The sequence below is a fragment of the Eurosta solidaginis genome, chromosome 4 (genome assembly GCF_040869045.1).
Source record: "Eurosta solidaginis isolate ZX-2024a chromosome 4, ASM4086904v1, whole genome shotgun sequence".
NCBI lineage: Eukaryota > Metazoa > Arthropoda > Insecta > Diptera > Tephritidae > Eurosta > Eurosta solidaginis.
In genome coordinates this window covers 50,982,711-51,271,068 of record NC_090322.1, presented here as the reverse complement: position 1 = coordinate 51,271,068, position 288,358 = coordinate 50,982,711, and the positions used below count along the sequence as shown (strand labels likewise).

General features: G+C 37.8%; 7 protein-coding genes and 1 long non-coding RNA gene across 20 annotated transcripts; 4 read left to right on the top strand and 4 right to left on the bottom strand.

Annotated features, from left to right (window-relative positions):
* Positions 1-19,126: 19,126 nt before the first annotated feature.
* LOC137247893 (uncharacterized) lies at positions 19,127-20,334 on the bottom strand. Its single transcript, XR_010951929.1, has 3 exons — positions 20,086-20,334; positions 19,839-20,032; positions 19,127-19,293 (listed from the first exon to the last, which is right to left on the bottom strand). It is a non-coding gene; the product is annotated as an uncharacterized lncRNA (long non-coding RNA).
* Positions 20,335-23,064: 2,730 nt separating this feature from the next.
* Positions 23,065-25,341, top strand: LOC137249734 (protein D7-like). The gene is made up of 2 exons (XM_067781532.1): positions 23,065-23,586; positions 23,654-25,341. The coding sequence occupies exons 1-2, from the start codon at positions 23,410-23,412 to the stop codon at positions 24,536-24,538; spliced, it is 1,062 nt and encodes a 353-aa protein (XP_067637633.1). The 5' UTR covers positions 23,065-23,409; the 3' UTR covers positions 24,539-25,341.
* Positions 24,722-26,042, bottom strand: LOC137249735 (gametocyte-specific factor 1 homolog). The gene is made up of 2 exons (XM_067781533.1): positions 25,757-26,042; positions 24,722-25,698 (listed from the first exon to the last, which is right to left on the bottom strand). Exons 1-2 carry the CDS (start codon positions 25,934-25,936, stop codon positions 25,390-25,392), a joined length of 489 nt encoding a protein of 162 aa, XP_067637634.1. The 5' UTR covers positions 25,937-26,042; the 3' UTR covers positions 24,722-25,389.
* Positions 26,043-61,028: 34,986 nt separating this feature from the next.
* On the bottom strand, positions 61,029-62,917 carry LOC137247892 (U3 small nucleolar RNA-associated protein 15 homolog). Its single transcript, XM_067778825.1, has 2 exons — positions 62,768-62,917; positions 61,029-62,709 (listed from the first exon to the last, which is right to left on the bottom strand). The coding sequence occupies exons 1-2, from the start codon at positions 62,855-62,857 to the stop codon at positions 61,225-61,227; spliced, it is 1,575 nt and encodes a 524-aa protein (XP_067634926.1). The 5' UTR covers positions 62,858-62,917; the 3' UTR covers positions 61,029-61,224.
* Positions 62,918-68,573: 5,656 nt separating this feature from the next.
* ksh (transmembrane protein 167A-like protein ksh) lies at positions 68,574-69,212 on the top strand. Its single transcript, XM_067778823.1, has 3 exons — positions 68,574-68,746; positions 68,809-68,918; positions 68,975-69,212. The coding sequence occupies exons 1-3, from the start codon at positions 68,744-68,746 to the stop codon at positions 69,078-69,080; spliced, it is 219 nt and encodes a 72-aa protein (XP_067634924.1). The 5' UTR covers positions 68,574-68,743; the 3' UTR covers positions 69,081-69,212.
* A 5,437-nt stretch (positions 69,213-74,649) lies between these two features.
* LOC137249732 (uncharacterized) lies at positions 74,650-236,307 on the top strand. Of its 6 annotated transcripts, none has more exons than XR_010952516.1 (8): positions 75,210-75,591; positions 186,682-187,031; positions 192,131-192,207; positions 192,279-192,505; positions 200,976-207,994; positions 213,811-215,578; positions 218,571-219,869; positions 228,781-236,307. XR_010952516.1 is itself a non-coding variant. In XM_067781520.1 (8 exons), exons 3-8 carry the CDS (start codon positions 186,865-186,867, stop codon positions 219,657-219,659), a joined length of 10,347 nt encoding a protein of 3,448 aa, XP_067637621.1. In that variant the 5' UTR covers positions 75,210-75,591; positions 171,067-171,382; positions 186,682-186,864; the 3' UTR covers positions 219,660-224,432. The 6 variants fall into 6 exon arrangements, 4 of the variants coding, with proteins under 4 accessions (XP_067637622.1, XP_067637621.1, XP_067637623.1 ...); XR_010952515.1 differs by lacking the exon at positions 228,781-236,307 and adding an exon at positions 222,359-224,432; XM_067781520.1 differs by lacking the exon at positions 228,781-236,307 and adding an exon at positions 171,067-171,382 and having other exon boundaries at positions 218,571-224,432.
* On the top strand, positions 82,081-166,263 carry Pfrx (6-phosphofructo-2-kinase). 8 transcript variants are annotated; one of them, XM_067781528.1, is made up of 3 exons: positions 153,188-154,244; positions 159,677-159,966; positions 164,301-166,263. In XM_067781528.1, exons 2-3 carry the CDS (start codon positions 159,843-159,845, stop codon positions 166,022-166,024), a joined length of 1,848 nt encoding a protein of 615 aa, XP_067637629.1. In that variant the 5' UTR covers positions 153,188-154,244; positions 159,677-159,842; the 3' UTR covers positions 166,025-166,263. The 8 variants fall into 8 exon arrangements, with proteins under 8 accessions (XP_067637632.1, XP_067637627.1, XP_067637624.1 ...); XM_067781527.1 differs by having other exon boundaries at positions 153,188-154,273; XM_067781531.1 differs by lacking the exons at positions 153,188-154,244; positions 159,677-159,966 and adding an exon at positions 82,081-82,187.
* Positions 236,308-240,671: 4,364 nt separating the features above from the next.
* Idh3a (isocitrate dehydrogenase [NAD] subunit alpha, mitochondrial) lies at positions 240,672-250,632 on the bottom strand. Its single transcript, XM_067781517.1, has 6 exons — positions 250,476-250,632; positions 249,340-249,507; positions 244,055-244,449; positions 243,850-243,985; positions 241,855-241,968; positions 240,672-241,791 (listed from the first exon to the last, which is right to left on the bottom strand). The coding sequence occupies exons 1-6, from the start codon at positions 250,500-250,502 to the stop codon at positions 241,567-241,569; spliced, it is 1,065 nt and encodes a 354-aa protein (XP_067637618.1). The 5' UTR covers positions 250,503-250,632; the 3' UTR covers positions 240,672-241,566.
* Between the last annotated feature and the right edge of the window lie 37,726 nt (positions 250,633-288,358).

The following is a 288,358-nucleotide window of genomic DNA, read 5'->3' as shown; positions in this document are numbered from 1 at the left end:
TTAATTAATTCCTCCCCTTCTATGCAGTTCTATTCATACATACATATGTATTTTTCTCTCCAAACGCTAATTAAAACATGTAAGGAAGGCTAAGTTCGGGTGTAATCGAACATTACATACTCAGTTGAGAGCTATGGAGACAAAATAAGGGAAAATCACCATGTAGGAAAATGAACCTCGGGTAATCCTGGAATGTGTTTGTATGACATGCGAATCAAATGGCAGGTATTAGAGAGTATTTTAAGAGGGAGTGGGCCATAGTTCTATAGGTGGACACCTTTTCGAGATATCGCCATAAGGGTGGACCAGGGCTGACTCTAGAATTTGTTTGTACGATATGGGTATCAAATGAAAGGTGTTAATGAGTATTTTAAAACGGAGTGGGCCTTAGTTCTATAGGTGGACGCCTTTTCGGTATATCGTTATAAAGGTGGACCAGGGGTGACTCTAGAATTTGTTTGTACGATATGGGTATCAAATGAAAGGTGTTAATGAGTATTTTAAAAGGGAGTAGGCCTTAGTTCTATAGGTGGACGCCTTTTCGGGATATCGTTATAAAGGTGGACCAGGGGTGACTCTAGAAATAATTTGTACGATATGGGTATCAAATGAAAGGTGTTAATGAGTATTTTAAAAGTGGGTGGACCTTAGTTCTATGGGTGGACGCCTTTTCGAGATATCGCCATAAAGGTGGACCAGGGATGATTCTAGAATGCGTTTGTACAATATGAGTATCAAACGAAAGGTGTTAATGAGTATTTTAAAAGGGAGTGGGGCTTGGTTCTATAGGTGGACGCCTTTTCGAGATATCGCCATAAAGGTGGACCAGGGATGACTCTAGAATGCGTTTGTACAATATGGGTATCAAACGAAAGGTGTTAATGAGTATTTTAAAAGGGAGTGGGGCTTAGTTCTATAGGTGGACGCTTTTTCGATATATCACCATAAAGGTGGACCAGGGGTGACTCTATAATGTGTTTGTACAATATGGGTGTCAAATTAAAGGTATTAATAAGAATTTTAAAAGGGAGTGGTGGTAGTTGTATATGTGAAGGCGTTTTCGAGATATCGACCAAAATGTGGACCAGGGTGACCCAGAACATCATCTGTCGGGTACCGCTAATTTATTTATATATGTAATACCACGAACAGCCATGATTCCAAGGGCTTTTGATTTCGCCCTGCAGAACTTTTTCATTTTCTTTTGCTTAATATGGTAGGTGTCACACCTATTTTACAAAGTTTTTTTCTAAAGTTATATTTTGCGTCAATAAACCAATCCAATTACCATGTTTCAACCCTTTTTTCGTATTTGGTACAGAATTATGGCACTTTTTTCATTTTTCGTAATTTTCGATATCGAAAAAGTGGGCGTGGTCATAGTCAGACGGTCGACTGTGTATAAAAACTGGGCGTGGCTTCAACCGATTTCGCCCTTTTTCACAGAAAACAGTTATCGTCCTAGAATCTAAGTCGCTACCAAATTTCACAAGGATTGGTAAATATTTGTTCGACTTATGGCATTAAATGTATCCTAGACAAATCAAATGAAAAAGGGCGGAGCCAAGCCCATTTTGAAATTTTCTTTTATTTTTGTATTTTGTTGCACCATATCATTACTGGAGTTGAATGTTGACATAATTTACTTATATACTGTAAAGATATAACATTTTTTGTAAAAATTTCACTTTAAAAAAAAAAAATTTTTAAAAGTGGGCGTGGTCGTTCTCCGATTTTGCTAATTTTTTTTCAGCATACATATAGTAATAGGAGTAACGTTCCTGCCAAATTTCACCATGATATCTTCAACGACTGCCAAATTACAGCTTGCAAAACTTCTAAATTACCTTCTTTTAAAAGTGGGCGGTGCCACGCCCATTGTCCAAAATTTTACTTATTTTCTATTCTGCGTCATAAGTTCAACGCACCTACCAGGTTTCATCGCTCTATCCCTCTTTGGTAATGAATTATCGCAATTTTTCTATTTTTCGAAATTTTCGATGTCGAAAAAGAGGCCGTGGTTATAGTCCGATATCGTTCATTTTAAATAGCGATCTGAGATGAGCGCCCAGGAATCTACATACCAAATTTCGTCAAGATATCTCAAAATTTACTCAAGTTATCGTGTTAACGGACAGACGGACGGACGGACGGACATGGCTTAATCAAATTTTTTTTCGATACTGACGATTTTGATATATGGAAGTCTATATCTATCTCGATTCCTTTATACCTGTACAACCAACCGTTATCCAATCAAAGTTAATATACTCTGTGAGCTCTGCTCAACTGAGTATAAAAATTAATTGGTTTTCACATGAACTTCGAACTCTGTCGTATTTGCATTCTTCAGTTGATTATCAACAAAAGCATTACAAATTATTTAATATGGTAGCCAATTTACTTACCCTTTCTGGTGCGATGATTCCTGGACAATCGGGCCTGACTAGGCGCCACATAAATAACAGTTGCATGCCGATCAGTTGTCTTTTTTGCTCTGTCTACCGATTCAATTTTAATTCACATTACATTATCTACTATTGCAATTTTTAATCAATACAAATCAATATAAATTACCGAAGCAAATACTGACAAACCAAGATGCGTAGTTCCCCCTTTTTTAGGGTAATACATCCAACCAGTTTGGTACCGTATTCAAAGCATGTTGGTTGTAAAGTACCTTGTATCCTTGGCAAATGACACGTGAATCTGCATTTAATTGTAGATTTCCTCTGATTTTGGCATATTCTGAGCTGCATCGCAACCCGGCGGAGATGCTATATATTAGAATAATATAACATTTTTTTATTATTTAAAAATGCACATACGTATGAATGAAAATCAGAAAGTAAACAGAATATTTTGAATAAAAAGTCGGCTTTTTTTTATAAATTGAGTTATTTTACCGAAAAAATTATTTATTTAACTTTTTTTAATTTTTTTTTTTTTAATAAATTGAGTTATTTTATAAAAAAAAAATATTTATTTTAATATTTTATTTTGTCTTATTGTAGTTCATTTTTTCTTTCCATTTCATTCCATTGTGAGCATAGCAATTTTTATAGTGAGTTATAAATGGTAACAAGCACCTTGGGCGTTATTTCCTAAAAAAGAAATGAATAAAAATATATGAAAGTAGAATAAAACTAAATAATTTTAAATTAAATAAAATAAAAGCGAAAAAAATAAAACCAAATTAAATTAAAGAAATGGATGTTATGTAAAATAAAATAACGGTATTAACAAAGCTGAACAATAAATTAAAAGTAAAATAAAATAAAGTAATGCTTATTATTTTCTCGTACATATAATTGTTTTCATATTAATCTTTTTTTTTTCAATTATTTCGTTTTATTATAGTTGACTTTTTTATTTTTCTTTTGTTTTTTTGTAACATACATTTTTTTGTTGCAACACGTTATGTGCAACGTTCATACAAACTTTTGATTTCCCAATTAAAGGAAAAAACTCGCAAGCAGTATTTTCTTTTCAAAAAACAACTAACGCCGGCCAAGATAACAAAATAGATTCTTTTCCTTTTAAATAAAGATACAAATCGCATTGAATATACTTATATTTTTTATTAATACAAATTCGCTCCGTGTACAACCGTCTCGATACGCAGTTCGCTCAATACTGACTCCACTCGCTTGAACATCCTCCGGCCTTGAGACTCGATGCCGATCGAGGCTCACTAAGTTCTACGGATATTACCCCTCTCTTTTGAACTAGACGTGAATATGGATATTGCTAGTCCAAAGTGCTGCTATGCGGATTGACCCATTGCTATCTAGATGCGCAAAGCCGTGACTCGACTTGATAAATATTCGGTTTTCGGAACCCCATGTTGCCTGCTCCAGGGTTTGCCTAATTGGCAGCCAGTTTGGACCTTGTTGTAGTTCATTTATATCGTTACTACTCTAAAGCCAATGCTTGGTTTTTTGAAGAGATTTCCAATAGACGAGTAGGGGCTCCGGCCATTCCACTGACATTTGAGTCAGCCAGTATTCCTTTAATTTACCTGCATCGATTCCCCCAAACTCCGACGACCCCACTATGCCGGTAATTTTTGCCAGGAGACCATCATTGTAAAGAGCTATCCAGCATATTAAAGAGACATCTAACGCATAAATGACTGTAAGTCGCCACATCTCTGCTGAGCACGGCTACCTGCGTACCGTGGGCACAATTAATAGTCTACTATTAAAGAAACGCGCCTGAAATGTACATATCAAGTTATTTTTGAAATATGTGACTACGCCCTTGGTAGTTGTTGATTGTGTATTATCGGCCAACTGGGACGAAAAGACAATGTTAAAAGCCATGAGGGCGGCTTTTTTGTAATTCATTAACTGCTATTGCTGCTCCCTTTCTACGTCCTCTGTTACTGTAGCTAAAGTCGTTGGGCTCGCGGCTCCTTTTTGCAATTCGTTAATAGCTTTGAACCTATAATGCTGTTGTGAGGTCAGCTTGTACAACCTTTGGCTATTTTTCACAATATATACAATTTTCAAATAGTTCTGGCAGAGTCCTAGTTGGATAATCGATTTAAGCATTTCTTTCAATTCCAGGTCACCGATGGATGGCATGATCTGATGGACAATAAAGGCAGAGATAATAGTTGGATATCGCTGAACTGTTGAGCCTTATACGTTGACTCATTTGTTGGTTGACTCTGCTCTGATCGCTATGGTTCGACGTAGGTATCATTGCATGACTCAGTAAACCTCTAATCCGACGCTAAAGTCATGTGTAAATGTCATCGTTTAACTGAGGAATACGGTCTTTGATCTGACCCTTTCTCACTGACTACTGTATATATCGTCTAACGGGGACTTCGGAAATTTAATATCAACAAGTTACGTTGCTCATATGCACTTAACTCTCTTGGAACCATACGCATATCGTTGCTCGTAACTTTCAACATATTTCTAATTGATGCATGATTGACCTTTGGCCAAACGGGCAGGCCAGAAATTGCAGATCAATATGCGGCGTGACACAAATACTTATTATTGTATGCTAGGAACAAATTTTCCCAAGCCTCGACAAAGCTCTCTTCTCGTTGAGGCCAATAGCCCATGGCTCTAGCAGTATCTCCTTTGTCACAGCTTTGTAGGCGCCGGAGTTGTAAGTTCGTGAGATGTAGATTTTGAATAACTTACGCCGTAAACATGTCCCTAAATTGTAGCCAGTCTTTATGAGCGCCGCAAAATATTGGCAATCGATCTGCTAAAGGCAGTTCTGCGAACTGCAGCTGTAATGCCCAATTGTTTGATTGACTACAAGCCACTGCGGATAACATTGGTTCCAAAGACCTTATCTTTTGACATAGCACAGCGCGAACTCTCACGTATATATCTTCAGCCCCCTGAGAAGCCTGGCTATCTATGGTGACGTCTACAGATGATTTTACACTTATCGCCTGCCTGTCGCTTAGCATCGCAGTCTCTTGCCTTTCACCTGAAATATACCGAGAAATTTTACGGATTTTAAACCAGCGTAATGGAATCTGTAAATTTTCTAGTTCCAACAATATATCATCAATCGCCAATGTAAGATACGCATCGGCAAACTACATTTGATCAATTATCTCAAAATTGCGCTTAAATATCCCATGGAATAATCGCAGAAACCCTTCACAATCGCAGAAGTCTCCTTAACCGAAACACCACTACCTATGCATTTATTTATACTTTTACATGTATACTTTATTCAAATAAGTCGCAGATAATTCCCTAATTCATCCGTCAACTAACCTTCGACAAATTTAATAATAATTACAATTAACTATTTATTTATAGTTTGGTTTTAACAATTAGTGGTGCTACATGCATAAGCAATGCATCTCCTCCCAAACCACATCAATTCGCTGTTTCGCTTTGCATACCTAATTACACCGGAAGTCGCAGCTGTACTTCAAACTTTATACTTATGACTAATTCCAAAAATATTGTAACGAATTTGCTGCAAATCCTCTTATTTGCAATCCTCTGCTAAGTTCGAATCACTAAACTGTTGAATAAATAACTCCAATATTGAATAATGGAAAAATGGCCTTTATTAAAGTACTTCACAATAACACTTATACTTTGCTACTCGCTGGCTTAATAACCAAACTGACTGATAACTCAAATGAAACTCTACTATTGGCCGCCAGATCGCGTGCTTAATCAAACTGATTGATAGCTCAACTCAAACTGAATTACTTCTTACTCGCCTGCCCCGCTTTTATAGTTTACGCTGCATACTTCTAGGCTCTTCGATTTCCAGAAGTTACTAGTTAGTTCGGCTACAAAATCGCCAGCCACAACTACGTGCACAAATTATTGCTCTCTCTTGTGACAACTCAGATAAGATATATGCATGTATTTGTGCATTGCCGCTCAGATGTTCATATGTGAGTTTGTAGTTTACAGTCTCCCGCACACACATAAGCGTATAAGTAAATTCATCTGTGTGTGACATCTCATCTCTCGCTGCCTTGTATGTAAATGTTGCTCGTCGGAATGTGTACATATGTGTAGACGCAATTATTGATTCGTTTATGTAGATACATAATGACTGAATTATTGATGTGAATTCACGTCACTGCTTAGCATCGGCCTGGAGATGGTAGCACTCCTTAGTTTTGCTAATATTCGTAACACTGCCCTCCACCTAAGTCTGATCGTCCCGATCAGACAAATCTCCCAATCTAAACGCCGCTAGCATCTCCAAATGTACCACCCTTCTAATCCGTGGTTTCCCAGTGGTTTGTATGCGGTAGATGGTATCACTGATCTTCTTCACAACTTTGTACGGGCCTTCCCAACTGCACCGTAATTTGGCTGGAACACCTTTCCGCCGGTGAGGGTTGTTTAACAGTACCAAATCTCCCGCCAAGAAACCTTCCGAATTAAAGTTCTTGTCATGCCAGTGTTTCATCTTACTGCTCGTTACCCTGGGCCGTTCCTTCACACTCTGCTGTTTGGTCAATGAACCACTTCGTAGAGCTTGCGCTGGACGGATTTGCTTTGCATAATCGGTATCGTTCCCACATTTCACAACAGTAGTGCGCTCCGGCTTGAAACTACGCTCGCATTCTTTCTCGGAAATTCGTTGCTTTGTTTTCCTGCGTCTTTTAGATTTTGTCAATGCCAGTGTTTCTCTCGCAGGTACTTTTGATTTTGATTTATTTGGCCCATTCGATCTATCAACCTTTGCCTTTGACTTTCGTGGTCTTTGTCGAGCCTTTTCCACCAGTACCCGATTACTGCTGAACCCTTTTTCCAAACTAAATTTAAGTGGTATGTCCTGGTTCTTATAGCGCATAATTTTTCTCTGCATATCGATCCTGATGTCATGGTCAACCAAGAAGTCCACTCCCAATATGACTTCATCAACGATTTCCGCCACAACGAATTTGTGTAGAACAATGACTTTCCCAATTAATACCTCACATACCACTTCGCCTTGGACTTGATTATACTCGCCTGTGACCGTACGCAACCTTGCTCCAGGTAATGACTTTACTCTCCTGTAGACCAAATCAGATCGAATCAAGGAATGAGATGCCCCCGTATCTACAGTCAGTACACGCTCTTTACCATCCACACTCCCTCTGATGGTAAGACTGCTTGATTTCCTTCCAATCTGCGACACAGATATCACAGGACATTCAATAGCCGGGGCAAGTTTTCGTTCTTTACATTCGACACGCTCTTGCTCATTTCCGCCAGCTTTGCGTTTACGGCCACCCACATTGTTGGAGCTATTGGGACCGCTGCTGCAATGTCGTGCAATATGACCTGGGTTGCCGCACTTGAAACATTTAATAACTCCGGCATTTTTCTGTTGTGATCCCTTCAGTGCTTCCAAAATAGTGTCTACCCAATCTGGTCTTTCCACTTCCACACGATGAGCTTTGTATGCTGGTTTACTCAATAGTGAGGCCGTTTCCTGAGTCAATGCATGTGATACCGTTTCAGCAAATGTCAGCTTTGGGTTTGCGTATGTAGCTCGCTTCGTTTCCACATCCCGTATGCCATTTATGAAACTCTGGATTTTTACCCTTTCAGTGTATTCCACGGGTGCGTCCGCATTTGCAAGATGAGCCAATCTTTCAATATCTGAAGCAAACTCCTGCAATGTCTCATTTGTTTTTTGGTAGCGGTTTTGCAACTCAATTTGGAATATCTGTTTTCTATGCTCGCTTCCATAACGTCGTTCTACAGCAGCTATCAATGCTTCATAATTGTTCCGCTCTCCTTCGGGAATCGTCTGTAGGATTTCCGCTGCTGGCCCTTCAATGCCACGAACAGTGCAGCAACTTTATCTTCCGCATTCCAGTTGTTCACTGCTGCGGCCTTCTCAAACTGTAGCTTGAAGACCTGGAAAGGAACAGAACCGTCAAAAGATGGAGTTTTTACCTTCGTATTGCTTGCTGAAACAACTGGGCGAATTAGTTGCAACTCCTGTATACGACCTCTCAATGTTTCAATCTCGGCATCGATTTTGTTCTCAAGTTGCAAAATTTTTGTGTCTTGCGCCTCCATCTTCGAAGAAATACGTCCTTCTTGCTCTTCCAGTTGTGCAGAGATCTGCGCTGATATTTGTGCCGACATTTCGGACATTCGTGCCTCTTGTGCTTCAATCTTCGATGTTATACGGTTCTCCTGCGATTCCAGTTGAGATGCTATACGTGTCTCCTGTGATTCCATCTGTGATGACATATACGTTTTCTGTTCTTCCAGTTGTGTTTCCATCTTGGATGTTATACGTGTCTCTTGCGCTTCCAGTTGGGATGCCAATTGCGACGACATTGATGCTACTGTCGATGTTTGTGCAGATATTTCAGCCAATATCATGTTCAAGTGTGTGCTGGTAACCGTCTGCGATGTTTCGTTTTTCTCTTCAATTTTTGTTGTTGTTTCGTCCCCATCAGGATAAAAGACAAACTCGTCCACATCAATTCCTTGCGACTCCATTACCTCTCGTAGCCGTGCTTGAAGTTCAATCTTATTGCCGGTTGTATTTAATCCACGGTTCTCCAACTCCTTTTTCAGTTGCTGGATCTTCAACTCACTGAACTTTGCCATGTCCAAGTTGAATTCCCAATCTTCGGAATTTATTCAACAATTCCTCTTCTGACACCAATTGTAACGAATTTGCTGCAAATCCTCTTATTTGCAATCCTCTGCTAAGTTCGAATCACTAAACTGTTGAATAAATAACTCCAATATTGAATAATGGAAAAATGGCCTTTATTAAAGTACTTCACAATAACACTTATACTTTGCTACTCGCTGGCTTAACAACCAAACTGACTGATAACTCAAATGAAACTCTACTATTGGCCGCCAGATCGCGTGCTTAATCAAACTGATTGATAGCTCAACTCAAACTGAATTACTTCTTACTCGCCTGCCCCGCTTTTATAGTTTACGCTGCAAACTTCTAGGCTCTTCGATTTCCAGAAGTTACTAGTTAGTTCGGCTACAAAATCGCCAGCCACAACTACGTGCACAAATTATTGCTCTCTCTTGTGACAACTCAGATAAGATATATGCATGTATTTGTGCATTGCCGCTCAGATGTTCATATGTGAGTTTGTAGTTTACAGTCTCCCGCACACACATAAGCGTATAAGTAAATTCATCTGTGTGTGACATCTCATCTCTCGCTGCCTTGTATGTAAATGTTGCTCGTCGGAATGTGTACATATGTGTAGACGCAATTATTGATTCGTTTATGTAGATACATAATGACTGAATTATTGATGTGAATTCACGTCACTGCTTAGCATCGGCCTGGAGATGGTAGCACTCCTTAGTTTTGCTAATATTCGTAACAATATATATATGATTCCACACCTATGGGCAGACGGTTTTTTTTTTTTACAATTCGCGGTGCTACATGCATAGCCAATGCATCTTCTCCAAAACCACATCAAGTCGCTGTTTCGCTTTGTATACGTGTTTCAAATTACGCCGGAAGTCGCAGCTTTACTCCCAAAGTTATATAACTAACTCCAAAAAAATATATGATTCCACACCTATGCGCTGCTTCTGTACGTGATCAGAGGTCACAGATAAATGTTTATAACTAGCGCAATACATATAAACCTGGGAATATGTTAATAAACTCATATCTGTCTCATGCAAATGTTTATACGCGGAAAACATATTACAAACATTCAATAATCGGTTTAATACAAGCGCCCAGATTCGCAGATATTTTGCAAATCACACCTTACATTCCTTTACTTTGACTAACTAGGACTACGCACGCACCATTACGGTTTACTTCTTGTTTTCCATTTAGCGTTACGGTCCTTCGCTTGTTCCCTAAACCCTACCAATAAAAGATATGGCTTTTAAACCAGCATATTGGAATATGTAAGCCGTCTAGTATAACTCCAAAAACTATCTTTAGTCGGCCCTGAGAACTCTCTGGTTCGATATTTATTCCAAATACATGATCGTTGATAACACTGGCTGAATGTTCTTAATTTGCTCTAATACCTTCGAAAACTTACTTCCAAACACAATTGCTTCTTACAAAAAACAGGTAATGTTCATAAGCACTTTACCAAATATCTAATCCTTTGAACGACAAGTCGCTGTTGTAAGTTAATTATAATTGAGATAACGCCTTAGGAAACATGACGCTCGATTAGCTGCCTCTTTGTCGTCGAATGGTCATACGCCGAAAACATTTTATGCCCATATAATTCTTTGTGAAACATAGCATAATTAACCTGAATTCGCAGACAATTTTCTTATTGCGCTCGGCATTCGAATATACGTATTTGCTACCTAAGACTACGCTCACACCATTTTGCCAACTTTTTATTCCTTCCCTCCGCTCACTGTCGCGTTGCAGGTTTTTCTCGTCCCTTTCGCGCTGGCCCCCTCTTCCTGCTTTCCTTTAACTTCAGCATCCTTTCTAGACAATCAAATGACTGTGTAAAAATTCGCAGTTGATTATTGTTCTATTAATCGAATGATATTCTATAAATTTATGTCCGCTGAATGCGCAATTTTGTGCCTTGAATGAACACGCTTCAAATGCCAATACTTGTCTGTATACCACAAGAATAAATCTCTAGCATTAAGCAGACTTCGCTTTTAATTAACGAGCAACATACGAGAACTAACGCATTTACATGTGAACAATTTTTGTGGGCCCGCATTTTATTGCAATAGCTAACCCATTCGCTGAGTGATTATCAGAATAAAGCCTTCAGAATGGAATATTACTCAATGATAAACCACAAGAAAGTGAACTGTCACCGCTCAACATTTTCGCGCTCTGATACCCTTTATTGGAATAAGATCATCACGTAAAGCAGTTTACGGTACCCACCCTAAAGTTGGGCCAAGATTTTCGAGCGAGGTATCAAAAGACGCGAGACGTATCTCGAGAACAATAAGGCGGAAAAGAAAAATTTTATCGCGGGTTCGAATCGAGCTCAAGGCCTAACAATAATTTTTTATCATTATTATTGTTATGATAAATTTTTTCTTAATTGAAAAAATTTTTAAATTAGAATAGAAGAAAGAAAAAATTTAGACAACTACCAAAGCTCGTTGTATAGATCCATTTCGGGAACATTTCGGAGATATTTGCAGTTGAATTTGGCGATTTTAATGTGGTTGTTGTTGTGTTTTTACCCACAAAAAAAATTGTGCATCACCGTGGCGGTAGCCACGGTTATACCACACACCCGGACTTGGCATGGCGTAGCCCAGGGTTATTTTTGATAAGCGCGGCCGAAGGCCGCCAACGCAGAAAGCTGTTCTGCGCAAAAATACTATGGATCCCACCCCCGATTTCGGAGGGACCCGCGGGTCTTTTTTCGGTTTTTCGTTAATATCTTTCGAACGGGTAAAAAAAGTTAATACGCATATTGTCACTTGCGAAGCGAATGAAAATTTTGTCGAATTTCGCGGTCTCGAATTGCGAGATGCGAATCGCTAGCGAATTCGCAAAAAAAAGTCGAATGAGTGACGAAGATGAATTTGTCGAATTGCCACAAGCGAAAAAATCATATTCGCTTCGCCAAATCTGTCAAAATTTGTCGAATGCTTATTTTGTTCGCGCTTGAAAATAGAAAAGGACGCATTGGCATTTATTTGAATGTGTTCAATTGAAAAAAGTAAATAAATTGAATAAATAAATAAAAGTGAGTAATTCATTAAATTAAATTGAGTTATTTATTGGTTTGAATAAATGAAGTTTTCAGAATGAGAAGAACAACGCCGCAGCAATTCCAAAAGCTGGTCGAGCTGATGGAAAATAATCCAGACGTCGCCAGAGGCATGGGGAATTTTGGAGAGACCAGGAGGAGCATGGCAGAATTGTGGGACCATTTCGCCACGGATCTTAACTCCATATGTCCTCCAATACGTAATGGGCGCGAGTGGAACAAGGTAAGAAGAATATACCTGCACGAATAATACAAAAGTATACATCGCAGAATCGTGGCATCGTAGCATCGTACGGTTACTGACTGGAGTTACTTTTGATACTTAAGGCTGTTTTACACGAGTCGAATTACTGATGGTTTTTTTGACTCCCAACTCAATTCAACCATCATATACAAGTAGGCACTTTGTTTGAGAAAATTTACCAGGAAATCGACTCGAGTAAAGCAGCTTTACCTGGGCTCGAATTACATATTCCGTGATCGAAACGGCAATCGTACGAATAAAGATTACGTGACTGATCGTACGAATGGCAGTATTGGTATTATGAGGTACGTTCAGTAACGTATCGTAATTTATGACAGGCAGTAATAGATTGAAGGGTGATTTGTAATAGATACTTTGACAGTTAAATGTCATATTCTGATTGTAAATAAGACAAATTATTTATTTACATTGTGGAATAAATTCCTAAGCAACTTTTAAAAGGAAAAAAGGGGGAAAGAATTGCTTAAAAGAAATTAAAACAGGTAATTCTAGTGATGAGTGCACAATTAATAATAAATATAAAGAAGTAAGAAAGGCTAAGTTCGGGTGTAACCGAACATTACATACTCAGTTGAGAGCTATGGAGACAAAATAAGGGAAATCACCATGTAGGAAAATGGACCTAGGGTAACCCTGGAATGTGGTTGTATGACATGTGTATCAAATGGAAGGTATTAAAGAGTATTTTAAGAGAGAGTAGGCCATAGTTCTATTGATGGACGCCATTTAGGGATATCGCCATAAAGGTGGACCAGGGCTGACTCTAGAATTTGTTTGTACGATATGAGTATCAAATGAAAGGTGTTACTGAGCATTTTAAGAGGGAGTGGGCCTTAGGTCTATCGGTGGACGCCTTTTCGAGATATCGCCATTAAGGTGGACTAGGGGTGACTCTAGAATGTGTTTGTACGATATGGGTATCAAATGAAAGGTGGTAATGAGTATTTTAAAAGGGAATGGGCTTTAGTTCTATAGGTGAACGCCTTTTCGAGAAATCGCCATAAAGGTGGACCAGGGGTGACTCTAGAATATGTTTGTACGATATGGGTATCGAATGAAAGCTGTTAATGAGTATTTTGAAAAGGAGTGATCCTTAGTTCCATAGGTCGACGCCGTTTCGAGATATCGCCATATCAAACGAAAGGTGTTACTGAGCATTTTAAGAGGGAGTGGGCATGAGGTCTATAGGTGGACGCCTTTTCGAGATATCGTCATTAGGGTGGGCAGGGGTGACTCTAGAATGTGTTTGTACGATATGGGTATCAAACGAAAGGTGTTACTGAGCATTTTAAGAGGGAGTGGGCATTAGGTCTATAGGTGGACGCCTTTTCGAGAAATCGCCATTAGGGTGGGCCAGGGGTGACTCTAGAATGTTTGTACGATATGGGTATCAAACGAAAGGTGTTACTGAGCATTTTAAGAGGGAGTGGGCATTAGGTCTATAGGTGGACGCCTTTTCGAGATATCGCCATTAGGGTGGGCCAGAGGTGACTCTAGAATGTGTTTGTACGATATGGGTATCAAATGAAAGGTGGTAATGAGTATTTTAAAAGGGAGTAATCCTTAGTTCAATAGGTGGACGCCTTTTCGAGATATCGCCATAAAGGTGGACCAAGGGTGACTCTAGAATGTTTGTACGATATGGGTATCAAACGAAAGGTGTTACTGAGCATTTCAAGAGAGAGGGGGCATTAGGTCTATAGGTGGACGCCTTTTCGAGATATCGCCATTAGGGTGGGCCAGGGGTGACTCTAGAATGTTTGTTCGATATGGGTATGAAACGAAAGGTGTTACTGAGCATTTTAAGAGGGAGTGGACATTAGGTCTATAGGTGGACGCCTTTTCGAGATATCGCCATTAGGGTGGGCCAGGGGTGACTCTAGAATGTTTGTACGATATGGGTATCAAACGAAAGGTGTTACTGAGCATTTTAAGAGGGAGTGGACATTAGGTCTATAGGTGGACGCCTTTTCGAGATACCGCCATTAGGGTGGGCCAGGGGTGACTCTAGAATGTTTGTACGATATGGGTATCAAACGAAAGGCGTTACTAAGCATTTCAATAGGGAGTGGGCATTAGGTCTATAGGTGGACGCCTTTTCGAGATATCGCTATTAGGGTGGGCCAGGGGTGACTCTAGAATGTTTGTACGATATGGGTATCAAACGAAAGGTGTTACTGAGCATTTTAATAGGGAGTGGGCATTAGGTCTATAGGTGGACGCCTTTTCGAGATATCGCCATTAGGGTGGGACAAGGGTGACTCTAGAATGTGTTTGTACGATATGGATATCAAATTAAAGGTATTAATGAGGGTTTTAAAAGCGAGTGGCCCTTAGATGTATATGTGAAGGCGTCCTCGGGATATCGACCAAAATGTGGACCAGGTGATCCAGAAAATCATCTGTCGGGTACTGCTAATTTATTTATATATGGAATACCACTAACAGTATTCCTGCCAAGATTCCAAGGGCTGTTGATTTCGCCTTGTAGAACTTTTTCATTTTCTTCTACTTAATATGGTAGGTGTCACACCCATTTTACAAAGTTTTTTCCAAAGTTATATTTTGCGTCAATAAACCAATCCAGTTACAATGTTTCATCCCTTTTTTCGTATTTGGTATAGAATTATGACATTTTTTTATTTTTCGTAATTTTCGATATCGATAAAGTGGGCGTGGTTATGGTCGGATTTCGGCCATTTTTTATATCGAGATAAAGTGAGTTCAGATAAGTACGTGTGCTAAGTTTAGTAAAGATATATCGATTTTTGCTCAAGTTATTGTGTTAATGGCCGAGCGGAAGGACAGACGGTGGACTGTGTATAAAAACTGGGCGTGGCTTCAACCGATTTCGCCCTTTTTCACAGAAAACAGTTATCGTCCTAGGAGCCAAGCCTCTACCAAATTTCACAAGGATTGGTTAATTTTTGTTCGACTTATGGCATTAAAAGCATCCTAGACAAATTAAATGAAAAAGGGCGGAGCCACGCCCATTTTGAAATTTTCTTTTATTTTTGTAATTTGTTGCACCACATCATTACTGGAGTTGAATGTTGGCATAATTTACTTATATGCTGTAAAGATATTAACTCTTCTTTTAAAATTTGAATTTAAAAAAATTTTTTTTTAAAAAGTGGGCGTGGTCGTTCTCCGATTTTGCTAATTTTTATTAAGCAGACATAAAGTAATAAGGGTAATGTTCCTGCCAAATTTCATCATGATATATTTAACGACTGCCAAATTACAGCTTCCAAAACTTCTAAATTACCTTCATTTAAAAGTGGGCGGTGCCACGCCCAATGGCCAAAATTTTACTAGTTTTCTATTCTGCGTCATAAGCTCAACTCACCTAACAAGTTTCATCGCCTAATGCGTATTTGGTAATGAATTATCGCACTTTTTTGATTTTTCGAAATTTTCGATATCGAAAAATTGGGCGTGGTTATTGTCCGATATCGTTCATTTTAAATAGCGATCTGAGATGAGTGCCCAGGAACATATATACCAAATTTCATGAAGATAGCTCAAAATTTACTCAAGTTATCGTGTTAACGGACAGACGGACGGACGGACGGACGACTGTGTATAAAAACTGGGCGTGGCATCAACCGATTTCGCCTATTTTCACAGAAAACAGTTAACGTCGTAAAATCTACTCCCCTACCAAATTTCAAAAGGATTGGTTAATTTTTGTTCGACTTATGGCGTTAAAAGTATCCTAGACAAATTAAATGAAAAAGGGCGGAGCCACGCCCATTTTGAAATTTTCTTTTATTTTTGTATTTTGTTGCACCATATCATTACTGGAGTTGAATGTTGACAGAATTTACTTATATACTGTAAAGATATTAAATTTTTTGTAAAAATTTTACTTTAAAAAAAAATTTTTTTTAAAAGTGGGCGTGGTCCTTCCCCGATTTTGCTAATTTTTATTAAGCGTACATATAATAATAGTAGTAACGTTCCTGACAAATTTCATCATGATATCTTCAACGACTGCCAAATTACACCTTGCAGAAGTTTAAAATTACCTTCTTTTAAAAGTGGGCGGTGCCACGCCCATTGTCCAAAATTTTACTAATTTTCTATTCTGCGTCATAAGTTCAACTCATCTACCAAGTTTCGTCGCTTTATCGGTCTTTTGTAATGAATTATCGCACTTTTTCGGTTTTTCGAAATTTTCGATATCGAAAAAGTGGGCGTGGTTATAGTCCGATATCGTTCATTTTAAATAGCGATCTGAGATGAGTGCTCAGGAACCTACATACCAAATTTCATCAAGATACCTCAAAATTTACTCAAGTTATCGTGTTAACGGACGGACGGACGGACGGACGGACATGGCTCAATCAAATTTTTTTTCGATCCTGATTATTTTGATATATGGAAGTCTATATCTATCTCGATTCCTTTATATATGTACAACCAACCGTTATCCAATCAAACTTAATATACTCTGTGAGCTCTGCTCAACTGAGTATAAAAAGAGATCGAAGAGAGTTCCTCCTCTTGCTTCAATGATATTTTCCTCCGCTGATGTTATCAATTTCTCCTCGTATGGTCCACCACCAGTTCGAGACTTTGAGCTCCGGTTAAAAGTTAGTTTTCGCTTCGCTTGGTATTTTTGTTCAGCATATACCTACAAATTATAAATATCACAGAATTACAAATTATCATACCAAGAGATGAGTGTTCCGATCGGTTTTTTGATTTACCTTTCGCCACATTTTTGCATCTTTCGTAGGTGGGCCTACAGCGTTAAGTTTTTTAGATAGATCCTCCCACAATCGTTGAGATGTCGCCTTTCCTTGGGCACAATTTGGTATGATGTTTTTGGCCAGGTTGGGGTGCTGCTGCATAAATTCTCCCATCATCTCCTTTTGCTTATAATTAAGCTTATTTAGATGCGTCCTTTGGGGAAACAAACATTTTATATTATAAATACTTTTAACTAATTTTATATTTATTTACTTACATTATTAAACTCGAAATTTTCCTTTTAATGTTTGATAAAATTTTCCTTTTTAGTTGTGCTAAGATCACTTTACTTTTTTAAAAACAAATTTAAAACGTAAGAACTATAAATTCGTTTAATTTTCAAACTACTACCAATTTTTAATGCACTCGAACGTCTTTTTGCTATCGTATGAAATTTTTTGACGTTTACGATTTGTTGTGTACGTTCACTGAACACATAATACCGAATTTCGATAGCAGCTATTCGTTCACGTATCACGTAATACCAAATAAGTACTTTTAAGAGACGAGTGTTCAGTTCACGGAATACGTAATTCGGGCCCTGCTAATGTATCTACTCGGGTATGTTACTGGCATTTTGAAGGGTGCAGAGATGGGCCCTAGGTTTGGTTAGATCCTAGCTCCGAGCCACCGCCTACTATTTTTCTGATAATACCCGATAAGATACTTAACCAGTTAGTTTCAAAAGTAACCGTACGATATCACGATGCAAGTTTCCAAAGTAACCGACAACGTGATAATTGTCAGAAGCGTTACTTAGTTATATACCCGAACCATCGTATCCGTGCAGGCCTCTAGTAGTAACTGAATTGTATTCTGCGTGTCAGTTCATACTTACCAACATATTTGCCCTAGGTTTGGTTAGATTATAAGTTGAAGCTTAAAAAAAAGGTTACTACAAACCGCAGCGAGACCGTAGCCACTGGAGGAGGACCGTACGCCCATCGAAGTTTATCTGCGCTAGAGAGATCCGTGGATGAGCTACTGAACCTCCAAGAAGCCGCCAACCCGACAGGACAGTTCTTTGGAACCAATAATCCGGGTGATAACGGGCGTGGAACCAATATTCCGGGTAATAACGGAAAAAGGATCAACGTTATAAAACATTTTTAACTTTATTTATTACTATTTAATAAACTTGTTTTTTACATTTCTGTTTGTGCACAAATAAATAATAAAAACAGATGACAGAAACGTCAAATTCGGATGAACTAATTAAATTTGTTTGAATGGCAATGACACATTGCAGTCGAATAAGTTCATTCGCCACTCACAATGCAAATTTGATGTGAATTCGCCAATACGTTCGACTCGCCAAATATATTCGCTTCGCAAGTGACAATATGCGTATAACTTCCGCTTTCGGATTCTTGATCTAGACGTGATACCTCACTCGAAAAATTTGGCCTAAATTTCGGTGGGTACCGTAAACTGCACTATTACCAATGTAAATAATGTTGTTGTTGTTGTAGCGATAAGGACACTCCCCGTTATCGACTTTGTTGGTCCTTTACCGAATGCAGATCGGGTACGTTCCGGGAACAATTAAGGTACTAGCCCGACCATATCGGGAGCGATTTATACGCATATTGTCACTTGCGAAGCGAATATATTTGGCGAGTCGAACAGATTGGCGAATTCACATCAAATTTGCATTGTGAGTGGCGAATGAACTTATTCGACTGCAATGTGTCATTGCCATTCAAACAAATTTAATTAGTTCATCCGAATTTGACGTTTCTGTCATCTGTTTTTATTATTTATTTGTGCACAAACAGAAATGTAAAAAACAAGTTTATTAAATAGTAATAAATAAAGTTAAAAATGTTTTATAACGTTGATCTTTTTTCCGTTATTACCCGGAATATTGCTTCCACGCCCGTTATCACCCGGATTATTGGTTCCAAAAGACTGTCCTGTCGGGTTGGCGGCTTCTTGAAGGTTCAATAGCTCATCCACGGATCTCTCTAGCGCAGATAAACTTCGCTGGGCGTACGGTCCTCCTCCAGTGGCTACGGTCTCGCTGCGGTTTGTAGAAACCTTTTTTTTTAAGCTTCAACTTATAATCTAACCAAACCTAGGACAAATATATTGGTAAGTATGAACTGACACGCAGAATACAATTCAGTTACTACTAGAGGCCTGCACGGATACGATGGTTCGGGTATATAACTAAGTAAAGCTTCTGACAATTATCACGTTGTCGGTTACTTTGGAAACTTGCATCGTGATATCGTACGGTTACTTTTGAAACTAACTGGTCAAGTATCTTATCGGGTATTATCAGAAAAATAGTAGGCGGTGGCTCGGAGCTAGGATCTAACCAAACCTAGGGCCCATCTCTGCACCCTTCACAATGCCAGTAACATACCCGAGTAGATACATTAGCAGGTAAAGCTGCTTTACTCGAGTCGATTTCCTGGTAAATTTTCTCAAACAAAGTGCCTACTTGTATATGATGTTTGAATTGAGTTGGGAGTCAAAAAAACCATCACTAATTCGACTCGTGTAAAGCAGCCTTAAGTATCAAAAGTAACTCCAGTCAGTAACCGTACGATGCTACGATGCCACGATTCTGCGATGTATACTTTTGTATTATTCGTGCAGGTATATTCTTCTTACCTTGTTCCACTCGCGCCCGTTACGTATTGGAGGACCTATGGAGTTAAGATCCGTGGCGAAATGGTCCCACAATTCTGCCATGCTCCTCCTGGTCTCTCCAAAATTCCCCATGCCTCTGGCGACGTCTGGATTATTTTCCATCAGCTCGACCAGCTTTTGGAATTGCTGCGGCGTTGTTCTTCTCATTCTGAAAACTTCATTTATTCAAACCAATAAATAACTCAATTTAATTTAATGAATTACTCACTTTTATTTATTTATTCAATTTATTTACTTTTTTCAATTGAAAACATTCAAATAAATGCCAATGCGTCCTTTTCTATTTTCAAGCGCGAACAAAATAAGCATTCGACAAATTTTGACAGATTTGGCGAAGCGAATATGATTTTTTCGCTTGTGGCAATTCGACAAATTCATCTTCGTCACTCATTCGACTTTTTTTTGCGAATTCGCTAGCGATTCGCATCTCGCAATTCGAGACCGCGAAATTCGACAAAATTTTCATTCGGTTCGCAAGTGACAATATGCGTATTAGTATGACATGAAACCTTGTAGGCCATCCCGTCGATTCTATACAACTTAATATGGTAACGATTTAAAAGACGGTGCACCACCTAATTTTTATCAAAAATTATCAAACGAGGAATCAAAAGACGCGCCTCGAGCTCCGTTTTTATTATTATTTGATATTTTTAAATTAGGTGGTGCACCGTCTTGTAAAACGTTACCCTTAATATTATTTTTGGCGAAGGCCGCCAACGCAAAAAGATGGTCTCTGCAACAAAATTTTTAATTTCCGTCACTTGTCACAACTAAAATGAACTTAATATTATTTTGGGCGAAGGCCGCCAACGCAAAAAGATGGTCTCTGCAAAAAAATTTTTTATTTCCGTTACATGCACTGATGACCTGATACGAAACATATTTTCTCTCAATTCGTTTCCAGGAATGGGTCTTGAAGTTCATTCGATTGTAAACAAAAGTTCATTCGTTTCCAAGAACATCAGATGGCTATAGAGATGCATAAGCTACCCAAAAAAAAACTGCAAGAAATCCGTTCGGTTTCATTATTTTCAAAAAAATCTGCAAGGTGATAAAAACTTATTAAAATTTATAAAAAAGGCAAAGTTTTGTAGAAATATTGGGGAATATTTAGAACAAGGTGCAAGATTTCCAACTTTTCTTTTTTTCGAGGGGTGGCGGGGGTCCTAAAAATCACAAAATTATCATCCGCAACTCTAGGAAACTCTTAGTTTATGAAATATAAGCCTTTTAATTTCCAAATTTAGTAAAATTTCAACTTAAGTCCTGCACTTAAAATTCGGGTCGCACATGTCGATAGCGATATCAAAAGACGCGTATTTGCTTCAAGATTCAGAATCCGAAAGCAGAAACTACATTCGTTTAAAAGTTATTCGCGGAAAACCCGTCGGTACTATTGTCGCTTTTTTCGTTCTTGCAATTAAACAAATGAAGGTGGTGAATAGTGTTGCCAGCTCCGCAACAATATCTTTTTAACTTGGTAGAAGATTATAAGGTGGTGACACGTCGACATAAATGCAAACAAACATACACTATCAATGTATTTTGTTCTGTAATTCTTTGAATAATTTGAAATTAATGTATTTAATTGGAACAAGTGCAGAATACATACATTTGTCAAAAAAAAAAAATGGAGTTTATAGAGATTTTTATGCTGATTCCAACGGTATTTCTGCGTAGAACACATTTCTGCATAGGCGGCCTTCGGCCGCGCTTATAAAAAATAACCCTGGGCTACGCCATGCCAAGTTGTTGTTGTTGTTGTTGTAGCAATGCTCGCCCCACCTAATAGCCGCGGCCGATCACAAATTGTCATCAATATCCTCTAACGGGAGTCCAAGGAAACTTGCCGTTTCAACAGGGGTGGACCATAAGGAAAGGGGTGTTAGAGGCGTTGGTTCCACATTACAATTAAAGAGATGGTTGGTGTCATGTGGGGACACATTGCAAGCAGGGCATACATTTTGTATGTCGGGGTTGATTCTGGATAGGTAAGAGTTTAACCTGTTACAGTATCCAGAACGAAGTTGAGCAAGAGTGACACGCGTTTCCCTGGGGAGTATGCGTTCCTCTTCTGCGAGTTCTGGATATTTTTCTTCAAGTACTGGATTCACCGGGCAATTCCCGACATAAAGGTCCGACGCCTGTCTATGGAGTTCACCAAGGGCCTGCTTGTGTTTTTCCGCTTCATACGGCTGGGTTCTCAGGTGTCGTATTTCCTCAAAATGCTTACGGAGATGACTTCTTAGGCCCCTAGGCGGTGCTGGTTCGTCAATCAGATGTCTATTGGGATGCCCAGGTTTCTGGGTATTCAACAGGAACTGTTTGGTCAGCATCTCATTTCTCTCCCTGATGGGGAGTATTCTCGCCTCATTATGCAGATGGTGTTCTGGGGACATAAGAAGACAGCCCGTGGCGATTCTGAGAGCAGTATTTTGGCAGGCCTGTAGTTTCTTCCAGTGGGTGGTTTTTAGGCTTGGCGACCATATGGGTGACGCGTAGCACGTAATCGGCTGGCTAATTGCTTTGTATGTGGTCAAGAGCGTTTCTTTATCTTTTCCCCAGGTACTGCCAGCAAGGGATTTGAGGATTTTATTACGGCTCTGAATTCTTGGAACAATTGCGGTTGCGTGCGCATCAAAATGTAGATCCTGCTCAAACGTCACACCCAAGATTTTGGGGTGTAGGACAGTCGGTAGCGTAGTGCCATCGACGTGGATGTTCAATATGGTCGACATTTGGGGCGTCCATGTTGTAAATAAGGTCGCGGAAGATTTAGTCGGTGACAATGACAGGTTTCGCGAGGCAAAAAAACTGGAGATTCCAATGCCAAGTCCGGGTGTGTGGTATAACCGTGGATACCGCCACGGTGATATCCTTCTGCGTAGCACACCTTCTGCGCAGCACCCCAAATAATATTAGACTACAATTATTAAAAGTGTTTTACAAAAACAAAATACATTAATAGTGTATGTTTGTTTGCATTTATATCGACGTGCCCAAGATAAAAAGATATTGTTGCGGAGCTGGCAACACTATTCACCACCGTCATTTGTTTTCGTTTGTTTAATTGCAACAACGAAAAAAGCGACAATAGTACCGACGGGTTTTCCGCGAATAACTTTTAAACGAGACGAAAAATGTAGTTTCTGCTTTCAGGTTCTGAATCTGACGCAAATGCGCGTCTTTTGATACCGCTATCGACATGTGCGAACCGAATTTTAAGTGCAGGACTTTAGTGGAGAGCGAAAAAACCTTTGAATGTGTGGGTGTACTAGTTACCTCCGTCTTGTAGGGTATCTGTAATGGGCCCTTTATTCTTCGATCAACTTTGGTAAAACCGTATTTTGTATTTTTGCAACACTCAATTTTGATCTTGGCAGCACTGCCATACAAAATCGAACACAGTTAACATACTGTCAAATGTCAATACATACGGAAATTTGCAGCTGTAGAATTTGTTTTAATAGAGCACGCTGCTTAATTAAAATAATATTGTGCCGTGAAAAGAAAATAGTTTCAGTTAATTATGTTTTCTTTGGAAAACGATAGCGATGTCGTCGTTTGCCCCTATAATAAAGCACATCGTTTATTGCGGAGAAGATTGCAATCTCATCTGATCAAGTGCCGCAAAAACTATCCTCAACTCGAACTACAAAAATGTCCATTCAATGTTACACACCATATACCGGAACCTGAATTTGCAGTAAGTACTTACAAAAGTATTAAATAACAAAAGTCCAAGGTTGACACGGGCAATTATTTATCTTTAGATTCATGTCACAAACTGTCCCGATCGAAAACTCATAACCCAATACAAATATGATACAGTAGAAGTTAAAGACGAAGTACGTGTTAAACATGCTCCAGTTGAATGCGATGAAAATTGGGATGATACAGAAGTTGAAGATTATGATCCACAAAAATTCATAGATAAGAAAAATGTATTGCGCAAGCCTTTTGGTGTGCCACCGGCAGAACGCAAGAAGTTTATTAAAAGTGAACGTAAGCGTTTAGGCGATGATGGCGAATATAGTGACAGTGAAGAGGATGACGAAGCAGAGTTGGAAAATTTAGCTAAACAAGCGCTTAAACAAGAAAAAAACAACTCCGAAAACGAAGATGAAACAGCATCGACAACTGTAAAAGCAAAGCGTGCTATTTCGGCATCTCCATCGCCACCACCAACCGAAGCAGCAAAAAAACCGTCGGCAAAATCTCGCAGTCGTTCACCAAAAAATAAAAAATCAAAGCGAAAGTCGAAGTCAAGAAGCCGTTCACCAGTTACTTCAGCATTCTATAGACGTATTCATGGTCGTGACTCGCGTTCGCCGCAGCCACCACCAGCACCTCGTTATAAGGAACCGTCATATATACGTGAACGTTCGCCCGTAGATAATGCAGCCTACAATATAGATGATGATCCGTACTATAGTGGTGGAAGCAGCAGCTCCTCGCAGCGCAATGACAATTACAGAGTAATGGGTAGGGAGAATCATCTTTCACAATACCCTGAGGATTTATATTCCCCAAGTGCAGCATATATCGTGCCTCCACTTGTTGCTTATCCGACACGCTTGCCAACATATGGACGCGGCGCTCATCGTGGTTATGGCTATGATCGCAGAAGTGAATATCGTAATGGTCATTTTCCATAATTTCTTACACGTTTTTTTAAATTTATCAGATGGAATTTATATTCGAATTCCTTTGCATGCGATATAATGGCAGAAAACAAATTATTATGATATATACATCGTTAATGTATTATGTCAACATAAAATATGCATGTTCTAGTTATAAGTTATGCATATTAAATGCACAAATAATTCCTTTAACCATTTTCTTTAAATTTGCTTAACTTTGTTTTTATATTTTCGACTATATGCTTTTCATTTAAAAATTATTGTCGCTCGTAAACAGTTTTTAGGAACATCAAGGATGTATATAGATTTATTAAGCTCAAACTTAAAATACGTATGTACTTCATTTTCATTTCAATAAAGATAGACAAAGAAGTGAACACCAAAAGTGTTCTTTTATCATATATATGTATGTATATTACACATACCGCCAGTTTTTTGAAAGCAGATGTAATTCAAAATTTGATGAGAAAAACCAAAGTTTTACTTTTTCATACCCATTAATTAAATCCAAACACCATTAGGAGGGTCATCTTTGACTTTAGGAATATTCTATGTATGTGAACATAACCTCACAAGGCGCTGTTCTGGGGTATCTCAAAATGCACTGCAACAACAACTGTTCTGGGTATCTCAAAATGTCGGAAAATTTTGAATCAAATCTGTTTACAATAAAACGGGTGATATATGACTTATTAACGCTATGAAAAGTATAAAAAAATTCAGGTCTGTAATAAAGTTAACTTCTTGCGTTAAGGCAAACTTAAAACTTAAGAATTCAATAGAGCTAAATTAAAAAAAAAAAAAAAAACAAATAATCTTATCCTCTTGCTTTCTGAAAACTTTTTCATTTCCAACCCAACGCTTTATAAATTTTGCAAACGTTTTCGTTCAGCTTCACGAAAAGCAGCGCGTTGTGATGGTTGCATTCCTACGGGCAATCGTAGAATATTTGCCTTTTCAGCGTATGCTCTGGGATTGTACGATGGTACACGTGGTAGATTATCCCAATTTTGTGAAGTTTCTAATTCAAAAGTTTCATTTGCTGTTTCATATGTTGTATTTGTGTCATCATTAAACGTGCTTCCCATGGAGGAAGTCAATCCCTGTACCTGCGACTCGTTGCTTTTAAATACCTCGAATGATTGGCGATTTGGGCAATTGCTAACGTGCCACTACCAAAGAGGATATCGTGTATTAACTAATATTTTCAAATATATGTTTTGCACTTACATCTATTTCCTGTTTATTAACACGATGTGTTATATTAAATGGGCAAACCACCACTTCAGAGTTCGGATACGATTTTCGGCAACGCACTAAATGTACTTGAAAACGTGAACGCAATATTTGATGCGACACATTGTATGGGCAGGTTAATAATTCTGATTCTTCCCCAACGCGTTTGAACATTGCACAAGATACTCTATTAAAATAGCTTTGAAGGATTGAGTTTAAAATCGCGCCTTTCTTCTTTATACCTTTTAAAAAATAAAGAAAAAAAACGGTAAATGGTAGAGGTGCAAAACTAGCAATGGCACCATCGATAGTTTTATTTTTGGATAACCATCCACAGTTTTCTCTCGATGGTCGATAGCTTTTTTAAATGCGTTTTTCAGGGAAGTCTTTAAATATTCATTCACATACATCCTCGAATTTCTCCAAGAAAATATCAGTGCTTACTGACCTCGACAACAACAATCCGAAGGCAGAAAAGAAAAACTTTAACACTGTCCGGAAAATATTGCTATGGTCCACTTGGGAGATTCAACCTTGGAACGTACCAGTTGGCTAGCGATAGGGAAAAGGTAGGATTCACCATTCATGTCTGCCTGGGGTGGTTAAAACAAAATTTTGTTGGTTTCGTGCGGGTGGCATCGCCAAAAAAATTCCCATACATTAACGAATTTTCAATAACACCTGGCTCAATGGTGTATGTGGCTCATTTCATCAGCTGATTTTATTCGCTTCATTGTACTGACCTAGAGATTGTCAAAAGGAGATGGCGAACGTAAAATGCAACCGATGCATTAGCAATTATGCACTGCCGGGGTGGTAAAGTTTTACCTAATCTAGCGCACAACGTTCCCACAGGACACAAAAGTTGCAAAGTTTTACGCTTTCTTTACGTTCCATTCACTAACATCAACACAAAGGGTTAACAGCCGGAACGCGACATGTATAATGCTGTAGGGATGAGTTAAGCTGGAGACATCGGTGCTTTATCGGTAACCGTATCGGTAACCTTTTAACAGCTGATTCGACCAACCTTATGAGAATCAATGCAATCGATTATTGGTGCCGCTAAGGTCGTAACCGTATCGTAGCCAACCAATTGGGTTTTGGTTTACCGTCGTAACGATAAACAGCTGATTACGTTAGGGATACGGATACAGCGATACGACATACGGCACCAATGACTCCGGCTTTAACCATAACAACGAATCAATCGATAATCGCCGCCACAGTTAAGGTACGCGCACATTACGCTGCGCGACATGTAGCGGCAGCGGCGCCTCACAGTACGACATATTTTGGCAATTCACATTAAGCGACAATCGAGCGAGAAATTGCGGCAAAAGTTTGAGTTTATTTTTGTTTGCAAAATGGACGACACTTGCAAGTATACCGTGGAATCAGTGTAGAAAATCATAGAGAATGAGATATGTGATTAACACTAACACAATTGCATTTCATTTACATTTACTTTTTACTCTCTCCTAACACAACTTAGACATTGCTTTACTAAACAAACATAATTGTAATTAGTCTTAAGAGTTCAGTTCACTATTAAATGCCATTATAACCGCATCTGTGGTATTTTATTCCGATCCGGGCTAGTAATTTTACACATAATAATAATTTATTTATTTACGGTCTTTAAGACCTAGTTCAAGGTAAAAAAAAAAAAAATATATATATATATATATAAATAAATTGTATACATTACATGCTTAATGACTTACAGTATAAAAATAATTTTGCTTTAAACTTATTAATATTTTCACAGTCTTTTATCGCATTTGGTAATTCATTGTACATTTTATAACCTATATATTCTAAAGTCTTCTTCGCGAACTCCGTTCTTACTCTGGGCAGTCTTATATTTCCGCTGCTTCTAGTTCCATAGTTATGTATTTCATGATTAAAATGTATTCTCCCGTTCAGATAATTCGGTGTTATTCCTAATTTCATATGATGTATAAATTTCAATGTGAAATAATATATCGACTGTTTTACACTGAGCCAGTTTAACATATTTAGCATTGTAGTTTTTGGTGTTCTAAGCGAACATTTTAAAATTAATCGCATTGCCTTGTTTTGTTGTATCTGCAGTTTTTTTATTTGTGTGTCATTTGCTAATAGCAGGATTGTTGGACAATAGATACAGTACGGTTCAATAATTGATCGATACACTAATAATTTGTGTCGTTGACTAATATATTTACAAGTTCTGTACATAAAACCAATTTTTTTTGCAATTTTGTTTTCTAAATAATTTATGTGTTCTCCAAATCTAAGGTTTTTGTCGATCCAGACTCCTAGGTATTTGATCTTGTCTACTTGCTGAATTTCAACATTTCTTATCTTCAGAGTAATATTGCTAAGGGTATTGGCACCCATAATGCTTTGATTTTTGCAAAATATGATACTTTTGGTTTTATCCACGTTCACTTTCAACTTTCTATGGCATAGCCATTTGTAAAGGGAGTCTAAGTCTTCTTGCATTTTCGATACCGCAAAGCCCTCACTTCTTTCACTAATGGTTATCAATGCATCATCCGCAAATAGTCGAATATTGCAATATTTCAAGCATTCTTTAATATCGTTAATATATATTGTAAACAATAGCGGTGCCAATACTGAACCTTGCGGTAGCCCAATATGTACATCAGCAACCGGTGAAACTGCACTTCCAATTATCGTCTTCTGTTTTCTATTACTCAAATAGCTTCTGAACCATTCCAAGGATTTTCCTCTTATCCCATTATTAAACATAACATTCAGCAGTTCCTCTCTATATGGTGCCGAAACCCGGGAGCGGTAATTTTTTAAAGTAGCAAGTTTTAATAAACTGTAACGGATGTGCGTTTAGTGAACTCTAGCGAAAAATAAAGACGATATTCTTGCGAGTAAATAATTTGCATAATACGATCACCTGCGGTATCTAATTTTAATTGAAAGTGCTATTGTAAAGTAACATGGATGTAGTTCAGCGGGCTACTTGTCGGGGTCAGCTTACAAAGCTTATTAATCAAGCTACTGATTACTTGGAAAACACAGACTTTTCCCAGTCGAGTGAAAAGCAAAACTTGCTCGAAAACATAGTGACGCTCTTGCACAGGTTAAAAAATGCGCATGATTATTTAAAAAAGGCTGACCTAGCGGTAAGGAAACTAATAAAGCAAGAGGATATGGAGAAGGAATGCGAAGTAGTGCTAGATTATGACGACAAGGCAATTACAATTATCGCGAGGTTGGAAGCTCGCGAAAAGAGTTTAGAAAGCCGAGGTGAGCATACACCAAATACGTCCTTAAATGGGGCTAGTGGACAACCTTCTCATGGAGTTAAGCTCAAATATCTGGATCTGAAGAAATTCGATGGAAGCTTTGAAAAATGGTTGCCCTTCTGGGAACAATTCAAGCCAACAGTGCATGATAACCACCTTCTGTCATCGGCGGCAAAGTTCAACTTTTTGAGTCAAGCATTAATTAACGGGGCAGCATCAACGATCCATGGCTTCACTCCTACAGAAGAATGTTATTCTGAAGCCATAGCACTACTACAAGAAGAATTCGGAAATACCGAAAAAATTATCGAGAAATATGTACAAAAACTTCTTAATTTAGAGCCAGTACAAAGTATCAGCGATGTTCAAGGTTTACGGTCATTGTACAATCAGGTGATGTCAACCACGCGAACTTTGTTCGCGTTGAAGGTCACTTCAGCTCAATATGCGATCACCGTAAAATCCGTTATTATCAAGTGCTTACCTAAGCAAATGCGAGTACAATTTTTTCGATTGCCTGAAACAAAAGCAACGGCATCTTCCGCCTTAAATAGCACAATGAAGGAAATAGAAGATGACCAGCTTAAAGCGATTCTTCAATATATGAAAAGAGAGATCGAAGCCTTAGAGAAGGCACAGTTATCAGAAACACCAAAAAAAAGCGACAACAAAAGTACCAACAAAGCCAAGCCAGGTACAGCCACCGGCTTAGTTTCTATAGCCGCTAACGAGAAATGTATATTTTGTAATAAAGAAAATCATAAAGCACAAAACTGTAAAAGCGTGATTAGCGTAGCAGAAAAGAAGAAGGTATTGCAAAAGGAGGGACGATGTTTTCGCTGTACCAAGAAAAACCACACATCAAAATTTTGCAAAGCATATTGGGTCAAGTGTAAAAAATGCTCAGGAAGACACCTATCAACAATGTGTGAACGACGTGAGAAAGGGTTTGAAGGGGAGCAGAGAACTCAGCACCAGAGCGCATCCAAAGCAGTTGGAAAAGAAGGGAGCGAAAGCAATAACAAGTCGGCTGCATTAGGCACACTAGCACGAGATATACATTCGGAGTATTTACTGCAAACAGCGAGAGCCATCATTAGTAGCGAGAACAATACAAAAAAAGTGTTATCAAGAATAGTGATGGACAATGGCAGTCAACGAACATTTGTGCATGAGCAGGTAGCAAAAATGCTGAAACTAAAACCGTGTGGTGTTGAAGAAACAACAATAATTGGTTTTGGTGATAATAAAAACAAATCACCCAAAAAATATGAGTGCGTGCAAATTCTATTGCAAAGTCAATATAATGAAAAAACAATTTTAATAAAGGCGATCGTCGTTCCAAATATCTGTGCAGATTTAGTGTCAGTGGCATTGTTATGGTTTCGCATTTACAGTGGAAGCAGTAAGGAAGGCGGTCGGCATGATGTGTTGGTGCACTTTGGCTAGTCATTGTCGGCTGGGGCGGGTCTTTGCCAGCCTTACTGTTCCTGCGCCATAAACAGAAAAAAAGTTCCTATCATGCCTATCAAAACGAGCAGCTGTCAAATTCAAAACAAACTGACAGAAGCGCAGACACCGACTCAAAACGCTTATAATTCAAATCAAAACGACATCCGGTCGAACCGGATGCCACGGACAACCCGTTAACATTCCAAAATTTAAAAATTCAAAAATTCAAAAAAAAATTACCGCAAAAAAATTTACCGAACCGGACATGGCCGGTTACCAACGCTGAAAATCGAAAATAAAAAAAAAGCTGAAAATTAAAATACAACAAAAGGGGGAAAAACAAAAAGGGCCGAATATATCTTGGGGGAGCCGCGGGTCTTGTTGCGACGCCCGGTGCTAGACCCACCCTCAAAATCCATGGCCACCGACGAACCTATTTTTCGGTGGCCCCTTACCTGATCACCCTACGTGCGTTCTAAATGAATGGTGACGCCAACATTCACATATTGTTAACAAATTTATTCAATATTCATTATTACTAACATAGCTTTTCTTTTTCTTTTCTTACTGCAAGGTTTTTTTGAATATATTTATGCTTATAAATAATTTTATAAAAAAAAATAGCAATCGAAAATGCGTGCCTAATTGACGAGGAACTCTATTCCTTTTGTAAGTTTTTAGAAAAATTTATTGTGAGCTGCGTTTTGCGACGGTTCATTGAAAGTAATAATAATTGGTTTGTTTTATAATCTAATATACTATATATATAATAAAAAATCTTTTTTTTTTTGTAGAAATTTGGTTAAATGCCCTTTTCTTTCTTTTTTTTTTTACAAATCTATCTTGGGGCTGTACAGGTTGGATACAACTTCTGATAATTGGGGCCCCCTTACAAAATTAATAGGTTGTTGGATTAGACTTACTTTGAGTTTAACAGAACATCAATTTGGTATTACACATAGTATAATGACACTAATATGTACTATGCACTAAGAAATTTGTTATAAACGCAACTAGGACTAAACTTGGGGTAAATCCTACTCCTCAAAAAAATATTGTTTCACAAGTTCAAGTAAAACGTAAGCTTTTAAGTTCATGGAAAAATTACCGGAGTCATTCACCTGTTCAGGTAGAACGTGAACTTTTAAATTTAGTGTAAACTCAACGAAATTGTTTTACAGGTTCAGGTAAAACATGAACCTTTTAAACTTATAGTACAATTAATGAAATCGTTTTACTTGTTCAAGTGAAACGTAAACTGTTTTACATGTATCAGTCAGGGTTGGTATTGTTTCGGGTTTAGTTCAACTCAGTCAAAAAAAAAAAATGTATACAAAAAAAGTTTTTGTTTTGATAATGTAAGCTAATCCGCATTACTTGTTATTTGCGTCTCTTAATATAGATTTAATGCATTTTAACTGATAATGCAATTGAACTTGAATTACCAATAAAACTTTATTCCTTACCGAAACAATATCAATACTTTTTGCTCATTCCAAAATCATATCCGCAACGATTGCATCAATTAAAAACGTAATAGTAAAATTCTACCGTAACGCGAAGCAAATTTTAATACCTGAAACACTTTTTTTTTGTTTCACAGGTAGTATAAATTGCACACCTATGACCATTAAGATATGCTTTGTTTTTTGTTTGTTAATTTTTTTTAGTATGCAACAATTTCGAACGTACAACAAGAATTGCCTTTTCTTTTAACTTTTCATTTCCTTCGGTCATTATGCATATTGCATTCGCATTCGCATTCGTTTTAATTCTACACTAGGGTGATAACCTTAAATTTGAGTATGTTGGTATATTAACATTATATAATGTTGCAGAGTCCAAAATATAATTTTAAAAGACAAGGTTAAGGCTACAAATACATATTTTTAGTTCAGTATTGGAACAAACTCACCGCTTTAACCGCTGATGTTCGTTGTCGCAATTGAAATGGCCACAGGCCTATATTCGCTGCCCTGTGGTTGTCATTGTAGCTGGTTTATTGTAGCCCAAATGGTCGTAGCTGATAAGGGTTGCGCTAGTATTGTTATAGCCGGTATGGACGCAGCTAATAAAGATGCGCTAGTAGTATTATCGCCGGTATGAACGCAGTTAATAAAGATGCGCTAGTAGTATTATCGCCGGTATAGACGCAGCCGATAAAGATGCGGCTAGTATTGGGGTCGGTGGTACCGCCGGTTATAGGTGTTAAGATTAGTGGCCTCGGACCTATGTTCGCAGCCCCGTTGTGTGCGTTGCAACCGGTGGTGGCGGTACGTCTGGTGGTTGTTGCGCTCGCGGTTGGCGCTAATAAAAGGTTGGGGAAGTTACTACCGATGGTGATGCTCGTAATAATAGTGGGCGCCGTTGTGGTGGTTAGCGCTTTATCATATGCTACTGCGTATGGAGGTTGTGGTAGTTTTGGGGTACCATGCAGTCAGCGCAGACCACGTCACAATAGTAGGTGGCCGTTGTATGTTGCCATAACGAAAAAGTGAAATTGCGGCCAATAGTAAAACAGTCGGAATGGCCAATGTCGGTAAATTAAACAATTTGAAAAGGAGACTGCGGAGCTGATTGTTGCTACATCTCCTTCAGTCGCGTTACGATTGCGATTTAAATGGTATTAGCTGTGGCATCTATTTCTTCAGGTGGCATAGTAAGTTGAAGGCGATGCTCCCTACATCCACTGCTATGCGTATTTTTCCAGGTGATCGCTAGTCAATGTATCGGTCGTGTAATTTAAAGTACGCTTGGCCACAGCTAACCACAAAACCCAGCTCAAAAAGGAGTATTGGGTTGTTTCCATAGGCACCTTGCTTATTGGCTTAAAACAATTCACTTTTAAGTACCTTTGCCCTTAGGTAGAAAATTTTAGCGCACAAAATCACCACGTCTTACCCACTCCGCTCGAAACAACGAAAATATCTTTTTTCTTCCTCCGGAACTCGTGGTTTTTCTTTTTGTTAGCGATCGCCCGTCTGTCTTTTTCCTTGTTTTCGATACTTTTTATCGCAACTTTCGCCACATCACTAGGTGTGTTCGCGTGAACACGCTCCCAAGCCGTAGACCGTAGCAGCAGACCGTAACAACATGTAAGCAAATAAAATATGAGCTTGCTGATGCTAATAAAAGCAGCGAACGACTTTTGCAGGGAATTAATTTGCTAATCGGGCAAGATTATTATTGGAGGTTTAATACTTCGGAAACAAAACGAATTAGTGGTAATTTGTTCGCGATAAAAACCTTTTTCGGGTGGACATTGCAAGGCGAAATTGATCGGGATAAAAGCGGACAAATAGCGCTGATATTGAGTGAAAATAAACAAACGATGAAGAATGTTAGAAATAGCAAAAAGGAAAAGAAACAAAGTGAGTTTTTAATCGAAAATAAAGAAACTTTAGAACAAAAAGAGCATACTACAGCCAGCAAACCTATAGAATTTGATATAAAAAAGTTTTGGAATCTTGAATCAGTAGGTATCGTAAACGACAATAAACCCACCGACATTTCGGCAGCAATAGATCAGAAAGCGGACGGTAGGTACTCTGTAAAATGACCGTGGAAGCTAACAAGCGAAGATTTGCGTGATAATGTCCAAATAGCTTTGGGTCGATTACAGTCCTTGACAACCAAACTTCTAAAAAATCAAGGAAACATTGAAGAATATGACCAAGAAGTTAGGAGGCTCATCGAAAACAAAATTGCGGAAATTGTACCTAACATTGAGTCTCTCCAACCGACTTATTACATGCCGCATAAACCTGTTTATAAAGAAAATAATAGCACAACCAAAGTTTTGATTTCGATGCCTCTTCGAGCGAATCTGGTCATACATCGTTGAATGATCATCTAAGCGAAGGATCTAATATGGTTGCCGATTTATTCACCATGGTACTACGGTTTAGACAAAATCGTATCGCTGTAGTGAGCGATATTGAGAAAGCGTTCCATCAAATTTTACTGGACGAATCGGACAGAGATACTCATCGTTTTTTATGGTACAAGTCATGTCCAAGCACAGATCAACATAAACCAGAATTAGCAATCTATCGTATGACTAGGGTTACGTTTGGCGTTTCATCCAGCCCTTTCCTATTAGCTAGCACCATACGTGGTCATTTGAATGAAAGTTTAAAAAATAATGTCGAGCTGTGTGAAAAGCTTAAAGCATCCTTTTACGTCGACGACCTAATATTTAGTGAACCAACCCAAGAAGCAGCAATTTATGTTGCTAAACAAGCTCAAACAGTAATGGAGGCTGCCAAATTTAATTTGAGGAAATGGAACTCAAACGATAGAGAGGTAAGGCGAGAGTTCTCATCGGACGAAATAGGCATGGCTGAGCAGAAAGTTCTTGGGTTGACTTGGTGCACGATAGATGACAAGATTTCCGTAGATTTAAAATCGTGCAACGATTACATTCAAACATTACGACCTATGAAACGCAACATTTTAAAGGCGATGGGTAAAATTTACGACCCGTTAGGGCTATTGGGCCCATTCACAGTCAGAATAAAAATTGTACTGCAAGAAGTTTGGCGGCAAAAGAAAGAGTGGGATGTCATAATGGACGGCGAAATTCAGAGTTCGTTCTCACAGTGGCAAGAGGAGCTTTCAGTACTCGAAACCTTTTACGTTGATCGGTGTCTGTCAGCAGGTAGTGATTCGATTTTACAATTGCACGTCTTTGCTGATGTGAGCCCAAAAGCATATGGAGCAGTAGCATATTGTCGACAAATAAAGCCAACTGGAAGGATTCTTACTAATATTGTGTGCTCAAAAAATCGAGTAAGTCCAATTGCCGAAAGTAATGATAAAGCTGAGTTAACGTTACCGAAACTGGAATTGACAGCAGCGCTGATGGCAGCAAGGTTAAAAGAAACGCTGGTAAAAAGCTTGTGTATTGAAATATCTTCAGTTTTTCTGTGGACGGATTCAAGTATTGCGTTAAATTGGATAAATGGCGGCGGACGGAACCCTAAACCGTATATTAAGGCAAGAGTAACAGAAATTAACCAAATATCGAATATATATGATTGGTATCATTGTTGCGGTAAGCTTAATCCAGCTGATTTGTTAACCAGATGTATACAGGCAAAATATCTCCTTGAATCCGAGTTGTGGAAGTTCGGGCCAAACTGGCTTCGAGAAAATGAAGAATACTGGCCATGTAAAATCGAAATTACTAGATCAGTGGTTTTGAATACTACTAATCACATAGAGCGGAAAAATATGGTACCTGTACCAATTACTACTGTGGAAAATTATAGCAGTCTCAAACGTCTTTTAAGAGTGACAGCATACGTATTTCGGTTTGTAGAACGTGCTAAGAGAACATCAAAGGACCAACTATTAAAAAATCGAAAGCTTATAAAATCCACTAGCGTGGGAGAAATAACATTCCAAGAGCTACAGAAAGCCGAAAGGTATTGGATACAATACACGCAGCGAAATTTTTACAGCGAGGAGTACGAATTATTAGCGAGCGGGCAACAAGTTAATCACTCTTCGAAAATATCCTCGCTGAACCCGTATCTAACAGATGGCGTAATGCGGTTAAATAGTCGGTTTCCTAAAGAGGACCAAAGCGTATCGAAACGAGATCCAATAATTTTGCCAAAGAGGTCACATTAAACTTGCTTCTGATAATAGAAGCTCATCAATCAACTTTCCATGGCGGTGTAAATACCGTGCTGGCACAACTTCGAAATCGGTTCTGGATCATTCAGGCGAGACAGGTAATTAAATCAGTCCTGCGCAAGTGTGTGATTAGTCAGCGTCTTCATGGCAAGAGTGGTTCTGAGCCATGGACAGTACTACCAACCAAACGAATAATGACTACTAGGCCTTTCGAAACAACTGGGGTGGATTTCGTTGGGCCATTGTATGTTAAGGTCAATGGGGACCAAGAACACAAGGTATACATTATGTTGTTTACATGTGCAGCAATACGAGCTATACACCTTGAACTAGTACCTGATATGACCACGAAGAGCTGCATGGAAGCAATCAGACGATTTACGTCGAGAAGAGGTGTACCTGCTACGATTATCTCAGATAATGCAAAGACCTTCAAACGTGCTGACTTTGAGCTTCGAAAGCTTGAAATTTTACTTAAAAGTGACGAAGTGCATCGTTTAGCAGCACATAAGGGCATAAAATGGCAATATATACCTGAGAGAGCACCTTGGTGGGGTGGTTTCTGGCAACGCTTAGTAAGAAGCGTGAAATGTGCACTTAAAGCGGCCATTGGCAAGGCCAGACTTTCAGCAGACGAATTAGCTACTTTGTTGACGGAAATCGAGAGCGTCATCAACTCAAGACCATTAACCTACATTACCAATGATCACAACGATCTGGAGGCATTGACTCCAGGCCATTTTTTGAATAATTTCAATTCTTCTTTATTTTCTACAGATTTACCAGTAACACAGGCGTCGTTAACGCAGTCTTGGTATTTGCAGCAGTCATTGCTTAAACGTTATTTAAAGCGATGACATAGGGATTATCTTAATCAGCTTCGATCTATTCACCATTGTAAGAGTGGACCAAGTCGTAGCATTACTGCAGGCGACATAGTGTTCGTGTATGATGAGCTGAAACCAAGGCTTTTGTGGAAAGTTGGTATCATCAAAACCACATACAAGGGCAGAGATGGTCGCATAAGAGCGTGTGATGTGGAGCTGGCAAATAAGCAAATTTTAAAACGGTCGGTGCAGCACTTGTATCCGATCGAGATTTCAACAATTTTTCCCCGGGCCCAGGATGTAGAAAATCATAGAGAATGAGATATGTGATTAACACTAACACAATTGCATTTCATTTACATTTACTTTTTACTCCCTCCTAACACAACTTAAACATTGCTTTACTAAACAAACATAATTGTAATTAGTCTTAAGAGTTCAGTTCACTATTAAATGCCATTATAACCGTATCTGTGGTATTTTATTCCGATCCGGGCTAGTAATTTTACACAAGCAGAAACATCGTTTTTTGTAGTGATGAGATAATGGAACTATAAAATATGTAAAATGAAATTTAATTGTGTAAATAATTCGACAATCATTTAATACAAACTTTAAAACAAATACAGTGAAAATAATAAATGATGTATATTGGAACGATTTTCAGTCATCCCTCAAACAAATACATGGATTGCAAATTTACTGGTTTAGCACACATATATTATATGGAAAAAATGTAAAAATAATCAGGAAAATAACTACAAATTTGAGCTGATATATAAATGGATACATACACATGCATTATTCACATGGTCAAACTTAAAGTGACATTAAAGTTTTTAATTCATTCAACATAAAGTGACTAAATTAATATTTCTATGACGATTGGAGGATGTCTGAGGCCACTGGCTTGGGCATGATGGGGGTAACACTTGCTGGATGGGAGAGAAATTATAATAATGACACAAAAATATAATTTACGAAGAATTACAAATCTTGAAAAAGCACATGGCAACAAGCCATATATTTAACAATTACAAGGAAAAAATTTGTGCTACGGGTTTTTACTTTGCGACATGTGTTAGCTGCTTGGGCACGTCTAAATGTTGCTAGTATATTACCCTTATACGTTTGTTAACCTGGCGATTTAAGGGGCAATTTAAGGTCCACTTGCCATCTTTGGAATTGAAAGATTCAATTCCCAAAACCGGCAAAAAATGGACGACACAGTTTTTGAAGCTGTAATTATTTCATTTTTGTGCGAGGAAGAGGAAAGGAAAAGACCGCGGCTATGGGTGCACGACATCTCATCCTCAAGATATGAGGAAGGAGAGTTCCACACTCTTTTGCCCAGATTAAAAAAAGATGGTGCATAATTCTACACTTACTTTCGTATGACGGAAGAAAAGTTTAAACAATTGTTAGCCTTAATGCTGCCTCATATTAAAAAAGAGGACACCTGTTTTAGAAGAGCGATATGTCCCGATGAGAGACTAATGGTAACCTTGAGGTAAGTTATACTTGGAATTTTTCTTGGTGATTTTCATGTGGCTGTTGTCATGTTGTTGTGCACTGAAAAAAATTTTGTGTACAAAGGGATATTGCACGGATTTATTTTTGATCCCACTCCATTGGTGGACCAACCAGGGTGATTTTTTATAAACGAGGCTAAAGGAAGCCAACGCAGAAATGTGTTCAGCGCAAAAATACATACCCTGCAAAAATGGTTGGATGATGTGGTCCACTTGTGTCATACTGGAGTACTTAGCATTATACTCCACTGTAATGCAGCAATGAACCAACTCATGTTTCTACACGAACATATTATAAGCCCATCATTGATCGTTTTAACGATTGTAATCACTACACGATGTTTATTCATGTGGGTACTCCATGGATTACTCTGATGTGATGCTGAGCTGGAGTATATGGTCCAGTCCTAGGAAATCGCAATGTTAATTGGACCATACTTTTTGTATGAATTGTGGTTAATTTGGAGCACTCGCTTGGTCCATAGCGCGTACTCCATACATGAATGCATGGAGTACTCGCGATTTTTGCAGGGTATAGGTCGCACCCCCGTTTCGGAAGGACCCAGGGTAATTTTTCCGTAACATTTATTGAACAAGTTAAAAGTTTTATTTATCACCTTCGGATTATTAATACTGATGTCAAGATGCGTCGTTTGACACCGTTTTCGATAATTTTGTACGCGTATTAGCAGTCGACCCCTCAACTAGACTTTTACCTTATTTTTTTTAAAATCTCGGCCGAAAGCCGCCAACGCGAAAAGGTGTTCTGTGCAAAAAACTATGGATAGGGCCCCATATTTCGGACCCTCTCGGGGTCGTTTTCTGTTTTTTTGTAAATATCTTTCGTAATTGATATTAGAGAAAAATTGTAAGTTTACAAACGGCGATGGTTACTAGGACATGTTTCTGAATTTCACTTCTTCATCAGCTAGCTTTTCGGGAGCTAAGCGTTGAACTCGAGTCTCCAACATTCATATCAGTGCAAGCCTTTTTAGCTGCTACGCCATATGAATGTTCCGTTGTTCGCTGTACAATTGGTCTCTAAGAGTTGCCTTTTTTGTTTATATCTTTCGACAGAAATCACCGCTACAAACGGCTTGTAGATAATATATTTCCAGTTAATCCGAAGGATAGTCTTGTTAAGTCAAACATGAAGAAGTTAACATTTTACTAGCTCAGCTCGCCAGATAAGCTTGACAGAATCGGAGAATATCTATATCAAAAGGCAACAAAGGATATCAACCGAAAACGTTACAGTTGGGTAGCACAATGAAATATTTGGGTAATGTTTTATAAACGCCGCAATACCAAATGTGTATGAAAAATAACGCCGGGAATATTGAAAATGGGGGCCCGATTCATAGTTTTTCTTTGAACAGAAAACTATGTCTTGTAAAACGTTACCAATATTTTAATAAATTTACAACGGCGCCAACAAATACGCAAATACACTGCAAATTTTGAAATTTTTAAATTTTCATAAAAGCTAACAATATAAACTGTCAAGTAAACTCGAACAGTTTCGACAGATTTTTTCCTAAATTATGACAGTGCTGGAAATTTTCAGTGGGATATTAGTTAAGGTACCTACAATTTAGGCGAACTCGCACCCAGCCTGAATGCTTTTATGTTCAATAATCGAATGTACCTAAATTAAAATTTTTTCTAGTCATACCTATGCTGCTACAAGTACGAAATTTTTGTATGCTTTCTTGTGTTGGTTAATAATGTTTGGTTAATAAGGCCGATCTGAATATGTCTTTGATTCCAAATAAGATAAGCGGACGAAACTTTATCGGAAAAGCAAGTTACAATAACAATAACTCATATGCGAAGACGAGACCAACATTACACACAAATAAATGAGCGAAGCATGTTTTTTTTCATTTTGAAAACTTTATTTTTCGTGAAATTTCTTCACAATAAAACAAAAGAAAATAATGAGTGAAAATTATGTGTTCCTTGTTGGCTTAAATGACTTCCCTAGGACTTTGATTTTCGTTTTGTATTTATGCACATATTTTTCCAAAAAAAAAATAAATTTTGGATTGTTAAAATGGCACAAAAACCTAACGAAATACAAACTGGCTGATTTGTTTTTAACAAACTATATTGTATTTTTCTTGTATTTTCTTTGTTTGAATATAGTTTACACACTTACACCAGTACTGAAGCCGTATTAAGAGGGAGCACGATAAAAAATTTAGAAAAAACTACAAGAAAAATACACGAAAAGGAAGTAGTATCATATAGGCATGAAATATTTTTCAAATTTAAATCATGCCCTATATTTAACATTTTATGTGTTGCGTTGTGGGACTAAATAGCCGCCTGGTGCAACAAAATAACATACTTGGGGGTCTTCTTGAATATGTACTCGTGGATCCTCTTCAATATATTCACTGTAAGGATCTTCGAGGTGTTCAATATAACGTTCTTCAACTTTTTCAATATGTACATCTGCCGAGTTTCGCGAACGATCATCGTAAACCTGCTGAGTACTCCTTGAGCTCCTTTCTTTATGTTCCTCTTCCACTTCTGACACAATTGAAAAAACTTTATTCTTTGCCTTCAATTGCAAGTCCAAGGGTAAAACTGAAAGGGAATCTGCCATAGCCTTGAAGAAGGAATGTATTGGACTTCCAGTTGCTGTTGATTGCGGTACTTCTGTTTGCCGACTGGTTAAAAATGTTTGTAAAACACGAGCTACTGAAGGTTGCGACTGATGAGTTCTTTTCTTGGCACTAGGAGTTGATGTTCTTGTTGTCGATGAAGAAGTTCGGGGTAGGGTTATAGTATCGTCATCTTGCAAAGAATCTTCATTAAAGCTCTCATAAGCCGATTCGGACCTTTGGAAATTTGTTGTAGTTTGCCGTTCCTGTATATAAGGGCGGAGAAATTCCATCTGACGCTCATACTTCCACCTTTTACAGGCGGACGCACCATCTACACTTCTGGTTTTTCGTTTTTTAAGATTTCTCGAATAGCTATCCCTTAGAGATTTCCACTTTTCTTTACATAAAGTTTCTAGAAATAAAAAAAAAAAAAAAACAATACTATAATTTACTTTTTTTTTTAGATTTCTTGCAACAGGAGATTCATTCAAGACAATTGCGGCTTCTTTTCAATTGGGTAACTCAACAGTACAGGTATAGTGCATTCCACTTGCAAAGCATTATGCGACGTGTTGTCGAAAGTAGTAATGCCAACACCTAATGAGAGCACATGGAAGAAAATAGAAAGCGAATTTTCTGAAAAATGGAACTATCCTAACTGCATAGGAGCACTAGATGGAAAACATGTGGAGATTTTCGCTCCCCAAAAAACGGGCTCCCCCTTCTTCAATTATAAGAAGTTTTTTTCTGTTGTTCTGCTCGCCCTAGTAGACGCAGACTACAAATTCATTTATGTCAATGTAGGCGCTTTGGGGAAAAATAGCGACGCTGGTATATTTTCGCGTTCAGATTTGGCTAGGCGACTGGAAAATAACAGTTTAAATATACCAGGCTCAAAAAAGTTGCCAGGAACTAACATTCAAATACCACACGTAATAGTTGGTGACGAAGCTTTCGCTTTGAAACCCTATCTTATGCGACCTTATCCTGGCTCACAACTAACCGATATGAAGAAAAAGGTCTATAATTATAGGCACAGCAGAGTCCGAAGGGTTTCCGAGAATGCGTTCGGAATTTTATCTCAGAAATTTCGAGTGTACCATCGAAAAATATGCCTCAGCCCAGAACACGTAGATAATGTCATCCTGGCCACTTGTGCTCTGCACAATTTTTTAAGAGATGATTCAATACAGACTGAATACGAAGATTGTGGCGAACTTCGTTTGAGAGATCTTCCCCGTATAGGAGGTAATTTTGTAAATAACGCCATACAGGTACGGGATAAACTTAAGGACTACTTCAATTCACCTCAAGGAACCGTGTCATGGCAGAATGATATTGCACTACAAGAAACTTGTCGAAGTTAAATTATATAATTTATTTAATAAATTCAAATACAATACTAATGTAAACAACTAATCTAAATTTAACCATATAAAATCGTTCTATCTCGGCAGCTGTTTCAGAAACGTCCTATCTCAGGATTTTATGCATAATGTCAAAATGTATTGAATTTGAGGTCAGATAAGGCGTTTTTAAACAAAATCTGAAATATGGGTTTCTTCAAACGTTTTCTGAGATAGGCCGTTTCCGAAACAACTGCCGAAATAAGGTGATTTTCCACTCTGCAGTCGTAATGAAGTACAATATTTTTTATGCCACAAATTGGCCAAACGGCTTGATATATTTAATAAATTCAAATACAATATTAAAGTAAAAAACTTAATCTATATCCATATTTAATTATATAATATTATACAATAGCTTTTGCGCTACAAATTGGCCAAACGGCTTGATATATTTAAGAAATTCAAATACAATGTCAGGAACAAACCTATCATCGGTTCAGGAACACACATACAATCGATTCACAATACACATTCCTATATATACATATTACGGCACAACCACTTTATTATTGTACACACTTTGAATATACATATTATTGAAGATTGTTCTAGGCACGAACTATAACAAAACACGTGCCTTCTCAATCGTTCTATTTTATTTAACAAAAGTAATTTGTACCAAAGTTAAGGTACATTACATGGTGCCGAAACCCGAATTAAAGCGAAAAATCCAGAATCAGCAACTAATAGCGAAAAACCGGACCACAATATTAGACCACCAAAAAGTTTTGTCATCAACAATTACCAAAATGTGGCAAACGAGTGGAAATTGTGGCTTCAACAATTCGAGTGGTACGCGATCGCGACAGAACTGGATACTAAGAAACCAGAAGTGCATGTCGCAGTATTCATGTCGTCGGTAGGAAATGACGCAGCAGTAATTTACAATACTTTTAATTTAACAGAAAGTGATAAAAAAAAGCGTCAGCACAATCAAGAGGCGTTTTACAGAATATTTTACACCCCAAATCAACGAAACGTATGAAAGATATGTATTCAACACCATCGTACAAAAGGAGTGTCAAACATTTGATGAATTCGTTACAGATCTAAGAAGCAAAATTAAAAATTGTGGCTATGGGACGTTAGAAGACACTTTAATTCGCGACAGAATAGTAGTGGGTATAACAAATGACACAACAAGAGAAAAACTACTAGCGGAAAGCAAATTAACCCTGGAAAAAGCAATATATATATGTCACTCTGCAGAGCAAGTTAAGATGCAGGTAACAACAATGAAGCAAGCGGCCACAGTTGACGCAGTTACGTGGAACAAAAAGCAATCTAAAAGAGACATCAAAGAAACTAACAAAAAAGATGAACCCTTTCACTGCAACAGGTGTGATACCACGCACGGTCGCCGCAACTGTCCGGCCTTCAAAAAGGTTTGCCAAAAATGCAAAAGAAAAGGCCACCTTACCAAATGTTGCAAAAGCAAAACGGTCAACGAACTGGTCCAAGCCCGAGAAAGCAACGATTACAGTTTTTTAGTGTCTACGGTAGGTGCGGATTTAGACAATGTGGACGTCGAAGACTAGTATGAAAAAGCTACGCTGGCTAAAAACGTAATGGTAAAGTTTAAGCTTGATACAGGTAGCCAGTGCAACGTGTTAAACTACGAAATAATAAAGAAAATAGAGGTTCACATCAGTCCATCGCCAACAAAGCAATTAACATCGTTTTCAAACCATAAAATCCCCGTACTGGGTAAAGTGGTCATAGACACGCTTATTAAAAAACAAGAGGTACCCATAAAATACTTAGTTGTCAAAGCGGATGTTACAGCAGTGCTTGGTAAGTCAACATGTGAGAAATTGAAATTAGTGAAGCGTATTGAAACTTTAACTGTTGATGAAAACTTGTTTGAAGGAATTGGTTGCCTTAAGCAATACAAATACGACATAGACTTAATAGAAAATCCGAAACTAAGCATATGCCCTGCGCGAAAAATCCCGCATACTATTAGACAGCAGGTTAAAGATGAGCTTGATAGTATGGTAGCGCAAAAAATAATTAAACCCATAATCAAGCCGACACCGGCTGTGTCACCCATGGTCGTAGTAAAAAAAAATAATAAAATTAGACTCTGTTTAGATCCATCGGAGATAAATAAAAATCTCAAAAGACGTTATTATCCACTTACTACGTTAGAAGAAATTACAGCCCGCATCCACGGCTCTAAGTGGTTCACGTTACTCGATTGTAAAAAAGGCTTTTGGCAACGGTAAGTAACACCCCGTACTTCAGAATATCTGACATTCAGTACCCCATTCGGAAGATACTCTTGCTTAAGAATACAATTTGGCTTAGCATCGGCTCCGGAAGTTTTCCAAAAAGTAATGAGTTCGTTGATAGCGGACGTAAAGAACGCGGAGGTGTCTATGGATGATGTTCTCTTGCATGCCACCAGCAAACTAGAACTAGAGAGGATCACTCAAGAGGTACTTGACAAATTCAGAAAAGCAGGCCTTAAACTTAATAAAGAAAAATGCGTTTTTAATACACAAGAAGTAAAGTTTCTGGGACATATAGTCTCCGCTGAAGGGGTAAAACCCGATCCCGAAAAAATAGAAATTATAACGAAAATTAAGCAACCGGAAAAAGTGAGAGTTGCAAAGATTCTTGGGTATGGTAACATACGTGTCGAAATTTATAAAAAATTTGGCAGATATCACCCAACCACTAAGACAATTATTGCGAAAAGATGTTGAGTGGGTGTGGGATACGCAACACAATGAAGCATTCAATAAATTAAAAAATCTGTTGAAGAATCCACCAGTACTAGGGTATTATGACACTAAAGCGCCAATTTTGCTGTCAGTAGATGCCAGTAGTTATGCATGTGGCGGAGTACTAATACAAAAACAGAAGCCGATCGCGAATAAAAACTTAATCTATATCCATATTTAGTTATATAATATTATACAATAGCTTTTGCGCTACAAATTGGCCAAACGGCTTGATATATTTAAGAAATTCAAATACAATATTAAAGTAAAAAACTTAATCTATATCCATATTTAATTATATAATATTGTACAATAGCTTTTGCGCTACAAATTGGCCAAACGGCTTGATATATTTAAGAAATTCAAATACAATATTAAAGTAAAAAACTTAATCTATATCCATATTTAATTATATAATATTATACAATAGCTTTTGCGCTACAAATTGGCCAAACGGCTTGATATATTTAAGAAATTCAAATACAATATTAAAGTAAAAAACTTAATCTATATTCATATTTAATTATATAATATTATATAATAGCTTTTGCGCTACAAATTGGCCGAACGACTTGACCGAATTTAGCGAAATTTGGAACGTGATTTGTAGCCTCAAAAATTTGAGATATTAGTCAAAATATGGCCAGGGATTTCGGATGTTTTCGAGCTGCAGATGGTGCAGCATTTTTACTTTTCACGACAAAGCATCACGTTCCTCGACAAAGTTGAGCAGCTGTTTTAACAAACTATTAATTCACTAGCAAATCACGATACATAAAAACTCCACAAACAGGCGTCGGACCTCTATGTCAGGAATTGCCCGACCAATCCAGTACTCAAAGAGCAATTCCCTAAACGAGCGAAAGAGGAACGCACACTCCCTAGGGAAGCGCGAGTCACTCTAGCTCAACTTCGATCTGGATACTGTTACGGGTTAACCTATACCTATCCAGAATCAACCCCGACATACTAAATGTATGCCCTGCTTGCAATGTGTCCCCACATGACACCAACCATCTCTTTAATTGTAATGTGACACCAACGCCTCTAACACCCCTCACATTATGGTTCACCCCTGTTGAAAAATGGACAATGGCCAAGGTGGTCCCGCTACTAAAGCCTGGGAAACCAGCTAACATAGGAGAGTCATATCGTCCGATATCTCTCCTATCGCCAGAAAAAGAAAAGGGAACCGATGAACAAAAGGAATAACTTGTTCGTTCATCAGAAAGAACTAAGGAATCGAATCTCTAAAATGAAGGAAAAAACACAACTCTAATCCATATGAATACAAATTGCAGTCTTTTTTTTTCAGGCCTGAAATGTATTTTTTTTATGCTATGCACATATATTACGCCTAGGGCGTATTCGTTCGAAAATAATTAGATTGTAAGGAAGAACACTTTTGAAGGATGTGAAATAGTGCCGCTGACGGCCAATAAGCGTTGAACCTTTTGCGCTAGGTTCATGATTATCGAGCGCTAATATGTACGGCATACCAAATTTGTATATTTCGAATTATTAAATTTAAAATGAATAACAATTAAATATTTGATATCACATGTGTAGGTATGAAAAGTGCATTAACTATAGGCGCTTATTTAGCTTTAAAGACGGGACATGCAAATTTGTATATTGCTTAACCCTAATTGAAATGAATTGTAAATAAAATATTGTAGTAATGGGAATGCTGGTGTTCTTTTTTATTTAGAAGGCACATAGGGTATTCAGGTAAGGGGCCACCGAAATTTTAGGTGCGTCGGTGGCCATGGATTTTGAGGGCGGGCTATGCACTGGGCGTCGCAACAACACCCGCGGCGCCCCCAAAATATATTCGGCCTTTTTGTTGTTTTCCTTTTCAGCTTTTTATTTTATTCTTCAGCAGTTTTTTTTGGTATTTTAATTTTTAACAGTTAGTAACCGGTCATTTCCGGTTCGGTTAGTTTCGTCTTTTTTGCGTTAGACTTTTTTTTAATTTCTTCTTTTTTTGCATTTTAAATTTTGAATGTTGTAACAGTCTGTCCGTGACATCCATAACACTCCACCAAAGCCTTCGGGGAGCAACCTTATCGCTACAACAACAATATGGGGGGCGTGATGACCTAGAAGGATCAATGCGGTCATATACATAACATAGCTCAAAAACGTGTGAAGAAAATAAATGCCTAAATTGTATAAAGGCCAAAGAAAAGTTGAAGTTAGAAATAGACATTAATCATGACACATTTGATAAAGAGTACCCATGTTATATCAATAAATTACAAATAAAAAAACAAAATCTCGGTTATTAGCAATTAAGAAATAATGAAGGTACCAATATAAAAGTACAAAATAAAGAGAAAGCAGAGTTAAAGTGTTTATACCTCAATACTTACAGTATTACGGCAAACAAAGCCGAAGTCCAAGGAATGGTTGAAGAAGAAAATCCCAATATTGTGTTATGTGTTGAGACCCATACCACAGAGAATATAAGTGAAACAGAAATAAATATTATTGGATATAATCACGTTATATGCGATTCGCATAGCCGACACACAGGTGTGTCCTTATATACATTCATAAATCGATCGAATTTAAAGTAGTATTTAATAACAGTATTAATAATAACCTATGGTGTATTGTGATTAAAATCCTAAAAAATACGATTAAATGGAAAATTGGTGTAGTATAGCACTCACCAAATACAAGCGATGCTGAATTTATAAACAATATGGGCGAGGTGCTAGAAGAATATTTTTGTGAAACTGAAAACAATATTATTATAGGCGATTTTTACATAAATGTGAATGTACAGTCAACGTACACAAACCAGCTAAATCATACATTCGCGATGGCATCAATGCATAGTACAGGTTTACCTGTACTATGGCATCAATGCAGCAACTAATTAAGTTTAATACAAGGGTAACAGAAGTGTCACAGACAAAAATAGAACTTCTTTATAGTAACAATGATAAAACTGAAATAAAAAATCTAGAAAAGAATAAAATATCAGACAACGAAACCATCTCCTTCAAAATGCCCGTTCAAGAAAGACACAAAATGAGAATATATGAAAACCGCGTATGCTGGGATAATTATACAAAGGAAAGTCTGATTGCTCTCCTTAGAAATTACAATATATCGGAACTGAATAAATGTAATATAGGACTTAAAGTTGAAACAATTAACACTATCTTAGGAGATATAATGGCAACGCTTACCTACGAGAAACGAGTGCAAATTAAATTAGTAAATAAATGGTATGACCGAGAGCTTAAGGAGTTAAACAAATTAAAATATGAGCTTTACAAAATAGCACAGAGTACAAATGCGTGGGATAGTTATATTTATACAAAACGTAAATATAAAAAACTTGTAAAAATAAAAGAGAAGCAATACATGGATAATAAAATAGCGCTTAATTGCAACAATCAAATACTAATGTGGAAATGTCTTAAAGATGCTATACACATGAGTAATGACACAGCCCAAGTAAAACGTACAGTAATAAATAGTACAGCCATTGAAGGAGACCCCGATATCGCGACCCATTTGAATCAATATGTAATACCATTGAACAAGCTACAACAGATGAAGCCACAGAGGATATTAGGGAAGTGTTTTTGAACTGAAGCAAATAAATGTGGAACAGCTGTTGAGAACAGCAGCTAACTTAAAAAATAAGGATGGAGGAAAAAAACTGGTAACAGGTGTATATAAAGACAGTATGGAATATTTGGGATACGCTTATACATGTATTGTCAATGAGAGCTTTAGAGAAGGTGTAGTCCAAGCATGCTGGAAGACATTGACAGTGATACCAGTAGAAAAAGTTAAAGGGACTGAAAAACCAGAGGAAATACGGCCTATTAATACGTTGCCTAGTGATGAAAAGATTTTAGAGAAAATCGTAAAAGAGCAGCTTCGCGATTACCTGAATAAAAATTAAATTATCATATATGAACAATCAGGGTTCAGAACCAAACACTCTTGTGAAACCGCTCTAAACCTGGTTATAGCTGAATGGAAAGAAAGCCTATCAAACAAGTTGTTATGTCCTATAAAGGAATAAATTCACGCGCTTGATTTTAGGTTATACTATATAATAAAAACTTCAATTTATTTGTATGAGGAATTTTACATCATAGCTATAGCAGTAGTAATTATATCAATATATGAAAAAAGGGAAAGAGTATATATATATATATATAATAATAATAATGACAGTAGGAAAAAGAGGGCTGCCAGCTGTTGGTAAATACATAACAGTCTCCCACGCTTAATAGAGAACATGGTCATCTAAGCGTGCAGGAGGTCTTCGGACCCTACTCGATCTTCTTACAGTTTCGTCAGGCGTTGATACTGGATTGGGTTGTACCATTGGTATTTGTTGTGTAGTCGGAGTGGTAACGGTACGCTCAATGTAGATTTCCTCCTTTTTTGAATTTTCTTGCACGGGAGGTTCAGCAAACGTTACATGCTTTTTAGGTTGATCAATAATAGACTTGTACAATTGGTTTATATGTCGTTTCAACTCATAACCGTCATCCAGCTTAACTTGATAGTGGAGACGTCCGAATTTGCGTTTCACAACACCAAAATTCCAGCTAGGTTTATTCCTGTGAAACCACCGCACTGAACTACACTTAGATGACGCACTTTTGGATTGTGTTGCTGATTTCAATTGTTTGACTGGTCGCATAGCATCCAATTTAATTCTTAATTTAATTCACGTCCTAAATATATTTGGGCTGGGGTTTGACCATTTGCCAAAGGCGTTGCCCTGAATCGAAACAGGATTTCTCGTAGTTTGATATTCAATGGTAATGTTTCATCATCCATCGCTGTTAGCTTCCTTTTCAGAATTTGGACGTATCTTTCAGCCAATCCGTTTGTTGCTGGGTGTCCAGGGGCTATAAACTTCTGAATAATTCCATTTTCGCAACAAAATTCTCTAAACATTGCACTTTGGAATATCGTTGCATTGTCTGATACAATGGCTTGTGGTAATCCGTGTGTCGCACAAATATCTTGTATTAAATCTATAGTTTTTCAGAGGGTGGGGCATCCCTTATTATTCGAATTTCCGGCCATTTCGATTTCGCATCTACTAGTATGAAAAAATAGTGATTTCGAAATGGTCCTGCGTAATCAATGTGCACTCTTTGAAAATTTTCGGTTGGTTCTTCCCAATGGTGCGTTACAACTTTTGGAGGACTTTTTTTCACATCCGCACAACTAGGACACGATTTTACCAGTCGCTCTATATCCGCGTCGATGCCCTTCCAAAAACAGTACTTCCTAGCGAGCTGTTTCATTTTTACTATGCCCACATGTGTGTAATGTAGCTCTTTTAAAATTTCTGCACGTAATCTTGCTGGTATAACAACACGGTCACCTTTAAATATGACGCCATCTTGCAACGAATAATTGGGATCACAATTCTTGCCATCCAGTAAGTCCTTCTTTAATTTTGCTAGTTCCACATCGCGGCGGCCACCGTGGTGTGATGGTAGCGTGCTCCGCCTATCACACCGTATGCCCTGGGTTCAACTCCCGGGCAAAGCAACATCAAAATTTTAGAAATAAGATTTTTCAATTAGAAGAAAATTTTTCTAAGCGGGGTCGCCCCTCGGCAGTGTCTGGCAAGCGCTCCGATTGTATTTCTGCCATGAAAAGCTCTCAGTGAAAACTCATCTGCCTTGCAGATGCCGTTCGGAGTCGGCATAAAACATGTAGGTCCCGTCCGGCCAATTTGTAGGGAAAAATCAAGAGGAGCACGACACAAATTGGAAGAGAAGCTCGGCCTTAGATCTCTTCGGAGGTTATCGCGCCTTACATTTATTTTTTTTTTTTTTTTTTTACATCACGCTCTGTTTCGTTTAAAATAGTAGTGGCGTTGATTGAAAATGTCGATATTTGATTGATCGTCCCGTCCTGAATATTGCGTACTTCTTCATCCAAAAAATGTTTAAACGTCGATATTTCGTTGTTAGGTGCTCTCGATAAACAATCTGCGTTCACATTATCTTCAGCTTTACGATGTTGTATTTTGTAGTTGAATCCCTGCAAGAATGAAGCATAACGAAGTAGTCTTGCTGAGGTCATGGCTGGTGTTTTTGCACTCTGATGAAATATTCTTGTTAGAGGACGATTATCTGTCAGTAATGTAAATTCTCTTCCGTATAAATACATAAAAAACTTATCAACGGCAAAAAAAAAAAATTGCTAACGCTTCTCTGTCAAGCTGGCTGTAATTTTGTTCTGCTTTTGTTAATGCTCTTGAAATAAATGCGACGGGGCGTTCCTCTCCTTCAACAATATGAGATAGTACTGCAGCTATGCCCGTTGGGCTTGCGTCGCACGCTAATGTTATCGGCAAAGCTTCGTTGAATGGTACTATAACCCTGTCTTTAAGAATTTCCTGTTTAAGCTTTTTAAATGATTCTTCGCAGTGTGTTGTCCAATTAAACTTTTTATTTTTTTCTAAAAGCTTGCGTAAAGGGAATGTAATTGTCGAAATATCCGGTAGAAATTTTGAATAATATGTAATCATTCCAAAGAATCTTCTTTATTGCTCTACATTTTGAGGTTTTGGCATGTCTATAATCGCCTTTACTTTATCTGGACATTTTGCTATTTTGTTATGACTTACTATATATCCAAGGTATTTAATTTTTTCTTTAAAATATTCACATTTTCTTTTGTTGACGTGCAGTTGATATTTATTCAATCTTTCAAAGCATTTGATCAGATGTTCTTCACATTCTTTCAACGTTGCACCATGTATAATTATATCGTCAAAATAAGAGACTGTACCTTCGAGGCCTTGTAATATTTGATCTAAAATACGGTTAAACTCACTCGGAGCAGTTTTAATTCCAAAAGATAATCGATTCATTTGGTACGTACCTCGGTGCGTTGAAATAGTTTGCACTTCTTTGCTGTCATCATCAACTCGTACATGCAGATATGCTTTGTATAAGTCTAACTTCCAAAAATATTTAGAATTCTTTAAACTGTTGAAAATTTCATCGACTCTTTTGATTGGATAATGAGCGGTTTCCAACTGAGGGTTAACAGCTACTTTATAGTCGACGCATAGTCGTACATTACCATCAGGTTTTGGAATTACCACCAAAGGTGAACCCCAATTGCTAGTATTAATTTTTGTAATTATGCCGTCTCGTTCTAAATTATCCAGTTCACGTTCTACTTTTTCGCGTATGGCAAAAGGCACTGGCCTTTCTTTTAAGAACACTGGCTTTGCACCCTGGCGTAGTTTTAAACTACAAACCAAATCTGGAATGCATCCAACACGTTCTTCGAAAATTTCTGAAAATTTCTGATATAGAATTTATGTTGTTGTGGCTAATGTCGTTTTTAGAACTGTCTTCGTCAATTTCGTGTAGATTAATTTTCAAATGGCGTATCCATACACGTCCCAGTAATGCGGTACGTTTCGAAGATACAATGTACAAATCTTCTTTTGATTTCCTATTTTTGTAGTTTACGTCCACAGTAACGACTCCTATTGGCACAAACGTATTGTATAAACGCGGAAGGCAATATTTGTTTTCCTTAGCGGTGTTTTGATATTTAATTTCATAAATTGATTTTCCGGCAGTAACGTGTAGCCGGCACCTGAGTCGACTTCGAAGTTTTGCTTTCTTCCATTAATTAACACATCTGTATAAAATTTTTCTGCGTCCATACGTGATATTTTTGCAGTGCTTTGTTCATAAATGTCGATAAATTGATTAACACCATAATATTCCTCTTCTGTTGTGAACGATTCAATAGCATTTGATGTAGTGGTGTTATTGGTTGCAATTTTCGATTTCTTTTGCTTTATTCTATCTTGAATGCAGACCTTTTTGACATGACCAGTTTTGCCACATGAATTACATTTTAACTTGCCTCTCTCTACATTGCATTCTTTTGATAAATGATTATTACGGCCGCATCTTAGACACAATCCTTCTATGCCTAATTCGCTGTAATTAACTCTTGTCGATGACTTTGAATTTCTATTTCTAGAGAAACTTCCATTACGATTTCTACTACGACGATAGTTATGATTACTAACATGTTGACGGATTTGCTGAACATCGCTTGTTGAACCGGTTGCCTTATTTGCGATCACGTTATTATTTATTTTAGCAGCTTCCAAAGTTGTTGCTTTTTCAACTATTTGCTATTATTAAATAAATTATAAAATTAAAAAAATTGCTTCAAATAAATGTTTTCATACATTTAAAAAAAAGGCAATATGGGCAATCCCCGATTATTAAAAATCATTTGCTTGAATGTTGCTTTCGGATTCTGTAGCAGCTGTTCTCGAATATGCCCATCGCGTATACCTCTGATTAGTTGGGCTCTTAGAAAAATATCTGAGATAGACTTCCCACATTCACATATAAATCAACACTCCATTGCTCTTTTCTGTAGGGCAATTAAAAATTCTGCCAACGACTGTTCGCTATTTTGGATTTCACAAAGAAATTTGTGTTGCTCGACTAAAATGTTCTTTTCGGGACAAAAGTGTTTTTCCAGTAATGCCACTATTTCATCATATTTCAGTAAATTTATATTTTTGGGTGAAGCCAACGTTGCTAAACGGGAATACGCCGCTGGTCCGATGTATTGTAATAGTAGTTTTGCACACATCTCTTTGTCTTCAACAACTTTTGTAATATTGAAATGATTATCCAGACGCTCTTTATATGTTTTAAATGATTCTATTTTTGGATCGAATGCTTCGAAACTTGATGATTTGCCGCAATTTGCTGTTGCTGCTGCTACATCGTTGTCGTCATGGCGGTTATTGCCTGTAGCAATTGTTGAATTTGAGCTTCCATTTTATTTTGAGGTTATGTTCGTGCACGTTTAGTAAAATGTTTGGACCGTCTATCTAAATAATTATTTTCCGATTTTACTACTCGTCGCCATTTCTATTGTTATGTCCTATAAAGGAATAACTGCACGCGCTTGATTTTAGGTTATACTATATAATAAAAACTTCAATTTATTTGTATGAGGAATTTTACATCATAGCTATAGCAGTAGTAATTATATCAATATATGACAAAAGGGAAAGAGTATATATATATATATATATATAATAATAATAATGACAGTAGGAAAGAGGGCTGCCAGCTGTTGGAAAATACATAACACAAGTTAGTAACAGTGTCGGTCTTCCTGGACCTAAAAAGGGCATTTGAAACCATCGATAGGGTCATCCTACCAAGGAAACTGCATAACATTTGGTTACGTAATACAGCACTGCGGTGGTTTAAAAGCTACCTTACTGGCAGAAAACAGAAACCCATAATTAGAAGCGCATCGTCGCCGGAAGTTGATGTTGACATAGGTCTTCCACAAGGATCTGTTCTTGCTGCAATATTATTTATTGTATATATAAACGATATAAAGAACTGTCTTAGCCACTGCAAGATACGACTCTTCGCGGATGATGCATTATTGACAATAACTTGTTCGTCGGAAATAGAAGCTATATCTAAAATGCAAGCGGACTTGAATGCTGTTTATAACTTATATCAAAATAAGCTTAAAATAAATATTGAAAATACGAAATGGATGATCATGAGAAGAAAGAATGCAGAAGAAAATAATATAGCCTTGAAAATAGCAAATAATACCATACAAAAAGTCAAAGAAATCAAATAGCTTGGAATTATAATTGATGAGAAACTTAAGTTCGATGAGCATCTTAAATATACAGAGGCAAAAATATCAAAAAAAATTGATTTATGTTCCGGACATGCAAGCACGTCAGCAAATATTATAAAATTATGGTTTATAGGTCCATTATAGAACCTCATTTCATATACTGCCCTACGATATTGTGACGAATATGAGTGACACTATATGAAACTCACATCCCTAGTCTGATGCTAAAGTCACAATTACAATAAAGCAGACAGTCACTTGTATCTACATAAACGGATCAATCATTATGTGTACACCTATGTACGTACACGCAGCTGAGAAGCAACGCACAAACACGTGCAGATATCTTATCTGAAATGCTCCTAAAGGTATGCAATTATAATTGCGGAAGTGTCGGTCACACATACAAGCGCATGGGGTAGGAGAGAAGCTATAAAAATTATACATCTGTAGTTGTAGCTGAGAAATTTATAACTAACTAGTAAGTTCTGGAATTAGAAAAGCCTAGAAATATGCAACGACGAAATCAGACAGTATAAAAAGGCGACAACAGTACAGGCGAGAGTTCATTTTCATTTGAGCTATCAATCAGTTGATTTAATTAAGCAAGCTATTCGTTGCAAAGTATAAGTGTTATTGTGAAGTACTTTAATAAAGGCCATTTTTCCATTATTCAATATTGGAGTTATTTATTCAACAGTTTAGTGATTTGAACGTTAGCAGAAGATTGCAAATAAGGGAAATTGCAAGTAAATTCGTTACAATTGGTGTCAGAAGAGGAATTGTTAAATAAATTTCGAAGACTTCGAATACAACTTGGTCATGCCAAAGTTAAGTGAATTAAAGATCCAGAAACTGAAGAAGGAGTTGGAGAGCCGTAGATTGAATACAACCGGCATTAAACTAGAACTTCAGGCACGACTACGACAGGCAATGGAATTAGAAGGAATTGACGTGGAAGAGTATGACTTTCATCTTGATGGCGAGGAAACAACAAAAATGGAAGAAACACCGCAGACAGTTACGAGCACAGACTTGAACATGATATTGGCTGCAATATCTGCACAAACATCGACAGTAACATCAATGTCGTCGCAAATGTCATCTCAACTGGAAGAACAGAAGACATATATGGCATCTCAACTGAATGAACAGAAGAAATATATGGCATCCCAACTGGAATCGCAAGAGACACGCATAACATCTAAGATTGAAGCACAGGAGACGCGTATTTCCGAAATGTCGGCGCAAATTTCAGCACAGATATCATCTCAGATCTCCACACAACTAAAAGAGCAGGATGTCCGTATATCATCTAAACTGGAAGCGCATATGGAAGAAAAACTAACCCAGTTTCATGAAGGCTTCAGTTGTCGACAGGATAAAATAGAGGAAGAGATGGATGATTTGAAAGATCGTATACAGGAGTTGCAACTAAATCGCCCAGCAGCTTCAACGAGTAATCCAAAGGTAAAAACACCATCATTTGACGGTTCTATTCCTTTCCAGGTCTTTAAGCTACAATTTTAGAAGACCGCAACAGTGAACAACTGGAATGCTGAAGATAAAGTTGCTGCACTCTTCGTGGAAATGTTACAGATGATTCCAGAGTACGAACGGAACAGTTATGACGCATTGATGGCTGCTGTAGAACGACGGTATGGAAGCGAGCATAGAAAACAGATATTCCAAATTGAGTTGCAAAACCGTCACCAAAGAGCGAATGAGACTTTGCAGGAGTTTGCGTCAGATGTTGAAAGGCTGGCACATTTAGCGAATGCGAACGCACCCGTGGAATACACTGAAAAGGTAAAGATTCAGAGCTTTATAAATGGCATACGGGACGTCGAAACGAAGCAAGCCACATACGCAAACACAAAGCCAACATTCGCAGAAACGGTGTCACATGCTCTGATTCAGTAAACAGCGTTGCTTCTGTGTAAGCCAGTTTTCAAAGCACGCCGTGTGGAAGTAGAGAGGCCAGAGTGAGTAGGCGCAATATTGGAGGCGCTGAAAGGATCGCAAAAGCGGAGTGAAAAAGTTATCAAATACTTCAAATGCGGGAAGCCCGGTCACATCGCACGTCATTGCGATCTTGATCCTAGTGGTTTCAACAGCATGCGTCGTCTTAATAACAAAGCTGGAGGGGATGAAGAGCGAGCAAGATGTAGAGATCGAGAGCTACTTCCAGCTATTGAATGTCCTGCGATATCTGTGTCGCAAATTGGTAGAAAATCGAGGTCTTACCGTCAGAGGTAATGTGGATGGCAAAGAACGTGTACTGACTGTAGATACGGGCGCATCTCATTCCTTAATTCGATCTGACTTGGTCAACAGGAGAGTAAAAACGTTACCTGGAGCAAGGTTGCGTACGGTCACTGGTGAGTATAATCAAGTCCAGGGAGACGTGGTATGTGAACTCTTGACTGGAAAGGTCACAGTTCTACACAAATTCGTTGTGGCGGAGATCTTGATGAAGTCATATTGGGAGTGGACTTCTTGGTTGACCACGACATCAAGATCGATATGCAGAGAAGGGTGATGCGTTATAAGAACCAGGATATACCACTTAACTTCAGTTTGCAGAAAGGGTTCAGTAGTAATCGAGTACTTGTTGTTGTTGTAGCAATGCTCGCCCCACCTAATAGCCGCGACCGATCACAAATTGTCATCAATATCCTCTAACGGGAGTCCAAGGAAACTTGCCGTTTCAACAGGGGTGGACCATAAGGAAAGGGGTGTTAGAGGCGTTGGTTCCACATTACAATTAAAGAGATGGTTGGTGTCATGTGGGGACACATTGCAAGCGGGGCATACATTTTGTATGTCGGGGTTGATTCTGGATAGGTAAGAGTTTAACCTGTTACAGTATCCAGAACGAAGTTGAGCAAGAGTGACACGCGTTTCCCTGGGGAGTATGCGTTCCTCTTCCGCGAGTTCTGGATATTTTTCTTCAAGAACTGGATTCACCGGGCAATTCCCGACATAAAGGTCCGACGCCTGCCTATGGAGTTCACCAAGGACCTGCTTGCGTTTTTTCGCTTCATACGGCTGGGTTCTCAGGTGCCGTATTTCCTCAAAATGCTTACGGAGATGACTCCTTAGGCCCCTAGGCGGTGGTGGTTCGTCAATCAGATGTCTGTTGGGATGCCCAAGTTTCTGGGTATTCAACAGAAACTGTTTGGTCAGCATCTCATTTCTCTCCCTGATGGGGAGTATTCTCGCCTCATTATGCAGATGGTGTTCTGGGGACATAAGAAGACAGCCCGTGGCGATTCTGAGAGCAGTATTTTGGCAGGCCTGTAGTTTCTTCCAGTGGGTAGTTTTTAGGCTTGGCGACAATATGGGTGACGCGTAGCACGTCATCGGCTAGCTAATTGCTTTGTATGTGGTCATGGGCGTTTCTTTATCTTTTCCCCAGGTACTGCCAGCAAGGGATTTGAGGATTTTATTACGGCTCTGAATTCTCGGAACAATTGCGGTTGCGTGCGCACCAAAATGTAGATCCTGATCAAACGTCACACCCAAGATTTTGGGGTGTAGGACAGTCGGTAGCGTATAGTAATCGAGTACTGGTGGAAAAGACTCTACAAAGACCACGAAAGTCAAAGGCAAAAGTGGATAGATCGAATGGGCCAAATAAAGCAAAATCAAAAGTACCTACGAGAGAAGAACTGGCATTGACAAAACCTAATGGACGCACAAAGCCGAAGCAACGAATTTCCCAGAAAGAATGCGAGGGTAGTTTCAAGCCAGAGCGCACTACTGTTGTGAAACGTGGGAACGATACTGATTATGCGAAGCCAATCCGTCAAGCGCAAGCTCAATCAATTAATCAACCAGCAACAGAGTGCGAAGGAACGATCCAGGATAATGAGTAGTAAGATGAAACACAGGTACGATAAGGAAAATAATTCGGAAGGTTTCCGAGAGGGAGATATGGTACTGCTATACAACCCTCACCGGCGGAAAGATGTTCCATCCAAGATTCGGTGCAGTTGGGAAGGCCGTACAAAGTTGTGAAGAATATCAGTGATACCATCTACCGCATACAAATCACTGGGAAACCAAGGAGTAGAAGAGTGGTTCATTTGGAGATGCTAGCGGCGTTTAGATCTGGAGATTTGTCTGATCGGGACGATCAGACTTAGGTGGAGGGCAGTGTGACGAATATGAGTGACACTAAGTGATACTCACATCCCTAGTCTGATGCTAAAGTCACAATTACAATAAAGCAGACAGTCACTTGTATCTACATAAACGAATCAATCATTATGTCTACACATATGTACGTACACGCAGCTGAGAAGCAACGCACAAACACAGGCAGTAATCTTATCTTAAATGCTCCTAAAGGTATGCAATTATAATTGTGGAAGTGTCGCTCACACATACAAGCGCATGGGGTAGGAGAGAAGCTATAAAAATTATACATCTGTAGTTGTAGCTGAGAAATTTATAACTAGTAAGTTCTGGAATTAGAAAAGCCTAGAAATATGCAACGAGGAAATCAGACAGTATAAAAAGGCGACAACAGTAGAGGCGATAGTTCAGTTTCATTTGAGCTATCAATCAGCTGATTTAATTAAGCAAGCTATTCGTTGTAAAGTATAAGTGTTAGTGTGAAGTACTTTAATAAAGGCTATTTTTCCATTGTTCAATATTGGAGTTATTTATTCAACAGTTTAGTGATTCGAACGTTAGCAGACGATTGCAAATAAAGAAAATTGCAAGTAAATCCGTTACAATGTTATTCATGTTAGCCGACTCGAACATCGAAAAACTACAGGTGAAACAAAATAAAGCAATGCGGTTTATTCTTAGAAAACGATATGATACCCCAATACATGAAATGCTAGAAAGTTTAAATTGGCTGAGTGTAAAGCAACTCATTGTATACTACACTCTAAAATTCATACACAACATGAAACTAGGCAAACTGCCGAAATATTTAAATGACCAAGTAACATACAACAACGAGGTTCATGACTACCACACAAGAAACAGAAATAACTTTCGTCTGCCAGCTGTTCGATCAGAATTCGACAAGAACAAAATATATATTACGAGGGATTGAGAGAATACAACGATCTACTATGTGAAATAAAACAATGTCCAAATATCAATAAATTTAAGAAATTATTATATAACTATTGCAAAGCACTACCATTTAGATAATGATCTCATACATACATGTACCTAATTTAGGTCTACAAGACCGTAAATAAATATATATATATACATATATATATATATATATATATATATATATATATATATATATATATATTAATCGTTACTGAGATTGACGGGCTAGTACCTTAATGGTGCGTGTTACCGGAACGTTCCGGATCTACATACATATGGCAAAGGACCATCAACATCGATAACTCTCCTCAAAACCTTCGGGGATTTTCTTTATCGTTAATACAACAACAACATACCCAATTTATTCAAGGGGTTGTGTAACGCGACCCTTTCAAAGGGATGCCAGCGCAATTTATAGCTACTCAAACATAATTCCCAACCTCACCTACCCGTAACGAATCCCTTTTCTTTAGTAGCCGAGGCTCAAGCGAATGCAAGATCCTCACGGAACTAGGGTATTGGAGATGGAAAGGCCTAGAAGGTTCAATTTAGTCGTATTAAATCATTCCCATGTTATCAACATCGATAGCACTCCTCAAAACCCTTCGGGAGTGTCTTTATCGCTACAACATTTTGGCGAGCATGCGCTCGTGTATCTTGTTGGCAGTAAATAGAGCAAAAACAAAAAAGACAAAAAAATTTTCATAGTTACTTATTTATAAGGCAATTGTATACTTTCTGGCCATCTCGGGAACGATTTAATATGACCACATTGAACTTTCGAGGCCAACCCGCCCTCTGGCCCCTAGTTGCATGAGGAGCTTGGGGTCGCCAAAGCTTCGTCTGCTAAATATGTGTATGATACATTCATTTTTGTAACAGGATTCGCCCCGCGTAGGTGAGGCTGACAATTGGGTTGCGGAAGCTATGAATTGCGGTTATCAAAACCTCGAATCCCTCCTTACGGTGCTGAAAACCGAATCGTTTACCTCTATTGTCAGAAATAAAGTCTGATACACAATTTATAAAATACATACTATCTATTCATATAAATTTTTCTTAAAAATTAAAAAAGGTCGTCTCTATTATTCCGGAAATTTTCGTTGTGTACAAATTCCCGGTAGAAATTTTTTCGAAAGCTTCTCCAAACCAGACGAACTTTTTTTTCTAAATTACATTAGCATACAAGAATCTTATTTATTCATTGCCTTAATATGCTATACCGTCAAAATGGACGACTCTTTAGCTTGAGTGGATTGTTTTAATTGATCTTTGTCTTCTTTGACAAATCGTATCATCTCGTCGATCTGGTTGGTCCCACTTGAAGCACATTCCAGAAGCTCTAGACAGCCTTGCAGCTCCAACAAATCGTATGTCAAACTAACTTCGCGTTCCAAAACACCAGCCAATCTTATAAAGTCTTTACCCAATTCACCAGTAAATTCGTGAAACTTGGGCGTATAAACATCAAGCAACGCTGACACAACATCAATCATAACACGCATAAATCGATTCTCTCCAATATAACGGGATATAAACGTTATCAGACGGGATAAGAAGTTGTGACTACGTCCAGCTAATGCACGATGTAAACCTTTACGATGTATCAGTTCTTGCATGACACTAATTGTTACTTCGGGATGGAAACGTGCAATAGCTGGCATCATCACAGCATCTAAACATTTCACATATTCATATTTTCTTAAATAATTGTCATAATTTGCTAGTTTCGCTTGTAAGGGTTCACGTATTTCATGATCTATTTGAACAGAGCTGAAATGTTGATTTTTGTGCTGTGACCGCTTCGGCTTTCCATCCTCCTTCTTCCGTTCGATTTCCCTATTTTGAATGGAAATAAGGCCATCAACCATTCCAGCTACAACAGTTTGATCACCGGGTGCTACACCCAAACTCAGTACAGCATTAGGAAAATCAAGTGTGTGCACAGTTTGATATGTAGAAACATCAAAAATCTTAACATGACGATCCAAACTACCTGATAGTATACGTCTGCCATTTGAACCTAGACGTAAACTTGTTATTGTTTTATGATGTTGCGAAACTTTTGTCAGGAGTCGACATCCGGCAAAGGCATCCCATATACGCATTTCTGTGCCACCTGCGCTAATGAAAATACCACCCGTTGGTAAAAATAATAACGACTCAACAGGGCTGCCATGATCAATTGAGAACGAAATTTGCTGTGTGCGCGTATCATACATTTTAATTTTCCCATCATAGGCACCTGAGACAAGGGTATCAGGTGACATTGGGTTTACAGCCCCAGCACGTACATAATCTTCATGTTCCGCAAAGGTTAATATTGCTTTTTCTGTAGAAATGTCCCATAGCTTGATGGATCGATCGTCTGAGAAACTAGCAATATGAAGTAGATCGTGTGTGAATTGCGCTCGGTGCACTGGTCCTTTGTGTCCTTTAAAAAGACGAAGCACGTTTTTGCTAGATGGATCGAAGAGTTTTACCAAGCCTTGCTCATCGCCAGCCACCAGTAAACGTCCATCTTGCCGAAAGGTACCACCATATGCAGTTTCTTGAAAGCGTGACAAATTTTTTACCACTAATTTCGTTATCGGATTGTAAATTTGTACGCGCACTGAACATGTTACTGCAAAGTAGTGCGGCTCTATGGGACTAAAGTCAACGTAGTCGATGGCACCAAATTCTTTTACTAACGTTGGCACCTACAAAAGTGAATCATTTAATTTTTCAGAGTGATCGTGTTCCACAGGATAAACTTACGCTTAATTGCCTCCAGTATACGGTATCAGGAGTAACAACTTTCCCGGTTTTAAGGTATTTTTTTGTATTTAGCGGTTTAAAAGAACTCATTTTATTTTCTAGGTTGGTCTTTGCCAAATGTGTGCAAACAAATCTGCAGCATTCAATTGGTTTGACATTTGTGGCACGTGTTGTCATTTTATTTTCAGTGCTGGACATCAAAAAAATTTATCACAGCTACCAAATCAGACCTTAGGCTCGGTTTTCAGTAGTTGGTTAAGTTAAGCTTAAACTCAGTTTGCTAAAACTCTTCACCTTTTCCATTTTAGGTTCAGAAAATTACAATTCAAATTCAACATTTCCAATTTAAATTCAGAAATTTACAATTCAAGTTCAGAAATTTACAAGTCAATTTCAGAGTTTCCAATTCGAGTTCAGAAAATTACAATTCAAGTTCAGAAATTCTAATTTAAATTCAGAAATTTCCAATTAAAATTCAGAAAGTTTCAATTCAAGTTCAGAAATTCCAATTAAAGTTCAGAAAATTACGATTCAAGTTTGGAAAATTACAATTGAAGTTCAGAAAGTTTTTCAGGAATTTTTTCTTTCATGCAATGGAAATAAAAGTATGTAAGATGGTAAATGTTAGCGCTAATAATTTGATACATGGATAATACCTATATGACACTACTTTAATTTCGTGTATTTTTTCTTGTATTTTATCTTCAATTTTTTGTCGCACTCCCTCCAAATACGGCTTCAGTACTGGTGTAAGTGTGTAAACTATATTTCAAAAAACTAACGAAATACAAGGAAAATACAATCTAGTTCATTAAAAACAAACGAGCCAGTTTGTATTTCGATAGGTTTTTTTAACATTTTATTTTATTCTGCCACATTTTATTTTTTTCTGCCACATGAAAATTTTGTTTTTAGTTTGAAAATTTGGTGCATAAAAACACAATTCAAATCAACTTTCTTGTGAAAAAAGTGAACCATTAGAGACCGAAATAATTTTCGCGTTATTTGCATTGTTAAAAGTGTTAATGTAAAACATAAAAAAAAACATGTCAAACTCACTAATTTTGGGGGAATAGTGGTCTCGCTTTTTCCTGATAGAAATTGTTTTTGTGTTTTGAAGTTCCGATAAAGTTTCGTTAGTTTTTTTAGCTTGGAATCCAAGCAAAAATAAAGTAGTGTCATATATGCTTAAGAAGGCCTAGTATTTGTTAAGCAAGCATTGGACTACTTAAATCAATTAAATCAGTTTTGCTAACATGAAGGAGATAACGAAGAAAAACCCTTTCCTCTCTTCTCTCTCCTCCTCTCATAAAAGGTCAGTTACAAGGCCATCCAGCTATATTCTTAAGGCTCCATTACTGATATTTAGCATAGACTTGACTTGACTTGAGAACTGACACTTACAGTTCTGTTAAATGAACATTGCATGTTACTGATTACTCAAAACTTGGCAACACTTAACTTGACATAGAAGTCTGTTGAATTTTGATTTTCTATGTAAGTTCTAAGTGACGTTTACATTTTGAGATGCCATTTGTTTGTTTCCATTACATTTTGACATTTTGTCATACAAATTGACATTTATTTAAAAATAAATTTCAACGCTGGTTATGATGCCAGATTGTAGGCGCCAAGTGGAGTATAATCGTGGCTAAGTTGCCAAGTTTACGCCAAGTCAAGTCAAGTCTATGCTAAGTATCAGTAATGGGGGCTTAAGTGTCACAAGCATGATTGAGTCAACGGAGCGTCCACAATCGCGCAAAAAACGTATAAGCACTGTGTGCACAAATCAAGTTTTCTTCCACCTGCTTCTCGCAACTCTTTGGAGGTCTCCCCCTTCAACTGCTTCCAAAATGTGGTGTCGACTGAATACTTTCATGGCCACAGCGTACTCATGCACTTGTTGCAAAGAGTTGTCCTCCGTTTAATTTTTAAGCCTTGAAGAAAACTTAGGGTACCGTATATCCAAGCCACCATTGTCAACGAAGCATCAGCACCTCCGCAAATAACATAAGTATTACATTACGTAGTATGAATTGGAATAACTTTTGAAAAATAACGACCTAGTTATAAATTTCTCAATTTAAATTACATAGAATTTTCTTAACTTGAATTGGAAGTTCTGAACTTGAAATATAATTTTCTGAATTTGAGTTGTAAGTTGCTTAACTTAAACTGGAAAAGGTTTGGTAAAATTTTATATAAGTGCAGAATACATACACTTGTTAAAACAAAAACATTTATATAAGGATCAATAGTGTTTTTAATGGTAAATTAAATTGGTGCAAATAAAAAAAGGGGCGGGTTATGCTACTTCAAATGGTAAACTTTTTTTTTTTTTAAGAAAATATCTTCGAAATTATGAAGCCAATTTCGAAAATTTATGTATCACTTAACAGGTACTAAAAATAGCTTTCGTTTTATATACAAGACATTTTACTTAAAAATAAAAAACTTTATAAAAAATGCATAGCTACAGATTTGCATTTTTTTTTACATTTTGCTGCATTTTTATAAACCAATGCATACTGGAGACATAATTTGTAACTAGCGTTTAACACATATGGATTAAGCGGCTAAGCTTTAGTTAACTCAACATGGAAATCAGAAATCAGTAGCTTAACTGAAATGGAAGTTAACACGCCACCGTGAAAATGGTCATAGGCATATATTACATTGATCGATTTTCAAAATTTTTTGAAGAAATAAATGCCATAAAAACGAAAGACGAAAATTAGTTTTAAATAAAGTTAAAAAAAAGTCCACGCACATAACTTATCAAGCACAACAGTTTACAAAAATAATTTTATTTTGCCAGCCAGAAATTATTGCACGCCCATTTAAAGCCCCGACACATAAGCACTTTTTCATATAGATGAGTTTAACACAAGCTTATGCATTATGAGTAGATTGCACGCATTTTTATGGAGAACGGTAGAATGAGCGACACTGGCTCCATCTGATATTGAAAAGTAGCCATCTCCCAAATTTTGTTACAAGCAAAGTATAATACTATGTTCAAACAGAAAAATAAATTGAGGGTATTTCGATTTAAATTGAGTGGTGTTTATACAACTCTATTTAGCTTACACAATAGTAATTTGATAGCTGGTTGGCTCATCTCTACAGTAACAACATGTCTTTGTTGAGACTGTCAAAATGTGCGTGTTGGTATTAGGTGAATAGCATCGAATGAAAACATAAAACTTTGAAATTTTTGTGTGTTGTAAGAAAATGTGTTCAGTGTTTTGTTTTCATTTTGATTTTGCCATCTTCTTTTGACAGTCCCTACTCCAGTGAAATGAAAGACATAAAATCAGCTGATGAAATGAGCCAACCATGTAGTTCAGCCATGCGTAAGTGACGTTTAAATATACTCAATAAACACACTTTACAATGTTGCATTTGCAGGTTGAAACAATTTATTACGCAATTTTTTTTAAATTGGCAATTTATTATTACAATTTATTATATGACAAATTGCGTAATAAATTGCCCAAAGAGTATAAATTGCCAATTTGGTGTGTGTTTGAACCTAGTATAAGAAGAAAAATGTGGCATTTGTTTTTGTTAAGGGTGTTGACACACTTTGCAAGTGAAATTATTTTTCGCACTGGTTGGTAAGTTTTCTAACATTTTTCGCAGGTAAAAACTATAATATAACAAATGAATACGGCACAAAATATGTTAGCAAGTATCTTTGTTGTAAGAGTATAATGTATATACCAGTGCTTCGCGAAATTTTGTATGTGAATGGGCAAGGCGTAATAAACTTCAATTGCCACGTCTGAAGTTCTTTCATATTTACAAACGCAACATTTTGGTTGATTGTGGCGATGTTGTTGGAATGCATAAGCTTGTGTTAAATGCATCTATATGAAAAATGTCATGTCAAAGGCCCCGCCTTTACACTATTCAATTTGCTGCATAATTTATCAATGTAAACATCTTTCTTATGCTGGGCAAAGGAAATAGATATATCTAATCTCTTTGCAGATGGGCGATCGCTAAACATGGTGAAAACGAACATTTCACTGACTGATAGGCTCTTAACCGAAGCTGGTCAAAACGGTCCTAAGTGTAGATAAAATTTTCTGGGTAAATATATCTGCACATTCATCTACAAGTGTATCTTAACCAACAGGGGCCAATTCACTATTTGTGAGTTTTAGCGATTGCTGAATATGGTGAAAACGAATATTTCACTGACTGATTGGCTCTTAACCGAAGCTGGTCAAAACGGTCCTAAATGTAGATAAAAATTTCTGGGTAAATATATCTGCACATTCATCTACAAGCGTATCTCAACCAACAGGTGCCAATTCAATGCCTGTGAGTTTTAAAGTGTACACAAGAAATTGTGTTAACTTTGAAATTCTGATTCTGTAAAGCAAAATTGTGAACAAGAAAACTCACTGATAAAAACTTCGTTAGTTTTCTTAACAGTCAGTGTACACTACTGTGTCATTCAAAACTCATACGCACTGTTGCAGAATAACCTTTTCATAAACATTTTCTCACTGACATATGACTTTTACATTCAGCGCTCATTCACTAAAACAATGTGCACAATACTTTACAGAATCGCATGAAAATTTAAAGTGTAAATTTTGTGTACAAATTAGTTTTCAATAAGTGTACATTTTTCAGTTTTTCACAGTTAGGGAATTGACCCCCCAGCAAAACAAGTGCTGCAAACGAAACTGCTACATATGTGTTTTGGTCCTTACGTAGCCTTACCAACACACGTTTATCAACACTGTGATTTTTATTATTTGACGTTCCAGCCATAGTGAAGTTTCAGCCATTGTTTACTATATAATTTGGCAGCTTAAGTAGAGGTTATGTTGCGAATAGAGTGGAAGGCAGTCGAATGTCATATAATGAAGGAATGGTGTTCGGAGATTTTTCAAAGTTAAAAAAAAATGATAAAAGCTTTAATATAAATAAAACTATTGTTTCAATAACAACAAAAACGCCATATATATTCTGTATACATAAATTTGTAAGGATTATCTCACTTTAAAATTTGAATTAAATAATCTAAGGTTTTTTTTTGAAACTGAGTCGAGAACATTGTTTACCATATAGTTTGGCAGCTTAAGTAGAGGTTATGTTGCGAATAGAGTGTAAAGGCCCCATTACTGATACTTAGCATAGACTTGACTTGGCTTGAGAACTGTCACTTACAGTTCTGTTAAATGAACATTGCATGTTACTGATTACTCAAAACTTAGCAACACTTAACTTGACTTAGAAGTCTGTTGAATTTTGATTTTCTATGTAAGTTCTAAGTGACGTTTATATTTTGAGATGCCATTTGTTCGTTTCCATTTCATTTTGACATTTTGTCATACAAATTGACATTTATTGATAATGTTGCCAGGTTGTATGCGCTAAGTGGAGTATAATCGTGGCTAAGTTGCTAAGTTTACGCCAAGTCAAGTCAAGTCTATGCTAAGTATAAGTAATGGAGCCTGAAGGCAGTGGACTAGGCAGTCGAATGTCATATAATGAAGGAATGGTGTTCGGAGTTTTTTCAAAGTTAAAAAAAAATGATAAAAGCTTTAATATAAATAAAACTATTGTTTTAATAACAACAAAAACGCCATATATATTCTGTATACATTAATTGGCAAGGATTATCTCACTCTAAAATTTGAATTAAATAATCTAAATTTTTTTTTTGAAACTGAGTCGAGAACTGTGCGTGTGAATGTGCGAATTTTCACCGATCAGCTGTTAGTTGCGCTACTTGGTAAAATTTACAATGGTCGAGAACTGTGCGTGTGAATGTGCGAATTTTCACCGATCAGCTGTTAGTTGCGCTACTTGGTAAAATTTACAATGGATTCAGCTTTCAGCAATAAAAACAAATTTTTGTTTTTATTAATGAAGCGGGCACGTCATCCTCGACTAAGTGCATTAAAATAACTAATCCATCTATTGCATACCTTATTAAGATTAAAATACGAAATGGTGAGCTAAACAAGAATACTACCTTTAGACCACGGAACCAAATTAGCGTTTTTTCTTCGTAGAGTGCATTATTCAACTTTCAAAGTTTGCTCTCAGTGATTCTACTCCTGATATGCACTTGTGCTTATTTGCGTTCACTCTTCCCTAGTATCATGGACCGTAATAAAACAGGGTTTGTAAATATATATATAATTCTTTTCTTTTTTTAAATGCTTTAAATGATTACAGATTCCTTGGGGTTTTTTGGAAACTAGCACGAATAGGTGAAAGAAAGTCTCCTTATGTAGCAGTAGCGTGCGTGGTAATGGCAATGTCCATTTTATTCTGGACGTGATTTATAGTTTGTTCTCGCTTATACTTCGGTCTATGGGCCAAATTTTCCCCGATTATACACATTCTTATACAAAATTGTATTGAAATAAGGAACAACTCTTTGTTAGTAATAAAAAGTGCATTTTTAAGTTAATATTGAAGTGCGTATGTTTATAATAATCCTGAAGTAATGGTGTGGCTTCGTCCGGAGACATGAACGCAGAACTAAATAACTAGCTTGCAGCGCGAGTTCTGCAAGAATGCCAATGGCGTTGTAGGTGAAGTACCTGATTCTGACAGCACGGTTGTATCCGTTTCAATGAGCAAAAATAGCTGAACGTTTTTTTAAAGATCTGTAACACGAGGCTTGCAAAACCTCATGAAATTATAGAAGCAATGATGACATGTCGATATGGGGCTTTGCATTGGTCGTCCTGCAGCAGTGATTCGCCCCAACCAATGGGTTGTTGTTGTAGCGATAAGGTTTCTCCCCGAAGGCTTTGGAGAGTGTTATCGATGTGATGGTCCTTTTGGTAACACAGCACCATTAAGGTGCTAGCCCGACCATCTCGGGAACGATTTATATGGCCACATTAAACCTTCAGGCCATCCCTCCCTCCCCACCCCCAAGTTCCATGGGGATCTTGAGGTCGCCAGAGCCTCGTCAGTTAGTGAAACAGGATTCGCCGCGGATAGGTGAGGTTGACAATTGGATTTGGAGAAGCTATATATTGCGCCGGGCTGCGCTACACAGTCCCTTGAATCTAGTATTTTAGTCGCCTCTTACGACAGGCATACCTGCCGCGGGTATATTCTGACCCCCTAACTCGCTGGGGTGCGATTTCAACCCTCACCATGACCTGTCGAACGGTTTCCCTTAGTAAGCCCAGAGTATCTATGAAGGTGGCATCGGCCAAGGCATGAACTGCATTGGACCGATGTCGCGATCGTAAATATTCTAAGCTGGCATACGGAACACACGGTGTGGGGGACTAGGAGTTGATGATTCCGGGATTATTCCGAAACTGTAGCAAAATAGTACAGAAAAGATGCCGAAATAGTCCAGAAACAATCCCGAAATCTTTAGGAAATGATCCCGAAATATGTTGCAGCGATCAGAAAACAAAAGCTATATTGAATTGGTAACGAAATAGTCTCAAAAAGTATAAAAACATCTGTCGCGAACAACAGGGCAGAAAAATTTGAAAGCCCACACGGGAAAACGCCCTTAAAACCCGTAAGAGTGTCCCAAGGCGTTTTGTTGCAGACTTCTTCAGCTTCAACTTTGGTTAGCAGTCGGAAAGTCACACTGGTGTTCCTTCTAACGGTGACCTCCTATTAGCTTTGGTGCGTTGAATCTTAGCATTAATAATGTGGTGGAGGGAATTAAAAACATAAAATCATCTTCATTAGCCCAATTTTCAGGAACGGTAACAAAAACAATCATCCCCACATCGTATTTTATCTCTCAACTCTTAACGAAATAAAGCACCTAGTCAATTCTGGCCTTTATCCGACGTTTTAGCTCAGATTTTATTGAACCCTATACCCAGAAGTCGTTGTTCACGGTGTTCCATCGTTTTAAGCTGAAACAAAGAGGATAAATACAATAAGAGCCGTCACTCGTTATTTTGTGGCGAGTATCTCGCTGAAAATTAAAAAAATTGATGCCGAATGTTTTCTGAGAGGGATATTTTTAATTGTCTCGCATTTATCCATGCCGTGTAGGCCCCTTGTGCAACTGTGATTTTTGGAAAAAGAATTAAATTAATTAATTAAATACAGTCGAAAAATAAACACAAATACCCCACGAAAATGTATAGAAGACATTTATAAACATCTCTCCCAAAAAAATAAGTAGCGACTACCTCTCAGTATACATCGAGTAAATGCCAAAAAAATAACGAGTGACGGCTCTTATTGTATTTTTCCTCTTTGGCTGAAATATGATTGCTTTATTTGGAGACTGTGCCATGGGTGTCATTTTACGAGGCTTGCACGCGCTCATAAAACGTTTGCTCGCTGATTTTTAACACGCTTGTATTAGCAAAGAGGATAAATACAATAAGAGCCGTCACTCGTTATTTTGTGGCGAGTATCTCGCTGGAAATTGAAAATATTGATGCCGAATGTTTTCTGAGAGGGATATTTTTAATTGTCGCGCATTTATCCATGCCGTGTAGGCCCCTTATGCAACTGTGATTTTTGGAAAAAGAATTAAATAAATTAATTAAATACAGTCGAAAAATAAACACAAATACCCCACGAAAATGTATAGAAGACATTTATAAACATCTCGCCCAAAAAAAAAGTAGCGACTACCTCTCAGTATACATCGAGTAAATGCCAAAAAAATAACGAGTGACGGCTCTTATTGTATTTATCCTCTTTGGCTAGGCGCGCAAAGGAGAGTAAATTATTTTTTGTAAATTTTGTTCAAGTGGTGACTTCTTATAATCAGTTGAGCAGAACTCGCAGAGTATATTTATTTTGTTCGCATAACGGTACCCCGTAACGGCATAAACTAATCGAGATAGATATAGACTTCTATATATCAAGATGATCTGGGCGAAAAAAGAAATTCATTTAGCTATGTCCGTCCGTCCTTCTGTCCGTAAACACGATAACTTGAGTAAATTTTGAGATATCTTTCCTGGGCACTCATGTTGTTGTTGTTGTAGCGATAAGGTTGCCCCGAAGGCTTTGGGGAGTGTTATCGATGTGATGGTCTTTTGTCGGATACAGATCCGGTAACACAGCACCATTAAGGTGCTAACCCGACCATCTCGGGAACGATTTATATGGCCACATTAAACCTTAAGGCCATCCCTTCCTCCCCACCCTCAAATTCCAGGAGGAGCTTGGGGTCGCCAGAGCCTCGTCTGTTAGTGAAACAGGATTCGCCGCGGATAAGTGAAGTTGACAATTGGGTTTGGAGAAGCTGTATATTGCGCTGGCAACCTGATGGGTTGCGTTACACAGCCCCTTGAATCTGGTATTTTAGTCGGCTCTTACGACAGGCATACCTACCCGGGTCCGTACAGTCAAATGGTGTGAGGGGGCAAAATCATTGTTTACTATATAGTTTGCATGGTTCAATTATGTACAGGTTGGCTCATCTCATCAGCTGATTTTATTTATGTCATTGCATGGTCGAAGGGATTGTCAAAAGAAGATGGCAAACTCAAAATGAAACCAACACATTGGCAACATTTTACTTACACATACAAAAACTGCTAAGTTTTATGTTTCCATTCCATACCATTCGCACCAACACCAATACACAGATTTTGACAATTTGAACAGACATATTTTGTTGCTTTACAGATGAGCCAACCTGTATATAGTTGAACCATGATAGTTTGGCAGCTTAATAACATGCCGACCTGATATAAACGCACGCAAGTCATTTTCTGTCAAAAATGCCTCATGCACATACAACTTGTATGAGAGCAACCCAAATTGAATTTGCTGCTTTAAAACCTAACTCGATTTCCAATTTTTGTTCTGCGTGACATTTAGATTTGACATTTGCACACATGCTTTACATTGTCGCAACGCATGCTTATTTGGGTTCGGGCAAAAAACGCCGGTTGTTTGCGTGCGCTAAAGAAACGCGGTGCGGTTTTATTAGTTTGGACGGTAATTCGAGGTTATGTTGCGAATAGAGTGGAAGGCACTCACAGGCCGTGAAAATAGGCACTCAAATGGAGTGAAATGAAGAACAGTACCAAGACCAGAGTTGCATTGAATCAATCATTGCATCAATATTAAAGATAAATTTAGAAAAAATAATTAAATACTTGAGTATAAGCAAACATTTTCTTTCAATTACTGCAATTAAGGTGTAATAGATGCTATATATTCCAAAATTATAACATTTTATGTCTGTTTAAAAATTTAACTTCAATTTCGCAAAGATTTCCGTAATATGGCCATTAGTGATGTTTGTGTGTATGCAAATTTTGAGCGTTCAGCTGTTAGTTGCGCTACTTGGTAAAGTTTACAATGGGCAAAATCAAAGAGGATAGATAATTATCTATCCTCTTTGGTATGACTGTCTGAGATAAATCCTTTTCCGACATATGCAGCAGAATCACAGCCTGGGACCGGGGTTAGGTTCACTACCTTCCCGTAGCAGGAGGGTATGGAGAAATTACAGCCCTTTGTCGGGAAAAAAACTAGAGTTGCTCCGGTACATAGAATCGGCAGCAGTGGGAATCGTCTGAAGTTCCTTCATATTTATAAACACATATCTTGGTTGATAGTGGCGATGTTACTGGAATGCTTAAGCTTGTGAAAAATTTCATTGTGCCGCGGTCTTTACTGTCATGCATAAAGGGCTTAAGGCCAAATTAAACTTCCTTAACCCTAACGCCACAGTCGTAACCATACCCATAACCATATCCATCTCCAATGTGTTCGATTAATGGTGCCTTAACCTAAAAATCGTAAAAATTTAATAAAAATGAAGAAAACGCAAAAAATTACAAACATATTCCACAAAAAATAAGTCTCTTAGTCAAAACGTATCCAAAACAATAAATAAAATATACAAAAAGTTAATAAATTCGCCAACTCAAATACTTTTAGGTTATGGATATGGCGAGAAACCAAAAACCAATTGGTTGGCCATGGTATGGTTATGGCGTTAGCGCTATGGTATGTCACCATTAATTGATTACATTGATTTCCATAAGGTAGGTTTGATCAGCTGTTTTATCTGGTTATGGTTTTATGGTTATAAGTCACCATTAATTGGCCTTTAATTAATGGTGACTTATAACCATAATAAAAGGCCAATTAATGGTGACTTATAACCATAAAACCATAACCAGATAAAACAGCTGATCGAACCTACCTCTGGAAATCAATGTAATCGATTAATGGTGCCATACCATAACGCTAACGCCATAATCATACCATAACCTACCAATTGGTTTTTGGTTTCTCGCCATATACATAACCTAAACATATTTGAGTTGGTGAATTCAATAACTTTTTGTAGATTTTATTCATTGTTTTGGTTACGCTATGACTAAGAGACTTATTTTTTGTGGAATATATGTGTAATTTTTTACGTTTTCTTCATTTTTAAGAAATTTTCACGATTTTTAGGTTAAGGCAACATTAATCGATTACATTGGAGATTGTTATGGATATGGGTATGGTTACGACTATGTCGTTAAGGTAAAGGATGTTTAATTTTGCCTTAAGATTACGTTGCACGCAAAGTCAAAGTCGAAACCAAGAACAGGTGACCGCCGGAAATCAGCAGACTGGCACTACTTTAGATTACGATTTGACATTTCAACTTCCGGCGCTGTACGATTTTGAGATTATTCCATCAATTTAATAAAATAAAGTACTTGGAATTTGTGTATATATTTGTATGTATGTACATGTATAGTTCCTCCATGACACGATAAACTTCAGAATTTTCCTTCGATATTTCTAATTGTATTTTTTGGGCAATTGAAAAACAGCAATAATTTATAGCAGCACTGTATAAATATTCACAATGAGCATTTTCGCAGTCGTCAAGCTCCACACATATCGCATTTTCTCTTTCAAGCCTTTGTTAACATCAACCAACAAACACAGCAGGCATCTCTTTTGCGTTCCAAGTGCAAGCAAAAATGAGTACATAATTGCTTTGAGTGAACTCACTTAATTTGTAAAATAAACACAAAGACATTTTAATTTAGTCTGATGTAAATGGGAAAATTTCGTGAAATAGATGGATTATTAAATATTTGAACAAACAGTAATTGATTTGGTTATGCTGCATACCAATTAAGCAACATTGTATTTGCCGAACAATTTCTTACGAATACAAAATGCATCGACAGGAATGAATTGGTGTCTATGTGTTATCTTACTCTTTCACATTGTGTTATGCGCTGTTGGAGTTGGCCGCTGAGCCGATGAACGCGTTTTGACAGCAGGGATAGTATAGAAAAGTTTCGTATTTCGTGTTCTTCATCAACAATTTTTCAGAATGCAAAAACATTAAAAATCGTATGTTAACACAAATGAAAACAAACAGAAAAGGTCTTAAAATATAGCTGGTTTAGTTGTGAATAAATGATACAAAACAAGTTGCTGTGCTATAAATTAAAGTGCAAACTTGAAGTTTTAAAAGGTTGCTATAGAAAATTGTGTCAATAGCAAGTAGTCATTTGATCGTCTTCTGTAAATGGGATGAATGAGAAGCTTTACGGGATTTTGTGTTGACGTTGTCGGAGATTGCTTTAGAATATTTGGTTGTTTTTACACGGGCTCGTTTGGCTGCTGTTGATAACCTTATCAAACAAAGGAAACGTGTTAATAAGAAGTTATTTTGAAAAGTAAAATGTATGTGCTTATTGGTAAAAATTGAAAAGAAAAAAGTGCAAATTGAGGAAGTGGATATTTTTAATTGTGAATGAGAACGACTGCAGCCGATGCGTTCTGCTGTTGAATAAGCGTACATAGCTATTCCAAATAGAGCTGGCTTGTTGACAAACTAATACTTGACTAATAGAATTATGGTAAGTTTAACAATTCGGTAATAGTCTAGTTGAGGGGTCGACTCCTAATACGCTACCAAAAATATCGAGAGAGGTGTCAAACGACGATATTTTAACTCGTTCAAAAGATATTAACGAAAAAACGAAAAAGACCCACGGGTACCTCCGAAACCGGGGGTGGGATCCATAGTATTTCTGCGCAGAACACCTTTCTGCGTTGGCGGCCTTCGGCCGCGCTTATAAAAAATAACCCTGGGCTACGCCATGCCAAGTCCGGGTGTGTGGTATAGCCGTGGCTACCGCCACGGTGATGCACAATTTTTTTTGTGGGTACACACAACAACCACATGAAAATCGCCAAATTCAACTGCAAATATCTCCGGACAGAGATAAAATTTTTCTTTTCCGCCTTCGGATTATTGTTCTCGAGATTAATACGCGTCTTTTGATACCTCACTCGAAGATCTTGGCCCAACTTTAGGGTGGGGCCCCTAAACTGCACTACTACCAATATCAAGCATTGCAGCTAAAGTTGGCTAAAGTGTCCAGTTGGAATCAGTCAGTTGTTCTTCTTTGTACATCGTATGATTAAGGTATTCACATCGCGGGAATAGTGTTCTAGGTAATTCTTTACGACAGCATGATACTGCTAATACGCGTCCAAAAATATCGAGAGAGGTATCAATCGACGCGTCTTGAGATTGGTATTAATAATCCGAAAACACGTCCAAAAGAAATTAACGAAAAACCGAAAAAAGACCCGAAACCGGGGGTGGTATCCATAGTAACTTTGCGCTGAACACCTTGCTGCGTTGGCGGCCTTAGGCCGCGCTTATTAAAAATTACCGTGGGTGGGTCCAACACCGGTTTGGAGGCCAAAACTATATCCGAACAATATACTTATGTTCACAATTTTTTTTGTGGGTACACCAACATTACAACAACCACATGAAAATCGTCAACTTCCACTGCAAACATCTTCGGAGAAATAAAATTTTTCTTTTCCGCCTTCTGATTATTGTTCTAGAGAATAATACGCGTTTTTTCCACCTCTCGATATTTTTGGACGCGTATCAGCAGTTGTTGTTGTTGTAGCGATTAGGTTACTCCCCGAAGGCTTTGGGGAGTGTTATCGATGTGATGGTCCTTTGGCGGATACATATTCGGTACGCTCCGGTAACACAGCACCATTAAGATGATTCAGGGCAACCCTCCCTCCCCATCCCCAAGTTCCATTAGGAGCTGTATATTGCGCTGGCAACCTGAAGGATTGCGCTACACAGCCCCTTGAATCCGGAATTTTAGTCGCCTCTTACAACAGGCATACCTACCGCGGGTATATTCTGACCCCCTAACCCGCTGGGGGTATAGTGGTATACTTTGCGAACTATCGGTTTATTAGCTGTGTTTTTTTTTACATCTATAGACGTTTACGCTTAAACTTTATATGGACTGCGAAGCGTCAAACTTTAAAAACTCCTCTGAAATTGCTGCGCATAAAATTAGTACTACTAAATTTCAATATGCATTATACTCAGATGTAACTGTAATATGTGTCTATGTTTCACCTCCACATTCATCGCAACCGATTCAGCTATATGTTATACACTATGGCCACCAGAGGTTTGTGTCTCCGATTTTAGGTACACCCTGTTCTGTAGTTAGTTATTTAACCACTTCCGCTAGATGGGTCTCCTAAGCATTATCTAAGAGAGCACAAATCTTGTGTGATTTGTGTCCAAACGATGATAAGCGTTTTTTTTTTAACGCGCAAACGTAAACGTATACAGGTGTAAAAAAACATTCATTAACAAATAAATCCTGCAATTCTTTACTTAAACTCATAACCGCTAATAGACGTTTAAAAACTGTTGAAAAGGGGTTGTTGTAGCAGTGATTGAAAAGGGTTTAAAGGACCCGTTGTGGACTCGCGATTCTGAAAGCAGAAATGAACGTCCTTTGACACACGTCCCGATTTTTGTCTTGCTGTCGTATAGCATTACCCTTTAATGAGTCATTGGTGCCGTTTGTCGCATCGCTGTAGTCGTATCCCTAACGTAACCTTATACGATACATTGTGATCGATTAATGGCGCTTTAACCCAAAAATAGTGAAAATTTCATAAAAATTAAGAAAACGCAAAAAATTACAATCATATTCCACAAAAAATAAGTCTCTTAGTCATAACGTATCCAAAACAATGAATAAAATCTACAAAACGTTATTAAATTCACCAACTCAATAATTTTTAGGTTATGGATATGGCGGAAAACCAAAAACCAATTGGTTGGCTACGATACGGTTATGACCTTAGCGTTACGATACGGCACCATTAATCGATTACATTGATTCCCATAAGATTGGTCGAATTGTTATAAGGTTACCGATATCATGATGGATTTAACAATCTGGGTAGGTTATTTGTGACCGATACGGTTACCGAGAACGCACCAATGTCTGCAGCTTAAGCCGTTCATTAAAAAAAATAAGCTAGTTTCATTAAAGGTTATTTTATCTTAAACTTAAAGATTTACTCATAACCAAGCTGTGTTTATAGGGCACATAAATTTTAAAGTTCGCACCAAAAAGCGGTGCTAAAGCGCTGTATATTGATCACAATCCCCCAGCGGGGTTGGGGCCTTAGAATATATCCGGTACAGGAATGCCTGGTGCTGTTACACGTCAAGCTAAAATTATGGGTTGTCGAGGGGAAAAAAAATGTTAAATATGAAATGCCCTAGTGCATATATGTACATCAGCTGCTCTAAATCACGTCCATTTCGACAGCACTAATAATCAATTCCCGTTACTCGGCGTCACAGTCCATCCCGACAACTGATTTAATAATATATATACATACATATTTTACAATATAATTTTGTTCAATTTGTATGCTTCTGTAAATTATCCAGGGATGCACCTTAACGTTAAGCTAATCGTTTATCAAAAAATTTCCACCGTTTCCGTTGAAACACTTCGAAATATTATCGATAAAGAAATTATCAAGATAAATTGTATCTCGTTTTTAACCGAAACGAAAAGCTTTCGTTAACGTTAAAAACGTTAACGAAAACGTGATACTTTATGTTTGAATTGTGCTGGCAATGCTATAGCCATGGTGAAGCCGTAAGGTGGCAACAACGAGCGCACATACACACACAAACTCTATGTAATTTGTTTGTGTAATTCGTTGGTGGTAATGTCAAAAATACTCTGAGAAATGTTCGTACTGTCAAAATTCATGAGAAAAGTTGCAATCAGCTTGGATAATGCTTTCACCTTTAATAACTCCGCCATCAATCAGCTTTGCCAGCATAGTTTGAAATTAATAATCAACATAAACGATTTGATTTCGTTTTGATATGGCAGAAAACGAAACGAAATCATTTCGTTAATTTGACGATCTTAACGTTAATAAACGTTGATTATCGTAACGAAATGATATAGTTTCGTTGGTTAAGCATGCCTGAAATTATCTGTAATCCGTAACTATATTTAGTCTGATTCATTGTTAAATTTGTAGCCTAATAAATAAATAAATAAATCTGTCTGTAAGTGGTATGTACCAAGTACAGAGGGTATGCTGTGAAAAAAAATTCCACAAAAAACCAAATCAAAAGATCCACCCTGCTGATCCGTAATTGATTCAGATAGATCATAGTTTTGTTCTTTCATTTGCATGCTAATTTTTTATCGGTATCAGGATCAGGTTTCATTGGAACGCAAGTAATATAACAAATCGACTGCTAGATACTCGAATGTCGATACGATACTACCCGATATTATTACTTCTGACATTCGATACCGATACTTTAAACTGATACTTTTATGGCGATACTTTTTGGCAGTTTCGTATCGAATTTCCCATAAGTGGCTGTTTACATGGAAGGAAGGAGCTAATCGACCAAATTGATAGATCTGCATGTTAGCCCCTCTCAAATTTGTTTTGTGAATTGGAACAAATTTTTCGTAAAAAAAGAGGACAACTTCATAATCAAAGTTGGTATTGATCATTCCTGAGGCGCTTTACGCAGTACTACGCTTTGACAGATGAGTTTAATTTTAAGTTATGTGCGGACTGGCTTATCAAAGTTCATCGAATGTAAAACGAGGCGGATAGTTTAGAGCTCTTTTCTCAAAGCTGAAACTCTTGAATAATTCTTTCTAAATCCGGCCTTAATGTCACTAGGGACAAAGATATTGATATAGCAATGTCTGGTTTATTATTAATCTATACATTTGTCTTGCCAATTCAGTATCGAGTCTTTTTGGTTCGATACTTTCGGGTTCCCGATACTTGATATAAGTACTTTAACGATACCTGCGTTGTAGTAAGGCCTAATACCACGTTTACACATGCCACCACCAAAAGATAATCTACGCGTTTATAAATATATAAAATAAAAATATATGTTCTATCCCTGGGAACTAGATTATTTTCTGTCAAATTTTCACGGCTCTTTGATTTTGTGCGTCCACTTAGAGATTACACTCTAAAGGTGGAACTTCTTCTATGAAAAAAAAAAAAATACGCATCTCTAAAATTTGATGTTGTTGTTGTTGTTGTAGCGATAAGAATGCTCCCCGAAGGCTTTGGGGAGTGTTATCGATGTGATGGTCCTTTGCCGGATACAAATCCGGTACGCTCCGGTGCCATAGCACCATTAAGGTGCTAGCCCGACCCTCTCGGGAACGATTTATGTGGCCACATTAAACCTTCAGGCCATTCCCTCCCTCCCTACCTCCAAGTTCCATGAGGAGCTTGGGGTCGCCAGAGCCTCGTCTGTTAGTGAAACAGGATTCGCCGCGGATAGGTGAGGTTGACAATTGGGTTTGGAGAAGCTATATATTGCGCTGGCAACCTGAAAGGTTGCGCTACACAACCCCATTTAATCTGGTATTTTAGTCGCCTCTTACGACAGGCATACCTACCGCGGGTATATTCTGATCCCCTAACCCGCTGGGGTTCTAAATTTGATCATAATTACCGGTTATCGAAGAGAAATATTAATATGGGAAATCTAGATATATAATTAAGAATAAAGAGTCAAAGAGGATAGATATATCTAGATATATCTATCCTCTTTGACCATAGTCTTTAGTGGAGTTTCACATATCTATTGAATGTTTTTTCGAGCTATGTCCGCTATAAATGCATCACTGTCCTTTATGGCTTGTCGATGTTTGCCAATTCACAGTTCCTTAAGCGGCCAATACACGACACGAACATTTCGCAATCTTGTTCGCAGCTTTGGCCATACACCATACGAACTTTTGGCCGAACGTTAGTTCTCTTTCAGACAGCGATGAAAACGGACAATTGTGCTGCAGCAATATTGCTCGCTGTGGCAATTAAGCGTAAAAAAAATTTATACATTTCAATAAATTCACTCAGAAATTTTTTATTGTCCGTTTTACTTTTCCGCATACGTCTGTTCCGTTCAGAAATTACGATTATGAGCTATTTCGCCATACACGCACGAACAGTTCGCGCAAATGTTCGCCAAAAATTAAAATATTTTGATTTTTGGCGAACATTTGCGCGAACTGGCAAACACCACCACCGCTTAAAGCTCCAAATACACGACACGAACATTTCCGCGAACATTCCCGTTATGTCATGTTTCTGCGACCTTTTCTGTCGTGTATGGTGGTGTTTGCCAGTTCGAGCAAATGTTCGCCAAAAATCAGAATATTTTAATTTTTGGCGAACATTTGCGCGAACTGTTCGTGCGTGTACGGCGAAATAGCTCATAATCGTAGTAATTTCTGAACGGAACAGACGTGCGCGGAAAAGTAAAATGGACAATAAAAAATTTCTGAGTGAATTTATTGAAATATATAAATCTTTGCCATAATTGTGGCAAGTAAAAAGCAAAGATTATTGTAATAGAATTAAAAAGAATAAGGATTATGCTTAATTTTTTTTACGCTTAATTGCCACAGCGAGCAATATTGCTGCAGCACAATTGTCCGTATTCATCGCTGTCTGAAAGAGAACTAATGTTCATTGTGAATGATGACAAAGTGTGATCTCTTATCTGTCAACTGCCTGACAGGCTGTTCAATATGGCTACTTTTCAGCGTTTTGACAGGCTGTTTAATATGGCGGCGCCTATCTTCAGCGAGTGATAGAAAGAGATACAGAATGAGACAGCGATATTCAAATACAAATCAGGTGATCCAATTACTTTGGAATTTTGACGTTTATGCAGAAGGGATCACACTTTGTCATCATTCACAATGCTAATGTTCGGCCAAAAGTTCGTATGGTGTATGGCCAAAGCTGCGAACAAGATTGCGGAATGTTCGCGGAAATGTTCGTGTCGTGTATTTGGCGCTTTAATATGCGTATTCGTTTTATCTCTTTTCAAACTGCATAAAAATAGTGAATATCATATGTGTGTAAAAGAGATACTAATAGAGTACAACTAATCACATCTCTTTTTGCCATTTTCTTTTGGTAATCGAAATAATTTTTCGCCTTGTATTGCAGGAAGGTATTTTCATGCAGACATTAAAGCAACATTTTGTTGAGTTAAAATTGTATAAATGCATAAATTTTATTAAATTGTGTTGTCGCAAACGGTGCTGTGTCATTGCCATAATAAGTTAAGGTGAGACGAATTTCACAAACAAATATTCATTGTATTAAATGTATGTTTGTACAAGCAACTTTTTTTTAACATTGCGACTATGCTTTTGTTTTTTTTTTGCGGGTTTATTTTTTCTCCCTACTTTTGTTATGGCATCCCGTGGTGATAATGCAGTGTAGAGTATAGCCGCTGTTTTGTAAACATTTCCCTGTTGTTTACAGCGCTGTACTCTGCTCGAGGTTAACAGTCAATATCAGTGAATGTAGTGTGGTTGGTGTTATTGCATTTCTGGCAACTTAAAGCCCCGGCACAATCTACTATTTTCATATATGTATGTAGATGCGTTCTACTCAATCTTATGCATTATGAGTAGATTGAATATATTTTTTATGGAGAACGGTAATTGAGCGACACTGGCGCCATCTTAAAATGAACAAATCAATTATGCTTTGTTCCCTATACTAACTAAAATAAATAGTAAATAATGTAACTAATAAAAATGGTAAATAGTGTAATTTTAATACCATTTACCTGTTTTGTTGATAAAGTAGTAAAATCGAAATGGGCTGTGATGAAAAGACTTGATACATAAATTTTTGGGATGTGGGATGTTGGCAAAGCGAATTCAGCCAAGTCGCCGTGCAGAAGAATGTCTAGTCAAAACTTTCATTGATTTCGATTAACTGACATATATGGTATACAAGGCGTTGTATGGAAAATAATAAAGAAGAAACAATCAGCTGTTGGGATAACACCTGTAGTGGAATTCACTAACTTATAACGATGCGATTTGTTGAGATTTTAATTAACGATTTTGTCGCTTGCCTTATCGATTGTACTACTCACTAACTTAGTTTTAACGACTCCAAATAAATGACATTTAAATTTCATTTTAATAATAGAAAGGTGGCAGCACCAGGGACGGAAACTAATTATTCACCCCTATTCTGCATTTCGATTACGTTTCCGTTCTACGCTCCGCTTTAATCGAAGTTGGGTATTCTGCATTACGACGGAATCGTAACGAGAAGAGGAAGAACAATAATTATTCGAAATCAGCCGTTTGTACGGAATGTGTGAACATTGGAACAAAATAAATTAAAGAAAATTTGTAAAAAACACTGAAAAACGCTTATATTTTATTATCCACACCATTTTGTACAAAAAAAAGCAATAGAATATATTGCCGCCGTGTTATATTTTTTTGAGTGCTTTCATAATTGTAAGTGTGATTTTGTCGTTCTTTTGGCCAATTCCCTGCCGTGGCCAGCAAGTTTTGTTAAAAGGGATTCCTACAGGAATATAGTTGACATTTTCTGAATTTTATGGATGCGAATTTCATTGCACTGGCCTAAAATACTTTATGAAGATTTATTCTTTCCGCAAGGATTGTTTACGTTTTCGCTTTGTGAGCCAATTTTGACACGTTGAGTTCTTCCCCCTAAATAGCCCCGCATAAGATGCGTTGCGGAAATACCAAAACCAAAATAATTAGTTAGCTTCATGCAGAGTAAGTCATGGTTTACCGAGTCGAAAGCTTTAGAAAAATCTAAGAGGCACAATAGAGTCAGTTGGTTTTTGTCAAAAGGAATTCTAATGTCCAGGATTTTTAATACGACAGTGAAGCAGTTATGATTGGCTCTAAAGCCTGACTGATGCGGGGACAGCAGTTTCAGTTTACCAATATGCTCATGTATTTGCTCAGACAACAACTTTTCGAACACTTTAGCAAGCGCAGGCAAGATGCTTATAGGCCGAAAGTCACCAGGACTACTTGCGGACTGGTTTTTGCAATTGGTTGCACTGTAGTGATCTTCCAAGCATCAGGAAAGCACGATGTAGTTATGCTATGATTTATGACGTGAGCGAGCGTTGGTAAAATATATGGCACGAGAATTTTTACGAATTTTATGGGGATGCAGTCATCACCAATTGCATTCGATTTTATTTTACAGATACATTGTGCTATTTCAACTTCTGAGATGGTTCTGAACTCCAACATTTGACAAGCAGGCACAGAAGGTGAGAGACAGGATATGGGGGATGTATTAACATGAATTGGGGTGACACGACTCACAAAGGCATCATTCAGGATGTCAGGGCTTAGGGTACAATCTGGACTATCACTTACATGCACCCGGAGGGTTTTTAGGTTACGCCACAAGACATGGTTCGGGAGTGATGAGTCAAGCATCTTGCCGAAGTACTTGCACTTCTCACGCTTAATAAGGGCCGTGCACTCATTTCGCGCGAGCTTGTAGGCTCGCCAGTTTACCTCAATTCGGTACCTTTTGAAGCGAGAATATATCTTATTCCGCCTTATTATCATTGCACGAACCGACACGTTGAACCAGGGACACGAAGAGGATCTGCCATGATATATACGCATCGGTACATGAGCTCTATATAATCGCAAGATAGTTTCATTCAAAAAGGTAAGGAGCTTAGTCGCCAACATGCAGACCAGTCAATACCTGCTGTCTTCCAATAGATTGTCCGCATTGAGCGAGCGACAATCAGGCGCGGAGTATGTACTAGGCATAACATTACGTCGGTCAAAATTTAGATCAAAGGCACAGAAAATTAGACCGTGGTCCGATACAAAAGACATCTCGTCAAACTTCAAAACAATGGACTTGTCAGACACAATGAAATATTCGAGAAGACTAGGACTACAATTAGGTCCATACCTAGTGGGTATAGACACGTTTACAACATCAAGACCAGCACCGGACACCTCATCTATCAAACGACGATAATACAAATCACCACATAACAGATTTACGTTAAAATCACCACAAACAATAATATCATTATAGTCAACAGCTACAGACGACAACAATGTAAAATATTCACGGACATTACAACACTTATGGGGGTTATACACGCACGATATAAGAACTTTGGACGATGGACTTGAAACTTCAACCAACAGATGCTCTATAGATAACAGATAATCCTGGTACCAAGCAAGTTTTCAAATAGTTTTTTATATAAATAGCAACACCACCACCCTTCTTATTTTTTCGGTCGCTTCTTTAAAGTTTATATCCCTTAATGTCAAATACGGCATCTTTAATATCGGATCTAAACCAGGTCTCAGAAACACAGGTGGCATCAATGGAAGAAAACTGAAATATACCTCTGATGATATAATTTTTCTCACTATTTAAGCTTCGCGCGTTGAAGTGGACCACATTAAGCCCCTTTTGCCGGCCACAAAGCATGTTGAGCATTGCAAGGATATTGTCTTCAATACCAATCGCACTTCCATCACACACATCCACTAGAGAGATGAGCGAAAAAGGCAAAAGCAACTTTAAGGCTATATAAGCAAACTCGTACAAGGAAACATAACCAAAACAAATATAGTTGCGCTATCTTTACATTGCAATAATAAAAATAATAATAAAACAATTCATAAACAAGCAAGCATGTCAATTTGTGCTCTAGCGAAACTGTGCCAAATCCTCCTCACACCATATTTCGGTTGGTTGGCTGTTTTTCTCTTCCCTAACCTGGACACATCCTCGTACAGTGAATACCGATGCCAGCTTACCGCCACGTCGCAATTGTATCGTCGTTTGCAAGAGCACTCGATTCTCCCGTGTAAGGCTCTCATATAATTGAAAACTCCACTGGATACCAAGGGGTTGCAGTGAGACAGCTTTTTTCATGCGTCTGCGATAGTCATCAAAGGCGCGCAGAGTACGGTTGCGATCAATGGGGGAGTGAAATTTTATCACGATAGCACTACTGTTGCTCGCAATCGATAGCCGCGTTCGAAAGATGTCCCTTATTTGCGGGGAATGGAAATCAAACTTGATTAAAAACAGCTTTTAGATTTTCCCCTTCTCTAAAAGGGACGCCAAATGCGACGGCGTCAGTGGAAATGTCGGGCATAGATATCTGCTTGCTCCCCCTTGCTAGCTCCGCTTTCAACCCCTCAATCATTTCTTCCGATTTTTGAATTCTTTCTCTCAATGTCGCGATGGTTGTATTTGTATCAGCTACCGCTGCACAGTGTTTCGTGTAGAACAAGCTAGCTGGACAAAAACCAAGTTCTTATTCCAAGAAAAGTGTAATGAGAAAATAACGGGATTTTTGCTTTTTTTTTGATATTTTTGCTCATATATATTGAGTAATTGAAGTAAGAAGGCAGGAGTGGCCGTAAAATGCATTGATTAATTTGCAAAATTCTTGTTGAATATTAAGATTCATATTTCTTTTAAGTGAACACTTTTACATAATTTTTTTGATGGATTCTAAGCTCGAAGGTAAGTAAAATTTTTTAATAGTAATTCTTTCACGATTAGAGTATTTTCAATATATTTAACATTCCGTTATTAAGAAGAAAAGGTATTTTTTCCCTTTTAGGGACAAAAAAGTTACATACATCCGCGGACATCCGGGCTTAATTTTACATATGTTATAGTCGCAAGTATTCTCTAATAGTCGAAAGAAAAAACCATTGCGAATTCTTTGCACATCTATTTTTAATTTTTTTTTTTGTAGATTTAGTTATCTCTACATATCAAATAGGATGTATGTACGTACCAGCTCCGACGAGATATTTGAACCTTTAAAGCTGATCTACAAACGGCAAAACCAATTACCTGGTACAGGGAACAAACACGTAGCCATAAAACAAACAAAAATAAACGCGCAAGGTCAACAAGATCACACCAAAAGCAAAAAGGCGAAGATCATTGACTTCAACCTGCCACAACCTACCGCACCAGTCACCAAGGCATAAAAACAGGTACATACAATGGATTGATGAAGATAAACCAAAACCAGGTTTCGGCAATACCAATGACGACAACACTGCTCGTAGGTTTTTCGAAAATTCTGAGGCTAGTGCTGAGATTACGGGATTGGATGTAACGCTCATCAAAAGATTCACACACTCCTTCGCGCATTAGCATCTGGGTACAATATAAATATCCAAAAATTTGAAAAATTTGCGGTCGAGACTAAAAAACTATACATAGATCTCTATCCATGGTTTAATATGCCTGTTACAGTTCATAAATTCTTAGTGCATAGTACTGATATTATAAAATCAGCAATTTTACCTATTGGTCAACTTTCCGAGGAAGCACAGGAAGCCCGTAACAAAGATTTGAGACGATTCAGGGCTGATAACACACAAAAGCAGTCGCGTGAAGCCACGAATAGAGATCTTATGAATATGTTGCTTATAACATCGGATCCTTTAGTTAACAGTTTTAGGGAGATACCTAAGAAAAAATTTAAAAGTCTGACTTCAGAAGTCTTAAATTTACTGTCCCCCGATAATGTTGAGGAGTCAATAAATACCCCAGTTGTTTCAAGCTTTCACAGTAGTGTTGCTGATGTTCATGACTATTCCACAAGTGACTCATCCAATGAAAGTGATGATAGCGAATAATAACATAATTATAAAAGATAACCTACCCTATAACTTTTTGTTGGATCAGGTTTTATTCAATTTAAATCTATTGTCTTTTCTACTTTGTATGATACTTTAATTTTAAGTTTTTGTAATAAGTAATTTTCACATAATTAATTCATTTATTTACATTGGTATTATTATTATTGTAATTCACTTTTACATTCCTGACTGGTACTATAAAATAATTCTGTAAAAATTGTAGTGCCAGGATAAACACTCAAATAAATACAAAATATGTATGTACATATGTACAGTCACTCACATAAATAAGTAGACACCCCTTTTTGGATAATTCTTACAATTTTCGCTTTCGCAAATTTATTTTAACTAATTTCCCATAAGAAAATTTGTCACGATCTATAACAAAAACTAAATTATGTTTAAAAAATTCGACGAATTTTCATAAAAAATTTTAATTTTTTTTCCGAATTTTTAGAATTTTTTAGAGTATTGAGATTTGTTTTCCATTCAATTTAAGTACAATAAAGTAATATTCTTAAGTCCTTTAAATTTTTTTGGATCTATGTCACTTATTCACATGAGTTACTGTATATGAAATAAGCAAATGTATGCATATGAAGTAAAATTTTGGAAAAAAATAAAAAAAAAAAGAACATATGGCTGAAAAAAAATGACGTAGTTGTAATAAATGACTGCATATGAAACGGAAAATCTCATAAAATAATTTTGTCCAGCTAGCTTGTTCTACACGAAACACTGTGCGCTGCCATGAGCGACGCAACCTCTTCATTTATTCGATTATTAATTTTTACTTCAACTTCTATTCTTTTCGCGACACTCAATAAGCGGGTGCAGCTGCTCTAGCATCTTCTTCTCCACCTCCTCCAATCTGTTATATACTGCTTTGAGTGTGATAACTGCACTGTCATCAACCTTCACAGCTTTAGCAGAAGGGGACATTTTGATGCTCAGGCGACGCTTTTGTTGTGGTGGTGTAGCGGGAATCATATCGGGTAAACAAAGCAAAAGCGAAAACAGCAACAAACGGACGATAATAAACAAGTTGTGATTGAAAGAGGTTTACAAAATTTCTGGAAACTACGAACGCCTGGTCACCTTAACATATTGTAACGAATTTGCTGCAAATCCTCTTATTTGCCCTTTTGCTAGGTTCGTATCGCTAAACTGTTGAATAAATAACTCCAATATTGAACAATGGAAAAATGGCCTTTATTAAAGTACTTCGCAATAACACTTATACTTTGCTACTCGCTGGCTTAATAACCAAACTGATTGATAACTCAAATGAAACTCTACTATTGGCCGCCAGATCGCGTGCTTAATCAAACTGATTGATAGCTCAACTCAAACTGAATTACAGCGCCTCTACATCTGTCGCCTTTTATACTCTTTGGTTTCCTCGTTCGCATTTTTCTAGAATCTACTAGCATTGTCCATGAGCTCTCAAACTTCTCAGCTATAACTAAAATTACACAATTTTATACATCTTTTAGGCGCTTCCAGAATCTACTAGTCCAGTAGCTCTCAAACTTCTCAGATATATGCATGTGTTAGTGCAATGACTCTCCGCTGCTCGTATTCGTACATGGTACATATGTGTAGACGCAATTATTGTCTCGTTTATGTAAATACATAATGATTGAATTATTGATGTGCATTCACGTCACTGCTTAGCATCGGCTTAGAGACGATAGCATCGCTCAGTGCTGCTAACATTCGTTACACTGCCCTCCACCTAAGTCTGATCGTCCCGATCAGACAAATCTCTCGATCTAAACGCTGCTAGCATCGCCAAATGTACCACTCTTCTACTCCGTAGTTTCTCAATGCTTTGTATGCGGTAGATGGTATCACTGATCTTCTTCACAACCTTGTATGGGCCTTCCCAACTACACCGAAATTTGGATGGAACACCTTTCCGCCGGTGAGGGTTGTATAACAGTACCACATCTCCCTCCCGGAAACCTTCCGAATTATTTTCCTTGCCGTAACTGTGTTTCATCTTACTACTCCTTATCCTGGATCGTTCCCTCGCACTCTGTTGCTCGGCCAATGAAGAACTACTTCGCAGAGCTTGCGCTGGACGGATTTGCTTTGCATAATCAGTATTGTTCCGACGCTTCACAACAGTAGTGTTCCTTGGCTTGAAACCACCCTTGCATTCTTTCTTCGTTTCAGTACGTCCGTTAGGGCTTTTCAATGCCAGCGTTTCTCTCACAGGTACCTTCGGTTTTGATTTGTTTGGCCCATTTGTTCCATCAACCTTTACCTTTGAATTTCGTGGCCTTCGTCGAGTCTTCTCCACCAGTACCCGATTACTGCTGAACCCTTTTTCCAAACTAAAGTTAAGTGGCACATCTTGGTTCTCATAACGCATCACCCTTCTCTGCATATCGATCTTGATGTCATGGTCAACCAAGAAATCCACTCCCAATATAACTTCATCAACAATCTCCGCCACAACAAATTTGTGTAGCACCATGACCTTCTCAATCAATACTTCACATATCACTTCTCCCTGAACTTGGTTATACTCGCCAGTGACCGTACGCAACATTGCTCCAGGTAACGGTTTTACTCTCCTGTTGACCAAGTCAGATCGGATCAAGGAATGAGATGCGCCCGTATCTACAGTCAGTACTTGTTCTTTGCCATCCACATTCCCTCTGACGGTAAGACTGCTCGATTTTCTACCAATTTGCGACACAGATATCACAGGACATTCAATAGCTGGGGCAAGTTTTCGTTCTTTACATCCGACACGCTCTTGCTCATTTCCTCCACCTTTGCGTTTACGGCCACCCCCATTGTTGGAACTATTAGGACCAAGATCGCAATGACGTGCAATGTGACCGGACTTCCCGCATTTGAAGCATTTGATTACTTTTTCACTCCGCTTTTGCGATCCTTTCAGCGCCTCCAATATTGCGTCTACCCAATCTGGCCTTTCTACTTCCATAAGGCGTGCTTTGAAAACTGGCTTACTCAATAGCGACGCTGTTTCTTGAGTCAGTGCATAGGATACCGTTTCTGCGAATGTGGGTTTTGGGTTTGCATATGTCGCTCGCTTCGTTTCTACGTCCCGTATGCCATTTATAAAACTCTGGATTTTTACCCTCTCGGTGTACTCCACGGGTGCGTCCGCATTTGACAAATGTGCCAACCTTTCAACATCCGAAGCAAACTCCTGCAATGTCTCATTTGCTTTTTGGTAGCGGTTTTGCAACTCAATTTGGAATATCTGTTTTCTATGCTCGCTTCCATAACGTCGTTCTACAGCAGCAATCAATGCTTCATAATTGTTCCGCTCTCCTTCGGGAATCGTCTGTAGGATTTCCGCTGCTGGCCCCTTCAATGCCACGAACAGTGCAGCAACTTTATCTTCCGCATTCCATTGGTTCACTGCTGCGGTCTTCTCAAACTGTAGCTTAAAGACCTGAAAAGGAACAGAACCGTCAAAGGATGGTGTCTTTACCTTTGTATTGCTTGCTGAAACAGCTGGGCGGTTTAATTGCAACTCTTGCATACGACCTCTCAAAGCATCCAACTCGGCTTCGATTCTTTCCTCAAACTGCGTTATTTTCTCGTCCATACGTGCTTCGAGTTTTAATGATATACGCGCCTCTTGCGCTTCGAGTTGTACTGTTATGCGTGCCTCTTGTTCTTTCAGTTGTGTCTCCATCGTTAATGTAATCTGTGTTAACATTTCTGCCATACGCGTTCCTTGTGCTTCAATTTTGGATGTTATGCGTGTCTCCTGCGATTCCAGCTGAGATGACATGTTGGTGGATATTTGCGATGACATTTCTGTTATACGTGCCGCTTGCGCTTCCAGTTGGGATGCCAATTGCGACGACATTGATGCTACTGTTGATGTTTGTGCAGATATTGCAGCCAATATCATGTTCAAGTCTGTGCTGGTAACCGTCTGCGATGTTTCGTTTTTCTCTTCAATTTTTGTTGTTGTTTCGTCCCATCAGGAAAAAAGACAAACTCGTCCACATCAATTCCTTGTGACTCCATTACCTCTCGTAGCCGTGCTTGAAGTTCGATCTTATTGCCGGTTGTATTTAATCCACGGTTCTCCAACTCCTTTTTCAGTTGCTGGATCTTCAATTCACTGAACTTTGCCATGTCCAAGTTGTATTCCCAATCTTCGGAATTTATTCAACAATTCCTCTTCTGACACCAATTGTAACGATTTTTTACTTGCAAATCCTCTTATTTGCCCTTTTGCTAGGTTCGTATCGCTAAACTGTTGAATAAATAACTCCAATATTGAACAATGGAAAAATGGCCTTTATTAAAGTACTTCACAATAACACTTATACTTTGCTACTCGCTGGCTTAATAACCAAACTGATTGATAACTCAAATGAAACTCTACTATTGGCCGCCAGATCGCGTGCTTAATCAAACTGATTGATAGCTCAACTCAAACTGAATTACAGCGCCTCTACATCTGTCGCCTTTTATACTCTTTGGTTTCCTCGTTCGCATTTTTCTAGAATCTACTAGCATTGTCCATGAGCTCTCAAACTTCTCAGCTATAACTAAAATTGCACAATTTTATACATCTTTTAGGCGCTTCCAGAATCTACTAGTCCAGTAGCTCTCAAACTTCTCAGATATATGCATGTGTTAGTGCATTGACTCTCCGCTGCTCGTATTCGTACATGGTACATATGGTGTAGACGCAATTATTGTTTCGTTTATGTAAATACATAATGATTGAATTATTGATGTGCATTCACGTCACTGCTTAGCATCGGCTTAGAGACGATAGCATCGCTCAGTGCTGCTAACATTCGTTACAATATGCTCGTTGACTGGCAACCCTGTTCAATAATGTTTCGACACTTACTTGGGCCGTCTTTCGCTCAAAAGAGATTGGCGCAATAATGATGTATTCAGAATGTATGTATGTTCATATGTGTACTTTTCAAATTACTTTGTATTATTGCACAGTAATGGCACTGTCGAACAAAAAACACGTATATTACACTGTACACGATAACCAAATGTATTGCTATCTGTCTGCTTCTTGAACCAAACACATACAATGTTCATAAACAATTTATTATTTTTGCGGACGATATATGTTTCACGACCTTATCACAAACAGTGTTGCCAGACATCAAACCATTGATTGAATTATTGATGTGCATACAAGGCACTAGCATCGGCTTAGAGATGATATTATCCCTTACTGTTGCTAATATTTGTCACACTGCCCTCCACCTAAGTCTGATCGTCCCGATCAGACAAATCTCTCGATCTAAACGCCGCTAGCATCTCCAAATGTACCACCCTTCTACTTCGTGGTTTCCCAATGGTTTGTATGCGGGAGATGGTATCACTGATCTTCTTCACAACTTTGTACGGGCCTTCCCAACTGAACCGAAATTTGGATGGAACACCTTTCCGCCGGTGAGGGTTGTATAACAGTACCAAATCTCCCTCCAAGAAACCTTCCGAATTATTGTTCTCATCGTACCTGCGTTTCATCTTACTACTCATTATCCTCGATCGTTCCCTCGCACTCTGTTGTTTGGCCAATGAAGAACTACTTCGCAGAGCTTGATCTTGACGGATTGACTTTGCATCATCAGTATCGTTTCACAACAGTAGTGCGCACTGGCTTGAAACCACCCTTGCATTTTTCCTGGAAAATTCTTTTAGTCGCTTTAGTGGGTCCATTAGGGTTTTTCAATGCCAGTTTTTTCCTCGCAGGTACCTTTGGTTTTGATTTATTTGGCCTATTCGATCCATCAACCTTTACCTTTGACTTTCGTGGTCTTTGTCGAGTTGTTGTTGTTGTAGCAATGCTCGCCCCACCTAATAGCCGCGACCGATCACAAATTGTCATCAATATCCTCTAACGGGAGTCCAAGGAAACTTGCCGTTTCAACAGGGGTGGACCATAAGGAAAGGGGTGTTAGAGGCGTTGGTTCCACATTACAATTAAAGAGATGGTTGGTGTCATGTGGGGACACATTGCAAGCGGGGCATACATTTTGTATGTCGGGGTTGATTCTGGATAGGTAAGAGTTTAGCCTGTTACAGTATCCAGAACGAAGTTGAGCAAGAGTGACACGCGTTTCCCTGGGGAGTATGCGTTCCTCTTCCGCGAGTTTTGGATAATTTTCTTTAAGTATTGGATTCACCGGGCAATTCCCGGCATAAAGGTCCGACGACTGTCTATGGAGTTCACCAAGGACCTGCTTGTGTTTTTTCACTTCATACGGCTGGGTTCTCAGGTGCCGTATTTCCTCAAAACGCTTACGGAGATGACTCCTTAAGCCCCTAGGCGGTGCTGGTTCATCAATCAGATGTCTGTTGGGATGCCTAGGTTTCTGGGTATTCAACAGGAACTGTTTGGTCAGCATCTGATTTCTCTCCCTGATGGGGAGTATTCTCGCTCATTATGCAGATGGTGTTCTGGGGACATAAGAAGACAGGCCGTGGCGATTCTGAGAGCAGTATTTTGGCAGGCCTATAGTTTCTTCCAGTGGGTAATTTTTAGGCTTGGCGACCATATGGGTGACGCGTAGCACGTAATCGGCTGGCTAATTGCTTTGTATGTAGTCATGGGCGTTTCTTTATCTTTTCCCCAGGTACTGCCAGCGAGGGATTTGAGGATTTTGTTCTGGCTCTGAATTCTTGGAACAATTGCGGCTGCGTGCTCACCGATCCTGATCAAACGTCACACCCAAGATTTTGGGGTGTAGGACAGTCGGTAGCGTAGTGCCATCGGCGTGGATGTTCAAAATGGTCAACATTTGGGACGTCCATGTTGTAAATAAGGTCGCGGAAGGTTTAGTCGGTGATAATGCCAGGTTTGGCGAGGCGAAAAAACTGGAGAGATCAGGGAGGTAGCCGTTTATTCTGTTGCAAAGCTCATCGATCTGTAGGCCTCGGCCTGTGGCCATTATTCTGCAGTCATCGGCGTAGGAAACGATTGTGACTCCTTCCGGTGGTGAAGGTAGCTATGAAACAAAAAATTAAACAAAAGTGGGGATAGGACACCACCCTGTGGCACCCCTTGTTTAATTCTCCTTGGTTTTGATGTTTCGTTTCTAAATTGCACCGATGCCTCCCGACCACCCAAATAATTTGCGGTCCATCTTTTAAGACATGGGGGAAGGGTAGACCCTTCCAGGTCTTGCAGTAACGAGCCATGGTTGACCGTATTGTCACGGATATTGGCATCGCTGAGCTGTACCATCACTAAGGCGATGCTAAGGCCATGCCAAGCAGTATTTACGTCAATAATCAAATCATGTATACACATATATAAGGCAGCCGAAAGAGATGTCACACACAGATGCATTTACTTATGCGCCTATGTATGCGCGAGAGACTGTAAACTACAAACATTCACATCAATAATTCAATCATTATGTATCTACATAAACGAATAAATAATTGCGTCTACACATATGTACGTATACGAGCAGCGGAGCGGCAATGCACAAACACATGCATATATCTTATCTCAGTTGTCACAAGAGAGGGCAATAATTTTTGCACGTAGTTGTGGCTGGCGATTTTGTAGCCGAAATAACTAGTAAGTTCTGGAAATCGAAGAGCCTAAAAGTATGCAGCGTAAACTATAAAAGCGGGACAGGCGAGTAAGAAGTAATTCAGTTTGAGTTGAGCAATCAATCAGTTATTGATTAAGCCAGCGAGTAGCAAAGTATAAGTGTTATTGTGAAGTACTTTAATAAAGGCCATTTTTCCATTATTCAATATTGGAGTTATTTATTCAACAGTTTAGTGATTCGAACTTAGCAGAGGATTGCAAATAAGAGGATTTGCAAGTAAATTCGTTACAATTGGTGTCAGAAGAGGCATTGTTGAATAAATTCCGAAGATTGGGAATACAACTTGGACATGGCAAAGTTCATTGAATTGAAGATCCAGCAACTAAAGAAGGAGTTGGAGAGCCGTGGATTGAATACAAGCGGCGTTAAACTTGAACTTCAGGCACGGCTACGAGAGGCAATGGAAGCAGAAGGAATTGATGTGGACGAGTATGTCTTTTATCCTGATGGGGACGAGACAACAACAAAAATTGAAGAGAAAAACGAAACATCGCAGCCAATTACCAGCACAGATTTGAACATGATATTGGCTGCAATAACTGCTCAAACATCGACAGTAACATCCAAGATGGAAGCGCAAGAGGCACGTATAACAGAAATGTCATCACAAATATCCACCAATATGGCATCACAATTGGAAGAACAGAAAACTTATATGTCATCACAGATGGAATCCCAAGAGACACGAATAACATCGAAAATTGAAGCACAAGAAACGCGTATGTCAGAAATGTCGACACAGATTACATCGAAGATGGAAGCACAAGAGGCACGGATATCCGAAATGTCGGCTCAAATTTCAGCACAGATATCATCGCAGATCTCTGCTCAACTGGAAGAGCAAGAAGGACGTATTTCCTCGAAGTTGGAGGCGCAAGATACAAAAATTTTACAGTTTGAAGAAAAAATCGAGGCCGAGGTGGATGCTTTGAGAGGACGTATGGAGCAGTTACAACTAAATCGCCCAGCTGTTTCAGCGAGTAATCCAAAGGTAAAGACACCATCCTTTGACGGTTCTGTTCCTTTTCAGGTCTTTAAGCTACAGTTTGAGAAGACCGCAGCAGTGAACCAATGGAATGCTGAAGATAAAGTTGCAGCTCTGTTCGTGGCACTGAAAGGGCCTGCCGCGGAAATCTTACAGACCATCCCAGAGTACGAGCGGAACCATTACGAAACATTGATGAGCGCTTTAGAGAGACGTTATGGAAGCGAGCATAGAAAACAGATATTCCAAATTGAGTTGCAAAACCGCTACCAAAAAGCAAATGAGACATTGCAGGAGTTTGCTTCAGATATTGAAAGATTGGCTCATCTTGCAAATGCGGACGCACCCGTGGAATACACTGAAAGGGTAAAAATCCAGAGTTTCATAAATGGCATACGGGACGTGGAAACGAAGCGAGCTACATACGCAAACCCAAAGCTGACATTTGCTGAAACGGTATCACATGCATTGACTCAGGAAACGGCCTCACTATTGAGTAAACCAGCATACAAAGCTCATCGTGTAGAAGTGGAAAGACCAGATTGGGTAGACACTATTTTGGAAGCACTGAAGGGATCACAACAGAAGAATGCCGGAGTTATTAAATGTTTCAAGTGCGGCAACCCAGGTCATATTGCACGACATTGCAGCAGCGGTCCCAATAGCTCCAACAATGTGGGTGGTCGTAAACGCAGAGCAGAAGGTGATGAGCAAATATCCAAGGCTACTCAATCGTTAAACTAAATCGAGTCAGCCGCAAGGGGCGACAGCTGGCTCCCGCAATTGAATGCCCCATAATCTCTATCTCGCAGATTGGAAGAAGATCGAGCAATCTTACTGTTGGAGGACATGTGGACGGAAAGGAACGGTTACTGACTGTAGATACGGGTGCATCTCATTCCATCATTCGAGCGGATTTAGTCAACAAAAAGATAAGACCACTGCTTGGAGCAAGATTACGTACAGCCACGGGAGAGGACACCCAGGTAATTGGAGAAGTAGAATGTGAAGTCGCAATTGGGAACGTCACGATAGTACACAATTTTATAGTGGCAGAAATTGTTGATGAAATCATAATTGGAGTGGACTTCTTAATCGACCAGGGCATCAAGATCGACATGCAAAGCAAGACGATGCGATATAAAAACATGGATGTACCACTTAATTTCGGCTACGAGAGAGGCTACAGCAGTAAACGAGTGCTGGTGGAAGAGATGTCAGCAGAGAGTCCCATTGCGAAGTCATATTGGGCACAGTGGAACAGTTTAGAATTGATATCCGGTTGCCTTCATCGAGTATGGGAGAGTGAGGATGGTAAATACAAGAATAAACTGATAGTTGTTCCCAGAAAGAGGATTCCTGAGGTGCTCAACGAGTTGCACAATGGTCCAAGTGGAGGCCATCTTGGAATCACGAAGACACTCGAGAAAATTAAGCAGAGATTCTATTGGGTTGGTTGCCGTCAGTCGGTCACCGAGTGGATTGCCAACTGCGAGGTTTGCAACAGAGCAAAAGGGTCCAAAACACGAAGTCATGGCCAGATGAAGCAGTACATTTCAGGTGTGTGTGAAACAGCACTCATAGCAAAAGCAAGCGTCGAATTCTTCTTATGCTTCACATGTAGCAAAAGTTTAAGATTGTCATCTTTTGTATGTCAGATGGTGCTCCTTAAAAATACGTGCAATCTACTCATCATGCATAAGATTGCGTTGAACGCATGTGTATGCGGCCATTAGTGCACATGTTTAGCTTTGACGCTTCATTGGGACATAGCTATTGCGCTTCATGCTTTGAAGCTCTCAATTGTCAAAGTTAAATTTTTGCGTAAAGTTCTACCTGACGCCGCCCTAAAGAATATTGAAGTTAGTCATTAATTTTCATTTATTTAAATAATAATAAATATTATTTGCGTTTATAGCTAGTGGAAATTATACCCAAATGATCAGTGAAGCCGGTGTTAAGCTCATGAATTCTTAAATATAAGTATAAACTGAACACACCATTAAACAAACATATTGAAAAAGAAAATAGTTTTTTTTTGCTTCGAACTCCATTGCTTGAAGACAGAGCGAATATGAAGCCTGAAAAATCCTTCATACCACGGAATATGAGATATTCAGCTTAAATAAAAGAAGAAAATTATGTATATATAACATTTTTTTAAATAATGTTTGCTGCTCATTACGTGCTCTCAGCTGTTTATCAATACTGTGGCGAATACTAGTACCTGTTAGTAAATAATCACAACAACAAAAACAGCAAGAAGCCACACTTAGTACATGTACACATTAAAGCAAGCAGTCACACTCATATACAAGATAACGAAGAATATTCCATACACATAGCCAGCAACTTGAAGCAGAGAGATTATGTAGCCGGCAGCTAAAAGCAGAAGTTGTTACTCACACATACACATGCATATGGCTAGAAGAAAATCATAAACGACGGATATACATGTATATAGCTAAATAACCAAGCATGAGATACACCTGTTCTAGAAAGCATGTGCGTAAAACGTCAAGACCTAAGGAGAAATATGCGAACGAGGTAACAGACAGTGTAAAAGTAGCGCAAGCCGAGGAATGACTCATCAGTTTGATTTAAACACGCGAGTAGTGAAATAGTTAATTGTAAGTGTAAAGTACTACTCTTAAAGTAGTTTAATAAAAACCCATTTTTCAATACTGAATATTGGAGTTACATATTTATTTGACAGTTCACGATTCGAACGTTAGCAGAATGTGTACATTTATCAGGAATTTCCCAGAATTCGTTACAATACATATTGCACGGTTAAACGTAAAGGAATGTAACTCAAAATTTAAAATTTTTTAAATTTTTTGGATATAGCAATTTCGCTGATGAGTCTTAGGTAAGCTTGGCAAAACGAAATGATTATTATTGTAATGAAGCTATTATAAAATGCAAATACAGAATTAGATCTATCCAAAATAAAACGTGCGACGCCATATTATTCATTTAATAAAATTGTAAATATGTTTACATGCGGAATTTGGATGAATGAATTTGTTTATAAATAACAGCGGCCGGCATGTTTTGATTATAAGCCGTCACACCATTATTTCGCTCACGTTATTTTTTAAATTTTATATACCTACAGAAAAATAAAATTTTCTATACATTTTGTTGATATGCATTCTCATGTGAGTGCGCATATATTAAATTCTTGAGATTTATTTATGTAGATATGCATACATATGTTGTACATACCTAATACATATTTATATTGAAGAGAGAAATTTTCATAGTAAAATTAGAATTTAGTCAAATGTCTGCTGCTGGGCACTTAAAAATGTACAGTGGCGGCCAGTTACGTAGGGACGCAACGAACTGAAGGACAACTAACTCTATCACCCCTATTACGGTTGTCAATAGTGAGGAAATTAGTGTCGACGCTCGTGAATTGGTATCGACGTTGTCAACGTCGATAACTATCAAAAATTTTGGAATATAAAGATAATGCATGCGCGAACTTCGGTGGAAAGCAGCGGAGCGTAACAAAATTCTAGTAGGTCACTTTCACCACACCAAAAACTTTAACACAATTTTTAACATAATTTAAGCACAGAAATACACTGATTGGAGTTTTAGTGAGTAAAAGCTAAAATTGTGAACACATTAGCTGAATAAAAAGTGTACAAATAATTATTAAATAACAAATACAGACAGTGGTAGTTTAACAAATTCTGCTGTGGTAAGTGGTGAATGTGACCTACTAGAATTTTGTGAAGCTTGCCTCACACTATTTTTCGTCTATGCAATGTCTCTCTATTATATCGTTTCTGTAACTATTGACGAGTGTTGACGTTTTTTGGTATTGGCTAAAACAATTTGAAGTTGTGTTGACGTGACGCGACACAAAATTTGTCAACACAGTTTTTGGTGACGACAAGCGCGGCAATACAGAATTCAGCTATTAAAAATTCAAAAAATAAGCTTTTTTTATTCTCTTTATTTATTAATTTTTTATTCAATTTCAGAAAATAGGCAAAATAACCAACAACACTCAGTTTAATATAATTGTGGTAATGTTCTAGGGCAGCGGTCGACTTCTAAAACACGTCCAAAAAACTCAGGAGAGGTATCAGAAGACACTTAATGACCTCGATTTTAATAATCCGAAGCCGGAAAATAAAAATTTTACATGCGTTAGGAAATATTTGCAAAAAAAAACAGCTGCAAGCTTTCAAGTGGTTCATTAAAAGGTGTTTTGTGAATATTCAAGGATTTTTTATTTCCGCCTTCGGATTATTAATACTGAGGTCAATACTGGTATTTTGATACCCCTCCCGAATTCGATTAAGTTTTCCATTAGTGCACCACGCTCGGGGAGGTAGAGGAGTCGCTAATGGTGTACTAAAGAGAAATGCAATCATCTACAATATTCAAACAAATTCCTTGTGTGTATTTTGCCCGGAATGCTTAATTGTGCACTAATAGATTTCAGCAATTATTTAGATCCACAAATTGTCCACTAAACAAAAAATTAACTCAATACCAATTTGTAAATAAACAACTCAAAAATATAGGGATCGTATTTTTATCGATATCACGTCGACATCAATACATTGCCTTAGTAAATACCAATTATTTTGTGTCGCGTCACGTCAACACAACTTCAACATTGTTTTAGCCAATACCAAAAAAGCGTCAACACCCGTCAATAGATATCGACGTTGACAACGCCGATACCAATTCATGAGCGTCGACACTAATTTTCTTACTATTGACAACCGTAATTGGGGTGTATATGTCACTTCCTTCGAAAAAATATACCGAGATTAATCTCAATATTCACAAATTTATATCGGGAGCACGGCGTGTAGATGCGTGTGATCGCTTAGCTGAACGCAAACTTGTTTGTGTCTTTTTGTTACAATTATGTCTGACGTTTCTTTTTGTGTTGTGTTGATTTGTGTAGGTATGTGTGTAGGTGTGTGTGTGTGGGTGTTACAGAGTTGTGTGATAATCGTATCCTGGAGTGCTCATTTAACCAATTGGTATTTTGTTGTTGTTGTTGTTGTTGTTGTAGCGATAAGGTTGTTCCCCGAAGGCTTTGGGGAGTGTTATCGATGTAATGGTCCTTTGCCGGATACAGATCCGGTACCCAACATATCAAATTCAAGCACCTTACATATGTATCTTTGGTAATGAATTACTGCATTTTACCCGTTTTTCGAAATTTCGATATCAATTTTTATTAAAAGTGGGTGTGGCGGCAATGTTTTTAGTTTTCATACAGTTAATGTTTAATAGTAAGAACAACCTTAGAATGTTTAATAGTAAGAACAACCTTAGAGAGAGGCTTAGAGGGCTTTAAAATTTTCTACTTCTAAATCTAGGCAGCGCCATGCCCGTTTTCCAAAATTGTTGCCAATTTTTTTTTCCTATCGTAAATTCAGCTCACATGTCAAATTTCATCAGCCTTTGGCAAGAAATGATCGCATTTTTCCCATGTTTCGAAATTTTCGGCATTGAAAAAGTGGGTGTGGTTGTGATGCGATTTCTTAACGTTTCAATACAGCTCTATTATTCGCCAAGATAAGCCAGTATACGAAATATCGTAAAGATATCTCAACTCTTACTAAAGTTATCTTGTTAGCGTAAGGACGGACGAACGGACATGGCTGAATCAAAATTTCTCGATGCTGAAAATTTTAATATGTATAGGGAAGTCTATATCTATCTCGATTCTTATGTGCAATTGCGTTATCTAATCAAAGTTGAAAGAGTTTTAGCAAAAGCTCCACCAATTTGAAACTTTTTTTGATAAAAAAAAAATTAGAAAAAAAAGCAAAAATATATTTTGTTGATTATCATTGCTCAACTATTTGGTTGGCTTATCTCATCAGCTGATTTTATTTTTTTTTTTCACACTCAAACTTAAAATGAAACCAACACATTGACATTGGGGCTGTGATGCCGACCGACAAGAATTGGTTACTAATGCTTGTGATTCCAAAGCCATCCACCGAATCATTGCGTATTTAAGGTAATCAAGAGATTTTTTTATTACGAAGAGTGTGTTGATGTGTGTTGTGCTTGATTTTGCTCTAGCACCAGTTCATTACTCTTTTCGTCCAATATTTCTAAATTTTAAACAAAACCGCCACAACAATTCAACTTTCAAATTTCTTGAACAAATATAAAAGTGTCCAACAAAATGTCCTTTGGTAAAACAGCTGACTTCGAAAATTCGAAATTCCTATTCCCCAATAACTATTCTCCCTAGGAGGAAATAATTTGAGTAATTTTTCCGCGGCAGTAAAAATCCGGCGAGAAAAAAATTCCGTGGGAATATTTAGAATTGGGTTGATTATAGAATGTATGCACTTTAAAGTAGAACTTTTGTTAGTACTCACGTATTTTCCTTTCCTTCTAATATCACATTTCCCAATATAATATATAAATGTTGTACTGTACAATTATATTTTCAATTAAAACTAAACGTGATTTAATGAAGGTAAATAATTTCGGTATTTTACAGTAATAACCAGTTTGAATTTTGACGTAAATTAATGCCAAATTAAAACCTAATTGATTTCGATATTTATTTTTTATATAATCTATTATAGTACGCTAATGGCAACCATAAAAGTGTAAAAAAATATATTAAAGAAACCTTGTGAAAGAGTTGTTTATCAGCGTGCAAAACAACTCCTGATTTGTTATGGTGCGACATGTTTTTGTGGACAACACTCACCTCTCACTGCTTATTGACGAAAAAAAAATTATATTAGGAGCCGAACTGTGATTTGAAGTGGATTGTATATTTTGGCTATTGGAGGCTCACGTGTTTACTAATTTGTTTATTAAGACGCTTTCTATTATACGAATAAAGTCCCGAAATCACTCCGAAAACAATCCGGAAACTATCCCTAAAATAAATTTCTAAAACGGTCTCTAAAAAGCTTTGAAATTGTCACGAAACGATCCTGAAAACCATCTGGAAACGATCCTGCACATAGTCCCAAAACAGTGTTCGAAATAGAACCTAAATAAACCTATAAATAATCTTAAAACTATCCTGAACACAATTTCGAAATAGTCTCAAAATTATCTTGTAAACAATCCCGAGGCATCCCATAATAGCCTCGAAATAGTCGCGAAATTAACGGAAGTCAAACGGAATTAATACCGCGTTGATACGGAAAGCAATACGAACTAGTTTGAAGATATTCCGAAATAATCCCAAAATGGTCTCACAATGATCCCGAAATACCTCGAAAAAAATTCGGAAGCATTCCCGAAGTTTTGCGGAAATAGACCTTAAGTGTTATCAACACGATCACGAAATGTGCTCCCAATGATTCCGGGGTTATCCCGAAATAATACCGAAACTTTAGCAAAATAGTACCGAAAAGATGCCGAAATAGTCAAGAAAAAATCCCGAAATCTTTAGGAAACGATCCCGAAAAAATGTCGCAGCGATCAGAAAACAAAAGCTATATTGAATTGGTAACAAAATAGTCCCAAAACAGTGCCGCAACAATCCCGAAATAGTTTCCGAATCAAGCCCAATAGCACACTTCTAAATCCCCTTCTTAGAAAATCTGACTAGGTAAACTTAAATAAACGTTCCGCTTATTCTTGATTTTTTTAAGTTCCAACAAGTTACCTGAGTCGCAATATTAAACCTGCCTACTATGTAAATAGTTTACGAGATTAAGGGCCGTTTTTTCTTATAAACTTTAAGGTTTTATCTGTCCTATAAAAACATTTGTCGTGAACAACAGGGCAGATACATTTGAAAGCCCACACGGGAAAACGCCCTTAAAACCCAATTTCGTTCGTAACTTTGAATCGGATATTAATAGTGTCCCAAGGCGTTTTAGATTACGTAAAGTCAAAAAAATTATGCTCGAGTATCCCGACATCACTTGACAATACGAAGCATGCTTCATGACGTGTTGCAGGGGCTAATTTCGTTGCAGACTTCTTCCGCTCCAACTTTGGTAAGCAGTCGGAAAGTCACTCCCTAACGGTAGACCCTCCTATTAACATAAAATCATCTTCATTAGCCGAATTTTCAAGAGCGGTAACAAAAACAATCATCCCCACTTCGTACTTTGTCTCTCAAATCTTAACGAGACAAAGCACCTAGTCAGTTCTGGTCTTTATCCGACGTTTTGGCTCAGATTTTATTGAACCCTATACCCAGAAGTTGTTGTTCACGGTGTTCCATCGTTCTAAGCTTGAATATGATTTCTTTATTTGGACACTGTACCATGAGTGCCATTTTACAAGGCTTGCACGCGCTCAGAAAACGTTTGCTCGCTGATTTTTAACACGCTTATATTAGCTTCACTTTCATGTATGTATGCTTGTTTGTAACTCTCTAGACTAGGCGCGCAAAGGAGAGTAAATTATTTTTGGTGAATTTTGTTCAAGTGGTGAGTTTTTATACTCAGAGCTCACAGCGATATCTCGAAAAGGCGTACATCTATAGAACTTAGGCCCACGCTCTTTTATAATACTCATTAATACCTTTTATTTGATACCCATATCGTACAAAATAAATTCTAGAGTCACCCCTGGTCCACCTTTATGGCGATATCTCGAAAAGACGTCCACCTATAGAACTTAGGCCAACTCCCTTTTAAAATTATCATTAACACATTTCATTTGATACCCATATCGTACAAACAAATTCTCGAGTCAGGCCTGGTCCACCTTTATGGCGATATCCCTAAATGGCGTCCATCTATAGATCTATGGCGCACTTCCTCTTAAAATACTCTTTAATACCTTCCATTTGATACACATGTCATACAAACACATTCCAGGGTTACCCTAGGTTCCTTTTACAACATGGTGATTTCCCTTACTTTGTCTCCACAGCTCTCAACTGAGTATGTAATGTTCGGTTACACCCGAACTTAGCCTTTCTTACTTGTTTTAAAATACTGCGAGTAAATCCCATGCCTTATTATGTTAAAATATTATCTAACGTGTAAAAGTGTCAAAATTTTGTAACTACGCCATAAATTTCTTCATGCCCGGTATGCTTGTAAACGCGTGTAAAGTGTCAATATACTTAAAATATTCATTCATATACTCTTAGTCATTAGCTAGACATACAAAACCAAAGCAACAACAAATAAATAAATTTCGATTTCTAAGCCCAAATCTGAGACCGCACAGTGGTACATTTTAAAGACATTTAATTTAGAATATGAGAATATAAACCGAAGCATTTTTGTTCTCGCTGATAGTTTAAAAGTTTCCGCCAAAAAGATATACATCACTTTAAAAATCTCATAGAAATACACATTTATATACCATCAGCTTGGGCTGAGTACTGTAACTATGATAAAATTATCGGAGTTACCAAAGAGCACATTGCTAAAAGGATGGAGTTTGTTGCAGCTCGCAGTGATTGGCCGATTCACGAACGCCGTGAATCGCTGAAAAGGCCGAACAGTACAGAATACATAAGTACACTGTAAAGAGCGTGAAAGGTGGTGAAGTCTCCATCATGATCTGAGGCTGTTTCTCATTCTATGGTTTGGGTTCGATTTACAAATATGTTCGGAGTCATGGATGGTTTCTATATGTGACACTCCGCGAGAAAAGGCGCCTAACTCGAATGCTCTTGATTTTACACGGTGAGCTGATAGGTCGTGTGCGCTAGTTTTCGCATGAACGCCAATTAACAGAACAATTACTGTCGACTTTGATTGCTCATAACTCAAAAAGTTAAAAAATTGATTTTTTTCTGAGTTAGTGGTCTTTTTTTGCGGAGCGTCGCATATATGGATACCCTTAAGGGAACTACATATGTCTGCATACATCAGCTCAGATGGATATATTAACAGGATAATATGGAAAAGCATGCCAACAAGCGAGTGAAATCAAGGTTCCGTGAGAAGAAAGTTCAAGCTATGGAATGGCCAGACAATAACCACACTTGAATTCAACTGAAAATCTGTGGACAAATGTAAAAGACGCCGTAAGAGTTTCTAGCTTTTAACAACTTACCATTAATAACAACATTGAGGGAAAAAATGGCAGTCTTAGTATATACTATACCAACTGAAAGGTGTAAGAAGCTGGTTGATTCCATAGAACACAGATTTCGCGCAATCATCAAAAACGATAGCCATGCTTCTAAATAATAAAGCCAAAACTAAGAGTGAATGGCTTGTACCTAAAACTGGCCATCTTCATTTATTTGTGTATAATGCTGCTATTTTTGTGAAGGTTGGGCTATTCTGAGTACCCTAAGTGAGTTTCTGGTGGTGGCACACTCGTCCAACCAGATTACTTCCCTTTTTCCCTTTTGCTTTCTCTGATGAACTTAAGCCGGCGTGATAGATCAACCTTACCCAACCTCTGCCAGACTATCGAAAGCCCGTGCACCAAGAAATCTGTGTCGTCTTGTTTGCAGTCGTGAACATTGGCAGAGAAAATGATGAATCGACTCCTCTTCCTCCTCATCCTGACAGCTTCTGCAGAAGGAGCTTGTTGGTATGCGGCACCGTCGAAGCATTGTTGCAATGGCGCGATGAACTGTGATGATACCTGTAAGTATTCTCACTGCAGATATGTTTAGCTTAAGAAGGAAACTGATTCTTTTCCTAAGGCCCTTGAGACTTCGAAATATTTCCGGTTGATCCATCGCCCCAATCTCATATATCCCGAATTTCTTTAGGAGATAACCCAGCGGTGGTCGTACGGAGCTGTTCGCCTCGTATGTGTTCATTTCGGAACCTTTCCTGGTCATCTCATATACAAATTCATTCTTTTCAATATCGCTGTGTCCCGGTACCTAACAAAGGGTACCTTATGGACGCCAGCAAGGCTCGACACCTCTGCACGATATTCGACTTCTGTTAAGGCGACCTGGCAGCCGACGAAGATCGATACATCGATGGATGTAACCCTACCATCCTGGAGCAGTCTGGTTGCTCTCTATGGAATAGACCTCCGGCTGGAAGAGACGCTACATGAGTCAGGAAATCGATACGATTGATTTACTTTCAAATGCTTTAAGTACATTCCAGCCCCAGTCCCTTTTTTCATTTTAGAGCAGCCTGCGTAGGTTTAAAGCCCCTAACACTGTCTAGACCTTTCTCGCACTACTCAATTGAAGGATATCTTTTGTTTTGTAACTGTGATTTAATTTAATCGTCCCTAGTCATGCCATCTAATATCTTGGCGTGATCGTATTCGTTTGATTTCCACATGTTTGGTTCTCTTAGCTTTAGAGCCCCTTTCGCGGCCAATCCCTGCACGAACACTTCTAGATGCTTCAAGTGAAAAATAACATTCACCCCTCTATGAGCCGCGCTGCTCATTGCGCCCTTTATACACAGGCATGATAGCCTTTGCACTTTTCCAACTCTAAGTTGATTGATCTTTTTGTCTAGCCCCTTCCACCATACAGGAACTCCGTACGTTAGTATGTACCAGTCGAATTACTGTACATTCCCCAGTTCCTCTCGAAAGCCCTTTTGAAGGTGTAGCATGCTGCCAGAGCTTTCCTTGATCTCACTTCAAGGTTCCCTTTCCAGCTTAATCTGTTCTCGAGTACCATGCCAAGATATTTATTTGGCTTCTGACGAGAGACTTATCGTTGTGTCATTAAGCCTCGGTAATATAATGGGGTTAATTTTTGTAAACAGCACAAGTTCTGTGTTTGTTGGGTGTACCCCCAGCCAGTTTTGCCCTGCCCATCGCGAAGTGATGCAAAGTGCCGTATCCATGAGCTGGCAGGCATTTGCTTGTGATCAGAATCACTAAGTCGTCGACGTATACGACTAAAATCGTTCCTATTGTGAACATAACTGTTAATATTTTTAGAAAGTAGGCGTACCACCGCCCCACAAGTTATGTTACTCACGCTTTAGTCCTTGGGAATATGTATATACAGTGTACGCTCTCCTAACGGACACATCTCTCAAGCGGACACCTCTCATAAACGGACAATTTTTTCAGTACCAAAAAAATCCTTAAGCATTTTTAAATTTTTCCCTTTTGAGCGGACAACCCTCCCATAACAGGCCGCGGATACTTGCTTTTTACCCCAAAGGGCTTTAATTTCCCATAACCGGACAGCTTACAACACTTTTTTCATTTACTCTTTACCATATTCGTACAGCTGTTGCTTATTCACTAATACGTGCATGGATGTAGGGGAATCCCCTAAATACGAAGAACCTGTTTTCAATACAGTAAAAAACATAAAAATGTGTGTACCTATTGCATACACGTAGTTAGTATCTTCTTGTGTGTATACGTACGTGAATCGCAATGCCTAAAGTAGTGTTGAGTATTAAAGACAAAGTTAATGTCATTAAAATTCATAAGAAGGAAAACTAAGTGTACGAGAGTTGGCAAAGAAATGTAAGATCAGCAAAACGCAAGTTGCTAGTATTATCAAAAACAAAGATCAAATTTTACCGTCAACCCGGAGAGAAAAAGGAGTCTGCTGAAGCCCAAAGGCCTTAATATTGATAAATTGTGCTACGAATGGTTTGTGAAGGCTCGAAATAAGAGCATTCCTCTGTCAGGCACACTTATAAGGAGCAAAGCTAAAGAAATTGCAGTGAGACTCAATTACGACGATTTTAGTGCATCATCCGGCTGGCTGGAAAGGTTCAAAAAACGTCACAACATAACTTTCCGTACAATTTCTGGAGAAGCCGGTAGTGTAAACCAAGATGACGTCAAAAGTTTTTGCGCAAAAGTACCAGTACAGTATTAAAGATTAAAGGAAAAACTCGCCAAGCGAAAATTTCTGACTTTTTTAAATTATTTTGAATATTTTGTACACAAAACTTTATTCTTTAATTTATGAACAAAGCTTTATGAACCTCCTAACTCATTCTTATTTGTATGTATTAATACTCTTGTTTTGGAAATAAAACTGTTTAAACATTCATCAATAATACTTTTCTCATAAGCGGACAAATTTGGCAGTCTCTTAGGTGTCCGTTTAAGACAAAGTACACTGTATTTGATTTCGTGACGGATTTCTTCGAAATCCCGTACTGTGCACCGCCGACTAAGCAACGGCAGGCTGCTTGGTAGAACAAAAACACCTTATATATGTATAAAGATCTGATCGTGTAGAAAATTCATAGATAAAAGCAACAAATACAAACCTGCTCGAATTATATACAGATAACAATGAAAATAAGAAATACAAACAAAACTCGTCCACCATAAAATTGTATCGACGAACGATCCTAAAATGTAGAGATCGCAAAGCTACAAGTGGAATTCTGCACTTTTCTAAATACATAGAAGCGTCTTCTTATAAAAAAAAAAAGAAAATACAAACTTAATTTGCACTTATTTTTATTTGCACGTGGGCTTTCGTATGTATTTGTAATTTAGCTGCTGCTGCTGGCGCTGTCAATCAGACATCTGTCTGCGCATTGCTTTCCTCTTATCAGAAACGATATAATAGAGAGACATTGCATAGACGAATAGTGTGAGGCAAGCTTCACAAAATTCTAGTAGGTCACATTCACCACTTACCACAGCAGAATTTGTTAAACTACCACTGTCTGTATTTTTTATTTAATAATTATTTGTACACTTTTTATTCAGCTAATGTGTTCAGAATTTTAACTTTTACTCACTAAAACTCCAATCAGTGTATTTCTGTGCTTAAATTATGTTAAAAATTGTGTTAAAGTTTTTGGTGTGGTGAAAGTGACCTACTAGAATTTTGTTACGCTCCGCTGCTTTCCACCGAAGTTCGCGCATGCAATATATTTATATTCCAAAATTTTTGCTCTTATTTGGGATTAGTGGCCACTCGTATCCATGTACATATGTACATATATATGTAGCACAACCGCTGCCGGTGCACTCATCTGTCTGCCGGTTTAATACTCAGCAATTTGTTTTTTCTTGAATTTTCTACATTGGAATGTACAGCCGCATTCACAGAAATAGGTACGTACATACAAAAATTTTGGAATATAGAGATATTGCATGCGCGAACTTCGGTGGAAAGCAGCGGAGCGTAACAAAATTCTAGTAGGTCACTTTCACCACACCAAAAACTTTAACACAATTTTTAACATAATTTAAGCACAGAAATACACTGATTGGAGTTTTAGTGAGTAAAAGTTAAAATTCTGAACACATTAGCTGAATAAAAAGTGTACAAATAATTATTAAATAGCAAATACAGACAGTGGTAGTTTAACAAATTCTGCTGTGGTAAGTGGTGAATGTGACCTACTAGAATTTTGTGAAGCTTGCCTCACACTATTTTTCGTCTATGCAATGTCTCTCTATTATATCGTTTCTGGTACATATATAATTTTCGGATAAATTACTACCGCAGGTACTGCAAAATCGTCAGGTTTTGTGTTTCCAACTGGTAGTATGCGCTGATGGAAAGGGTGGCCACGTATTTTGTATGAATCTCTTCAAAATTTTTGAATCAAAACGGAAATATCCACACCAAATTTTTATAAATATCTTGTAACCGTAAGTTTTAGCACGAAAAATGCTGGATGTTTTGAGACTTTGCCATATCTGGTAATAAGTGGTAATAAAAAAGGTTAAACACAAAAAAAAAAAAAAATACTAAGAAAAATTGATAAAAAGTTTAAAAAGGTTTTATAAAGTTAAATACTTACTTATAAATAAATAAAAAAAAACAACTGAACAAACAAATAAGAAAGTTCTACTTCCCGGTAAACCGAGCGTTATTTACCCAGAAAAGTACTAATTAAAAAATTACTATTAAAAATTGAACAACGAAAAAATGGAATGGAAACTCCGGACGAATAAATTTATCCTTATTCGTCCAGAAGATTTGTTGTTAAATAATTCGCCACAAAAGCGACGCCAAAAGAATCACCAGCAATAAGAACGTAACAAAACAAACAGGAAAATCACCACAAATGCAAGAAAAATAACATTACAATACATTTTCCGAACGAATAAAGAAAATATTATTCGTCCTGAATTTTTTTTTAATGAAAGTTGTCGGATGAATGGGGACAGCCAAAAAATAAATATGTTAAGTATATCAAGTTATCAGATAAACAAAAAAAATTTAATATAAATAACAATAAGTACATTTACATAATTATGTATGTTTTATGTATAAAAAGCAAGAAAGTTTAGAAAGAGAAAAACGATTAAAAAAGGAAATTATAATATAAAATAATAATAAAATATGTAATAATATAATATATAAATATAAAAAATAAGTGTTTGAAATCAAAAATAAAAAAATAAAAACTGGTAAAAATAAAAAATAAAATAAAAATTGTTCAAAATAAATAAAAAAATATATAATTAAAAATAAATTGAAACAAGCAAGGAAGGTTAAGTTCGGGTGTAACCGAACATTACATACTCAGTTGAGAGCTTTGGTGACAACATAAGGGAAAATAACCATGTAGGAAAATGAACCGAGGGAAACCCTGGAATGTGTTTCTTTGACATGTGTATCAAATGAAAGGCACTAATGAGTATTTTATGAGGGAGTTGGCCATAGTTCTATAGGTGGACGCCATTTAGGGATATAGCCATAAAGGTGGATCAGGGTTGACTCTAGAATGCGTTTGTACGATATGGGGATCAAATGAAAGGTGTTAATGAGTATTTTAAAAAGGAGTAATCCTGAGTTCCATAGGTGGACGCCGTTTCGAGATATTGCCACAAAGGTGGACCAGGGGTGACCCTAGAATTTGTTTGTACAATATGGGCATCAAACGAATGGTGTTAATGAGTATTTTAAAAGGGAGTGGGCCTTAGCTCTATAGGTGGATGCCGTTTCGAAATATCGCCATAAAGGTGGACCAGGGGTGACTCTAGAATGTGTTTGTACGATATGGGTATCAAATTAAAGGTATTAATGAGGGTTTTAAAAGGGAGTGGTGGTTGTTGTATAGGTGGTCGCCTTTTCGAGATATCGCCATAAAGGTGAACCAGGGGTGACTCTAGAATGCGTTTGTACGGTATGGGTATCAAATGAAAGGTGTTAATTAGTATTCTAAAAGGGATTAATCATTAGTTCCATAGGTGGACGCCGTTTCGAGATATCGCCATAAAGGTGGACCAGGGGTGACCCTAGAATTTGTTTGTACAATATGGGTATTAAAAGAAAGGTGTTAATGAGTATTTTAAAAGGGAGTAATCCTTAGTTCCATAGGTGGACGCCGTTTCGAGATATCGCCATAAAGGTGGGCCAGGGGTGACTCTAGAATTCGTTTGTGCAATATGGGTATCAAACGAAAGGAGTTAATGAGTATTTTAAAAGGGAGTGGGCCTTAGTTCTATAGGTGGACGCCTTTTCGAGGTATCGCAATAAAGGTGGACCAGGGGTGACTCTAGACTTTTTTTGTACGATATGGGTATCAAATGAAAGGTGCTAATGAGTATTTTTAAAAGGGAGTGGGCCTTCGTTCTATAGTTGTTCGCCTTTTCGAGATATCGCCATAAAGGTGGACCAGGGGTGACTTTAGAATATGTTTGTACGATATGGGTATCAAATGAAAGGTGTTAATGAGTATTTTAAAAGGGCATGGGGCTTAGTTCTATAGGTGGACGCCTTTTCGAGATATCGCCATAAAGGTGGACCAGGAGTGACTCTAGAATGAGTTTGTACGATATGGGTATCAAATTAAAGGTATTAATGAGAGTTTTAAAAGGGAGTGGTGGTAGTTGTATATGTGAAGGCGTTTTCCAGATATCGACCAAAATGTAGACCAGGGTGACCCAGAACATCATCTGTTGGATACCGCTAATTTATTTATATATGTAATATCTGCCAAGATTTTAAGGGTTTTTTATTTCGCCCTGCAGAACTTTTTCATTTTCTTCTACTTAATATGGTAGGTGTTACAACCATTTTATAAAGTTTTTTCTAAAGTTATATTTCGCGTCAATAAAACAATCCAATTACCTTACCATGTTTCATCCCTTTTTTCGTATTTGGTATAGAATTATGGCATTTTTTTCATTTTTCAAAATTTTCGATATCGAAAAAGTGGGCGTGGTCATAGTCGGATTTCGTTCATTTTTCATGCCAAGATAAAGTGAGTTCAAGTAAGCACGTGAACTAAGTTCATTAAAGATATGTCGATTTTTGCTCAAGTTATCGTGTTAACGGCCACGCGGAAGGACAGACGAACGACTGTGTATAAAAGCTGGGCGTGGCATCAACCGATTTCGCCCATTTTCACAGAAAACAGTTAACGTCATAAAATCTATGCCCACACCAAATTTCAAAAGGATTGGTTAATTTTTGTTCGACTTATGGCGTTAAAAGTATCCTAGACAAATTAAATGAAAAAGGGCGGAGCCACGCCCATTTTGAAATTTTCTTTTATTTTTGTATTTTGTTGCACCATATCATTACTGGAGTTGAATGTTGACATAATTTACTTATATACTGTAAAGATATAAAATTTTTTGTTAAAATTTTACTTAAAAAAAATTTTTTTTTAAAAGTGGGCGTGGCCCTCCGATTTTGCTAATTTTTATCAAGCGTACATATAGTAAGAGGAGTAACGTTCCTGCCAAATTTTATCATGATATCTTCAACGACTGCCAAATTACAGCTTGCAAAACTTTTAAATTACCTTCTTTTAAAAGTGGGCGGTGCCACGCCCATTGTCCAAAATTTTACTGATTTTCTATTCTGCGTCATAAGTTCAACCCATCTACCAAGTTTCGTCGCTTTATCTGTCTTTTGTAATAAATTATCGCACTTTTTCGGTTTTTCGAAATTTTCGATAACGAAAAAGTGGGCGTGGTTATAGTCCGATATCGTTCGTTTTAAATAGCGATGTGAGATGAGTGCTCAGGAACCTACATACCAAATTTCATCAAGATACCTCAAAATTTACTCAAGTTATCGTGTTAACCGACAGACGGACGGACGGACGGACATGGCTCAATCAAATTTTTTTTCGATCCTGATTATTTTGATATATGGAAGTCTATATCTATCTCGATTCCTTTATATATGTACAACCAACCGTTATCCAATCAAACTTAATATACTCTGTGAGCTCTGCTCAACTGAGTATAAAAATTGAAATACACTCTCCAAAAAAAGTTGAAATGAAAAAAAAAACAATTGCAATAAAAAAACGGAAATGCAATGAGAAAAATTTAACTGAAATGAAAAGATTTGAGATAAAAACTTTTAAATAAAATAACGAACAATTGAAGCGAAATAAAAAATTTAAATGGAAACAAAAAATTGTAATGAAATGAAATTAAAAAGTTCAAATAAAATTAGGAAAAATAATTGACATTAAATGAAAAAAAAAAAAAATTAAATAAAATCAAAAGAATTTTAATGAAATGAAAAAACGTAAATGAAAAAAACAAAATTTAAATAAAAGGTAAACATTTTAAATGAAGTGAATAAATTTGAAATGAAAGCAAAAAAATTCAAATGAAATAAAAAAAATGAAATGATATGAACAAAAAATAAAACGAAAGCAAAAAAAAATTACAGAAAATTAAAATAAAATAAAAGGAATTTAATTAAATGAAAAAAATTTGAATAAAATAAAAAATTAAATGAAATGAAAAAAATTCTAATGGAATGAAAAAACTTTAAATAAAATTAAAATGAAATGCAAAAGAATTATTTATGAAATGAAAGAAATTCAGTTGAAATGAAAAAAGAATTTTTTTATTAAATAAAGTCAATGGAAAACAGAAAATTAAAAGAAAAAATAATATCAAATAAAAACAGTACGACAAAAAAATTTAAAAATTGTAAATTAAAAAGAAATGAAAAAATTAGCAGCAATGGTAGATGTCTGAAAACGTCTTTCTTCTATTCCAAATTAAAAAGTAGTTTTTAATTATAGAAAAATTAAAAAAAGCAATAGTTATTACAAAAATTATTGTAAAAGGCCTTCTGCTTGAATTCGAACCGAGAATTTTAATTAAAAAAAAAAAAAAATATGAAATTAAATAAAAAAATTTAAATGAAATAAAAAAATTTAAATGTAATGCAAAAAAAAAAAAATGAAATGAAATGAAAAAATTCAGATAAAATGAAAAAAAAAAAATTATTAAAATAAAAACCAGGAAATAAAAAAAAGGAAAAGTAAAAAAATGGGAAAATGGAAAATTAAAAAGTTAAATAGTGATATAAATTGTTTTTGCTATAGTTCAAATGAAATGAAAAAAGAAGAATGAAACGAAACAAATTTAATCGAAATGCAAAAAGAAATTTAAATGAAATGAAAAAAAAACTAAAAATAAAATAAAACAAATTCTGATGAAATGAAAACAATTTATTAAGAGTTAAGAAAAAAGTTTTTTTTTTTTGTTTTACAGGCTACTGATTTGTAAGCTCGCGGGTTCGAATGGAGCTCAATTAAAACATTTTTCAATTAGCAAAAAAAATTCATCATAACAATAATAATGATACAAAAATTATTGCTAGGCCTTGAATTCGATTCGAACACGCGATCTTACAAATAAAAAATGGAAAAATAAAAAATTTAAAAATAAAGTAATGACAAAAAAATTATGATAGAAAAACTTTAGATTTTTATTGATATTATACTAGGTTCAAACACACACCAAATTGGCAATTTATACTATTTGGGCAATTTATTACGCAATTTATCATATAATAAATTGTAATAATAAATTGCCAATTTAAAAAAAATTGCGTAATAAATTGTTTCAAACTGCAAATACAACCTTGTAAAGTGTGTTTATTGAGTAGATTTCAACGTCAGTTGCGCATGGCTGAACTATATGGTTGGCTCATCTCATCAGCTGATTTTATGTCTTTCATTTCACTGGAGTAGGGATTGTCAAAAGAAGATGGCAAACTCAAAATGAAACGAAAACATTGAACACATTTTCTTACAACACACAAAAATTTCAAAGTTTTATGTTTTCATTCCATTTCATTCGCCTAATACCAACACGCACATTTTGACAGTCTGAACAAAGGTATGTTCTTGCTGTAGAGATGAGCCAACCAGCTATCAAATTATTATTGTGTAAGCTAAATCGAGTTGTATGAACAGCACTCAATTCAAATCGAAATTTCCTCAATTTATTTTTCTGTTTGAACATAGTATTAGGGAAAAATTGTAAAGTTTACAAACGGCAAGCAAAGCGAGCAGCGGGGCATTCATATGGCTGAGTGGTTAAAGCCATCTGCCTTTACAGTGGTATGTATGTATTTTGGTGATTCGAGTTCAATACTCAGCTCCCGAGAAGCTAGCTGATGAAGAAGTGAAATTCGGAAACATGTCCTAGTAACCATCGCCGTTTGTAAACTTTGCAATTTTTCTCTAATATCAATAACAAAAACCATTGTATAAAGCAATATGAGTTAGTCTCGCTAATTACATACATATTAAAAATTTAGATAAAAAAGAAATGAAAGAAAGTAAAACTTAAAAAATTTGAAAATAAAATATACAGAACTTAAAAACAAAAAAAGAAATACCTAAACAATGTAAGAAAATAATAAAAAAACAATGTTGGCAAAAGAAAACTCTTGTATTTTTATTTTAATATTGTATGTAAAACAAATATAAAATGTAAGAAAAAACTAAAATTAAAGCTGTAAAATTGAAATTTACAGAATGAATGTAAAGTATACAACTTCCTTCCTCATAAGAACATTCTTCCCCATTCTTATTCCCAGTGGCCTTTAGATAACAGGCACTAAGTTAATTTGCACACTTCAAGTGCAGAGTATCGATTTTTTTCACTCTAGTGTTTTCATCTTGCAGCTCCCCAATATGACTGCTTGTTGACTGATGACGCGTTAAATTATATTCTCACATTTTCTTTTTGTAGTTGATATAGTTGTTATCTCTCTCTCTATTATCTATGTTGCCTGGTGTCGGCATTATTATCGGCGTCGTGGCTGACACCACTAACAGATAATTTTTCGTTCAAACGAACAATTTTGTACTAGACTTTGCGCGCAAGATGTGCTCATTCCTGTCTTGAGCGTCAAGACGTACGAACCACCCAAAAGCACATGTACGGTCAATGATAGCTTTGTTTATAGTTAGTGCGTAGTGAGTGGTGATTTGTGAGCTGTGCTAATTGATACTTATTAACTACTGTCAACAGACATGCTGCAGTAACAGTATCATAGTGCATTAGCTACTCGAAAGATACATTTTTAACAAAAAAAAACAATTGACTAAACATTTTACGAAAAGTTGAGTGACCAACGAAAAGATTGCTTATTTTAAAAGAACAGTTTTTAGTTTGCACCGCATAGTTACGGCGACTGCGGAGCGTAAACACTTCAAGAGAATTTGCACAAAACGTTGACCGCATGTGCCGTTATTTCGTTATTTGATCTAAAAATTTTGGCATTAGCGCGCCATTAAAGTGGTTTTTGTTTTACTTTCGGCTGGCGCTCTTTGTGTGTTTTGCCGTATGCTGTGTTTTGACGATCATCAGCGTTGCTGAGGAAGGAGGAAGACAAGACAACTGCCGGAATTTTGTAGCTGTGATTATGTTGTGGTAAAAAAGACGGAAAAACAAAATAAATAAACATGAAAATTTAATTATTTTTGCAAATATTGCAAAGAAAATCGAAAGTGAAGTTTGAACGATTGCAAAAAGATATAAGTAAATAAAAAATTATACAAAAGCAAAGAACGGGATAAAACGCTAGTGAAAAAAATATATTATTTAATTTTTTTTTAATTTTTGCCTTAATATTCTTAAAAGCAAAAAGTTTTGGCTAGGTTTTTATTTATAATATATATATATTTTTTTTATTTCTCTTTTCCTTTTCTCATATTTTATTTTTTGAACCAATTTTTATTTAATAATTTTTTTGTACCTATAATTTGATTTATTTCTATTTCCAATTATGATTTTTTTGCTTTTTATATTTTTAACAAAATTTGTTTATCCTATTTCCTCTATTCGACGCGGTTTTGCATTTTCTACTTACTGTTTGCTGATTGTTTATAATAGATAATTTAAATTAGTGCGCACTCAAATGTGCTGCACCGGTATTTCAGAGTGCCAGGTTTACTGGCATCAACATCTTGTAGAGGGTCTCCTTTCTAATAGCGGATGTGGGTTCAAAATAAAAGTGTGCTGTTTTTGTGAACACCACTGTATATATTAGTATTTTTGCTACGTATTGATGCACTGCGATCTTTATTTAGATCTATTGTGCTTGATCTTTCAGTCTATTGCTGTAAGTGGAGACTTGTAATATATTTACGCCATACCACAAAGGGATTATAAGTCACACCAACTAGATGGGAGAGTTTCCGCTTTGCCAGAGTGACCCATTTGTAGAGCATATGCATAGGCGTCTCATTCTCCAGCTCACAAAAGCGACAGATTTGTGTATCGGATAGATTTAACTTTCTAAGTTCATATCGTAATCTATAGTCTCCCTTATAGTTAGTACCCAGTGAGAGTTCATAAATCCTTTCTGCTTAGATTAATGAGTTTGGCTCATACTCTCGTTGCTGGTAGTGTAAACAATTTGGCGTGGGCGTTCAATCCAGTGCCGTCTGAACTGTTTTGTTTCCCAGTTACTTATCGTTTCCCTGGTGTGTGCCTACAGGAGTCCACGGAAGGGCTAATAGAATGCTGTTAAATCCCCTGCTTGGTTAAGTTGTCTAATTCCCGAGAAGCCATCGTAACATAACCTTGTTATGTTAGGTCTCCAAGATTATTTAAGATTCCAATGCATTACTAAGTCATCTGCATACCCTTGTGTGTCAAATCCAATCTGTAACTGAAGAAGGTCATCTATCACTAGGGTACAAAAGAGAGGAGAGAGTACATACCCTTGAGGGCATCCCATAGTGGCCACAAGCCAGCTCAAGACTGATTTGTATACTCTTTAGCATGGCTAGCACCCAGTGAATGATCATTGAGCTTATACCATGTCAATTATAACTTATACGATAGCTTGATGTGTCGTGTTATCGAAAGCCAATGAGATGTCAATAAAAGCGCAGAGGGCTATAATCCTTTTAAATTTTTCCGTGAGGCTGTGAATAGCCGTCTCCGTAGATTTTCTTGACATATCCAGCGTAAGGGGAGTTCTTTAACTACATAAATCGTCTCACACTCCCACCCCAAACGAACTACTTAATCTAATAGATGATGTTGTAATGCCATAAAAGACCATCGGTGGATTTTCCAGTATGCTGCCATAAAAGTAATCCTTGGCAGAAAACGAATTCATGTTCTCTACATGCTTGAGTACGACTGTAGTGGAAACGTCATCCCCTGTAAAAATATTGGAACTAGTAGATAGCTGATCTGTCGGTTGCGCCCTAGGTGTCATTTTGTTGCACTTTCTACTGGAACCTTATTTTGGTTTGGTTTTTGAATATGCTTTTGCTCTTTAAGAATCATTTACCCATTTCCTTAAGGACTGAAAGTACGTAGCTGTGCCTAGTTTTGTACCTAGTACTGCTGAAGGTAGGCTGTCATATTTGAAGTAGATTCTTTATGTCGTCTTGTATCTGTTGCTGCTGACCATTCTTTCCATATGTTGATCTAGCGACCAGTATTCCATAGTTCTGGCTAGAATTCAAACGATTTCTTTGCTTAGTCTTTCTGTTCATCAAATCATCTGCTCTCTCAAAAGGTATTCCTTTAAGTTCGCGTAACCGGGAGGACCGCAGCAGCGTCCAAAGATGCACTTATCTTGCAGTACCAGTTCATTTAGAAGTGTGGAACAAAGGCTTCTTCCTTGCATGTTTTAAGTCCCTCTCCATCTCCACAATTTCTCTATTTTGAATGAATGAATTCCATTTCGCCATAGAAGCCCGGACATAAATTTCGACAAAATATTCAAATAATTAAAATTTTAATAATTTTCTAATTTTATACAAAACAAAAACTAGACGAATCACACAAAATGTTAATATCTTATAGCGCTTAATTTGCTGCATAAAATCCAAAGAAGCAAAATATTAAAAAAAATGATCTGGCTATTTTTGGTTATATATTTGAATCTCAGTCATACATTTCTGAATATTACTTCCTTTATATTAGGTAGGTTGAATGTTTGTCTGCTTTTCATGCAAATCTTGCAATCGATTTTTAAGTAACATCTCATTGAGCTACAAACGTGAAACTTAACAGATAGGTTAAGACACCGAGAAAATGTAAGAATAGGAGAAAATTAAAATAAAATAAACAAATTTTAAGGACTTACTTTATATAAATGGACAAAAATCAGCGAAAAATTTCTCCTTATATAGAGACATATTCTTGCCAGAGCTGTAAAACTGTGAAATCATTTGAAATTTTAAATCATTGATTTAAGAATGCTTGCTCTTCATTCATTCATTCCTTGTTAAGGAATGTGGCTTGAAAGTCAACCCATTCTTCATTCAGCAGTGGAAAAAAGATTGCATTCCTGAACTCATTCGAAGAAGGAATGAAGTAATTGAATGAAATACAAACATTTATCAACACAGAATAAGCATTCAAATGAATGCAGCCTTTGCTGAGTGTGCACACACTTCTAGTACCAATCAATTATGAAAAATGTCGTACATGCACAAAACCCGCTCAAATATCATATGGTTGCATTTAATTAAAGCCACTTCAAAATATGAACGCAAAAATTTAATTATTGTCCGTGATGACCAGTTTTTTCCATATTTAAATGATAATAAAGCACGAAGAAGTTAACTGGAAAAGTATTCTTATTCTAATTTTCCTAAAAATTTAATAATAAAAAAAGCAAATGGCAAATATTTCAACATCCCTGTTCCGAAAATTGTCATTGTTCTAAATAAGGGTTGCCTATGTGTCATATAAAAGACTTGCATTAAAAAGTACTATCCTACATTTGCACGTCCTCAATTGGTGATTAAATAATTGAAGAAAAGGCAATACATTATAAAAGCTCTTAAAATCCTCCATATATTCTTCCTAGCGGTATATGGTCAAATATTGTATCTATACTGGTTTGTGAATTTGCAAATTTCAATAGCAATATACTATTTTCTAAGAAAAATATTCTTTTAAACACAATTGTTTGTAATTACAGTCATTTAAAGTAGGCTCTATAGGTAGTTGTAGCCTTTTTGATAGCAAGGAAATTAACTTAAAATACAAATCTGCTCAAGTAAGATAGAATTCAACCAAAACAATTTCAACAATTTCAATCTTTTACCAATGCCGTGCTGTAAAAAAACTGTAGTCCGATGGAGCCAGTCAATCTCTTTGTGGGAAAGAAAATTAATAATCTCTGAAGAGTGGCAGAAAATGTGCGTTCTGGTGTTGCTGTCGAAACTGGTAGAACGGCTAATATGCGCAATATCTTATTTACATGCTCAAAAGCATTTGGATTCACCATCTGAAAAAATAAGATAAATAAGAAATATAGCATACAAATTTTGTAGGTAATCATCAAAATTGTACTCACCTCAAGTGCATCAAACACGTTTTTAAAATTCTGACCATCGACTCGCCTTGTCCACATTTTGACTTCCATTGCAAACTCAGTTTTGGAACAATTTACAACACTTTCATAAAATTCATGCAGTTTATTGCATTTTTCAGCGTTGTATTCATTTTTGGGGAACAAAGCACCGAAATTTTCGAAAATTGATTCGTGTTTCATGTAACGGCTCTTGATATGAGTTATGAATGCATCAAGGAATGGCATATAGAATGCGATTCTATAATTATCTTCGACGTCCTCAGTATGAACGTTGCATCTATTTAATTGATGTTTGCTGATGCGTGGTTTCTTGTGTAGCGCAACTCTCTCAAGGGGTTGCCTGCGCAATATATAGCTTCTCGAACCCAATTGTCAAGCTCACCTACCCGTGGCGAATCCTGTTTCATTAACAGCCGAGGCTTTGGCGACCCCGAACTCCTGATGGATCTAGTGGGTGGGAGGGCGGTATGGCCTAGAAGGTTTCATGTGGTCATAACAAATCGATAACACTTCCCAAGGCCTTCGGAGAGTGTCCTTCTCGCCACAACAACAACAGCAACGTTTGGAATTGCACGCTAGAAATAGCAGCTTGAAACTGAGAAGCTTGCGCTCGTCGTTTTTCCCTTCAGATATATCTTCAAAGGCTTCGAATATTGCTCGCTGAAGTTCAATGTAAGTGGATATCTCTTCATGAAATTGACCCATCTTGTTGGGTAGACGCTTTGCAATTTTTTTCTTCGACTTTCGTTTTATACCCAGCTGTACTTGTACACAGGGTATTATAACTTTGATTGGTTAATGGTTGGTTGTACAGGTATAAAGGAATGGTATAAGGTATAAAAGAATATATCAAAATCATCACTATCGAAAAAAAATTTGATTGAGCCATGTTCGTCCGTCCGTCTGTCCGTTAACACGATAACTTGAGTAAATATTGAGATATCTTCACCAAATGTGGTACACGAGCTTATCTGGACCCAGAATTGATTGGTAATGAAACTGAGCGAAATCGGATGATAACCACGCCCACTTTTTATATATATAACATTTTGGACACAAAAAACCTGATTGTTTAGTAAATAGTACACCTAGAATGTTGAAATTTGACATGTGGACTGGTATGGAGGCTCGATAAAAATTTTAAAAAATTTTATAAAATGGGCTTGGTACCGCCCACTTGTGATAAAATCAATTTTACAAATATTATTATTCATAAATCAAAAATCGTTAAACCTATCGTAATAAAATTCGGCAGAGAGGTTGCCTTTACTTTAAGGAATGCTTTGAAGAAAAATTTATGAGATCGGTTAAGGACCACATATAATAAGCCTGCCTACATTATGTTACAATCAAATATACGACATAAAATAATGAAGTAACCCCCACTCTATGTTGAATTATATTTTACCATTCAATAACACACACACTTTAGCATTGAGTTAACGTATCTTAAGCCATTCAGGAATGGACATTTATAATATGCAACCAAAAAATCGCAAATTTTTAAAAGAATGCACACTCAATTGATTGAATCTTTTTACAGCTATGATTTTTGCTAAACTTTGATTTTTAAATTTTGATAGAAATTGCAAAAATATTTATGAAAAGTAAAAATATAACAGTGGAGTGCACATTATTTGGATTGGAAAGTTGGTAGGAAAGAAGATATTATTAGTTAATAAATTGCGCTCCACCTTTATATTTTTACTTCTCTAAATATTTTTGAAATTTCTATGTCAAAATTTGAAAATCAAAGTTTAGCAAGAATGTGTCTTTATATAAGGAGAAATTTTTCGCTGATTTTTGTCCATTTATATAAAGGAAGTGCTTAAAATGTTTTTATTTTATTTTTTTTTTTTGTATCTTCCTTTTAGTGTGAATTTTTAGTTTGTAAGAATTGTATTATTTTATATAGAGCAGTGCAAACTTTTAAATAGCTGCAAAAAGCATCCTATATACATATATAAACAATACATAAGTTGTTGCTTTTCCTTTCATGGATTTGTGGTTTAATTAAGCTGTGTTAATAGAAAGTAAGTCTTGCGAACACCTAGGACAAAAATATCAATTATAAAATTCGGTCTCGATTAGAGGCGGTTAGGTGTGGTCGCGCGATGAATATTTATTTATGGATACTCAAAAAATTAAAACTAAATTTGTTGATATATTTACCGATTTTGATAAGCAGAAAAACCTATCCTAAGGACAACTCTACTAAGCGCACACCCCCCTTGACCGGACAGTTTTTCATTAACCAAGTTTCAGGTAGAATTTTTAGAACACGTTGCTCTCCGTTAAGCGTACACTCTCTTGGCTGGCGCGAACAGTTGTTTGCAGTGGTGGGCGTGAACTTAACATATGCTAAGGGGCCATATATGTACGTATACAATGAGCGAGAGTACAATGACAAGTTCGTCAAACCGATCATTGAGTTTGATTTCGATGCTCGTACAGCAAGAAAGTGTCCTACGCTTTCTTAAAACAGTGTAGTAAAGAGTGCGTGTGACACATGGTTCAACTATATACAGGTTGGCTCATCTGTAAAGCAACAAAATATGTCTGTTCAAATTGTCAAAATCTGTGTATTGGTGTTGGTGCGAATGGTATGGAATGGAAACATAAAACTTAGCAGTTTTTGTATGTGTAAGTAAAATGTTGCCAATGTGTTGGTTTCATTTTGAGTTTGCCATCTCCTTTTGACAATCCCTTCGACCATTCAATGTCATAAATAAAATCAGCTGATGAGATGAGCCAACCTGTACATAATTGAACCATGGTGTGACACATGCTCACTGTTGTACTCACCTCACCATAATGCTTGTTCTATCACATATTTTGTGGAGGCTATTCGGCAGCGTTGTACTACTCTGGTACAAAATAGTGTATAAACTGTAGTGTAGTACTGTTTTTCGCGGATAACTTTTGAACGGGTCGAAAAACTTGACTTCCGTGTTTGGACTCTTAATGTTGACATAACTACGCGTCTTTGGATACCCTATTCTACGACTTCTGTAAACTTTTCGATAGGTCTCATGTAATGCACTATATATTTCATACTAAATGTGTCCTGACAAAATTTACCATCACATCAACCCATATCTGAAATTCTGCTCCCTTTTTCGCTAATTATTGCATCCCTGCGTCGATACCGATGGCAGAAACCCCGGCAACTTTGACACTTCGTTCAGTGTCAACGCACGTTCCACACTGTTTTGACCACTGTTTACTATATAGTTTGGCAGCTTAAATTGAGGTTATGTTGCGAATAGAGTGGAAGGCAGTGAAATAGGCAGTCGAATGACACATAATGAAGGAATGGTGTTCGGAGTTTTTTCAAAGTTAAGAACAAAAAAATGATAAAAGCTTTAATATAAATAAAAATATTGTTTTAATAACAACAAAAACGCCTTATATATTCTATATATACATAAATTCGTAAGGATTATCTCACTTTAAAATTTGAGATCAATAATCTAACGTTTTTTTTTTTGAAACTGAGTCGAGAACTGTGCGTGTTATTGTGCGAATTTTCACCGAACAGCTGATAGTTGCGCTACTTGGTAAGATTTACAATGGTTTAGACACTTCGGTCGTGTCAAACGGCGTAGTGTTCAATAGCGGATTAAGTAAACATATGGCACACTAACTAAAATAGTGTCATAACTTAAAATTTTTCAAAATCGGTTTTTTTCCATAAACCAATTCACAGTACAAATCTCTAACTGCCCCTTAAATTTCGTTGTCATTATTTTCTTCTTTAACTGGAAAATTACCGTTATACCAGTTTTGGTGTTGATAGCATCGCTTGCGCTCTATCAACTAAAGAGTACTATTTTTAGTTGTGTCAATGTGCTTAAGAACAAGTGAACACTTTTTTTACGCATAAAGTGTGTTATTTTAAATTCTGACTATCTTGTTGCAAGAAAACTTAACTTTGTTGTGTATTAATTAAAATTGTGTCTTTTTATACGTAAATAGTAAGTAAAGTTGCTTGTATTATTGTGAAATATGCCTTTTTTGATGAAATAATTGTGAATGTACGAGTAGTAAGTTTTCTTAGAAATAGTCATAATTCAAAATTGCTATATATTTTGTCCGTAAACAAATAATTACAATAAAATTTCGTCAATTCATTTTATAATCAAGGCATCCTTCTTTGTAAAACTGGATTTCAGTATAACATTACAGACGTTTTTCTTCTTTCCTGAACATTTACATTTTTTCAAGTTGTGACTCTTTTGTAGTTAGTGTGCGATATCTTACTTGTAAACCATTACAATGGTACAAGCGCTGAAATCAAACTAAATAAATAATTTATTTTGCTTTCGTGCTCGCTACACACTCCTGTATACTAACACATTCTCAATTCGGTAACCGTGCTTACGTAGTGGTGCCCACCGCTGATTATTTGCTATAAAATGGGATGAAAAAGCTCTACTAAGCGGATACGAACCTTTTATCGACGGACACTGCGGACTGTGCTCAAAAGGAATCAATCAAAAACCACTCTTGATTGGACGCGAACTCCTCGTGGGCGGAAAAGTGTGAGCATAAATTCAATCCGAATAAAACAAATTTTCGGTTAGATTAAATTTTTCACTGAAAGAAAAATGTTGGTAAAATCAACCGAATTACGGATCAATTCAACTGATATTTCTGTACATTTTTATCCATCTTCAAAGCCTTTTCTACCGGGAGTGTGGGATTTGAACTCGCACTCCTACCATGGTTAAATTTTACAAACGCATTCAGCCACGTCATGCCTTAGCTGTTCTAAACTTATCCCAATTGCCTTCTTTACATATTTCATTCTTTGCACAGTACATTCTTCGTATTCAGGTGTCAAAGTTATGCTTTTTTTGTTGTTGATAGGTTTCAAAGAATCTGGTATTGGCTTTGTACTATTTATAGAAATACAAAGAATTAACCAATGTTACCTATTTGAATGAATTAAGCGGGGATTGTCCTTATTGCTTTTGAATGTATGAAAACATTTAATTAAATCAGTTTTTAATTTTAATATATTTAATTTTTGGGGAAAAATTCTAACAACGTGACATCAGGACGGATTATATCTTGTAAATCACTTCAAAGCCTTTTAGCCCGGTTTTTCAGTAGTTCGTTAAGCCAAGCTTAAACTAAATTTGCTCTAAATAAACTCTAGTCCAATTTAAACTCCAGTTAAACTAGATAACAGTTTTTCATCACATTTTATTTCCACCTATGGGTAGACTTTTTTGTACGGCAACATTGGTTTTTCATTATCTACATAATTTATAGATATGACAACAGCTGGATTTTGTTTACCGAACAAACATGGACAAATATTTCTCCAGCCTTTGAGAAATATATACATTTCTATTTCTGAAGTTGATATCCAATATCATTCTCGAATTACTCTCCAGCCTTGGAGAGATTTTGAAAAACTTATAGTTCTCAAATGCATATACAGTACGTTTCTCCAGTTGATATCCCACATTGAATATCGAGTTGAGGTGGAGTTAAAAATAATCTTCTCCAAAGCGGTAGCACTGAAGCCAAAAGCACTTTTATGTGAGAAATAAACAAGTGATTGGTAGCATTAATGAAGCGTTATAAATAAAAAATAATATATACATGTTTTCAGGGACCTAAACTGTTATTCCTTTTATATAAGAAAGTCCTTCAGACAAATTTTTTTTCGGATTTAAAAATGTTTAGTTCGAAAGTAATTATTAAATTCGGACTTTTATTTTATAAGTCCGAAAATAAAACCTAAATAATTTATTTTGTTTTGCCGGCTTTAGGTCATGGGTGAATAAAACCACAAATTTTGTTCTTCAACCGATATATTTCGGTTACTCAACGGTAACCGTCTTCATAACCCTAAAGCCGAAAAAAAAAATAAATTAAAAAACAAAAAGGTCGCCAAAACACTATAAAGGTTAATAAGTACAGAACTATGAGTATAGGTTTTAGTTTTTCTATGACAGATTTCTGGTATTACTAATAAAAACATTCCAATGACCATATAGATTTCAAAATTCGTTCAATTTCGTTGAGCCGTTCTATGCTTATAGAGCCTTAAAAAATAAGGCGGATTTAACTTATTTTCGGACTTATAAAATAAAACTACGCACTTTTTATTTCTGGGGATCCCATAAACTTTCGCCTAGGACAATTTTTTACCCGTATATTTGCGCTTCAATAAAAGAAAATAACTACTAAACTGGGTCTTTGCATATTTTATTTTATTTTCATGGAAATACTGCAGTATTGAAATTGTTCTTTAGAGTTCAATTAGGTGAGTACAAGTTGAAACTATTTTTTTCTCAACTTGAGTAATACCGTTTTTTGGTTTATAAAAAATGTCATTTTTGCTGAGAACGCTATGATTCTAAAGTTGAGCCACTGTTTAGAAACAACGCTTGAGATTTTAGAAGTATGCCAGTTATCAACATGATCTCTAAGAGTACTCAAGTCCAAATGCTTATTGGGTACGTATTCATCGCTATTGCTGAGAGAAAAAAACTATGAAAACTGTGATCCCTTTGCTCAGAGGAAATACTATTTTTTTTTTATATAAAAATGAAAAAATAGTGTAGCTTAGGAATGTATTCTAATTTCTATTGTGCATTTAAAACGAACAAAAACGCATATAACTTTTAGGTTAGGTACAGTTTAACCCTGCCAGATCGGCCGCATAATCTCAGTTTAAACTTCAGTTTAAGTTGACTGAGAAACTGCATAATAATTTTAAGCGCAGTTTAACTGACAAAATGAGTTCAACTTGTACTGAAAAACCGGGTCTAAGAAAACCAATGAAAAATAACAGCTTTTCGTCAACATTATATATAACAGTGGCTGTTAAAATGACAGATTTCTGTGGCACGATAGTCATTACAATAAAGTAGTGAGAGCCGTTGGCGTAAGTTTCTCATTAAAATTAGCTGATGCATTTGCATAATATTGACAGTTGTTTGCTGGTGAAATGACCAGTGAAGTAGTTCTTTAAACAGAAAAATCAGCTAGATTGATTGAGAATTTGTCTAATTTTCAGAATATTGTTAACTTGAGACCAAAAGTATTTCTCCTGTTAAATAACTAAATAAATTTGTTTTCTGGACAAAACACCCGGTTAAGTTAACTTTAACGATACCAATTTTACTGGGTGTCTATTAATTGAAGAACAAGAAACATGATTTGTTGATTTTATTTGGATGTTCCTTAGTTTGTAATTCGCAATCGGCTTATAGAATATTGTAACGAATTTAGAGAAATTCCGCTTATTTGCAACCTTCTGCTAACTTTCGTATCGCTGCAAAATGGGCTTTATTAGATTACTTTGGGAGTAGTACAATTATACTTCTCAACTGATAGCGTGTTTAAATCGAACTGATCACTGATTACTCAGCTTGCGCTGCTTTTATACTCTCCGTCGCTTCATTCGCATATTTCTACTAAAGTCTAGAAGTTCCGCCTTCTGCTGTATCTCCTGCTTGGCAATTGAGCTACATATGTATATGCGTGTGCATGTGTGAGAACCAACTTCGGCTGATGACTACGTGTTTTTGTGAGTATATCTTCGTTGCCTTGTATGTAGAGTGGCAGCTTGCTTTATTGCTGTTGTGCCTTTATCAGCTTAGTGATGCTAATATTCGTCACAATATTCTAAACTCATAGCTTAATTCTACTATATCAAATCGGGTTTATTTACAGCAAGTTGAGGTGTTTGCAGTCGAGCCAATACCTCAGTGGTAGCCCTAAATAAAAACAATTGAAAGTGGGGAGTTCAGGGTCTTAAAAAAATGTACTCCATACCGAGTACTCCAGCGTTTCGTAAAACCGGACATCTTTAACGTACCGAGCTATCGAAGAATTTTGCGCAAACCAATTTCTAAAAAAATACTTTATTTGAGGGGCTTTGAGCCAACGAAAACGCACAATACAACAAGAAAAATTATTGAAAAGAAAGCCGCTTCGATAAGACTTATTTGTTATCGCAAATCCGCAACCACGCATAAATGTTTATACAGTGGTGGCGAAATAATGAAGCAGGCGTACATGTTTACGAACTTTTTTCGATGATAAACAAAAACTTTCTTAAGTTATAACAAATTTTGCACGCATTGAGGCCTAATAAAATTCACACCGAAATTGTCTAAGCAATTTAATGATTTCATTGACGTCAAATGTCATTAATTTGATTAAAAAATCTATATAACACCAATCATTAAAATTAAAATAACTTTTTTGTGCTTTTAATAAATCTATTTGCAAGACCTATTCTTTATCAGTTTAAAATGCTATTAAAATGTTCTACTGATACCTACATACAGTGATGTGCAATGCAATAGAGTCCGCTCTGTTCGACAAACATTTTCAAATAGAAAACCTTTATTTCACGACTGACTTATTTTGAGTATTCGACAAATTTGTTATATGTAATTTTACAGTCTAGCGTGCTCCGCCTACCACATCGAAGATCTTGGGCTGACGCGCCGGGCAAACCAACATCAAAATTTTAGAAACAAGTTTTTTTCAATTAAAATACAATTTTTCTAAGCTTAACCTAAAATCTCTTCGGAGGTTATCGCGCATAAACAAATGAGCCAAGATCTAGCATTCGCATTCCGGAGTTGTTGTATTTGTAATCGCATTTGAAAAAAAAGTTTGATGACGTAGCACTTTTGAAATATTTCGATTTATTACATTTCTCGCATATTTCGCTACCAGTGTTCGGAGTATTTAAAACTGTTACCTTAGTAAACGACGACGCCGGAGTAAAAATTATATTTTCGGAGTATATTTTTCTTCCTTTTTTGAAAGCGGGCGAACAACTACATCAAATTGATTTGGTGGCTTGGCAAACCCTTCGATTGTGTTTCTGCCATGAAATGTTTCTCAGAAAAAAAGTTATCTGCCTTATCAGATTCATTCATATGGAGTCCGTCTAAAACGTTTAGGATGACCAATTATGGTTCCCGTTAGCACACCACATTCTGGAAGAAAAGTGGGCTCTATCTCCCCGGACATTTATCGAGAAAAAATATTACTTTCGGTTTACCATACATATTTCATGGTCTTTTAATGACGGAAGGTTTCAAGACCGGGGTAGATTCCTGTAGGAACGATAATGGCGAACTGGTAACTGACGAACAGAGTTTGGGGGATGACGAACCCCATGCCCCGATCAACGATGATGAAAAACAGGCTGCGGCATCCAACTATGGCGAAGTGAGAATGTCAATATCCCCGGTAAAAAATCACAAGGTGCCAGGTAATGAGGACAAGACGAACTATTTGCTGTCATCGTGGCCCTTGTAGCCATGTCACTGTTGACGGATATAAATTCAAGACTGAAGGATTTCGTCTATTTGAGAAGCAGCATTAAAAGCAAAAACAATGTTGGCCTAGAAATCAAACGGATAATAACTCTTGCCAACAAGTGCTTCTCCTCTCTCGACGAACAAAAATCTCGCTCTACAAGTCACATCAAGTTCTCCGGAAGATTTATAGTCCTGTCCGTGATACCGACAGCGAATAAAAAAAGAAAGCTTCGCTAGCTAGGTCATGTTATGCGGATGGACGAATACTCTCCGGCCAAGAAAGAAACTAACCGCAGTTTGCAAGCAGGGGAAAGTTAAGACCTTCACTGAGTTGGGAGAGGCAGTTGGAGGAAAATTTGACTCCGCTTGGTGCTCCCATTTGGCGACTGTTATCGTAAAATAGGGTTAGCTGACCCCACTCACTCAAGGTACTTCGTTCTTATATAAAACTTCAAGAAGAGTTGTATGTTGAATTTTGGCAGGATTTACAGATCGCGTCCGGACACATTTTTTTTTCTTATATTTTACTCCTATCTTCATTCCGTACGAAAAAAAAAAAACAAAAACTGTAAGTAAAATGTGAACAAATATGTCAAATATGTAAACAATCAGCTTTTCATACGTATGCAATAAAAACTTCACCCAAAAGATATTAGGTAGTAATACTATTTAGCTTTCAACTCGACCCAAATAAACCTTTGAGATAAAAAATGTAGTAGGAGGTAAGAGCGGAGCAAAATACTCCGATTGGAATAAAGTCTGAACACTGCGTCAGCAATGAAACATGTTGTGAAAAGCGTGACGTCACGCCGAGAAAATTCATTTCACAGCTAACTATGATTTTTTTCTCTCTCATTTTTTAATGCGGGATCTGTTTATTGGTTCATGGTTATCGCGCCTTACATTTCTTTATTTTTAATTGTACAGAAAAACATAAAGAATTGTGTAAAGGCAGTCAATAAATGCCAAAAGTTAAAATTTTTTTTTTAATTTTGCTAGAACACTTGCAAGTCTTTCAGACGAACAAGTGCATACAAATTAAATGTAAAAATATGTTCTACTCCGAATAGCTCAGCCTTGTGAGCCCAGGACATATGAGCACATCCTCCACTAATCGATTATTCCATTAGTCTATTATCAAGAGCTCTAACCCAAACCAAGAATAAAAACACCATTTTCCAAATGTTTTGCGATAAACAGAGCTCCAAATTTATGGATCTACATAATTCGTACTTACTACTAGATCCAGTCTCAAATGTTTCTCAACTTGTACACAAGTTGAAAATTAATGTTTTAGAAGAGATTGAGAATACATTTAATCTCAAATGATAAACAGTGCTGCAGTTTCAAATGATGATTTACATTTCCTCTATCCTTTGAGAATTTTTTTCTTGAGTTGGGCATTTTTTTCCATCTTTGGAGTCGGTCCTTATAAGTCAACCGACACTGTAGTGTGTGCAAAAAATAACGATGTACTATCTATACAGTGTATGACTAATATGCAGGCACATTTGTAATTCTGTTGCATGGCGTAGCTCCCAGCAGAAAAAATCGTGTGACTAGTCTCCAAAGATACTCATACTGGATACCAGTATATTGGCTAAAAACCTTTACAGGTTGGTTGGTTGGTTGCTGTGATGCTTGGTCGGCAAGACCGGACCCAAGTAGCGCTCTCACTGCCATTTTGATACACTTTCTGCTGGAACCAATTAGTTATGCATATTAAATTACTGTACAATGAGCTTATTTTTACTAGAACCATTTGGTTAGTTCAATAAGCATCATTTGTGGAACATTTTTATACCTCTCTTAGTTTGGACAGCACGAACCCGCATAGAGTTCGGTACCTGATATTTGCCAGCGCTGGACATTCGCAGAGGAAATGGTTGACCGTTTTTTGTAATCTTCTTGGTTGCAACTCCTGCAGATGTCGTTGAAGGAGGGGATTCCCATTATTTCTGCGTGTGTGTGCTAAATGGCCAGTGTCCTGTTATTGTAGCTGCCATTCTAAATACCTCTTTATTAGATAATCTTAATATATATTGTGTTTTTTTTGTTGTAGTCCGGCCAAATTTTTTTTGGTTGTTCTACATGAGTGCGTAGAGTACCAATTATTTATTATTAGCCGTTTTCTTGAGATTGGGTAGAGTGTCAAAAAGTGAAGAAAAAAGTCGTCGTCATTCCATCTGAAAAGATATTTGCCACATGATTCTGCGACTACTCGCGGACGCACCCCGCACTAATCGCTATTTTTGGTTTTGATATTTTTTTGTGGTTTCTTTCGCTTTTTTCTTGTTTTGCTTGTTTTCGGCTTTTTCGGAATATTTTCGTTTGTGTTTACTGTTGTTGTGTATTGATCACGCATGCCGTCCGTGTTTGCTTACAGAAGAAGTGCCTCGCGTTGTACGCCCGTATCTACTTAGAATCAACTTAACACTTCTGACTTTTGTTTGTACGTTCAATGCACATTGATACAATCCGAAACTGGTTTGAAATATGTATTAAATAACTTAAATAGATATTTATGATTTTTATGATTTGTTTGATGAGTATGCCAAAACTTTCGTATGCTATTTATGAGTGCACGAAAATGTAACTTGCGTGTGTCTTGGTGTTTTTTCTACATACTTCCAAATTAAAAAAAAAAAAAAAAAGTAAGGAAGGCTAAGTTCGGGTGTAACCGAACATTACATACTTAGCTTAGAGCTTTGGAGACAAAATAAGGGAAAATAACCATTTAGCAAAATGAACCTAGGGTAACCCTGGAATGTGTTTGTATGACATGTCTATCAAATGAAAGGTGTTAATGATATTTAAAACGTAGTGGGCCTTAGTTCTATAGGTGGACGCCTTTTCGAGATATCGCAATAAGGGTGGACCAGGGGTGACTCTAGAATGTGTTTGTACGATATGGGTATCAAATTAAAAGTATTAATGAGAGTTTTAAAAGGGAGTACCCTTAGTTGTATATGTGAAGGCGTTTTCGAGATATCGACCAAAATGTGGACCAGGGTGACCCAGAACATCTTCTGTCGGGTACCGCTAATTTATTTATATATGTCATACCACGAATAGTATTCCCGCCAAGATTCCAAGGGCTTTTGATTTCGCCCTAAGTTTAGTTAAGATATATCGTTTTTTGCGCAAGTTATCGTGTTAACGGCCGAGCGGAAGGACAGACGGTCGACTGTGTATAAAAACTGAGCGTGGCTTCATCCGTCGTATCGTCATAGAATCTATGTCCCTACCAAATTTCACGCCCATTTTGAAATTTTCTTTTATCTTTGTATTTTGTTGCACCATATCATTACTGGAGTCGAATGTTGACATAATTTACTTTTATACTGTAAAGATATTAAATTTTTTGTTAAAAGTGACTTAAATATATAATTTTTTTTTTAAAGTGGGCGTGTTCGTCATCCGATTTCGCTAATTTTTATTTAGCACACATATAGTAATAGGAGTAACGTGCCTACCAAATTTCATTATGATATCTTCAACGACTGCCAAATTACAGCTTGCAAAACTTTGAAATTACCTTCTTTTAAAAGTGGGCGGTGCCACGCCCATTGTTCAAAATTTTTCAAATTTTCTATTTTGCGTCATAAGGTCAACGCATCTACCAAGTTTCATCGCTTTATCCGTCTTTGGTAATGAATTATCGCACTTTTTCGGTTTTTCGAAATTTTCGATATCGAAAAAGTGGGCGTGGTTGTAGTCCGATTTCGTTCATTTTAAATAGCGATCTGAGATGAGCGCCCAGGAACCTACATACCAAATTTCATCAAGATACCTCAAAATTTACTCAAGTTATCGTGTTTACAGACGGACGGACGGACATGGCTAAATGAATTTCTTTTTTCACCCAGATCATTTTGATATATAGAAGTCTATATCTATCTCGATTAGTTTTTGCCGTTACGGATTACCGTTATGCGAACAAAGTTAATATACTCTGTGAGCTCTGCTCAGCTGAGTATAATTAAATCTTAGTGTAAGAAAACATATGCAAAATGTAAAAATTATCATATACAAAAAAATTAAGAAAATCAAAATAAATGCGAAGAATAAAGTAATAAAAACTGTAAAGAAATTACACTGGTCAACAGTGATTTTGATGCAGCTCTACTTGTAAACAAATTTCGTAGTACTCGGCGCCCTGATAAAAACTGTATACTTACTTTTAATGCTACGTACAGTTTTCTAGATAGGGTCAAGAATGTACGTAGGAAGCTCTAGATTTAAGAAGAACCTAGAGAATCTAAAGGGTAATACAAAGAGGCCTCTAACACAAAATCGGAAAAATTGCAAATTCATGCTTCTGGCTAGCGGGCGACGATTATACAAGAATTGGTAAAAACAGATATTGTAAATGTATGTAAAACAGTTGTAAAAAATAGCACGGGAATTACATCATTACAATGTACAAACTTTCAGAGGAATCGGAACAGTCTTGTATTGTATTGGTTTTTGCTACAGAACTTTACTTATAAATATATAAATGTAAGGCGCGAGCTTTACTTATAGTTTTAATAATAATGAATTAAAATAATCATAATTCGCAAACAATGTTACTTCATATTTTATTGCTATTTTTTCATCCCCCACTGTATTTTTACATTATATAAAATGTTATCTAGATTTTCTGTGTAAACAAGTCACACATTTAATGCAGTGTTTATTTATTTATTTTAAATGGAAAAGTAATTCCAGTAGAACCCCTAATGGTATTATGATCTTAATAATGAAGATGCAAAATGCCTCTCCCGAACTATGGCAATTGAGTTTATTTGAAGAAAGTTCCTGATAAATTTTGTCGCGTATAAAAGCCGAAATATTTCCAATACCTTTTTTTTTGGGAAGAATTCATTTTGTAACTAAATTATAATTTAATATAATATAATTTTTCTGTTGGTTAGATAGTCTTTTTGACCTGTTCACAGACCCGACTGCCGAGGGAACATCCTAAAACATGTTGATACTTTTAAAGAGGTTTCGACTAGCATACATTTTTTGTTGGATATGAATAGAATTACATTCTGAGGGAAACTCCCTCAAATTGAAATAGTATTGCCACAATTCTTATACAATCTTCAATCGACAATAAAATATGTTAGAGAAGTTGGAAAATTGAAAACCTAATTGTGAAAAACGATTGGTAATTATACTGAACTTTAGTTATAGCGCAATAGATTGTGATTTAGTTAATTACCGCATTACCGCTTTCCGTAGTCTGTATAAATTAATTGCTAGCTTCACAATATGATTTGAAGTAATTTCCCTAGCAATATTTATAAGCATGGTTGCAAACCATTCTACAATTTGATAAGGTTCAGTTAAATTATTGGGAATAGTTTGGAGAAACTTACTGTTACATGAACCGCTTCATCTAGTGGCTTAATCTTTCTTCTATAACGAAAAAAAAATAAAAAAAAAAACGAATAAAATTTATTCAAAATAAAAAAAAAAATTAGAAATTATAAAAAAAATAAAAAATTGAAATTACAAAAGAAAAAGTTCATTAAAAATAAAATAAATAACAAAAAAATATTTATAAAAAATAAAAAAAAAATTATAATATAAAGATATTTATTAAATAAAAAAAACAAGAATAGGAATATAAAAAATTTTCATAATAGAAAAACAATAATAAAAAAATATGAAATTATAAAAAAATTGTAAAAAACAAAAAGGGAAAATTTGAAAAAAAACAAAAAAAAAAATGTGAAAAAGGTGTAAAAAACTAAAAAATTCTTACCTAGAAAAAAATAAAAGGTACCAAAAATTATATTATGAGAACAATAAAAAATAAAAATATTTAAACAAACAAACAATATAAACAAACGGCGGCCGCCGTGGTGTGATGGTAACGTGCTCCGCCTACCACACCCTGTGCCCTGGGTCGCACCCCGGGCAAAGCAAAATCAAAAATTTTAGAAATAAGGTTTTTAAATTAGAAGAAAATTTTTCTAAGCAGGGTCGCCCCTCGGCAGTGTTTGGCAAGCGCTCCGGGTGTATTTCTGCCATGAAAAGCTCTCAGTGAAAACTCATCTGCCTTGCAGATGCCGTTCGGAGTCGGCATAAAACATGTAGGTTTGTAGGGAAAATCAAGAGGAGCACGACGCAAATTGGAAGAGAAGCTCGGCCTTAGATCTCTTCGGAGGTTATCGCGCCTTACATTTTTTTTATTTAAAAAAAAATTAAAACAAACTGAAAAAAAAAAATTATAACAAACCGAAAAAAATATAAACAGAAAAATTTAATAAACATAAATCCCGAAGAGATTTCAGGCCGAGCTTCTCTTCCAGTTTGTGTCGCTCTCCTTTTTTAATCTTTCCCATCAATTGGCGGGGACACATGCAAGGCAGATGAGTTTTCACTCGGAGGCTTTTCATGGCAGAAATACCAAACACAAAAAAATTGAAACAAACTGAAAAAAATACAAGGAATTAAAAAAAAATTAAAACTAAAAGTTGAAAAAAAAAATTTACAAAATAACAACTCAAAAAATTGAAAAAATAAAACAAAAAATTGAAAAAATAAAAAATTTAAAAAATATTAAATAATTTTAAAAAATAACATAAATTTAAGTAAGTTGAAAAAAATTAGGAAAAATAAAAAAAGATTGAAAACTAAAAAAAAATGAACAAAAAAGTTTGAAAAAATAAAATAAGTTGAAAAACAAAAATAAAAACAAATTGAAAACCAAAACTAAATAAAAAATAGTCGATGTGCAGAATAATTTTTAAATCAGAAAATAAATAAAATGTATGAAAAATTAAAAAAAAATTTGGTGATTACCGCGATCCAGCACTGAAAATTATTAACAAAAAGACTTCAAACTTTCTCCAAACTTCAACTTCCTAATTAAATATTTTAAGTTCGCAGTTGTTTTCCATTAAATTTTGACCGTGTCTATTCAACTGTTAATCTTTATTTTACTAGACTTTCCAAAAGAACATTTTTTTATAGGAATTTCCGGTGCAATATATAATTCATTAAATTTTAGCATGTTTAAGTGTAATTTCTAAGTTAATCGGTAGAGTTCAAAAATCAGTTTGGGTTAAACCTGGTTTTACAGTTTTGTTAGTATATAAATCGTTACTTTACACTCTAATTTAGGCACGTGCTTCTAAATTTGATCATAATAAATAAAAATTTATTTGATGATTTCTCAGTTTTTTGAAGTTAGTCTCCAAAACATGAATACATAGATAAAACGGCTCGACCGATGTTCATAAAATTTCTTGACCATATTGACTAAGTATGAGAATAGGGCAACATCTTTTTTCATACCTCTACATGGTAAGGGTGGTCCATCCCTTAATTTTGTTTTTCGACAACATGTTTTGTTTTTATTTTTTTATAAAACAGGATCCAAAAAGAGATAAAACTCCAACCGCCAACCTTGACTCTTTGACAATCAACCCATATTTTTTTTTTTATTGTCATATATCTCTAAATTTTTCGCCCTTTTACGATCAACTAAGACTGGGACTGAGAATAAAGTATGGTGAAAAAGGAAGAACTATAGAGAAGAAAAAAAGAGAAGAAGAAATAGACTGAGAAACAGTTAGAGTTAGACGAACGTAGGAAGATAGTGATAGATGGAGCGGGGGAAGGATAAGGAGATGGAGCTAGAGAGAAAAGAAGGAATGGAAAAGATGGAGAGGGAAAAAGAGATGCAGGGAGAGAGAAAGGCAGAGAGAGTAGAAACCAGGCATGCTTAACCAACGAACCGATATCATTTCGTTACGATAATCAACGTTAATAAACGAAACGAAATGACTTTGTTTCGTTTATTAACGTTAAGTATCGTAACGAAATGATATCGGTTCGTTGGTTAAGCATGCCTGGTAGAAACTAAAGGATGCAGAAAAGGTAGGAAGATAGGGATAGATGGAGAGGGGGAAGGATAGGGAGCTAGAGAGAAGCGAAGGAATGCAAAAGATGTAGAGGGGGAAAGAGATGCATAGAAGGAGAAAGGCAATGGGGGAGTGAATAAAATGACAGAAAGCGGGTAGAGAGGGGAGTAAGAGGTAAAAAATTTGTTAAAGTTATGCAGCTAAACCAATATTAGGCCAGAACAACGTCTGCCGGGTCTGCTAGTATTTTTATATAATAGTTATATAAAAACCAAGAAAAGTTATTTGAACGGTTTACAGGTGGATCCCTTCCACATTTTTCTTTTTTGGTTTTTGTAAAGCCTATAACTATGTTTTTGAAAAACGGAGAAATATCTTTTTCGTTTATGGCTCACTCTTTTCAAAACCTCAAAAAAAAATTGTTTTTTTCAACGAGTGTCCCATCCATGAAGATAAATACGCCGGAGTATTTAATGTTAAGCAAAATGTCTTCAAAGTACCCCACTGTGCAGCATGTTATACCTTTTTTGGGGTTTGCAATAATGCGATGCCATTCGCCATCACTCAAGTGTTAAATATTTATGGCTGCTCTTTCTCTTCTGGTCATGTGATGTTTACTGTTGGCGCTTCCTGATAAACGTATTTATTTATGATTTATTAGCTAATGAAAAGTGTTTATGTTTAAAATTAATAACACTTTCAAGTGTAATCTTACCATGTGCATGGATCGTGTTTCGATATCAAATAAATAACTAATAAACATCAAAACATGCATTCCAGAAAGGCAATTCTAAATTTATGAAGTGATAAAGTAAAAATATCACACCTTTGAACGTGGCTTAGGTTAGGTTGAGCTGGCCGGCCAGTGGGGACCACACATAAACTGAATGAGTCCATAGCGTTACCAGAAGTCACCTTTGAACATATATTTGTATGAAAATTTTCTACATTTTATCACTTTGTAACTGTCTCCACACGATGTCTGAAATCATCCAAAGATTCCTGAAAACTTAAGGTGAATAACAGAGTTAAAACGCACGGTGTCCGGGGCTCTTGGCAATTTTTGGATGATCTGGCTATGTTAGTTAAAGCCTGCAATGGAGTAAATGTTATGGTCTTGATTGCAATCAGCGGAGCTCACAACTTGACGGCTTGACTCTTACAACTGGCCGTAGTTGATCTAACAGCAAAAGGTTCCCGAAGGTATTAAAATTATTTTCCAGTGTGACAATCGTTTGTCACATATGAATTCAGGAAAGTAGACAAGTGCTTTTACCTGATTATCATGCGGAGGGTTTTCTTCGGCCAAGGTATCTTCACTACAAAGTTACCTTCAATTGGAGAGTAGTAGACTTAGTAGTAGGACACCTTTTCTTTGTATGGGCCTATGGGCCATTTTCCCTGTACTGCCTAAGCGGTTTTGGGCCGTTTCGTAACAATTCACGCCAACTTTCACTCTTTCGCGATAACTGATGCCAATTGAGAGCGACAAGGAAGGTCAAGCCTTTCTTCTTCCTCTGCCTCCCAATTGCAGTGTTAACTGAAATATTTACTTGGACAGATCATCGAACCGGCGAAGCCTTTGGGCTTTTATTCCCTTGCACTATCTTCATATCTACTTAAAGCTCATACAGCTCATCATACAATCGATACTCATCGTTGCCATCGCGGACAGTGACGTGGCTGCCAAGGCGTGAATGGCCCAAATCCTTCTGTCATTGTCTTGTCCTTATTAATCCAACCCCCACTTTTTTGCCTTTCGCTTTATCTAAAGCGGGGAAATCAGTACATACGGAGCGTTTGTTGAGGCGAATAAAATCTATATGGTCAGCATACGCCAGCAAATTTACGTCTTATAATATATTGGCATCCTCATCCTTTTCGTCCGCATCGTCTATTAGCGCGTAAGCGCATATAAACGAGTTAATGAAAACCTTTGGACTTCGGCTTTGATACCGGTTACACTTTTTGAGCTTCAAACGGTTACGGTGCCGGTTTCGATTTAAAAAGAAGTAGCCGGCTTAAATTACGATTTCGGTTTCATTCTCTGCCTTTTTAATTAGCTGTGGAAGCTAAGGTCGTGTCAATGGGCCGCTTTTCACTTATTCACTTGTAACTACATTATTCAAGTATGAATAATATGCGCTTTATTGGCTGATAAAAACTTAATTATATAAGTTCTATAAATAGTCTCTGTCTTATTGTAACAAACGATATCTATAGCTCTGTTAATGTCCCTTAAAACAAGAAACCTGACTAAAAGATTCGATGCAGTAAGAAATTTTACTCCGTCCATATGAGGTTGCGTTATTGTTTGTTCCTTCATTTGAGAGCGAAAAATCAGGTAAAAGGCGTCCGGGCCAATCTATCATTGCGAATCTCTTAGAATTTGTTTCAAAAAAGCCTTTCTCAGCTAAAAATATATTGAGTTTGCGTCGTTAGAAAGGGTTAAGGGTTATCCTTAACCAAATTGCAATTGGGGATGTTTTTGAATCATATAATGATGAGAGTGCGTTCTCAAATAAATTTCCGAACTAGAGTGTTCTTCAATCGGTTGCTGAAATGGAGAAAACTACCACTCCACGTTGTCCATAGAAAGGGAGAGAGATCCACAAAAATGGATTGCCAATAGGTGGCGCTGATATCGAAATATGTATATAGGAAATGGGCCGATTTGACTAATTTATAAAAAAAAAAAAATAAACCAAAAAAGTAGAAGAATATTTTGTTCCATCTCTAGTTCATGTGCATTTGAATGTATATACTAGAGCTTTAATGAATGTGAGTTTACCGGAACCGGAACCATAACTTATTAATTTGTTTTATCTGAATCGAAACTGAAATCATGAGGGATGTGTATTTTCGATTTGCGTACGGTCGCTATATGGCGCTGATTTACATTCAACTTTTGCATCTTTTTGGCGTTTAAGAGCAAAAAATAAATATTTCGCGCGATTTACCTCCGAAGAAATTTTAGCCGAGCCTCTTCCAATTTGCGTGTGCCCCCTCAAATAGGGGCCTACATGTTTTATGCCGTCTCCGAACGGCAGCTGCAAGGCATATGCTTTTTCACTGACAAGCTTTTCATGGCAGAAATAAACTCGAAGTGCTTGCCAAAACACTGCCGAGGGTCGAATCCGCTTAAAAAAAATTATTTTAATTGAAATACGAGAAAGTTGATTAAGTTGGGAAGCATTTCAAAAGAAAGTTGGAGAGCAAAGGTACGTAGGACGCTACCAGAATAAAAGCGTTTCACCAAGATCACGCTCTCATATGATACACCGATGGCTCAAAAACGACAAAGAGCATCGGGGCGGGGGTCTTCGCCCTTACATACAACTCAAAGCTTTACAAAGTCATGACTAACCTCCTAAAAACAGCACTAGACTTTAACATGTATACTCACAGCTAACTGCAGACTAAAAATCCACATGCACCAACTAGGTCCAATAGCCTCTGCTCATTTTGTGACAGCGAGGCTGAGACTGCAGAACACATGCTGCTCGAATGCGGCACAGTCGCGAAAAGAAGATTGTGATCCCTGGATCGCTTAAATTAAAAAAGTAGGCAAATACACTCTCTAAAGTCAGTCACCATTTAGGTTTTCCTCAGGGAACTCGGTTTAGACGAGGTGCTGTGAAGAGAATGAGAGCACAGTAGACCAATAGGTCGTAGTGCATAGCTTCACAACTGTCTATCTCATGAGGTAGATATGTTACCTCTCTACGGATCGCCCCGTAGCAAACACACACAAACTTAAATTCTACTTATATGTTTTTCTATTTAAACTTTCTACTGACCGCACTCCGTTATACATCCGATTCCATAAAGGTCGAAATTGGAATCAGAATCAAAAGACTTAATTAGTCGGAAGTTTCGACGCATCAAAATCCAAGTCCTGTTATATTGCTAGGCATATTCATACAATCACATACACACCCATTAATGCAAATCAGTGAAATTCATTACTTACTTGCGTGTAGGTGTGCGTGTAATTACGCTAAATCGTCATTTAAGTTAATAGTTTTCAAGTATTTTCACTCCGTTGAAAGAAAAAACTCATATTTGCTAAGGGATTTGTTGGCACTTTTATTCATTTGTACATATGTACATTAGGGTCTTCCTTATACGGGTGAAAAATATTTTTTTTTAGAAATCGCTACCAAGGATTGAATTTTGTATAGCCCACGGTCCTTTTACGGTACTATTTTACCCTTTCTAGTAACTTTCAACGATTTTTATTTTGTCCCGGGTTTCAAGGGGTGGAAAAGCGCAAAAAAAAGCTTTACAGCTTCAGAGCTTCCACGAACCAATTGTCAACCTCACATGCGCGAGGGGAATCCTGTTACAAGTATGAATTTATCATACACATATTTAGCAGGCGTGGCCCTGGCGACGCCAAGCTCCTCATGGAACTAGACGTGGGGGGGGGGGGGTAGCCTAGAAAGTTGAATGTGGTTATATTAATCATTCCCGAGATGGACGGGCTAGTACTTCAATGGTGCTTGTTACCGGAACTTACCGGATCTATAGCCGGCTTCCACATCAGTAACACTCCCCAAAACCTTCGGGATTGTTTTTATCGTTAATACAACAACAAAATTTTTTTGTCCCAAAATATGTAACTTGTAAAATTTAATTTCCGCTATTTTTTTCCGGTTTTATCATTATATTATTACAATGATTTTTCTAAAAGTTTGACCTTCGGTAGTGACCTCTAAAACCTTCACAAAGAAAAGATATACCCCATCAGTTATTTTTTAAAAGACGAAAAATAAGGACCTACAGCACATCCTAACTATGGCATTGAATCCCGAAGAATTTTTTTAAAGCCCTGAGATTTGTTGGAAGGTATATTTAAAGGCCGCATAAATATAGTTTCAAATTCCAAATATATTTAAGTAATCTTGAAACTAAATGTACTACGAGTATGAACTATGAATCTAGGTAAGGAAAGGAATCTGATATATCAGGATTTCGCGCTGTCGGCAGTCGATGCAATCATGCTTGAATAAGTTTCTCAAATTACATTTCATTATCTCGCATGTTTATAATGGGCAATTTACTTATTTGCTTATCAACCGGCTGATATCGGAGGGCGATGACGTTTGTGATGCAGAGCAATGAACAAATGCGTTAATATAACAAATATTTTATGAAAAAAAGACAAGAAAGTGCGACATAGACTTGTTATACTTCAAATAAATATGTACATATCTAATTAGACCGTTTCAAAAACTTTTTTATTTAATTTTAATTTTTAATAATTTCAAAATATTTGTTTATGAAGTATAAGCTGTTAATTATATAATTCATAATATTAATTTCACATCTAATTTCTTCATATGAACTAAGGATGAAAGAAAAAAAATAACTTTAGGTTCTACTGAGTTTTGTCATTCTTGAATGACCATTGAAACAGAAAGTTGCTACATGAGAGAAGTTTCGGATGTATCTTTTTTGAAAATATGACACTCAGCACTCATGGTTGTTTTTTAGAAGTAGTGGCAAAAGGGATAGAATTAAAACCATTTTCTGGAAAAAGTATATGCACACTAGTGAGTAATATATTTAAATAATAAATTAAATGTAAGTTTAAAACATTCAAGGAGGGTATATCATACACTCCTTCATTAAGCACTAGCCGAGGGCCAAAGTTTATTTATGTGTCTTTTTTACAGGTTAAAATTAACATAACGAAAAAAAAATACACTTCGGTTTTGCCCGCTTCAATTTCTGGCAAGATTTTCTAACAGGGTAGTAGTTCGATATCGTCTGTTTTGAAAACAATAGAGAATATCATAGAGCATGGGATCAGACAAATCTCGATCAGGGCATCTACGAATCCCGCTCCCTCTAAGCATAGAGGTTCTAATGCGAAACGTTGGTGCTTTTCGCCTTCTTTGCCATAGAGGAAACCTTCGACGAAACAACTCACAAAACTCGAAATAGTTGCTAAGAAAATTATAAATTTTCTTTGGATTTTTGTTTTTAATTGAAACGAAATTGGAGTGACTTCGAACTTCCCTTTTCTTGAACTAATAAAATTGGACTACAATTCATTTAATTTTGTTTTTAAGTTTACGGAAAAAATAATAATGAATAAATGATGAAATTTTATAAAAATTGTTCGCTGCTATTATTTGACTTTCAGGTGTAAGTCGAATATCGCTTTTATTTCTTTTAATTTACTAAGCTTCTTCAGGTCTCTAAACAGATATTTACAAGCGAAATTCTTCGCCTAAAATAGCCAATTAGTATTATAGGCTTCTAATCTTTTTACACCTAAGCAAAACTTAAAACCCGTTAATAAAAAACATTTTATTTCTGGAACAGTCTAATGTACATATTTAAGGACTAGGGTATCCAACCCGGGTTTTGAAATCTCAAAAAATTGTCATGCCCCCAAATCCAGAGAATTTAGTTTCTTGGTATACTCTTAAGTATTGTCATTAGACGAAAAAATCATTCGTTTCTCATTTGTTCCTTGCATAGATGACGAGAAAAAATTAAAGATTCCAGAAAGCCCGTATAAATATTTTCCGAATCCCGAAACACCGCGATTTTAAAACATGTGGCCGTCGGTATTGTATGCACTAACTAGTACACCCTTTTTCTATAACAAAAAAACAAAAACAAAAAATACTCGAGATTTGAATCTCCCGAGATGGTATTGATCGCGGTCATTTCTTTATCGTACGCTTCTCGATCGTTTTAGTCTGGCTTTTTAATTTGTTTAGAATCGCATTTTGTTTTTGCACAGTGTATGCGTATCGGTGCTTTTTGTTCATCATTTGGATAGATTGCCTATATAAATACATATTGAAAGGTTTTTTCGTAAGACAAGGTTGCTTACTTAAGCTAATTTTTTTTTTTAAATTCATACATATGGGAGTTTCCACAAAATCAGACCCTCTGAGCCAATAAATAAATTGCAGCTCTCACTGTCAAAAAACTTTTACATACTGTAGCGAGTCTTAAGAATTTTTAATTAAAGAAGAGGCGATATCATGCCGCCTGAGGTGAGGCCATGCCATTTTGCAATCTGAGGCAGCTCCCTGAGCATGCAACTATACAGTATTTGGTTCCTTGTCCTATAAGTGCCCTGCAGATAGCCTCCGTGTGAACGCTGTGGAAGACACCCCCAATGCAGTTCAATGATTTCTCGATGACGGTAACTACCTTGTGAAGGGAGCTTTCAACTAATTTGCCTTTCCGATATGCGTGCTGGGCTGCGTCCATCTTATGATTTGTATAAGATGGAATCTTTCAATTTGAGAACTAATGATGCTTATTGAACAACCCACGTTTTGACGTATCTGTACGCATTAAATTTTTCATAATAAGTAATATTCTGAAAACTTAAACTTAAAGAAATTTGAACACCCAATATTGGTTTTACTTGCATTAGCTGCGTTCCCATGGCATTCCCATTTTGATAATTGTGGTGGAGTCTTCAAAATATATCCTTATATACTAACCGCCTTTATCTAAAAGTATAATTGGAGCTTGGTATTGAAATGTCCATTTAAAAAGCTTTATTAACCTTTTGTATTTTTCATGAATATTGGTGTAATTATTTTGAATATTTAAAGAACTCAATTTTTTTTTGAAATTCTCAAGAAATGTTTAGTATAAATTTCAAACTAAACGACATTCTTTCCATCCCAGTACAAAGTTTTTCAACATGCATAAAATTTTCAATGTTGCGTGATTTTTTCATTCAACTGATAACAATTTCAATAAAGTTTTGCATATCACTATTTTCGTTTCGTTTTGATTGCACATTTTAATTAAAAGCGGTTTAAGTATATACATGCACACTCCATACGTATTAGGGATGATGATCCCAGGATACCGGTCTTTTTTTAAGTCCCAAAAATCCCGAGATTATTGGAATTTAATTTCGGGATTGTTGAAAATAGCATTTTAATATCCATTTAAATAATTTAGAACTCGTTCCACAAACATCATCTTTTAAAAGCAAAAGAAGCATTATACTTACTCGAAGGTTGCGACGTGGTGAACCCGAATCCGTACCTGGCTCAAAACAGCCTCCACACTTCAAGTTTTCGGGTTATCCGAACCGTAAAGTTCAAAAAAATTAGATACATTTGAGGCCATGCCACTTCTGGAAGTTTTTTTAAGATCATTATCTCTGCTGAAAGCACCACTCCTACTCTTCAAAATCGAGCTTTTAGAAAATCTGTATTTTGCTTCTGAAAAATCGTCTATTGAATTTACTTAGTTTGGTAAATTCGTCAGTGTGTTGCAAAATTTGTAAAAAACAACAAAGAAATCTACACGGTCGAAATTTCGGGAAAATTCCGGGATCCGGGGATTGAACCTTCAGAAAAAAGTCGTCATCTCTAATACATAAGCATACATGTATAAGTACGTATGTATATGTATTTGTAAATGCACTTGTTCGCCGTGACGTTGTTCATGTTTCGCTAACTTTATATTTAATTGCTAATAGTTAAAAATGTGTACTTTTCACTTCAAACTACACTTGAATAAATATTTATAAAATATTGAAATCTTAAAAAAATAAAGCTAACACATTCAAATTTTTAAGTATTCTAAGTAGTAAACATAACTGCAATGCGGCTCTCTCTTAGTATTGCATAGGATATATACAATCTGTACAATCCGTACACCGTTTGCAAGACAAAGCGAATACCCCTATTCTCAATGGCCTATACCACACCGTTAATTTGAAAGACTAGGCGTTTTCATTCTAGGATGTTGCATGTTACAATAATGTTTTGCGTACTCTTCTATTATCGTTCGAATTACTGAACTGTCGAAACTCAAAACTTCAGATATCAAAAATGCTTAGTTTCAGCACTACTGTGGTAGTAGAATTTAACAATTGAAATTATTCGCGTACTTCAGCAAGCTGAGGAATAATGAATTGATTCAAACACGCTATTAATGAGTAGTCTAAATAAAGACCATTTTGCAATACGGAATATTGGAGTTATTTATTCGACAGTTCAGTGATTCGAACGTTAGCAGAAGGTGCATAGTAATCAGAAATTCCCAAAATTCGTTACACTATTTTATTGCTTGAATCTAAGGAAAAATTTAAACAAAATACCTAAATTGTTAACATTAAACCATTAAAACTTTTTGCGCATGAGCGTTGTTTGCAAAATATCTTTTTGTAAATGCGCAAATAAACAATAAGTGAAAAAACTCCACATTAGAGAGCATAACGAGATGCTAAACAGTTTTTGCTAAATTTTCACAACCCGGGACACCTTGCACACAATTGCTCGATCCAGCCCCTGTTGAAACTGCTCGCAACTATTGAATGGGGTGAAGCACTGTTAATACAACAATAAAAATAACACTGATTCTTCTTTTGTTATCTAAGCTGGCATTGTTTTTGGTGTTAATGCGGTTCCCTAGATTAACGAAGTTCTTTACTGTCCCGAATTTATATATGTACATATGTATGTACTTGAATAGTGACGTGCCTGCCGATTTTTTCCTTGATTACACTATTATACTATATTGATTATTGACACGATATAAGACCGGTTGATTTCGCGTTAATAACGCAGATTTCGGGCTCGTCTTTGTTGAGTATGGAACAAAACATTTTTGATTTGAAATCTGGTTGCAAGCGGTTGTCCCACCGTATTTTCCACAGGACTTGGTGCCTGCTCTTTACCAATTTTGGGGAAGTGCCGTCGTAACCCTGTGCTCTCTTTTTTTTAGCCGGCGAAAGTGTATTCCGTTGTTAGGAAATGGAATTTCGGTTTCGTCATCTCCCTTGATATCTAAAGTATTCCCTCCTTAAAATAAGCACACTATGTACGTCGGTTACCAGAACGTAATTTTCATTCCTACAAGAATCTGCCTGGTCTTGAAATCTTTATTTAATATTTATTATTATTATTCCTATCATGCAGCATATGTAGCTGTCAAACAGTTATGGCTCACGTTTCTTTCTTGTAAGCAAGCATCTCTCTTTCCTCTTTCCATTACCGTAACGCAACACGTTTTGCTGCATTCTTAAGTAGCGTTACCCTGCAGGCCCTGTTTTGTTGTTTTTCGGGCTCGCTGGAAACCTTGCTCGGTTACATCGTCAGGTCGAATATTACTGGTGTGAGAGTCGAGCGGAGCAATCAGCAGCTCTCCGCTCGTGAGTAACTTCTCGAAGGCAAATTTTTCTTGGGTCACTGACGCATTTTTTTTTTGCTGCAGAGTGGAGTTGATACTTCAATCTCAATGCACATACCCAGAACACTAGTGCTATGCCTGCTGTCTTCTAGTTTTTTAAAAAGGAAGTCCTTATCCACGCGGTTGTGTTATCCAACACCGTGACTCCGAGTAGGGACACGATATCGAATGCAAAATATCGATATGGTACGGGTATCGCTCTTTAAGTATCGGGTACCCGGTAGTATCGAATCAAAAAAGTTCGATGCTCAAATTATCGGGTCTAATTCGAATGATAGATTTCTAATTCTATAGGTTCAATAATGCAGTTAAATAGTGACATAGAGTTCCGATAAAATACTTTCTTAGCCATAGCATCCTCTTTCATTCGCATAACATGGCCTAGCCAACGTAGCCGCTGAGTCTTAATTCGCTTAACTATGTTGACGTCTGCGTAAAGCTCATCATTGATACTATTTCTGGGTGCTCGCTTTGGCCAACGCGAAGGATCCGTAAATCTTTCGAAGAACTTTTCTCTCGAACACTCCCAGAGCCGCCTCACTTGATCATGACAACATCATGCTTCCATGCTTCTGCACCATATAGCAGGACGGCTGCGATAACTGACTTGTAGAGCATAATTTTCGTTTGCAGAGCGAGGACTTTACTTTTCAATTGCCTTCCTATTCCAAAGTAGCATTTCTTGGCAAGAGTGATTCTTCGCTGGATTTCATAGCTAATGTTGTTTGTTTGTTATCTAACAAGTACAATGAAAAAATAGTTAAGATAATACAAGAATATACAATAATAATACCCCTATTCTCAATGGCCTATACCACACCGTTAATTTGAAAGACTAGGCGTTTTCATTCTAGGATGTTGCATGTTACAATAATGTTTTGCGTGCTCTTCTATTATCGTTCGAATTACTGAACTGTCGAAACTCAAAACTTCAGATATCAAAAATGCTTAGTTTCAGCACTACTGTGGTAGTAGAATTTAACAATTGAAATTATTCGCGTACTTCAGCAAGCTGAGGAATAATGAATTGATTCAAACACGCTATTAATGAGTAGTCTAAATAAAGACTATTTTGCAATACGGAATATTGGAGTTATTTATTCGACAGTTCAGTGATTCGAACGTTAGCAGAAGGTGCATAGTAATCAGAAATTCCCAAAATTCGTTACACTATTTTATTGCTTGAATCTAAGGAAAAATTTAAACAAAATACCTAAATTGTTAACATTAAACCATTAAAACTTTTTGCGCATGAGCGTTGTTTGCAAAATATCTTTTTGTAAATGCGCAAATAAACAATAAGTGAAAAAACTCCACATTAGAGAGCATAACGAGATGCTAAACAGTTTTTGCTAAATTTTCACAACCCGGGACACCTTGCACACAATTGCTCGATCCAGCCCCTGTTGAAACTGCTCGCAACTATTGAATGGGGTGAAGCACTGTTAATACAACAATAAAAATAACACTGATTCTTCTTTTGTTATCTAAGCTGGCATTGTTTTTGGTGTTAATGCGGTTCCCTAGATTAACGAAGTTCTTTACTGTCCCGAATTTATATATGTACATATGTATGTACTTGAATAGTGACGTGCCTGCCGATTTTTTCCTTGATTACACTATTATACTATATTGATTATTGACACGATATAAGACCGGTTGATTTCGCGTTAATAACGCAGATTTCGGGCTCGTTTTTGTTGAGTATGGAACAAAACATTTTTGATTTGAAATCTGGTTGCAAGCGGTTGTCCCACCGTATTTTCCACAGGACTTGGTGCCTGCTCTTTACCAATTTTGGGGAAGTGCCGTCGTAACCCTGTGCTCTCTTTTTTTTAGCCGGCGAAAGTGTATTCCGTTGTTAGGAAATGGAATTTCGGTTTCGTCATCTCCCTTGATATCTAAAGTATTCCCTCCTTAAAATAAGCACACTATGTACGTCGGTTACCAGAACGTAATTTTCATTCCTACAAGAATCTGCCTGGTCTTGAAATCTTTATTTAATATTTATTATTATTATTCCTATCATGCAGCATATGTAGCTGTCAAACAGTTATGGCTCACGTTTCTTTCTTGTAAGCAAGCATCTCTCTTTCCTCTTTCCATTACCGTAACGCAACACGTTTTGCTGCATTCTTAAGTAGCGTTACCCTGCAGGCCCTGTTTTGTTGTTTTTCGGGCTCGCTGGAAACCTTGCTCGGTTACATCGTCAGGTCGAATATTACTGGTGTGAGAGTCGAGCGGAGCAATCAGCAGCTCTCCGCTCGTGAGTAACTTCTCGAAGGCAAATTTTTCTTGGGTCACTGACGCATTTTTTTTTGCTGCAGAGTGGAGTTGATACTTCAATCTCAATGCACATACCCAGAACACTAGTGCTATGCCTGCTGTCTTCTAGTTTTTTAAAAAGGAAGTCCTTATCCACGCGGTTGTGTTATCCAACACCGTGACTCCGAGTAGGGACACGATATCGAATGCAAAATATCGATATGGTACGGGTATCGCTCTTTAAGTATCGGGTACCCGGTAGTATCGAATCAAAAAAGTTCGATGCTCAAATTATCGGGTCTAATTCGAATGATAGATTTCTAATTCTATAGGTTCAATAATGCAGTTAAATAGTGACATAGAGTTCCGATAAAATACTTTCTTAGCCATAGCATCCTCTTTCATTCGCATAACATGGCCTAGCCAACGTAGCCGCTGAGTCTTAATTCGCTTAACTATGTTGACGTCTGCGTAAAGCTCATCATTGATACTATTTCTGGGTGCTCGCTTTGGCCAACGCGAAGGATCCGTAAATCTTTCGAAGAACTTTTCTCTCGAACACTCCCAGAGCCGCCTCACTTGATCATGACAACATCATGCTTCCATGCTTCTGCACCATATAGCAGGACGGCTGCGATAACTGACTTGTAGAGCATAATTTTCGTTTGCAGAGCGAGGACTTTACTTTTCAATTGCCTTCCTATTCCAAAGTAGCATTTCTTGGCAAGAGTGATTCTTCGCTGGATTTCATAGCTAATGTTGTTTGTTTGTTATCTAACAAGTACAATGAAAAAATAGATAAGATAATACAAGAATATACAATAATAGTAGTCAGAAAATGAAAGAGATTACGTTCTATTACAAGAAATATGTAGTACATAATGAATCACATTATTATTAAAAAAAAAAAGTAGGCCTGTACTTGGCAGTGATACTAATTGTCAAACTATTATGCGACATACATATATGATTTAAACACGTTCTCTTTCCTTCTCTAATCTGTTCTCCAAATAGATCTTTAGGATCTTATCTGTAAAACCTCTATGGAAAAGAAGAAGATATTTGCTTAGAGCTTGAAATTAAGAAACATACAGTGCGATTTACACATATATAGGAGACAGTTTTAAGGACGTAAGGCAAATTTTATGAATACTTTTTGGACTCTTTTCAATACTAGTCTGGTTTCTAAATAAACTGAATATGGGTTGTGTGTCACTTTCACAACTGAACGCCTAAAATAATATACCTGGAAGAGGCTAAGCAAGCGGTTGCTTATATTTTTTCTTCACTGATTTTTTTTTCCTTTTTACAGCCATCCATCTTATTATAAATCATTAATATCTCGACAACAAGGCCAACTCGTACAGAAATCTATATATAAATAGGCAAGTTAAAAATATTTAGCAAATTAGCAGGTCTCATACAAACGAGCTCAGATTTGATCTCGAGGGCAAATCTACGAAGAGTGTGTACATTGGGCGTATAGCGCGAGAGTTAAAAAATATGAGCAAATGTGTAGTTTTTTTGCTGATATTCGAAGTGTTTACAAAAGTTAAAGTATGTATTCGTTTTGTTGGTTGCGACAATTTCGTATTCCACTTTGTTAGTTAATTAACAACAACAAAATATAAAAAAATTAAAAAAGTAACATAAAATAAAGTAAAATATAAAAAAAATAAAATAAAATAAAATAAAACAAAACAAAAGAGAATAAAAAAATAAAAGAAATTAAGCTTAATAAAATAGAATAAAATGGAATAAAATAAAATAAAGGAGAATAAAAAAATAAGCTGAACAAAATAAAATAAAATGAAATAAAATAAAACAAAATAAAATAAAAGGGTATACAAGAAAAGAAGCTAAATAAAATAAAACAAAATAAAAAGAAATAAAATAACATAAAAAAACAAATATAAATAAAAAACGAATAAAATACAATAAAATAGAATAAAATAAAATGAAATAAAAAAAAAGGGGAATAAAAGAGAAGCTAAATAAAATAAAATAACGAGGAATAAAAGAAAAGAAGCTAAATAAAATAAAATGAAATAAAATAAAATAAGATTAAATAAAATAAAATAAAATACAATTTTTATAAACATTTACAAAATAAAGGCCGAAATAGAATAAAAGTAATAAAATAAAATAAAATCAAATAAAATTAAATAACATAAAATAAAATAAAATAAATAAAAATAAGATAAAAAAAAAAACAAAATTAAATTAAACCAAAATAATATTAAATGACACATAACAAAGGAAAGGCAAATAAGGGAAAGGAATGGGAAGGAAAGGAAAGAAAAGAAAAGATAAGAAAAGAAAAGAAAAGAAAGAAAAGAAAAGAAAAGAAAAAGAAAAGAAAAGAGAAGAAAAAAAATAAAAGGAAAGAAAAGAGAGGAGTAAAGTGACGTCTTTAGTATTCTTTATTTGATTTGGAACAACAATAATTAAACAAGATAGCTAATTGTTGATACAAAGCGGGAGATTACCTAAATACAATTAATCATTTTTTTTTCAAGCAATTTTTAATTTTTCTTCTATTAAATGTTTGGGTAAAATTTGAAACAATGCGGCATCTGGACGATAAAGGCCACAGCTTTTTCTCCCGGTTTTTTGACAGTCCGATCATCGGACGAAAGCGGACTCAAATGCCATCGTGGGAGAAAAGGTTCACAAGACTGCTTATCACAGTTTACAAAAACAAAATACAACAGAAACAAATAATTTTTAATCACATGGAATAATTACCGGCTTGAATACCCCTCACATTTAAGCCTCACTTAAGCGCAGTTTTCAAATCAGTTTCGCAAATTTTACTCAGTGTAGTCACGCTATCGCTTAAAAGACATTGCAAGCATATTTGGTTTTTGCATTTCTTTTTTGACGTTTCAAAAAATAGTTTTTTTTTTGTTTTTTTGTTTTGTTTATTAATAAAACTAAAGACAGTGTGCAAGTCAATATTTCGCAGACAACACGTGTGCTTCGTTGTGGGATAGTCAGTCTGATTGCTCGGCTCATTCGTCTTTGCGTTGCGTATGGAGTATATTTTTTTTTGGAAATTTGTACGTTTTAGTTAAATTATAACAGCAGTACAATTAAAAATTCATCAATTCTCTTACAAAGATATACTTATTTTGGTGAATTGGTGTGTTGGTGTTTTTGTTCGTGTTTTCTTCTGTTACTAACGATAACAACTTTGCGTAAAAGAATTTAGCAAAACAACAGAATTTTGACTTTGACTTGATTTCGTTTTTTAATAATTTTTTAGTCAGTTTATTTACGTTCTTGCGCATAAAAAGTGGTTAATAACTGATGATAGTTTTTATGTTATAACATATTTTTGTTTGAAAGTTTCGATTAAAGCGTGAATTTGTTTCCAAAAACACTTTTTCAACTCGTTAACTTGAGCGAGGTGTGGCAATGGGAGTTTAGTTATAATTTAAAAACTGGCAACACTTTTTCATTCGTCATCATCTATCTATCTAAGAGGGCAGTTCTTTCCTTTTATTTAGAGTTCAAAGTTGAAGTAGATAGCATCTTTGGTTTGTGTTTTATGCGTATATTTTGCAAGTAACTTTTTTAGTGGCGTGGTGCAAATGTGTGACGTACATTACAAGCAACGTGTTGTGATTCGAACTTTTAGTGAAATCTGGCGAATAACCCAAATGGGTAGTCACTGGAAATGAGACTTTGATATTTGAATATGACCGTGAGTCACGTCAACAAAGTCAACAGTGATTGGATAAGAGTGCGGAGCGGCAAACGAAAGCGATACGAGTCAAAGTCACATCTGATGGCAATGTTGTTGGCTTTTTTCTCGATATAAATGGCGTCACTCATCGTGAATACGTTCCCTCTGGCTAGACAGTGACTGGCTTTGGGCTTGGAGAGGCTTTCGGCACGGGTTTTTCGTGTGCAACCCGAGCTTGCCAAGGATGGTTGGATCTTGCATCACGACAGTACACCGGCCCATTCGTCGTTCGGTGTGCAACAATTTTTGGCAAACGCTGCCTTACCCACCCTTTAGCACTGATTTTGCTCCCTGCGACTTTTTTCTATTCCCCAAGATGAAGTCGAACCTGAAGGGAACTCATCATTGCGTCGTTGGAGGTCTAAGAAGCTGTAACAGTGGTTCTAAACGGGCTAACTTCGAAAGACTACCAAGAGTGCTTCCAATCATGGGAGAAACGTTGGTATCATTATATAGAATTAGAGGGAGACTACTTTGAAGGTTGATAGTACAGTTTTTCCTAAAACCTAATTTTTTAGTTTTTTGTTGACAAATTCCCGGAAGTTAATTGCCACACCTCCTATTATAAATTTGTTTACTGTACGGTAAAAACTTTTTTCTAAGATTTTGCGCAGTGCTGTTGTGGTATCATTGGTCGGATATGAATAGGTGTAGTTTTGGCGCCAAGACCCGGCTTCCAGACTCGTTGTAAACAGAAGTTCCCTTCGGAGAGCAACATAGAAGATATTTTCTCCGGCAGCGTGATGTCAGCACATATAGTCTGTATGAAAAAGGTCTAGACATCGGCAACGTCAATATTATTACTGATCTCACCAGTCTGGTTGTGTGACGTGAGGATGTTTTATTCGGGGTATTTTGTTAGTAGTGCCTTGAAACCAACACTGTCCGCATATGGAATAATAAATCACGTGAAAAGTCCATCCCTCTATCATAAATACATATTTGACATAGAAACCTTAGATTTCAGATCCTCTAAATGTGCATAGACTCTTTGGAAGCAGACTCCTCCCTTTGAAATGTCTTTTCGTTATATGATAGAGCTTTTGGGTAGGTCCTTCTGGAGAAAACGGGTCCACTACTCCTTACGAGGATGTACAAAACACCTGCCTTCGAATTACCAACTCTAAACGGCTAGCATTTAACCCTATCAAGTAGCGCCAAGTATATGGGACTAACAATCGATGCTAACTGGAAAGCGTGCATCGAGAAGCGGGTACAGAACCCCTTCATCGCTTTCTAAGGCAACGTTCGATAAGAAATTTGGTCTCAGGCTCAACATGGTACTATGACTGTATGGCTCTATAGTGTGGTGGGAAGCTCTAAGTTAGAATTACAATAGCATCAGCCTACAGAAAAATCAGCACATTGCATGCGTTGGTGCCACCGGAGCCTGCCGCACATGCCCACGGCGGTTTTAGACCGCATCTTTAACCTGTTTCAGAAAGACATGCACATTTAATGTTGGTCGACACAAACCGCACTGAGACTCAACGAATACCGGTGCTCAGGGAAAACTTAGAAAAGGCTTAGCAGTATCCTTAATTAACTTTTTGTAAACTACCGTTTGAGGGCGGTGCTAACGTTGTTATTCCAATTAGGAATGATTGGAAGAGGGGCACGGTTCCAGCTAATAACGGCATTCCAACCTACACCGATGGTTCCTAAATGGACTCAACTTTGAGGCGGAAATCTATTCGAATTCCCTATATATTTCTACGTCAATCAAAATACCGTAGAACTTTAGCGTGTTTCAAGTAGAAGTTCTCGCGATTTGGCAGGCCTGAAAAGTATCTATATTTTCTGACATCTGGTTTCTGGTACATAGGGGAATCAGAGGAAATGATATGGCTTAGAACTTCCACGGGATGTCTTAATATGTTCCCAGAACATCATCTACACCGTAAGTCGAGAATACTCCTCACAAAAGAGAAAAATTAAATGCTGCACAAACAGTTTACGGTGAATACCCAGAAATCTGGGCACGCCAACATACATCTGATTGAAGAGGCCCGCCTCCCAGGAACTTAAAAAGTCATCTCCGTAAGCATAAAGAAAAAGAACATTAAAAGGCCCTAAAATACGTCCATAAAAAGGCGTCGGACTACTATACCAGGGATTGCCAGGTGGCCCCATTCTTAAATACAAATACTCTAAACTCACAGTTGAGGAAATCAACTCTATCTCTACTTCGCTCTGGATACTGTAATAGGTTAACTTATCAAGAATAAACCACGACATACCCAATGTATGTCCCGCTTGTGTTCCCACATGACACCAAACATCTTTTCAATTGCAAGGTGGAACCAACGCCTCTAACACCTTTGTCTATCTGGTTCAACCCTGCTGAAACTGCAAGTTTCCTCGGACTCATTGTAGAGGATATTGATGACAATTAGTGAGTCGTCGCACCTATTGGATGGCCCGAAGCACTGTTACAATGACAACAAAAACAGATGGCGGATGAGCTGGCACGTGGTGTAGCACTCAGTAGGTTCAAACGAGTTTTATGAAATCAAAACGGCTTTTCAATAGCTACTTGGGCAACCTGGGTCGCAGCCATTGTACGTATCTACTTGCCTGGGTGTGTCATTGCCAAATTGTTTCTTATATTTTGCCAAAACGCCACTGGCAAGACCCTCAAATCATGGTTGTGTTCGAGCGGCAGTTGCCGCAGAAGTGTTACTTTTTATGAGAGAGCATCACGTTCTTGGGCAAAATTTGTCAGCTGTGCCTAAGTCGCGCGTTCGATGACTGAAATGTTGACAGTCGATTAATTTTCTTGTTCCGATCCTTGGCGATTGTAATTGTTACTCATGCCACCTAGATGGAAAAGTATCTGCCTTGCTAGATCGACGAAGTCGCAGTGAATTCCAGTGTCGTTTAAACTGCTTTGCTTCCCAGTAACTAATGGTTTCCCAGTTACTTATGGTTTCCCTAGCGTGTGTCTTTGTAAGTCCACAGAAGGGCTCTGGACCATAGAATGCTGCTAAAGCACCCTGCTTAGCTAGGTAGTCTGCCTGTTCCTTACCTACATGTCCCTCATACCCGGGAACCCATCCTAACAAAACCTTGTTTTGGCTCCCAAATCATTTAACACTCCAATGCATTTGCGTAGGACTGCAAGGAACGTAAGGCTGTCGGCTGTCTGATATTATTAGGATACTACTCTAGGAGTATCGTCTCTTGTAGACTTTGTCTACTTCAAACTTCTAATTCATTGATTTCTGTCTGAAAAAAAAAGTAAGGTAGCATCCCATTGGTATCGATTTCTTCAAATTCGACCCACAGATGCCATCTCCCGTTTTCCGTCATCAAATTCTGGTCCATCTGTTAACCAGACCTCTGAGTCATGGTCAGTGTATGAACTCCAAAGAGTTCCTTCCCTAATGGACAACTCAGAATTCGATGTGATTCTAAGCGTAGGAGCGTTACGTAGTTGCAATACAGGATTTCCTATGAATTTTCTTATTACTTTCATATGCGCTGTCATGCTTCCGGTCTTTAGCTCAGAGACATTTTTAAGTCTTAGTGCAGCGAGATTTCCTTTTTCTCTATTAGAATAGGGAAGGTAAGTATTTCCACTAAGGCACTAAATACCTCAGCAGGAGACATTATTATCACTGTTCTTTGCGTCTTTTTCGGTCACCAAACTAAGGAAGCATAGGTAACTATTGGCTTGACAAGAGTATTAAATGTCCAGTATACCATTTTCAAAGATATCCACCATGTTTTTCCATTGAGTCGAGTGCAGGCGAAGAAAGCTCTTGTTGCTTTGTTTAAGGTAGCATCTAGATGAGCATTCCACTTATTAAAAGTTCTGTCCAGTCTAACCCTGCGAATTTTCCTTCCTTTTAAACTCGCATTTGGTGCCACCCAGGGATGGATATGGCATGTATCGTTTTCTTCTGCGGGTAAAAGGCTCTAAAATAGTTTTGTTGGGACTAATAGACAATCCTCTGGTATCACGCCCTATTTAATGCATGCGATTGCATATTGTTTTCCCGTGCATCCCTGGGATACAGATTACTGAGTCATCTGCATATCTTTGTGTGTCAAATCGATTTCAGTCAGAAGGTAACACCCCTTGAGAACATCCCCTAGTGGTCAAAATTGAATCGGTTGTCCCTCCCAGCTCAATACTGATTTTTCTTCTCTTTAGCATAGCTAGTACCCAACGAAAAATCATTGGGCTTATATCCCTGCCAATCGGAGCTTCTCTAATCAATAATTGTATTACGGTTCAGGTTAATTTAGAAATACTTGTAGTTATTGAGCCTTTCCACCAATTACTTTTTATAATACTAATTTTGCTGAATGAATTTAACAAAGTTTGTTCCGTTAGTCCCCTCTCTTTGATAAGGTTGGTTAGGTTGAACTGGCTGGTCCATGTGGATCTTTTTAGGGATTGGTTGATAAGGTTGGGTGTGCTAAGAAAGTTGGACCGCTTTGTTGGTAAGCAGTTCTCTTTTTCGAAAAAAAAGAAACATGCCCATTTTTCTCTTTATTTTCAAACTTCTGCTAAATGTTAGTATGACCTTATTTAGTGAGCGATGATGTTTCAAATGTTTGCTGGGTAAATCATTATCAGTGTTTGTTTCGTACGTTTTACAATATACACTGCTGATTACATTTGAACCTCTTTCTATAAGTTATCAGCATTATCAAACCCAATGGGGCCACATAATTTTTATTAAATATATTTTCATTTAAACAGTTAATCATTTTAATTGGCTAACAACTTGTCAAGCCGTTAATCATATTTACATCGTCATCTTGTAAAGCTCTGAATATTACATTGTGAGCACCGTTAGTTGTGTTTAAAGTTTTTGGCATTTTTGTAAAAGTATCTTAAAAAAAAAATAAACGAGTAATTTATAATTATGGAACGAAGAAAATCGGATACAACTGGCCAAAGCAAATTGCGTTTTAAGAAAAATTTGCTAGGATTCGAAGCGGATAGTGTGGCTGGCGATCTGGAAAGAAGAAAGTCGGATATTGGTCAAGGTAGTGGCGGGTGATTTCTTATTTCGTTTTGATTTTTGTTTAGCTCTTGTGTTCTTTCACTTCCCGCATTATCTTCACATTTGTGATATTTGTACAACTATTTTTTGAGTTAAATGTTAATTAGTTCAATTGAAAAATTGAATTGAATGTTTGTTATTTTTATGTTCTTCAACTCCATTTCATCAAACAATGATTTTAAAAAGGGCATTTTACTTTTGTAACATTTTTTATATTTTTATAATTGATTTTTTGTTTGTTTGTTTATTTTCTACAGCTTTCAAATTATTTTTACAGCTTAAAAATTATTATAAATGTTTTTTTTTTAAATAATTTAAATATTTTTTATATGGTTTTATATTTGTTTAACAATCTTTTTAGAGTTTTGCAAATTTTTTATTCTCTTAACCTCATAACATTTTTTGATTTATTTGAAATTTAGTTTTCAGTTTCATCAGGTTTTTATGAGAAAAATTGAAAGCAATTGATTTCAGTATGGAAAAGGCGACAGCTGTTTCGGTTATACCTTGTAAATCTCTTCAAAGGCTTTTCCTCCGAGAGTGGGCTAAGAACCCGCACTCCTGCGATGTTTGTGCTGTTCACAAACACTCAAACAAAGCCATGCCTTTGTTGTTGTACAATTTTTGCCAATTGCCTTCTTTGCATAGATTTATTCTTTGGGTAGTCATTAACCTGGGTCGATTTGTATGGACGAAAGTTAACCGATATCGCGCCATCGATTTTTCGATAGGATTTGGGCTCAGGAAAAAAGTTCCACTACGCATACCCAAAAAAATAATTTTCGAGCCTGCGAAAAAAAAAATGGCGAAAGGGTCAATTTTTCGACAAAACACTACAAAACCCAAAATATATATATATATATATATTTTTTTTGTTGTAAAAAGGTAGTGTAACTTTTTTCCTTAGCCCAAATCCTATCGAAAAAATTGATGGCGCGATATCGGTTTATAAATCGACCCAGTCTAATAAATAAAAAAATAAATGTAAGGCGCGATAACCTCCGAAGAGATCTAAGGCCGAGCTTCTCTTCCAATTTGCGTCGTGCTCCTCTTGATTTTTCCCTACAAATTGGCCGGACGGGACCTACATGTTTTATGCCGACTCCGAACGGCATCTGCAAGGCAGATGAGTTTTCACTGAGAGCTTTTCATGGCAGAAATACAATCGGAGCGCTTGCCAGACACTGCCGAGGGGCGACCCCGCTTAGAAAAATTTTCTTCTAATTGAAAAACTTATTTCTAAAATTTTGATGTTGCTTTGCCCGGGAGTTGAACCCAGGGCATACGGTGTGATAGGCGGAGCACGCTACCATCACACCACGGTGGCCGCCTAGTCTAATGGTCATACGTTATCTGTTAGCTTGTACCAAAGAAAGCTACTTTTTGTTGTTGGAGGTTCATTTTCTTTTTTAAAGAACTGGTTTGCTTTGTTCTATTTATAAAAATACAAAAAAATTAACTAATAATCTTTATTATTATTATTCTTTTAATGTATGGAAACATTTTTTAAAACATTTTTTTTCAATATTTATTAAATCATTAATATTTTTTACGTGGGTTAATTTTTAGAATTTGTTCAAGATCTAATATTTTCATTTTACTAATTTTGTAAGTTTTTTAATTATAATTTTTTAAAATTTGTTTTCATTGTAAAATTGTATTTTCTTTCTTAAACTCTCTCATATTTTTATAACAATCTTTTTTTATTTCAAGACGATTTTTAAATATTTTTTCTTTCATTTTACTTATTTTGTGGGTTTTTATTTATCCCATTTTTAAACTTTTTTATTCTTAATTTATATTTACTATCTTAGTGTCTTTATTTATTTGATATTTACAATTTATTTTTTTTTAATACAATTTTTAAAATTTCTTTTAAAAGTTGCCCTTAACATTATCGCAATCTTTTAAAGTTTTTTTATATTTTTTTATTAGGCAAAATTTCTTTAAATATTTATTTATATATTTTTTCAATTAATTAATTTAGTGCGAGTCTAAAAACCTAATTTGTCAACTTTTCCAAGCTCTCCAGTTCCAATTCGCTTGTCTATTTTGCATTTTTTTTTTTAATATTATTATATTTTTAAACATTTTTACTCCGATAAATTCTTGAGGAAACTTTAAAAAAATATATGTATATACCGCGCAAAGTGAAGCAATATTTTAAAAATCTTCATCTAATTTCTGGTTCAAACTCGCTCTTCAGCATGTTATCCATTTTTTATTTGGTTTTTAATCCTTACAGTTTTTTAAATATTATTTTCTTAAAGTTTTTTTTCTATTTTAACTTTTTAGTTGATTTTTGTTATTTTTTTTATAATATTTTTATAAATTTATTTTAATTTTGTTGGGATATTATGTTTTTTGTGTGTTTCTTATTTTTTTTTCTCTATGTATTTTGTATTTCTCTTTCTATTTTTTCTTTTCAAATTTTGTTTCTACGTATTCGAAGAGAATATAACCAGATGGAATAGCTGCTGCGTCTAAAAATAAATTAGCTTAATAGATGAATATTTTAAGTCTATTAGAAACTAAAAAAATAAAATAGAATATGCCGTTATTGCTACAATGTTTTGCTGTTCTAATTAAATTTAGCTTATAAATATCCTTTTATTGTTTTTTTTATTTAAATTTATTCTTTGTTTTAAGTTTAAAAGTTTGTAGGTTAGTTTTTATTGTTTCTTGCCTTTTTAATTTTTTTTCTCAATTCTAAAATTTTTTGGAAGTGTTGCCTAGGTTTTTAGTTTTAAAAATCAAATATCTTTATTTTTTTTATTGTACTAAAATTAATTTTTTAATTTTGTGTTTTATTTTTATTTTGTTTGGAAATTTTTGTAAATATATTTTTAAATTTTCGATTTTTCGCTTTCTTAACTTTTCTTAAATTGGTTGATACTTTTTTTATTTATTCACAAACATTTTTCAGATATTTTTGTTTATTTATGTTTTTTATATAATTTTATAATTTATATATTTTTGGAATTTTTTTATTTCTTTTTTTTTTTAATTTTTTTATTTATATTTTTTTAAAAACTTTTTTTTGTTTATTCACAAGTATTTTTTGATTCTTTTTTAAAGTATAAGTATTGATAAGAGAAATTTTTCTTTTTTATATTATTGTAAACACATACTTTTAGAAATACAATATGAAGAAGTTTTTCAAATTTCACTTTCGATTTGATTCAAATATATCGATATTAAAATCAATTGTATTCGTATAAGGATAATACCTAAATTTGGAAATAGTAAACGAATACTCTCAAACTTGTGCCTTCTTTAGGCATCAATATCTGAACTTTCTAGAGTTTAAAAAGGAATTTTATTTTTGTTCTAAAATTTATTTGCAGAAAGCAAAAAGCGTACAAGAAACAAAGCTAAAGTAAACTTAAAACGAAACGAAAAGAAGGCAGCGAATAAACAGAAGCTTATTCGCAAAAGGCTGCCTTCCAACACTAGTATAGCGTTCACAAAGGCAGCGCGGTTGTACGGGCCTAAAACGACCCGGCACGCTCCCTGACAGGAGAAAGGAGAGATAGAGGGAAAGTCAGTGTGTAGAGTTGAATTTGTGATCTACTAATTGGGCAGCTCTCTAATAATTCAACGGCCACACGCACCATACTTCGTTTGATACTAAACTAAAATGCATTCTTTTAAGGGACTTTAGATGTCATGTCATTGAGGTTACAACAATCTACTGGGAAAAGTTGCAACTTAGCTAGTGATTTAAAGCATATCTTTTAAATACTTTTTTAATTTAAATATTAACAAAAAAATCATAATTTATGAATAATATTGAATGTATCAATGTAATCATATCATCATCATCATCATCATCATCATCATCAACAACAACAACATCATCGCCATCATACGCATTTTCAACGCCACCATCCGCATCCTCGACCGCATCAACAACGTCAAACGTGGCAACTCCATTAAACGCGCTGGCTTCATTAAATTCAGTCATTACGCCGACGCCGGCTGCGTCAAAACCATCATTTAATAAATTCAGAACAAGAAAAACATCTGAGCCAACTACTTACGGCCATACATCAACATCACCATCATCACCATTGACTGTGTTGAAATATAAATCGGAAGTACAGAAATCCATTTTTATTACTACTTCACCTACACCACCACCAACACCACCACCAATCGACTCAGATATATCAACTGTATTTTCATCATCACGTATTTCAACATCTTCCTCACCATCCTTTCCTATTCAGTCGTCCTTTGAAGTCGAAGAATTGAAAAATCAAGAAACACAAACCCAATTGACCCTCACAAATTCCCTACTGCTTTCCTCCACAGCATCCGTCGTTGCCGCTGCAATCAAACACCACTCTCTTGTACGCTCTGTAACCGCTACCAGCATAATGGATATGCCTTTCAATACATCACCCTCGCTTCGCGTGCGTACCACCTCGCTCAATCAATTGAAGAAAACCGTTGATCTTGCCATTGAAAATGAGCTACATGTATGTCCTAGTGTGATGTCCGATGAGTTGCGTAAACTGCTGCCACCCACCTCAGAGACGGTAATGACTAAACCATTTCCAGTGCGCGGCGAACGCGCCATCACCGATGTAACAACACCACATGTCATCGCTATGGTTGGACTGCCAGCGCGCGGTAAAACTTTTATCTCCAAAAAATTGGCGCGTTACTTAAATTGGATTGGCATTTCAACGCGCGTTTTCAATTTGGGCGAATATCGTCGCTGCGCAACTACGGCTTATAAGTCTCATGAGTTTTTCCGCGCTGACAATGAAGCCGCAATGGCTATACGTACACGCTGTGCAAATCAAGCGTTACATGATTCCTGCGAATGGTTGCTTAGCGGTTTGGGTAGTGTTGCCGTCTTTGATGCCACAAACTCGACGTGCGATCGTCGGGAGCTGATCTACGATACAGTTGTGAGACAACATAACTTTCGTTTGTTCTTTGTTGAATCGATTTGTGATGACCCAACGATTATCGAACAAAATATTAAGGAGGTTAAGGTAAGCTCACCAGATTATATGAATATGAATACAGAGCTGGTGGTGCGTGACTTTTTGCAACGAATCGAACACTATGAGGAACGTTATCAACCAATTGATGAGGTCACCGAATCGCATTTGAGTTTCTTGAAGATCTATAATGCTGGCAAAAAAACTGTCGTGTACAACAATGAAGGACATGTAGAATCACGTATCGTTTATTATTTAATGAACACGCATATAACACCACGTACGATCTACTTAACGCGTCATGGCGAAAGTGAACATAACCTTAAAGGACTGATTGGCGGTGATTCGAACTTAAGTGAACGTGGTCGTCAGTATGCTAAAGCGCTTTCCGCATATATCGAACAGCAGCAAATTGATGGTTTGCGTGTATGGACTTCGTGGATGAAGCGTGCTATACAAACTGTTGCAGATGTAAAAGCACCACAAGAACGTTGGAAGGCTTTAAATGAGATCGATGCAGGCCATTGTGAGGAAATGACTTATGAACAGATTAAGGACAAGTTTCCTGAAGAGTTTAAAGCGCGCGATCTTAATAAGTTTGCTTATCGTTATCCACGCGGTGAAAGTTATGAGGATTTGGTCGCACGTCTCGAACCGGTTATTATGGAACTTGAGCGTCAAGGTAATGTTTTGGTTGTATCACATCAAGCTGTTTTGCGTTGTTTATTTGCTTATTTTTTGGATAAATCTGCGGATGAGTTACCATATTTATATGTACCGTTACACACTGTTATCAAACTAACACCAGTGGCGTATGGCTGTAAGGTAGAGCACATTAAGTTACCTGTTGATGCGGTCGATACACATCGTCCAAAGCCAAGGATACCTGGTGATGTGTCGTTGGGTTGCGATGGATTGAGTGGTGATTTGGTGGCACCCGATGGGGTGGGTAAGGTTTTGATTGTAGGTGACGAAGTTGCTGCAGCCAATAGCAGTAGCAGAGCTTTAGGCAATGGATTGCCGGTGCTTACGGAGGGCGTGGTTGTAGGCGCCAACGATGCTGCTATAACAATTACAAAATGAATCGCAAAACTGACGGCAGCTGTGTGGTAAATCATTGAAACGCCGAATACTAATATCTGCCAAGGTTAAATTCACTATAAGAAAACAGAAAAATTAAAATAATTTAAGAAATTTTAAATCTAATAAAATAATTTTTTTTGAAAGTTCAAGAAATTTGGAAATTTTTAAAAGTTATAAACTATTTAAAAAATTTATAATCAAACAACTTAATAAATAAAACAATTTTCAAATTAAAAAAATTTTGAATCTAAGTTTATCAATCAAAGTTTAAGAATAAGAAATTAAAGCAAAAGGTATTTAAAAATTGTATAAAACTTGCGAAAGCTAAATAGTAATAAATAAAACATAACAAAATTTGAAAAATTCACATATTCATAAAATAAATAAATAAAAACTTCCAAAGTGATATTTCCATTCAAATTTCTTATTACATGCATCTTCTATTTTTTTTTTTAGCTTGAGCGTAAGGATTTAAAAATTAACCAACAAACAAAATTAAAAAATTTTAAGATAAATTTACGAATTCAAAAACGAAAAATTAACAATTAAAAAGAAAAAAAAAACTTAAAAAATTTAAGGTAGGTATAAGACAAAGAAAAAAAAAAATAAATAAATAAATTTAAGAAATTATAAAATCATCAGCACATACATACTTACATTAAAATATGCATAGTATTTGTACTGAGAAATTAAGTGATGTTTAATGTGATGTGAATGTAATATACATATGTCTGTAAGGATAGTTGTTTGTGGTTCTGCACAGATAAATATTTGATATTTTTTGTAAAGAAATTTGGGCACAGCAAAATGTTTTGAAGAAACTTATTTGATAACATCAAAGTTTACTATTTATAACTCGGTAATGACTGGTCTATATTATATATTAATTTTAATTGTAATGTCATTAAACGTATGTATGTACATACATATATTAGGGGAGGGGGGGGGGGGGGGGGGGGGGGATTTCTTGTGCAATGCTCGTATGCTGATATTGCCAGGAATTGTATACATTTTTGTTTGTTTTATACATTTTTTTTTGTAATACATTTTTTGTAATAAGTTTTATTTTAAATAAAATTTTTAATTTAATAAATCTTAAACTTTATTTTTAATTAAGTAAATTTTCTTGTGCAATGCTCGTATGCTGATATTGCCAGGAATTGTATACATTTTTGTTTGTTTTATACATTTTTTTTGTAATACATTTTTTTGTAATAACTTTTATTTTCAATAAAATTTTTAATTTAATAAATCTTAAACTTTATTTTTACTGAAGTAAAAATTTAAATTGTTTTTTTTTCAAAATTAAAGCAAAAAGAAATAAACATCAAAATTAAAAAAAAAAAAATTTGAAAATTCCAAAAAAAAAAAAAAATTAAAAAGAATTTGAAAAAAAAAAAAATTTTAAATTATTATCAAATATCTACCCATCGTAATGTCTATCATATATCTTTTATGTATGTATGTACTTCATGTGTTAATAAGGATTTGTTTGGAGGTTTTTTCTAGACCACTTCATGAGCTAAACACACAAGGCACACACGCATACATACGCATATATTTTACAATAATTTAGTGATTAATTATGCCAACAATTAAATGTTAAGCATGTTTTTCGTGTTGTAAATTTAGGCTTTTCTTTGCGAGTCCTTTTCTTTGAAATAAAAATATTTTCACTAAATAAAATTAAATATAAAATTTTAAAAATAATTTTTTATATTTTTTATTTGCATATTGTATTAAAATTTTTTTGTATGTATAGAATTCGAAGTAAGTCTTCTATGAAATAAAAAAAAAATTAAATTTCTTTATAAAATTTAAATAAATATTTCATCGCGCTTTATTTTTCCGATTAAAACATTTTGTTTAAAACGCTCAAGATTTTAAAGTTCACATATCAAAACGGCCCTAAATGAAAATGCTTTTTTTTTTATAAATTTCTATTCAGTTTTTTCAGTATTAGTTAAAACTTCTGTAAGGTCGTGCAAGCTGATATTTTATTTAACAACTCAAAAAAAAAAAAAACTTCATTATATATCTAAGAACATAATTATTATATGAAAGATAAGCAAAATATTACATTTTAATTTTACAAATTTAAATTTTTTTCTAAATAATTTTTTTCTTAAGTTTTTGAATGCTAACATTTTTATTATTTTATTTTATAAACAATTTTTTATAATAGATGTGCATTTTTTTTTATAAACTTCCTTTAAAACTTTAAAGGCGGCTATAACAGTTTCTACATTCTTTATATTAAAATTAAAAAGAAAAAAATAAAAAAATGTTCTTTTTAATTCAAATTATTTTACGCTGATATTATAAAGCAATACAATACATATGTACATATACATTTTTTTTAAATAAAATTTCAGGTGGTAATTTTTTTTTTAATAGATTTCAATTAGCTTTTAATAAGAACATTTAAATTGATTTTTATTTAGTAAATTCGAATATTTTTAAATATTTTTTTAGTAATTTTTTAATTAATATTTTTTTTTTAATTTTTTTACTAATATTTTTTAGTATTCCTTTTTAATATTAATTAAAATTTTCTTAAATATTTTTTTTTAAAGAAATATATTTAGTAATTTTTTTAAAGAATTTTATTTAGTAATAAAAAAAAATTAATAATTGTATTAAAATATTTTTTTTTATTATTTTCTTTAATAATTTTTTCAAAGAATTGTTTTTAGTAATATTTTTAAATATTTTTTTTTAGTAATTTTTCTTAATCTTTTTTGCACAATTTCAAACTTAATATTTATTTTGTGCACATTCTAAAAGCTAAATTTTTTTTTCGCCTAAGCAAATTTTTAGTGAGAATTTCTTCTTAAATTACAAAAATTTTTTTATTCTTCGCCAAACATCAATGGTGGCTCTACTACCATTTAGTGGTAGTCAGCAAAAAACATACACATGCGCACACTCTAAAATATTAAAAAAATAAATAAAATAAAATTACGTATTTATTATTATAAGCAAATAAAAATTATAAAAGTTAATGTTTGTAAGCGTATTTTTTGTCATTAAATATTATAACCGAAAAAATAAATGTACTGAATTCCAAATAACCTAATAAAAGAGATGAAAACCGACACATCACGAGTTTGTTGTTTTATTTTTCTTATTTTCACAATGTGAGTTATTCCTTTCTCAAAATTTTTTTTAACGGTGCCAATTATTCTTTACCACAAATTTTAATTTTCGTATAACTACTGAGTAGGCCAAACGGAATAAAAACGGAAATTGGTCCTGTCCACAAGAAATACAATTATCCCCTCCTTTAACTCTCGTCTGAAGCGAAATATGAAAGAATCTAAAGCTGAAATTGAAGCAGGGTCTGCCATCATACTATACCTGCAAAATAGCTTTCGAGAGGAACTAGGGACTGTCACCGGATATCATCCATGGCTGGCACAGCACCGCCTTTTGGCGGATACTAACGTATGGAGATCTTCTCTGGTGGGAAGGCGCTAGACAAAAAGAGCAATCAACTTAGGGTTGGGAAAGTGTAAAGGCTAGCATGAATAAGTATGTTAGGCGCAATGAGCAGCGTACCTCAAAAAGTTTAACTAATTTTTCATTTTATGCCTCTTCGAGTGTTCGTGCAGAGATTGGCCGCGAAAGCGGCTCTACGACTAAGAGAATCCAACATGTGGAAATCAATCGAATACGACATACCACGATATTAGATGCCATGACAATGGGACAATTAAACAGAATCACAACTGACCTACCGTCCGACACCGGTCATGACGCGGCAGTGTCGTCCAGGCGGAGGTCTATGCCATATAGAGAGGGCAACTAGACTTCTTCGGGAAAGTACGATCCCAGACATCAATGTAACGTTCTTCGTCGACAGCCAGACAACCTTTAAGTCTAGAATCTAACTTGATAAAGTCGGATATCATGTGGAGGTGTCGAGCCTCGCTAACGTTCATGAGGCACCTTAAATTGTCCCTTTACTTAGTTCCGAGGCACAACGATATTGAAGAAAATGGATTTGCAGATGAGATAGCCAGTAATGGCTCCGAAATGGAAATAAGCGAAGCGGACAGCTCTGTACGACCACCACGGGGGTTTTCCTGAGGAAAATCGAGGAACAAGAGAATAGGGCAACGGACTCGCTGTGTACCAACCGGTATGAATGCAAGGTCTAAAGGTCCCTATGGCCATGTTTGCATAAGAAATGAACTAGCTTCCTTCTCAAGCTACGTCAATGCTCCGACGGTGGCGGTTGTCCAGGGCTGCATATATGACGACTCAGGTTTATGGGCGCACGGTTTTTCGACAATCTGGCAGAGGTTTGAAGGGTGGATATTTCAATGCTAGTTCAAGCTCATCAGAGCAAGCAAGTGGTCCGTTGAGGACCACTAGGAAGTAATCTGATCGGACGAGAGTGCCGACTCACCTGAAAGTTTTTAGCAATACTTTTTTATTTTTATCTCAATACATTTATCTGAATGCCGCTGGTGTAACTCCGTAAACTCCTCAAATGCCAAAATTCTACATGGGCTATCTTATGAAAAATTGGATAAATTCCCAAAGGTAAGTAGCGGTAAAATTTTTGTTTAGCCGTCGCACAACAAACTGTTAACCCTTCTCAACTATAGCTGACACCAATTATGAATACCAAAGGATTTCAACTAGCCGTCCGCCTACTAAATTCATCTGCTAAAGGGCCTCCAACTTTCTCATCTTCTTATGTCTCGAATAATTTCAGGTGTCATCTTATTTCCTCCCACAACGTCCATAAATCGTAGCCACACATTATGGCAGGTATCATGAGAGATCTGCAGAGCGTGATGTTTCTTCGACAAAAGAGAAATTCATATGTCTAAAGTAGCCATTATTGTTATTCGCCGTGGAATTACTAGGCTGAAGTAAATTTCGCTATTTAGTCTGGTTTCCAATGTTTCGAATAAGTATGTATAGAGCATCTGGAACTGTCGCCGTGTGCGGAAGTGTTTTTCCTCGCTCTGCAAAGAGCTATTAAGTTAAATACATTAGTAAAAACTATGGACTCGTCTCTATTTCAGGTACTCACGGACCGGTCAGTTTAACCTTACACATTATTATTAGAATAGGATTGCTGCTCTGCCTTAAATGCAAGTCGAAGTATTTTGTGAAGGACCGTGTTTCTGCAACACCCTGTGTTTGCGATCATCCCTGCAGTCTCAGGGAAAGCTACGACTATTTGAAGTTCAGAAGAAATCGGAGGAAGCTAAATTTGTCGAAAGCTTTCAGCGAGTTCATTGCCATGAGATACCGTTCTCTTGTTTGTGGAAACTTAAATTTTTGTCTGTCATTCTTTCCCATATACCCATATCGGAAAATCAAGGTTCAACTTCTTAGGTGAGTAATAATATCAGAAACTTGTGTAAAAAGCTTTGTCGACAGCAGCATTGCATGCCATTCTGCAAATCCCACCTGCAGATCTAATGGTCAAAAATAAAGCGTTAGCAAATGCAACAAGGTTCAAAGCCTCGGGACAGCTTTAGTTTAGGCCGCATGGCCACAGTAGTATAGCGTCAGTAAGTATACGGCAAACGGACAAGGTCGTGCGCCGGAGCTTCGAAAGAGATCTTGGGGCTAGAGTCAGAGAGTTAACACAAGGATGCGGAATGCAGAACATACTATACACGTGTATACCGATGGCTCCAAACTAATGGAAGCGGTCGGTTATGCTGTTTATGATTGAGAAATGAGTAGATTTTATAGGCTGCGAGATCACTGCAGTGTCGTTCAGACGAAAATTGTGGCCGTGAGGAATTAATTGGAAATTCTGGAGGAAGCGTGCTTAAGCTGCAGTCGCATTAATATATTGTGACGAATATTAGCATCACTAAGCTGCTACTAAATAAATGCACAACAACAATAAAGCAGACACACTTATGTACAAGGCAACGAAGAGATACCTCATACACACAGATGCAGTCATCAGCCGAAGTAGTTACTCACACATACACACGCATATGGCTATGGGAGAGGCGTGGACTACAGATATACATGATTATAGCAGGTAACTAACCAAGCATGACATGCAACTGTTCTCGAAACAACTAGATCTTAGAAGAAGTATACGGACAAGGAAATAGAGAGTATAAAAGCAGCGCAAGCTGAGGAATGACGAGTCAGTTTGATTTAAACACGCTATTAGTTGTGAAGTGAAGTATAATTGCGAAGTGCTCCCAAAGTAATCTAAATAAAGACTAGTTTGCAGTACTGAACATTGGAGTGATTTATTCAACAGTTTAGCGATTCCAACGTTAGCAGAAGGTTTCAAATAAGCGAAATTTCCCAAAATTCGTTACAATGTATATATTGATAGTAATCTACAGTACTTAACCAAGAAATGTCCTGAAATGCAGAGAAGCATTGAAAATACTTCGCTCGGACCGAACTATACTGGGTTCCCGGTCATAGAGGGATAAAATATAAAATATAACGCAAAGACCGATTAGTTGACAAAGGAGGGTGCAACACTCGATGAATCGACTGTAGACGTCTGAATCCGTGTGGGAGAAATCAAAAGGAGACAGAAGTTATGATCCATCAATCAGGAAAGACGGGGACCGAAGCATGGGCTGCAACATTTCTAAGATCATGTGCAAATTCTACGACGTTAGACTCACAAAGTTGCTTATATGTCTAAAGAAACAAGACTTAAGGCTTACGATGGGCATACTAACTGGACTCTGCCTTCTGGCGCAACATGCTTATATGTTAGGACTTGTCAGTAACAGCAGATGTAGGAAGTGCTACCTGTAGAAAGAAACGGTGGAGCACGTTCTGTATTCGTCAGGTCAAGACTCTAGCTCCTAGGAGGGGCATAGTTGCTAGATCTCGAGGCATCTATTAAGCTAAGTCCTAGAAAACTTTTAGTATTCGCCAAGAGGACGGAGTTATTTTATAACATAAGTCCTGGTGCTTAATGGGGGCTTTTCCGTTTGGTAGACAAACAAATTCTGGTAACACTATGGACACGTTCAGTCTATGTAAGGTCTTTATTGAGCGGCCGGGTCAACCTAATCTGTCGTCTTACGCCAGTGGCCATAACAAGCAATATGTGTGTATTTCAATTTGTTTGTGGAAGCTCGGTCTTAAACTGGAAATGGCTTATTGGACCTATGAAAAAATTCGCCACATTTACTAACCAAACGGTGAACTGTCGTTAATATCTGTTAGAAGGGTTGGGTTTTCGGATAACTAAGTGTCATTTAATTCTCAAGCTTGGCAAACAACGCGAAATTAAAAAAGGCACGTGCGGAAGAATTATTGCCCTTAGTGTGCTTCATTTTGCTACCGGTTGACTTTACTGCCTTAAAACACTGGTAAACTTACCACTGTTATTTGATATTTGAATGATAAATGTAGGTAATGCATTTACTTACATTAGAGTGATCCCAAAATAATAATCCCTGGCAGAGCGCCAGGAAAATGGATGGATATTCAAGATTGGGAGGACTTCGCATAGTAAAAGTTGTCGGTTTGGGTTACCAAGAGTATTCTAGTTGAAACCATATGTGTGGGTCGATTTCACCCTTTCAGCGATGAACGCTATAGTGGACGACCACTTCGCCTCATCGTCTATTGAAATCGTGATTTTGACGGTTACTTTGTTTCAGAGTGAAATCAAACTCAAAGCTAAAATTTAGGTACCTTTGGTTACCAAAACTGGAAGCTGGCTCTTCTGCAATATACTATAAGCACCTACATATTTGATGTGTCATGACCCAAAAGAATCAACGTGACATAACAGATTCTTCCCAAATAACCGGCACAGCACCTTAAAGTAGTTGCTCCGAAGTTCATTGCATCTTAAACTGTTATCATCATTAATCACAGTCTAGGTGAGTTTTGTCGGTGAGTAAAAGCTTCGTCACTCAAAGCTGCTTCGTAATAACTGAAGAAATTGGAGCACCAAAAACATCACGGCTTCCTACGCCTATCTCTCCCAATGCACACAAAGTTCCCCCTTCTTCTGCTACCTAACTCGGGTGTCGTTAGAATGTTTTCTGTTCAGCAGACTTTTCATCCATTCGACATCTTTGGATGGACAGTAAATATTCTGGAGAACTTTTCTTATTCCAAGAGGTACATGCCTACCGGTTTTATATCCGGCAAATGACTTTCAACATCGATAAGACTTCCCGATACTACTCTCCAATCGAGAGTTGCCTGCACTGCTAGAACAACAATAACAACAACAGGTCGATGTTTTGCTATGCCGGAGATTTGAATCTTTTAGCTAGGTATCAGTCCGACTAGCTCAAACCAGGCAAACGTATTTTTGATTTTTCTACTCATCTCGATATTTCCCAGTACTGACAACTTAATGCCATGACCTCTCACACATTTTCAGAGCTATTCAAAAGTAAGTCGGTCGGCGAGAATGTGTATAATGTTTCTATGATGGCCAGGAAACATGATAGGGCATATAAGAAGATTCATAGGAAATCCCACATTACAACTGCGTGACAACTACGTCCCCTAAGCTCGGAATCTCACGGAACTTTGAAGTGTCCATTGTGGACAGGACCCAATGGGAAACAGGAAATCCCTATAATGACCCTGACTCAGAGGTCTGGTTCACGGATGGATCGAAATTCGATAATGGAAGAACGGGAGCTGGCATCTGTGGGCCGAACTTCAACAAATTGATACGAATGGATGCCACCCCATCATATTTCAGGCATAAATCCATGCAATAGAAGTCTGCGGTAAAGAATGTCTGCGGAGAGGCTCAACCTCGAAGAGCATCTACAGCCGCCGGCCTTGCTTGCCTTTGCAATCCTACACAGTAACATCTAAGCTAGTGGATAGGATAGGATAGGTTAGGTGGTAGCTGCCCTGATAAGGATAGCTCACTTGGACAACACGAAGGTCCGTTGTGATACCACATACACCAAAAATAACGGTGACCTAGATCCAGCTACTTAGAGAATCGTTGGGTAGCAACGATAAAGCTCCGAATGATACCGATCTCAACTTTGGATATATCCTCGGGAGATCCAAGTGAGTCGCGACCGAAGTACTTTCGCCTAATTCTGGCAAAAGCTGGACAATCAAGCATAAAGTGATTTGGTGATTCCACCTCATCATCCTCCATACAGCTGCAGCAGGATGGAGTTTCCAGTATATTGAGACGTACCGCATGGATACCCATGGGACAGTGCCCTGTCAAAACCCCAATGACCATTGATAGGTGAGCCTTAGTGAACCCAATTATTTCAGCAGACCTCCTGCCATCCACTTTCGGCCAGAAAGATCTTGCTACCCTGCAAGACGTGGTATCCGCCCAACGTTTGCTGAGCTGATTCGAGGCCCAGCTATGGAGGAGCAATCCACAGGTGGCCAGCGGGATCCCGAAGTCCCTACAGCCATCTTCATCCGGTTCAGTTGTACCGATGCGGGCTAAGAGATCCGCTTGACAGTTACCCGGGATATCACTATGGCCCGGGACCCAGATAATCTTAATTGTAAAATAATTCGATGCAATCGCAAGCGAGGTCAGGCACTCCCAGACCACCCTCGATCGCACTGTAGTTGAGCTCAAGGCCTTGATAGCCGATTGGCTATCAGAGTAGATGTTAAATTCCCTAACCGTGGTAGCACTGGATATCATTCCATCCACCGCATCCTTAATCGCAGCAATTTCCGCTTGGAATACACTGCAGTGATCAGCCAACTTAAACTTGCGGCTTAAATTTAGCTCTTGACAAAAGACCCCCCCACCAACCTTTCCATCCAGCTTTGACCCATCCGTGAACAAGTTAACCGGTCCCATGCCCCAGATAATTCCTCTTCCCCAATCCTCTCTCTCTGGAATAACTGGGGTGAAGGTTGTATAGGGAGCTGTTATCGGCATACAGTAGTCCGTTCTGTCCGGGATGAAGTCGAAACTGGTAAGAAGGCTAGAGTGTCCGCGGTCAGAAAGTCTATATCCCATATCACGAAGCCTGACCAACGACCTTGCCGCGGCCGCCTTTCCCGCAATATCTACTGGGTATATGTTCAGCATGACGTTCAGTGCCAAGGTAGGCGTTGTTCTGAGAGCGCCACTGATACCGATCAGCGCCGTCCGTTGGACTGACACTAACATTTTGGAGGTGCTCGCCGTGTCCAGTGCTTTCCACCAGACCTGCACCCCATATAGCAGAATCGGTTTGACCACCATCTCATAAAGCCAGTGTACTATTCTTGGCGAGAATCCCCATCTCTTTCCGATAGCTCCTCTGCAGCAGTACAAGGCAATGGCGGCCTTCCTGGCCCGATCTTCCACATTGGGTCTCCAGGACAGTTTCTTGTCCAAAACAATCCCCAAATATTTAACCCTATCAGAAAGTACCAACGGTACCCCTCCAATCGAGGGAGTTCTGAAATCGGGCACCTTATATCTTCTTGTGAAAAGGACCAATTCCGTTTTTCCCGGGTTGACCGCCAATCCACATGATTCAGCCCACCCAGCCACAGTATCCAGGTAGCCCTGAAGAACATCGCGCAGGGCGCCCAGAAATTTGCCTCTGACTAGGATAGCGAGGTCATCTGCATAGGCAACCACCCGACAACCATTGGCTTCCAGCTCCACAAGAAGCTCGTTGACCACCACAACCCAGAGGAGAGGAGATAGGACAACCCCCTGTGGCGTGCCCCTGCACACCTTCCTCTTAATTATGGCCCCTCCCCACTCCGCTGCGACAATTCTGCCGCATAGAAGTTTGCTAATAAATTCAACCAGAGCCGCCTCGACTCCTAAACCCACCAGAGCTCTTTCGATTGACCCCGGTAAGACATTGTTAAAAGCTCCCTCGATGTCTAGAAAGGCACCCAGAGCATACTCTTTGTGTTCTAGGGACCCCTCTATTTGCTTTACAATCGAATGGAGAGCAAGCTAGTGGATAACTGCACTGAAATCCTTAATGACCTGGGAGCCAAAAACAAGGTTTTGTTAGGATGGGTTGCCGGACATCAGGGACATGAAGGTAATAAACATGCAGATTACATAGCAAAGCAGTGTGCTATAGCAGCATTCTATGGTCCAAAGTCCTTCTGTGGACTCACAAAAGCACACACCAGTGAAACAAGCACACACCAGGGAAACCATAAGTAACTGGAAAGCTAAACAATTCAGACGTCACTGGATTGACTGCCCAGGGCAAAGACAGGCCAAACTGTTTATACTTCCGGCAACGAAAGTATCAACCAAACTCATTAATCTAAGGAGGGAGGACCTAAGAACTTCCACTGGGTACTATACGGGACACTGTGATCTACGATATCACCTAAGTAAGTTAAATATATCCGTCAAATTTGTCGTTTCTGTGAGCTGGAGGATGAAACGCCGGTTCACATTCTTTGCGAATGCGTCGCTCTGGCAAGGCAAAGATTCTCCCATCTAGGTGGTGTGACTTTTAATTCCTATGTGATATGGAGTAAAAAGCCTGAAGAGGTTCTTAGATATATCTAAAGCCTCCACATACAAAATTAGGCTGAAAGGTCATGCACAATGGATCTGCACACAGGTTGCAGTGCTTCCAGGCCTAATAATAATAATAATAATAATGATGGGTTTCTCTTTAAAGAGAAAAGAGCAGTTTTGACATCTAAACCTCACGAAGTAGGCTGGTAAAATGTCTAAGCCTTTTACGTCCCTTTTATTGTGAACTCATCGCTAGGCAGTAGGTAAGTTCTGCTTTCTATGGGTTAGATGGGGAGGCAACAAAAGTGAGTCTTGCGGCGAACGGACAGAATGTAGAACTTGCTGTCATCAAAGAAAGACTCGGCGCATTCACGTTTCCTCGCTATGTTTGTAAATAAATCCGAAACTGTGAAGGACTTCGTTTTTTTTTTAACCTGAATGTTGTTGTTGTAGCAGTGCTTCGCCCCATCCAATAGGTGCGACCGATCACAAATTGTCATCAATATCCTCTAACGGGAGTCCAAGGAAACTTACTGTTTTAACAGGGGTGGACCATAATAAGAGGGGTGTTAGTGGCGTTGGTACCACAATACAGTTAAAGAGACGGTTGGTGTCATGTGTGGACACGTTACAAGCAAGAGTAACTACTTTCCAAGAAGTACTACTTTCCACTTAAGCTGTGTGGTTTTGAGGATGGAAGAAGACGCTCAGGCTCAGAAAATACTCCACCGTATTTGGAAGCAGAGAATGGAGGAGAAATTCACTGAGTTGGTATACCCACACATATAGAGGAAGATTTAAATTCCCATGGTGCTCCCATGTGAATGCCCTTTCGCATACGCAATGAGAAAAAAAATTGTTATATGGATTGTAGATCCCATTTCTAAGGCTTGCAATGAATTGAACTTACTTATGTGAACTACTTTGGTTTATGAAATTGGTATATTTTGAGCTTAGACTCCTGGAATGTATGTACCAGACACTTTTAATTGGCAATCGTGTTCTTGGCTGGCTCAAATTCATAACGGTAAATAGGAAGATAAGGAATGGATAGGTTGAAGTTACTTGGTTATAAATATACTCCATTTGTTTCTCTATCTACGACAAAACTATCTCTTAATGATGCAGTTAAGTAAGTTGTCTCATGTTGTAACGAAAAGGACACTCACCGAAGGTTTTGGACAGGATTCGCCACGCCTTGAATTCCTAAGTTGGCCTGATCTTACCTCCTTACAATTCGCACTAAGAAGTTGGCGCTCTGAATTCTGAATGCACGATCTGAACGTTTTTTTTTTTTTGACCACCCTAATAGACGGAAACAATAAATATTTGTAAATGTGTATATCTGTATGTCAGCAAATTGAATTATACTCGTGGATGTGCTAGATAGCGCACAAGAGTCAGTAAGTTTCCACTCATATCATGCAGTTCAAGCATTTCTAGCCGTCTGCTACACAATAACTCTAAAAATAAATATTGCAAACACATTTTAATAAATCCACAATCTTTTCACTTTTCTTATCCAGCTCTTCGGCATTTTGAACTCTTGCCTTCAATCGCTAATGAAGCATTCTCAACAAAGTTTTATTACTTAAGTGCCACCTATGGACTGTATGTTCAATCAGTACAAAACCAGTCTACGCATTCTGGAACCGGTTGGAAAGTGGCGATAAGGCCCTCAGCAATTGAAACCCCTTTTGTTCTGCATGCGGCAGCGTGGCTGAACCCTGAGAGAAAAAACCGACACCAAGCGGAGCCAGAAAGGCCAAAAGTCTTAAGCATAAACTTCACTTTGGTGTGTGGGTAGAGGATCCGACCACACGGGACCGATATGGACTACTACCATCGAATCGTTGAAAGCCCATGGTCGAAATTACAGATAATATCTCCAGTCGACCGCCGTGGTATGGTGGTAGCGTGCTCGCCTACCATGCCTCAGGTCCTGCGTTCTAGGCCGTGAAAAATGTAATTCTGCCATTAAAAACTACTCAGCGAAAATTCATCTGAGTCGGCAATTTGTAGGAAAAATTAACACGAAGCGAATTGGAAGAGAAGCTCGGCTCAAGTCTCTTTGGAGATATATCGCGACTTGTATTTATTTTTATTGTCTCTAAACTCCCACCGCCAAAGCCCATTTTGGGACGCATTCTTATCGGAAATTATGCAAACGGATGCTCGCCAAAGATAGGAGCAACAGTTCGACGTGAGATTTGTCAGTATCCATGAATTTTTCCCTGTCATCGCGTCCTGTGACGCAGTCCTAAGCTTACACAACATCAATGTACGGATGCAAAATTGAAGTGCAGGATATACGCAGAGATTCTAGAGAATAACAATCCCAGCTGTGGAATTGTTGCCCGAAACTATTTAGGGCACCAGAAACGGAGGCCTCCTCTCCAAAGATTCCAGCGTTGTTGTTATTGTTGTTGTTGTAGCGATAAGCACACTCCCCGATGGCCTTGATGGTCCTTCGTCGGATGCAGATCCTGTACGTTCCGGTACCAAGCCCGACGATCTCGGGAACGACGCTTCCCAAGGCAGTCGGTTCTATGTACCGGAGCGACTCGGGATTTTTCCCGACCAAGGACTGTCATTTCAGTGTGACCCCATTTAATTTGTTTCGTCCCTCCCACAAATTGTCATCCTCCCAGCAGCTCCTTGCAGCAGGACTGCTACATATTCTCTTACTCCGGGAAGGTATCGACCCCAATCCGGGTCCGTCTCCTGACCCCGGTCCTGAGAAATGGTTTTGCTGCATTTGCCAGAAAAGAATCTTTTTAGGACGGTCATACTCTGTTCAGTGTGTCTCGTGCAAGGGATGGTTGCATCGGACAGGTTGTTCTGGGCTTGATCCCAAAACCCGACGTCCACGTAACTTTTATAAATCTTTTGTGGCTCCTTGCTGCTCACGCCCAAGGGCGTCCCGTAGTCTACGCCTAAGCGTATCCCCACTACCTTCCAGCAGCTTCGCTGCTCAGCAAGCCACAACAAGTACCCTCTGCTGCTCGCGCCCCACGGCGCCAACAACTCAAACAGCTGATACCACTCATAACTACTACCTTCGTAGTAGAGCTGGTAGCAATGCTGAGCATCAGCCCCTGCCCCCGTCTTCTTCTCCCCCCCTCTTTTCTGGCAGCAATCGTGCAGGTCAGGGAATTAGACTCTTAGTCCCTGCCTCCGTTTGCACCGTCTGCCAGCACAGCATATATAGGTTTGCGACATCCGCTCAATGCAGCCCTGCCTTGGGTGGTGCCACTTTCCTAGATGTTCTGGTCTCCGCGACGGCAACCCCTCGACGGGTTTCATCGCGCCATGTTGCCAGGTCGCAAACCCAAATCATCCGGGTACCCCAATGCTTGCCCAAGGGCGCCCAGTCCCAAGGCCACAACAGCAATTGCGTCCTGGCCTTCCACAACCTAGGCGTAGTCACCCCTCACTTACCCCTAGAGTGGCGGCGTCACCCCTCATGCACTTCAGAATTCTGCAGTTCAACTGTAATGGACTAACTGGGAAGATTACGGAGATAGTCGATTTCATGAAGCGGCACAACATCCGCATTGCTGCGATTCAAGAGACTAAACTCACAGCAAGATCTGCATTGCAGACCTGCTCTGGTTATAATGTCCACAGGAAAGACCGCGAGAGCGGAAATGGAGGCGGCCTCGCGTTTATTATACACCACTCTGTGCAATATCATATATTTGATCCTGGCATCGACCGCAGTGACAATGTCTTAGAACGTCAAGGCCTATCTGTCCGGTCAGGCGATGCAAATCTAGAAATCATCAACATCTACATCCCTCCTGTCACCTGTTGCCCCAGTGGATACCGCCCTAATATCGAGGCCTTACTCACTGGCAACAATCGCATTATCTTAGGCGATTTCAATGCCCATCACGACCGGGTGAGATGTTGGCGGATCAAATAGACGAAACGACTTTCTGCACAATAAACGGAGACGCCCCCACACGTATGGTAGGAAGCTGTCATAGCTCGCCAGATATCTCAATCGTGAGCGCAGAACTCGTAAACTGCGTCAACTGGCAGCCGATGGTAACATTGGCATCCGACCACCTGCCCATACTTATTTCGTTCGAGCGTACCGCCGACTTCATCGTCACCGAAAAACGCACTTTCATAAACTTCAAAAAAGGAAAGTGGGAAGAATATAAATCTGCAACAGACAGCAGCTTTGCTGCCCTCCCTATCCCGACTGATGCCCGCCAAGGGGAGCGTGCCTTCCGTAAGGTCATTGAATCCGCCTCGGCACATTTCATTCCCGCCGGGAGAATTCCCGAAATCCGGCCCACTTCCCGGCGGAGGCCGCGAGCTTAGCGAGGGAACGCGACCTTATAAGACAGCTTGATCCAGGCGACCCCCAAATAAGGGATATAAACCAACGCATCAGATTGCTTGTGGACGAACACAAGCGGGCGAAATGGGAAGAGCACCTAAGAGGTTGTAACCTCTCTACCGGTGTAGGTAAACTTTGGTCCACCGTAAAGTCCCTATCGAATCCGACTAAGCACAAAGACAAAGTTTCCATCGCCTTTGGCGATAAGGTGCTGTCGGATGCGAAAAAATGCGCGAGCGCTTTCTGCCGACAATATATAATGCATCCTACGGTCGACAAAGATAGACGGAGAGCCAATAGACACGCACATAAACACAAACTCAGCGCGTCACCAATTACCATCACCGCTAGAGAGGTTGAGGACGCCATTGTTCGCGCTAAACCATCCAAAGCAGTGGGCCCAGACGGCATAGCCATGCCGATGCTTAAAAACCTAGGGAAAGAGGGTTTCAAATATTTAGCGCATGTCTTCAACCTGTCTCTTTCCACCTTTGTCATACCCGAGAAATGGAAAATGGCCAAGGTGGTCCCGCTACTAAAGCCTGGGAAACCAGCTAACGTAGGTGAGTCATATCGTCCGATATCTCTCCTATCGCCAGTGTCAAAGACGCTTGAAGCCATTTTGCTCCCTTATTTCCAAGCACATTTGCAGCTAGCCCCTCATCAGCATGGCTTCAGAAAACTCCATAGCACTACCTCCGCGCTAAATGTCATTAGCACCCAGATAAATTGCGGTTTGAATCAATATCCCCACCATAGAACAGTACTCGTAGCGTTAGACCTATCAAAAGCTTTTGATACGGTCAACCATGGCTCATTACTGCAATACCTGGAAGGGTCTACCCTTCCCCCATGTCTTAAAAGGTGGACTGCAAATTATCTTGGTGGTCGGCAGGCATCGGTGCAATTCAGAAACGAAACATCGAAACAAAGGAGAATTAAACAAGGGCTGCCACAGGGTGGTGTCCTATCCCCGCTTTTGTTTAATTTCTACATATCTAAGCTACCTTCACCACCGGAAGGAGTCACAATCGTTTCCTACGCCGATGACTGCACAATAATGGCCACGGGCCCAGGCCCAAAGATCGATGAGCTATGCAATAAAATAAACGGCTATCTCCCTGATCTCTCCAGTTTTTTCGCCTCGCGAAACCTGGCATTGTCACCGACTAAATCTTCCGCGACCTTATTTACAACATGGACGCCCCAAATGTCGACCATATTGAACATCCACGTCGATGGCACTACGCTACCGACTGTCCTACACCCCAAAATCTTGGGTGTGACGTTTGATCAGGATCTACATTTTGGTGCGCACGCAACCGCAATTGTTCCAAGAATTCAGAGCCGTAATAAAATCCTCAAATCCCTTGCTGGCAGTACCTGGGGAAAAGATAAAGAAACGCTCTTGACCACATACAAAGCAATTAGCCAGCCGATTACGTGCTACGCGTCACCCATATGGTCGCCAAGCCTAAAAACCACCCACTGGAAGAAACTACAGGCCTGCCAAAATACTGCTCTCAGAATCGCCACCGGCTGTCTTCTTATGTCCCCAGAACACCATCTGCATAATGAGGCGAGAATACTCCCCATCAGGGAGAGAAATGAGATGCTGACCAAACAGTTTCTGTTGAATACCCAGAAACCTGGGCATCGCAACAGACATCTGATTGACGAACCAGCACCGCCTAGGGGCCTAAGGAGTCATCTCCGTAAGCATTTCGAGGAAATACGGCACCTGAGAACCCAGCCGTATGAAGCGGAAAAACACAAGCAGGTCCTTGGTGAACTCCATAGACAGGCGTCGGACCTTTATGTCGGGAATTGCCCGGTGAATCCAGTACTTGAAGAAAAATATCCAGAACTCGCAGAAGAGGAACGCATACTCCCCAGGGAAACGCGTGTCACTCTTGCTCAACTTGGTTCTGGATACTGCAACAGGTTAAACTCTTACCTATCCAGAATCAACCCCGACATACAAAATGTATGCCCTGCTTGCAATGTGTCCCCACATGACACCAACCATCTCTTTAATTGTAATGTGGAACCAACGCCTCTAACACCCCTTTCCTTATGGTCCACCCCTGTTGAAACGGCAAGTTTCCTTGGACTCCCGTTAGAGGATATTGATGACAATTTGTGATCGGTCGCGGCTATTAGGTGGGGCGAGCATTGCTACAACAACAACAACAACATCTCGGGAACGATTTGTTATGACCACATGCGACCTTCTAGACCATACCGCCCTCCCACCCCCTAGATCCATGAGGAGTTTGGGGTCGCCAGAGCCCCTGCTGTTAATGAAACAGTATTCGCCACGGATAGGTGAGGTTGACAATTGGGGTGGAGAGGCTATATATTGCGCTGGCAACCCCTTGAGAGGGTTGCGCTACACAACCCCTTGAATCTATTTGGTATTTTAGTCGCCTCTTACGACAGGCATACTTCATCGTATTAAAACTGACCCAAGTTCTTAATGAGCATTAACGTTTCTCTTCTCAGCTCCAATGTAGTTTTATCGGGGCTGAATATTATAGGAATCCATTACGAACTCGAGGCTTCTGTAGGAGGAACAGGGACATGGCCGAAAAATAAAGTGCTTTGCTAGATTTGGAGCCTCGATACTAGTATGCATGCTCAGTAGAGTTGTGCGTTATGCTGCGACTCAAGCGATGCAGGAAGTTCATGTTGCTAGCATCAAAAGATGAACATGGACGGTTTGAAGTTTCGAAGCTCCCCTCATGAGTAGCATCCATCTTCCTTCTTGTAGTAATGCTTCACCCCATAAAGTAGGTGCGATCACTCACAAATTTTCATCGATATCCTCTAACGGAAGTCCAAGGCAACTTGCATTTTTAGACAAACTACAGGTTTAGATCAATGACACATGTATCCGTTTTCCAACAAGAACGCTCTCTAAGACCTATTGTTCACTTTTCTTCATATCTGAACAACAAGAGTTCTACTTTTTATCAGTGATAAAAACAGCTGCCCTTAGCTATTTTCTCTACTACTTCGCAAGGCTGACACCCACCCTGTCCTAGCCTTAATCGTCCACTGACAAGTAAGTAGAAGCAACGATTACTATTAGATGCCCATAACAACATATTTAACACATTTTCTTTGTATCAGTTAAGAGTTAAATAAATAAATAAATATTTTTCATGAACCTTTTCATCCCAGATTGAGACCATTATTTATTTTCATTATCTTGAACCACTTTTACTTTCCGCAAAAACAATGATGGATTTTTTATTGCACTGGAAACATTATTTCGTTTGCTAATATCCCTCACCCTGCCCAATTAGCCTACAGTTTCTATCGCACCCTGAAGATTACAGTTAAAACATGGGATACTGTATTCTTATCCCATCAGAGTACCATACGTTGAGTGCCAGGTGCATACTAATACTGGTTTGAATATTATCCATCTATTCCCCTCTAGACCACTTGTGAATTGTCTTTTGTTATATTAGACCACAAATCTCTAGAAACTCGGGGGAATTCCAACATTTTCTTCTTATCCGATCTCAATCGCTGGATATTGCTTACAAAAGAATGCAATCTGTCTGACTATCGGTTTAAGGTGGTACCAAACGATGGGGATATACATATATCCTGCCGCAAGACTATAAATCCAGTAGCACTCCTTAAAATCTTAATGTGCTACCCAAATGAGCAATGATTAGATAAGTTCTACTTGCCGTGGGCTCAGCGAAGTTCATACTGCATCTGATTGAGAAGGTGTTGGTTCATTATTGAGATGAATTTGTTTAAGCAGGCATCTAAGGATGGTGATACGTAGCGTGTTATCTCTTCATATACAGAAAACAGTCAGTTACTATATCCAGAGTCAAATTATGCTAGCATTACGTGGATCTCTCACACGCTATGATCTACTTCTGGTTTTTTGGGCACTGGATATGACCAACGTTAGTTGAGACAAGTGTTAAAAAAAAGCTGGGGGTCTGTAACTGATAACCTGTTGATGCGCGGACGGAACAAGGTTGCACGGGCCGGTGTATGAGGACCTCAAATACACTGAATGAGTGCTTGGTGTTGTCTGTGTCAGTTGAAGATTAACCGCTTACTTTGCAGCAAAGTTCAAGTAGACGAGGGTTCATAACCTATTTGAACTTTCTATTTCTTCTCGTTCCTCCTCATTGACTTCCATTCGCTTTCACTATCTTCCTCCTACTATTTCTCCCCCTCCGCCTCTCTCCTTTCCATTTCCAATCGCCGGCTCAGTCTCCCAATCCCTCATTTATCTATTTCTCTCTCTGTATTTCACTATTTCTCTCTATCTCTCTCTCTCTTTCATTCTCTCTGTCTATCACTCTCGCTGTCCCCCTCTCTTTCACTATTTCCCTCTTTATCTCTCTCTCCCTCACTCTCTTTCTCTCTCCCTTTCTCTCTTTCTCCCTATGTCTCTATATCTCTCTGTATGTATGTCTACCTCTCTGTCTCTAAATATATATACCTCTCTCTCTCTCTACCTCTCTCTCTCTCTACCTCTCTCTCTCTCTACCTCTCTCTCTCTCTACCTCTCTCTTTCTAAATATATATACCTCTCTCTCTCTGTCGTTATCTACCTCTATCTCTCTCTTCCCCAATCTCTGTCTCTATCTCTCTTTTCCTATCCCTCTCTAACCAAAATCTCCGAGATTCTATTTTGAAAATTGGAACATAATCGTGTCCGTCTCCATTAGCTTGATGGATACATATAAACTTACACACAAACATCCTTTTTATATTTAAAGTAATTATAAAATATGATACCCACTTTAGCTGCAATAATTTAAATATATATACCGTTATTTATATTTACGGTCATAGTGTCTCGCTCACATATGTATATCCTTATCTTTCTTTCAGAATATCCAATCATGTGAAACAGAAAATGTTTGCTTTTAGCCGTACTTAGTCTAATGACTCTGGAGAGATTTAAGATAAAATTTACTGAAAGCACAAAATAAAGAAATCAGGGTGTCACACAACTGCAAAGATCTTCGGCTGATTGATCGTGAGAGATTGTCATATAACGCTATCGCTGCAAACATGTCAGAGGATCGCGTTTATAAAGACCGCGACATCGTTTGGGTGAAGCTGGGTAATAATTGGTGGCCTGGTGAGGTGACTGATGTACATCGCCAACCAGAAGGTTTGGTTAAGAATCTGAAGAAGAAGCCATATTGCGTTGTAAAATTTTTCCAAGAAGATGCCTAGTAAGTACAATTACGTTAGAGTTAATGCATTACAATTACATTTTCGTGCTTTACAACTACACTACTCTTTATAACAATAATATTTGTCAGAGATTTCAAAACGTAACCAAGTAAATGCTTAAGTATTTTAGATCCTAACAAGATTATAGCATGCCCAACCACAGTACGGGGCTCGTGGCTTGAAGAATTCGGAAATAAAATATCAAAATCGAGGATGATTGAGCAGGGGGATGCCACAGTATGGTGTCTTATCCCGACCAGTTTCTTGAACTCCTGATATAAGGAGTTGATGACAATTCCATTAGAACAGATACTGACAAGTAAAGTAACAACAACACTACCAGCTGTAAAAACTGCTCACCATCGTTTATTGGCGCTTGACTGCCTAAGTTTCGCCATTTCGCAAAAAGTCACGCTAGCCATCCCTATTTCGCGTTAACTGACGCCAATTGGGAGCACCAAGTCTTTCCCCACCTGCCTCTGCGAACTCGTGGAGGTCTGCCTTCTCCTGCTTCGTTGTCAATTGAAATATGTTCATGGGCAGAGCGTCTTCGTCAATTCGCACAACATGACCTTCCCAGCGAAGCTTTTGGGTTTTTATTCGGTGCACTATCTTCATATCATACAAGTCATCGTTATACCTCCTTCGGACTCGCCGTTGGCATCACCGACAGGATCATAAATCTTCCAGAGAACTCTTCTTCAGAACACCCAAGATCCATCTTGACTCATCTTTCGACAATGTCCATGATTCCGAGCCATACATCAGGACAGGTATAATGAGCAACTTGTAGAGCGTGATTCGAGAGAGGCAGGTAGGCAGTTGAAAAGTCAGTCCAAAGTAGCACTTGTTGGAAAAGTCATATCCAGTTTGATTTCTAAGCTGAAATTTTTTCCGCTGTTAATTCCTGGTTCCTAGATAAACGAAGTCTTTCACAGTCTCGAATTTATATTCATCAACAGTGACATGGCTGCCGAGGCGCGAATACCCCGATTCTTTCTTAGATGACAGCAAGTAGCTCGTCCTTTCCTCATTTAGCTCAAGTCCTATTTGTTTTTCCTCTTTATCTAATCCAGAGGAGGCAGTACTCGCGGCACGGTTGTTAAGGCCAATAATATAAATATGATCAGCGTACGCCAGTAATTATACGGTATAGTAATATATTGTGCCATCATGGATTAGTAGTAGAATTATCTTCTCAAGCAGAAGGTTAAAGACAACGCACGAAAGCCTTGTTTGCTTTCGAATGGCTCGGAGAGATGGCGGTGTTGTTGTTGTTGTTATAGCGATGACATTACTCGAAGGTTTTGGCCATCCCGCCACGGTGTTATATTAAGCAAGCTGATTCCGCGGTAATTGGCGCGGTTTGTGTGATCGCTTTTCTTTTGAATTGTGCAGAGCTCGGTTAAATTATTATATTTTGCATGCGTGCTCTTTACAAATTCTTCGCCTCCGTGTTTGAACAGCTCTGCGGTTAGTTTGTCATTACCCGGCACCTTGTTACTCTTTAGCCGGGATATTGCCATTCTCACTTCGTCATATTCGTGTGTCTGAACGGCAATTAGGGCTAGTTAGCAATGAGGAGAAGTATTCCCTCCACAACTTGAGCACACTCTGTACGTCAGATACCAGGTCGCCATTATCATTCCTGAAGGAAACTGTACCGGTATTGAAACCTTGCGTCATTCGCCGAATTTTTTGGTAGAAATTCGGTCATTGTTTCTATCAGCCAGCATCTGAAGCCACTCGCACTCACGCCGTTCGGCCTCACGGTTTTTCTTCTAAATAGTCGCTCATCCTTTTTCGCTCCAATGTACCGTGCGTTGCCGCGCCCATACGCAGCGTGGCCCTATAGGCACCGCGTATTTATTCGCGACACTGGAGCTATGCCTTTCGTCGATCACGACATGATCGATTGGCTTCTTCGATCAGGAGAAAGCCAAGTGATTGATGTATCTTTTTAAGCTGGAACCTGGTGAAGAAAATTTGCACATTTCGAGCAGCGGCGAAGGTAATCAGCCTCAACCCGTTGAACGATATTACATCGTGCCATCGTATGTATTTTTTCGAGCTTCTCATAGAAAGAGTCCTTATCCTTTTCGTCCGCATCGTCTAATCGTGCGTAAACGCATAAGTGAGCTATTGAAATTCTTCGCTTTAATTGGGATCGCGGCGAGACACTCGTTTGCAGCCGTGAACGGCAATCCAAGTTTCTTTCCCAGCAATAAACCAACGCCTTGGTACCAAAGACGCAAGACCCTATCGTTCTTTTGGCTTTCTCCGTCCCCAAGCAATTATTATACACTATACCTCGGTTTTACGAGTCCTGCGCTCACTAAGATATATCAATAGTGAGCGCAGGACTCGTAAACTGCGTCAACTGTCAGCCGATGGTAACATTGGAACCCGACCACCTGCCAATACTCATTTCGCTCAAGCGTACCGCCTACTTCATCGCCACCGAAAAACGCACTTTCATAAACGTTAAAAAAGGAAAGTGGGATGAGTATAAATCTTTTACAGACAACCCCTTTGCTGCCTTCCCTATCCCGACTGATGCGCGCCAAGGGGAGCTTGCTTTCCGCAAGGTCATTGAATCCGCCTCGGCTCGCTTTATTCCCGCAGGAAGACTTCCCGAAATTCGGCCTCATTTTCCGGGGGAGGCCGCAAATTTATCGAGAGAACGTGACCTTATAAGACAGCTCGATCCCGGCGACCCCCAAATAAGGGATATAAACCAACGCATCAGATTGCTTGTGGATGAACACAAGCGGGCGAAACGGGAGGAGCATCTGAGTCGTTGTAACCTCTCTGCCGGTGTGAGTAAGCGTTCGTCCACCGTAAAGTCCCTACAGAATCCATCCAAGCACAATGACAAAATTTCCATCATCTTTGGCGATAAAGTGCTGTCGGATGCGCAAAAATGCGCGAGCGCTTTCTGCCGTCAATATATAATGCATTCTACGGGCGACATAGTTAGACGGAGGGCCAACAGACACGCACATAAATATAAATTCAGCGCGTCCCCAATTACCATCACCGCCATAGAGGCTGAGGATGCCATCGGTCAAGCTAAACCATCTAAAGCAGTGGGCCCAGACGGCATAGCCATGCCGATGCTTAAAAGCCTAGGAAAAGAGGGTTTCAAATATTTAGCACATGTGTTCAACCTGTCTCTGTCCACCTTTGTCATCCCCGAAAAATGCAAAATGACTAGGTTGGTCCCGCTACTAAAGCCTGGGAAACCAGCTAACATAGGAGAGTCATATCGCGCGATATCTCTCCTATCGCCAGTAGCCAAGACGCTTGAAGCCATTTTGCTCCCCTACTTCAAAGCAAATTTGTAGCTAGCCTGTCATCAGCATGGCTTTATACAACTTCATAGCACCACCGCGCTAAAGGCCATTACCACCCAGATAAATTGCGGTTTAAATCAAAACCCCCACCATAGAACAGTTGCGCTAGACCTATCAAACGCTTTTGATACGGTCAACCATGGCACGTTACTGCAAGACCTGGAAAGGTCTACCCGTCCCCCATGTATTAAAAGGTGCACCGCAAATTATATGGGTGGTCGGCAGGCATCGGTGCAATTTAGAAACGAATCATCTAAACCAAGAAGAATAAAACAAGGGGTGCCACAGGGTAGTGTCCTATCCCCACTTTTGTTTAATTTTTACATATCAAAGCTACCTTCGCCACCAGAAGGAGTTACTATCGTTTCCTACGCCGATGACTGCACAATAATGGTCACAGACCCAGGCCCACAGATCGATGAGCTTTGTAACAAAATAAACGGCTACCTCCCTGATCTCTCCAGTTTTTCACCTCGCGAAACCTGACATTATCACCGACTAAAGCATCGGCGACCTTATTTGCAACATGCACGTTCCAAATGTCGACCTTTTTGAACATCCACGTCAATGGCACCACGCTACCGACTGTCTTACACCCCAAAATCTTGGGTGTGACATTCGATTAGGATCTACATTATGATGAGCATGCAGCCGCAATTGTACCGAAAATCCAGAGCCGTAATAAAATGCTCAAATCTCTTGCTGGCAGTACTTGGGGAAAAGACAAAGAAACGCTCATTACCACTTACAAAGCAATTGGCCAGCCGATTGCATGCTACGCGTCCCCGATATGGTCGCCAAGCCTAAAGACTACTCACTGGAAGAAGCTACAGGCCTGCCAAAATACTGCCCTCAGAACCGCCACGGGTTGTCTTGTTATGTCCCCAGAATACCATCTACATAATGAGGCGAGAATACTTCCCATCAGGCAGAGAAATGAAATACTAACCAAACATTTCCTGTTGAATAACCAGAAACCTGGGCATCCTAACAGACATCTGATTGATGAGCCAACACCGCCCAGGGGCTTAAGGATTCATCTCCGTAAGCATTATGAGGCACCTGAGAACACAGCCGTAAAGCCAAAAAACACAAGCAGGTCCTCAGTGAACTCCACAAACAGGCGTCGGACATCTATGTCAGGAATTGCCCGGTGAATCCTGTACTCAAAGAACAATATCCTAAACTTGCAGAAGAGGAATGCACACTCCCTAGTGAAACGCGAGTCACTCTAGCTCAACTTCGATCTGGATACTGTAACAGGTTAAACTCTTACATATCCAGAATCAAACCCGACATACAAAATGTATGCCTCGCTTGCAATGTGTCCCCACATAACACCAATTATCTCTTTAATTGTAATGTGGAACCAACGCCTCTAACACCCGTCTGATTATGGTCCACCCCTGTTGAAACAGCAAGTTTCCGTGGACTCTCGTTAGAGGATATTGATTACAATTTGTGATCGGTCACACCTATTGGATGGGGCGAAGCACTGCTACAACAGCAACAACAAAAACAACAACATACTTCGGCTATATTCCCGGTCTCTGTGACAGAGCCTATTGTAGTCCCATTTAATTCTTCGAAAGCATTTAATTGATTACTAATTACAAGTAATTGCGTGTAAGCTAGTGCTTGCAGAAATCATTAACGCCCAGCGTCGGACCACATATACATACAAATATATATTATAATATCAAGCAACTTATTTTCTTTTTGCTCAATTTTTCTATTTTCAGCGAGTATATTAAGAGTTCAAAGCAAATATTCCCTTTTCAATGTAGCAAGAAAGAGGAGTTCATCAAAAAGGGTACTGGTAAGTAATCGTTAAGTACTTGATCTCATGCTTGATTTAATGCTTGCATTTTTTCTTATCCCCTTTTATAGCATTATATAATGCCAAAAACAAATTTATGGAAAAATTTCCCGCCGATGTAGAAACTGCGGAACGTTTAACACGTAAAACTGTTCAAACAACAGATCTTATCATTATCAACGATCGTCCAGATAGTATTGTTAAGGCAATATTGGGTCCTACATATACACGACAAAGTAACGATTACTATGACAACAATACTTGTAACACTGACTACAACAATAAGCGTCGTAGTGGGGTAGGTTGAAATCAAAATGAGTTTTTTTACTGATAGTATGTTAGTAATTTCTAAAATATAAGTTTAGTTTGTTTTTATATTTAATAAGTTTACAGTTGTCAAATCTCTGTGTGTTATGCTTGTATAAATTTTTTGGTACCCGTTGCTCCAGCGGACAAGGGACTATGATAAGTGACTTATCTTGTATGGTTGATTTTCCGACAGGGTGGATAAATGATGTATATTGGAACGATTTTCCGTCATCCCTTGTCAAATTTGGTTTTGAGACAAACCGGTTTCGGCGTTGTGCCATCATCAGTGTCGATTTTCGTTCTGATCTGTTGTTGTCGTTTGTCCTGTATTTATAGTTCGTAGGTATATGAGCAGGTATTGTCAAATTGATGCTTGTGTATATTTAGTTATGTGTATGTGCTGTGTGTTCATTCAGAACCGAAGGTGGTTTACTAATCGATTTGTGTGGCTGACTGGGGTAGGTAGAAATCTGTGATTTTAGTCGTTTGACCTTCTTTGTCGGTTTTTTGTTTTGGTGTGTTAATTGTTTTGTGTTTATTTGTTGTTGTGTGTTTGTCTGTGTGATTAAGTTGTTTCCTGTAAACAAGTTTTAAAGGCTCGAATATTGTGTCAGAAATTGTGTTTATCTGTTCGTTTATTATTCTACCGTCGAATGTTTTCTGTTTGTAGATTTCCATGTTTTCGAGTACGTTGAGACGTCGGCCCTTTTCCTGTATGTGAAGAACCCTGACTGTTTTATTGATGTTTGCTGGGGAACATTCATTCTCGACCATGTGATTCGCGTAGTTAGACTCGGGTATAATGTTTGGATTCCGTATTTTTTTGTTGTAATCTCTAATATGTTCTCTGAACCTCGTTCTTATTTGCCGTCCTGTTTGTCCTATGTAACTATGCTGGCATCCGCAGGTTAGCTTGTATACGCCGTGGCTGCTAAACGGATCCTCTGAGTTAATGTTAGTTCTTAGTTTTCGTTAATGTTGTATTTTTTAAGGAAGTTTGCCAATTTATATGTTGCTTTTCCAGTATATGTCATAGTCGTCCAGCTATTATTTTCCTTTTCATTATTTCTTTTTGGTTCTCCATTTGTCCTTCTGAGCTTATCTACTAGTGCTTTTTTATATCCGTTGTTTGCAGCGATATTATATATGACCTCAAGTTGTCTCTTATATGCCTCTTGTGTAAGAGGTGTTCTTTCAAGTCTATGTACCAAGTGCCTTAATGCTGCATTTTTATGCTGTTGAGGGTGATTTGAGGTATTGTGTATTATTGTGTCGGTGGCCGTTGACTTTCTATATATGTCATAGTTAAATCTTTTGGCTTCTTTATCAATATTTATCGTGAGGTCTAGATAGTTGATTCCTCCGTCTTTTTCGGTTTCCATTGTAAATTTTATATTTCCGTGCTGCTTGTTGAGGTACTCCAGTACAAGCTCTTCGTTAATCTTCGGTTTGTCTCAAAACCAAATTTGACAAGGTATGACGGAAAATCGTTCCAATATACATCATCGACTATGATAAGCTTAAAAGCCAGCTGCTCATGGTCCAGCTGATGGTTACTTAACTCAATTATGCTACGGCTCTGCCCACATAACATCTTAGCGATCTTTTTGTAAGAAAAAAAGGGGGGTTGCTTAGTGTAGCCCGTATCCTCCATTTCGTTGCCACAAATCATGCCTTAAACAACGGAGAGTATCGAAAAAACACGTATATTTAAAACTAACGTTTTAGGGGGCTTAGAATATACCCGCGACAAGTATGCCTATCGTAAGAGTAAGAGGCGAATAAAATACCAAATTGATTCAAGGGATTGTGTAGCGCAACCATATCAAGGGGTTGGCAGCACAATTTTTAACTTCTCAAACCCAATTGTCAACCTCACCTACCCGCGGAGAATCCTGTTTCTTTAGCAGAAGCGGCTCTGGCGACTCCAAGTTCCTCATCGATCTAGTAGAGGGTGGAAGGGGACTATGGCTTTGAAGGTTTCATGTGGACCTCAATTGTGCTTGTTACTGGCACGTATCGGATCTGCATCCGGCAAAGAACCATCAACATCGATAACACTCTCCAAGGCCTTCGGGGAGTGTCCTTATCGCTATAACAACAAGTTCAGCCACAGTGTTGTGTGTCATGGTAGTTCGTTGTCGGCGCTGGTAATTGGGATCTCACCGTCCCTCTGGTGCTCCAGGAATAGCGTTGCCTCCTCCGCTGGGCGGCTTTCAAGGAAGTGTCTGGAGTACGTGTGTGGCCTTCTGCTGCTATGCCAGTTGTTCTTCCTTGCGTTTGTATTTGTTTTGTTCTTTTGTCTTTCCTATTCTGGTTTCATGTGTGACGCGGTAAGGCCATGGTTACTCCCCAGCGAGTTAGGGGCTTAGTATATTCTCTCAGCAGGTATGCCTGTCGTACAAAGCGACTAAACTACAAAATTGACTCAAGGGGTTGTGTAGCGCAACCTTTTCAAGGGGTTGCCAGCGCAATTTATAGCTTCTCCAACCCAATTGTCAACCTCACCTACCCGTGGCGAATCCTATTTCTTTCGCGGCTCTTTCGACCATGGATCTAGAGGATGGGAGGGCATTATGGCCTAGGAGGTTCCATGTGGTCATACTAAATCGTTCCTGAGATGGTCGGACTAGTGCCTTAATGTTGTTTGTTACCGGAACGTACCGGACTATCAACACCTTTAGGGAGTATCCTAATCGATACCACAACAACTCTGGATTGGGAAGTGAGCGTGGTTTAGCTGCCCCATATGGCCGGTTAGTATCGAATGCGATCGGCGCAAGTCACTGCACTGCTACTGTCTTCGCAGAGGAGCTTTAAAGTAATCCAGCGGGTCAGGGGGTTAGAATATACCCGCGGTAGGTATGCCTGTCGTAAGAGGCGACTAAAATACCGGATTGGCCTGAAGGTTTAATGTGGCCATATAAATCGTTCCCGAGATGGTCGGGCCAGCTCCTTAATGATGCTGTGTTACCGGAGCGTACCGGATCTGTAAACGGCAAAGGACCATCACATCGATCACTCCCTAAACCTTCGGGGAGCAACCGTATCGCTACAACAACAACAACAACAACAACAACAGGAGCTTTAAAGAAAAACACTGAAAGAAACTGCAGGCCTCTTAACAGCACTGAGAACTGCCATGGTATGTTTTCTTATGTCACCAGAACACTATTCACCCAGAAACCTGGGTATCGGAATCGACATCAGATAGAAGAGGCTGCGTCTCCCAGAGACATAAGCATTCATGTCCGCAAGCAAAAATAAGATTACAAGGCCATCATACTCATCCACAATTGTGACAAGACACCGCCTTTTATAATCGCCTAAGCAAGAAGAAGTCATGTTACAAAAACAACCGCTCTCAATCGCACATTATTCATGTAGTTTAATCTCTGTTGAGAAACCTTTGAGATAAGCAAAGTGAGAAGGTAGCGCTGCATAAGGAGTCACTCCGCTTATGACTCTGGCAACTTTCCTTACTGAATTTCTCTTCGTTCTTTTATGAAGAGCATTTTAATCGCGGCCACCGTGGTGGGATGGTAGCGTGCTCCGCCTATCACACCGTATGCCCTGGGTTCAACTCCCGGGCAAAGCAACATCAAAATTTTAGAAATAAGATTTTTCAATTAGAAGAAAATTTTTCTAAGCGGGGTCGCCCCTCGGCAGTGTCTGGCAAGCGCTCCGATTGTATTTCTGCCATGAAAAGCTCTCAGTGAAAACTCATCTGCCTTGCAGATGCCGTTCGGAGTCGGCATAAAACATGTAGGTCCCGTCCGGCCAATTTGTAGGGAAAAATCAAGAGGAGCACGACGCAAATTGGAAGAGAAGCTCGGCCTTAGATCTCTTCGGAGGTTATCGCGCCTTACATTTATTTTTTTATTTTTTTATTTTAATGGAAAATATATTTAATTAACTCATACGTGCCATAAAAATATTCCTGCGAATCATGCTTTAAGCCTTCCTAGAAAGTACCCAAGTCGGCGCGATCGTTAACAGAGCTGGCTTGGTAAGGCTGGAGATTTCATCCGACAATATATTTGGGTTAGGTGATCGGGCGGAATGCTCATGCTATATAGGGCGCGCCTCTCTCTATTCCGAAGAAATTAGTGTGTGATGTTTCAAGTTGAAAAATCTAAATACCCAGTGCCCACTCTCAATCGAACAAATCCAGTCATATTTACACTTTTATCAATATCGTTAGAAGCTATGACATCATTGTAAACCTTACCAAGTAGCGCAACTAACAGCTGATCGCCCAAAATTGACACACACACACACACACAAACATCACTAATCTCCATATTACGAAAATAGTTTAAGAAATTAAAGTTAAGCTTTTAAACAGACATAAACTGTTTTTTTTTTTTGTTTTTTTGGAAAATATAGCATTTAGAAAACCTTATTTGCTTATATTCAGGTATTTAGTTAATTTTTCAACATTTATCTTCAATATTGATACAAATATTGAAAGTATATTGATGGAATGCAACTCTGCTCTTCTTGGTTTTCTTCATTCCACCCCATTGGACTGCCTTCCACAAACTATATGTGACCCGGCCTATGTAAAGGTGGCTTATGACTAAAAAAAAAAATTTCCACTTTTTTTCTGGTTTCGATAGTTTTTGAGACGCTCTTTCACGTGGTGAAAACTAGAAAGTCCTAACTTGCTTAGAATTGTTCTGGAGATAATATTTTCATCCACTTCCATTTTACCTTCAGCTTGAAACAATGCTTGTAGTTCGTCTTCGTAATTGATACCAACATCATAGAAAGCATCATTATCATTCTCTTCGTTTTCACAGAAATATGTTTGAAAAACCTCGCTAAATTCTTCTTCGACAGACATCAGGGCATTTTTTAAGTAATACGAACGTGGCCAAATGGCCACGTAGTAGTCCGCCGTGGCCACGTAGTAATCATAATCTGGCCACAACTAAATTTCGAAAATGCGTGAACAACACCTAACTGAAATAATGTCAGAAATTTTCTGAACATACATGATTTCCCCAAAATGTCAAAAAATATATAACTTGCTAATTCTAATGAAGTTTTTGGTACTAATCGAAGAAATTTATCAACGAATGAATGATAGTTAGAGATGGGAAAGGGGTAAATACCCAAATGGTAAATACACGGTAAATTGGTTATACATGGTAAAAATGGGTAAAGTCCCAAATATTTACCCAAAATAAATACCCACGACGGCCACCGTGGTGTGATGGTAGCGTGCTCCGCCTACCACACCGGATGCCCTGGGTTCAAACCCCGGGAAAAGCAATATCAAACATTTTAGAAATAAGGTTATTCAATTAGAAGAAAATTTCTCTAAGCGGGGTCGCCCCTCGGCAGTGTTTGGCAAGCGCTCCGGGTGTATTTCTGCCATCAAAAGCTCTCAGTGAAAACTCATCTGCCTTGCAGATGCCGTTCGGAGTCGGCATAAAATCATGTAGGTCCCGTCCGGCCAATTTGTAGGGAAAATCAAGAGGAGCACGACGCAAATTGGAAGAGAAGCTCGGCCTTAGATCTCTTCGGAGGTTATCGCGCCTTACATTTATTTATTTATTTTTAAGGGTAAAAATAATCTTTTGGAAAATATGGGAAACCAACACACAAATTCATTCCAAAATGTATCCAATTTGTCCTATATTGGTGGGTAGTTATCCATTATGCTATCGGTTGAATTAGTTTTAATCTGTAATCCAGCGTTTTTCAAAAATATTTAGCCAATAATGCATGCCGTTGCAAATATATAAGTTTACCCAGTAAACATTTTGAGTCGAAAAAGAGTCGGAAAAATATCTAAATTGGAGCCTTTACAGCCGGTATGTGCTCATTTGGGAGGCCGAAACCAATGTATTTCCTTCTTGCAATGGTCGTCCTATATGAGCCTATTAACGTAAATCATTTGAGCCTAAAAAAGATGCTTATACAATAGGGCGGGTCGATTTAAAAATCGCTCATTGCTCTGTGAAAATCGTATTATAGGGTCGAACTTTTGGGTAGGGGCAATTTTAATTCTACCTGCTGTGTCTTGTGGTGGCTTAAAAACAACCACACAAGTAATTTTACGATCTGCAATTGTGTCACAGTGATACCTTCATTTTTTAAAATGGTTGAATAAAAAACCCACACAACTATGTTTACGACATGCAAATGCATCACAGTGATGCCTTGCTTTTAAAAGGGGGTTGTAAAAACGCTAATTTCTAATAATTTTTTAATTTCTTTTCTATTACTAAGTTAAATTCATTTTTTCATTTACATATGTTCTGACTAAATAAATTTCTAAAGAGAAAAATAAACTCCAAAAATAAAAAAAAACATAGGCATTTCAAAGTGGGATTTTTCAAAATTTGCAAGTTCGACCCAAAGGGGGGCATCAGAATTCGTTTTAGAGGTATGGTTCCTTCGGCAAAGTTTCTTATTTTGATCCCTAGAATATGATTTTCACAGATCAATGGGCGATTTTTTTGCCTCCCCATAAATCGACCCGGCCTATTATACGATAAAAGAATAGGAAGGGTAAAAATAATGTACAAATGTAATTCATTTTGTATTAAAATGAACAGTGATCGTAAGTTTCAAAATTTGTTCCAAACTCGCTGTGACGAACATAAATAGTTGATAAATGATAATTTTTGCATGCAAGATTAGGAGCTTTTAGGCCGTTAAATAAAAGGCAAACATTAAATTTTCTTTTACCCTCCTACGCGTTTCGACGCTTTTCTGATTCCTATATTGCCCACTTATTTTGGATTCGTTTCGGATTCTTAAATTATGAGCGCCGTGAGCCTGTTTGTTTGGGTAAATATGTGTCCCTTATAAATATTCTCTTACAGTTCTGGAGTTTAATATGGTTCAAAAGCTTCAAAAATGCTATCACCTTAGAGTCTTTTATGACTCCGATTTGATGAAATTATAAACAAACGAAAAATATTAGAATTAGTAAACTAGGCAGCTCCGGAAAAAAACTCTGAAATTTTTCTGCGACAATTTATTCTAAATAAATAATTAACTCAACTAATACTTATTTCATTTCTATCTTATCATCATGTGAGTTTTATCACATTCTCCCCTATGTTTTCCGCTTCGGATATATGTCAAAAATTCTTCCTAAAAGCCCTGAAGTAGTGTCATTAAAAGGCTCAAAATTAGCAGTATATGACGCCAATAAGGCTCATATATGATATCGGAAGAAGGTCTGTATAAGACTTATGTTAGAGGCAAAATATAAGCATATAGCATTCGCTTCAGGTTCCTAAATGAGTTCATAACGAGTGCAAACGATCCAAAGTTTGGACTCCTTTCAGACTAATTGTTGACTCCGAGTGTTTGCTGGGTTGTTTGTTTAAAATAAAAACGAAATTTTTTTAATTTCAAATGCCGTATAAATTTAATTGCTGAATTGTAATTCCAAGCAGCCTCGATTCAAACGATTTTTAAATACGCAAAAAAAGATACAAAAAAGGAATATTCCGGGTATTTTCCCGGTATTTACCCATAAAAATGGTAAATACCCGGTAGAATCCCAACTCTAATGATAGTTCATCAAATATACTATCAATGAGGATTTATATGGAAAAGAACATAGGTACTCACGACTTCCGTGACATATATAAATTCTACAAATTCTGCACGTGCTCGAGGGTTTTTTGTCAGCATATAATAAAAAAATTTTGGCCAAGTATGTAATAAATTGGATATGAAAAATAACTATTCCTGGGATTACTTGTTTTATTGCAAATGTTTTGGTATGAGTGAGTCACAACCACGGTTGCCACAGCATGTTTTTTTTTTGACCAAAAATGGCAATATTCAAAAGCTGACCGGTATGGTCAGTCATGTCGAGGAGATATTTTTCTTTTGGCCACCTAGTGAAAAATCCTTAAAAAATGCCCTGACAGACATTATTCACAAGCGACACACGTCCTACTCGTTCAGCATTGCTTTTAAATCTGAGCACTCACACGATTTTTTTTCGGTCAGAAACTTGTTTGTGCTTTGCATTGAAAAAACATCGCTCTTTATATACACACACGAGCTTATCTCATTTATACTCTTTTGCCTTTTTTGGTTGCCTTTTGGGCATGACTGTTCATAATGCAAAAGAAAAACTAATAAGAAACTGAAGAAATGCATTGTTTATCTTTAACAGCTGTTTCTCGCAATTTCTTTTTTGAGTCATAAACCACCTTTTCATAGGCCAGATCACATATAGTAAACAATGTATGCCATTCTTTACGAGTAATCCATTTGCCTTTGAGTTTCTTTCGGTCTTCTCAGCCTCTAAAAAGGTATAAGCTTGCCAAGATCCATAAAATTATATCAACGTTGTTGTGAAGTTCTTATTTGAGAGTTCTAAAAATACTTATTTTATCTTTATTATAAAGCCGTTTTTTCTTTCTCATTTTGTTTACATTTATCTTGTCCCTCTTTTTTTTTTTTTTTAATTACAGGATTCTATAACAAAGATACTAAACATAACACCACAACGCACGACATTAGTACCAACAATACACACTCCAGATGGCGCGAAAACACAACCCTCACCGATAATACCGCTAAGCAACCCAACGAATGCAGCAACACCGGAAACAAATTTTTATCGGTGCAATTTATGCAACTTTTCAAGCCAACGACAAAATGTTATGATACTACATCGACGTACACATAGTGCTGCTGGTGGTGGCAATGGTGCATGTGCTGGTGGCGGAGGTTTTGGTGTAACACCCGCAACTTTAAAAACAGCGTCAGCTACAATAACTACAACGAACGCACCTAAAGCGAGCGCGCATGCGATTGTTGTCACTGCTATAAAAACCACGCCCGCAGCAACAACTAAACGCGGAAACAACAAAAGTCCGACAACATTAATTGACAACAGCACAGCGCATGCTACCAAATTAGATATCAATAATACAACACATTTAAAAAGTCGCAGGAAAAGTGCACCAAGAAGTAGTGCGATACCAACATGCACCGTTGATGCAACCGCTGCTACCACATTACACCACAAACTTCGTTCGTCTTTACGCATTGATGCTGATGTAGGAGAGATTACATTGCCGGATCGCGTGCCAGTGGCGTCTTCACCAAAAGATAGACTGAATATGAGCATGGATGATGATACCACTGATAATTCAATTTCGGAAGAGAGCAGACTAATGACATGCAGTCCAAGGAAGCATAATTTGGATAGTGCTGAAGACGCTGCTGGTAGCGCAACACAGGATCCAGCAACAAATACAGCTGAGGAGATAAGGCAACGCTTATTGGCTGACTGGAGTGATTTTGAGAAAGATGATGAATTGGCGGATAGATGTGGTGATGAGCATGCAGCAGCGAAAACTCAATCCAAAGTGGGCAGGTTGAGTACAGATCGGACGACGTGCCCATTCAAACAGCAAGATAATATGGCATATGACATCTTAACGCCGACTAATACAGCAATATGTAACAATGGACCGCACACTTCCAAACAAAATCGTATACGAAATATACCGAAGAAAGATCGACGCGATGCGGTGCTGAAGGAATTTATAAGTGACTTTGTACCGACTACGCCAGCAGCTGTCACGCCTATGGACAATAGTGTGAACCATAATAGCAGCAGCAGCAGTATCGATTCAGTGGTTGTTGTAGCGGTGGTTCCACCAAACAGCGGTGAGACAATTATAATCGAAGACAGCATAAATGACGATGCACTTTGTGTAAATGGTGGAACAGCGGAAACAAAGCCGGCGATCGCCAGTGATGCAGGTGAGGTCCTTATTGAAACCGATTTGTTGGATAATCATAAAGTAGAGGTGGACATAGAAGCGGAGTTGCAGCGTGCTATGCAGCTAGAGGATAGCATAGAAACCAAGATAGAGCCAGATATAATTTCATATACACCAAAGCTGAAACACAATAGAGGAAGAGGAAGTGCAGGCGAAAGAACTTCAAATGACCTGAAATCTAATTTTGTTAGCACTTGTGAGCTCATTTATGATGGCGATCAAAATGTTTCAAACGTTGAAAATAAACCACATCAGCCACCGCCGCTTGATGGGGATATAAAAGCTGAAGAGCTTAGTGAACTGACGCCTGCCAACGGTCGTCAAAAAAGACTACAAAGATGCAGTAGAAGGCAAAGAAGCGCTATAGAGCAAATAAAAACTATTTTGCCTGAAACTATAACCACAAAAGTGGAAAAGGAACCGAGTCTTGCTGAGCCGCTGGAAGCACCGCAAGTGCTACCACTCTCGCCCCAACACATAAAAGAGGAGGAACGTCCGCAGCCTAGTGCTACCGCCGCCGCCGTGCAACCACAGCCGCACCTAATCACCGATTGTTTTGATTTTCAAGAAGACGATTCATGTAGTGATACTTTAAAATCGATCGCTGATTTTAAAAAGAAATATCTATCACCCGATAAAGTGCAACAACGCACTTCCCAAGCAAATAATGGCGTTCTAGCACAGTCAGAACCAGCGAGCGAGAGACAGCGTTCTACTGAGAAAAGAGATCAACAGCTAGCGCTTGATATTGAAATGCTGCTCGAACAAACTGCAGATACAATACCTGCCGTTGTTGCGCGTACACACTCATATGGCGGCAGCAGTAAAGAAGATTTGTCAGTGAAAGGTTTGCCTATTAAAGAGCGTGGCAAACGTATCTTTAAATCGCGAAATCGTGCGCGCAACACTACAGATGATGGCAGTGGCAGCTTAATATATGCATTAGCCGCCGGATTGGAAAATGTTGCTGCTGTGGCCCCCCGCGCAAAATCGCCAGATTATACTGAGCTAAAAGCGGAGGAAGATTCCGCAACTGTTGCTGAAGCAAGCGAGCTAAGAGATGAACAACCACAACAACATGGTTCTGAAGAAAGTGATAATGCCAAAAATGCTGCAGAATGTGCTGAGAGCGAGATAAGTGGAATTGTTGGATTATCTCAAGTGGAGCAGCAGTTACCGCAAAGTATTGAAGAAAAAGAGCATCAAATGACAACTGCCGGCGTCGCTGACGTTGCTCGTAATGCTGAAAATGAAAGTGAGAGAAATGAGGAAAATTTGGAACTTCACGAACCAAGTGTTTGCAGCGATGAATCTCGATTTGAAGTCAAAACTGTTAATAATGGCTTATTAGTGACTTCAAAGAACGTATCACCGAGCCAGGACAGTAATGAACAGCAAAGAAGCGAAAACGTTGAAATTAACGGTGGCGTTTTAGATGTACAGCAAGAAGATAGGGACAATAGCAACTTAGAGAGCAATCAAGTAGAAGGTGAAGAACAAGGCGAAGAAAATGATTTTGTGTGTCCAGTGCAATTCGACGAAGGCATAAAATACGTAAATAATAGTGTAGAGCTGCTGAATCATTACGGAAACGGCTTGAGCGCACAAGAAACACTCAGGCAGCAGGTGGATGTTGACAGAGAGCCAGATTATATTGAGAATGATGAAGATGGTATTGAGAAGGCCGTTGAGTATATTGAGAGAGCTGCAGAGGATATTGAGAAGGACGTGGAAGGAGAGAATATTGCGAATGAGACGGAATATATTGATAAGGAGGCGGATAATATTGAGCGTGACACAGATAATATTGACAGAGAGCCAGAAGATAATGAGATAGTGCAAGGGAGTATTGCGTTGGAGACCCAGATTACTGTAGAAGAGCCAGAGAATATTGGGATGGAAGCAGAGAATGTTGAGCTAGAGGCAGAAAGCCAACAAGAAATTGCAAACGATTTGAGAACAAAAGAAGAGCCAGAGCATAATGAGAGAGTGCAAGGGAATATTGCGTTGGAGACCCAGATTACTGTAGAAGAGCCAGAGCATATTGAGATGGAAGCAGAGAGTGTTGAGCTAGAACAAGAAATCGTAAAGGATTTGAGGACGAAAGACCCGGTAAATTTGCAGAGACATGCGGAAAGTCAACAAGAACGGGAGAGCGAATTAAAAGAACAAGAAGAAATTAGTGAGCAGCTGAATATGGTGAAAGATCCAGAGGGCATTAATAGAGAGACAGAGGTTGATAAAAGAAAGCTAGAGAATATAGAGAAAGAGACAGATGATATTGAGAGAGCGCCAGAGAGCCAACAAGAAAGCTTTGAGGAAATCATAAGTATGCAAGCAGATGCAGAAGATAATACCGTTAATGAAAACGAAACTCATGAAGAGCCAGAAGAAGAAGCTGCCGACAGCGAAATCGAAAATATATATGCTGCATCCAATCAAGTTCATGGTGTGCTTTTAAACGCTGAACAAGATACAGAGGCATCTTTACACGAGTCCCCAGCAGAACTGTCTGCAGAGCAGGAGCAGGTACCTGAGCAATCCTTAGGAGCTACGGATGAGTACTTGCCAGCTGACACAGCGCTGCACAACGAGGATGTAGCAGATGAGCAACACGAACTACCATCAAGTCGCATTACCTCGCCAACCGACGATAATAGTTCGGTATGCATTTCCGAAGCTGGAGCTGAATTTGGGTCACCCACATCAATGTTGGATGATGAGCGTTTGCCAGCTGTGACTGGTAGGTTGATGACACCCACCGAGTGTTTATTAGAAACAAATACAACTGATGGCAGTCAAGGGCAAAACTATGCAGCACATTTATTGAGGGAGAGATCAAGCGATCTTGCTGTTGAAGAAGCTGCGGAAGAAAAATTTGTTGAAGAAGCCATAGAAGTTGTTAATGAGAATGAGAAGGAAATAAATAGTGAGCTCCCAGTGAAAGGTTTGTACGCAAATGACGAAAACGCACATAAACCAAATGAAGTTCCAAAATATACGACTCATTTGTTGGAAGCAGAAAAACCAGTGCATGATGAAAAGCTCGTGGAAGATCAAACTCAAAACGAACCGATCTATGTGCCAACGGAAGAAGTTGGTGGTGAAGATGTATACGAACAAAAGCCTGAACAAACAGAATACAGTGCAGATGAACATGAGAAAGAAGAAATTCCTCAGCAGCCGTGGGAAGGTTTAGATGAAAATGAGAGCGAGAAAATTTATGAGCAAAGAGTGGAAGATAAAGGTGAGGGAGGGGGAGAAAATATGTCTCAGCTCTCAGCGGAAAGTAATGACGAGGACATGGAAAATCCTGGAAAATCAACGGTAGAAAACTGTATGTATGAAGAGTCTGAGCAAGCAGCTGCTGTTGGCTATGAAAGACTTGGAGAAGTGTCAGGGGAGTGCAATCAAAATGTTCGAAATGAAGGCATCGAGGAGCACGGCAGGACGGGAGCTGAGACAGAAACACACAGTTATGAAGTTTATGATATGGATAACCCAATTACTGAAAATGAGCAAGCCGATAGTGCTGAAACGGTTGTTGCACAGACTTGGAGAGGAGGCGCAGATACAGAAATGCGGAACCAAGCAGAGTTTAGTTATGAAGACAAAGAACAAAGCGAGGTACTTCGCGAAGAGAATGAAATGAGTATTCAAGGTGAGGTGCTTAATGAAGATACATTAAGCGAAGGGGCTGTGAATGGATATCGAACTAAAATGCATAGCGAGCAGCTCGAAACTCTTAATCAAACTCAGATGTTGAGCGAAGAGGCAGAAACACCAAATCAAGCTGAAACAGTTGCCGAAGACGCAGAAGTACGCAGCGAGTATGAGTCACGTAGTGAGGAGGCAGAAATACGCAAGCAAGCAGACTTAGTTGGTGAAGTAGCAGAAATACAAAACCAAGCTAAGGCCGTTCGAGAAGGAGCAGAAATGCGAAAACCTGCTGAAATACTTTTTGAAGGGACAGACAATAACCAACAAACTGAGTGGCTTGGAGAAGATACAGAAACACAAAACCATACTGAAATGCTTGGGGAAGAGGCAGGTTTTCAAAATGAAGATGAGGTACCAAATGAACCTACACCTGGAGAAAATGTTGAGTCGCAGCCTGCAGAAAATAATGCTGTACAAAACATTGTAGCTGACGAACAAACACAATTAAATAACGACGAGCAAGAAGAATCCGAAGATTATGCTGAACGATTAAATAACGAAGCCGATAAGTCTGGCTCTGCCGATGGATATAACAGCGGACGCATCGAGGATGGTGAAACTGAAGATACTGTTTCTGATGACGATTTCATTGAGAGTCCGCCACATGAGCCACTTTCTGGGCATGAAGGCGATGCGGAGCCTACGGTAACCAGAACGCAAAAGCGACGTACAATCGCTGAACGGAATAAATCAAATGTGTCGTCAGAATATGAAGCAAGCTGCACGCCAAAAGGTGCCATCGGCGCAAATGTTCAAGATATTAGCAGAGTCAGCGAGGACGGTAGAAGACTTCGAACGACAAGACAACAAACAGAAAAATCTTTTGAATATATGCATGTATCAGATTTGACCAATTCACAAACTGAAGCAACCAAAGGGGAATGTGAGGAAAATCAAAGCAAGCTACCACAAAAAACACTCACTCCTCGTATAAATCCACGAAAATCAAAGAAGCCTAAAAAATCAACAGAAAAGTTAAATGAAGCTGAAGCAAGCACAACTTATGTTCTTACCGCAGAGCCATTAATAGCTAGCAATGTGAGCAACGACGAGTTAACAACCGAGCAGCGATTGTACGAAAGTTCACAACCAACTCGCGATTTAGCAACACCAACTGAGAATCTGATAGACACACCTCCAAAACAGCACCTGGATCAATCGGATGGAGCTTTTGTTGAAGAAACTCCAAATAAAACCGGATCTTCACGCAAACGACGCGGTGGCATAAAAATAACGCCACGTCGAAATGCAAGCGCTATTCAAATGAGTCTGGAATCCAGAAAAAGTGCTTACTCAATCGACAATGACGAGTGGGAGCAAGGAGCGAAAAGTAGAAAAATTGAATCAAATTATGCTGATGCGAGTGTTGTTGGCGTTCCTTCAGCAGCAAATGAAGTAGAGAACTCAACTACAGGATTGGCGCACAGCGTACAAGATCATAGCGGCAGCAGCAATAGTTGTAATGAGATTATATCTCAGCCTCAACCAACGGTTGAAAATAGCGAGCAACAACCTGACCTAAATTATGACACAAGAGTACAATCACAGCTACAATTGCCAACTAATGCAGAAACAAATTCTCTTGTTATTGGCAATGACCAAATTGTCGTTGATCCAGTGTATCAACAACATTACCATCATCAACAGTCAACAGAAATACCTGCGTATAACGATGCAACAACAACAATCGAGGATAGTGTTGTTGAAGAAGAGTCAGTTAACACTGAATCGCCCAGTTTCCATTCAGATGATGTTTCCAATGCTGATGACCTTGTGGCGTACTCCCCCGTTGAGGACCAGCAGCCTGTGGAAGGTGTTTTGCAACAAGAAGAGATGTTAGTGGATGGTGGCCATATAGTGGAAGCTGCAGCGAATAATGAACCAAACTTAAACAACTCTCCACATGTGATTGATGTTACGTTGAATCAGCAACTTGACTCCACCTATGATTATCAACCCAAAGCAGATAACTCAGCGTAAGTATATTTATAAATGTTTGTGTTTCTGTAGGAATTTATATATGGTCCCTACAAATATTAGCCACATATCAGATTCAAGCATTTCAGATACAAAAAATTGAAATGTATGTCTTCTACTTGTGAATCGAAAGTATTATAGCTAGAAAAGAGATACTTTCAATGAATAATTAAATGAAATGAATGAATGAAAACTAGGTCATCCGTTGTCAGATTTGGTTTGAAGAAAAATCGGTTTCGGTGTTGTGTAATTTTTTATTTTAAATAGTATTAAGGGCAGTCCCCGGTGGTTATCGATGCTAATGGTCCTTTATGTTGTTGTTGTTGTGTTAACAGTGCTTCGCAACCACTCATAAAATTGTAATGAAAGTCCTCTAACGGGATTCCAAGGAAACTGGCAGTTTCAACAGGGGCGAACCATAGTGAGATTGGTGTTAGAGGCGTTGGTTCCACATTACAATTGAAGAGATGGTTGGTGTCATATGTGGACACATCGCATGCAAGACGTACATTACGTATGTCGGGGTTGATTCTGGACAAGGAAGAGTTAATTAAACCTGATACATTATCCAGAACGCAGTTGGGCCCAGGGTGATTCGTAAATGTAGGTGGTGTTCCGGGGTCATAGGAGACATCCTGTAGCAGTTCTGATTGCAGCATTTTCACAGGCCTGTAGCCTTTTCCAGTATGTAGTTTTAAGACCAGGCGACCAAACTGGTGACGGTGTGCGGCCGGCCAATTGCTTTGTACGTGGTTAGCAACGTCTCTTTATCTTTTCCCCAGGTGCGGCAAGCGACTTGGGAATTTTGTTGCGGCTTTTTACTTTAGATACAAATTCGGTGACATGCGCCTTGAAGGTTAGAGTATTATCGAACGCTACTCCTAACATCTTTGGGTGACTGACGGTCGGTAGCATGACACCATCGACGCACTATGGCGCCTCTGCCCGAAAAGCCTGGCAAAAATCAAAAATTTCATGAAAGCGTTCGATAAACCTAATACATGTAAATAAATAAATAAATGTAAGGCGCGATAACCTCCGAAGAGATCTAAGGCCGAGCTTCTCTTCCAATTTGCGTCGTGCTCCTCTTGATTTTCCCTACAAATTGGCCGGACGGGACCTACATGTTTTATGCCGACTCCGAACGACATCTGCAAGGCAGATGAGTTTTCACTGAGAGCTTTTCATTGCAGAAATACACCCGGAGCGCTTGCCAAACACTGCCGAGGGGCGACTCCGCTTAGAAAAATTTTCTTCTAATTGAAAAATCTTATTTCTAAAATTTTGATGTTGCTTTGCCCAGGGTTTGAACCCAGGGACTACGGTGTGGTAGGCGGAGCACGCTACCATCACACCACGGTGGTCGCCGACCTAATACATGTATTTAATACAAAATTTTCCAGGGATTACGAATATATAACTCCTATTAAAAATGAAATGATATTTTAGGAGGTAGAGACGCTCAAAGTTGATTACTTTTTAACACTTAGAAAAATTTTTGGTTTTTGTTCTTTCTTGTTGTATTAAAAATTGTTTTGTCTCTAAATAAAACGGCCTCCTACTGCTTTCTTATATTATACCGAAAGGATATTTAATTCTAGGTTGAAGCAAAACATAAAATTTGTTTTTTTTTTTTATAAAAGTTGTCAGATCTACCTGTTTTTCGAAAAGCCTATTTTTAGGACCTTTTTCGAACTTTGATGAAAAATAAAAAAAAGGACAAAATAGGTCACCCTGAAATTTACAATAGGTATTTGCTAAATATTCAGTTACCTGAATTCATAAGGCCTACCTGAGTCCAGCTGCGATTTCATTTGACATGACAGAATTACCAAATGAAGCATACAACAAAGAAGACGAAGACTTGAAAGAAAAAATTGGCTTACTCTACATTCCAATACAAAGAAAAAGGCAAGTAGTCGGTCGTTCTACTTCAAGGCTTATAAGTAAGCATGAAAGCTGGTTAGCCCTTAAACGTTTTTTGAACGAAGAAATGCCTAGCACATTAACCAATCGAACTAGAGGAAGACCAAGAAAACCCATAGAAGAATGTTCGACCTACACAAGGAAAAGGCAGCTGTCAGATTATACTAGAACTATCGCCACGACTCATCCCTTAGAAGCATTTGCTCTTAAATATAAAAAGGACGAAGAAAACACGAGGTCTCATATCATAGGAGCAGTTGCGTTAGCAAGTCCAGTGCGACTGAGAAGGATCAAAAACAGCATTCCCACACCCCCAAATGTGCTACCTAGGAGATACACCCCCGAAGAGTCTTTGGCGCTGTTTATAGATCTCTGGTTATCGAAGGATAAATATAATATATTGCGTGAGTCATTATTGCAACATAATGCCGATCTTTTCCTTGGATACAAACAAATCACTCAAGCCAAGAAGGAAGCAGTTCCTCCAAGAGTCAAAATAACCGAGGTATCAGCTGAAGTTGAGCTCCAAAACTTAATGGATCATACGTCTATGCGACTCTTGAAAAGTTTTTCTGAAGAAAAGTTGAAATCACTGCCAAAAAGCCTAAAATTGATAAATAAATGGGGCTGAGATGGATCATCAGGACAAAGAATAAATGTAGACGATGGAACAATTACAGATGGTAATATGTTTATGGCTTCTATTGTTCCCCTCCGTTTAAAAGATGAAGCTTCAGAATATTGGAAAAATCCACGGCCGTCATCAGTTAAATGGTGCCGGCCGATATTATTTAAATATGAGAACTCATAAAAGCTACAGTGAGGGATATAAAACATCAAATCGCAAAATTAGAACCAACAATAATTGAAATCAAAGACGGGAATGTTATTATCATAAAGCTTGATTTTCTTCTAACAATGGCCGATGGAAAAGTTTTAAACTTACTAAAAAACACATCATCTACATTGAAATGTCCAATCTGTAAGAAGAGTCAAAAAGACTTTGAAAATCTTGATGATTCAATTATTGACGAACTAAATTATGAGTATGGAATATCTCCTTTGCATGCGAGGATAAGGTGCATGGAATCGTTTTGAAACTGGCTTATACACTACCACAACAAAGAGAAGTTTTCGACGACAATGCAACATCTAAGGAAATCAAAACGTTAGAAAAAAAATTATTTAAGATGCATTCTATAAAGAGCTTGGCCTGAGAGTTGACTGCCCAAAGTATGGATACGGCAACACAAAGGACGGAAACTCCTCAAGAAGATTTTTTGAACACGATCAAATGACTGCTCGACTCCAGTGATGATAGAGATATTGTCCAACAATTGGGAGTAATTTTAAATATTTTAAATTGCCATGCAAAAGTTGATGGACCTAAATTTGGAGAATATGCATCGAAAACTGCAGAGCTGCTGCTCCAAAAGTATCCTGAGAAAAAGCTCACACCAACGGTACATAAAATTTTGGCCCATGGAAAAGATTTAATAGAACACCAGTGTTTACCATTATGAAAATTGTCTGAAGAAGCTCAAGAATCTAAAAACAAGGACTACAAAAGATATAGAAGTACTAACGCTTGCAAAATCTCACGAGTTAGACAAAACGAAGACCCTTTCAACATGTTGGCCATCTCTTCTGATCCAGTCATATCATCCATGAGACATCTAAGATCACAAAAAGATCTTACAGACACCTATAGCTCAGAAATGGTTTCCTTGTTAGATATATTTTCAAGTTGCGAAGACTACGTTAAGACTAAATAAATGATCCACCTTTTTCTATCACAACAAAAAAATTATTTAGTACTTAGTTTTGTTATTTTATTGAAAAAAAAAAAGAAATCAATAAATACAAGTTTATTATTTATTATAAATAATACAGTTATTTCATTTAGTAATTATAATCATATAATTTTAGTTTTTACATCTTTTTAAAATTTATCAAATTTTAAGATGAGTTTTGAAGCACCCTTTATGTATATTTATTTTAAAGCTTAGGCTTTCGCTATCGGAAGAGTAATAAATTTTTACAGAAATCAATAAAATTGGTAAAGCGGTTATTAAGATAAAACTGTTTATCATAAGTGGGCAGTGCTCAAAAATTTATTAGTTGTTCATCTTTGGCTCAAATTCAATAATATTGGACGACTTTTAATAATTTTTCTTAGTTAAGTACTAATAAAATATTTGGTTTTTGAATTTTTCAAAAATATGTAAGTAAATTTCTACAATGAATTTTCAAGCAATGTTTATATACTTATCCCCTAGCGTACACATTTCACTTTTATAAGTGTATAACATCTTAAAAGGAGTAATGCGTCCATCAAGTTTGGTGGAGATTGATAACCTTGCTACTAAGACAAAACTTTTAATCATAAGTGGGTAGAGCCACGTTCCTTCATACAAATCATAAGTTTATCTGATTTCATGTTCAAATACATCCTCATAAAATAAATTTCAAAGTTTGTCCTTCAGTTTTTAACAAATGTGTTTTTTGTTTGTATTTTTCTACAATTTTTCAATTTTGACGAATTATTGTGAAGCACCCTGTTACTCTGGCACTCTGTATTTTAAACTGTCCAAAGTCTAAATAATTAGCTTTCAGGTGCAGTATAATTCATTAGTTCAAAAGTTATAATTTTTGCAAAGAAAAAACTCCAAAGGCGCCATAGTGCGACGTGAACGTCCAATATTTGCCTCATGCGTTCCTTCCACGTCGTAAACAGAGTGACCGTGGATTTTGTCGGTGATAATGCCAGGTTGTGCGAGGTGAAGAAACTAGAAAGACGGACGAGATAGCTGTTCATTTGAGAAATTAATTCATCTATTGAATGGTCAGGTTTCGTTGCCATAATCGTGGAGTCGTCGGCATAGGAAATGATTGTAAATACTTCTAGTGGGGAAGGAAGCTTTGATTGATTCAAGGGGTTGTGTAGCGCAATATATAGCTTCTCCAACCCAATTGTCAACCTCACCTTCGACCGGCGAATCCCGTTTCACTAACAAACGAGGCTCTGGCGACCCTGGGTGGGGTAGGGAGGGATGGCCTGAAGGTTTAATGTGGCCATATAAATCGTTCCCGAGATGGTCGCGCTAGTACCTTAATGGTGCTGTGTTACAGGAGCGTACCGGATCTGTATCCGGCAAAGGACCATCACATCGATAACACTCCCCAAAGCCTTCGGGGTACAACAACAACAACAAGGAAGCTTTGATATATAGAAATTAAACAGAGTCGGGGATAGGACAACACCATATGGCAGCGCCTGTTTAACTATCCTAGGCTTTGAGGTCTCGTTCTCAATTGAACGGACGCTTGCCGATCATTCATATAATTTGCGGCCCATATTTTTAGACAAGGTGTGCGCCTTCTATGTCTTGGAGTATCGTGCCGTGGTTGACTGTGTCAAAAGCTTTTAACAGGTCGAGGACTAAGAGCGCTGCTTTTGTTGTTGTTGTTGTATCAGTGGTTACACTGAAATGACAGTCCTTGGCCGGGAAAAATCCCGAGTCGCTCCGGTACATAGAACCGACTGCCTTGGGAAGCGCGAAGAGCACTGTCCTGTGATGATGGGGTTTTTCCTGATTTAGTCCGTAATTTATCTGAGTGTTATGGCGTTTAGGGCGATGGCGGTGCTATGCATTTTGTGGAAGCCATGTTGGTGGGTGGATAGGCGAAGATTCGCCATGGAATGAGGGAGAAAGGAGTGATATCAGTCGATATAATGGTCCTTTATCGGATGTTGATTCGGTAGCTTCCGGAAGCGGCTCGCAGCGTTAAGGCGACGAGCAATACCAACATTTCTCTCATGTAGTTTTGTTTACAAAAAAAAAATGAATTATAAATTTATGTCATAAATTTATTTCCACTCTTTTAGCAGCAATGCCTCTCCCATGGAGAAAGTCCGCATTAACGTAGACGTTGCCAATCCGCTTTCTACCCAAATAGCCAATATTTTAGGAACAAAATCGGCTACTGGTGCAACATCAACGAATGCAAAGCGAAAGTCGAACATAGAGGAAGCCATACCAACATTTGTAATTGAGAGGTCAGGGCAGGGTAAGCCACAGTCCCAACAAAAACATACCGCATCTAGCTTAGATTTTACCGGCGAACAAGATGCCGTTGCCCATGTACAACAAATGTGTCCAAATGTAGAAATTACACGAAAAGAGAAATTAATTGATGCTCCAACAGATGATAACGTTGAACAACAGCAAGACACTAATTCCAATGTCATGTTTGACATTAGCAATATGCCGATTGTTCTGGGCAACGAGCATTTTATGGCGGCACAGGGTGACATGCAAATCGTATTGACCTCGTCCACGGAAACTGAGCCACATTTGCGTACAGATGGCCAACAAATTTTGCAACAACAAATATTTCAAAGCCCATACAACACACAAAATTTACAACAAGGTAAACTCTCTACAAATCAGCAGCCACAACAATTAACACAGCAGCAGCAGCAACAGCCTGGCTTGATCATAATTAAAGCAGCACCAGGTGATTTAATAATACAGCAGACACAACCGCAATCGCAGGCGATTGATAGTGGCACAACGCAGCAAATGCTCCACACAGCAACCCATGCAAATGCAAAATATAACTTGGGTTCGGGTGTCACATTACTGCCGATTGCCGAACCAAAACTGAAACAACAGCAAAGGGAACAACAGGAAAAGCTACAACAACAACTGGCGCTTGCAAAGAAACAATTATCACCAGCAGCAGCTGCCACAGGAGGACGTAAACAAATTGGCAATACAATAACTCTGCCCAGTAGCATAACGGTACAGCAGCGTCAACGAAAGCTATCCGATGGTCTAGCAAATGCACCAAGCGCCACCACCACGCTGTCCACGCCCACATTAAGCGCTCAAGAACAGGCAAGCTCATCAAAATCTGCAATTGCTGCAAGTAGAGTACAAAAACGCGCTCATTCAACGAATATACGTCGCACACAATTGCAAAAAATTCAGCAACGACGACTCACAGCTACTTATACAAATTTAATGGAATTACAACAACAAGAACAACGACGCAGTGAGGCAAGAGCTCAATTGCAGCGACGTCTTAGTTATTCAGAAGTATATACACCACCACCCAATAAAATCTTTCGAAACACATTTTTGGCCGGATCAATATTTGACACACACACTCAACAAATATACGCAGCGACGGCAGAGCAACAACTTGTACAGTTACAACAACAACAACAGTGTCAAATAGTACAATCGCCATCGATATCGCAACCCCCACCATTGCACCCGTTGCCTAATCGTAAATCACGGCATGGCGTGCAAAAATTACGTCGATTGAGTGCAAAACCTGACCCATCATGTGCACAAAATGTTATACAAGAAGTACAGCAGCAGCAGCAACAATTACAACAACAACTGCAACCACAATTGCAAACTGCACAATTTGTTTTGCTAAATCAACCTCAACATTTGACATTAGTTGATGCACAACACCTACAAGAGCAGCAAGTGGCTACAGTGCATATGCCTACAGAGTTGGTGGCACCACCATCAGCAGCTGATATTATACCAGCGGAATATGAGGCAATCGACTTGCAAGAACAACAACCTCAGGTCTACACGGAAGAGATTCTAGCGGAGGCTTTTGAAGCAAATGAGGTAAGTAAAAACTATTTATTTAAATACTGATACTTAAAGTTAGGGAATAAGGGTGTAACATTCGAGTTTAACCCTTCCACTTCGGCCGCTTAAACTGAGATGAGCCGCAAAAATTTATGTATGTTATCGAACAAAGTGGCAAGGTTTACAGTTACAGCTATGTTAGCGTTTTCTTTTCTGACAAAAGTGTTACACTTTTTGTACGCTGCGCAAGGGTTGTAATTATAATTTGTTCTATTCTAAAAAACAGGCAACGCCTTGACGGGTGCTTCATTCTTTTCTGAAAATTATTGCCTGTTCGCAACGCAAAGCGTTGTACTTTTACCCTGCATAAAACCTAGAACGCATAACCGGGTACCCGTGTATCCAGTTGCGACTTTAAACTACTTTAGTGAGAACCACTGTCACTAGAGTGTTGAACCTTCTAATCTAGGACACTACAGTATTTCTGTATCGTTGTAAGTCAACGCTTACAGGTTTCAGTTGAGGGGTTCCCCAGGTATAAGTTCCCAAAGTCGACACCTACGCGAACACATAACCGGGTACCCGTGTACTCTTCAAATATTTAACAATTTATTTGTTTTAATAGGATATTTTTATTGCGGATTGTAAAAATATATTAGAAAACATGAATCTTTAAACAAAAAATAATGTATTTTGTGGACATATACTAATTTTTCTGCTCGCAAACGGTGCAGATAAAATTTGTCACCGAATGTACCAGACACATTGGTTTTTTGCAGATGCTGCATGCTTTTCGCATTTTTCTTCTTGGTTTGGGGGTTTCAGTATAACATAGGTAGCAGGATCCAGTTACTGGTTTTTTCGAGCTTGTCGCAGTAAGTAACTCACTGATCAGCACACAATCTGTAAACATTTTTACTTATGAATTTTGTTACTGTGCATTTGTAACGGTAAAAACTTGTAAGTGGACACACGGGTACCCCCGTTATGCGTTTGCGTGGTATTTTTATACTCAGAGTGCTTTGCACACAGAGTATATTAACTTTGATTGGATAACGGTTGGTTGTACAGGTATAAAGGAATCGAGATAGATATATACTTCCATATATCAAAATCATCAGTATCGAAAAAAATTTGATATTGAGATATCTTCACCAAATTTGGTACACGGACCCAGAATAGATTGGTATTGAAAATGAGCGAAATCGGATGATAACCACGCCCACTTTTTATTTGGAAAACACAAAAAACCTGATTATTTAGTAAATAATACACATAGAATTTTGAAATTTGACGTGTGGACTGATATTGAGACTCCTGATACAAATTTGAAAAAAAAAAAATTTTTAAATGGGCGTGGCACCGCCCACTTGTGATAAAATCAATTTGACAAATATTATTAATCATAAATCAAAAATCGTTAAACCTATCGTAACAAAATTCGGCAGAGAGGTTGCCTTTACTATAAGGAATGCTTTGAAGAAAAATTAACGAAATCGGTTAAGGACCACTCCCACTTTTATATAAAAGATTTTTAAAAGGGTCGCGAACGAATAAAATAAGCTATATCTTTGCAAAAAAGAGCTTTATATCAATGGCATTTCATTTCCCAAGTGTATTTATAACAATAAATAGAAAAAACTTCAAATTTTAAAAAATGGGCGTGGCACCGCCCCTTTTATGACTAAGCAATTTTCTATGTTTCGGGAGCTATAACTCGAAGAAAAATTAACATATCGTAGTGAAATTGTGTACAGATATTATCCTTACAGCAGAAAATATTTCTAGTAAAAATGGACGGGATCGGTTAAAGTTATATAAAACAAGATTAAAAGTGTCGTAGACTAGAATATTAAGCTATAACTTAGCAAAAAATAGTTTTGAATCAATGATAATTCACTTATCAAGTTTTATTGTAAGAGGAAATGGGGAGACATTTTTTTTTAAACGAGCGGTGCCACGTGTTATGTAGAAAAGTAATTTATCTGAAATGAAATTGAAACTCACGCTGAGTATATGATGTTCGGTTACACCCGAACTTAGACACCTTTACTTATTTGGTTATACGTTCTACGGTAAAATGACGACGTGACAGTGTAACCCTGCCAAACCAACTGATCGTGACAATTTGTTTTCGTAACTTCACAAATATTTAGCGAAGAAAATTTAAATGAAGACAATAATTGCTAATGAATTAGTATTATTATTTACAACGCGCTTGTGAGAATCAGCTGTCCTTTTCATGCAGTATAAAAGTTGACACTTTTCAAGTTTAGGAGTAACTCTATTAAGGTTTTACCATTTATTTAGGCAACAATTTTTTCAGAAAAGAAAACGCTATATAGTAACTATAACTGGAGTGTAAAGTCGCACTGAAAAACCGTGCTTAAACCTCATTCATCGTTTCCTTCTGTACGCATTTCACACTTTACTTTTTTCACATAGCATTTAATAGATCTCTTGGACAGCATAAATTGGCTCAGATTGCACAATTTGTAGCAGGTGCCCACCCCTATTGTTATCTTACAGAAATAATTGGAATTATCAAAGTTTCGTATGATCTAGACTCATAAATTTACCGTCTGTTAACTTCAACATATTTATATCTCTTGGGATAATAGCTCCGTATCTAGCTCCGTATCACGCTCAATTCTCACGGGAATGATCTGGATCATTGGGAGACTTGAGAAGCAGAGGTTGTGATATTTTTTGTACACATGGGTTTTGATAGGCAGATGCTCCATATCATACGGGACGATGGGTAATAAAATTTTCCGGTTGTTGACTTTACTATCTATCAACTCTGGTAACTATTATCTGGGTTAAGATGACAGGTGTTAACTTTTGCGGGTGATTATCTCTACTACCTGCTTCCTTCTAGTTCTAGTCCTCGTACCCCACAATACATAGAATAGATAGATAGATAGAAAAGAGTAAAATTTAATTTAATTTAATTTTAATTTTAATTTAATGCCTGAAATATAAATATTCCTTCTTAACATGTCCTAATTACTTTCTTTTATTACAGCTGCCTCCATCATCGGTAATGGCAGTGCCTTCGCAACCAGTACCAGGCTATCCGGATACATTGTTGCTATGTCGTAGAGTAGACGATGAGTGGCTACCAGTAGTAGCACAGCCTTATTTCTTCACACACAGTGATCAACAGTTGAGACCTATACCAAAAGAAGTACTAATCGGTTTGCCGATATTAACACCGAACGCAGACAAAACGGTTGAAGCACCAACCAATGACTCATATAAGGGTGAGACTGGTGTTACCATATTAATTGGTAATGAATATGTACACATGGAATGGGATCAATTTTTGGAAGTAATGCGCTCAAATGATGATCTATTTGATTTGCGCGACGATCAAGGACGTATATTCCAATTAACGCGCGACGCATTACTTACGCTACAAAATGATGCTGATTTACAAGAGAAATATCGACAACTGCAACAGTTATTGGAAGAACAACAATTGGAAGAGCAACAACAATTGGAACAGCAACAGTTGCTACAACAACATCTTCTGCAACAATTGCAAACGGTAACGGTGTCTGCAGAAAATGTCATGCCCATGGTAACGGATGTAATACCATTTTTGCAAATAGACACATCACAGACATTGCAATTAATAGGCACTGAAGATGGTAGTATTATACTGCAGCCAACATTGGCACAGCCACCACTTTCACCACCCTGCACACGTCCAGCGCTCACTAATGCAACAAATGCCCTACTCAATCAAACACCCATTATGTCACCACTTGAAAAACCATCAACAGCAGCGGCAGCAGCCACATTGATAACCGATAGTACGGGACAACATTTAAATTTAGCAACAACAGCTACACCTGACCACTTAACTGCAGCTGGGTTTATAGCAGTGAATGACGCAAATGCTTTAACAGCTACACGACCAACATTAGGTGATAGTCTCGCCGTTATAGGCGTTGTACCATCACAACCAACATTATTGCCACCCACCGTTACAAATCCAGCAATTGCGCCACCGAAAACCGATTTAATCCCCGACATGACAACCGCTGCACAAATGCATGCGCAATATCGTCATGCACAACGTGCAATATATAACGATCCGGGAAGTTAATATTGTACCAATGTGGTCTATTTAAGCAATCTGCCCAGTGGTCTAGAGGAGAATTTGAGTGGTGGTACATCTGATGGTGTAACTAATGTACAAACTGCTGGTGACGATGTTGATGAAGATAATGATGCTGGCATTGGTGTTAGCGTTGGCGTCGGTGTAGATGGTGTGAATGTGAATGAAGTGGATGATGTGAATATGAATGCAAATGTGGTAGGTTTTAATGAACATTACTTTTTCAATTAAAACACATCTTTCACAAATCCATTACACACATATAACACGCGTTCACACCCTGTAATACATATACTAGTGCTACCGCAACAATCATTCTTATTTCCCTAAAGATATAACTCTCATACATCGATCCAACACAATTTCACTTTATATGTATGTAAACATAGTACGTAGTTTATTTAGTATGAGTTTTAGTTGTCATATGTGCGTATATTTGCAATATACACGATTGTAGTTTTTAAAATACAACAAAGCTGTAAATTTGCTTAGAAAACAACATTTTTAATAATAACCTTAGTTTTTGTATTTTGTGTGTGCACGTTTTTGAATCATCGTTGGGAAACTATGCTCTTCCACTCAAAAAAAAAAAAGCTTCCAACTGACTGGCTAGACTTTGCGATGACTGTACCAATTTAGAAACAATTCGTTAAACCGATTTCTAAATCCTTCTTGTTTGTTTATGTAGAGCAAAAAACACTCACCAACGGCTTTGGGTAGGGCTCGCATATGAACCAAGCAAGCTATTGTGTTAGCAAGCTCTGTGCAATAGCAGTGGACTGATAGTGAGAGGTGTAATGTGGACGTGTACCAGCCATCGACCCTTTGCCCTAATAATGTACGCGTTCGAGTATTTTGACAATAAGGTCTGTAATCGACAGAATTTTTCGAGCGGGATCGTATATTTGAACTGGAGGCTTTTTATGAACCCGATTCGAAATAAATGCTTTTTGAAAGCTATGAGCTTACATACATTCTTCTTCAAATCCGACAAAAGTTTCCAGTAACAAAATAAAACCCCTTGTATTCTTTCTACTAGATAGCTTGAAATTATTAAACATTTAATGTATCACAAAACGGTATCAGAACTCACTATAGCACTAGATCTGTCAACTTATAATTGAGCCGTTTCTCTATCTATCTCTATCCAGGGCAAACTAGATGTCCCATAGATAGTATAAAGCGAAAAATAGAGGTGGTCGTACTTGCAGTTTTGCGACAGACAGACTAGGTGAGAGCAGATCGTATCGTACTGCTAGTCGGCAACAGTGGCTTTGTTGTTTGCACAGCGAAAGTACTATCCAAGGGTAAGGTGCTCCCTAAGTATAAGGGCAGTGCTTTATCGGATATCAGTCTGACACACTCTTAGACTACCATCTTCGGGTACTAACTCGACTGCCACGGGAATGATTTGTTTAACGTTTCGAACCTGCAGTTCTGTCCAGTTGTAGTATAGATCGGCGGACTCGGAGCCACGACGGAAAACTGTTTAGCACGAGTTGAGCGGTGGAACGCCAACACCATTTGAGCAACAGGGCGATAGACATCAGTAGCAGCAGTAGGACGACGGAGAGCGTACCTGTGGTGAAGCCGAAACGGATCATAACCTTAGAAGAACGGTAGCTGATACTGCGTATTGAACTGCAAGGAATGCTTCTGTCAGTCGTAGTTGCCGGCGAATACTGTGGCCGGAGTGCTGTCTCTCTCACCTCCATAGCTAAATGGAAGGTGATTGTATAGACGCGAAAGATTTAGTGCTTCTTCCATCAAGCGATGTGGGAATATCCTAGCTGATTACGATTCCGTCTGTGCTAGTATGAATAAAATTCAAGTATTAGCTGCACGCTATTCACGCAAACATCGACATAGTACAATTGCAAAAGGAAACAAGGCTTCTTTTAATAAGAGCTTGAATGTCGATACGATACCTTATCGATCCTTTTGTCATTTAAAACTGATTTTTTTTTTATTTTGTGCACTAGTCCTAGCTTCAAGCCACCAGCCGATAACGTGTTATGGTTTTGCACGCGCTTTACCACGATCGTTAAATAAGTCATCAAGAACGCCAAAGCCTCCAAATTTATTGTTGATTTGCTGTTGGTGACAGTTTCGTGTGCACGGTGTAAAATTTCTTAAAGGACTACTACAACTTTTCTTTATTAGGGCTTCTTACTTGTTTGAAAGTAGCCAACAGTGGTCCCTCTACTGAAAGGTCATAAAACAACAACAAATAGTCGAAGTGCCTGCTAAGTTAAAGTGTTAGTCCGCGCACTACCTGCGTTATAGGCAGGTAAGAGTCAACCTTTCCCTTTGCGTTTTGCTTAGCTTCTACGTTTAGAAACTACTTCAACTGGTAGCAGATGACCGCTCTCTAATGGCGAAAATATTAGTACTGAACTTAACTACAACTATGGCTAACGGCCACTCTATACGCGACATGTACGGCAGAGGTTGGGACTACAATTAAGTTTGCTTGTCGATGGCAAAAAGCAGCACGTAATTTTTTTAATGGTTTTTTTTTGTAAAATATATTTTTAATGATCTCTACTTTACACTATAGTGCATATATTTTAGTTTTAAACAAAATTTTGTTAAAAATAAAAATTACTATTTTTGAAAATTAATTGGCCGTCTTTTAAATCTCTCTCTTTTTTCTCTTTCTCTCTCTTTTATTACTACACAAACAGTTTTATACGTAAACTTTTTAGTTTAAGTTTAAAACTAAATGAACATTTTTAATTTCCAAAACTAATTAATTAAATTATAATTGTATGTGTAAGTAGATAAGAATAATGGAAAAACAAAACACAAACACAATATTAATTAAACTTTCTTTTGCGTACTAAACAAGTACTAGACCTCCGAAAGCCAAATACCAGTACAAGTGCAATTCCAGTACCATAGTTTTTTGAAAAGAAAGCACAAAGTGTAAGTACTCAGATACTTGACTGGTTGAATTATAAATAAAGTAATTTTGTCTCACCGACATTAGTAAATACTTCTATTATCCAAGAACATTGGTAAGTAATTGTATTTTTCGACTATTTCATCAGTGATTGGCGCTTAACAATTGGGAGCACCGAGGGAGGTCAAGTCTTCCACCTGCTGTTCTCAACTCAGCGGAGGTCTCCCCCATCCTTCCAAACGCCTGTATTGACTGCAATACTTTCCTGTCCGGAGCATCTTCGTCCATCTGCACAACATGACCTAGTCAGCGAAGCATATGGGTTTATATACGCTACATTATCTTCATATGTGCGTAAAGCTCATACAGTTCATCATTTTACCTCCTTCGATACTCGCCGTCTGCATAACGGAGAGGACCATAAACCTTCTGGAGAACTTTTCTCTCGAACACTCCAAGAGCCATCTCAGCTTCTCTTGACATCGTCCATGAATTGAAGAGCCTGATTTTTGTTCGTCAAGACTTTACTCTTCAATTGCCTACTCAGTCCAAGTAACACTCGTTAACAACTATTTATTCTAATGGAAAAAAGACTTCAAAATAACTTGAAAATATGCAATTTCTGATTTTCGCGTACTTCAACACATCCATACCTAGAGGAATAGTTCTCCCAACTAGATATATGCATAAACTTTGCTAGGTATGAAATTTTCATAGTCACAGTACCTACATTCGTTTCAATTGCACTTCCTGCTTCTGTTTTCATCTGTATACTGAAACAGGCGGGGAAGCGTCGAAACGCGCAGTTTTCTTTTGCCTTTTCACTTATGTGTCGCAAGCTGAGATCCAGTAAATTTTGGACCAATGAAAAAGTTGGTTTCTTATTAAATTAAATTTTTATTTGAAAATACTTGCATTGGCAGCACTGGTAAGTACTTAGATACTGGTATTTGTATGTTAGTAGTAAAAGTAAATACACTTAGACCCGACTACATTTAGACCCGACTATTTTTCATGACTTACACAGTTAAAGTTTTTATATAAAATAATTCGTATTTTAACAAATAATGATATAAGTAATTGTTTTTCTTGTTTATATGTAAAGATGAGAAAAAAATTTAAACTAAAAAAAAAATAACAAAATAATTCGAAACTAAACAAAAATTGTTCAAGCAAAAGTCATGGAAACACAAAACTGGAACAAAATTAAAAAATAAATTACAAAAAAAAAAAAAATATATAAAAAAATATTATAAAAAAATTATAAAAAGATTAAATTAAGAAAATGGCATAAAAGTCGATCTAAAAGAAAATATTTAAGATCAAACAACTTTAAGTAAAAAAAATATTTAAACAAAATTTAATTGCATTATCACAGTAATAAATATGATCGAAAACATTAAAAAAAAGGTAAAGAAAATTTAAAAATATAAGAAATTTATGTATTTAAAATAAAAACCATAATAGCAATAATTAAAAAAAGAAATAAAAATACAATATAAGAAAAGAAGTGTATAAATATGGAAAAAAATAATTAAATACATAAGTAACTTTCATAAATCGAATTAAGTGAATATATTAAGCAACTAAGTAATATTAGTTAAAAAAACATATTTTTACTTAAAATACAGTGATTAGTTTATGTGTAAGTTTAAAAATATATATTTACTATTTTTATTGTATGAACAAAGCAAATGAGCGTGGCGATTGCATGGTTAGAATAGAGCAACTTCGATTCAAATAATATTTTCATAGTTAAAAACAAACAAAAAAAATGTGTACTGTAATATCATTTTTGTGCTGCAATTCTTCATTAGGAATGGAAAAATAAAAAAACAAAAAAAAAAACACAAAAATATATTTATTTTTAACGGCATACAAATTTTGAGCAAAAAACTTTTTATAAGAACAAAATGATTTTACTTTTCAAATAGCCAAAAATTGGTATTAGCTTGACCTTAACCGGAAAATTGAGATGGTACATACATTTAAGATTGAAGAGGATTCTGAATTTATTTTATAGGCGTGTTTGTTATATTTTTTTTTACGAAAATTATTTTGTAATTTGTTTTCAAAAAATTTAAGTTGATAGAATTTAAATTTTGTTCACATTATTGTTTGTAAAATATTTTTTTTAATGCAATAATAATTTTTTCTATTTTTTTCACAAATCATGCTATATTGATATATGTATTTGATATATAAAAACGAAAAAGCTGGTTACATCAAAAGTAAGCCGAATGCATACCAGGCGGTGGCAAATCGAATTCAACCAATTCGCCGTGCTGAAGAATGTCAAGTCAAAAGAAAATTTTAATTGATTTCGATTAACTGACATATTAAAGTACAAGGCGCTGTATGGAAAATAATGAAGAAGAAGGAATCAGCTGTTGGGATAACAACACCTGGTACTGAATTCGCCTTGACCCAAAGTGTATTCAACAAAGTGTGTTTGACAGCCGTATATTTATCACATATAAGGGACAATTGTGTCAAAAATTGTAAACAAACAGTATTAACCCATTGTGGTACAATTCATACTACTTGTACATAAAACTTGTTTCTAAAATTTTGATATTGCTTTCCCCGTGGCGTGAACCCAGGTTCTTCGGTGTAGTAAGCGTTGTACGCTACCATCACACCACCGCGGCCGCTACAGATGTGGTATTCGTTATATGGTGGAAGTTGAGCCAGATTGATACTAGTCTTTCAAGGTAGCCCGCGTTCTTCTACGATTAGACGAGAAAATTTGGCTCTCATAAACGCGTTCTGTGTGCGTAAGTTGCCAAAAGAAATTACGAATTCTGTTCGGATGAGAATAAAGGCCTGCTTTTGATGCAGATCTATTCTTCTGATTAAAGGGCTGAGTATTGCTGCCACATATCATCATAATGCTTCAAAAAATGTCCTCTTGCCAGCATTTGTTATAGGGGTGGTTCTGTATCAAACAGCTGACTGTCATCAGTGCTATCAATGTAATGCTCATCATATTGTAACGAATTTAGTGAAATTCCTCTTATTTGCGACCTTCTGCTAACGTTCGTATCGCTAAACTGTTGAATAAAATAACTCCAATATTCAATAATGCAAAATTGTCTTTATTAGAATACTTCATAATAACACTTATACTTCGCAACCAATAGCGTGCTAAAATCAAACTGATTGCCCATGCCTCAGCTGGTGCTGCTTTTATTCTCTTCGGTTTCCTCGTTTGCATATTTCCAGGCGTTTCTCCTTCTCTTTCACCAGCTGTAAACTACAGATGCACGTTTATAGCTTCTCGCATAGCAATATGCGCGATGATTGCATACTTTTATGAGTATCTCAGATATAGGCATGTGTATGTGTGAGAACTACTTTGCTGATGATTGCATACTTTTGTGAGTATCTCTCCGCTGCTGTATGTACATATGTGTAAACATAATGATTGATTTGTTTATGTAGATACAAGTGACTGCTTAGTATCGGCTTAGAGATGATAGTATGCCTTAGTGTTGCTAATATTCGTCACAATATCATATATGTAGGGAGGAATTTCATATAAAAAGGATTACGTTTCGGTCCATATAAAGTTTAAGCGTAAACGTCTATAGATGTAAAAAAATCACAGTTATTATATCTAAGTGTAATTCAAATGTGATATATGTAAAGGGTTAAGGCGTCAAACTTTAAACACACCTCTGAAATTGCTGCGCATAAAATTAGTACTACTAAATTTCAATACACATTATACTCAGATGTAACTGAAATATGTGTCTATGTTTCACCTCTACATTAATTCTATGTATCGCCTCTTAAAATGGTGCGTGTCCACAATTCATCGCAACTGATTCAGCTATATGTTATACACAGACATACAACAGAGGGTTGTGTCCTTGTTTTTCGGAACACCCTGTGCTGTAGCTAGTTGTTTAACCACTGCCGCTAGATGGGTCTCCTAAGCATTATCTAAGCGAGTAAACGTATACTCGTGTAAAAAAAAACGACTAATATAATGAAACTTAAAATTTATAAAGTAAATATCACTACAAAATCGAAAAATTAGAGAAAAGGGCAAACTTTGTTTGATTCCTTTTAAAAAGATTGTAGAATTGAAAAATTGTAATATTCTAATTGACACTAAATAGTATTGTTCGTAAAGAGAGAACTGTCAAATCCAATTACACTTTGTTGAATGCACTTTGGTTACACCCACACTTTAGGAAAAATTTCTCAAACTTTTTTTAATTTAGATACAAATTAGGAAGTACCTGTCAGTCCCGAAAAAATGGAAATTTTTGTACTGAGTGAGGGCAGTGTATAAACTTTGGGCAAACAAACATATTTTATATATAAAAAAAACATCTACCGAACAGGTGCTAATGGGGTGCAGGGGGGGGGGGGGGTGAGTTTGTAGCCACACTTGTATCAACAGCGCTGAAGTCTGAGCTATATGTTATCCAATGGCAACGACTATTTCAGAACCACATACGACTGAACCAGTTAAGAACGCAACGAAACGGGAAAATCGCCATTTCGTAGGGCACCGCATTGTTAAAAGTACGAGTTGAAAGCACTGCTACAGCATAGAATTAGAACTAGGACCGTCTCTTAATCTGATAGAACAGTCGTTACCCTGCAAAAGTCGCGAGTACTCCCTATGGACCAAGCGAGTGCTCCAAAATTAACCACAATTCATACAAAAAATATGGTCCAATTAACATTGCGATGTCCTAGGACTGGACCATATACTCCAGCTCAGCGTTACTTCAGAGTAATCCATGAAGTACTCCACACAAGTGGGTCACATGATCCAACGATTTTGGCAGGGCATGTCAGAACTACACCGTTCCCAGCTGTAAATGAGAAAGCTTCACTTGAAAATAAGAATAGTCAATTGCAAATTAGAAAGCGTCAAATTAGAGATGTCTATGTTATCTCGATCGATTTTCAGGTACAGGAAAATTTAGAAACATGAAAATTTCAAAATGCGATATCTCAACGAAAAAAATTGATATTTGAGCAAATTCAACGCCAATTGAAAGAAGAAGATTTAGAAGTATTTATAGATGCCATCCTTTAATTTTGGTGAAAGAAAACATCTGCAAGGCTACATAACCTCAAATATGGACAAAAACGGTGTTAGGATATCTTAAAAACCAGAGCTGATAGAGTGAAATGCTGTCGGCCTGTGTTATTGACCATTTAATACTATTGTTCGTTGTAGTAGTTTTACAAAAAAAAAAAAACAAAATATGAATTTTTTAGCAAATAATAAAAAGCACCTACTGCTTATTATAAGTTACCTTCAACGTTTATTGAGATAAAACAATTTGACAAAATAATGAAAAATTTTGGCATGAAAAAAATGTACGAAAAATTTTACTTATTTTTTCAATTAATCAAACTAAATTTTAAGGTATAGCTGTGTGTTGTCCTGCTTAAAGAGGCGTATATTGTTTCAAATGAATGCATTAATTTGTGAAATGAAAAAATTTGATTCAAAATATTCAATAAAAAACGATTCTCTCACTAAAAGTTTGAGCATAATTTTAGTTTGATTAAAGGTTGGGTGGTTGGTTGGTATATTGGAAGGGATATGAATAAATAAACAACAATTCTAAATCTGCTAATGGCACTGCACAAAAATATATGTTTTAATTTTCCAATTGAATTAGGCCGAGCAACGCCAGGCAACGAGTAGCTAGTACATTTATAAACAAACAATTATAGGAAATTTCCTTTGACAAAAGTAAAGCAAACTATTTTGTTAAGACTAGCGGGAATATGCATGTATAAAAAGAGCAAAATCTGTTTGTTCAACTAATTAAAAAAAATATGTTCTTTGTATAGCTTTAACTTAAATTGTTTTTCTTATGTCGAATTCCTAGAATGTAGAAGAAAAAGCGTTTGCTTATTTTTTATTCACACCACTCAATTTGGTATAAATAGCGCCCACAAAATTTATCATACTGTAACGAATTTACTAGCTAATCCTCTTATTTGCAACCCTCTGCTAAGTTCGAATCACTAAACTGTTGAATAAATAACTCCAATATTTAGTAATGCAAAATGGCCTCTATTAAAGTACTTCACAATAAGACTCAAACTTTGCAACGAATAGCTTGCTTAGTAACCAAACTGATTGATAGCTCAAATGAAACTCACTCTTCGCCTCTACTGTCGCGCCTTTTATACTTTTTGTTTTCTCATTGCATCTTCCAGGCTTTTCCATTCCAGAACTTACTAGTTAGTTTCAGCTACAAAATCGCCAGCCACAACTACGTTTATAACTTCTCATTTGAGTAATACTTGCACAAATTATTGCTCTCTCTTGTGAGCAATTCAGATAAGATATATGCATGTGTTTGTGCATTGCTTCTCTGCTGCTCGTATACGTACATGGTACCTATATATTCAATACATTAAGCGAAGACATCAAACAAGAACAAAATATTGAATCATTCAAGCGAAAATGTATATATTTTGTAAGAAAATAGCATATCCAAATTTTGTAAATAATATCAATGTAATTACAAGTAATCATATTATTACTAAATAAATCAATCAATCAATCAATCAATCAATCAATATGTGTAGACGCAATTCTTGTTTCGTTTATGTAGATACATAATGATTGATCTATGGATGTGCATGATATCACTGTTTAGCATCGGCTTAGAGATAGCAGTACCCCTTAGTTTTGCTAATATTCGTAACAATACTTTATACTTAAAAAGTAGTCCCAAAGGTTTTAAAGTAAAATGGATTCGGACATTTTTTTCGCGATCCTGTCTCTCGTTCTTAGTTGCAATTTTACCCATACGAATGCGCAACTTCGCGGTTTAAATGGCGAAGACTTAAAAATAGAGCAGACCCCACACACGGTAGCAATTTTTTATGAAGACAAGTATGTTTGCGTTGGTTCGTTAGTAAATATGGAATCGGTGGTAACATCTGCGCGCTGCGTAGCAGAGCGAAATGAGAAAAAGTTCATCGTTCTAGCTGGTCAAGAAAATAGGCGTCGGCTAAACGAAGAAGGAGTAGAACAACGCAAAGTACTTAAAATATTTTATGATAAGAATTACTATAATCGTGATGATGCATTTATGGACATTGCTATGTTAAAAGTGGGTCCATGCTTTCAGGAGACTGAAAGAATAAAATCAATACCTCTTTGTCAGCATGAGTTATGTGAGGGCTCAGATCTGGAAGTTAGTGGATGGGGTGCGGTAACTTCATTTAGTTCGAGAGCTGGTAAATTTCTCAAAACTCCTAAACTGGTTGTAAAAGATAAATTTGACTGCTTTGAACCTTACGGCAAAAATGTTTATTTATCAAATACAGCCATGTGTGCTGGACAGCTAGAAAAAAATCCAACTTTTGGAGATACTGGAGCAGCGGGCGTTTTTCAAGGACAACTTTGTGCGGTGGCACTTTTTGGTCGTACAGACATCGCTCCGTATGTAATTACAGATATAAGAAATCGATATATTTCCCAGTTTTTAAACGAACATATAGGAAGTACTTGTAGGCTGTCGATATAAATTTACTGTTAAGTGGAATATCACCCTAACTCGACTGAACGCCGAATTACGAATTATTTTGAGATAGGGCGTTTTACAAACAGCAGTTGAGATATGGTGATATTCCACGCAGCAGTCCAAATATTTATATTTTTTTATTGTATCATGTAGAAATAAACATTAATGATTACGAGTAAATAAATATTTTTGATTTTATGCAATAAAAGGGCGACACATGTAAATGCCTTTTGCTGTGAGACCAAACTTTGTTCAATACTGTAAGTTTCATGTTTGAATATATTGTAGGACATGTTCTTGTTATTTGTTGTTGAATCCTCTGAGCAATACTTATTACATCTTGAGCAGTTGTTTAATCGCCTTCAATCATACGGTTTAAATTCCTTAGTGTACATTTGTCATTGTCTCGTTCCGCAAGTGTCGAATATCTTCGACGAAGTGTTGCTGTTGAATGTTCCATATTAGTTTACATAATTGGCGCTTAACCGTTTAAAGGATTATGGCCGTCCAACAAGGCGCGCCAGTCGCTTCTTCGCTCTGCCAACCGCCGCCAATTGGTCACGCCAAGGGAGTTTAAATCGTTTTCCACCGTGTCCTTCCAACGGAGTGGAGCCGCCATCTTCCTTTGCTTCCATAAGCGGGTTCCGATAGAAACACTTTTTTAGCCGGAGCATCATCGTTCATTCGCGTAACATGACCTAGCCAGCGCAGCCGCTGCGTTTTAATTCGCTGGACTATGTTGATGTCTGCGTAAAGCTCGTACAGCTCATCGTTAAATCTTCTTCGGTACTTGCCATTGCCAACACGTAGAGGTCCACAAATCTTTCGAAGAACTTTTCTCTCGAACACTCCCAGAGCCGCTTCATCTGCTGCTGCAGGACGCGCACGATAAGTAACTTGTAGAGTATGATTTTCGTTTGCCGAGAGAGGACTTTACTTTTCAATATCCTACCTAGCCCAAAGTAGCATTTATTGGCAAAAGTGATTCTTCGCTGGGATTCAGAGCTGATGTTGTTGTAAGTGTTGATGCTGGTCCCAAAAAAACGAAGTATTTTACTATGTCGAAATTATGGCTGGCAACAGTAGGGTGGTTGTGAAGGTGCATATGCGCCGACTCATTGCTCGATGACAGCAGGTACTTCGTTTTGTGCTCATTCACCATCAAACTCATCAGGCATGCTTAACCAACGAAACGATATCATTTCGTTACGATAATCAACGTTAATAAACGAAACGAAGTCATTTCGTTTCGTTTATTAACGTTAAGATCGTCAAATTAACGAAATGATTTCGTTTCGTTTTCTGCCATATCAAAACGAAATCAAATCGTTTATGTTGATTATTAATTTCAAACTATGCCGGCAAAGCTGATTGATGGCGGAGTCATTAAAGGTGAAAGCATTAGCCAAGCTGATTGCAACTTTTCTCATGAATTTTGACAGTACGAACATTTCTCAGAGTATTTTTGACATTACCACCAACGAATTACACAAACAAATTACATAGAGTTTGTGTGTGTATGTGCGCTCGTTGTTGCCACCTTACGGCTTCACCATGGCTATAGCATTGCCAGCACAATTCAAACATAAAGTATCACGTTTTCGTTAACGTTTTTAACGTTAACGAAAGCTTTTCGTTTCGGTTAAAAACGAGATACAATTTATCTTGATAATTTCTTTATCGATAATATTTCGAAGTGTTTCAACGGAAACGGTGGAAATTTTTTGATAAACGATTAGCTTAACGTTAAGGTGCATCCCTGAAACTCATCTTTACCGCTTCTTTTTCCAGTTTGGAGTAAGCATAATCAGCATATGCGAGTAATTGCACGCTTTCATAGAATATTGGTCCAGAGCGGTTAAGTTCTGCAGCTAGTATTATTTTCTCAAGCATCAAATTAAAGGAATCGCACGATAGGGGGTCTGAAACCTCGTTTAGTTTCGAACGGCTCGGAGAGGTCCTTCCAAATTCTGACTGAGCTTATGGTGTTGCTCAACGTCATTTTGCACAGCCGTATAAGTTTTCCGGGAAACCAAATTCATAGCTCCTTTTCGTGCTGTCGAAGGCGGCTTTAAAGTCGACGAAGAGGTGATGTGTGTCGCTTCTCTTTTCACGGGTTTTTTCCAAGATTTGGCACATTGTGAAAATCTGGTCGATGCTAGATTTACCAGGTCTGAAGCCGCACTGATAAGGTCCAATCAGCCGGTTCACGGTGGGCTTAAATCTTTCACACAATACACTTGACAGGACCTGATATGCGATATTAAGAAGGCTGATTCCGCAATAGTTGGCGCAGTTTGCAGTATCCCCTTTCCTGTGGACTGGGCAAAGAACACTTAGATTCCAATCGTCGGGCATGCACTCGTCCGACCATATTTTACAAAGAAGCTGATACATGCGCCTTACCAACTCCTCGCCGCCGTATTTGAATAGATCCGCATGCAATCCATCAGCGCCCGCGGCCTTGTTGTTTTTCAATCTGGTTATTGCTATTCTGACTTAGTCATAATCGGGTGGGGGACATTATTCCATCATCATCGATTGCGGTATCGGGCTTGTCTTACCTGTGCGGTAAATCGCTGTCTCCATTTCGGAGAGCAGAGAAGTGTTCCCTTCATAATCTAAGTACTCTCTGGACATCAGTTCCATATAATGCTTAGCAATGCGCGGTGTAGTTCGTCGGAAGTGAGAGGTCCACTAGTAATATATGTAACCGGTTTCTTAAGTTTTGTGATAAAACGAAACATTCATGCCACCATTCGAATTTCTTTAGTATGGGAATTATACCTATCGAGAGTATCAAGGTTGTAGTTACTGGTTATAGTTTTCTTAAATACCGATTTCCGCAATTCCATATTTACAACTCCCATACCGATATCTTTATATTGTTCACGAGGCTTTTTGTTTATGTTTTCAGTAAGAAATGCAGGACCTGTGAACCAAATTCAGCTTTCAAGTTCAACCGGTGTGCTTCCTCTGGACACAGCTGATTTACTTTTCGTTGGTACATGTCTCCAATGAGCATCCAATGTTAACTGCTGTATTTCCGATACTCTGTTGCAAACGAAAGCTGAAGGCGTAGCTGAATGCAGTTGAAGCCAGTGAAGTACAATTCTGTCCAAGTACAAATTTGTCCAAAGAAATGTATCAGAATTATAATTAGAAAACAAAGGTTTAATTTTCGTTAAAAGTCGGGAGAGTAGTTGTGCACCACAAAGCTCCAGTTTTGGTAGTGACTGTTGTTTGGTAGGGGCCACCCTGGACTTCGCCGTCAGAAGGCGCACGCGAACATTGCCTTCACAATCAAGAATGCGGGTATATCCACAGCCATACGCGCGATTCGACGAATCACAAAATCCATGTATTTGCAAAGACTGAATATTAGTTGATAAGCAGTACCTTGGAACCTACAGAAAGTAAGCTGAAAAAGCTCCCTGTTCCTTGTTCCTCAAAGCAAATCGATTTTTTTTTCGATTTATATTCATCATCGGCAAGCACAACGTTTGATGGGATATGCCAAGAAGATGTGTCTATCTCCGGTTCTGGCTGATAAGCGATGTGCGACGTGATACAAAACGTGAGTGGTAGTTCAAACTCTGTGGCTTGCGACTTAATATTCGTAGATGTTTTATATATTTAATATTGGTGGATGGCTCACCTATGCTCTTGATCTCAATGTTATGTTTGCTGCGCGGGAGCATCAGTTTTTGCGAAAGTTCATCCGTGATAAAGTTTACTTATGGGCAGGAATCAAGCAAGGCTCGGCCAAGACGATAATTTTCGGAAGCATCGCGTGGTTAATGTGGTCCGACAAAGTGTTGTTCATGTGCGTGTGAACGGCGGATGGCAAAGAAATTTTTGATGACTCCGAAGTAGTCCCTCGATGCAACAAACTATGGTGTTGACGGGAGGAAACTTTGCACTTGAACATTGATATGCAATTTGACAATTGATGTTCCTTCGGAAGACAATTAATGCAAATACCCATTTTCTTCGCATGGTCAAAGCGTTGCGACACACTAAGAGGTTTGAACCGGTCGCAGTATTCTATTTTGTGGGTGTTACTAGAACACACCGAACACAATGGATTTGAGCAAACAAATGAATAACCCTTGTTTTTAATCTTTACTTTTGAAGCCTTGATGGGGTATGACGTACAGGTCCAACGGCGTGAGCGTTGCCAACTGAGTCGAAGTATTGGCAACGTCTATCTAAAACTTTGATTCAATCTGTCCTGCCCGGTAGTGTTTTGAAATCCAACGACTCCTTCAATTTACGAGTGCTTTCTCCATCTGCTTTCTACAAAACTAAATAAATTAGCATGGGTTTTGCAATTTGGCTTTCCAGGGCCGGATTAACAAGTAGGCAGTTGCCTGGGGCCCCCGATTTCAGGGGCCCCCGAAAAATTAAAAAGACTTCTAAAATTTTCTTTCAAACATAAAATTCTAGAGTGTGAAAGAAAAATAACTGAATAACTGAAAATAATTTTTACTGAAATAAATAAAACTGAATTGACCGCATTCAAAAGGCGACGACCGACATACTAGACAAGGTTCCGAAAAAGAACATTTCCGATTCATTTGACAAATTGTATTAGCATGCAAGGAAGTGTATCGAAGTAAAAGGAGAGTATATTGAATAATAAAAAAGAATCATCTCAAAATGTACACTGTTTGTTTTTATTTTGAAAAATTTCGGTTATTTTTGGAACAGAGGGTGTAGAAGCCTTCAACTATATTTTGACTGCTATGCGTTCAGTGAGTAAGTCATTGCAAAGTGAAAAAGCAGATTTGCAAACTTTTTTGTACGGATCGTTAGAAGAAAGTTTAGTTTCATTCCGTGAAAAGTTCAATGATTTCGAGGAAAAAACAAAACAATTATTACCTGGTGTAGGTTATACAGAAATCGTAAAACGTACTCGTCGTAGAAAAAACGAACCTAATGGCGGAAATGCTCCAGAAGTAGAATTTTCGCCTCGCGATGATTTTAGGACAAAAGGCTTCCTCGAAATCATCGACAATCTTCACAGTGAAATCAAACGACGTGCGGAAGTGTATATGGAAGTTTCAGAGAGATTTGCATTTCTTATCAACTTTTCTGTGATGGAGACCTCCACGAAGCTATAAATAACTTAGTTCGTTTTTATTCTAGAGATTTGGAAGAATTTTTCATTAAAATAAAACAATTCCAAAGTTACGTGAACTCCAGATACACTGATGCACAAAAAACTCATAGTCATTTGTATAAGATTCTAATGGAAGATCAATTAGCCGATGTATTACCTAACACAGAAATAGCTCTTCGGATTTTTTTAACATTGATGATCACAAATTCTTCTGCCGAACGATCTTTCTCGCAATTAAAAATAATCAAAGCTGCTGAAAGAGCTACAACGCGACAAGAGCGACTCGAGATTTTAAGTATACTTTGCATTGAATCAGATTTATTGAACAAAATCGATATTGATGATATAATTGATGAATTTGCCGAAAACAAATGTAGAAAACGACATGTTTAAAATGTAGATAGTAATTTTATTGATATTATTACATTGTGACATTAAAATTTTTATGAAAGATATAAGTTTTTATTTTTTAATCGAAAAAAGAAGGGAACGGACGTTATAAAGGGCCACAAAATTGATGGTTGCCTAGGGCCCCTTTGAGGGTTAATGCGGCCCTCATTGCCGCACCCAGAGAATTCTTGAATGTTTAAAAAAGAAGTGGCTGACTTAAAAAAAAAAACATAAATATTGAATGAAACTGCTAAAACTTTTGTAAAAATAATTTTAAAAAATTCATATTGATTGATTTGTTATAGAAATCTAAAAGGTTACTTCGCCTTGCCCATTCACATACCAAATTTCGCGAAGTTTTCTTTTTGAAAAATTCGAATCAAAATCCATTGAAATCAAAATTCGTTCTATTCTCTTCAATGGTCGACTTGTCATAGAATGACTCACACATTACTCTAAATACTTAAGTAATATATGCTAATTACTAATAAGAACAAGAAGAATAAGATTAATATAAATACACACAAACATACGCACACGCAACGAGAAAAAAACTACGAACTATTTATGTTGTGTGTGCGAATATATTTTAATAAAATCATTTATATTGAAATTTTAATTGCTTCTAATTTGTTGTTGTGCTTTGTATCTAATTCCTATATTATTTTTATGCAAATTGCTGCGCCAAATGTCCATTAGTGCACGAACCCATACATACATACATCTGTACATTCAAAACAGTTAATATATACAAGCAGGTGTCGTTTGGCGTGCGCTATCTATGCAAATTAAGTGCAATTGCAGCACCAACAACAACAACAGAGGCGTTAGTATCAGCGCCAACAGTAATATTTATGAGGTGTGCACTAACAACAATAAAAATATGTAATAACAATGAAAACTGAAATAGATTGTAGTAAGCATGAGAAATAAATAAATTAGTTTAAAGACATACACACACACACACAAACATACGCAAATACAGTTGTGGGTGAGCAAAATGGCATCAACTCTTAATATGATGAGTCGGGCCCGTGCGCATCTTGCGCTACCAATATAAAAGTCTCTTATCAAATATCAACAGAATTCAGATGTTCTATCAATCAATTAAAATTACGCTACCATCTGGCGTATGATAACAACTGTCGGTAATGCATTGCAAATATTCACAATAATGCCATAGTACAAATAGATTTCTTTGTGTGCTCACAATCGTTTATTTTTAACAAATTATTGTAATAAAATATAGCTAAACAAAAGCACTACGACCAAAATTGCCCAAAGCTAATAGCCGAATTTCCGTCTTTACAACCAGAATATAGAAATAGAATAAGAGCGAAAAAGGGGTCCGCACATAAAAACACCAATTAGAAATAATAGCCGTGTTTTTTTATACACGCGTATACGTTTACGTTTGCGCGTGAAAAAAAACGCCTATCCTCGCTTAGATAATGCTTAGGAGACCCATCTAGCGGCAATGGTTAAATAACTAGCTACAGCCACAGGGTGTACCGAAAAGCGGAGACACAACCCTCTGATGGCCATAGGGTATAACATATAGCTAAATCAGTTGCGATGAATTGTGGACACACATAGAATACATAGAATTAGTGTAGAGGGTGAAACAAAAACACATATTTCAGTTACATCTGAGTATAATGCGTATTGAAATTTAGTAGTACACATTTTATGCGCAGCAGTTTCAGAGGTGTATTTAAAGTTTGACGCTTAGCAGTCCATATAAAGTTTAAGCGTATAGACGTTTACGTGCAAAAAAAAACACGGCTAATATATATGATGATTTAGACAAATCGTTGTAATTTTGATATGCTCGTGATAATCAATAGATTTTCAACATTTCATTCAACGAACGTGCGATGTTGCCACAGCTGCTCAAACTTTGCCGAAGAACGTGATGCTCTGTCATAAAAAGTAACACTGCTGCAACAACTGCAGCTCGAACACACCCGTAATGTATATCCTCTGATAGCAGCAGCCATATGGTTCATCCATGTTTGAACATGTAAGAGGACTTTGATGATAATTTTTGAGTGCCGCGTCTTTTAAATGGGGCGTAGCACTCAACACAACAACAACCTTTCGTTAAAATCCTCAAGAATGTCATTTATGACCACAACCCAGAGTAGCAGAGGGAGTTTCCCTTGTGGCGTACCTTTGCACACCCTTTTCTGGACTGCAATACCGTGTAAACCGTCGCAATAGTTCTACCGCACAAAAATTCGGCCAGAACCCCCTCGACTCCGTACCCAGCAAATTCTGAATGTGGTAGTTCTTTAACTGAATTCAGAAAGGGCGCGTTTTTCAATAAGATTGTGAGGTAAAACAACTTCCCCTATAGCGCATATCAATTTCAAAGCTTTTCTAAGACAAGGAGTTTTCTAAAAGCTGCCAAGATAGGGTAATATTTCGTACAGCAGTCGCGATGTTCCTGCATTTTTATATTTCTTCTGTCTTAGATCTAATTACATTTTAATGCAGATTTTAAAAATAAATTGAAAATTATGCAGTTTGGAATTTGTGAGCTACTTTTTTAACCGCAACTGTAAAGTTTTTATGTTTATATCTGCAACAGTGTGTAGTTTTAAGTATTAAAAATAATATTTAAAGAAAATCATAAAGTTATTAAGTATGTATATATGTACAATATATACAATGTATGGTATATATATGTATATATAAAAATACAAACATACTTATAAAAACATATATATGTATTCTAAAAATGTATAAAACTTATATACATATATACCTACAATAAAACGATATTATTAATATACAAATGTAAAATATGTATATATACATGTGTTTTTCTTTCAATCTGAATGCATCTTGGGTCTATTCTTTAGTATTTTGAGGTAAGGCCTGTTTTAACAAACCCCCATTGAGATACATATCTTTGCTTACGGCATGCGGAAATCCAACCTGGCCGATCCGTACGGATCTAAGATGACATGTCCACAGTGCTACCAGAAGTTTGTACGGCAACCGAACTGAAAACCCCCCATCAAGAAACGGGATCCATGTAAGAAAATAACTCAGTCCTCTTGACAAATACTAAGAACTTTCTAGGACCTATCTTTTTGTAGCGATGCTGTCACTCCAAAACTTTGGGAAGTGTTATCGATGTTGATGGTCCGGATATTGATAAGGTACTCCAGAACAATTGATATAACCACAATGAAATTTCTAGGCCATAGCACTGCACACCCTCCTTCAGTGAGGAGTCCATGGTCGCCAGGGCCTAAGTTGTCTATATTACCTACTAAATTGGCGCTTAACCGTTTAAACAATTATGGCTATCCAACAAGGCGCGCCAGCCGCTTCTTTGTTGGGTTAACTGGCGACAATTGGTCACACCAACGGAATTTAACTGACTGATTTTGTTTTGTTGATTTTCCGACAGGGTGGATAAATGATGTGTATTGGAACGATTTTCCGTCATTCCTATCTATTATTCTACCGTCGAATGTTTTCTGTTTGTAGCCACACAAATCGATTAGTAAACCACCCTCGATTCTGAATAAACACACAGCATAACTAAATATACACAAGCATCAATTTTGACAATACCTGCTCATGTACCTACGAACTATAAATACAGGGCAAACGACAACAACAGATCAGAACGAAAATCGACACTGATGATGGCACAACGCCGAATCCGGTTTATTTCAAAACCAAATTTGACAAGGGATGACGGAAAATCGTTCCAATACACGGAATTTAACTCGTTTTCACCTGGTTCCTCCAGCGGAGTTGAGGCCGCCCTGTTGCTCTGTTCCATGGGCGGTTTCCGATCAAAATACATTCTTAGCCGGAGCATCAACCTTCATTCTCATAACTTAGCTTAACCAACGTAGCCGCTGCGTTTTAATTCGCTGGACTATGTTGATGTCTGCGTAAGGCTGGTACCATAGCGGAATGATACAAGGTGGCAGCATGGTGACATACCTACAAACATAAATAAAAATTCCATGTACTTTGTTTTTGTAAATTTGATGGACAAATGTCAAAATCGTACGGCACCGGAAGTTGATGTATCAAATAAAATAAAAAAGTTTATAATCAGCTGTTCCATGCTGCCACCTTGTGTCGTTGCGCCATGGCTGGTACAGCTCATCATTAAATCTTCTTTGGTACACGCCGTCGACAACGCATAGATGCCCGTAAATCTTTCAAAGAACCTTTCTCTCGAAAACTCCCAGAGCCGCCTCATCTGATGTTGGCATGGTTAATGCTTCTGTACCATATAACAGGACGGGAACGATAAGTTGCTTTGTAAAGCACGATTTTCTCTTGCCGATAGAGTACTTTAATTTTCAATTGCCTACGTAGTCTTGAGTGGCACTTATTAGCAAGATCACACAAATGAGATATTATAAATGAGAAAAATATAATGAAAGATTTTTCCGGTTTCTAAGTCAAATGACATTGCATTGTCAGGTATGTTATCTGTCTTCGTAGTTGCATTATGGTGAAATAAGTAAGTATGCAAGTGTGGTGAAATAACTAAGTATGCAATTAACCCTACCCCACTCGCCTTTCAACAATGACGTTAGGTAGTTGTTGAAATTCTGCTGCCTCACGACGCATACATATATAACGCTTCTTCCTTCGAGAAAGAAGCGGGCACTGTTAACATAAACACAGAGATAAACGGGCTTGAGCCTGTCAATTGATACCGTCATAGGCTTGGTTCCGATGAGAGTAAGTTTATGGGTATCTATTGATAACAGCATGAGGGCCATAATAAGATGCTTTGAGAGGTTTACGTCACTTAGAAATACGTGGCTACACAAGCGCAGATCCTTTGGTATGTATACTTTTGTCTCCGTAGTTTCGGTATATGTTGCAAGCCCTACGCTATGATACAATCATATTTGCAATGGAATTCGCTTCGCTTAGCTGAGTTACAATGGGTTAGAATGATCTCCTTTGAGATACGTAGCCCACTTTTACTAATATCCAGAAGTACAGTGGTATAACGTGTGCCAAGTATGTGTAGAGTTCCTGCTAAGCTACATAAAACAAAAGCGTTTGTTGTTTTAATTTTATTTATTTCAACTGTTTATTGGTTTATCTTAATATTCAACACTATTTTATTTTAGTTTTCATAATGACTGCTGTGAATGTCCAATAAATTTTCTAGTATTGTATATGTTTGTATATTGTTTAGGCAATAATGTAAACAATATTAAATCATTACTGCTTTAAAAATGAAAAATTCAGTTAGCTCGCGCATCTTCAAATAAAAAACAAAATTTGGCTTGTTGATCAATAAACGAAGAGTGCGTTGAATATTTTAAAATATACACAACTTAACTATCGTAAGGGTATTTAGGATTTTATTATAACCCTTGGATGCAACTAAACATACATTTTAATGGTTTTTATTTTTGTTTTAAATAAATATTGACTAACAAATGTTTAAACGTAATATAATTACTAAATACATGAACGGAAATTTTTTAAATGAGGAAGAATAATAAAACAATTAAATGAATACTTCTTGCTGTAGGACGATGAACGATTGACGCATTACATAATTAACAAGTGAATGGCAAATGAATTGCAAACGTTTTATGACTCTAATTATAATATTGCAAAGATTTTATTGATATTAAAATTTTTGCTAGAGGAACGATTTGCTACATATTCCTACATATGCATTAATGCATTACCATACATACATGTATACATATATGCGTGTATATTTTTTCCTATTCGAACGTACAATACTTTTGATGCTAAGCAGTTTCTTTTAAATACTTAAATTTTAAATTAATAATTTGTTTCTTCTTTTTGTTTATGAATAACGCTGCAGTGGGTAAAATTTATTGTATTGAGCGAATGAGTAACGGGCGCATATACACGATGCTTCGTACAGTTTCGTATATATATATAGAATGGCTATTGTTTGTCTCATTCTTTTCACAGTTTAGCACAAATTTCATTTGTAAATTCAGAACATTTAGCTTTGCCACCCAAATCGCCAGTCAAATATTTTCCCTCCTTAATCACTTCAAAACAAGCTGCTTCGATTTTAGCAGCATGATCATTCAACTCCATGTGTCGCAACATCATAACAGCCGATAGAAGTAGAGCAGTGGGATTGGCTAAATCCTTGCCAGCGATATCGGGAGCTGTACCATGCACCTGTAAAAGAACAAATATATTAGTTAGTAAATGTTATATGTAAATCAATTAAATTATACATACAGATTCAAATAGGGCGCCATTCAAACCCATGTTGCCGGATGGTGTGAGACCCAAACCACCAACGAGACCAGCGCACATATCAGATAGAATATCACCATACAAGTTGGGCATTACCTGAAATGAAAGTGAACTAATAATTGTTTCAATAATACTAGCGGCGCTAGGAATTCCACTGGAAATCAGAAATTATGGAACCTGGAGCCTTCGATAATTTCACTGCGTATTTCTTATTTTCCTCTTATTTCTTTCTATGCTTAAGATGAACCGTCCTAAGACTTGTCCCATGTACATTTGCAGCGTTGCAGATGTTGAGTTCACAACTCTCAGATTAGGTGGAGTGCATTGTTATTTAAGGGATTGTATAGGGCAAATCTTTCAAGAGGTTGAATGCAATTCATAGCTTCCTCTCCAACCAAATTATCAACCTCACCCACCCAGTCTTTTTAGCATGCAAAACCCCATGATCATCAGTGTAGGCGGAGGGGACGACCCAGAAGGTTTAACGTTTTCATTTGAAATCCTTCCCGAGATGATTGGGCTAATGTCTGAATGGAGCTATATTAATCGATTAATCCCCACAAAAATTTAGGGGAGTCTTCTTATCGCTACAAGAAGAAGTAAAGTACCTTACGCTTGGAAGTGGAAAATTTCAATTTCCTGGCGTCCAGCAATTCCATTCTACTCGCCTGAGTGTCTGGTCACAAGGGCATAGGGGAAATGTTCTTGTTTTCGTAATGCATTTCTGGATATGAAAACTAAAATCTAAATTTGGAGAGCCGTCGGCTTTTTGGAAGTCCTGGGACCAAGTCTTCGGCAAAAAATTGGCATTGTTTAAGGATTATTGTTTCACGATGACTTTTCTGTAGAGGTTTTGGCGTTTACTTTTACCAAAATAACGACAAAACAAACGGAATTGAATTACACACTAAAGAGCACTAAGAAAACACCATTGTGCTAATATATCGGAAGTAATTTTAAACATTCTTGTCATAAGTTTACAGGAAAAACTATCTAAGCTTGGGCCGCTAACATATTCTGTGTGTATTAGGCTTAGGGCCGCTTATCTGGATGTTGTTGGTTTAATTATATGCTAATCTGGATCAAACGGCTGAGTGGGCAGGTGCCGAATCTCATCTTACGCAGGTGTTTTCTTATCCCTCTTGGAGGCGAAGCTAGATCAAGCAGTGTGCTGGGATGTCCTGGTTCGTGATAATTCTGCAAAAACTGTCTGGTCCCCATTCCATTATGTTCTTTTATGTTGAGCTTTTATGTCTCACTATGTTACGGCGCCGCGTAGCACAAGGGCGGCGGTCAGTTGCTTTGAAATTTCTTACATACATACATACAATTTCAGGGCCACGTGCCATGAAGGCAAGAGTGTTATCTTTGGAAGACTGATAGCCGGTAGCGTAACGCCATCGACGTGAACGTACAATACTTGTCTTTTCTATTTCTACACGTCGTACATAAAATAGGCGTGGATGTAGTCTGTGATAGTGCCAGGTCGCACGAGAAGAGGAAACCAGAAAGCCTGGGGCGATAGCTTTTTATTTTAGAAACTAATTCGTCTTTCTAAGGGGTAGGTCCTGTTGTCATTATCGAGAAGTCGGAAGAGGGCAGTCCCACACCCTGTTTAATTTTCCTTGGTTCAGTGTAACCCCACTAAATTGCAGAAACTCTCTCGAATATGAAAACGTGGAAACACCTCCCTGGTGGGAACTTCACAACATTTTCCTTTTTAGTTTTCTACAAATTAGCGGAACGGGCCCTACTTTTTTTAAACTGACTCCGAACGGCAGCTGCTAGGCATATGCATTTTTACTAGAAACTCTTCATGGTAGAAAAACACTCGGGAGTGTTTGCCGAACCAATGGCTAAGGGCGACGCCGCATGGAAAATTTTTTTTCTGATTGAAAGTCAAAATGTTTGATGTTGGGTTGGGATCTGAACCCAGAAACCTTGGTGTGGTAAGTAAGAATGGTTTTTTAAACATACCAGCACATCATACTTTTTGGGATCTTGCACCATATTCAAACACACGGTATCCAAATAACGTTCTTCAAATTGAATTTCCGGGTATTTCTCGGCCATTTCACGCGCACAGCGCAAAAACAAACCGTCCGACATGCGCCTGCAAGTTGTAAAAAAACTATTAGGATATCCTAATTCATAAAAAGTATATATACTAGTATGTACTTACATAATATTTGCTTTGTGCACAACGGTAACCTTTTTCCTACCGTTGGCCTTAGCGTACTGGAAGGCATATTCGGCAACACGTTTCGATGCCTCTTCTGTAATCAGCTTGATACTCTGCACAACTCCATCAACAATTTCGTGTTCGATACCAGAGTATTCACCTTCGGTGTTCTCACGAATTGTCACCACATCGACATCATCGTAAAGTGTTTTATAACCCGCAAGACTACGACATGGTCTTACGTTGGCGTATAAATTGAATTCTTTACGCAACGCTAAATTCAAAGAGCGATGACCTTTACCAACTGGTGTCATGAGGGGGCCTTTCAAGCCGATTTTGTTTGTATTGACTGAATCGATGGCAGCTTGAGGGATGCCGTATTTACCATCAGAGCCCTGTAAATTACATATTTAATTTTAAGAATTTTGGATTATTGTTTATGTGTTAAAAGCTACTGAATTGATATAAAAGGAGGCCGAAAGAGTGTAAGGGTAATACACAAACAAGGTTGTTGCAAACTCGTTTTTATAATCGATCCAAACCATGGGAATTTTAGGGCTATATTAAATCAAATTTTTATGAACCACGGATGGTACTCGAATTGAATTTGAAATATGAAAATTGAGAAGGTCCAACAAGGTTAAATGAATTTCTTGGACCACATGCTCAAATACTGGGGAAACCAGCGTATTAAATACTTTTCATATGAAAATGTCGTAAATAAAACCCTTATGTGGTTTTTATGTAGCAGTTGAGTCATCCAACCTTAACACTCCGCACTTCCAGCAGCAACGTATTTATTTATTTATTTCTGATTATTCAGTTTCTTGCAGATATGGAAAAATATGTATAGGCTTAATTCGCCCAAAAAGTATGCATTACTATAGCTTGGCATTATGTTTGTACACATTTCCAATCAAACAATAGTATCCATACAAATATTTTAAACAAACGTAAATATAATTAATTTAAATGAATAGGAAAATTATATTAACAGACCCCTATCAATGAAACGAATATGTATGCTGAATTTCTTAAAACCAGACAGTCTTATCGAGCAGCTACGTAACATTGTGCTAGTATAGATAGCATACAAAGTGCAAGTGCGCAAATTAAACACCTCGTGATTAGCGCACACACTTATGCTCATGAAAATACATCGCAAATTAATTTATATTTATAACTTTAAAAAATGTACTTAAATCATATCTAAATACTCAATTTGTTAAGGCATTTATTATTGTTTGTCAGAACAATTAATTGGTCTTTAATTGTAAAAGAAAGGGGAATATCCGAAAGCTATTTATGATTGTTGTTTTTCCCCATCGGCTTAGGGGTCAGAATATACCCGCGGTAGGTATGCCTGTCGTAAGAGGCGACTAAAATACCAAATTCAAGGGGCTGTGTAGCGCAACACTTCAGGTTGCCAGCGCAATATACAGCTTCTCCTAACCCAATTGTCAACCTCACCTATCGCGGCGAATCCTGTTTCACTAACAGACGAGGCTCTGGCGACCAAAAGCTCCTCATGGAACTTGGGGTGGGGAGGGAGGGATGGCCTGAAGGTTGCGGCCATATAAATCGATCCCGAGATGGTCGGGCTAGCACCTTAATGGTGCTGTGTTACCGGATCTGTATCCGGCAAAGCACCATCACATCGATAACACTCCCCAAAGCGTTCTGGAAGTAACCTTATCGCTACAACAACAACGACAACATTGTTGTCTTTGATTCTGAAAAACGATAACTATGAGATGTATGCAATTGTTCAAACTCAGTCGATAGCGGGTTAGGGGGTCAGAATATACCCGCGGTAGGTATGCCTGTCGTAAGAGGCGACTAAAATGCCAGATTCAAGGGGCTGTGTAGCGCAACCCTTCAGGTTGCCAGCGCAATATATAGCTTCTCCAAACCCAATTGTCAACCTCACCTATCCGCGGCGAATCCTGTTTCACTAACAGACGAGGCTCTGGCGACCCCAAGCTCCTCAAGGAACTTGGGGTGGGGAGGGAGGGATGGCCTGAAGGTTTAACGTGGTCACATAAATCGTTCCCAAGATGGTCGGGCTAGCACTTTAATGATGCTGTGTTACCGGAGCGTACCGGATCTGTATCCGGCAAAGGACCATCAGATCGATAACACTCCCCAAAGCCTTCGGGGAGCAACCTTATCGCTACAACAACAACAACAACAACGAGATTTTAAACAATCAAGCTTAGTTGAACGACTTTTGCTTTGTTTTTTGAACAAGAACAAATATTTTTCACAGCGAAAGTATCGCAGGAGATTCAAGGGGTTGATAAGCACAGTTCAAAGCTTTATAGCCTCACAGCTTCCGCAACTCAATAGTAAACATCACCTATGCCGTGGGAATCCTGTTACAAATGCGAATGTATCGTACACGTATTTAGAAGACGAAGCTGGAGACTCCAAGTTCCTCATGGAGATAAAGGGTAGGGGCCGGATAGCATATAAGGTTCAATGTGGTCACACTAAATCGTTCCCGAGATACCTAGTACCTTAATGGTGTTTTCACAGGAACGGACCGGATCTACATATATCCAGTAAAGGAGCATCTACTACGATAAAAGCTTCGGGGAGTGTCTTTATCGCTGGAACAACAACCTCGAGGAAGCAGACTCCCTATTTAGACGCCCTACAAGAAGAAGAAGAAGACGAATCCAGCACCGTTTTCGTAAATATTAAGGCACTTGTAAATCAACATTCCTAACCTCGCTGCTGATTACGTTGCCACATCTACGCGATGTCATTATGAAAAACTTAAGCTGTACCAGAGTCAACTTCTTGTTTGTACCTGAAAAAGCTGAATATAAATACAACTTGATTCGTTTTGACCATAATCGAACCGATTCAAATACCAGAAAATAGATAAGCAAATTAACTTCTTCATATCTGTGATATTCGTTTAAAGTTGATGTTAATTAAGATTTATTTATTATAGTGAAATCGTTTTATAAAAAACTACCACACTAAGCAAATAGTTGCTTAGTTTATCTCTGTCCCTAAACGACAACACGATAACCATTAGTTTTTTAAAAGATGTATCAGCTTCCCTACGAGAGAACAATGGGTATTCAGACACTCCCTTGGAAGGATTGTTATGATCTGCTTTAGCTCCAATTAATATAGATCTTACATTGTCTAGCTGCTTTGATGCACCATCTGACCCTACCGACCATTTCCCATCAAACTTCTAGAATTCGTTAAAAATACTATGATATCAACACCTACAAGGTATAACGGTTCCTAACATTATTGACGTTTTTCCGCAATGGAAAATTTTAAATTTCTCTTTATTATTTTTTCTCAAACAAAAACAAATTTGAGTATTTTATTTTTTGATTTCCTGTTGTTCGGAGCCTGCCAGATGAGAAAACGGTTATACCTTGTAGGTATTTTTATCATGAACAATACTATTACTTTCAGGGCACCACTGTTACAACAACAGCAACTTTCAGGGCATTGATAATTCCGAAAATATAGGCATTCTGTCCTAAGTTCCATTTGATTCAAACCAAATGAAAATGGGGAATGGCTATGAACCAAAAAGCTACAAAGATCGATGCCAACGCTGGCTGCTGCAATATTAAAGAACAATTATCTTTTTTTTTTTTTTTTTTTGATGTAAGCTTGTTGGCCAGGTATTTCTCTTAGTGTGAGTTCATATAAATTTCTGGATTGAACATCGAGTGTAAATTTAGTGTGTCCTTGGGACCACGAGCACACGATGGTAGTACCTTAGAGGCCAGAACCATGTGTAGCAGTCCGCTTCATGATTTGTGGTTTCAATTGTAGATTGTATTTTTAGTGTATTTGGTTTTTAAATGGCACCACGCCAATAACAAAGTCCTTTATATTGTTTTCCAATTACGTCTTTTAAACTGTTCTATTCTTTGTGTGTTTGTTTTTTCAATGGCACCACGCCAAGCACAAAATCTTTTACATTGCATTCTTAGTGTCAGTATTTTAATAATTCATTTTCAAGATTGTTGTCGTAAAATTTGGTTTTTTAAGGGCACCACGCCACTCACAAAGTCCTTTCTCTATATATATTTTTTTTTCTTTTTAATTCTTTTCGTTTAATTTTTATTTGTTGTTTCGTTTTTAGCCGTAAAATTGAATTTATGTATATCCACTCTTCAGTTTTTTTCGTTGTTTAATTTTGGTAGGAAAGTTTTTGTCGTGTTAGGTATTATAGTTGTGTATTGTCAATAAAGCTGTCTTTGTGTAGTATTTGTACTGCTTTAGAAAAAGCCGAATGTCTACTCTTGCCAAAAATTCTTTTTTTTTTATTTATTTAATTATTTTCCCTTTCTTTCCGATTATCTGTAGTCAACCATTTATGTTGTATTGAGTTATTAGTTTTCAATCCCGTTATTTGTTCTTTTTGTCCTTGGTGGAGTTATATGTATATTATCGCCATTTATATCTAGGGTAATCTCTACCCCGTTATATGTTCCGTTAATCATATATATATGAATTTATGTAAAACGAAAGTTTTACTTATATTTTTGTATTTCACATAATTTTTAATTAAATGTTGATAATATTTTTTTAACATTTTAATAATGTTATTTGATTTTCATTGCTCCGTATTTTTGCCCGTTTGCAGTTTATATGTTGAACGCACTCATCAACATTTTAATGCCAAAACCGATTTTGCCCGATCGCAATTGAGTCTTTTTGCACAATTTGCATATTTTTACGACGAAAATTATTTAGTAATGTTATTCATTGAAAAAGTTTCACTTTTTAGTTATTTAACGCGAAACACGTTTTACTTACGCGTAACGCTGTGAAATTCCTTGCGGTCTGGATTTGTACTCAATCACATGTTATAAAGTCCAATTTTTCATATGGTTGAGCTGCAAGGAATTTCAGCGAACCGTTCACGACGAGATTGAACAATTATCTTCTGGATAAATAAATAGGAAGAAGAAACGCTTGAAATAGTTGACGCGTTGAACAAACCGTATCCGCTACACTTGTGTTAATACTATTAACTATCAGCAACGATGCGTGACTTTAAGCAAGTATCTTTACCGTTAAAAACAAAAAAGATTCATTCAACTCGTAGCAGTACCTCGGAGTGTTATATAGAATAAAAAGTGCGGCTAAAAACTGACTACTACAAAAATGGTATATCTTTTGCACATTTGCTTGTTTATAAAGCTGTGCTTTAATGAAGCACAGTCCATGTTTAGACGAAAGAGTCGCTACTTCGCATTTTCATCCATTTATTAACAAGGTTAACATAAACTCACCATAACCGGTGTGACATCAACCGATTCCCATTCAATTGGAACATTAGCAGCTGCGAAAATTTTTTGCACAGCAGCAGAAATTTCTGGGCCAATACCATCGCCAGGAATTAGAGTGACCTTTCTAGTACCAGACACATAGCCGCGAGCAGATGTGGGCGCAGTGCTAACCTGTAATCAAAAAATGAGACATGGATTACAAATTAAGCAAACATTTAATTCAAAAAATATATATTCTAGGGCATAACCAACGATCTATTGATCATTGTATATGTTTACCTTTACAATGCTATTTATTTTATTGGAGTAAACAACAAAACTTTACCCAATTAAATTAAAACACATGCTAACTACACAACTCGTTCTCACAGTAAACAAATGCTCTTTATTCGCTTATCAGCAGTCAAAGAAAGTCGAATTTGCACGCGCTCCTATTTCATATCTGTCGACGCGTACAAACTTATATTGCATTTGATATTACATAAGTGCTCAGCTGCTCACACTTTTCAATCAACTCATTAGCCCACTCGCCCAGTTCATTAACACAATACTTGATTTAGGAGCTTCCATCTTCAACCCTCAAGTGGTGATTTGTTGCCAGACAACCAGTTTTGGAGAGGCGCTGTAGATATGATGCCTTCAATCGGTATGTCGCGCACACGAATCTCTTATTGAGGATATACAATTTTCTAGTTGTTAAAAAATAGGATTTTCGTCTTAGTTTGTTAGCTAATACATCAACAACGGATCTATATTAAGAAATATATGTATTTATTTCATTTTCTCCAAAACAGAAACTGCCATTGAACATTTTTGCAATGTCTCGTCGCTAAATTTTTTGAATTCAATCAATTTGGTGTTATGTAAAATGGTTTTTGGCTGATATAGCAAAACTTTTCATAAAAAAAAGCGTTACGCTCAAGCGTACGAACCTTAATATTAGCCGTTGCATCGCTCAGATGCTCCTGTCCAAAACGCTCGATAGAAACTCCAAAACTTTTTAACTAAAATAGAACGCGTAGCAAACATAAAAGGATAAAACCAGGTGACAAGGAGATTTAGTTTAACACTGAGGTATAACAAATGGTTAGCAATGATAACATAAAAAAGCTATTGAATTTCTCTTAAGCTTCACTCACAATCTTTTGTATTAATCTTGCTGCCATTTCTTTGTTATTTCGTGTAAATTATTCACTAAATATATATATTTCGTTATTCCCAACTACGGCACCAAACCAACATAAGCACAAGCACCTCCTCACTTTCCAAAAAATTCGTCGGAATTGTAAATTTTACCAAGTAGCGCAACTAACAGCTGATCGGTGAAAATTCGCACATTCACACGCACAGTTCTCGACTCAGTTTCAAAACAAAACTTTAGATTATTTAATTCAAATTTTAAAGTGAGATACTCCTTACAAATTTATGTATACAGAATACATATGGCGTATTTGTTGTTATTAAAACAATAGTTTTATTTACACTAAAGCTTTTATCATTTTTTTTTTAACTTTGAAAAATCTCCGAACACCATTCCTTCATTATATGACATTCGACTGCCTAGTCCACTACCTTCCACTCTATTCGCAACATAACCTCTACTTAAGCTGCCAAACTAAATAGTAAACAATGTTCGTCGGAAAACTGGCAAAAAAAATTCTAATGAGTAGAATTGGCTGCGTTTGCAATTTGACAGTCGGTGTTTTGCTTGCTTCTTTTTCCTCAATTACGTTCACAGTAGTGCCAAATGAGTTTATATACGAAATAGTTTCAAAATATTTGCGACGTGTTTTCGGCTCATACAGAAGTTTAAATATCGATTCTTAAGTGACATGACCTATTCCCAAGTGACATATCGTACGTTTTTTACTTGAGTTTACTCCACAGTTAAAGGACACTACAATTAAGGGGCATAGCCCCATGTATAAAACCCCTCGGCACGTGTACCTACAAAACAATCAAGCAACAGCAAAATTGGCAGCGCTGTAACAAAACTGTTGAACATGGATTTAACAGCGCCATAAGACCCCCAGCGGTGGCGTAGTTCAAAACGGTCGACATTTGGGACGTTCATGTTGTAAATAAGATCACGGAGGATTTAGTCGGTGATAATGCCAGGTTTCGCGAGGGAAAAAACTGGAAAGATCAGGGAGGTAGCCATTTATTCTGTTGCAGAGCTCATTGATCTGTGGGCCTGGGCCTGTGGTCATTATTGTGCAGTCACCGGTGTAGGAAACGATAGTAACTCCTTCTGATGGCGAAGGTAGCTTAGATATGTAGAAATTAAACAAATTGGCGATAGGACACCACCCTGTGGCACCCCTTTTTTAATTCTTCTTGGTTTTGATGTTTCGTTTCTAAATTGCACCGATGCCTGCCGACCACCCAGATAATGTGCAGTCCACTTTTTAAGACATGGACCTGAGAACTCATCCGTATGAAGCCAAAAACACAAGAAGGCCTCAGTGAACTCCACAAACAGGCGTCGGACCTTTATGCTAGGAACTGCCCGGTGAATCCAGTACTCAAAGAACAGTACCCAAACCTTGCGGAAGAGGAAAGCATACTCTCCAGGGAAACGCGAGTCACTCCAGCTCAACTTCGTTCTGGATACTGTAACAGCCTAAACTAAACCTATCCAGAATCAACCCCGACATACAAAATGTATGCCCCGCTTGCAATGTGCCCCCACATGACACCAACCATCTCTTTAATTGTAATGTGGAACCAACGCCTCTAACACATCTTTCAGTATGGTCCACCCCTGTTGAAACAGCAAGTTTCCTTGGACTCCCGTTAGAGGATGTTGCTGACAATCTGTGATCGGTCGCACTTATGGGGTGGGGCGAAGCACTGCTACAACAACAACAACAACAACAACCCCCCCAGCGGGTTGATGGTTATAATATACCCGCGGTAGGTATGCCTGTCGTAAGAGGCGACTAAAATACCAGATTCCAGGGGCTGTGTAGCACAACCCTTCAATCAGCTTCTCCAAACCCAATTGACAACCTCACCTATCCGCGGCGAATCCTGTTTCACTAACAGACGAGGCTCTGGCGACCCCAAGCTCGTCATGGAACTTGAGGGTGGGGAGGGAGGGATGTGGCCATATAAATCGTTCCCGAGATGGTCGAGCTAGCACCTAAATGGTGCTGTATTGCCGGATCTGTATCCGGCAAAGGACCATCACATCGATAACAGTCCCCAAAGCCTTCGGGGAGTAACCTTATCGCTACAACAACAACAACAACCCCATCCAGCGGGTTAGGGGGTTAGAATATACCCGCGGTAGGTATGCCTGTCGTAAGAGGCGACTAAAATCCCGAATTCAAGGCCTTCGGGGAGTGTCCTTATCGCTACAACAACAACAACAACAAGCGCCTTTAAATAACAAAAGAAAGAAAACCTAGGGTAGGCACCTTCTGGATGGTGTAAGGGCTTTCATCTACGCCGTTCGCCTCATAGGAGGGCCGCGGGATGTCGCTGACCAAGAACATTTTACGATCCGTGATCGAAACGCATTTTTTAAATCACAATAGCTCTGAAATCGTGTATCGGATTAATGGCATATGCGAGCTCGCGAAGTAGTACTCGTTAGGTGCATAACTTGTTATAGAATCTAAAATTAGAAATTGTTTGACAGTTGCATAATTATCGTTTGAGTGAAAATCGTTTTCAGTCACTGATCGTAGTAAAACGTAGCACAGGCCCAGGGTGTTTTGCGCACCGTGCTTGTTGGGTGGTTTGTAGTCAGGGTATACATATATTCGGCAGTATGCCAACGGAGTCTTTCCTACACCGGTCGTCGCGGGAAATAGCGATGACCACAGTAAGGTTCGCTGCTGTGGCAGACGTTTTCTTTCCCATATTTAATATTAGACCGCTGAGCCAACCTTGTCGGGCAGGTGGTCGTAAGACCAAGATGAACAACTCAAGATCTTAAGATAATGAGGAGGAGAGAACTGAGCCGTAAGCCAAAGAAGACAAAGACGGTATGTGTCGGGGAGAAAAGGTAGTGTAGCGTAAACGAGCTCAGTAATGGAACAACAGGTGAATCCTAACGAAGAAGTAGAGTGGAAAAGAGGTAGTAAGAGAGCTCTCTCGCAAAACGTGCAGCACTTAGAATAGTGCAACACTTAAGAGCTGTGGTCGACACAACAGACCTGGAGAGTAATGCTTGGAATGGGCCCATAAAGCGGGAGAAGTGGGCCGACGGCAGTTCACGGGCTTTTCTGTGAGAAACTATCAGAACTGCAACCGGTACGAGGAAGATTCAGAATATAGGGGCAACATTTGGCTGGAGGCGACAAGCTTGTTTTCAAGAGGTGGAAAGGACCAGGGCTGCGAAGCAGGCCAGACGCATAGACAAGTGAGTCTAAAGCTGTAAGACAGATGGACCCAAATAGCGAGGTAGCAACTACCTCGGTAACAACAACCTCGAAAGCTGCAAGCCAGAGAGAGGACGTGAAAAGTGGTGATTTGCAACAACCGATGTTGAAAGAGAAGAAAAGCACTAAGGCTCCAGAAGGGAAGGGCCAAAGGAAGGTAACACTAAGACTTCGGCTGTTCCGAGAGTATGAGCGATGTGGTTGATCTGAAAAATGCTTTAAGCAGACGTCTACTGAGAGGTGGAAGTCTGTAGAAATGGAGCACATCGCGGGCTTGCGGTGGCTAGATGAAGTTGTTTCAAACCTCCAAAGGCAAAGCACGAACGCGTGGATTGAGGTGGTAGATAGAGCGGAAATCCCCACCATACCAAAAGTCAAAATATGGGTGCCATGCGTACAGAGTCAGAACCTGAATATACCGAGACAGGATTGAAGAGTACTTAGTGTATCTCGACTAACGGAGGAGGTCATCTGCATATCCAAATAAACAAGCAGGCGGAGGATATGTTGTACTCGCAGACTGGGAAAATATCCTGGGGCAAAGAGGGGACAAACAGCGAACTCCTCCTAACCCTTGAGCGGGTTAGTTTGACATGACCTTGATCCAGAAGCCATGGCTGTGATCAGGGGGAAAGGTTACTGTGCACAGCCCGCGCGGATTTTGTGTTTTCAGGTGCAATCGGAAGGAAGGGTGCGAGCTGCAATCATGGTAAGGAAACAGCTACATTCATTTCTGCTGCACTACAGATGGCCTCTCAGTGGTGGGCGTCGAGCAGAAGAATAAGCAGGCATTTAGCCTGGCATCCTGCTTCATGTACTAAACCGCGGAGACAACAATAGGGGAGTACAAGAGGGTTGAGAAGCGAGAAACCTTTAGAAACCCTCGATCAACGGATTGAAGCAAGTTCCAGGAATATTTGGAAACAAAACTGGGACAACTCAAAGAAGTTTCCACGAAAGATTAACTGGAGGAATCCAATAACTTCCTATCAAAGACGCTTATGACTGCATACAACAAAGCCTGTCCCCTAAGAAGATTCAGGGGAAAAGCAAAACCGCCATGGTGGAGCAGGAGCTGACTCTTCTTAGATTTCGACAGATAAAAGAAATGTCCAAAGTGGCAAAGGTAGCGAATCAAAGCCGAATACATGGATCTGCTGAGGATCCACATGGCGGAGAGAGTCTCATGGAAAAATGTTGTGAAAATTGTTGTGCGGACATCGAGTGTTCCCGCTGAACAGCGCGGTTGAAGTCAGCAGACAACAATTGCACTACGATCGCGGAACGGGATTTGCCGGGCTTGGTGACTGATACCATGATCGAACAGACGGTGAGAAATTTATATAAGTTTAAATCACCGGGCCCAGATGGCATATTCCCTGCCATGCTACAAATTTCGAGTAGAGCGATCATTGAATGGCTTAAAATGACATTCGATGCGTATATAAGACTATGAACCCCACTCTTGGAGAACTGCTCGCGTAGTTTTCCTACCAAAAGCGGAAAAAATGGTCATATGTTTCCCATAAACTACAGGCCAATTAGCTTAACATCATTTCTGCTCAAAACCTAAAAATCAAAAAGGAGCACAACGCGAATTGGAAGAGAAGTTCGACCTTTCGATTTTTTAACATTCTACAACAACCTGATGCACCCCTCATATAATTCTCTTTTATTTAGATTTTTTCTTTCTAAATTGTCTGCCTCCCATTTGGATAGTGTGCACCCACCTCTAGACGTTACAACAACTTCAGGTACCAGCCCTTGCCAAACAGTTTTCTTACCAAGGAGCGTCAGTCGACCCATTGCTGCGTAATCAGGCGACAATTGGAAAAACCTAGGGCACTCATATCGTTTTTTACTTGTTCGTTCATACTTTTCTACTTCAATAGCAGGGTGCCCACAAGAATACTTAACTTGCCCTAAATGGCATATTAACTGGCTTTTATTAAGCATAAAGCTCATCATGAATCATGATCGGCACTAGCTGTCGCCAACGCGCAGAGATCTATAAATCTGCTGAAACTCAGCTGCTTGAACCGCATTCGAAAGAATCGTTAAGGGTTGTCGGGAAGTCTTTCCCGCCAGACATACCTCAAGTAAACACTATGGATGCAGTTAGTTGGTGTAAGGTCTTTATTGATCTATCACTTCACTCTTTTCTAGGGCTGTAGCTACAGGGTAATCCTGTTTAATCTGTGACGCCTATCTACATAATTTCATCATCGGAGTAGCTTCATACAGAAGAACTGCTCTTAACTCTTCTGCACTAGAACGCCAACAAACCTATCCCACAATTAATATATATGATTTGCTGCATCGACTTTTTCGGTGTGTTCCGTGGAATATAAGGTTACATAAAACGGGCTGGCTCGGTCTTGATGTTGTTGTTGTTGTAGCGATAAGGTTACTCCCCGAAGGCTTTGGGGAGTATTATCGATGTGATATGGTCCTTTGACGGATACAGATCCGATATGCTCCGGTAACACAGCTCCATTAAGGTGCTAGCCCGACCAACTCGGGAACGATTTATATGGTCACATTAAACCTTCAGACCATCCCTCCCTCCCCACTCCCAAGTTCCATGAGGAGCTTGGGGTCGCCAGAGCCTCGTCTGTTAGTGAAACGGGATTCGCCGCTCGAAGGTGAGGTCGACAATTGGGTTTGGAGAAGCTATATATTGCGCTGGCAACCTAAAAAGGTTGCGCTAGACAACCCCTTGAATTTGGTATTTTAGTCGCCTCTTACGACAGGCATACCTACCGCGGGTATATTCTAACCCCCTAACCAGCTGGGGGTGCTCGGTCTTGATCTTGCCATTCATCGACTATGATAATTTTGTGGCTCTTTGCTGTTCACGAAAAAGGCGTCCGAAGCTCAACGCAAATACGACGTCTTAAGCTTTAATAAAAGCCTTTAAGGGCTAGCAGCTGCTTCCCAAGGCCGTCGGTTCTATGTACCGGAGCGACTCGTGATTTTTCCCGACCAAGGACTGCCATTTCAGTGTAACCCCATTTAATTTGTTACGTCCCTCCCACAAATTGCCATCCTCCCAGCAGCTCCTTGCAGCGGTACTGCTCCATATTCTCTTGCTCCGGGAAGGTATCGAACCCAATCCGGGTCCGTCTCCTGACCCCGGCCCTGAGAAATGTTTTTGCTGCATCTGCCGGAAAAGAATCTTTTTAGGACGGTCATACTCTTGTCAGTGTGTCTCGTGTAAGGGATGGTTGCATCGGACAGGTTGTTCTGGGCTAGACCCCAAAACCAGACGTCCACGTAACTTTTATAAATCTTTTGTGGCTCTTGCTGTTCACGGACGTCCCGTAGTCTACGCCTCAGCGCCCCCCGCTACCTTCCAGCAGCCCCGCTGCTCAGCAAGCCATAACAAGTACCCGCTGTTGCTCGCGCCCCACGGCGCCACCAACTCACACGGCTGCTCCCACTCATACCTACAATCTCCGTAGTAGAGTCGGGTGCAATGCAGAGCATCAAACCCTGCCCCCGTCTTCCCCCCCCCCCCCCCCCCCTCTTTTCCGGCAGCAATTGTGTAGGTCAGGGAACAGATTCTTAGTCCCTACCTCCCTTTGCACCGTTTGCCAGCACAGAATATATACGTTTGCGACATCCGCCCAATGCAGCTTCTGCCACGGACGGTGCCACTTTCCTAGATGTTCTGGTCTCCGCGACGGCAACCCCCCGACGGGTTTCATTGCGCCATGTTGCCAGGCCGCATACCCAAATACACCGGGTACCCCAATGCCTGCCCAAGGACGTCCAGTCCCAGGGCCTCAACAGCAATCGCATTCTGGCCTTCCACAACCCAGGCGTAGTCACCCGTCACTTACTGCCAGAGCAACGACGTCTCCCCCTATGCACTTCAGAATTATGCAGTTAAACTGTAATGGATTAACTGGGAAGATCACGGAGATAGTCGACTTCATGAAGCGGCACAACATCCGCATTGCTGCGATTCAATAGACTAAACTCACAGCAAGATCTGCATTGCAGACCTGTTCTGGGTATAATGTCCACAGAAAAGATCGCGAGAGCGGAAATGGAGGCGGCCTCGCGCTTATCATACACCACACCGTGCAATATCATATATTTGATCCCGACATCGACCGCAGGGACAGTGTCTTAGAACGTCAACGATTATCTGTCCGGTCAGGCGATGCAAATCTAGAAATCATCAACATCTACATCCCTACCGCCTTAATATCAGCGGCGTACTCACTGGAAACATTCGCATTATCTTAGACGATTTCAATGCCCATTACGATCTATGGCATTCAAACTTGCGGGTGGACAGTAGGGGTGAGATGTTAGCGGATCAAATAGAAGAAACGACGTTCTGCACTCTAAACGGAGACGCCCTCACACGTATGGTAGGAAGCTGTCACAGCTCGCCGGATATTTCAACCGTGAGCGCAGAACTCGTAAACTGCGTCAACTGGCAGCCGATGGCAACATTGGCATCCGACCACCTGCCCATACTTATTTCGCTCGAGCGTCCCGCCGACTTCATTAACTTTAAAAAAGGAAAGTGGGACGAATACAAATCCTTTACAGAAAATCGATTTGCTGCCCTCCCTATCCCAACTGATGCCCGCCAGAAGGAGCATGCTTTCCGCAAGGTCATTGAATCCGCCTCGGCTCGTTTTATTCCTGCCGGTAGAACTCCCGAAATTCGGCCCACTTCCCAGCGGAGGCCGCAAGTTTAGCGAGAGAACGTGACCTTATAAGACAGCTCGATCCCGGCGACCCCCAAATAAGGGATATAAACCAACGCATCAGATTGCTTGTGGATGAACACAAGCGGGCGAAATGGGAGGAGCACCTAAGCGGTTGTAACCTCTCTGCCGGTGTAGGTAAACTTTGGTCCACTGTAAAGTCCCTATCGAATCCGTTTAGGCAAAATGACAAAGTTTCCATCGCCTTTGGCGACAAAGTGCTGTCGGATGCGAAAAAATGCGCGAGCGCTTTCTGCCGACAATACATAATGCATTCTACGGTCGACAAAAATAGACGGAGGGCCAACAGACACGCACGTAAACATAAGTTCAGCGCGTCACCAATTACCATCACGGACAAAGAGGTTGAGGATGCCATCGGAACATGCTAAACCATCCAAAGCAGTGGGCCCAGCCGGCATAGCCATGACGATGCTTAAAAGCCTAAGGAAAGAGGGTTTCAAATATTTAGCACATGTCTTCAACCTGTCTCTATCCACCTTTGCCATACCCGAAAAATGGAAAATGGCCAAGGTGGTACCGCTACTAAAGCCTGGGAAACCAGCTAACATAGGAGAGTCATATCGCCCGATATCTCTCCTATCGCCAGTAGCCAAGACGCTTGAAGCCATTTTGCTCCCCCTCTTCAAAGCAAATTTGCAGCTAGCCTGTAATCAGCATGGCTTTAGAAAACTCCATAGCACCACCACCGCGCTGAATGCCATTAGCACCCAGATAAATTGTGGTTTAAATCAGAAGCCCCACCATAGGACAGTACTCGTAGCACTAGACCTATCAAAAGCTTTTGATACGGTCAACCATGGCACGTTACTGCAAGACTTGGAAGGGTCTACCCTTCCCCCATGTCTTAAAAGGTGGACCGCAAATTATCTGGGTGGTAGGCAGGCATCGGTGCAATTCAGAAACGAAATATCAAAGCCAACAAGAATTCAACAAGGGGTGCCTCAGGGCGGTGTCCTATCCCCACTTTTGTTTAATTTTTACATATCAAAACTACCTTCGCCACCAGAAGGAGTTACGATCGTTTCTTACGCCGATGACTGCACAATAATGGCCACAGGCCCGGGCGCAAAGATCGATGAGCTTTGTAACAAAATAAACGGCTACCTCCCTGATCTCTCCAGTTTTCTCGCCTCGCGAAACCTGGCATTATCACCGATTAAATCATCCGCGACCCTATTTACAACTTGGACGTCTCAAATGTCGACCATTTTGAACATCCACGTCGATGGCACTACGCTACCGACTGTCCTACACCCCAAAATCTTGGGCGTGACGTTTGATCAGGATCTACATTTTGGTGAGCACGCAGCCGCAATTGTTCCGAAAATCCAGAGCCGTAATAAAATCCTCAAATCCCTTGCTGGCAGTACTTGGGGAAAAGACAAAGAAACGCTCATTACCACATACAAAGCAATTGGCCAGCCGTTTGCCTGCTACGCGTGCCCTATATGGTCGCCAAGCCTAAAAACTACCCACTGGAAGAAGCTACAGGCCTGCCAAAATACTGCGCTCAGAACCGCCACGTGCTGTCTTCTTATGTCCCCAGAACACCATCTACATAATGAGGCGAGAATACTCCCCATCAGGGAGAGAAATGAGATGCTAACCAAACTGTTCCTGTCGCTGGCGCTGGCGTCTGGTAGCTTCATTGATGACTGGAAAGTCACTTACATAACTCCCATTCTAAAAAGTGGTAAGAAAAATGATGTTAGAAACTATCGGCCTACATCAAAACTTTCAACTATATCTAAACTTTTTGAGTGTGTAGTAAAAGAGAAGCTTTATTTTGCTACAAAGTCCATTATATGCCATAACCAACATGGCTTTGTTCCCGGAAGGTCTACAGTTTCGAACTTAGCGGCTCTTAGTGACTACTGCATAACAGCATTTTCTGATGGTCATCAAGTAGATTGTATATACACAGACTTTTCAAAAGCTTTCGATAAAGTCTCGCATAAAATTCTAGTTAAAAAACTGGCTTGTTTAAGTTTTCATTCCTACTTCTTGGAATGGATCAAATCCTATTTATCGAATAGACGCTGTGTTGTTACTATTGACGGCATGTGTTCCGAAGCAAGGAAGCGTTCTTGGATCTCTACTGTTTGTCTTATTTATTAATGACATTGGAAGTTGTTTTTCATTCACCAAGTGTTTGCTTTATGCAGACGATCTTCAGTTATTTGCTGTAGTCAAAGATTCTCTCGATGAAGCAAGGCTGCAGCAGGATGTTAATGCTCTTTATCTATGGTGTAGTAAATCACATTTATCTTTAAATATCAAGAAGTGTTTCAAAATGACCTTTGCGAAAATTTTGAATGTACGTAGTACGTATTACAGCATTTCAAATGTTACTCTGCTAAATGTTAATGAAGTTAAAGACTTAGGAGTTATATTTGACACAAAACTCTTTTTCAACAGCCACATTAATTTCATTATCGCGAAAGCATACTCAGTTCTGGGGTTTGTACGTCGTAACTGCACTAATTCCTCAGACCCATATACCTTGAAACTTTTATTTACAAGCTTTGTGTGCTCGCATCTTGAGTATGCTGTCTTCGTGTGGAGGCCCTATAATCAACTTCCGATTACGAGGATTGAGCGTGTACAAAGGGTTTTCCTTAAATTTGCCTTATGGTTTCTGAATTTTGAAAACCCGGTTCCGGCATACACAGCTCGTTTTCAACTGATAAACTTGCAATCTCTGGAAAGCCGTAGATCTATCTTGTCCTTAACGTTTACGTTTAACATGATTCAAGGCATCGTTGATTGCCCATATCTCTTGCATAAAATATGTTTCAATGTCCCTAGACGTAACCTTCGTGTATCTTATCCATTTTATCTACCCAAAGTAAAAACGACATTTGCTGGAAATGCACCTTTGGTGCGCTCTTTGAGAGAATTTAATATTTTGTCAGAAACTACTGTCATTGATTTTACAATGACAAAACAGGCTTTCTTAAATCTTCTGTACACTATTATGTAATGTAAATTTATCTAATTCGTTATGTAGTCTGTAAGAAACATTGAAATACAATGATTACTATATTAAATAAATAATAATAAATAACATGTAAGGAAGGCTAAGTTCGGGTGTAACCGAACATTACATACTCAGTTGAGAGCTGTGGAGACAAAGTAAGGGAAAATCACCATGTTGTAAAAAGAACCTAGGGTAACCCTGGCATGTGTTTGTATGACATGTGTATCAAATGGAAGGTATTAAAGAGTATTTTAAGAGGAAGTGGGCCATAGTTCTATAGATGGACGCCATATAGGGATATCGCCATAAAGGTGGACCAGGCCTGACTCTAGAATTTGTTTGTACGATATGGGTATCAAATGAAATGTGTTAATGACAATTTTAAAAGGGAGTAGGCCTAAGTTCTAAAGGTGGAGCCCTTTTCGAGATATCGCCATAAAGGTGGACCAGTGGTGACTCTAGAATTTGTTTGTACGATATGGGTATCAAATGAAAGGTGTTAATGAGTATTTTAAAAGGGCGTGGGCCTTAGTTCTATAGGTGGACGCCTTTTTGAGATATCGCCATAAAGGTGGACCAGGGGTGACTCTAGAATTTGTTTGTACTATATGGGTATCAAATGAAAGGTGTTAATGAGTATTTTAAGAGGGCGTGGGCCTTAGTTCTATAGGTGGACGCCTTTTCGAGATATCGCCATAAAGATGGACCAGGAGTGACTCTAGAATTTGTTTGTACGATATGGGTATCAAATGAAAGGTGTTAATGAGTATTTTAAAAGGGCGCGGGCCTTAGTTCTATAGGTGGACGCCTTTTTGAGATATCGCCATAAAGGTGGACCAGGGGTGACTCTAGAAGTTGTTTGTGCTATATGGGTATCAAATGAAAGGTGTTAATGAGTATTTTAAGAGGGCGTGGGCCTAAGCTCTATAGATGGACGCCTTTTCGAGATATCGCCATAAAGATGGACCAGGAGTGACTCTAGAATTTGTTTGTACGATATGGGTATCAAATGAAAGGTGTTAATGAATATTTTAAAAGGGCGTGCGCCTTAGTTCTATAAGTGGACGCCTTTTTGAGATATCGCCATAAAGGTGGACCAGGGGTGACTCTATAATTTGTTTGTACCATATGGGTATCAAATGAAAGGTGCTAATGAGTATTTTAAAAGGGCGTGGGCCTTAGTTCTATAGGTAGACGCCTTTTTGAGATATCGCCATAAAGGTGGACCAGGGGTGACTCTAGAATTTGTTTGTACGATATGGGTATCAAATGAAAGGTGTTAATGAGTATTTTAAAAGGGCGTGAGCCTTAGTTCTATAGGTGGACGCCTTTTCAAGATATCGCCATAAAGGTGGACCAGGGGTGACTCTAGAATTTGTTTGTACGATATGGGTATCAAATGAAAGGTGTTAATGAGTATTTTAAGAGGGCGTGGGCCTTAGTTCTATATGTGGACGCCTTTTCGAGATATCGCCATAAAGGTGGACCAGGGGTGACTCTAGAATTTGTTTGTACTATATGGGTATCAAATGAAAGGTGTTAATGAGTATTTTAAAAGGGAGTGGGCCTTAGTTCTATAGGTGGACGCCTTTTCGGAATATCGTTATAAAAGTGGACCAGGGTTGACTCTAGAATGCGTTTGTACAATATGGGTATCAAACGAAAGGTGTTAATTAGTGTTTTAAAAGGGAGTGGGCCTTAGTTCAATGGGTGGACGCCTTTTCGGGATATCGCCATAAACGTGGACCAGGGGTGACTCTAGAATGCGTTTGTACAATATGGGTATCAAATGAAAGGTGTTAATGAGTATTTTAAAAGGGCGTGGGCCTTAGTTCTATATGTGGACGCCTTTTCGAGATATCGCCATAAAGATGGACAAGGAGTGACTCTAGAATTTGTTTGTACGATATGGGTATCAAATGAAAGGTGTTAATGAGTATTTTAAAAGGGCGTGGGCCTTAGTTCTATAGGTGGACGCCTTTTCAAGATATCGCCATAAAGGTGGACCAGGGGTGACTCTAGAATTTGTTTGTACGATATGGGTATCAAATGAAAGGTGTTAATGAGTATTTTAAAAGGGAGTGGGCTTTAGTTCTATAGGTGGATGCCTTTTCGAGATATCGCCATAAAGGTGGGCCAGGGGTGACTCTAGATTTTTTTTGTACGATATGGGTATCAAATGAAAGGTGTTAATGAGTATTTTAAAAAGGAGTGGGCCTTAGTTCTATATGTGGACGCCTTTTCGAGATATCGCCATAAACGTGGACCAGGGGTGACTCTAGAATGTGTTTGTACGATATGGGTATCAAATTAAAGGTATTAATTTTAAAAAGGGAATGGCCCTTAGTTGTATATGCGAAGGCGTTTTCGAGATATCGACCAAAATGTGGACCAGGGTGATCCAGAACATCATCTGTCGGGTACCGCTAATTTATTTATATGTGTAATACCACGAACAGTATTCCTTCGAAGATTCCAAGGGCTTTTGATTTCGCCCTGCAAAACTTTTTCATTTTCTTCTACTTAATATGGTAGGTGTCACACTCATTTTACCAAGTTTTTTTCTAAAGTTATATTTTGCGTCAATAGACCAATACAATTACCATGTTTCATCCCTTTTTCGTATTTGGTATATAATTATGGCATTTTTTTCATTTTTCGTAATTTTCGATATCGAAAAAGTGGGCGTGGTCATGGTCGGATTTCTGCCATTTTTTACACCAATACAAAGTGAGTTCAAATAAGTACGTGAACTGAGTTTAGTAAAGATATATCGATTTTTGCTCAAGTTATCCTTTTAACGGCCGAGCGGAAGGACAGACGGTCGACTGTGTACCAAAACTGGGCGTGGCTTCAACCGATTTCGCCCTTTTTCACAGAAAACAGTTATCGTCCTAGAATCTAAGCCTCTTCCAAATTTCACAAGGATTGGTAAATTTTTGTTCGACTTATGGCATTAAAAGTATCCTAGACAAATTAAATGAAAAAGGGCGGAGCCACGCCCATTTTTAAATTTTCTTTTATTTTTATTGGAGTTGAATGTTGACATAATTTACTTATATACTGTAACGATATTAACTTTTCTTTTAAAATTTGAATTAAAACAAAAATTTTTTTAAAAAGTGGGCGTGGTCGTTCTCCGATTTTGCTAATTAGAGTAACGTTCCTGCCAAATTTCATCACGATATCTTCAACGACTGCCAAATTACAGCTTTGCAAAACTTCTAAATTACCTTCTTTTAAAAGTGGGCGGTGCCACGCCCATTGTCCAAAATTTTACTAGTTTTCTATTTTGCGTCATAAGTTCAACTCACATACCAAGTTTCATCGCTTAATCCGTATTTGGTAATGAATTATCGCACTTTTTCGATTTTTCGAAATTTTCGATATCGAAAAAGTGGGCGTGGTTATTGTCCGATATCGTTCATTTTAAATAGCGATCTGAGATGAGTGCCCAGGAACCTACATACCAAATTTCATCAAGATACCTCAAAATTTACTCAAGTTATCGTGTTAACGGGCAGACGGACGGACGGACGGACATGGCTCAATCGATTTTTTTTCGATACTGATGATTTTGATATATGGAAGCCTATATCTATCTCGATTCCTTTATACCTGTACAACCAACCGTTATCCAATCAAAGTTAATATACTCTGTGAGCTCTGCTCAACTGAGTATAATAATAATAATAATACCCAGAAACCTGGGCATCCCAACAGACATCTGATTGATGAGCCAGCACCGCCTAGGGACTTAATGTGTCATCTCCGTAAGCATTTTGAGGAAATACGGCACCTGCGAACTCAGCCGTATGAAGCAAAAAAATACAAGCAGGTCCTTGGTGAACTCCACAAACAGGCGTCGGACCTTCATGCCGGGAATTGCCCGGTGAATCCAGTACTCGGGGAACATTACCCAAAACTTGCGGAAGAGGAACGCATACTCCCCAGGGAAACGCGAGTCACTCTGGCTCAACTTCGTTCTGGATACTGTAACAGGTTAAACTCTTACATATCCAGAATCAACCCCGACATACAAAATGTATGCCCCGCTTGCAATGTGTCCCCACATGACACCAACCATCTCTTTAATTGTAATGTGGAACCAACGCCTCTAACACCCCGTTCATTATGGTCCACCCCTGTCGAAACAGCAAGTTTCCTTGGACTCCCGTTAGAGGATATTGATGACAATTTGTGATCGGTCGCAGCTATTAAGTGGGGCGAAACATTGCTACAACAACAACAACAATGGTATCTGCCGTAGTTTACAAGTCATATGAAGCTCTCGCTGTTGCTTTGCCCAAATGGTGCCACAAACTCCCACTGCTGCTCTACTCATTGGCATCCGGTTGTATTCTTTGTTTACCCTTTCTTTTTTTAGATCGTTGAGAACTATCAGTACTGGAACATTTGTTTGTTACCTTTAGCTCATCCTCGCCAACCATAACTATAACAGCGATGCGACCAATTCAAAAGGAAATAGAAAAAATACAAAATACAAAAATGCTCGTATAGGGGGGTGGAGCTACGATGGTGCTTTCTATTATCTATTGCATTTTTTCTGCTAAAATGCAAATATTTACAATGCAGTGATTCGTTGCACAGTGATTGGTTGGAAACGGTCGAGTGGGCTTACTGGAGGTTTTCGGCTTAAAAGCTTTTAAGAGTTTTTTTCCGAAAATAATACTTTCATTAAACAAAAAGATATACCAGATAAACTTAAAATTTTTACCAGAAAATCAAATTCTATTCAATTGTCTCCTCGTTCCATGTTTAAAGATAAAAAAATTAATTGTCATGCACCAATTTCGAAGCAATTATTTTAAAAGCATATTTCTTATTGTTATTGCAATTTCCAAATGGGTTGAGTAAGAGGGTAACAGTCTTCAACGCTTATTGTGTATTTACAAATAGCGTCACTCCTTTATTCGTCCTTTCTTTTTGATTGTCCTTGGGGGGTTGCGGCTGGCATACAAAAATACGCTGAGCAACGATTTTAAAATTGACGCTAACAAAGCACGCTTGTGGTGGGGGAGGTTGTTATTGAGTTGCTCAAGTGTTCAGCTAAATGTAAACCGATGATGTGATATTAGGGATGTCCTTATTGAGATAACTTACTTTAAAAACCCATTTTTTTAACTGGAAAATTCTTGATAATTTTTCAACAGTAGCGAAACATGTTGGGTGAAAGCTGAGTCCTTCAGAGCTATACCTATACCGTGGCAAAGGTTAGGGGTCCTATTAGAGGCGCTAGATCTTTCAATGCGCTTCGACATGGTAAGCCATTAATATTATTATTAGGGCTCGATACACTGCGATGTTTATTAAGATCTATTGTGCTTGGCGTTTCAGGCTATTACCCTATGCGGAGGCTTTAATGTATTTCAGTACCTCTTTACGCTTTTTCCCCATACCTAGATGGGAGAGTCCCTGCCTTGTCAGAGCGACGAATTCCCAGAGAACCGGCGTTTCGTCCTCCAGATCACAAAAGCCACATATTTGTGTATTGAGACTGAATTTGCCTAGGTGCACAGTGTTCCATATAGTACCCGTGAGTGTTCGTAGGTCCTCTTTGGCTAGATTAAGTTACACGTTCCTTAGGTATATTAGGAGCTCCACTCAAGCGCATAAGCTCCAAAGCTGATTCGTGACATATGTGACTGGTTTACAGTCATCAGGAGTATTTCTTGATTGCATACATACACCATATGCCATAAGGTGATGTCCTTGTACCATTGTTATTTAATTTTTAGTAACTCGGTCCCATATTGTTGGTCCCAGGTTCATGAACCGGAAGGAAAATTTATGCAGGAACTCCATGAAGACCATGAAATTGAAAAACTAACTCTATCCAAAACATAAAAAACATCGAAACATATACCAAAAATTACACGGAAACGGAAAGCGAAATAGAAACTTTAAAAGTACTCACGGTGGATTTTAAATAATTTAAATTTTTCTGCCGACCACCCGGGAAATTTTTCTGTGAGATTAGTCTAGGAGGTGCCTAGTGTCAAAAAAAGCCAACCGCGAAATCACATATTCGGCGCTTCTTTTTAGAGTCACTTGAACTTTTTAATTTTTGCAATTAAATCCCTCTACGCGTTATTGATAGGGAAATCTATTTTAACGCAATAATAATCATGTTTCTTTGCAAAAAATAATGTAAACATTTATTTTATGTAACGTTACATACAAGCAAACAGTTATTTTAAACAAAATTTACAAAATAATGCATATTTTTGTTTGAAACCACAAAAGTTCGATAATCAGCTTCTCCAATTTATTTGAATGACAATTGGCCGGAGCCATGATTCGCATAACATGGCCTAGCCAGCTCAGCCGCTGCGTTTTAATTCGCTGTTGATGTCTGCGTAGAGCTCGTACAGGTCATCTGTTAAATCTTCTTCGGTACTCGCCATCGCCAACGCGTAGAGGTACACAAACCTTTCGAAGAACTTTTCTCTCGAATAGTCCCAGAGCCGCTTCATCCGATGTTGTTATGGTCCATGTTGTCTGAACCATATAGCAGGCCGGGTACGATAAGTTACTTGTAGAGCATGATTTTTGTTTGCCGAGAGTGAGGACTTTACTTTAACTTAATTGAGAGAAAAGAAAGTTAGATGGTACGCGTAGAAATCCATTTCGAAACTAAACGGTAAGCGAAACTGAAACCGAAGGCAAATATAGATCAGAGTAAACGAAACTTGAGCTGAACCGCCGATATCGGAATTTGAAACATATCTCAAACCTTAAACGGAGGCCTATATAAAAATCTAGGTGGGCTTAAAGAAGATTAAATTAGTTACTAGGATCATATTTACAAGAAACAAGCTATGCAAAAAGTGAGCTGAGGTTTGAATCTCATAAAGGGTTTTTCACGAAAAACACAACAAGAAACGCCTAAATGAGTTCAACCTTATCAAGCCATTCAAGATAAGGTTGTATTAATATTAACGAATTTAAATCAGTGTAAGGACATCCTTAATGTGTTATGTATATCCTTTAAGTCAAGTCTATAAAAAGGGATTAAAACGCAATTTTTGAAAATCTCAAGAAAAAAATGCTGGTGGATGAATTATGAGACTTGTTGAAGATTTATGATTAACATTTTAAATTCTTCAGTGACAACAACAAACATACATAAGTATATCCTTACAATAATTCCTTCTGTCATTCCGTCTTACTCGCGTAATGGGAAGTTGGTACAAAGCAAACAATAGAAACTTGAACAAGATGAAGCTGGCAAGGCAAAGAAACATCGTCCCATCGTCCATGTCATACTCAAATATAAATTTCCTGCAATTAGGTTGAATTTCAATTCACCACGCCACTCGCTACGCAAATTATTATGATTTTTTTTGCCATGGTCAGGCAACTCACCGGACATTTTTTTTGGTAAATTTTTATTGCTAATAAATCAAAATGTCATTACTTGGGGAATCTGAGATAGTTTTGTGAGATAGAAAAGGGGGAGGGGTTGATTGACAATTTCAATAAGATGCAAAATATCCACTTTAATAATTGGAAAAATGCTACCATTGCGAGAAAATGAGCTACAGACTTTAAGCAATTTAGCCTCATGTCTTTCCCGTTTACAAGGCTTGAGAGGCTAATAGATTGGTATATAAATGCCATCAAACAATTTTGCATGTAAAACAACAATGATTTGAGCCAGATAAATCCAGCTAGAAGTCTGGTTCAATTTGCGATCCAGATAATTTGTTATGTTTGGCAGCACTGCTTTTATTAACCTCAGTTTTACAAAATAGATGTCGCTGCTTGGACTTTGGTCGTACCCCTTCAAAAACGCGAGTACTCTATAAATAATGTAAGGAATACTCCTTTGGGAGTATAGGACTGCTCCAAATCTAATCTGTATTCATACAAAAAATGTGCTCCAATTAACATTGCGATGTCCTAGGAGAGGAGTAGGTGATCCCACTCTCGCTTAGTTTGTGAGTATTCCATAGAGTACATACGTGAGAGTACTTTCCAATGTACTTTCACTGTAGTACTCCATGGAGCACCCACAGAGGATCATATGCCAAAGTACTAAAGAGGAATTGTGTTGGAAAGAATTATCGAAGTGAATTTAATTTAAAATGAAAGTAAATGAAGAGGGGCAATACAACATTTATATTTTATACTACGAATATTCTTATGTTATTTAGCATTTGCGTCAATAAAGAAACTAATATTTCTCTATACATACTATAGTATGTATACATAAACCAGTGCGCTGTTGCATTTTATCATAGTTGCAAAAGTAAAATTTTATTATTAGTTATTTGCATGCAATATTTTACTTTTGGCAACTCTGTTCGATCGTCTCGTGTCGTGATCACTGTCGTTAAAAAACGAGCTATGATCGGCTGATGGTGGTCCGCAAACGCATTACAAAGGAGTATTGTTAGAGTACCCCAACATGAAGAAAATCGAACACGTAATCCAACAATTTTTGCAGGGACGTGTTGAATGAAACACAACAGCGACATCTGCCTATCACAACTCATGTTTACAAAAATATCCCGACCTGCTCTTAAGTCTCCCAATGATCCAGAGCATTCCCGTGAGAATTGAGCGTGATACGGAGCTAGAAAACTCACTAGATGATGGCTAAAGTTACACATGGACGAAAACACAACACGTCTACCTCAAAGCAAACACGGAGTTAGGCAAGGGTACGCCTTAATTCTCTTCCTAGATATGGCCGGGTCTCGAAACAGCTGATCATTGATGGTATTGTGGCGAATAATAGCATCACTGTGATGTTTGTAAATATTCACAACAAAAAAAGCAAGCAGCCACACTTATGTACATGTACACATTAAAGCAAATAGCCAAACTTATATACAAGGCAACAAAGAATATTCCACACACATTATCAGCAACTCGAAGCGAAGAGATTATTTCACATACTCATATGTAGTCATCAGCTAAGAGCAGAAGTTGTTACTCACACATACACACGCATATAGCTAAATAACCAAGTATGAGGTACAACTGTTCCAGAAGGCATGTTAGTGAAAAGTCTAGAACTTAGGAGAAATATGCGAACGAGGTATATTCTCTGTTGCCAAGCTGAGGAATAACTAATCAGTTTGATTTAAACACGCTATTAGTGAAGTATTATTGTGATTGTGAAGTACTACTCCCTAATTAGTCTAAATAAAGACCATTTTGTAATACTGAATATTGGAGTTATTTATTCGACAGTTCAGCGATTCGAACATTAGCAGTAGTGTATAATTATCAGGAATTTCCCAAAATTCGTTACATTATTAATACCATTTGATAAGTTTGACTCCTGCATGTTGAGTTACAGCAATATTGAATACTTCGCAAAAGTGTTTAGTTGATGCCACGAGATCGGCGAACAGGAACGTTGATTAACAATCAACTGCTCGGGCGGTTCGGCGTGAAACTTGTCACGGCGTACTCATAGCTGGCTAGGAGACACATAGTATGAAATACCAAACTCTAACAAGCTGAATGCGCGAGGCTACTATATTTCTACGATAATGTACAAGTCTTATGATACTCAAACACCGAAGTTGCTTATATCCGTAAAGAAAGAGGACTTGAGGCTCATGATGGGTATGCTAACAGTGACTTTAGTCACAGCACAAATATATTCCACTCTCTTGCCCCTTCAATATCCATATTCAACTTTTTTTGTTTAAATCAGTTCTTAAAAATTTCCAAAAATTAAAATAGAGTCAATGTCATCAATTTTCGATTTGGGATTAGTGTAAATTGGTTATCAGATCAGATTTATTTTTCCGGTAGGAATTCGCTGAGAATAGAAAATTTATATTATCTGTGGAGCTCTCTGCTAAAATTTTCGGATGTTCACGCATTTCTGCCTCTAGTTTACGACTTTACGACTTTCGCATTTCCTATTACCGGGGCTTGTTTCCTGATTGTAAAGTGAATCAAGTTCCTCGCGTTAGGTGATGTTACAGTGAGGCGATGACAGAATTAACGAGGACTCCCTTATCCACCTTTATGTTTGGCAATCATAAAAGAAGTACTAATTCACGTAGTTCGAATTATCTGTCGGAACATAAACGAGCACATTAGCCAGTTCTAATGAATATAGTAAGCAAATACATACCCTCAAGTCGTAGTAGGGGAAGCAGAGGGTGGAGGAGCAGGATGGTCTAGAAGGTTCAATGCGGTCATATTAAATCTTTTTTAGTGCTTTTTAGCGGAACGTGCCTGATGTATATCCGGCAAAGGACCATCAACATCAATAACACTGCCGAAAGTCATCGGGGAATCAAAAACAACAACAGCATCTAAAACGCAGAACGCGTCTCTAGGTGTAAAAACCTTGAAAACCTCAGTGAGTCCCAAAGCCGAGTATGTCGGGACAACACTAAAAAAATGATCTTTATTTCAGCAGTCTCCTTTGCAAGGGTGCCCAAATGGCAGACGAGGCGATATTCGTGTACGCCAATAATTCCAAAAAACACTACGGACTAATTCAGTCTATGTGAGGTCCTCATGGACCGGGAGGTTCAACCTAATAGTTCTAAATAATGGAAGGAGTAGGCTCTGCGGTATACTGTGCTGATCCGGTAATAAACCTATGAAATAAGTAGTTAAAACACCAGAAGAAAATAACTTGAAATTGTGTCAACTTGAGTTGCGTCAACTTTTATATTGACACCCAAGCAGTGTTAAGCCAATAATCTCATACAGCATAACATCTCCAGGTGTGTTAGAGTGTTAGCAATGTCTGGAAAAAATCGGGATAGGGAGAAACATACATCTTTATTAGGTACCAGGGCAAATGGGAATAGATATGAAAGTAAAAGCGGATGAGCTAGCTAATAAGGGTGCACCCCTCGAAGTTTGCTCCGTAGACGTCGCAACCAGATTTAGCGAGACTAAGAGAAGACGAGAGTTGCGCATGATCGCACAAGCGGCAAATGCGGGGAGGCCAGCGCTGGGATGTAATGAGTGGAAGATCAATTGAAGGTTTTACAACCTTAGACTAACAAGGCTACTCTCTTCATTAAGAAGAAAAGACTGTAGGCTCTTGACGGCTATTCTGACTAAACACTGACTTCTGGCGTCACATTCTTTTAAATTAGGCCTAGTCGGTGATAGCAGATGTAGGAAGTGCGGGTTGGAGGAGAAAACGGTCGAGTATGTTTTGTGCTCGTGCTCTGCGCTTGTCAGGCTAAGACTCCAGCTATAAGTGGTAATACAGCTATCAGATTTAGAAGTAGCAATTGGCATAGGTCCTAGCATGCCAGTTTAACCTAACCTAATCTCTGCAGTCTCCGAAATTACAACAATGGTTGGATATTGCAGTTTCCACCAAGGTTACTGATGTTGTGTCAACGCAATATTGGGGGTCGAGCATGGCCACTTCACGAAGACCACCAGCAGTGCAATCACACCACAGCTACTTTAGCTTGTCCTTGCATAAATCATCATATCGAAATTTTAAAACTTTGTATGAGCTGCTACATCACATATGTACATATAAAAATTGCATAACCTCCCAATAAAGACAGACAGACTTCGTTATCGGAATTGCTGTTCTTTGCAGTTTTTCCACATGAAAACATCTGAAGTTTTTTCGCGAATAATCAAAAGCGCAAAAAATACCAATAATTGAAATCAATCTGGTTGATAAGAAACAAAACAAAAAAAAAAAAAACAACAATAAAAAATCTGTCGGGGAATGTAGTCCGCGTAAAAACCGGAAACAACTTTTCCAGCAACAGTGACATCCAAAGCGACAAAAAGTAGTCAAAAGGCAAAAACCAATGAATAGTGTAAAAATTAATATCCTGGAAAAATCATCCGTCACCAAAAACCGAACTGAACCCACACAGCTGCACGATGGCAACGACACCACTGGAACACCAAAAGCAGACAAAATCACCGTTGGCTGCAATTTGTTCGAGCTTACAATTTTAAAAATTTCGTCGTTTTATTGTTTTCGTATAATTTTCGATACCATCATTGCATGTAGCCGCGCCATCCCCAGTCCAGCGCAGGGTGTAAGTAAGCATTCGCACTTCAATGTGACAAATGAAATTTCATCGCTCACTGCAGTAAATGATTTATGAAATTGTTGCTTTCACATCTTCATCGTCAATTAAGCACAGCCGCGCTTACAGCCAGATACTTACATACTAACTTATTTACTTTGCTTTGTTTTTCTTTTTCTTTTTTTTCGTGAGTTAAGTGAAAAGAAATTTTCAATCTTGTACATCATTATGACACTTCCGCCTCCTTCCCATATTCGCCATTCCTTATTGAAACCAACCTTGCTTATGCGAAATCTCGGCCAGGCGTGAATGACATGCCGTCGGCGTTTGTTGGTGTTGATTGCGTGACGAATACGCTAAGGTTCATTACGAACACCTGTCCCCAACTCTGTTAGTTCTTCAACGGTTTATTGTCAGATGGTTATGGCTGCCCGCTTCATTCAGTGATTTGCATAAATTTGTGGAATATTTTTAGCAAGAAAAAACAAGTAAGGACGGGACTGTCTTCGGCTGTGCCGAAGACTTCATACCTTTCATGAATGGGGCTGAACAATAATCTTATCCCGTTCGTAATCTCCAAATAATCGGATGTATAAGATAAGAAATATATAGTGAACAGATGTACATACCCAAACGATTTTTAAGATAAATATAAAATAAAAAATAGGTAGGTACTTTGTGTGAGGATGCAAAGTTTCAGGTTTTTTGTAGTCTGCGTGTAAAAACTATGACTACGAATCACGTATTTCAAAAATGTATGACGTAAACGTAACTATTTGATGAATTTTGAAGTTTTTAGCCGTAAAAAAGGAGCAAAAATGACAGTTTATATGGGGTATATAATATATATACCACCGGTCTCTATGATTTCTTCAAACAACAATATATGCTACATACGTAAGCATTTGGTGAAATTTGAAGGTTCTAGCTTTTAAAATGGGGCTGAAATTGCGAATATATATATATATATACTATATATACCACCATATTAATATACTATATATACCACCGATCTTTATGATTTTTTCAGACAACAATATATGTTATATACGTAAGCATTCGTGGAGAAGCCTCTAGCTCTTAAAATAGGGCGGTAATTACGAAAAGTTTCTTATCTGAACAATCGGTTGTGGGGGATATATACTATATATACGACCGATCTCATCAATTTTTTCAGAAAACAATATGTGCAATATACGAAAGTATATGGTGAAGTTTGAAAATTCAATCTGTTAAATTGAGGAAGATATGACAAAAATCCCTTTTTTTCTGAAAAATCGGTTGTATTGAGGATATATGCTATAGTGGTCCGATCCGGCCGGTTCCGACAAATGTCTAATCGGACACCCAAATACACCCGCTCACCAAATTTTATCAAGATATCTCAAAAATTGAGGGACTAGTTTGCATACAAACAGACAGACGGACAGACTGATATGGCTAAATCAACTCAGCTCTTCATCCTGATTATTTCGGTATACTTAATGGTGGGTCTATCTATTTTCCTGTAAGGACTTACAATTTTGGGTTTCGTGACGAAATTAATATACCAATTCATTTTCATGAAAGGTATAAAAACACGGAAAATGTAATCCTTATAGACAGATGTCATAGCTGTATCTATACCGCGATGGAGCAAAATCCAAACTTATTTGATAGGTAGATCCGAGATTGGATAAAAAGCCAAATTTCGTCAAAGTCTGCTTCGGGGTTGAAAGCACTACCATGAAGGATTGTGAATACCAGCCTCAGCGGGTTAGGGGCTTAGAATATACCCGCGGTAGGTATGCCTGTCGTAAGAGGCGACTAAAATACCAAATTGATTCAAGGGGTTGTGTAGCGCAACCCTCTCAAGGGGTTGTCAGCGCATTATATAGCTTCTCCCACCCAATTGTCAACCCCACTTACCCGCGGCGAATGCTGTTTCATTAACAGCTGAGGCGCTGGCGACCCCGAACTCCTGATGGATCTAGGAGGTGGGAGGGCGGTATGGCCTAGAAGGTTGCTTGTGGTCATACCAAAGCGTTCCCGAGATGGTCAGGTGCTTGTTACCGGAACGTGCCGGATCTGCATCTGGCAAGGGGCCATCAACATCGATAACACTCTCCAAGGCCTTCGGGGAGTGTCTTAATCGCTTCAAAAACAATAACATCATTTTAAATACCAACGTCGGGACAAAAGTATGTGATACATTCCGTAGCTTTTGTATAATTTTTATATGGTTTTTCATCCCCTGTCCGGACATGGTGAAAAGTTAAAATAATAAGAAGTGTATTGACTTTGGTAGTCAGATCAATATTGTCTTTATTACAAAAATTCTTTCCCTTTTTATAGCTAATTACTTAACCTACACATTTATAAATATCCTAATACTAACAACTAAAAATAAGTACATTTGTATTACAGAGCATATATGTAGATTTGTATTGCTATGCATATATGTACATTTGTATTAATATGCATATATGTGGTATATGTAGATTTGTATTGCTATGCATATATGTAGATTTGTATTAAAATGCATATATGTAGTATATGTAGATTTGTATTGCTATGCATATATGATGAATTTCATATCAAATCCAATATGCGTTGAACCCGACCCCCTCAGAATTTGATGAAATTTTGCATGGGGTTACATCTTACCCACCCAAACACAACCTCATTTTTAGAAATTGCATTTTCGAAAAATTGCGGGCGTGGCAAGGTATCGAAATATCCGAAAGTATTAGAAAAATGACGATAATAGGTACTTTTAAAGTGTGATTACTACGGAATGGCTTTACCGATTTCAAAGATCTTCATACCATTAGAAAGGTTTGCCATCATGTTCTTGGCTAATTAGATTTTTGTTTTTCCTTAGCTTCTTTTACTAATTTTCTAGCCCTTTGTTGTGCTATTTGAAGTCTATATTTAATTTCCTTATCATATGCTTCGTGATTATACACTGGGCTTATTTTATTCTCGTTTAAGAATTCGTACGTCGGGGGATTTTTCGCAAATATAAGCTCGTAGGGGCAATATCCGTGTACTGTCGATGGAGTCGTGTTGTAACAGTATGCGAAGTACTTGAGATATTCGTCCCAATCATCTTTGTCACTGGATATGTAGGAACGTACATATTCGTTAAACGTCCTATGACTACGTTCTACGGTGCCCAGAGTTTGATGATGGTATGGTATTGAGGTTTTATGCTCAATGTTTAACAGTTTGCATAATTCTTCGAATAAGAAATTTTTGTATTCGGTTCCCATGTCTGTTAGGATTGTTTTCATGCATCAATAAGTCAGAATGAAGTGCTCAAATACAGCTTTAGCAACTGTTATCGCGTGTTTGCTCGGGACTGGAATTGCTACCAAATATTTGGTGAGGTCGCATATGATGGTAACTGCGTATTCGTATCCATTTATTGATCTCGGTAATGGTCCGACCGTATCGATCTGTACTATATCAAAAGCATTCGGGAGTGTCTCCGTTATTGTCATTGGCTCTTTTATATGCTTATTTATTTTGTTTTTCTGCCAGTGGAAGCAGCTCTTTACGTATTTTCTTACGTCATTTTTCATGTTTTGCCAGCTATATTTCTGCTTGATTTTATTTATCATGCGATTTATTCCTGGGTGGCCACCACTAATAGGATCGTCATGATATTTTTGCAGAATTTCCTTAATTTTCCCGGGATTAGTCACATGTATAACCTCTGGGGTTAGTGCAATTGTTAGTTTTTTGAGAACCTTGTTTCCATTTTCAATAAATTTTCCTACTGCAGTATAATTTTTTTTAAACAATTTGTCCCCTAAAGACAACTGTATTCGTACAAGGCCTAAATTGCCGGCTTCTCTTTCGAGCCTGGTAAAGAATTGTCCTAAGTCAATCTTATCCTCAACAATTAGGTTGCTTGTATCAAAATCGCTACAAATTTTCTTTCCTTTTTTGAAATAGAACTTCGAAGGGTTGAAAACGAGCTCGACTAGTCTTTTTACTTCAAATTTATTTAGCGCTTCGTATATTTTGGGGTTCTCTGTGTGACTTTCTTTAATTTTAATGTTATTTTTTATATTTTTAGCTGCTGATCTAGTTGAAACTTTCATTATTTTGCATGCTTCCACTGACATTTCTTTTAAATTTGTTATGTTGATGCGAGACAATGCGTCCGCGATGTGATTTTCTTTTCCAGCAATGTACTCCACTTCGAAATCATACTCTTATAAATCGAGTCCTATTCGTGTTAACTTAGATGAAGGACTCTTCATCGAGAAAAGATATGTATGTTAAAGGGCGATGGTCGGTTTTAATTATGAATTTTCTGCCATAAACATATGGTCTAAAGAAGGTTATGGCCCAATGGATTGCTGCTAGTTTTTTTTTTTCTATTGTAGCTTTGTTTGTTTCGCCTTTTGTAAAGGATCTAGAAGTGTAAGCAATTGGTAACTGTTTGCCATCATGTTCTTGGCTAAAGACTGCTCCGCAAGCATACCCACTAGCGTCTGTTGTTAAGCAAAATTTTTTATTGAAGTCGGGGTATTGCAAAAGTTTTGGGCTGATTAATGCTTCCTTTAGATAGACAAAAGCTTTTTGACATTCTTCTGTCCAGTCGAAGGAAACATTCTTTTTGCAGAGCCTAGTTAATTTTCTTGAGTATTCTGCGAAATTCGGTACAAACCTTCTGTAATAATTGCAGAACGCTACGAATCTTTTAATTTCATCTGCTGTTTTTGGTGTTGGGTAATTTTGAACTGTTTCAAATTTGCTTGGGTCGGGAAGTATTCCCTCGCTTGTGCATTTATGTCCTAAATAAGTTACCTCTTCGCTGAAGAATAGGCATTTATCTGGATGTAGTTTTAAGTTGTATTTCCTACAGGTAGAGAAAACATCTCTTAAGTTTTGTAGCATGTGTTTTTCTGAACACCCTAGTACAACTATATCATCCATATATAGAAATGCTTGGGATGGTTTGAGGCCTGCAAATGCCAGTGTCATCATCCTTTGGAATGAGTTTGGTGCTACTTTTAATCCATAGGGTAGTCTTTTAAATCTATCTACTATTTCTGCTGTGAATGAGGTTATATCTCTAGAGTCTTGGTGTAATTCTATTTGGTGAAAACCTGACATAAGGTCAAGGCATGAAAAATATTTTGCTCTTCCAAGTTGGTCTAAAATATCATCAATTCTTGGAAGTGGGAATTTATCCGCTGCTAGTTTTTTATTTACTTGTCTGTAGTCAACTACCAGTCTCCATTTTTTTTCAGTATTACCTGGAAGTGATTTTTTAGGTACCAGTAAAATTGGGCTGTTGTACTCTTTTGAGGGTTGTACTCTATTGAGGGTTCTATAATGTCATCCTCGATTAATTTATTAACCTGTTTGCTTATTTCTCCTTTTTGTGTTTCGGGCAATCTATAGTTTTTTATGTATACTGGTGTATCATCTTTCATGTGTAATTTTTGCTTGTAAAAATTATTAGAGGAAATTGGTTCTGCTTCCAGTGCAAATATGTCTATGAATTCTGTGTATAATGAGGTTAGTTATGAATTGACAAATTTCGGGAAATTTTTTGTTAATCTTTTTAATTTTTCTGTGTCATTACTTTGCTTATTGTGTGTGTTTGTTTTAATTAAATTGTAGTCATCTAAATTTTCAGTATGTATTTTTAAATTTTGGCGGCCACCGTGGTGTGATGGTAGCGTGCTCCGCCTATCACACCGTATGCCCTGGGTTCGCACCCCGGGCAAAGCAACATCAAAATTTTAGAAATAAGGTTTTTCAATTAGAAGAAAATTTTTCTAAGCGGGGTCGCCCCTCGGCAGTGTTTGGCAAGCGCTCCGGGTGTATTTCTGCCATGAAAAGCTCTCAGTGAAAACCCACCTGCCTTGCAGATGCCGTTCGGAGTCGGCATAAAAGATGTAGGTCCCGTCCGGCCAATTTGTAGGGAAAATCAAGAGGAGCACGACGCAAATTGGAAGAGAAGCTCGGCCTTAGATCTCTTCGGAGGTTATCGCGCCTTACATTTTTATTTTTTAATTTTGAATAGTTGTATTTTTATGTGTGGTGTTTATAATTCTGACAAAAGTTTGTTCTGTATTTGTGATTGTATTCGCTATGAAAATGCCTTCAGATAATTGTTGATGGGGTATGAAGATGGTTTTATTATCAGTGTTGACTGTTACTTGTCTAATAATAAGATCTAGCAGGGATCGTAATTGTGTTAGCAGACAGAAAATTTGTTAGGTACATCTTGATTGTTTGGGGAAAATCATATGGTCTTAGGATTAGTTTATCCTCTGTTTTGCCATAATCTAGAATACAATTATATTTCTTTATAAAGTCCAAACCTATTATTCCGTCGCACGGTATTGGAAAGTCGTTCTTCTACGACGTGAAATTTATGATAAATTAGAAGGTCATCGCCTGTTAAATCAACTTTAATTGAGCCTAATGTACTGGTTATAACTTGACCAATGCCCTTTAAGTCTGTTATTTGTGCTGTATTTATTTTTGTATGATTAAGTACTTTATTCTTTTTAATTATGGAGATATCTGTTCCTGTGTCTACTAAAAAATTTGAAATTGAGTTATTTAATGATGTTTTTGTAGATATATAACTATTTAAGTGTAAGTTTAGTACACATATTTTCCTATCTACTGATTTTGAAGTGGAGTTTCTTGGTTTTCCTGCAGGGTACAATTTCGCACGTTGCGCGTCTGATTGTACTGTCTATTGTTATTTTGGATTGGTGATCTTCTTTGGGAAGTATTTTATTTTATTATATTGTTGTTATTTCCTCTAAAGTTGTTATTAAATCTTGTCGGGTATCTAAATCTCCTACCCCGGTAACCTCCATAGCTGTTACTTTGGTAACCTCCACGGAAATTACTCCGGTATTGGTTTTGTTGACGAATGTTTAAAATTGTATTCGAGCTGCCTGTGATTTCTGTGCAGCTGTTTGTGAATTTTGAAATTGCTTCGTTCATTGTTGTGAATGTTCCCGATTGCATAATCATCTTAACTTTATCATTGGAGCAGTTCTTACACATGACATTTACTGCTGCTTGTGTCGAATATCTCGTTGCTAAGTCTGGGTTAAGTCCATCCGAGATATAAGCTCCTTCCAATGATCTAGTAATTTTTTCTATTTCAGCGATATACTGGTTTACAGTTTTGCTGCGTTGTTGGATATTCAGTAGTTTAGCTGTTAAGACTTCTACTGATTCTCCCTTTATTGCAGTTTTTAATTTTTTTTTTATTTGTGCGATTGTATTTTCGTCACTTATGAAATTCCTTGCCGTTCCTTTTAGTTTTGTTTTTATCATGGTTATCGCTAAAGCTTCATGATTATCCTTGATTTGGTTTAAAATATCAAGAGCATCCAAGAAACTGTGCAAATTTTCAGGCTTGCCATCAAACTCTGGCAGCACTGATGAGGCAGTTTTGATAAACTCTACTACTGTTTGTGCCATTGTGACGTTTATGGGTCGGTTAAGCAGTGGTTTATGTTCTTCCACTGATGAGGTTAGACTAAATGATGGTGAAGGGGTACGGTTTCTTGAAAGTTCAGTTAGAACGGAGTTAAAATCAATTTGGAAACTTTCTTCTATAGTAGTTGGTATGGGGATTTCGATGTTATATCTTGCTAATGAAGATACTAATTTATCCCTTACTGTTGAAAAAATTTGTTGAGCTTCTTTTTGGTGATCGTTAGTAAGTATGTGATTTACTTTACTAATCAACTCTTTTATCGCATTTAAGGCTTCTAAAATTATGTTCAGATGTTTTGCTATCGTTTCCGTTTTTATGGTAATACCTTTGTTTATGCACTTATATGATTTATCGGCTTTTAATTTTTCTTCTGTTAATTTATTATAGATTTCTTGCCATGTATTCATTTCTTTTTGAAATTTCCGTTAAACTCTTTGTACATTATTTAATTGTTTCAATTTGTATTTTATATAATTTTTTATTAGAATTGCAATTGCGACAATCAAAAATGCAGTTACACAAACAAAAATAGTTAGCCATTTATCGGAGATTTCTTCTTTATTTTCTATAATTTCTTTTGGTTCATTTGACCAGTTTTTTTTCGACATTGTTTTCTGTATTATCCTTATCAACTTCGTATCCTGCAATACCTATTAGTATACCATTTAATATGGTTTTCCACCATGCCATTTTTAACAATTAATGAAGAAAATTTGTATTAAGTTTTTATTTATTTATTTGTCAACAAATATATGACTTAGTATTAGATTTTAATTCTAAAATTTGTAATTACGTTTAAAAATTTATTTTTTATTTGGGAAGACCATTCGTAACATCCTAACTGTTTCTTCTTCCCTTGTTGTAGGGTTTGTTACATCTTCTATTGTAGGTTCCCTAGTCATACCTATTTTCTTCCAAAATGATTTTAACCATTGCAGTTTTCTTTCATTATCTATTGTTACTTTATCTTCCCATGCAATGGGGTGTCCCCCGTATTTAGCTGGCATTCCAATTTACTTAAAATTTTTTTTCTTCTTAAATATCTATTTTTTTCTCAGTTCTTTAATTTTCCTTTTTAATTTTAACCTATCTTCGGTATTTGTGGTTAAGTTTAATTGTTTCAAGGTTTCAGCTATCTCTCTCTTTATTTTAAATTGTTTACCTCCCCTTTTTCTTTTTCGGATTTTTGGGGTAGGTATTTTGGGTGTTTTTCCTTTTTTATAGACTGGTTCCGTCGCCAATACTCTTCTATAGTAATTGGTGTCGGACCCTGTTTGGTGGTGTTACTGCTTTTAATGACTTTCTCAGAAATTTTTATGAATTCCTTTATAGTGTCTTCGCACTTTTTAAAAATTCTATGAAATTCTTCTTCCGTTTCTATTTCCTGCATAATAAAGGAGATAGCTGAATTATTCAAAAAGTAGTTTTCTTCTCTTTTTTTTTAAATTTTAACAAAGTAGATTTTTATGTATTATTTTTAATTTTTCAAGCAAAAAAAAATTTAGTACATTTTGATTTTCTTGCAAAAAAAAAAAATTTTTTTTTTGTGAAAAGAAGTGTTTTACATTTTATTTACTTTTTAATTCCTATTTTAAAAAAAAATTCCTAAGCAAAAACTTTGGGTTTTGCTAATGGTTTAGCGTCCATAAAGGCCGCCCAATTTGTTTCTAGATTTTATACTTATACTTTATATTGCTGCCAGTTTTGCTGTCACCTCAAATGGTACGCCGCCAATTGATAAGATATCTTCCGGTCCCGTTTTGCTATTAAATTGCCCAATTTATTCCACCCTTTTATGCGTTGTAGAGGATACCATGAAATACGTAGCCATATATGTATGAAGGATGTAAATATGTAAATATGTCAGCATTGCTTGTCCGTTGGTTGTTTGAAAATAGTTCCTTGGTTTGTATTTGTGATTGCTTTTGCGGATGCGTTATCGGTTTTTTCCTTTCAAAGTATAAGTTTTTCCAATTTGGCAGGATTTTTTTTTTATTTATTGTCCTGCTTTTCAAATTGGCAGAATTTCCTCCAGTCAGATCGTCTTAGCATTATTTGGTTGTTCAGCAAATTTTTATGCTTATTAAGGATCGGACTGGCAGGATCGCCATGAAAAGTTAAAATAATAAGAAGTGTATTGACTTTGGTAGTCAGATAAATATTGTCTTTATTACAAAAATTCTTTCCCTTTTTATAGCTAATTACTTAACCTACACATTTATAAATATCCTAATACTAACAACTAAAAATAAGTACATTTGTATTACTGAGCATATATGTAGATTTGTATTGCTATGCATATATGTAGATTTGTAATAATATGCATATATTTGGTATATATGTAGATTTGTATTGCTAAGCATATATGTAGATTGCTATTGCTATGCATATATGTATATTTGTATTACTATGCATGCATGTAGATTTGTATGCAACGTCGGCAGATCGATATTCATGTGAAATGTGAATATTTGGTTAATTCATATTATTGGTTGTATGTAAATATTTTGGTGACAAACTAACATAAGCATAATTTGTTATGTGTGAACAGACAAGGGATTCATATTCGGCATTCCATTGATGTTAGCTAACCGCTGCACAGTGTTTCGTGTAGAAGCTAGCTGGACAAAATTATTTTATGAGATTTTCCGTTTCATATGCAGTCATTTATTACTACTACGTCATTTTTTTCAGCCATATGTTCTTTTTTTTATTTTTTTCCAAAATTTTACTTCATATGCATACATTTGCTTATTTCATATACAGTAACTCATGTGAATAAGTGACATAGATCCAAAAAAATTTAAAGGACTTAAGAATATTATTTTATTGTACTTAAATACTCTAAAAAATTCTCGACCGCAAATTTTTCAAATCTTTGGATATTTATATTGTACCCAGATGCTAATGCGCGAAGGAGAGTGTCGAATCTTTTGATGAGCGTTACATCAAATCCCGTAATCTCAGCACTAGCCTCAGAATTTTCGAAAAACCTACGAGCAGTGTTGCCGTCACTGGTATTGCCGAAACCTGGTTTTGGTTTATCTACTATCAATCCAAGTACACTTTTAAATTTATTTTGGATTTCGTTGGAACGTAGCTTTACACTCTCTTTATCTGCCTCATTCCTAAGCTGCCAATTTTTTACTTCGAGGCGATAACTTATGTGAAGCAAGTATTCAAACATCTTATCCATGCATGGAGAGTAGATAAACCAAAACCAAGATTATCTCGGTTAGGCGTAAAGTACCGTAACTCATTATTCATATCTTTTGGAGTGGCACCACAAATATAACACTTTTGTGCGGAAGAAGTTTCAGTCAAAGCATTGCAAACTTATCCGTCAATCATTGTTAGAAGCATATTGTGATTTACGGAAACTTCGTATTCTTCGAGCATGTACTTTGTTGGCAACAACGCATTTATCTCCTCTAAAACTTTGTTCGTTTCAAAAACAATGAAACCTTTTGTTTCTTTAGAAAAAATAAATTTAATTGGACGACAATACATAGTAGAAGAAGGTCGAGGATTCTGCCAAACAATGTTACCTTTTTCATCCTGTAATTGAAGAGGAACGAAAGAAAATATAAACAAAAACTCATCAGTGTCAGAACTGCATGTAAACTTTTGCTTATATGTGCTATGGTCAGAGCTTCCATCGCAACCCCACTTCTTGATTAAAGTATACGTCAAGTTTGTAGGTAATAAACTAACAAAAACTTCTTGATTTGCTAAAACTAAACGCTCAACAGTTTTATCTAATACGGACTGGACTTTAATTTCTGCACGTGTTTCACCCACATTAATTTCATTTGGATAGCATTCTGGCTTAGCTTTTCTTAGACTATAAAATGATGGATAAACCTTATGGCCTGCCTTGATGCTCCACTTCCGAGTCGTTTTGTACCCATGAGTCGTCGACTTGCTATCTAGGTAGTATGCTAAAGCTTCTACATTGCTCAAGCATCTTGCATCTGGCTCACATGTCATCTTTTTGCCGGTTATTTGAGTGGTCTCCTGTGATTTTTTTATAATGTTAGCAACACTTCTGTTGCCGGACATACGCGTTGATACTTCTGCCGCATAAAGTAACTCACCAGGACTTCTAGATTGCAAGAGGTCATCCACTCGACGCCGTTTGGTTTTTTGACTGCAGCTAACAAAGTCCTTCTTTCGTCTTCCGGGGCCGGGGTTACCTGAAGAGGTGGTTGGTTGGTCTGATGGCAAATTTGAATCCATCGTTATTGTAAATGTGTAGTCTGGACCTGAAAGCCACTCCGAGTTTTTATTCAAAAATCGCTCCTTATGTCTTCCAGAAGTGTTCCACTTTTATTCCAGCGTCGACGAATATGCCGATATTTGTAAGCTTAAACTTTTTACCGAATACTCGGCTGCTTCGCTTAAATCGTACTTAAGTACAACAAAACTCAATAATTCTTTATATCTGGTTTCCTTCGAATGTTGAACCCAAATGTCAAAAAACTCCGTTCTTGTTACGGTTATAACTAAACTGCTTTGTGTTGTTGATTTTCCGACAGGGTGAATAGTGATGATTGTTGTGCTGCCATCTTAAGTGTCGTTGATCGTTCTGATTTGTTATCAGTTGTGCAGTATTTATATTACATTCAGGTATTGGCGTAGATGCTACCAAATGCGGTTATTTTGTGTAGCGTTCCTGTGTGGTTATACCTGCATTAGGATTGCTTTGAATGTACCTGTTTTTATGCCTTGGTGACTGGTGCGGTAGGTTGTGGCAGGTTGAAGTCAGTGATCTTCGCCTTTTTGCTTTTGGTGTGCTCTTATTGACCTTTCGCGTTTATTTTTGTGTGTTTTATGGCTACGTGTTTGTTCCCTGTACCTGGAAATTGGTTTTGCCGTTTGTAGATCAGCTTTAAAGGTTCAAATATCTCGTCGGAGCTGGTACGTACATACATCCTATTTTATATGTAGAGATAACTAAATCTACGAAAAAAAAATTTTTAAATAGATGTGCAAAGAATTCGCAATGGTTTTTTCTTTCGACTATTAGAGAATACTTGCGACTATAACATATGTAAAATTTAGCCCGGATGTCCGCGTATGTATGTAACTTTTTTGTCCCTAAACTTAAAAATATAGAGAAAAAATACCTTTTCTTCTTAATAACGGAATGTTAAATATATTGAAAATACTCTAATTGCGAAAGAATTACTATTAAAAAATTTTACTTACCTTCGAGCTTAGAATCCATCAAAAAAATTATATAAAAGTGTTCACTTAAAAGAAATATAAAGCTTAATATTCAACAAGAATTTTGCAAATTAATCAATGCATTTTACAGCCAGTCCTGCCTTCTCACTTCAATTACTCAATATATATGAGCAAAAATATCAAAAAAAAAAAGCAAAAATCCCGTTATTTTGTTTGTTTTCTTTCATTTCTCATTACACTTTTCTTGGAATAAGAACTTTGTTTTTGTCCAGCTAGCTTGTTCTACACGAAACACTGTGCGCTGTGTGAGTTCAAGGTAATTTATGTCTTATGATATTGTAATATGATTATGCTATTAAAATGTATTGGCATAGAAGTTCATGATGCGTAAGGCTGTAAATGTATTGCATAGGTGGGCATGACGCATAATGCTACAATGGCTCAAAACTAGATTAGCTTTGGTTGTACTGGCCGGTCAATAAAGGCTTCACATAAAATGAATGTGTTCATAGAGTTACCAGAATTTGTTTGACGACCAATGGAGAAACCTCAACTTGAAGCTTTCTATGATCCACCATAATTACTACCTTGGGATCTGGCAGCTCTAACGTTCCTGGTACCTGGGGGGAGCGCAGGACACGCGCACAGAGCACAGAGCGTGCTCAACCGGTTCTTCCGGAAGCTCGCACTTCCTACATCTAACTGTAACTGACGAGGCCTAACATATATTCATAGGAGACAGAAGACAGTGTCCAGCTAGTATGCCCATCGTGAACATTGAGTCTTTTCTCTTTAGAGATATATGCAATTTTGTGAGTCTAGCGTCGTATTATTTCCACGTGATTTTAGAAATTTTGCAACTCCACGCTTCTGTCCACGCTTTTCCTGATTGATGGATCATATGCAACTCCTGTCTTCTTTTGATTTCTCCCAAATGGATGGGACGTCTACCGTCGATTCATCGAGTGCTGCACCCTACATTGCCAACTCATAGAATTTTTCGTTACCTTCTATCCCTTTATGACCTGGAACCCAATATAGATGTATGGTTCAGCCTGAACGAAGTCTTCCCAATGCTTGTTTGCGTTCCAGGACATTTCTCGATGTAGTACTGTACTGCTGCTAAAGTACGCCTTTTCCAGAATTCCTGATTCTTTCTTCAAGACTACAATTTCCGCCTGAAAGACACTGCATTGATCTGCATCGACACTGTAGCAGACTCGACCCCTCAGTTAACTTCGAACCATCAGGCACGAGATCATGTAGTCGCTATTCTGTTATGGTCATAGGGCCTGCACGTAAGCTGCCCAGTTGCTATATTTTTGGACATTAGGTCTGCAAAAGGGATGTGCAGAATGGCATGCAATGCTGCTGTTGGGGTAGCTAGTTTTTGGGGCTCCTGTTGTGATAATCAAGTTTTTTGGTATACGTACTTTTTTGTGAGGCTGTCCACCAAACTAGAATCCCATAGTAATGTATAGGCTTGAAAATTACCGTAAATACTCAATTAGCGGTAAGTTCCATGCATACAGTACCACGAAGGCTTTCTTCGCTCTCTCTTTCATGGAGTTTTTACGACAACTTAAAAAAAATATCAAGTATAATTCCTAGATATTTCGGTCGGTCTTTTCTTATAGGGCTAACCATCGAAGCTTAGGATTACGAGGGAGGGGGATGGAGTGTCTTGGAAGTGGTTATATCAAAACGTAACGGGAGTGCAGCTGTGTTCGTAGATTTGTGGTGGGAGAGGAACTCTGCCACGATTTTACATTGGCGGGGGTGAGACGCTCCTCAACAGGACCGTTATTCAAGGACCGTTATTCACGCAGCGAGCAAAAATGAGATCGTCGGTCTTATACTAGTAATACTAGCGCCATAATTTTTCCTGTTGATGAACGAGAACAAAATGAGTTACTTTACATCGTCAAGCAAAGACTCTCAAGCTTTTCGGAAGGCCATGATTTGATTTCGAGAGTTTTATAAGGATATTTGAACTTATAGAACTAGATCGGAAATTGTTCGAATAAAAGAAGTTCCGAAGGTATTCTTATCGGCCAGTACCTCAAATCATACACCAAAGGATGAATGCAGCCCCAACTCCGCTGCTAGCACTAACTGAACAATTCTTTTCGCTCTGTATAGTGGTGACACCTACGTTCCTTTGTCACAGGTCGGGGTAACACTTCACTCGCTAAATAATAATAAGG

What these genes read in the sequence shown, in the direction of transcription:
- LOC137247892 (XM_067778825.1), bottom strand. Translation starts at nt 62,857, where the DNA reads ATGAGTTCTTTTAAACCGCTAAATACAAAAAAATACCTTAAAACCGGG. An exon ending in TATACTGGAGGCAATTAAGC is followed by an intron (nt 62,710 to 62,767) that starts GTAAGTTTATCC and finishes TCACTTTTGTAG; the next exon opens with GTGCCAACGTTAGTAAAAGA.
- ksh (XM_067778823.1), top strand. An exon ending in ATGGACCGTAATAAAACAGG is followed by an intron (nt 68,919 to 68,974) that starts GTTTGTAAATAT and finishes AAATGATTACAG; the next exon opens with ATTCCTTGGGGTTTTTTGGA.
- Pfrx (XM_067781526.1), top strand. Translation starts at nt 163,766, where the DNA reads ATGAATAATATTGAATGTATCAATGTAATCATATCATCATCATCATCA.
- LOC137249732 (XM_067781521.1), top strand. Translation starts at nt 186,865, where the DNA reads ATGTCAGAGGATCGCGTTTATAAAGACCGCGACATCGTTTGGGTGAAG. An exon ending in TTTTTCCAAGAAGATGCCTA is followed by an intron (nt 187,032 to 192,130) that starts GTAAGTACAATT and finishes TTCTATTTTCAG; the next exon opens with CGAGTATATTAAGAGTTCAA. An exon ending in GTTCATCAAAAAGGGTACTG is followed by an intron (nt 192,208 to 192,278) that starts GTAAGTAATCGT and finishes CCCCTTTTATAG; the next exon opens with CATTATATAATGCCAAAAAC.
- LOC137249734 (XM_067781532.1), top strand. Translation starts at nt 23,410, where the DNA reads ATGTTTTCTTTGGAAAACGATAGCGATGTCGTCGTTTGCCCCTATAAT. An exon ending in TACCGGAACCTGAATTTGCA is followed by an intron (nt 23,587 to 23,653) that starts GTAAGTACTTAC and finishes ATTTATCTTTAG; the next exon opens with ATTCATGTCACAAACTGTCC.
- LOC137249735 (XM_067781533.1), bottom strand. Translation starts at nt 25,936, where the DNA reads ATGTTCAAACGCGTTGGGGAAGAATCAGAATTATTAACCTGCCCATAC. An exon ending in TTAATAAACAGGAAATAGAT is followed by an intron (nt 25,699 to 25,756) that starts GTAAGTGCAAAA and finishes CCTCTTTGGTAG; the next exon opens with TGGCACGTTAGCAATTGCCC.
- Idh3a (XM_067781517.1), bottom strand. Translation starts at nt 250,502, where the DNA reads ATGGCAGCAAGATTAATACAAAAGATT. An exon ending in CAAGATTAATACAAAAGATT is followed by an intron (nt 249,508 to 250,475) that starts GTGAGTGAAGCT and finishes TTTTGATTACAG; the next exon opens with GTTAGCACTGCGCCCACATC. An exon ending in ATGGCGCCCTATTTGAATCT is followed by an intron (nt 241,792 to 241,854) that starts GTATGTATAATT and finishes GTTCTTTTACAG; the next exon opens with GTGCATGGTACAGCTCCCGA.